Below are 270,738 nucleotides of genomic sequence, written 5' to 3' on the forward strand. Positions count from 1 at the left end.
TGTTGCAATTTACTGATCACCTTAATACCCTTAGCACAAGAAACGGTAAAGTAACAGCCAGACTAAAAAAAATATAAAGGCCATAATAAATTATTTCAGAACGTTTTACTGCCGTTGTGAGAAACATCTTGTACGGTTCAACGTAAAAGCAAACCCACATGTTTTAAATTGCAGGTGCGTTCTCTAAGATACAAAAGCATGGTTGAGTAAGTGTGCACCTTTTGCTGAAGCATCGGTTGGATCCAGCTTAGCAATGTGTCTTTGGCAGGAGTCTTTCAACAGGCCAGATTTTAACTTAGCAAGAGTTTCCTCCACCTTGCAAAACTCTTCTATACGATTCTTTGAGAAGTTCTTTTCCACAGCCGTCTTCAGGTTACCCTTAAGATTTTTTTTTTTTTTGCCTGATTTAGTTTCAGATGCTGTCTAGGTTATTCAAAAACATGTTTTCTTGTGGTGAAGTCCTTGTCTTGGTAATTTAGATGTAAGCTCTTTCTCAGTGATATTTTATCTTCAGCCTTCAGGCCGATGTTGGAAGGCTTTGGCTCAAAGCTGAGTGGTATTTTTAACTGTTCAAAATTTCATATGCCTTGACAAATCTAGTCAGAAGAAAGGTGAACCAGAGCATGAGGCACCATGGTTCACTGTTGACACAGTGATCTTTTGGTGATGTACAGTTTTGGGGTATTTTGCCAAAATGGAGTTGTGGCCCAGAAATTTTGTTCTACCAGACTCTTTTGGTCTTGCAGACAAAATCCCAGTAGATTTTGGGAGATTTCATCCAGACTTGGATGTTTTTCTTTGTTCTGGCTTGCAACCCATCTTCTTAGTTACCTAAAGCACAACAGATATTTACTGAAGTTCCTGTAGCTTAACTGGTGTTACTGACCCGGTCCCTGGCCAGTTTCAAAACACACAACTAACTTTTTAGAAATGTAAGCAGCATATTTTCTAAAGTCTTCATCAGACCTAGGTGCATTTGTCATTCGTTTGGGTTTTTCTTTTTTTGCATTCTTCTCCTGACTGATACCTTTATTGAATTGCACATTTTTGATTCTCTGTATCTGTGCTGAAAATAGCAGCTTTAGCTTGAGGATTCAAACTAGCAGAATATTCCAATGAAACCTTTTTTGGTGTAAACAAATCGACTGTAATTTATGATGGCTGTGTATTGGTTTAAGGGTCTGCACATCTGGACAAGCAGTTTATTTTTTAGTTTGAGTTTTATTCTGGAAAAAGGCATTTTTCAGTTGAATTGGATATGATATATGTTGCATTAAAACATTTTTAAATGATTTATGCTGTCATGTTGTTTTACATCCCAAAAAAACAGATTTTTGGCAAAGCGTAGACTTTTGATATTTGCCGTATGCTCGTCCTTTTTTTTAAAACCTCTTTTATATAGGGTCATTTGAATGCAGTGTTGGTGTTACAACCCAAGTATATATGCCGAGTGAATTCACACTCACTTGAGAAAAGTCTAATCAGGAAACAATAGTGTGTGCATAAATTGTTGCTGTGTAAGGTTGTTGCACTTAACCCCAGGCCACAGTTATAAATATTGGCTTTCCCAGGAGGTTTTAAGAGTTAAACTCAAACACTTCATACACATCTGAATTTTCAGAAAGGTTTGGCTCAGTGGTAGCTGGACCCCAGAAATAAGGACCTCAGTTGTAACAACTGAAAATGTAGTTGAGCTTTGCAGAAACACACACACTTCCCTTTGTTCTAGTAGCTGAATGGCTTGACCAGTCACTGTCTTTACAGAAGCCACAATATGGTTTCTGGTAAGATTACTGAACGCATTTTCCACAAAAATGGAGAATCATTTGGACATTTCATCCAGTAAAAAGGGTGACAATTGACTTATTTGAAAATCACATTGGATTTTCAAACAAGTCCTACAAAGTCTGAATGTCTCCAAGGGTAAACCTTTTCTTTAATTAAGCCTGCAGTTGTATATCTATGTATATACATAGCACATTGTGTATAAACAGGTGTACAGATCTAGTAGTCAGTGATAAACCAATCGAAACTTCTTCACACGCTTGTGAAATAAGCTTGCAGCAAGTGCTCACATGTTGCTTGTATCTTGCTACATCCTTCACTTGTCATAGTGATGCCCAGATGTGTAGACGGAAAGCGAAACACATCAATGCATGTCTGCAGGGAACAGATTGATTTTGTTCTAGTGGAGAGACTTTTTTTTTTTAAAGAAATTTTGTGATCAATGCACTTGATTTCCCCCCTCCCCATTTATTTCAAACTGTACTCAATATAACCTAGAAGGAGAACTTCAAAGCCTGTGTTATAATTAAATGAAATTCTATGTATATGTTCAAGTAGTCGGAGGTGCTTGCCTCTCTATACAGTTATACATAGAAAGCTTTATGTGTATATGGCTGCATCTTCTCTCGTCTGTCCTGAATGATTCTTGTGGTGTTGTTACAAAAACCGATGTGACACCTGAGGGGGAAAAAAACTGCAGTACATTCACCTTTTTTACCCTTTGAGCCCCCATCCCCATCTTCTTTTTTCATCCTCAGTCTCCCCTTTTTTCCTCCCCGACTTTCTTGCCCTCATAGAGTGAAACATTGTAAGCATTTTGAGCTTTGTAAAGGTCTTTTTTTTTTTAAATACTTATTTTGTGTATAATATAAAACAAAAAAGTGTGTACTTTGACAGAAAACAACGTGTGTATGAAACCATAGCTTCATTTAAGCCAAAAAAAAAAGGAAAAAAAAAAGTGCAACAAAAATTTACTATAAATAATGAGATGTTCTGCAGTAAGGAAGGACTTCTGGTGCCTTACAAATAAAGTCAATCCAATCATAATAAAGTGTCAGTGGTTTCATTTAAGGCTGAAATCCTCCTATGGATGGAGTTATTTGTTTAAATGTACATTGTTGTTTCAGTTCATTGATATCAAATGATATCTTTTATTCAGGAAAAAAGATGTCCTAATTAGGGATGCACGATATTATCTGCTGAGATGAGCTGTAAAATTTAATATCGGACATCGGCCATTCCGTCAAAATAACTCGCCGATATAAATGGTGTTGTTTTTATATGACACTCAGGCATCATCAGTGACAGTACAATGTCAAATTTGCATTGTTTGAGTGTTACCAATGTCTCAGAGAGCAAATGTCCTAAATAAATTTAACATTAAACATAATCCAAGTTGAAAGTGTTTCATCATTTTCAACCTCATTATTAGCATTTGGTAGCAGGCTACTTTAACAAAGATAATGCAGTAATTTAATTCCCCAGTAGAGAAAGCCATATAGATTCAGTAAGTAGGTATAGGAAAAAATTTTGATATCGGTATCAGTTATTGGCCAAATGAGTTTTGGTATATCGGCATATCGGATATTGACCAAAAATCCAATATTGTGCATCCATTGACCTAATCACCTTTAACCCAGTGGCGCCCCAAGAATATTTTCAGTGGGGTGGCTGGACCGCACCAGCAAAACGCAGAGTGGCAAAATTTTTATTTTTTTTATTTTCTAATATTTATCTATTTATTTATTTTTTCCTAAATTTTTAACAGGTTTATTGCAGGGATAAACTCTTGTTTATCTCTTCACAATCAGAATCTGCACATTTGGAAAGCATCTGGTCGGCATTTCTAGTCTCTGTTGAGCTTGATGAGACCAAATAACCCGTCTTGGATCTCTGAGTCCACCTGATATTAGATCTGCGCTGTCGACGCCGTATACTTCATCTATTAACAGACATGATGGGGAGTCAGAACTTGAGCCTAACGAGGGTGGCTGCAGTTCACAGCCCGACCACCAGGAGGAAGTGTTGCTTTACGTTTGCCATGACCTGAAGGCAGCAGGTAATTACTGAGGTGTGTGTGTGTGTCACAGCAAAAATGAGGGCTTCCTGTTCTTTAAACTGCCCTGATGAGGATTTATCTATTCTGTGCTGCTCATACCCAGGATTGATGTGACATCTCAGAGACAATGGATCTCACGACCCGATCAGCACCTGCACATAATCACCACTTAGACCACTCTGCCTTCGGCCTTGAGACTGGGTTTGTTTCATTCACACACGTAAACACACACGTTTCCTCCTCTCACTGTTTGCCTTTTCTCTGTGTGTCCATGCAGCCAGATGTGTGTGTGAGAGATTGAGAAAACAGAGGAAGGCTTGTGAGCCCTCTGAGTTCCTGTGGTTGCAGCCCTTCCTCCTGTCTTTCTCCCTTCCTCTCTGTTTCTCTCTCCCCACAGACAGCTCTGGATCTGACACTTAAATAAATATGAAAGTGCCCTATTTTTCCTCTTTCTGTCTGAGGATTCACACACCACTCCTCACGAGCAGCAGCAGAGGAAGAGGAGGGAAGGTTTTCTCAACTGTCTTTCACAAAGCAAATTAGAGACTTGAATAAAGGCCACAAAACCTATAATGAATTAAAACTAATAATTATTTTTCCCGTTCTTATTCTATCCTTTTTTATGGAAAACAGCCTTAAGCACCAAAATGATGCCCTCATTTTTACCCCTAACCCATATTTTTCTCAGGGCAACAAAATATGGCTTTCAAGTCTGCAGAAGCTGAGATTTATCAGGGCCACACTAAAAATGAAGAAGCAGAACCTGCACTTCCAAATCCACTCAAAAATAAAAGTGTTTCCTCAGTTAACATGTCTTATTAGTGCAGTAACCACTGTAATGTTTGACATAGCTGCCAATTAACTCTTATAACAACATTATTATTAGAAACAATGAAGGGCAATAATAATTCATTGCCTGTTACTGTTAGGTTTGGAGTCTTCAGTGCCACATATATGCTCTAGGAGAAACCAGACTGAAAGCATCCGGAGGCAAATAAAAATGACCAAATAAAATAACAAATGACGTTTCAAAACAAAGATACCACAGAGAATTAATTTCCCTCCTAAACACCTGCAAATTACTCATATTAATTTATTAAACAAAAAGACTTAGTGACATAATTCAATCTGGATTGCCAGATTGAGATTGAGCTCAGTCAGCTCAATCTTCCCCATGTTGTGGTTTATACATGTACTGCTTTCTCCCTGAAGAACCTCTTCCTGCTTGTAGTTCTCCTCATTATGGATCACCAATGCTTTAATGTTTACAACTGAGTTGTCATCCGTCCTCTATGCTGCCCCTGGTGGCGAACTTACTTGTATCCCAGTCATGTTTTATTCTGTGCCTGCTGATCTCAAACAGGTGCACCAATTATTTAAGTTGTGGCAAATTATTACTATTCTGTGAGGTAAGACCTTCAATTACATTTTCAGTACTCTCAGACAATTAAGATATAAAACAAACCCAAAGTACGTTTGTCAGTAAAACAAATAAAAAGTAAAAAAAAAAAAAAATCAAACAAAACACAAAAAGTACCTATCAATCTGGTTGATAACGACAAATGATTGCACACATCATTTCTGTGTAGTTTAGACTCTTTGGAGTTGGAGCTTCTGTAGGTGTTGGTATACCTGGGCATTTATAACCGAAACCATTAATGTTTTTTTTTATATTGTATTACTACAATATAACATGTATATATTAGAATTACTACGTATTAAAATCATGAATTAAAGATCTGTTACAATTAGTTTTTATCTACATAGCACACAAGCAGGCCTTCTTGCATTTCCTCTGTCCTTCAGACAATAACTGCCTGTAATCTGCAGTCTGCACCAGAGTTGCACCTATTTTGCTCAATATGTGTTACATGCAGGCACCGGTTGTTTTTACAGCTTCTATAGCTTCAGCAGTCAGGCAGATCTTTTTTTTCTCTCTCTCACTAAATAAGAGAAGTGCAGCCGAGAGTGGCAGAGGAGAAAACATTGTCTTCTGCTGCAGTAAAGCCAAGCTGAGCTGTTATCTCCACAAAATCAGGTTCATAAGTAGACGGGACTTTTAGAGGGAACCTGAGATGTTTATGTAATCATTTATAAAAAGAGACAGTGGGAAAACTCTTCTGTAAGAGCAGATGAGCTAAAAATACGTAGTGATTTTCTTTTTTCTCTATTTGCTATTTTCGTCTAATTTACTTTCAAAATTTCAGATAAATAATTCATACATGGTATGGTATTTTTATCATTTGTGTGTCATATCCATTATCTGAGACATTTCTAACATTATTTTTATTTTACCGAAATAATAATAATGTGTGTTTTGTTAAGTGAAAACCAACCACTATCCACATGTGTGGGCAATAAAACATAGATTTTCACAAAGCATATCTAGGTTGAGTTGAGACTCTAATCTACCAGTTACCTACAAACACAGCTGCGTTTATGTACAACTTACCAGAAGAACTAATAATGTTTTAGCCTGTCTTAGGGCAAGTGTCAGAGTTTATTTGGTCACATTTTGGCCACTACCTGGATGATGTGGCAAGTCGTAGAGATAGGAGGAATATAACCCTCTAGATAAATGCTTCATCATTGGATTTTTTTTGTACTTATTTCACTTTTTTAAATCCATATGTAAAAATATCCCAACCTTGAAGCAAAACATCAGCCGATGTCTCAGTAGAAGTACTGTTTGAAGTACTCTCATTGAGAGTCTTATTGGTGGTTTATTGCATTCGGATCAGTTTTAACTTCTTCCAGCTCTTTTTTAAATACTCATTTCTGGTACATTATAGAAACATCACCTATTAGACACATTGGTCCAGTTACTGTTCAGTGTGAATTAGATGGTAATTTATCTGATTCCCTCCTTCCTGTCTTAATGAAAACTTTGGTTGATTTGTTGCTGATGTTGACGTCTGAATATGCCAAACACAATATTCAAGCAGCAGATTAGACACGTTTTTGCTTCCTTTGTGCAGGACGAGACATTTGAGAGCAGGCAAAGCAGAGACCTGAATTAATGAAGCAAACACAATCATCTTTCAGGGCTTCAGCTTTATTAGAGGTAGTTTTCCGCATCTCAATGGGACCCAGCCTTCCAAATTCAGCAGCCTCCACCACTGGTGCAGTTTTCATAGCATTTGTAAAGAAGTTTGTGTTGCTTTCCTTCCCTTCTCTGCTCGACTCCCCCTGGCTCTTCGTTTTTATTTGGACCTCGCACTCGATGGTGAGCCCATCATTTCATTTGAGAAGGTTGATGTAGAAGAATAGGAGCCAACAGGTCTGAAAAGCACCTTATTGAAGATGCTGGTAAACTGGCAGGGTGTGCAGTGGTGATGGCATATCTGCACGGGGAAACAAGTCTGTGTGTTTGTAACGATGATGAGTCTGAGCAAAAAGATGGAGAGAAAGAGAGAGACAGAGACGGAGAGCAAGAAGCGTCTTGATTAATCATGATTGACTCATTCAGAGCCCACTCGTCTTTTCCCTCTCGCTCCCTCGCTCCGGCTCTCCTTTATGGCTTGATTACCGAGACGTAGTCTATCTCTCATTACCTCCCCTCCTCCGTCTCTCACTCTATTTCTCCATCTTTTCTCCTTTTCTCTCCATCTGACAGCTCCCTCCCACCCCACCTCCCACCCTGCTGCGCCAGTTTATTCACCCGTTCCCCCGGAAAGGAGGCTGTCAATCTCCATCTCCCGCATCTCCTCATCCATCCATCCATCATTGCCTACCTTCATCCATCACCATCACTCTCCTTCCTCTCTCTTTCCTCTTCTCCCTGTCTCATTTGCTCCTCTTTTTTCATTCTCACTTCACATTCATTTCCTCCCTTTCTTAATCTTCATTTTTCCTCCGTTGCGTTCCCAATGATCTGTCACTGTTGTCTTTCAGAGACGTGTCCGTCCATCTCTGCTGGCCTCAGCTGAAGCTGCCGGAGCCGTCCTTGTTGACATGCTGATGCACCTTGGGAAGCCGTCCATCCAGCGCTCTGACACTGAAACAGACAGAGAGCCAACAAATGAGAGCGTCCTAGTTTACGTATACATGAGTGATTTTATCTTTTGTCTCAAGTAGTGTGTCTTGAAAAAGTATTCACACCTCTTGAACTTTTTCACATTACATCATCATTTTTGAGAAGTTGAAAGATAAATTTATATACAGTATGTATATAAAAAGAAAAGTATATATTTCTGTTATTTATAGCTTTCTGCGAAAGAGTGATGTGGAGAAAGCCCAAAGAAGTTTTGTTTAAAGTTTGACAAAGACCAAAATACATTTTTTAGTCTACATTCAAAATGCTATATGTGGAGGAGAAACTACACACTATTCAGGGAGATGCATGGTAGTTTCAGCAACAAGATGTTGGAATGCTTTTCTTCACCAGGAACGGGGCAAACTGCCTCCCAGATGATGCCGCCCTGGGAGGTTGCCCATGTGGCCCATATGAGGAAAATCCTTGAAGAAGATTCATTCAGTGTGACGAATGGAAGCAAACATCGAAAGTATATTCTAGATGTGCAATGCTGCACGCTGTTCCACATCACTGACTCAGATTTTGATGAGCAGAAATTAACACCCCACTTTTTAGATTTTTGTTCATAAAGGACTTTGAAGACCTCTTCATCCCACTTCTGCTGCTTTGTGCTGGTCTATTGTATATGAATCCTGGTGAAATGCTGAAGGGGCCTGAATACTTTTGCAAGGCGATATAGCTGATGTTTGGTGTGTGATCGCTCTGTGTGCCGCAGGGATAGACTTTAACAGATTCATATGAGATACAACATTTCTCTTCTTTCTGACCTTCCACATATCATTCTTCTCTGTCTTCTGATATCTCCATCTTTTTTCTTTAAAAAAAAAAAACGCTTATAACCTTTGTCTCCTTTCTCATTTTCCATTCTCTTCATCTGCTCACCCAATTTCTTTTCTTTTCTTTCCTACTTTTTAGGTCTTTCATCTCCCATCCCCGTCTTCGTGTTTGACTCATAACCGCTCATGCCGAATCTCCATTACTCATCATCTATCTTTGTCTCCCCTCTACTCTGCTGAATGTCTCTTCAGCCCAACTGGTCCTTTTCTATCTCTGACAATGGTTTGATAAAAAAAAAACCCCAAAAACTCCCAGCTAAGTTGTCAAAGCTCTTTCCATTCTTACAGTCGCTACACCATGGAGAGACTGACGCCATGCATGATTTTAACTTTAGATGTGAAACTGTAGCTAAGAACCAATCAGCTTGTTTAGGTTACACCCTCTACACTTTTGCCACACCTGATAGTAATTCTTTACTCCGGTCTCCAATCGCAAATTAAGGAGGATATAAATTTGGCCCAGGAAGATGGCTGCCATTTTTTTTAGTTTTAGAGTTTCAATTGTGAATTAAAATCTTAACTGAAAGTGTTGAAATATTTGGTATCACAAAAAATAGTGTCACTCATTGACCACACTTTTTGCTTTCATTTGAATTTCATAGTGAAGATGTAAAAAAAAGTCATGAATTCCTAATTCAAAGTTCCTAATACCTATGATCAAGTCTTTCTGTATTAAAAAAAAGTTTAATGTTTATTTTATATAATTTGTTTGTGGATGTCAAGATATGTAGAACCTTTACTAAATATTTTTTCAATTTTGTTTTTTTTTTGTTTATGAAAAAATGACCAAAAAGTTAGGTTTTTTTGCTTATTTGTTTTTTTTTAAGTTATGCTTTCTGCAATAAAACAATATATTTTGAGGTTATGCTAGAACATAGCAGGCTGCACAATGGAGCAGTTGATAACACTGTTGAATTAGAGCAAAAAGGTTCTGGGTTTCAATCCGGTTTGTCATTAGGGAATTGGCTTTTCTCCTCGTTCATCTGTGGGTTCTCTCCTGGTACTCTGCTTTCCTCCCACTTTCCTGAAACATGATTGGTAGGTAGGTCTCTCTAAATTGCCCCTGGGTCTGTGTGAGCACAAATAGGTAGGTATATGAATTGGGGGAAAAAAAACAAAAACCCATAAAGACCCTTGTCTCCATTATGTGAGCTGTGCAATATTGCAAATGATAAAGTTGCAATAAGACAAAAAGGGGTTTCAATACTGGAGGACAGTACTTGCATACCTTTGGACATTCAGCATTGCTGTGTAGTACTTAGATGACAGAAAAAATACTGCCATGCCCTACTTCTTTGATTTCTTCTGCACGTCATCCTCCCTCCCCTCTGTCTTTCTCTGCAGTGTCTCTGCCCCCACAGGTAATGTTGTTCAGTGTCGAGCCCTCCCCTATGTGGTTAGTGGGCTGTTACCCAGCTGCCTCTGATATTTCCTGCCTGTCACTTCCAATCCTGGTGACGGTACCCCTAAAAAAAAAAAAGAACACACCTCATCTTTTTTCCAGCACACTGTAGTCCAGATAATAAGTCCAGCATAAATACATCAACTGATGGTTTTTACACACAAACCTGAAAAAATATGCAAACAAAAACACTTCAACACATGCTGACTGTCTTGTGTTTTTCATGTGTGTTCAGTTAGTAATTACACACACACACACACACACCCACACACACACACACAAAATACTGGCACAGCAGAAGAATCAACTCCCTAATGCTAAAAGCTACATTCATTTAGCATGAGCCTCCCCTCTCTTTTGCATCTCTCTTCATCTGCAACCTTCCATAGTCTTCCTCCTCCTCCACATCCTTTCTCCTCCTCTTCCCTATCTCTCTCCTCATCCTCCTCTTCCTCCTCCTCCTCCGAGCAGCTATATGGGAGAAACAAGGTTTTCCTCCATTCTGCCTGTTTCCTCTCCTCATTATTTTTCTCTATATTTAAGCAATTTCTCTTCCACGCCTTTTCCTAACATTTTACAAGAATAGACATAGTCAATAGCTGGGGCACTATAACATCTACTGCATCTAAATCCATTCATAATGCATCGTATATGCAGTGAGATTCCCTTCTGGTTGTCTAAACAGCAGAATGTCGGCTGAATCTAAAGATCCTCTTTAGTTTGCCAGCAGCTTTATCTTTACTTTCTAACCGAACCGATTTAGCAAATTCAAATATGATTAAGATAGTGGACTGTAATGTTTATTTGCAGCCTATTAACATATAAATAGTCCAGACTATCACAGTCAAATTCATTTTTTTCTAAATATACATTATCCAATATATAAAGATGCTTTTATCTGCCAATGTGTCTTTAAGTCTTACACATAACTGAGTCTTTCAGCTTAAACAGACACAAATGAAAGTTTACAAAAAATAAATAAGCTGTTCTCATATTATTGTAACCTATACAGATTATGCAGGTTTTACTGGTCTTGCATTCATATCCAGGAAGGATGTACTAGTCAAAAATTTACTATTCTAGGCCATCTTTCAAGTAGTAAAGCCAATAGCATAATAAATGTTTAAATATTGTTTTAAAATGTAATAATGGATTAAAACACTTTTCAATTTTGAGAGTTAAGTCTACAAGACTGAATATCTTGCAGGACCTTTAAAAGGTCATAAACTTGGGTAATTGAAGAAAAAATAGAAGCTATCCTGGATGCTTGGTGGAGAAATGTGAATCCTGGTCTGGGTTCTTTCTGCACGAAGTGTTCATGCCATGTCTACCTTTGCCAACACAGAGACAGAACCGCATAAACAAGGAAGCATTTTTCATTATGTACAACCTCTTTCCTTATTCATTTATTTTTGTCAAGTCCTAATTAACAGACTCACAGAGTAACAAATCATTTTATGCTTTTTTTTCTTTGAAGTTTCGCTCTTTGTTGCAGTAAGTAAATGTCACCGTAGGGTACATTTAAAACTAAGTGAAAAACAACAAAAACTAAAAAAAAAATAATTAAATAAATAAAATTCTCTTTGATCTTTCTGTAATATTTGTGTACAGCAACGTTGAATAGAAAAACGTAATAAAGAAAATGAACGACAACAGCAATCCAGTGAAACGGAGCAAATAAAAAAAAAAAATCTTCCCAATTAGAGAAGAGAAACCCTGAAAACACGCGATGATCTACAGCAGGTGTCCGGATTATCTCTGTGTTGAGGATGATTCCACTGAGGTGCCGTTGCTGTGATTGAGCATTGACGGTTCGCGGGTTCACGACCAGCCCGTCCCGTCTCGTCCATCACTCCAGCCTCGCAGACCCGTCTCACCTGTCCCGCGTGGCCCTGCTCTGTCTGCTCGCCTCTGTTGTTTCTGGAAAGCACTTTCATCCTGATCCTCATCACTAATTCATCCGCTTACAACCTCCATCCATCAGCGCTAGATCAAGTATGAAAACACCTCAGGCTAACTCTCTGCAACACTGGTCTGGTTTCCTTTTCTCCCCATGACACCTTCTTGGCTTCTTTTAGTTTTTTATTCATATATCTGGAAAAAAACAAACAAACAAAAAACTTCTTAAATTCCTTTGTTTGCTTGCTGTCTTTTGCTGGTTTTTGCATGTTTCTTCTTGCTCTGTGCTTTTCTGTTTTACCTACATCTATCCAAGGTAGTCTCAAAAAGCAAGCATTACAGGGAGTGCAAGTGACAAGATAATGGCCTCTGTGTGGTTCTCCTTTTAAACACAGTGATGCTAATGTTAGATCCCCCTCAGCTGGTATTGCCTCACAAATATATTCCTGCCAACACTTACTGCCGAATTCAAATTCTGATGGTTTTCTGTTTTTTATTTGTTTGCATAAATTTATACGAGCCTTCTGCCTGGATGCTGAACTGAGATCAAGGTTGTAAACAATTGCTGCTCATCCTGCGGAAAACATTCTTTCCTTTTTGACAGAATTAAATTTTGTGTTTTTCTTTTCAATCCAACATCAATCTGTTGTTGTCGATCCAAGTTTTGTTTTTTAAGATATATAAAAAAGATGACATTTGTAAAAAGGTGGTCCATTAGAAAAAAACAGACGTTATATTTAGCATCAATAATTAGATTTCTTTGATTATTCAATTCAACTTTGTTACACTGGGAGGTGTGGAAAGAGAAGTCATCAGTCAGTCTTGGCTGTACAGCAAACAAAGCTGGTTTATTGACTCTCAGGCAACACAGCAGATTTCAAAATGGCAGCCCTCCCATCAGTCTCCCTGCCACATCCAGCGATCCACCTCTACCGATCAAACCCCGCCTTCTCAGTTTAAATCGGCCAATCACCTCAGCCTCCCAGAAAAAAGAAACAAGGTTAACGTTCACAAACGTAACAAAACTAAATTATTCATCAGTAATAAAGTGTAAGGAAAACATCTTAAGTATGCAAATGCACAATTTACAAGTTATTTTATCCTTTTAATTACTTTAAGTTTGAACCAATCAAACTCTAGTGTGTATTTCTACACTTCCTATAAAAGGTTTGAGGCGGGGGCTCCTCTTCAGCAAGGCCACAAAAGACACACCCACAAGGTAACAAACATTTCACCAGGACAGAATGTTCATTTTTTACACACTCTGTAACTCTAAAAATGGTTAGAGAAACCTTAATGCTTCTTAACAAAACTCATCCTAAAAATCTAAGGATAAATTTCTCCAGTAATCCTTGTCTTTGATCGCTCTCTCTTTCAAATTTCTGTCTCTCTGTTGTGTTTTTCTCTCATTCCAACGCACCTTCAGTGGAAATGAAACTTGTTCAGTCTCTTACCAGACTTATGGGCTACAAAGATGCTTTTTCTGAACACCTCAGGCAGATCTTTGCATCCAACTATGTTGTTTATTTAAAAAAGAATGCTGATGTTATTTGATGTTGGGAATAAATATCGATGTGTCCTGCTTTATTCCTCAGCAAACACAGCAATTTCTTTGAAAATTTTACTAAATATTTTCCAAGCTATTTTCTTTAGTTTTCTTTGCTTGTGACTTGATTTTTTTTATATATCAGTTCAAACTGACGGTTAATATCCACATGTCCAGTTAAAAACACACACAATCTGTTGTAGAATGTCCTTATTAGCTTACATAACCATATATCTGAGATAATAGGTACATAAGAATGCTGGACTGTTTTGTGAAATTCTTCTGTCTAAGTACTGAAAGTAAAACTTGCTACTGAGCGTTTCTTTTTGAAAGTTGCATTATTAAATTTGACAGCATCGTTTTGATTTAAATTTCCTCATCTGTACCACAGCCTTTACATAGTCACAAATGCACAAGAGACAGCGTTGCTAAAAATGTAGCTGCTGTGCCACACAACGCTATATTTAAATGTAGAAGAACTTTTATTCTTTATTTACCAGACCTTAATGCTGCTGATAAATTGGAGCTTCTTGGCTGCAGATGCATGTGGTTGTTAAAGACGACATTTTCCCCCAGTAAAGCTTCTGTCAGTAGTCTGTTGCAAATATGCAGGCTTTGCACAGATGTGTGCTCAGATGGAAGAACTAAAATGTTATGAATTGACTAAATTTGGCTCTTTGTAAATGTCTCTTTTTACCCCGTTTCTGCTTTTTTGCCCACACTTTACTTCTCTCTGTAACCCTACCTGCCTTGCTTGCTCTCCCTCCTTTATTTATTTATTTATTTCCTCTGCTTTTCTTCTTGTCTGTTCTCCCTCCTTGCAGACAGCCATATGCAGCTCTGTAAATGGCAGCGGGCTGTTTGATTGTGATGTGGTGGGACTGTGGTCTGTTTGCACTGCCACAGTGGTTCTCTCTGCTTACCAGCCTGCTACTTAACCCTGTCTGGACCCGGCTGGCTGCCTCAATGGTCCGTCAGATTGTTTAATGACTGACTGCTGCAAAATTGGGGCACTTGAACAAACTCACCAAGCCACAAGTTAAACATAAATTATTAGTCTCTCCCCGGAGACAGAAATCAGTAATCTGTCCCACGTTGACACCAAATTTTTCCCGCATTGAGCTTAATGCTCCCTTTTGTCCAGCAATCCAACTAAATGGTGCTATAGACCATTTTGAAATTTACACTGTAAACGTCAACCAGTTCATATTCTGACTTTGTGCCATGTTATGATCTGGTATCTATATGTTTAAATCCATGGTTACCATCAGGCGTAGGGCTAGCCAAGGTGTAAACGTTTCCGTGCTTCCACACACCTGATTTAAACTAAGTGGAATCAGTCGGTTTTGGCAGAATTTGATGAAAAGCTCTTGAGATTATTCCTTCATTTCCTATGATTTCATGGTTGGCACTGAGGCCAGTTTATAGTCGGCTCGAGCAAAGAACTGATTTACTGTTTTCCAAGCTGTAGATCAAGAAACGAGCTCCGTTCTCATTGCTGCTTTGAAAGCTCGGGATGCTGTCAACCTACTTTGCTCATGTTACCATACTGGTCAACAAAATAATCCTTTCAACAGTTTATAGTGCTTGATGTCAAGGCCTTTTGTGTGGGAATAATGTTGAGTGAGACCTTGAGTGAAACAAATAAGGCCTCTTCCAACTCCTGAAAGATCCTGAGAGTTGTGGACTAATAGTCCCTGTTGCTTAAATCATTTCACCTATGCTGAGCAGGAGGATCCAATTGGCTGTCCATAGAGAACTAGTTTGATCCTTATCTCATGTAAAAGGGGCTGTATAATCTAAAATTGACCTTTTTGAGCTTTGCATCACGTTATAATGTTATTCCCTCATCAAAAACATACCTGAAGTGTTGCTTTGATTCTTTCATGGAATTTTGAGAAATCCTTTAATTTCTCGTGGCAACCATTCAGCTGTGCAAAACACTTAGGTGGACCTAGCTCCATCTTTAAGACACAGCACCTCCTCAGAGCTGGAGTTAGATAGATAGATAGATAGATAGATAGATAGATAGATAGATAGATAGATAGATAGATAGATAGATAGATAGATAGATAGATAGATAGATAGATAGATAGATAGATAGATAGATAGCATTTATTGTCATTGAACAGGATTCAACGAAATTTCTATTGCAACTCCCGTGCAAAAAGTCAAATATATACAATAAATAAAATAAACAAACACACAATAATAATAATAACAATATATACAACTAAAATTAACTAAAGGCACTCAACCACACCAAAGAAGTAGCAGCAGGTCCAATTATGGCAAAGTACAGATGATGTGACAGTGCAAAATGCAGAACAATATGGCTGTGTGGGGGTGGGGGATATGTATGTGTGACTGCGAGGTTATGATATGTGTGTGTGTGGGGGGGGGGGGAGGGGGGGGGGTTACGGAGGGGCAGGGAGGAGTTTTCACGTTTTCGAGCTTCTGCCTCACAGAGCCGCCCTACCCTACTCAGCTTCTTCAGACTAGCCAGCAGCAATTAGCAAACAGCTGGTTGAACTGTATATCTGCTGAGCTCATTAAACCAGTTGCTCCTCAGTGAAATGCTGTGAAAATATTGCTAAAGGGTTAATAGAGAGGCGATGTTTTGATGACTTCCTGAAGGCGGTGTTTCAGATGGAACAAGAGATTTTAAAGAAACAGAGGCCCAATTTCAAGGCATTACATTACAAAGTAAAATTTCTTTTAAGCCATACTAGATATATACATAGCATTTTTTTAACAATTGAAGTTCATATAGTTACTTGATTGTGCCATAAAATTGAACTATGTACCTGGAAAACACATAATGCTGCCCTTTAAGGCACTTATTGATGCTGGCTGCAGCCCAACAACACAAAGAGCCTTTAAAGGCCACATCTCCTGAGCCCCAGACTTTAAAAAGCAACAGAAAGTTTTACCTGGATATATGGAGATGCTGGAGTAACCATTCCTTTTGACAGTGCTTTACTCTGTGTGGGGATGACTGAATCTTTAAACAGGACAATGGACTTTTACTGGGAGAAAAGCATTCTCTTGGTAGTATCTCTTGGTTGAACGTACATGCAATAATTTGCCTCCTTTATTTGTTTTGCTTTGTTTCCTTTTTTCCCCCATTGTGAAGGCTGATACACAACCTGGTTCTGATCTTGTACTGTGAAATGTGAATTCTTGTGACTTTTTCCACAGTTCCGAGATTTTGATCAGGAGTGCAGACAGTGATTAAAGGGCTCACTATGATGCTGTAATTTCACCAGGTTGTGAGCTCCCACTTATCACTGCTGAGCAGAAAGTTGCTGTGGCAACAGGGAGTTTTTAGGCTTCAATTACGCCAAGATATGGCAACACGTGATCAGTGTTCACGGTATTTTGTTTTCATAAAATAAGCTTCTTGCATGCCTACCCTCATCCAACCCAAGCTATAGTCAGACAAGCCCTTGTTGCAGGTTGCCAGGGATGTGTAAATGCATGATGGATCATTTGGCCCAGATTAAAATTTGGATAAAACCATATCCAGCTGCGGGACTTGAACTTGACATGTCTGGTCTAGTGTCCTTATCCAACCCAGCAAACTGAATCACAATTTCTAACCTAATGCTTCCTTAAAACTACCAAAACTTCTGTCCAAATAATAAAAAAACCCAACGTCGCAGTGACGGGAATAACCTGCTGTTTTTAGAGTACAACAATGAAAATTCACAGTTCCTTTTGTCACTGACTTTCTCACAGTTGGCTAAAGTAAAACTTAATAGGCTTTATGATGGCATATCCCATGACTTCTGGCTCCATTATGTAGATGAAAACAGATGGTGAGATGAGAAAAGGGGGGAACAGATTTTTTTTTTCCTTCAATGAAACATTGTTCCAGCTGTTTAGCGTCACACAGGGAATGATCCCAGAGCCCCCAATTGGCCAATGATCAACAGAAATAAAAAAAAACAAAGAAAGTGAACAGGTGTTGGGTAACAAATGGGAAGTTTGAACAAATAAGGAACATTTCATAGAAAGGCCTTCCTGTATTTGAGGAGTCAGCGGAGAGAAACTGAGACCCCGACGACGAAGAGGAGGAAGGAGTTTAAGAGGGGAGTTTCCTGAGGGTGGATGCAGGAACAAGGGAGCAAGCTGCGCAGATTTGATTAAATTCAGTTCTGTTCTGTTTGCGTTGGGCCTGGTTACTCAGCTATATTTGTGCAGTGCTGTCTGTCGAGTTTCAACAAGAGTTCTATGGAGAACAAGAGGCTACAAAACACACTTTTACTAAAACATGCCAAGTTTAGTGAGAGATAATCATAGTTTGTTGTTTGTATGGTTTATTTATTGCTGCTAATACTAAATTAATCTCCAAATCCTTTGTTTGGTCTGGAGCTCAATGTTCAACACGGTTTGTCATAGCAATAGCACACAGAGTAATATAAATAAAAATATGTTCCTGTGTTTCTACACAGATTATTAAAGTGTTTTTGGTAAAATCAAGACAAAAACAAATGTTTGTCTTCAAAATATAATATCTATTGGATTGAGGTGCAACTTGACAGCACAATTCCTCTCAAAGGGTATTTTAATCCAGAAATACCCTTTGAAACACAACACTTTTCATTTTAATTAATTAAAACTCTGACATTTATAATTTTGGAAATCCCAACTGACCTAACACATGAAAAGTTTTGTCTGATTTAATGCCAGTCAGTAAGAGTTAAAAAAAAAAAAAATTCATACAGTTTACGAAAATATCTAATTTCGATTCAAGTGCCCTGAAGCATCTACATTAATACAGAAATATGAGGTCATTGATTCAGCTTGTCAACAATATAGGACAATAAAATGAGCAGGGGGTTCAGCAGGAATGCTGCACAGCCTTTGTTGTGAAAGAATAAGTCTCGTGTGTCATCCAAACTGTCGATTTGCATCCACTGATATCATAACCAACATAAAACCTTCAGAACCGTATGCAGCACAATGGATGCACATCGCCTGCCTATAGATTATCTGACAAGCTCTGTGTTTGAAGTATTTTATTTTTTCACTGTCTCTGACCCTTTCCATCAACTAAACTGCTTGTGACAGTTTCTCAAGCTGCACGTTTTAAGCAAAAAGGCTTTGAAAATAGCTGTCCATTATCTCTGTCTTCATGATATCTGGAGAGGTCAGGAAGCGAGCTTGATGTAGCCAGGAAGAGGCTCCATTGCATCTCTGAAGATAAGGTTAAGCAAATTTTCCTTTTAGAGGTTAATGGACAAAGTCATCAAAGTTTAAGCCCAATAAACCTTTAAAAGAAGCCAAAATGCACTTAAACAGTGGCGCTTCCTTTAAGACACGGGATCTGTCTATTGATAGAAACACATCCAAACATCTCTCATTGTGTTAAATGTCACATCACTAAAAACAGTCCCACTTGGACCCAAGTAACTTACTTATGCTTTGCATTTACAGTGTTGACTGTGAAATTACTGGAGTTCAACAGAAACAATATTTATTTTTACAAAAATATTTATGAACACACGCAATCAGTAACACTCTCCTCTTCAACATTCAACTTTAATGATCTCTGTGCAGTATTCCAAGCTTTTCTTTGTGGTTTTGAGCTGATGGAGTGATGGAGTCAGCGTGTCCACGGTGAGTGTCTAGCGTTCTGACTCAATGTCTGTTGACAGCTAGGGAACAGTGGGCCAGCCAGCTCCAGTCCCAGGGGGGACGTTCACTCAGTCACAGGACAGACTGGCTGGATGCTCGCTCAATGTCACTTTGACATTTTCTCTCCCAGCAAACGCTGCTGTCACAGAGGAAGATGTGTCATGAAAAGAAGGCAAATATTTCGCAGCGCTTCTCCGGAGCGTTCACTTACAGTAACGCATGAATGCGATACAGGAAGAGGTTTTCTATTTCTGGAATTAATCAGGATTCTTTTTTTTTTTTGATAAATCTCAAATGTCAACACACAACGAAATTTAAAAACAAATGAGGGACATAGTCATTTAAATCTGTCAGCCTGAAAAGCCGTTTCTTGGGCTTGGGGACACCAGCGAACCACAATGAGAGCCAGTATGCACAAATAGAGAAAACACAGAACAGTGGTGAACCTTCCTGGGAATGAACAGTCAACCAAAATTACTCCAAGACTCACCAAGGAGGTCACATAAAAACAAAGAACAACACCCTAAAGCATTGCAGGCCTCTCATGCCTCAGTCAAGGTCAGAGTTCATGATTTATAAATAAGAAATTAACTGGAAAGTGTGATGTCCATAGGAGAGCTGCAAGTCTAAAACCACTGCTGACCAAAAAGAACACAAATGCTGTTTCACAGTTTCAACAAAACAAACAAATAAAAAAATCAACTTGATAATCTAACACAGCATTAACGAGAATTTTATATGGACAATCAAACATGGCTGCCCTGTTGTGATGGTCTGGAACTTTTTTGCTTCCTTAAAACCTGATCAACTTAAAACCACACATGATGTTTTCTGGCAAAAACTCCTGGAGGAGAAGGTCCAGTAATCAGTAGATGAGCTTGAGCTCAAACTCTCTTGGGTTATGAAACAGGTCAGTGATCCAAAGCAAACCTGCAAATCCACCTCTGAATGGTTGAAAAGCAAAAGGTGAAGGTTTTGGAGTGAACTAGTTAGATCAGATTCTAAACAACTGTTCATGCTGGAAGACCATCCAGTGTGTCTGAATTAAAACAATTTCAGTTGGTTTGGTCAACAAAATCAGCAACAGTTGGGAGTGCTTTTTATGTTGATTCAGGTTGCATTTGTTTTATATTAAAAAATGTGAAAAAAAACAACGTGAAGACAAAAATTGTGCGTGGAAAATACTTTTTGATTTCCGTCTCTTCAGCAAAAACGACAGGCATCAATGTAAATCTTTTTCAAGATTCCCACAAATCTTGGAAAACCTACACTGCAAAACTGAACTAATTGCACATTTCCAGCAAACTTCACTCTCAGCCTCCAGCTGGAAAGTGAAAATTTGGTTTATTAAGACCTGAGGGTTGAATGTAAAACCCAGTGTTTCCTCTCCACTCTCTTAAACACTTGAACTCCTTAATTTCTCCCTCCCTCGTTTCCTTGTGGCATCCTTTCCCTCCCTCTCACCTCAGAAAATACTCTTCTTCCATCTTTAATCGGGGCATTTCTGCCAACCTTCTGATGATGCCACTTCCTATGTTTGCTGCAAGTCACAGGCAGGGCTACTAACGACTAAGGGAAGAGCGAATTTATGTAAAGAGATGGCAAGGTGGGCACAGAGAGGTTTACTGCAGCTCTTGTCTAAGCAGGCTACCAAGACTGAGGTGACTTTAGCAGGTCAAGCTGTGTGTGAGGGCATGTGTGAGAGTGGGCGTTTGGGTCTCAGTCAAGGATAGGGTTAACTTTGTGGATTGGGGTGGAAATCCCTTGTGGAACGCTTTTAGAGGCTGAACTTAATTGGCATGACAAGGCCCAGGCTGTGTGCCAAGCTCTGTTTGAGGGTGTGCATGTGTCTGTTTGTGTGTAGATCTTTTATTATGTCTGCACATTTGCCTGCAGTGAAACAAGGAAAGAATTTAGGTATGTGCATGTGTGTGTGTGTGTGTGTGGCTTTGTATTTGATACAGTGTGAGGACCATTTTCCTAACAAATACTACATTGTGGGGACCAACTACTCTTTATGGGGCCCAAAGCCTGGCCCCATAAGGAGCAGTGCTGTTTTTGAGTTAGAGTTTAGGTTTAGGATTAAGGCATGAATTGAGTTTAGGTTAAGTTTAGGGTTAGGCATGAACTGGTAATGGTTAGGTTTAGGGTAAAGGTCAGGCTTAAGCTATAGAAATGAATGGAGAATGAATAGAATTCAATGCAAGGTCCCTGAGAAGACAGAAAGACATATTGCTTGTGCGTGCAGAGGAATGCAATACAATAATTTCTATGTGTTAATTTATGTAGAGGAGAATGTATTCACAAATCATAAGTAAAGAACACTCATATACATGCATACAAAGAAGGAGGAAGGCTTTTACCTATTTAAAATTATGCTTTTTAAATCTGGATGCAGACTATTTTGTTAGAGCTATGGTATAGTTAGCTTCTACAGGAAGTGAGAAAAGTCAGAGTTTAACACAGCTAGCTTTCTCCACAAAGAACTAGATAGATAGATAGATAGATAGATAGATAGATAGATAGATAGATAGATAGATAGATAGATAGATAGATAGATAGATAGATAGATAGATAGATAGATAGGATTTTTTTTCTTTCATGAATCATGACTAGGAAATCACTTGTTTGCACAGACAGCAATGTCCAGAAAAAAACAAGCTTTGTGCTGATTCGTCTGTGGTATAATTGGGCTATCTTGTGTGGAGCACCTCTTCCTAAGCACACAAAGCAGTGGTGGCTGACCAAAAAAAAGTGGAAATAAAGTAGAAAATGGGGCAGTAATGAGAGCTTTGGCTCATATTCAGCTCTCTGTGAGGCTGTGGGTTTGTCACGCCGGTCGCTGCCAGTTTCCATTACCTAGTGCAGAGTCCAAACCCGCTCCACTTGGGCTTGGAGTGTGCTGCTTGCTCAAATGATCTTGGCACGCTAATGTCTAGAACGCCTCACTCAACAAACACTGTGTCAGGGGAGCAGCAGCAGAGTAACGGCTGTAATGAGTTTTAGGATCACTTTGTTCATTCCCTGGCTCGCTGGTTCTGTTTCTTTATCTCACATGCACTTGATAGAAAACAACAATACGTCACGAGAAAACTGCTCAAAGTTTTTATTTTTTTCAATTCTGAGGTTAGATAAGTGGTGTTTTTGCCTAATCATTTTTGCTTTGCTTGTTGCTGTTTAGTTACATATTCAACAGAGAACCTTGCTGCTCTGTTACCAGAGGCCTTCCTTTCCTAATATGTTTTAGACTCATGACTTGTAGGTCAGAACCGACACATTGGAAGCAAAGGTTCGGTGCTTGAAAGAAGCTCCTAACATGCAAGATACACAGAGTTTTTCTTTTTAAAGGCTGGTTGTGTGGTGTCTTTATGGGTAGTCAATATCTTAACCACTTCAGATATCTTATATATGAGCAATGCTATCTTTTTTTTAATTTATTTTTTTACTACACGCAGTGAGGACCATAAAAAATGGTGTATCGACTCCAGGATGCTTTGTAAAGCTTCAGCATGGATATTTATTAATAGCCACATAATTGTATACATTAAGTTGCAACAACTTAAATGTTCCAGAGTCTTGTTATTTATCCCTGCATACAAGCTGTTTGGACACTGTCACAAGATTTTCGTCCCCCTTGATTTTCCAGATCAAGGTTACTGTCACACAGTGCAGCAGGTAAAATACTAACTAAAACCCTCTGTTAAGCTATTTTGAGTTATGCAGGGGCAACATCAGAGACTATACAGTGAAGATTTGTAACAAAACTAAATATTTCACCATATGCTCCTTTTTTCCATGTCTAGAAAAAAAGGAGTTGTTTTTTTTCCATTTTTTGCTGTAAATGGATTTTTAAAAGCCTTTTTATGGGATGCTGCCACCATACGTGGCAAAATAAGAAACAGTGTGACATCAGCTTTAAATTGACGGCAAAATTTTGAACTTTCATGTGAGAAACTTTATAAGTAGACAGAAACACCTCACTGTGTGACTATCTGCTGAGATGCAACACAGCCTCTACCGTCTATTTTGTCCTCACATCAGTAGTATCCTATACTGTGCAAATGTTGTGATAAATTTGTTATTTGTAGGTTTTAAAACAATATTTCTTTATACCTCAAGTATGAAAATGTAGCTTTCCTTATCTGGTAATCTGATAAGACGACCTATGGAAAGTTGATGTGGAAGGGGAGCATTGAGTGTCTCTGAGTGCCCCACTGTTGCCACAGCAACCTGATTGAAGTAATGATTTTGAAAAATGATTGGTCACACATTTCTATGTAGCAGCCATTAACATATGTTTTGAATTTGCCTAATATTTGCAGAATACAATGAACGCTAATTTTAGTCAATTCCAGCTGAACTTGGTGGAACTGTTTTAGCTTGTCCGTGTGCGTTAGTAAGATTTCAAAAATAGTTTTCCAACTTATAACTACCTTGATCTTGTGTCTTTTTAGCAGATACACACTACAGGACAAACGGGCCCTGTGTGCATTGTGGGGGTGGGCGTGTGTGTGTGTGTGTGTGTGTGTGTGTGTTTATTCAGGGCACGCAGACTCTGTAACCCCAGCTGAACAACAAGATACCCCCAAGGATTCTCCAAACATGGCATCATGAATTTTTCAGATCTGACATCCAGCATCTGCACCTTGGCCAACACACAAACACTCCTTACACACACTCATGCATCTGCTCTGTCTCAGACCAGCTCACCTCCTTGTGTGTTTGTGAACTGCCTGCATCTTGGGTGGGGGCATGCCAGCGGATTTTACACTTACATAATGCATTCTACTGTCAAAATGTTTAGGATGGGAGAGAGCTGGCATGTACTGGAGGGATATATGGGAAAAGAGAAGAAGAGCAGGCTAGAATGCGCTCATATTTATGTAGTTACTGGTAAAGCATCAAACAGTTTTTTTTCTGCTCTGATGAAGCATGCAGAATTTCAAACAGAGCTGAGAGTTGCACAAGAACTGGGAGATAGGCAATTTAAAGAAAGATAAACAAGCGTATCAAGCAACATGGAGAGTGAAAATCATAGGCTGTTGTGTTGCTCTGCAACTATTGGATGAATGATTCACTCTGATTTTGTTGTTTTTTTGGTGTCAGTGGAAGTAATCAAGAATAGAAATATGCAAAATGCCAGTGAGACTCGTGCGTCTCATACCTCAAAGTTATGATTTGTTTAAAAAACACATACCACTGCTTGTTCTAGTGGATGACTCCACTCATTGGGGAGACCTTTCGACGCAATTCACTAAAAAAAATGTTTTCACTTAATTAAAATGAAAATCAGAGTTATTTAAGGGAATTCATATTAGCTTCTTTTGTTATTATTATGGTTATTGTGAAAGCTACTTTGTGAAGTTGTATTAAATCCCAAAACTGACTTGGACAGAAAATCAGTATGCTAAAGCAACTAAGAACAATCATAGTGCTTCACAGATACAGTAAGAGGTTAATACTGAGTGTGGCTTTAAAATCTGACAGCACAGGGAGTTCCCTCAGGACAGCTGGGGTCTGAGGTGCTCATAAAGAGCTCAAGACTCTTTTCCTGTTGGCATTCCCACCACAAAGTAGCTCAAATCATATAACAGGGATCTGACAGTTTTATTGCTGTAATCAGAACCGCACAGTAACCCCCTCCCTGCTTTAAGGAGTGTGAATACTTTTGTCCCTGCAAGAGTTGATAACAGCTCTCCCTTCAGGTAATATTTGTGATGCAAAGTTTTAAAAGTCATGAATTATATAGTGCATTGTTGTGTTTTCTCACCATTCTTAGCCAACAGTAGTTAAAGTAATGCATGAGTATCTCTGTTTGCCGACTGGCCTCTTGAATCAGTCATAACATGTTTTGACCTCTGGTAAAAAAAAAAAAAACCTTCATCTTTTTTCCTGGGACTTCAGAACAATAAAAGTACAGTTCATTAGCTCCTTTCCTGTAGAAAATGAGTTTGGTTATTTTCTGTTTATTTGATAATTTACTTATTAATGTCAGATGCTGTGACTGACCTCTCTCTGCTTCCTTAATTACTTCCACTGGTCCACTCAAAACTTCACTCTGCACAGACCAACATGAAAAGATAACACAAATCCTCTTTTTCCCTGCACAACCACACACATTACAATCTACGAATTAATCTATTTACCTTGTCATCTGAGCCATGCTTGAATGAATGGAGGCTGTGATTTCATGTGCAGAAACGTCTGTGTCTTATAAAGAAATTTCCAATGTCAAGTAGACATAAGGAACAGAAAAAATAACCTGCATGTCATAGACTTCCTTGTCTTTTCATGACAGCTGGCGGATGAAGAAATAATTGTGCTCTGTTGGTTCCTTGCTTCTCAACAATTGGATCTTCAGGTGTTGCAGCTTTTAGCTGTATTTTTCTTTATTTGACTATGAATGTGTTTCTTCAGGCACGCAGGAGAGAACTTGAAGCCTTTTGAGAGGTCGAAATTAATCAAAACAAAGAGCGGTAACTCAAGAACACATCTGAAAGGTCTGTTTGGTCTGCTGAATTTATATGAGGGAGTTACCCAGTTGTAAACCTGCAAAACCATAAAGCAGCTCTTAAATGCCTATCTGTTGTGGTTTTATTTAAGATCTAATGTGCCTGAATGTTGAGCTAACAGTATGTCACTGACCACATGCTCACACATGTTCTTTCCTGCAGCCAGCAGCAGGAAACACGCTAGATGAAGCTAATTATGGCACAGAGAGTTGCTGCACACAACCAGCGAGGAAGTCAGAGTGATCTCACAAAAATATAAACAATCACGCCCAGACACGAACATAAGGTGCATGAGCTTCCACACAAAGAATAGCCAAATGTTTATGCTACAAGTTCAGGAGACCACATGTGTTTGCAGGCACTTAGGAACCTTCAACACACCACAGGTACACCCATGGCAGTTTTATACATTCCGTGTGTATGTGTGTGTTTGATGCTTTCTTCATCTTGTGTTGGAGCGTGAATAGGCATTCGTTTATCTAGCGCCAACCAGGCTGGAGTTTATCCAGACTCCAACATCACAGGCGCCGTGTTTCTCCCAGCGCGGCATCCCGCTACTGGGTGGATTTGTCAGTATGGATCTGTAGATCATCTCACAGACTGACACCTCAGTTTGTAGGTGTGTGTTTGTGTGTGTGTGTGTGTGTGAGACAGAGAGAGAGAGTATGTAAGGGAGAGAAAGAGAGAGATCACTTGGAGATAGATATCTGTACAGTTCTTTAAAGTCATATCTTAAAAAAAAAACAAAACAGAGAGGAGGGGATCATATAAGAGTATCTGTGGTGAACTTTAAGTCTCTACATGCTGTGATCGCTGCTTTCAAGCTACTCCTCAGCGTCTTCATCTGTCATGAAATCCACTCACCTCTGGAAAAACGCTTCTTCTCTGCACTGGATGAGGCACTGGAACCCAAAACTTAAGATAAAGGGTCAGAAAAGCAATGACAATAAATTAAGCTTCAAGCTAGAAACAACAACAACAACAACAAAAACTTTAAGTAAAAAGGAAGATCAAAATGAACAGTAAGTACACGATGGGTGATCCGTTCGTCCGCCTGTCCATCCATCCATTAACCCAAGAGGCTCATGTAACCACTGGAAAAGGAGAAGGTGATACTACAACAAAAAGTTGCTTTTGGTTGATGCTGACCATTTTATACCTTCAGCAACCTTGGCATAATGTCTATGGTCCCTCCTCAACATCACAAATATTTTTGGGAGTACAGGGAAAATCCGACAGCGAGACTAAAGGCTAAAAGTTGTAGAATAAACTCAATTCTTTCATCAGACTTCTGTTTAAAATAATAATAAAAAACTAAAGCAACAAATATGTCAAATATGTTCCAACCACAACAGTGGAAAAAAATAAAATAAAATTTCACTTTGTCTTTGATTTCCAGAAGTTATAATTATGTGGCTTATGAACATGGTACCTCAGTCTGATGATTTAACAAAGGGAAATTTTGCATTGACAGCCAAAAACATATCAAATTGAACATTTCAAACAACGCAGCACAGAGACTTTGATGTCATGCAGCTACAAAGAAGTTGATACAGTGTGCACCTCAGTCCCAATAGAACAATATTAATAAATGTCAAATGTAGTCAACCAGCCAATTTCCAAAGAACTTAACTTGATTCAGTAGAGAAAATGAGGCTGGTTTCTTTATTTTCAGTCTACCATGCAATTGTTGCAGCCCCATAAGCCCTTTTTGTTGCTGTGTATCAGAAAAGCGTATCTGCAGCTAACAATAGATGATCTGGCTGTTTGACAGCAGGCATGTTTACTTCAGTAAGTCTTTTTTTTTTTTTTTACTATTCATGCATACTGCATTCCATCGCCATACATTTAGAAATATGACAGCACCTCTTTGAGAGGGAAAACGCATGTACCCTCTCCTTAAAGCTTTATGTCAGCCTTACGAGTAAAGACAGACACGGTGAGTAAAATGGGAGTCAGCAGCTTTTTTATTTTTACTCTGCGGCAACAGAGGTATAAAACGTGGTCTGTAAGTGGATTCAGGCTGTGAAGACTTTTTCTTTTTGAGACATGCCACATATGACAGCATCAACCCTTATATGAGAAGCATACAACAAGCAAAGAGCTCAGAGGAGAAGCGTGAGCTTATAGGTTACATGACAGAGGAAGCATGTCTGCTGCTGCTTATATATTCGGAATTAGATCAGTTTGGTTTAAGATATTATCAGATTAATGAAATAGCTTATATTGAAACAAAAAGATTGTGTGTAAGCTGACCTCCCTGTAGGTTCTGCCATTTGCTGTTCCAGGTGTGCTATTTTCATTTTGGCATGTACAAGCTACCCATTTACTTCTTTTGATTTGTCCCTGTTTGAAGTGAAATAAAGAAAATTAGTTGGGGGAAAAAAATCCTTCCTTTTCTCAGAAGAGAACTGTTTACCCACTGTGTGTGTGTGTATGTCACTCTCTCTCTCTCTCTCTCTCTCTCTGTGTGTGTGTGTGTAGTAGAAATAGCAGGCCTGAAATTAACGGCAGAATTTACTGAGCATTTATGTAGCGTGACTGACGGCGCAGGAGCGCGCGTGTGCGTGCGTGCGTGTGCGTGCGTGCGCGGACTGAATAATTGGAACTTCAATCCCCACAATCCCCCACAGACTCCTCAGCACTCCTCCGCCGCTCCTCGCACACACCCATTTAACAAATCAGCTCGGTTCCCGATTGGCCTGCGTTTCCAGTGACGTCAGGACCCAACGTGGGGTTTCCTCAAGGCGATTGGCCAGGAGGAGGAAAGGCTTCCTCCAATCAGGACGCGCAGCGAGCCCTCTCAGTTAGACGGGAGCGCTTAAGGTGGAACCAAAGAGTTGTTGACGTGTTTCCGTACAGTCTAATTGAGACGTTAAGTGTTCATTTTGATTTTCTCTCTCTTTTATTGCATGTTGTGGATATTGTTAGAAAGCGCAACACGCGTGTTGTTAGCTGCCTAACAGATTAGGAAGAAAGTTTTTCTGTTTTGGCAACCTTTTTTGGTGTAACAGCAAATGAAAGCATCTGCTGTTGGTTATGTTTCTTTCTTCTAATTCTTTAATTTGACCAAATATTTGTGTTTAAATCACAGTTTTGTATAATAGTTCTCTGTAGTTGTGATACAAAAAGTAATCTTGAACGCTCTTACTCTTTTCAGATGAAGTCTTATTGGTCCCATAAGAACCTCAACGCTTCAACACGCCACAGGTGAGTCTAATGGTTAGTTAGTTGACAAACCTTAACATAATGTACTTCTACTTCCGGGCCAGCTTTATTTTTTGCTGTATTTCCATTATATACTGAATATCATTGAAATGCTGAACTAGGCAGGTTTTATAAAAATGTTTCTTTTTCCTGTAACAGCATTTTGTTTCTTAGCCATTAGCACAGCTGTACCAGACATCTTGAGTTTGTGTGTTGCTTACACCGAACACAGTGTAGATGAGCGGGATTGACAGCGCTTTCTCTTGGCTCTGATTGGTTGTTTATGACGGGAGCGGTGTATGTAGATGTCAGTAGGAGCATTGCGAGATTGTTTTCACAGATCTTTCTCATGCTATGCTGTCACGAAATTGTGACAATTTCAACAAATATGTAAAAACGAAGCATATTTTTATTAAGGTTAATTGTAGCTTTATTATAGATGATAGGGAATTATAATTTTAAGGTGTTTTCAGAGTTGAGAATCCAATAAGTGAAGTAATCGTGGGACATTTTGTTTTGCTGTTTTACTCTCTCAGTTTTATTCTTTCAGTGTAAGAACGGTGGGTGAACATACCAGAGTTTTACATAATTCACACTGAAATTTATAAGACTGAGTGAAAAAAACAACCATTATCCCTACTAAAAATAACATAATATGGAATACGTGTCATAATGTAATCTATGACATTTTCTTGTTATTCAAATTTTGATTCACATACATAATTCAATTCAGCTCAATTGTATTTGTACTACCCACTCAGAACAAATATCACTTTACAAGACAAATAGATACATTTTCTATTCTGAATTAACTAGTCAGTTCGTTTCAGTCTTGTAGACAGAGTCAATTACACGCATTGCACTTCAAACATAGCTATAAATGATGCAGTCAAATTCAATTTATTATTCCTGGTGGTAGAAAGTTTTGATTTAGTTGCATCAAGTCTATGACTTAGCACCGAGGAGGATTTTTATTATACAGGAAAAACTTAATAACTTTTCGGTTTTTAAGAGCTTTTTCCCATTTATTATTGTTCTGCTTTTTGAGGAAACTATCAAGCGGATACCAGCTGGATAATTGGTCAGAAAGAGCCTCTTGTCAGCTGTTTAAGAGACATGAAGCTTAAAATTACCTTAAAATGTTATTTCATGTGAGTTTGTCTCCTGTTTATTATTTTCTGAAGATTTTGGATTTAATCCTGTGTCCATTGATTGCTTTTCTGAACTCCGTTTGGGTCAGACAACTTTGATCAAACCAGAAAAACCTCCTGCTGGTAGATATTGGTCTTTGGAGTCACCTTGTGTTTACGGTGAACTAGGATTATATTATCAAGAATGACCTTAGATTGTCTTTCTGCAAAGTTGTTATAATATCCATATGTAGCTTAGCTACTATAGCATATATATCACTATTTATATATGAAATTATGCTTTTTTTTAGCTCAATAGATCTGGCAGTTACCTTCCACCTTGTTCCTGCTTACATGTTCATATTATCAACCATAGCTCAATGATCCAATCTACGTTGCCATGGATTCATGATAAAGAGCGGTGCAGCATTGTTGGTGATTTTAGGAAATCTAAATCCCGGCTTTGAACCTGGGTCTTATCACAACTGTGCTGATGGATTAGTCTGAGTTTGTATGCCTGCCCATCTGCCTCTCTGAAACCCGGTGTAAAGAGTCGGGGGAATAATTACCTGCATAATCCATTCTAGACAATTAGATAATACTGATTAGTGCAAAGAGCTACATGGGGAATGGTGGTGGTGTTTGTGGTTTTGAAGCCTCATTGAACGGCTGTCTTTATTTTAAATATCGTAGACACACTCAAAGGGAAGACAAAGGAGAAAGTATAAAGAAGGGATGGCTGTCATTCATCATCGGGGAAGTAGAAATTTCCTCACTACATTTAGTGGCAATCTGCCAAGTGGTTTGTAATGTTTCTTTTGCGTTCATTGTTGCCTCCCAGCAAGACTTTTCTTGGTTTGAATGCTGGCCGGATTGTGTCTTTCATTTTGAAGTTCAGTCTTCTGAGTCTTTTCAATGTCTGACCTCCAGCAATGCAGGAACCATAAAAGAGGATGCTTGTTTTGTGTGTGAGTAATAAGGATGGAAGGGTATTTACGCATGTAGATTTTGGAGAGAGGGTTGCTGTTTGCTGTGTAAGATTTTCACCATGGCTGCTTTTTCATTCTGTGTTTAATTTCTAGTGAAAACTTGATACTGCAATGTGGAACACAATTTTTTAAATGTATTATTGCACAGAGAATATACAACATTTGTCATAAATCTGATGCTAATGATTCAAAATTTAGATTCGGTTATAACAAGAAGTTATAAGTTACCCAAAATGCTACCACACAATTTCTTTTAATTGGTTCTTCGATGCTTGTTTGACTAAATGTTGTCAGCCAGTCTTATCAGCACTTTGCATTAGTCCAATATATCATAAAACCAAACACCTACTTCAAAACTACAACTTCTATGTCTTATTTTGCATACATCAAAATAAGACATAGTGTAAAGCTTACAATATTCTAGACAGGGATAGAAGTTTATTTTGATTTGGAATATCTTAGTATGTTAGTATAAAATTAACATTAAAGCAAAATTATGTTTCACTGTTTCTAACAGTTAGTGACTCAGTAACTTTGTTCAGATGCTCCAAATTGGTTTAGGAGGGGAGCAACTACTGCTGCATCTTCTGACTTGCAAACAGCAAGAGGAGATGCCTATAGCGATCAGAAGGGACTCCTGGGTCAGCAGTGTGTCTCCTAGCCTGTGATGAATGAGAGTGAAGGTGTTTGCTCTTGGTTGCTTACAGCGTCGAATGTGTGGGTGTTTTTGTTTCTTGGCATTCTAATTTAATAGTCAGGCATAAAGTTTCGTTGTAAAATGGTAGTGGACACAGAATATCTTTATCGGCTGGTAATCTTCTCCCATCATGCATTTGTTTTCATCCCATCATGAAAACAAATGTTAAGATACACAACTTTGATTTGTCATAACAAAGTTTAGAGTCAGAGGGTTCCTTTTTCAAACTGAGCAGCTTTGGGAAGTGGATTCTTAAGATTCTTGAGCTCACGATCTGCATTGCTAGTTTCAACCTGTGAGCTTCCTGCTGAATCAACAATAAGCTGTTATGCCTTTAGTGTCCTATAATAACAGCTTCAAATGGATTTTAGGTGTTGATGGTTAATAATGACATACGCAAAGCAGACTTGCTTATTCAAGGGTTACAGTTTGCTTTGTACATGCTGGATCCCAAATTCACTGTTCATTTGCTTCACTGCTGATTGACACCTTAATGCCTGAATTTATTTTGTTTTGGCTGCTGAGCAGTCGCTGAATTAGGTAGAATATTTAAATTTAAATGAAGTTCATACAACAGCTTTACAGTCACTGTAGGTGTGATTATAAATGAATGACATTTGGACAAAATTGAACATATTGTCCAGACAGGAGTGGATTCTTTAATTGGTGCTGATGTTTCTAAATAAAGCCCTCAGATACAGCACCACAATATTTTGGATACAATTTCAGAAACAGTTTTATTTCTATAAAAGCAGAGACACATGTCATTCACACTTTGACCACTAGAGAGTAGCAAAGGACTTCCATTATAATCCTTGGCATGTGTCATACATCCATGAACAGACTTTTTTGCTACATTAAGACTGGAAGCAGTATGAAGCAATTTTGTGACAATTGACCAAAAGAAGTTGAATGAAACTAGAGTTCATCTAAATTTTGGTTTGTTAAGAAGGTGAGAAAATACCTTCTCCACACAAAACATGGCCAAGAGACATTATTGATGTCAGCCGTTTAAAACATTTCTCTAATTGCCTTCCCAATATTTTCTACATATCATAGCCTTCTTTGTTAGGTTTGTTTCCATTTCCAGATACTTTTCTTGTTTTAAAAGAGTTTTCTTTCTGAAAGTTAAATTTCTAATTATTTCAAGCCTGCATAAAGAAATAGCATGGGATTCCAAATTCAGTAAATAAATCCCAAAAACCAAGCATATCTTTTTTTACTTCAAAAAGATAAAGTAATAGTTGTTATCAAAACATGTCCTCAAACTACCCAAAGCCCCCCCAAAACACCTCACAAACAAGCTGCCTTTAAAGTTTGATTTTGAATATCAAAGCAATGTATTTCAATAATTACCATCTTACTCAAAGTATGTGCAGAACACGAACACTTTTACACACATAAGCCTAATATCAGAAATAGCAGAGCAAACTTGACAGTGACTTTCAGGGGGGATTTGGATAAAAAAGGAACTGTTGTGTTGGGTATAATAGGATGTCTGTATGTGTCCCTAATTGAGGCTTTGGTCCTGTCCTTTGCCTCACCCTCTAGTTATCAAATGCAGTTTCTGTCTTACTGGAAATCCTCCACGGATGCCAGGACCGACTGCGCCTGAGTCTACGGTGTCGGATTAATGGCTGTCTGATCAAGTTCAAAGGCAGAGCTGCCCTGGATAAACTGATTATAACCAGTGCCAAAAGATGTCTGGGACAGCCCGGTGTTGTGTACGAGGAAAGTCTTTAAATATCAAGTCTTAGTAGGTTCAGGTCCATTCTGGGAGCTCCTGTAAATAACATTTGCTTCAGATCCAGCACTCAGAAGTAGGCAGGCAGACATTTTTATCCTGCTGTGGCGGAGATATTTCTGGAGTGTTACAGCAGTAATCCTTGAGATACTCGACCTACTGATTCTGATTACATCCCTGGCAGTAAACAGGCATTCCTCCATTGCAGCACTTACAGTGATGACAAATATCCCCTCACAATGCTTGGACCTAAAAGTCATATCTCTAGCCACATTTTTTATAGCATTCCTTTGTTAAAGTATCTGTTGGTGGCACATTCCCCTGATAGACGTCAAAATTAGTTTGACAGCTTCTATTTTTTGAAAATAATAAAAAAAAACAGCTTGAAAAGGTTTTTTTTTCAGTGAATTCATTCCAGTTTGAAAGGGTTTGTTTAACTGAAGATGAACTTTTTATTTTTTTACTTGACAAGAAAAGCCGTGGCTGTACTGGAAGTGTTTACAAAGTAGATCTGAAACCATTGATATTTGGAACATGGATTGTATTGAAGTATGTTTCTTTGTGCTGCTTGATTTGGATACTGAGTGTTGAACCAAGCTGTGCACATGATGCATGCTTAATTATGAGGTGACCTTAATATCATAAAATTTAAAGGAGGAAATGATGGTATTCATGCTGAAACAATACAATTGAGTTGTTTCTGGCTGGCAGTAGCACCAGGTTTAACATCAGAGCGATAAAAATTAACAAAAATATAAAGGCATTGTCTTACCTTGTGTTGGATCTGGTTGTTTTGGATAATTTCTCATTACAAGTCTAAGGATTAAATTCCAGCTGTCATAGAAACAGATAAAATTGGCAATTCTTTTTGTTTGAGTTGTTGCTGTCAGTTTGAGGCTTGGATAAGTCGTGGTTGGTGAACAATATTACCTTTTCCCACTTCCACTGGCATGAATACTGGTGCCCCTCATCTTCTCTGTTTCTATTAATAGAGGGTGGGAGCCAGAAGAAATAAATTAAATAACTTGATACCTGCATGTTAATCCTGAAGAAAATAATCCCCATCATGATGCTGCCTCTGTTTCCTTGTAGGGTTGGTATTTCGAGGAGCTATTTTTCTGCCACATACGTAGTTTTGACGACAAGCCAGAAAAATTCATTTTACGCTAAATGATGATTGGAATTTCATCTACACGATTGCTGTGTCTCCTGTATGATTAATTGTACAGGTGGATCACTGGTTGTTGTGTCAGCAGATTATCTGACCTCTGTATATGTGCTGCTCCTCTGGTGTTCACATTGGCTTCTTCTCTGGTTTATTATGCTCTCCTTGTCTGGCTTGTAAGCTTAATATTTTAATGGTTAATAAATAGGTAACTTGGGGGCTGGACACAAGGACACATCTCGGCTTACATATTCTTATTCATGAATAAAACACTAAAAGTCGTTTTTTATTTTTCTAAAACTTGTACGTTCTGTGGCCGTCTTTGTTGGTTTACTTCATATAATCCCAGTTAAAGTACAATGAAGTTTGTGGTTCTGATGTGACTGAATGTGAAAAAGTTTAAAAGATCTGTGTAATCCGATGGAGATCAGATTTCACCAGCAGTCTTTGGTGCAACCTGAATGGGTTTTGGCTGGATTACTGTGCAATTAAGCATGACTGGATTATTATCCAATCATCTCGCACAAATGTTCTTGCAAGGTGTGAACTGACTAATAAACTTATCACTCTGCCTGACTGTTGTATGTAGGGGTGTGTGTGTGTGTGTGTGTGTGTGTGTGTGTGCAGGCGTGCGCGTTTGTGTGTTTCCTTAGCTGCCATGAATTTGCATATGCACGTCTGAGCATTTGTGTGTTTGTATCTCGATCCATATCTGTTTGAGCCCGAGTCTTTGTGCTTGACTGATTGCTTTGTGTATCTGACCACAATTGAAAATGAATCCATCTCTCGCCTCCTCTCTCTCTCCGTCCTCTCTCTCTGTGTGTGTGTGTGTGTGTGTGTGACTGTGTGTCTCTATCTACTCAGTTCCACCTTAAGAGAAGCTTTAGCAGCCTGTCCTGTTTGTGTTGAAGCCAACAGGCACAATATATTACAGTCTAGGGCTTGCTGCTGAAAAGCCCGCTGGATCCTCCACTGACCTGCTGTTCTTTCCTGCTTTCCTCTTTCGTTTTTTTTTTCCACATTTAGATTAAAAACAAAGCTCTCACTCTCTCCTCCCTATCCCGAACCACCACCTCCTCCTCCTCCTTCTTCCTCTCCTTATTTCTGCTGCAGCAGTCAAGGCTTTAGTGTGTCAGAGAGACAGGGTGAAGAGGAGGAAAAATAAGAGAAGGGGACTATTTGGTTCAGCTGAGTGTTTATGTTTGTATGTTTTGCCATTGGACTGCTGGGTGAAAGGGCGCAAGGACAAGCCACAAGAAGAGTGGGAAGAGGAGGAGAAGTATAAGAGAGGAGCTTGCATGGACTGAATTCTCTCTCTCATGGCAGTACGTGTAGACCTGGACTGATCACAAGAAAAAAGGGGGACAGACACTGTAAGGCAGACGAGGAGGAGAGAAAGAGGAGGAGAAACTGTGACTTGGGTTTCACTAGGGAAAGGCGAAGGAGGAAGAAGGAGGCAAAGTCTGGTGCTCCGTTTTATCATGACCCTGTTGGATGAACGAACCGACGGAGCGAGGGTTCTTCTGCTGAGTGTCAGTGGAAATTTGCATTAGAAGGACAGAGAGCAACAAGGACGAGAGAACCCAGCGAAGGAGCAGAGACAGTTCTCCCTGAGTGTTTGAGAGTCTGGGTTTGTGTGTGACTGTGTGTGGGTTGGTGTAACCAGGTGGAGGGCAGAGGACTGGAGGGCCAGGGGAGTAACCTGGCCATCAAACGGACTGGAAGCCTCTCCTCTCCTGGGATCATGTACCCTCAGGGCAGGCATCCGGTAAGTTCACCCTCATGTCTCTATTTCCTGTCTGCTCCACTTTTTGTGAATGTCTTTCTCAGCTCCAATCTGTCTGTGGCTTTTAATTTGTCACATTCGCTTTATCACCATTGTCCCTCTTGGATTTTCATGCTTCCATACTAAAATCACCTTCTACTTAAAACTTCCTTGCTGGGTTTTCCTCCTGCTTTCGGATTATTGCCTGCATCTCACAGTCCTTCTGTTTGTTTCAGCCTAACTCGCTTGTGTAGCTAAATTGACTGCACTGTAACATGAGGAGAGAGACATCGGGTGTTTGGGCTGAGAGTTTCCCCGATATGCACACACACTCACGCACGCACACGCCCACCCCCTCATGACACCTCCCTCTCTGTCAGCTACAGCCAGGTCTCTCTGGGATCCTGTTGTTGATTGGCTGCATAGGTGGTATACAACTAAACCTGCTCTTCTCGGGTTGCGTGTTTTTATCCATGCGCTAATTACTGTTTATTCATCTCTGCGTGTGTTTCAGCCTGGAAGTGTATGTTTGTGACGATGTGTGTCACAGCACATCTGACTGCAGTAATGTATATGTGCATGTGTGTAGGAACCGACCAGCAGTGTTTCATCAGTTGATTTCCATTGTTTTTTGAGTTGCAAAACATTTCTGATCTGCAGTCATCCTAATAGCAATGTGTGCAATACCACAATTGGTTAGACTGTTTGGATATTTGGGAGGCTGTTACATTTCTAGTGACATGCATGAATGCTTTACGAGCCAATGTTATATTTGTTCCATTGGATGGACTTTCACTGCCCTTGACACGCAAACCCTGATATAGTTTTCAGTGGCCAAATTGGTTAATCTCATGGAAAATAGTGGGGAAATGGTGAGAATGAGGGGAAACATTATTAAATTGAGGACAGTTTTATTTCCTTTGAATTTATATCATTATCCCAATGGTGCTTTTGCATATTTTCCTAAAATTGTACAGATCTAGTTACCGTTAGATGATTTTGAATATACAGGATTTGCTAAAGTACTGTTCCCTCTTGAACTTCTAGCATTTAATTATGTAGTGGAATGTAAACGATTTATGGTTTTAAATTTTTTCACTAATAAAATTCAGAGAAATCTTGCATGCATTTGTATTCAGCTCTATGGGTTAGCACTTTATAGGACCACCTTTCTCTGCAATTAAAACCAAAAGTCTCTTGGGGTATGTCTGTACTTCACATCTACAGGCTGGAATTGCTCAAAATCAGATTAGTTAGATTGGCAGGGCAAATCTGAATATCAGTGTTTATGTCTTGCCACATATTCTGTTGATTTTAGGTATAAACTTGGACTGGGCTGCTCTAATGTTTGACTATGATTTTATCTGAACCATTCCACTGCAGCTCTGACTGTAAGTTTGGGATTATTATCTTGCTGGAAGGTGAACCTCCACCTCTGTCTTGGGTCTTTTGCAGCCTCCGTTAGGACTGCCCCTTAAGAAGAGCGTTCCTGCACTTCTATTGTGCTTTGCTGTAAATACCTGCTGCGTTCCTGATGCTGTTTGTTGCATTGGACTCTATTTACTGGTGTCAGAGGAAGGGGACAGCACATTTTCAGGATACTGCATACTTCAACAGGGATGCATCTGTAAAGTCTGTTCCCTTCTTCATCTTGGCCCTCAAACAACATAAAGACCTTAATGCTATGGAAAAATATAGGTTAAAAAGTCACAGAAGATGAGTTACAGCTTAGAATGAGTCTAGTGTAGGCCAGTTGTTTGACAAAGGCCTTGATCTTGCTGCTGTAATCAGATTTGGTTGTCAGTGTCTTTGTATCTGCTGCAAATGGGTCACTGGCCACTTTGCCTCACAGCCAGCCACCCAAACAGCAAACCAATAAGCCAGCCAGCCAGCCATCACATAGAATTATGAATGACATTTTCACAAGAGGACGGCATGAGGAATCAATTATATGTACAGAGAGAATGCTAATAAGCCAGCTGCTGGAAAAGTTGCAGGGAAACTAGGAGAGGTGGAAAACAAAGCAAGAAAGCAAAATGTGTAAGAGCCAAGAAAAGAGCTAAAAAAAATAAAAATAAAGATGGAAAGAGTTCCTTCAGAAAGCACTGCTGGAGGTGGAAAGTGAAATGAAAGTGAATAAAGAAACGTGTGTGAACATTCCTCTGTTCTCCTCTTTAGAGGGATATTAGAGAGCTTCCTGCTGAGATGCTCTGCGTTTGTGATAAAGTTCAGTCTCAGACTGAGCCAACTCCAACAGATCGATAGACCCCCATCTTTCTCTTTCTGTCCCTATTTTGCATTTCTTCATTGGGTTTTTTCTCCCAACTTTTTCTGCAGTTCTCCTTGGCCAGTATACATTTTGTTTCTTGTTTTTCCATGAAATATAACCTGCGGATGGATGTAAAGAAGCATAGAGCATATTTGTGTTTGTTCATTTTTTTATACAAATTGCTATACGCAAGTATAAATGCAGTAAATTTAAGTCACTTTAAAATTATGGTACTGATGTTTCTCTTGCCTTCTAATTTTCTGAGCTCTCTGTTATTTTGTTCTGTCTCTTTCCAATTATGGCCTTAGACAATTAGATGGTTACATGCAAACACTGAACTTGACCTCCCAGGATCCCATTAACAAGCACATTTTATAACTCTTTGTGTTTTTACAGTTTGCCTCTAATGGTGTTTTTCATTCCTTAAGTCAACCAAAAACCAACAGAGCAAGTCCATAACTCACTAAAATGACTTAAATCTTCGTACTACTAATGTGTCACGTATTGACACATTAGAGCTCACAGTGACTTTAAGAACTCTTTCAATTGCTCAAATAGTATTGTGCATCAACATAAGATTTATGTGAATGTAGCACTTAAGATTAAGAGACTTTCTGGTATGTTAAATAAGTTTGCATTATGGAGTAAACAACTTCTATAAAATAACATAATTCTTGAACTAATCTAAGCTCTAATGTTGAAAATATTAGATTATTCCTACTTGTCAACAGCCTCTGCTTCTTTACAATTATTACTAGCTTGTGGCTTTTCTAAATAACTTATCGTGGCTAAATAATTTATTTAGAGCCAACAATATGATGGTTAGTGATTTAATCACACCTGGATGCTATGTTTGAGCAGGTGGATGCCCAGGTTGAGTTGTGTTTTCTACAAGATCTAAACACAGTTTAAAATTAATTATGTCTTTATCTGTAAACAAAAAAACAAAGGCTCCTTAATTTTCTGAAAAATAATAAAAAATCTTTTCTTTTCTTTTAGCCCCTTGTCGTGGTTCTTCTCATCTTGTAAGCTGAATGCATCTTTACAAGTCTCATTCTGTGATGAAACTATTAAAGCGGAAAGCTTATGCTGAGGCGTGTCTGCATGTGCACCCCACATGGGAGCACTGAGTCCAGATCATCACATGTTGGCAGTGGAGTAGGCAAGAGGCACAGCTGCACAATATATTCAGTTAAAACCTTTCTAACTCTAACAGCGTTTGACTGCTTTGATACAGTATTCGGTTGGCTATCATATTTCAAGTGTGCCTTCACACTCTGCATGCCAGGAATATGTTTGACCAGTTGGATGGTCTGTAGTTGCCCTTGATGAACAACATATGTACATTTATAGTGGCTGAGATTGTAAAGCTCGTAGATATGGTGGGGAGGTTTTAATGATGAAAGAGTCAGGAAAATTCAAGTTAGTCTTAATTGTTATTGTCATGGCGATATTCAACAATAACATTGCAATTCCTTGTTTTTTCAAATATCATACAGCCCTTGTAATGTGTCGTGATGCGATGTGAATCTTCTATTTCTTTATCTATCTTAAATATAAGTATAACTGAACTGACAAGCTGCCAAAATCTGAAACTGATCTGGTTCTGGTAGGTCCAAATTACGATTTCAAGACGTCACCAGTGAGCTTTCAGAACTGTTGACGTTACTCAAAATCAGTGACTTGAGCATCCAAAGGTTGAGTTTTATTTAAAGGAGAAGCTAGTCCATCTTCACTCTCTGGTGGCATAGAGTGAAAACTGAGAGCTGGGCTGTGAGGAGCATGGAGCTGTAATTGGTTCCCCTGGATTTTTTGTGGAGAGCGCTATCAGAACATTGAGTGTGTGCGTGTTTGAGGGGGGATTTGTGTGAGGTGTGTTCTTGTTTAATTTTTCTGTGATTTTTCTTTAATGTCTCTGCCCCCTTAGTGCTTTGTGAGCACATAAATATTTGAATTAGCTTAGATGTGGGTAAATATTCATTGCAAAGTTCACTTGGGTTTTATGTGTGCACATTCTCTGTGGAGTGTAAAGTGCTGCAGTCAGTGTGTTACTATGCAGCTGTCATTATGTTATCATAATTGTGCAGCGTCTTTCATTACTGGAAATGCTGCTTTAAAAAAGTCTTTAATAAATTGATTTATTCTTGTGCAAATGGCTAAAAACAGGAATAGAAAACAACATTTGACAGACCTTGCTGTGGTTGAAACAGTAGTGGCATCTTACTTGCATACAGTATTAGACTCTCTAATTGCTCTAAAAGGACTTTTAAGGCTCTTAGTTCTTTTGGACCAGAATCTGTTGCATGACTATCGTTTATTGCAGGTTTTTATTATTGTGCAAACTTTTTAGTAGGCACATATATTTCTCTAGAGTAGCGTGTGTGTGCATGCAGCCGTTAAAGTTTGTGTGCATGTAATCGAGAGTGGAAGGTGATTGGAAATCTGCAGTGACTTGTGTGGGTATGTGCTCTGTGTGCCAACAACAGCAATAAATAATGTCCTGCTTTGATCACAACTGTTTGTGCGAATGTACAAGCCTCGGTTGTCTGCCACGCCCTGCGAGAGCCGCGTGTGTATCGATGAGTGTGTTGTGGATGGATTCAGATCACACCCACAGGCCTGTTGATAGTGTATGTTTATGAATCAATAAATTATTAACACCTTTAAAAGTAAGGAGCTATACTTTTGAATGAAAGGTTTCTTTCAGTTTTTGATATTGTCACCTTCCTAAAACAATGACCTAATTCATTTTTTTGCCAAAAGTGATTTTGTTTTTATTTTGCCTAAACTTTTTGAACTAGGCTTTATTTGACAAGTCTAAGACATTTTATTGTAGGTCTGCATGCTTTTATCTGTTCAGAAAAGTTTGTCATGTGAAGATGAAATTCAGAACTTTAGGTTGTCTGGAAATGCATTTCAGTTTAGTGTTTTCACATTTTGCCATATTACAAGTTTAATGTGTGTTATTGGGATGTTATGTCAGTATATGGTTTTCTTATTCTTCTCCAAATAACACTGTGGGAATTGAAACTGAAACATTTTCCTGTTTTTCTTCTGTGTAAAAAAACAGATTAGATGTAGATCACACATCAACAACAACTTTCAGGTGTTGCTGCAGATTGTCAATTGGATTTTGATCTGGGCTTTGATTTGGCCGTTCCAGCAGAAGAACATGATTTGATCTAAACCATTCTTGGATTCCCTCACTTTATATTTAGCATCAATCTGATGAAAGGTCAATCTACACATTACTCTTAAGTGATTTTGCAACTTCTAATAGTTTTTCTTTCAATATTGCCCAGTAGGTAGTTTGTGCACCTTGCAATCAAAACTGATCAGCTTTCCTTTATCTTACCAAAAAAAGTAAGCCCACAGTATGATGCTTCCATCATCTTGTTTTACCAGGGGAGTGCTGTCTTTTGATATGTAGTGTTAATTTTATAAGACACAGCACCTCAAAGATCAATTTAGGTCTTATCTGAGATCACCTTCTTCCACAATTTTTCTCCCTCACCTACATGAAATGAAGCAAATGGCAAGCAGTTCTTTCTTTTGACAAAGCTTTCTTCTTGCCTCTTGTTCATAAATGCTTTTATGAAGCACTGTAGTGAAATACCGACTCCCCCTTGTATTTCAAATGATGAGCATGGTAATTGCTTATGCTTTGCACCAGAAAATAGAAAAATAAAATGTTTGCTTTCCCAAACGTACTTTGATTTTCGCATTTGATTGCTTTTGATCTAAAGAAAGCAAAATAATTTGATATAAAGAGGAAAAAAGTCAAAGAAGTTCACCACGTATGGGTTAAAATTGGCAAAAAGGTTGGAAAACATTTTGTACTGTAGCAAAGCATCATAAGCAGGTATGAAAGTTTGACTTTGACACGTTTATTGTTCCAAACTTGTGACTGGTTGTTGCAGAAATAGTATTTAACCATTTCTTACTGAGTTAGTAAAGTTACATTTTAACCACAAAAATGTTGTGTTTTCTGAGACAAGTCAATTAAAAGTTCCTTTTTTCCACACATACCTTACTTGTCTCCTTTCTAAAGCTGTGTCAAGCAGTTTCTTTTTCCACCAACATTTAAGATCGTAATGAAAGCCATGTGCGGTAAATAGCACAGCGGCTTGCTGTCACCTCCCAGAGATGACATTCTCCCCTCCTTTCCGTTGTCCTTGTCTTGTTTACATTTAATTTTACGGTGCATTTCAAAGGCAGCCCTTTTAGAGAGGCAAAAAGCCAAGGAACAACAATGCAGCTGCTGTGAGAGAACCCACAGAACGGCCCAGAAGTCACACAAACAACCAAGAAGTTCTGATCAGATATCAGTGGCTGCTTGGTGTAAGCCCTCTCTCTGATTAAAAACAGGCCATTTTTTTTATCCTCAAATCCTGTTTGCTGTCGTCCTTTCTTTGTCGTGAAAAAAAATGATCAGAGCAGGGCTTGGATGCAGTCCAGACTTTCATTCCCTAATATGTTCGCTGCCTTTTGCTTGTACCCTGAGTTGCAATGTAACTGGCTTTCTGACTGACTGGTAACTAACTAGGTAACTTGTAGATTGACTACATTAACTAATGGCTGCCTTGCTGGACTTTTGGATTACTGGGGAGTTGTTGGCATGTTGGATGACTGATTAGTTCATCCAACATGCTAGGTCAGTGTATTTGCCCTTTGAAAGCACAATGTGAGAGCCATAAACTGTACGTAGGGTTTGCTTTCTTAAATTGTGATAAAACCCTTTTTTTTGTATCCAGCCCATTGAATAGTTTGTGAAATTGTAGGGAAAGCATGCTCACAGTATTTTGGCTTCAAAAAAATGCTGGCTGATAACTTGGAATCCCATTCGCCTCTTCTGCCTTTCTTCTGTCTGTCAGAGTCTAAATCAATGAGCTGTTGCTTATGTTCGTTGCTGCACACATCAGCAAACACGCACACACACACACACACACGCCTAGAGACATGTGCTCAAGGGGTACTGACACTCTTCTTCTTCGCTTGGCAGTTTTTCATGTCTTTTTTTCCCCCCTAAATATTTCACCATGCAATTATTATTTAATACACAGAATCCAAATGCGTCTTGGCTTGTTTCAGAGCGATACAAGGAGAGGAAAGAGAGTAAGAGGGAGAAGTGTGAAAGAAAAATAAAACAAGGTAGAGCTGCAACAGAGAGGGCATGAGAAAAGGGGGGGGGGGAAAATTTGTGGGTGTTTTTGCTTGAATGAATACATCCCTGCTCAGACATGTCATCTTATACCGTGTGAATGCTGATGTGTTGGTAGAAAACGTGCCAGGGGCTAACCAGATTGACAGAGATGACAAACCGACAGATAGAATCGTGTCTTTTCCAATAACTCCCAGATGTGCATCTGTTTCACAGTTGCAGCCTAATTTCTGAAGCCACCATCAGTTGTGGAAAAACTGTCTGCAGCTAAAGGAGAAGTACTTCCATTTAAATGCAAGACACAAGTATAGATAGGAACAAAAACCCGAAGCATGACTGGAGATAATTGAGGCAATCAGAAAAGACTGCTGCCACCCTGGACTAAAGAAGAGTAATCTGTTTTTTAAATGTAATTTTTTTTCACTGTTTTTTTTATTATTATTTACTTTTGGTGATGATCGCCAAGTCTTTGAGGTCAGAAGACTTTCATGCCATCACCCTAATCTTTAGCTTCTTTCACAGTTTATCCTAGCAGATTCAAACCAGACCTCCGGTTGGAGCACTCCTCAACAATAATATAATGCCAGAAAGAAGAAATTTGCTGGTAAATTCAAAAGAATACCATAGAGCTATGGATAATTTTGTCTTCTGTGGTATATGTTGCAGACTATGCAAGTGAAGGGCACAATCAAAATACTTTAGACTTGCATTCATGAGCTATTCTATTCTATTCTATTCTATTCTATTCTATTCTATTCTATTCTATTCTATTCTAACCTGTCATTGTATTCCTCCTCCACATCTAGAACGATGTACTGAATGTCCATTATCCAACTCTATTTATTCGTTTACCCATTATCAAACAGTACTGCTCTCATTACGTTATGACACCTGTTGAATGGGGCTTGACGGTATGCATTCACTTGCTCCTGGAAATCTGACGTTCACTGAGTTTCTCAAATTTTATGACACATCTTGCTCTGTAATTTTAACATAAAAAGTCACTCTGATTTTGTGTTCGAGTTATGTAATTCCACTGCCTATAACTAATTGCTGGAAATCCTGGTTCTCGCACAGATACACAAGAAATATACGTTTCTTCATATCGACGGGCTACATGAACAGGGAGGCAGCCAGTAACACAGCAGCAACTCATTTTGTTTATAGATCTAGACAAAGTGAAGACAACTTCCTGAATTTAAAACCAATCATCAGAATGGGAGAAAAAAAGTGAATTTTAAGTGGATTTGAAGGTTGGATAGTTGCTGATGCTAGACTAAAATACCCAGACAGGGTAAATATTTTAGAAACTTCTGATCTGCTGGGATTTTCACTCACAACCATGTCTTGGCTTTACTTGGAATGAACTAAAACAAAAAGTAAAAATATATGGCTGGCGGTATTTACGCAGATAAAAATCCTTGATGATGTCAAAGAAGAATGGGTGGCTTGGTTCAAGAAGATAGAACAATAACAGTAGTTTATTTAACCAAAGATTCAAATCAAAGATTACTAAATATCATCACAGAAACACAACTTGTCAAACCTTGAAACAGGAGGAGAAGACAACAGCAGAACGACCGAGGGTGTAATTCACACGAGGTTAACAGAGTTGGACAATAGCAGACTAGAAAAATGTTGTCTTGATTTCTGTGCTGATATTCAGACGGTTAAAATATGGAGTAAACAAGATCATCCATCCTGCCGCGCTTGCTGTGTTCAGGCTGGTGGTAGTAGTGTGATGGTGAGATGGCTTATTTTCTTGGAACATATTTGTCCTCCTAGTACTAATTCACCATTGTTTACATGCAACATCTGAAACACTTGGCAGAAGAGAGAGTGATCTTTCTTGGACTTTTGTGACATCTTTACTGCTGCCTTGACTGTTTCTCACAAAACAGGAGAGTTGAAACACAATCAAACAGCAAATGTTTGTTATAATGTGCCAATGGCATTACTTACTAATACCTCAATCTTTGTAAACACTGCACATCTTCATATCTACGCACACATAGCTCATGTATCTCATAGATTGGTTTTGAATATGTGAGAAGGTGCCCTTGATTATTTAAAATGGCCTAATTTAATACCAACTCTGGATACAAGTCTTTTATCCTGGAAGATGAAGCTCAGAGTGAATGGGAAATGCATTTTTTTCTGCCTGAGAGCTCTCCAAGTTTTTTTTTTTCTTTTTTATGGGATTTTTCATTTCCTTTTCGCACTCCCACTGCCTTATTGCCTCGGGGTCAATGAAACTCATTCAGAAAGGTACAACTTGCAAATTGAAAGTGATACATTTTTTGAGGGTTTTTGTGTCCAACGGATGAAAGGAATTAAAATCTCTCTCATCAGAGCACCATGCAATCTGCCGTGTTGACACCAATGGTTGCAAATCACAAATCTCTTGTATAATCATGATCTGTGACTATGGGCTTTGTTATACGACTTAGTGCTACTGATGTAACCCGCCAGCAGCGCTCTGTTCGTGTGCATTCGCGTGGTTGCCGTTGGTAAGTGCGTGGCGGCAGATGGTGGGAGCGGTATTACCACAGGCCGATGGACAGTGCACAGGGTGAGCAGGCTGTGTTGACTACAGCAAAGACACTCTCTGTCTGTTTCTCTCCCGCTCTCTCCATCCCCTCGCCCTCTTCCTTCTGTGTCAGCTGAATGAATGGCTGGCTATCTTTCTCAGTCAGCAGCCACACTACTCTTTCATCATCTGTCTTTCTGCTTGTGCATTCATTCCTCTGAAAGAATGTCAGACTGGTCCATCACTCCCTACATCCATCCGTCCATCTGTCAGATGGGTATCCATCTCTTCTCTGACTTTTCCTCCCTTTCAATCCATCCGTGTACTCCCACCCCTCTGAGGTTTTGTGTGTTTTCCATGTGCTTAAAGTGTGAATGTGCATGTGCAGTGGTGCATGTTTGTTTGTTGATGTGTTTTTCAATGTTCTTATGGCCGTGTGTGTGTGTTTATGTGTGCTAGATCAGTATCTATCCCCTCATCCCTCTCTCCACCCCTTCTTGCTTGAATGGGTGTGTGTGGTGTGAATCAAGGTCAGTGGGGATCTACTGGCAGACGCTAACCCTCCGCCCCGCCCCGTCCCACCCCAGCCCACCCCTCCTTCCCATACTCACACAGACAGAGGGTTTGTGTGCATGGTGTCCATCCAGCCATCTAGACGTTCCTGCTTTGCCTGCCTCAGCTCAGTTTAGCTCGGGCTCAGCTCGGCTCTGCGGATTAATTACTAGGGGAACCCATGGCGTCTCTGACCTCCGCCATTGGACTAATTGAAATCTAATTGAATTGTGCTTGTCTCAACTAATGAAACCCCACCACTGAAAGCGCCAGTCTTTTAGCCTTAGCTGCGAACTGATAACCACCCAACTGGGGCGTAATGACGGCATTGTCCCGCTTAGCTAATATATGAAATCATATTGGAAGTTAAGTATATTCAGGTTTATCAGTAAATGAGACCTCACTAACTGGGCTTAATTTCTTCTGTTTTGTTAGCTCAGTGGATATATTTGTAAGCTGAGGGAAATTAAATGGTGTTTGGGTCAGTGTTGTGATGCTGTGAGTTCTACCAGATACTTTCCTATCTTAATGTTGCATTATCAGAAAACCTTTCCTTGCCTTGTGTGGCATCATGGTAACTCTGTGAGTAGCTTTAAATGTTATCCACCAGATGACTCTGCTGACTTAAAGCTGCATTATGTAACCTTTATAAAAAATATGGGGTGTTTTTTCATATTTTTTAAAAAACTGTCACTATGGCCTGACATTATGTTATGAGATTGATAATCTATGAAGAAAGTGAACTCCTCTGCCTCCTCCTCCCTGTGGTCCTATTGCTATCTGCAGAAATACACTACTAACTCAGAAACAGCCAATCGGAGCCAGGAGGAGGATCTTAGCGCTGTCAATCATTCTCACATCCCCAGGGCTGTCTGATACGCTACAGCTAATCAGACAGCCCTGCACTATAAATGTGCAGACTACTGTAGATAGCATAACCATTGATGACGGCAGATAAACAATTTTTCTTTAACAGTAACTTGATTCTCCACCATTAGCATATTGAGCAGTGTATAAATGAGGGTGACTGACAGCACTAAGATTGTCCTCCTGTATGTTCACTTTGATGACATTAATTATTAATTGAGCTGCAAAAGAGAAAAACACTTCTCTAAGAAAGCCCGTTTATCTTTGACTTCAGTAAATAAAGGCTAACAATAAGTAGGTACTGCAAAATATTATGAAATGGGACTAGCGCTCTCTGTGACCTTTAGTATTTTTGACAATTTCTTCTTTCTCATATGTGATCATCGAGTGCCAGTAGTCTCTATCAGCTGAAAAATCTTATTGAAATGCAAGTGCAAGAATTGGGTTCTTAACAGGCTTTTATGGAGGAGTACACTGAAACTTTACTGCAACCCTGATTGGTGAGTTTGTGTATTATTAACTCAACATTCTGTATCAGTCTTTAGGACCCATTTAGGATAAACTGATACACAGTGCTAATACATCTTCTAAACAGGAAAGTAAAAAAATAAAAAATAACACCACTACCAACAATGACAAGAACACTTCTTAATAATAAAATGTTTATAATCAAAATTGCCTTCTAATTTAACTTTTTATTGCACCTTTCTGTGTTTAAAAAAATATTAAGCTACATAAATACATGTGAATATTTTACATAAAATAAACATTAATTTATATAGCTGGCAAAGTAGCACAATTGGGCACGAGTTGGCTTAACTTTGGCCAGTAGGTGGCAGCAAACTGCCTCCAACATATTGCTTTGTCTGTCTTGAATATTGCTCAACCGCCCTTGGTAATTTACATAATTCACCTTGGTTATGTGGTGTTTTATATTATTAATTATGAACAGAGGTACTATAAGGCAGCTTAGTTTTGTGTTTTGAGATTGAGAAAATTAATTCCTACTGCCTCCTAAGGATAATGAGGAACTGATGACATGAATAACGTCCAGGTCTTATCCATTTAATGAATAATAAAGCTACACAATGTAGCAGGAATATACGGTCACTATGGTGTTACTATTTATATGACTGTGGTCAGTTTGTAATAAAATATTTGTTGGATCTGTTCAAAAAGACACCTCAAACCAGCCTTGAAAAGGTATGACAGTGATTCAGACTGCATGCACAAAATTTGTAGAGACAACATAAAAGTTAATATTATAAATCTCACGAGGCAGCAAAATTAACCGAACTGAAAAGAAACGAAGAGAAAAAACCCCGACAACATAGGAACACGTCCTCTGAGAACAACCTATTCTGCATGCTTCAGCTCCAAAGAAAACAACTGCAGCATCAAAAGCATCAACAGCGCCCGTGTTTCTCCACCGTCATGGAGACTATGAAGGAGGCGGGCTGCTGTCAGCAGCGCTTTAGACAGACACGGATGGCGGGTGGTGCTGGACCTCCTGGGAGTTGCTTGTTTTGTTGGGCCTTCTTTAGCTTTTAGCAGGTGAGAGATGGTGCTGTGATTGTCTTCAGTTATTCATTTGATGTTTCTTCCCTTCTCTGCTCCTTGTTGGCTTGAATACATTAGCAGCACGGCAGAGTAGAGGGGATGCTAATGTAGAAGTGAGAGAGGGAAGAGGAGAGGAAGAAGAAAGGATAGAGCGAGTAGAGGGAAGGAGTCAGTCATTAGGGGAGGAGGAGGAGAGAGAGGCAGAGGACAAGGCTTTATGATGTGTGGGAAGAGGAAGTGACCTTCCCTCTCACTTTCATCTTGGCTCTTTTCTCCTCTTGCCACACAGATGCACAAGCACTCACACACACACTCACAGCTTTCCTCACCAACACAGCATGAAGTGGGTGTTACAGTCCCCTCATGAACAGCCTATCACACATACACACACACACACACACACACACACAAAGAGAGAGATGTGTATGTGTTTGTCATCCATTCTTTTTTTTTGTCTTTCACCTCTACAGGTCCCCTTGCAGCCTGGCCAGTCTTTCAAGTTCACAGTCCTGGAAACTCTGGACAGAATCAAGGAGGAATTCCAGTTCCTCCAGGCTCAGTATCACAGGTACGGTAACACATGCACCACAAATGCAAACATGCATAGAAATAGACGTAGGGAGGTAATTGGGTGAAAGGAAGGGCATGTCCTGGATATGTCGCTACTACATCACAGGGCAAAGCAGAATCATACGGGACAAACAACCATTTACACAAAGACAGATGAGAAGAACTTGTTCTTCTTACTTTAATTTATTGTCAACATGCAGTGAATTTGAAACATTTGAACGTAAAGCAGGTAGTTTTTCTGGACCCAATGGGGTGGGTTACATAGCACCCTGTAGGGGTACACATCATCACACACGGACCTCTGATGAAGATTTCATCTATGAAGTTGATTTAATCCCCACAAGACTAACCTCGGTATCCAGAAGTCATTATTTGATAACTTAAAAAGAAAACGTTAAACAGGAGAGACTCCTGTAACATCTTCTGTGGAATTTATAATCTATTTTATAAGCTGGAAATAAAAAATGCATTTTTGTTGTTGTTTGTGCAGCCTGAAGCTGGAATGTGAGAAGCTGGCCAGTGAGAAGACGGAGATGCAGAGGCACTACATCATGGTGAGTCCTGCCTCACGTCTGATGGAGTTGTTTAGGATGTGTTTGTTTAAGAAAAATCTCAAGTCCTCTGACAGAAATACAGACTAAATTCTAATTAGCTAGCATAACCAATGTTTTGTCAAAGGTTTATGGGCGAGACTGAACCAGGGGATGAAACTTTAGATTACTGTAGATCCAGGAAACATATAAAGGTCAAGAACTAGATTGAGTGGATACTGGTTGGTATAGGAAAACTAGAACATTTTTTAATGCTTCTACTATCTCATTTTTCCAAGGGTAGTTTTTGTAATTTATTTTATAACGCAATTTGCTTGATGCAAAAAGCAATACGATACGTCTTAAAGGAAGGCAAGTCAACTTGATGTGGCCATAAAAAAGTGAAGAAGATCAGAAAATCAGATAGAAACAATAACAACAATAAAAAAATTACAAAGCGGGAGAAAGGTTCACTAAATTGTAGCAATTTTTATTAATGTTATTTTTTAGTAGGAAATAATTTAATTGAGCAAAGTTGCTTAACTAAATTATTTATGTTTTGTTTCTGACACAAAACATACATTTATTTGTGATTTTATATGTATTGATTAAACAAAGCATCCACCAATATTATAGATGGCATACAACTTACAAAAATTGTAGAAATGAAAGTTTTCATTTCCTCTACTCACATTAGTTTCATTTTCATTTCTCATCGCACCCATTTCTCCTTCAAACCTTCTACACACATATTTCAGTCTGTATCTAAGGCTCTTGTTTTCTTCTCCTGAACTAACAATCTGAGCTCTCCGAGTCGGATCGTCTAAGCGACTAAGGGCTCACTTCCATCATAAGCCTTCGTCTGTGGTACAAAACCCGCACACCGAGCCAACCAGAATACGATATGCACCATCTGCTAAGCTGCTCGCATTTCATAAACCTGGGAGAGCGGGCAGGATCAGGGCTGTAAGCTAGATAGACACACAGATGGATAGACAGAACGAGGGAAATGCAGACAGGCACCTAGATAGAAGGAGAATGTGTGGAAGAAAGGAAGCAGCAGACAAGAAAAACAGCAGTCAGACAAAATGATGGAGAGTCCTGCTGAGAAGCAGGATATCAAATGACAAATTACTCACATACACGGAAAATCATAGCATACTCCTTTGTATACATCTAAATAGACCATTGTTTTAATCCATTTAAGGTCTTTAACAATGGGAAATTTGACAGATAAATATAAATAAATGAATGTTATTTAAAGCTGTATTTCTCTATTAGGTCAAACATGAAACACAAGTTACATTATTTTCAACAAGTTGGCTTCTGCTATGTTGCTACTTAACGCTGTCAGCATATTGTTGAATTTAATCAACACTCTGCAGTTCTGTACTTTATATATTTTAAAAACCAGCTCTTGGATATGTTCATTCTCTTTCAGGATGAACAATTTTTTAGACTGAATTCAGACTAAACAAGTGTTACTATGCCAACATACTTAAGAACATTGGTATTCTTTTCTTTTTTGTTTTCCCAGACAAATACATACTTTCACCCTGTCTCCTCTGTGTGACTTCCTGGTGGTGGAGCATCAGCTTTGCTCTGCAAAACTTGATTACATGCACAGATTTTGTTTATAATCTGTTACAATTGCGCCAAAATCCTTTGAGTGATGTAAACATATTACAATAGCACAATGATTACAATCAGTGCTAACTGAGCACTCAAAAAACCCACAAGATTGCAAAAAACAATACATTTGGTGTTCTTTGCGGTCCAGTGATTTATATTGAATTTGTTGGTGTGGCTTTACATGTTCAGCTAGGAAAGTGAGATGCAAAGAAAGCATCTGTGCATCCTGTACAGGCTCAAATGATTATTTTTTAAGAGTTTCTGAGGTAAAGATGTTGTACAACCAGAACTAAATTTGTATTTGGAGACATGCGGGGAGGAAAACTTCCCGAGTGTTTTTGTAGAGTTGAGTTTGGAGAAGGCCTGAACTTATCTTTAGAAAAAGATGTCACATTTTCAGCGTTTTGACTGTTTTTAAGTTTAGGCTAATCCTTGGTAAAATCAGGTCAGACTGCTTCCAATGCAGTCAACTAATTTATTGCCTGCATGGATAATTAATCCACTTTATATTTGACCTTATTGTATCTGATTGTCTCTTTCACTATGAATACGATTTTAGATGTTGACCGACCAGCATTGCAAATTGTTGTTCAGTAATTATACAAAGTGTGTTTTTACAGGAAGAATGTTTTTCCCATTTATTACAGAGGATAAGAATGTTTATATATATATAAATAAAACTGATAAATTGTGTTAGGAAATGAATACTCCTTTTACATTATTTATTATCTTTTCAGAAATGCTGTGAGAACTAAACGTATAGGTTGAATGACAATTTTACGCTGAAATATACACACTTTTTGGTCTAACTATATTCCAAGTTTATTCATTTAATTGTTACACTAGTGAAATTGGTTGAAATAATTAAAATCGAATATATTAAAATTAAATTCAGTGTCCATCTGCTTAAGTGTCAAATTGTCAATTCATTCTCATCTAATTTATTTTTCATTATTTCCTGTTACTTACCACATCTTTAGTAAACCAAGAAATAACAATTCAGAACAGATTTTCTGAAGCACAGGAAGACATCTCTGTGTCTCCGGTACTCTCTATTTTAGCTGAGGGTTTTGCCGAATTACTATGTGGAACAAGTGGTCTAGACAAACTTCCACCTTCTGCACTATAAATCTTCTGCATCTGTAATTATACAATGAAGAAAAATCACATTTCTTTGTTTTTACATTGTAATGGTTGCCTGCTGTCATCAGGTCAAACTGTTTATGATAATATATTAAAGGTCTCTGCCTCTGTGACCGGTGCTCTGCTGGTAAATGCTGCATCTTTAGGTTCATTGGAGGGCTGTAATAGCTCCCCATGGCAAGAGGTCATGGAGCTGCAGATGCTGATGACATATTCATGTAGGTTAGCATGGCAGACGTTTAGAACCCCAGGCTGTATTACTTGAACAAGGGCTCACTGTGGTGCACTGGATGGTTAACGCACTGCTCTGCTACTTCATAGGCATGGCTTCAAAATGAGAGGGAGGGAAAGAAAATGAGAGAGAAGAGAGGAGCTCAAAGGGAAAGATAGCTGCAGAGAAGAAAAAAAACGACTGAGAGAGTGTCAGACAGAAAAAGAGGGAGCTTCTGAGGGACGGAGAGAAGGGTACAAAGAAAAGAAAAGATAAAAAGGAATAGAGGAAACTGACTGAGATGACTAAGATATATGCAAGGAAGGAGTGAGAGTGAAAAATGCAGAGAAAGAGAGAGAGGAAGTAAAAATACAGATACCAGGGGACTGAGAGAGAGGATGGAGGGAGGAATAAAAGATTCTGCAGATGGATGAAATGGAGAGAATGCAACACAGAGAGCAAGAGAAAGAGATAGCTGTGTGTGAGTGTGGGGGTGCGTGAACTAAAAGAGAGAAAGAGAGATGGTGCATGCACAGACACGTAAATAATGTGAAGCAACAACGGACTCGCTGCGCCCACAGAGGAGATAACCCAGAAGGCTATATTTAGCTCGTTAGGCCTGTCATCCGCTGAGGCCTGTTTCCACAGGCTGGGGGTCTGCTCACCACGCTGCACCGCTCCTGCTTTTACTATTCATCACTGCTAAGCTCCTAAATATACGGTACTGGAACGTGGAGACATGGTCATATGGTTATGTGCAGCTGATGCATATGAATGTTTTTATGTAAGCCTAACCAGCTAGCTCCCAGGATGATATCAGCAATAATAAAAATACATTTCGCATGTAAAGTGGTTGACTATAATGAGGTGTTTGCATACAGAAGAGTTTGAAGATCTGGATGATTTCTTTTCCCCTACCTGCAGTTAGTGTCGTTTACTTTCTGCTCTAACCGTGATTGTTTCCGGCTGAAAAGATCGGTTCATGTTTGCATATTTTTCACCTGATATCCAACAATGCCTCTTCCTTTCCTCTGGAAATTTAAAAATAACTGTACTCATCACAAACAAAACAGTGTTTTGAACTAGTTTGCCATAGCATTTAAACCCCAAACGTACACAAGATGTTCCTTCAAGGAATCAAACGTGTGCCGGCATGACCGCAGCACCCTCTTGCTTTAGCAAACCAGCGATGGTGCTATGCTCTGTTCAAACTTGGTTCTGTTAGGGAAAGTTTAATTACTGTTTTGGTTTTCCAAAGAGCAACATTGATAGCACATAATTGCAACACAAAAACATCTCTTTCCATAAATGTTTGACATTCCCACAGTTTCCTGACTTTCTGTAGATGACTGCAGTGCTTGGAGAAATTTTGTCAACATAAATCTCCTAGTTGGTTTCATTATTCCTGGAAATTGTTGTCTTTATATCATCAGTCTAGTATGTAAAGCTTTATAATGTTGGTATATGCCAGAGTAACATTTCTGACTGCGGATTAATGATTGTAAACAACAGGAGTTGCATATTTCAAGCTGAATTTATAAACACCTGTTGGGGACAGTCCTGTTGGTGCTTTTAGATGAATCTGTCAGCATTTATAAATTCAGCCCAAATCAGCTGATGTGAGTGATGTGTTGGCCTACATTCACTGTATGACAGCCAATGAAAATGTGAACCAACCTGAGACGATAACAATCTTCTGTTGTTAGGTTTGTGGTTTTTATTTTAATATTGCTGGATAATATTGTTCTTTTTCAGGATTTTTAAACAACTTAAAACATCCAGTTGCTTGGTGTTCTCCATGAGTTAGTCTAAAGCCGCTGAACAAATATTTTTTATTACCTCTAAACTGGGGCTTCTGCAGTTTTTTACTTATGCCAGGGGTGAGGCTTTTGCAATAATAACAGGAAAATGCTATAAGTAAACCTTTCCTCTGGTTTAGTGCTGCTATTGGTTTGTCCTCACACAATAATAACCTGGTTATTGTATGGCACATGACTGGTTATTTGTTTATTAGGTGCTTTTTTGCTATTTGTGGAGAAATGTTTAGGGAATACAGAGAATCATTTGATCACATTTGTGTAGATTACTAAGAGATGGTAGTTGTATAAATCTAGTAGACTTGGAAGTAATTGAATATAAATATTGTGTTATTTGATTGCAGACAGAATACAGTATAACACAAATATGTGAACTGGCGATTTGTGTGGTGTGCAGTCTTAAATATTTATATAATATGTAGATATTGTTAGATCTGTGAGATGTATTTTTATAAGTGTTTGGAATGTTTATTTTCCAAACATCTTCTGCTATACTTCTTATTATTTCATACCTTTCACACGTAATATGACATTGCTCAGATTGTTTCTACGTGCTTTGTTGCAGTGCTACACTCCAGTCAGGTTTACAGGTTTTGTATGTTTGGATTCATAGACCTTCCCTCTGCTTTGTTTTGAAGAGTAGATATGTTTTATATAGTTTATGTCACTGGTGAATCACATATGGGAGGGGGGTGGAACAAACAAACTCATACATCAAGTTATGCACATTGTGGATGTCTGCTTTTCCACTCTGGCTGTTGTATTTATAATTCATGGTTCTCAGATTTCACTGCTCTCCTGGAATCCCTCTGTGTATTTTTAAATAAGGCTGCATTATAGCCTTGGCTAATGAGGGGGGCGTAGATGTATCGGTCACATGCCTACACAAAATGCAAAACATTAGCCTGGAGGGCTCTGTTCTGTTTATGAGAGGTTGATTTTTTTTAGAAAGAACAAATAAGGAGGCAGTAGGCTTATTCTTAGTATTTTGCTAGTTTAACCACTGCTTTTTTTCTTCTTCAGCCTATCAAAAAGTGTTATTTGGTCTCTAACATCTACCAGTTCTCTGTTATGATCTTAAGGATTTCTGAACTCTTGTGCAGCTCTCCTCTCACGCCGACCATCAAACACAAGACTAAACTCTGAGGACAGTGAAGACTGGCTGGCCCTTTTATTACAGACCATAAAAAAGACATATCCACTGGAGGGTGACAGCTCACAGTGGGGTGTCACATTAGGTGGCCTTTCCATCACTGTGTTAGCATGTGTGTGTGTGCGCACGTTTAAGTGCACTGCAGGGATGCTACAGGAGTCCAAGTGTTAATGAAAGACCAAGTTGCTGGCATGAGGCATAATATTGTTGCATCTAATTTTACAATAAAAACGAGAGTAAGACATGGTGTATTAGAGTATTTACCTTAGAACTGTGTCTTTCTGCCTTAGAAACACAATTTAATGGTGTTTGATCAAATAAAGTTTGACAGTATTATTCATAGTTTGTTTTTTAAGTGTGACTCCTTTATTTGGTTATAATGTCACAAAAATGGAGATACAGTTGAACTTTATGTTGAACTTTAGGATAAATTTACACCTTTTGCAATTTCTATTTTGTGTATTTCTTCAGCTTCCAGCTCTTGATGAAACCGATTCTGAAAAGCTAACAAAACCAAAGCCAGCATTAGTTTTGTCACCGTTTTGTGTGTTCTGGACTATTGGCACCATTTAATAGAGAGTGAATGGTCATAAGGGCCATTTCAGTCAAATACAAACTCATAGCAATCAGTTGAGAGAAGTTGGAGATTTTTATCAAGCATTTTAAAGAGGAATTTGTGTTATTATTATTATTAGTGGTGTTATTTGCACACATATGTCTATTTGCATAATTTTGAACATGTCAAAAATTAATTCAAACTTGTCCACCCAGTTCTTTACTTTGATTTTTTTAAAAACATTTTTACACAATTAACCCATTATGGAAAAATAACAGTTCAAATGCATTAATATAATGACATCCATATCCATAATGTAGGTATGTAAACATCTGACATGCAAATAAGTGGCTTATCAACAGTAATTTCCAAACATTTATCACATTTTTAAAGACTTTAAAGATAAAAGCCACATAATTAAAATCTGTACTTGGTAAGCCACAATAAGATTGACTAAATCTTTTAATAGCAGAACAATTACAACTATTTGTCTTCTATTTTTCATTAAAATGTTTTGTTTTTTTAAATTGAATTTTCTAACCATTTCATTCTAAATAAAGAAAGACTGTAGTTTCACAGTGAGTGTGATTGTGTGTATCAGGATTTTATCACTGAGTCACACTGGTCATTTATTGAAACAGTGGGACCTTGTACGTGTTTATGCTTTCTCTATGTCCAGCCCCTCAGGCAGGATGAAGGGTGTGTGTGTGTGTGTGTGTGTGTGTCTGTGCCTATGTGTGTAGATTAATGCAGTGCTCTCAGCCTCTTACTCCTCTCTCAGCTCATCTGTCTGATTCAAGTTGACACACTGTGTTCTCCTCTGCAACATTACAGTCACAGACTGCTTAGGAAGGGGGAGCATAAGATGGGGTGCAGCTGGGAGGGGTGGTGGTTGGAGAGAAGAAAAAAACAAAAACAGATGAAAGACATATGAGAAAAGGGGGCACAATGGCACTGACGCAGATGGGAGAAAAATTATGAGGAGAAAAAAAATGAGGACATTTACAAAGAGAGGGAGAAAAGGAAAACACGACAGAAAAGACAAAAAGGGCACATTTTTTGTTCCAGTACAAATGAAGCTTAAGAGATAGAGGAAGAAGTCAAAGTGATGTAAGCGAGCTGGAAGGAAGAGGTCAGAAACTGAACAAGGATTGCTTTTGCTGAGGTAAATGTTGCTCTGCCATCCACTAGTGGTCCTGGGGATTAAAGTATGGGCAGATGTAGGGGAGGGTTGAGCTGGTTTTAAGAGTCTTAAACCTGTCTGAACTGTCTGAGGGACGAAAAACAAAGTATTCATAAAGACTCCTGTAGGGTTTCCTGGAGGGAACGCACTATGAATGCAGGCATTTTCAGACTCAGCTTGGGCACTTTGCAGTTATTCTGCCCTACGATCGCAGTAAAAGGGCTGAGAGGAGAACTGCAAACGCTAAATGTCAGTGGATTTAGTCATCACCCTCTGAAGAAGTTAGTCTGCCAGTGTTGGCTACAAACTGTATTTATCTGTCTATTGTTTTTTAATGACCCGTTTCTTCTGTTTTTTTTTGTTTATGTTATGTATTGTTATGATGAATGATGTCTTTGTCAAAACATTATCATATTTTGAAATAGTAATGAAAAGCTTAATTTCAATGAACCTAGTGCTTCAGATGCTTTTATGTGATAATTGGTTCAAGATGCAGTTCATCCAACATACTGTTGACTTGTTCAGTGTTTGTGGAGATTTTACCAAAATGCTTAAAAGGACATTGTGATTTTCCCTCTGCGATATTCATTCATTCATTCATTCATTCATTCATTCATTCATTCATTCATTAAGGTGTAAAGAACATAAAAAAATGCTTACATTTTTCATTTAATCTCTAATAATTACAATGTTATTACTCTAGTAATTATCAATAACAATTTTTGATAATTTCAAATCTATTCACATTTATTATTGTAAACGTTTTACAGAATATCTACTCTAAGTAACTCTTAGTTTGAAAAGTAGTCTAATTTGTTTGGTGTCTCACACAGTCTGTAATGTAAAAATAATTCACAGCAGCCCCTCCAGCTGATTCAATACAGGAATTAGAATATGGAGCCAGAAATGAACATAATACACCCCATTTAACATTGGTGGTACACTATGTGTCTGAGTGTGTGTGGGTGGGCAGATGAAAGAGACAACTTCACCCAAGAGACATCTATGAACAATGCTTTTGTTAAGGCTTGAACACACATCCACACCCACCCACAGACTTCCACCCACATGCCTGTGTACACACAAACACACACTGTATCAATACAAACACGCGTATTGGTACACACACACACGTCCCATTTTAGATAAATCACCTTGGATTAGACCAGCTTCCTAAAGCTCATTTTAAAGTTTTTGCAGAACGCACAGAAGGGGTGGAAAAAGAAGACGGTTCAGAGGGAGAAAAAAGTCTGGCACCAGTGTGTTACCCTCTCTCAACACCATGAAGGTGGAGTTGGGAGGGAAGACAGAAGGAGCAAATACTCCCTGAAGTATGCAAGAGTGGAAAGTAGGAGGGAAACACAAGAATGGAGGTAGAAACAGGAAGAGGGAAGAGAGAAAGGATAGCTTGTTGAGAGAGTTTTAGGAATTCTCTTCTTTGTGCCCTGATGACGACAGTGTGGCCGGAACGTTATTAGGGTTATGAGTGGAAGAATTAGACTTTCTAAGAATTTGAAGACAATTTATGAAACACAATTAGAATGCCTAAAAACAATCTCATGTTTATATAAATTAAGCATTATCCTGAAAACCTTTTATCTTAGATAGTGTTGGTAAACATCTGGCATCAACTGTATTGATGTCAGTGATGATGTCATTAAGTCTCATGCTACGCTATGCAGACATTCTTCTGCACTGATGATGAGTTGCTCAATTTAGCATGCCGAATGTTTCTAGCTTTTCTTCTTTTATGTAAGGAAAAGCTTCCTTTGGAGATGTTTCAAAATGAGCATGTTTGCTATATTGCTACGTGTTTGCTATGCTTTTACGCCAATGTTTTTGCATTTTCCATATTAAAAAAGTACATGTGGCAATATAAGAGTTTCTGAACTGCTGTTATAATATTAGCCTAAGATATCAGTATTTATTTGACCTATGATTTAAATGTTTTTTGTTCATACACTCATATTGCAGTACACTCATATTGCTCATTGTCCTTGGATAGTGACATCAGCCATTTGGCTCAATATCCCTCTGTCTGGCCTCACACACACCACACACACAGGGCTTCTGCAGCACACGTGTAAAAAGCGTCAAATACAGCATAGATTTTTCACTGAATCCTGAATGAGATCACTGTGACACAACAGAGAGATTATATAAGAGGAGCAAAACGCAGGCCTTGGAGGTATAATTAAACATTGGGGAAGCAAGAGAGTATGAATGCATTAAAAGGTGGCTGAAAAAGACTAAACACACTGTAGTGCTGCGGTTTTAGCTGTGCAGACAGAGCTGTTATTAGTCATAGCGCAAAGTCCTGCAGCTGTTAATGTACGATGATATAATTTATGTCGTGCACCTGTTACTACTCGAACAATATCCTACTGTGAAGTGATAAGTTTTCTTCTGGGTTATGTAGGCTATGTGACAATACATTTGAAAGCAAAACGATTTGTGTTAGTCTGCTCTGCACACCACAGTGTTGAAATACGAATTATTTTACAAAATGGTGTTTCAACTGTGTGCGTTTTAACAGCTTACCACAGTGTGTTGCTGCTGGGTTGCTGTAAAGATGGAGCACAATACTACAATAGTCAGTGTAGTGGTGTCTGGCACACACCCACAGGACAACTGCTATTACATTTCACTTGCCTGCTTTGCTCCCACTGCCCATTCAAAGGAATTCCTCTTTTTCTAGACAGAAAAAAAAGATTGTAATGTTATTACAGCTGTTTACAAAGACCAAGAAAGTCTCTGCTATGAGGCATGCATAACATTGCAAAAACTGTATTTCAAATCTTAACAAGGTCAAATATTAGAAATATAGATATGTGTTTATATTCAGAGAAAAATACTTGTATGTTGGGAAAAAAAATGCTCTAACCTTAGTAGAGCTTGGAAGTGTTTACCAAAAACATTCTTCATTGCTCTTAAATTAGTTAATTCAGGTATAGCAAACATATAAACATAAATCTGGCTTCCTCTCTACGATGTTTTCATTAACTTTCTGACTGTGGCCCATTATGCGTCTGATGTCTGGTGGAATAAAACTCCCAGTGTTGACTGGCTTAAACATAGCGTACTGATATAAATTTGAGTGAAGAGTTTGTTCATGACCAAATAAAATTTGAAAGGACAGGGCCTTTCAATACAGGAGGTCACTTGATTCAACTGTTTCCTAAAATGAGCCTGTAATTTCATCCATGTACTCATGGCAATCACTCCGACTTCATTAGCTCCACTGCTTATTCCTTTTGCTACCTTTTGCTTTGTTGAAATTAGTAACAAAGGAACAAATTCGAAGTGCTGTGGTATGAGAAACTATCCAAAAAAAAACAACAAAAAAACATAAAAAGAAAATGAGGATAAAGAGTCATTTAATTTTGTCCTGATACTTCACCAACAAGAAGTGATTTATTGCATAGTTTAGTTTAAGAGACGTTGGAGTGGCCATTAATGTGAAACTGCAGCTGACATAAGTACATAGCTGTTAGTCATTAATAACCCAAAGAGCCCCCATTGCCAACATCAAACATTTTCTCAGAGGAAAATAAAGTTGAAGCTGGAGGCTGTGACTTATTTCCAACCCTGATTTCATCTGATTACATGAAATAAAAACTGCTAACTAGGCTTGAGTCAGAGTCGCGCATCAAATATAAGTGTGTTCACCTGTGACTAAATTCCAGTTTCAAACTCAAGTATTTTTCTCTCATAAGAACTCGTTCAGTTGTAAATGTCCTGGAAGAATTCAATAGGAAAACGGGAAACACAAATGGGGTTTTGTGCATTTCTGTGTCCAAAAGTTGAAGTAGAGAGCATACAGTTTTAATCAAGTTTTGACAGCAAAGAAAAACACCACTGCCAAATAGGGATCAAATACATTTTATATTTGTTTATCTGCAGTGTCTTGGCACCAGAGATTTGGTGTTTGATGGAACTAGTTTTAAAAAAATCAAACACTAAGAAAGAAAACTTTACAGTGTTATCCTTGTACTCTCATATCTAAAATAACACACTGACTCTCAAATCCAACCAAAGTAGGCAGTTTGTGGAGCAATTTCAATTAATCTCATGATATAAATCTGCACTCTCTGGTCTCTGGATGTACAGTCTAAGCGCCTAATATTTCATTTGTTGTTGTAAACATAAACACAGCACATGTTTATTTTATTTTATTTTATTCTGGTAGCAGTGGTCCTTTCCTTTGAAAAGGAGGGAATAGAGAGCAGTAATGAAAAAGAGTAAGTAAAACATGTTTAATTTGTGTTCTGCCTGTTGGTTGAAGATATTTTCATCTTTTTTCCATTAGAGCGACATAAATAAAAATAACTGGAACATTTAATGATATAAGGTATTTTAATCAATCAGTTTTCAATCTTCAAAAGAAAACAACTCTTTTCATCAAAATGCACAGACTCCTGAGCTGCGACTCTCTGACTTTGTCTCCGAGGTTGCAGAGCAGATTTTCATGCTTTTCCTACATTCTGTTTCATAATGTTGTTGCTGCTTGAGTGCAACTTAAATGGTTGCCTTGGCAAAGTTTTTTTTTTTAATTGGATTTTTCTTAGGTGAAAATACTCATGACTGTGGGAGACGACTCAAAAGCTGCAGCTTGTGATTCTTGAAGTAGTTTATTGATTTTTGAAGAATACTTTGCATCGTTAGGATCATTATTGCCACAATGAGCTGCTGAACCATTCTTCATTCTGTCTGGACTTTGTTTTTCTGCAGCTCCACATGCCTCAAAGTAGAAAATCAGAGACACTCAGCAAGTTATCTACTTTTTTCCATGTCTATGTTTCCATAAAACTTTGTTTGGGAATGAATCTGACTTATCCCGATTACATGCATTACTGTTTACCCTAAATGATACAACATAGTTCCTATGTTGACAAAACCTTCTTGTTGCTTCTGGTTCTCCTTAAAGGAATGGTTTAAACTTTTTGTTATGTGAACGTCTGTGAAGGTATTAGTCATAGTTCCCTGAACTGGAGTAGAAAGATGCCAGTCCATCACAATGAAACACAAAGACAAAGAACAAACAGCCATGGACTCACTCTTAAGGCCAATTCAGAGAGATAAACTAGCAGTCATGTCTTTAACCATGGGAGGAAGTGTGTTCTCCCATGCATGCATGAGAGGCCGTGCAGGCTCCATGCAGAAAGACTCCAGGCCAGGATTTGAACCCAGGACCTTCTTGTTGCTCCAGCATGTGGCCCTCACATGGATTTCGCAATTTAAAGCAATTTAAAGAGAACACGTTTGTCTTCATGGAATACAACAGTACATCAGTGTATATTTAAAGTGTGCACTTGCACAAGACTGTGGAATTTAGCACTGTTTTTACAGTGAAGTTATTTCCAAATTAATGCTCATTGCTTAAAGCTGCTGCCTGTCGAACTGTCCCATCTACTGCAACTCATCAGTCCACCTCTTATCCTTCAAGAGTGGAGTTTTGTGAAAGCATGTCACTTATGCAACTGCTTCGTAGATGGTATGTTGTTTGGAAATTATTCTGCTCAATTTGGTGAACCAGTTAGTGGGCAGATTGGTGCTGCCATTAGCCTCTCCCAGTTTAATTTCAAATGGTAACAAGGACCTTGTTTGTCTTGGAAAAGCTGAAAAATTTAACACAGTGCTCTTGTGAAAATGCAGATAGTTGATATTTGCAAATATATAGTAAATAAGACTCACTACAATAAAACATCTTGCTAATACAGGTAAGGGAACTATTACTCTTTCTCACTTCAAAAATCCAAAATGTCCCTTGAACTGCGTAATTATTGCTGCACATCCTTACTGTTGCATTAAAGAGAATAGCTGCTCAGCTTAGCAGTGCATGGTTGTATTCAAATACTGGTGCTACATTTTTTGTACCTAGTCGCACTGTTTTAATGAAAGAGTAAGTCTTGCTGAAAGATGAATAAGGCTGATGGCAGAAACTGCAGAGAATTAATAAGAGAGAGACAGAAACTAATCTAAAATGAGAGGAAGAGCAGAAAAGTGATGGAGAGATGAGAAGTCAATGAGGGATGGCTTCTCAGGTATGTTTACTCTAGTTTGCTTTATGTGTGCTTTCAATTGTATGTAAAGCATGAATTAATTTTTCAATGGAAGAGATTTCTCAAATGTCTGTCAGCAGCAACACATTTTTTCCGGTCTTTCTCAGGAGAACTGGAAAGAAATGAGAACATGTGGATAAGGTGCTGAAGAAGGATTGAAAATGTTCAACGGGACCGGGTAGAAACCTGGAGTAGAGGACAAAAGAGCTAAAAGAGAACTTAAAGTAATAAAATGATTGATGGAAATGACTATTACAGTGAAAGAGACAAGAGTGATGCAACAATGAGAAAAAAGAAAAAGGTGATTAATCAGACATGGAATCAAGTGAGGGCACGGAAAACATTGAAAATCTGATAATTGGTTGGAAAAATGAAGAATCTGTGGATAAGAATGAAACGGAAAATGTGACTGCATGCTCGGAACGATAGACATTTGGTCACGATAAAGCATGAAGACAACATGGTGAAGGTCAGGATTGCAGATTAAAAGAACTTGAGATGTGGTTTCCCAGTCAGAAGCAGTTTTCAGTCCAGACCGTCTCTTTTCTAATTGATCCAGTCATACAGCTGTGTTTTCTTTGCTGGTTAAAGATGCACAGCATAAACAATGATGCTCCATTACATCTTTCCTATTTGATATGTTAATTAATGAAATGTGATTTCCAAACTTCCAACAATTCTATAACATCTGTATCAAATACAGTTTATTTTTTACTGTCAACTCTCCCTAAGTTGTTGGGCTAATTATTTAAAAATTTACTTCTGAGTGATTTTTTTTTCTGTCCCTCAAAGAGTTTTAGACATTCAAAGTCCTCAGATTTGCTGCGGCCTCATGTATAATCAGTTACAATCATAAAAAAATCTATCCTCCTCTCCCATGTCTTACTATGGAAATAAGAGAATCCATTCAATACTTTTTGTTAATGCTGTTTGATAGAACCTATGTATTCAGTGTATTCTCAATAAGATTAAAATTTGGATTGACTAATGGTCAATTTATATGTGAATGTGAGCTCCAGTTCTTCCCGATCCACTATTTTTTTTTTTTTTTTTTTAGAAAATCCTGACATTATCATTTTGGACTCACCAAAACAAAACAATCACAGACGGTTCTTCAACTATAAAATCCTTCTGTCATTCAAAAATACTAATTTCTAAGTGGCATAAATAAGAAAAGAGGGTTAGTGAATAGCTCAATGTATTTGAAGATTATTTATTAGTATCAAGACTTTGCATCCAATGGGCATATTTCCAACGTCCCAAAAGGCAAATGAAAGATGCTTAAAGGAAAAATTGAAATTAGAACTAAATGTCAAAGCTGGTAAAATATAGGAAGATCTCTGTGTAAACAGTCACAAAGGAATTAAAAGCCATTTTTGGAAGGAATGCATTTATAAATTAACAATGCAATAAATAAATATCCCTTCAGTAAATAATTAAACAGCAACTTTATCCAAATATAACTTGTGTGATTATGTATTTAGGAGTACAATATGTTGTGCAGTTTCATTTGTTGTGGTATTAGGTGACTTTAACTATTATTAAAAATGCCTTGTTTATTAATTTTGCTTCTATTATACTTCTAAGGAAATATGCAATGTTTTGAAGAACTATGGAAAAAAGCACATAGAGAAGTAAAAATAAACCAAAACAAATAAATATATGATTACAGTTGGACTTAAGACAGTTGTCAACTACATTTTTTCTGCAGACGAGATGGTTCACCACTATTCTTCCTGGTTTTAATAATGTGGTGATAACATCTTAACCTAATTTCCTTCATCTGTTTATTTGTTTAATATTTACTGATAATTTGACCACTTGAAGCAAAAAAAAAATACAGGATGTGTTTATAAAACTGGACTACATTCACTGCATCAGTCAGAGTTGTCTAAATCGGTGCCAACTGAACCAATTCAATCAAAGCAATGTTTTCTAATTAGCTTAATTAAATCCCGGCGTTGCTTTCTGTATTTAAATTATTATTTTTTTTGTCTTTTACAGTTAGCAGTAAAATACCAGGCATTCCACGCACTCCCTTACTCAATTTTAATATATACTTGGGGGAAAACTGACTTTGGCAGTGAAGCAGTAAAATATGTTGGAGCATGTCACAGCCTGAGGAGAAAACCAGAGATACAACACATGAAAATGTATTGAGTCTCTTCAAAATCTGCCCTGAATTCTGATCTGTATTCATCCTCTTCTGTACTTTATATGTTGATTAATTGTAGAATGTGCAATTTATTGTATTTAATATAGACCTTATACAGTGTCTGAATATGTTGTCCTTGGTTGTACTTATGAAGTAGTTGAGAATGATCGCAAGTAAGTGAAACCAGACAGAAAAAACTATCCTGAACCTGGGAGTGAAAGACAAACCTGATGGCTAAAACGAAGAAGGAATGGAAAAAAAAAACAAAGGGGAAGAAGGGGGACAGGCGGCCTGTCAGCCCTGAAAGATAAAGATTGGAGTGTGAGGGAGGGACTGAATCAGGCGAGGAATAAATGGAGAGAAGAGAGGGCTCGAGTGAAAATGAGCAGGAGAATACAGAGAGGGAGGAAGTGCCCTGTCTCGCTCTCATCAGTCAGAGTGTTGGCCATCCTGTGGCAGAGGATGCCGTTGTCACCACGACGGATTCCTGCTGTCCGTATTCTGCTTACCTCCAAGAATATTACTGATGTACACAAAGAAACACACGCAGTGGGGAGAGACACACATATTCAGGAAAGGCAAATGTGTCTTTCCTGAAGGGACAAACACACAACTGTACTGGTGTCAAGAAGCACACAGACAGATATTCTGATGTGAGAATTAGATTTTTTTTGTTACTGACCTTAGAATGTCAGAAGATTTGGGTTTAATCTCGATTTTCAGATTGGTTCTTGAGTATTTCAGTTTTAAAGTTTGCAGCTTTATTTATTTCTCAGTCAGTTTAGCAAAAAAAAAAAAATAAAACTGATTTAAAAAAAAAAACAGAACAAGAAAAATAGTCCAACTGCAGCCTCTCATTTGTAAATGAAAGGCGGCAGATTTCTCAAGAAAATATTTCTTTTCAAGCATGTGCGCTGTGTGGACTTCACTGAAGCTTAATTATAGTCTAAGCTTTCTGTTGTTCTTTGACCAGCATAATATCATTCCATTCAGATTGTCTTTTGGATGCATTTTCCCTTTGCAATGCCAGGCACATCTACACACTGTTGTTGGTGTGAAATAAGTTTTGGTGTTTTATACACACATAGATACAGGGACATCATACTGCTGCAAGCATCCACGGAGTCTCATTATTCTGACACCGCGCATCATTATTCATTGGCACACCTACATCCATGCAAACAGCAGGAAAAGGAGCATATAGCAAATATACACACAGTTATGCCCATTTGGTAGTTGTGCATAGACCTAGTGAAATGATAAAATTACCCGACATAAACACACACGCAGAGACAGTGATGCTGCATTACTTATCCTAGACGTAAATGCCTCATTACTGTGTCAACACACACTCTGTCTGTGCAACTGAAACCTTTTTCATTTGATTATTCTTGCTTGCATGGAAACCACAGAGATAAATAGCAACATATGTGGCTATGTTGAGCAACAGATGCTCAACTGGAGACATTTTGCAGAATTGAATGTCAAAGTGTGTCATGAACTAAATCCTCTGTCGTTTGTCTTTTTTTTAATCTTTGCAGTACTACGAAATGTCCTATGGTCTCAACATTGAGATGCACAAACAGGTAGGAAAAATTGTGTTTACCATGTTTTGATATGTTTGTGTAGAAAGGCTTTTGCTGGAATATTTGCAGGGAATGTGTTTAGGGGTTGTTAGTACAACTCTGGCTTTTTGTACAGTAGATGCAGCTTTCATTGAACAAGAGAAGAGGTACAATACCACAGCCATTGCTCATGAAAGACATTTGTGCATGTGAGCTTTCATGCTTTAATACAATATTTGTGTTTAAAAAGTGAATCTGAATTGTAAGCCCAACTATAAGTCTGAACATGAAATGCTCAATGTAATGGCTAGACATGGGCTAATGTGAGGCTCTGATAGTAGCAAAGCAATAATTAAATGATAATGTAGTAATATTGTGATTATTTTCCTTATGGATTACTTCACAATGGCAGATATATACATATACATGATAAACATCAACTAAATTTAAAGGCAGTTCTAAATGAATTGGGATTAATTGGGAAATATGTGAGAATAAATATATTTGAGTGTTACCTGTGTGGTCATTATTTTAAACCTCAATGGCTGACAGTCCAGGAATGTCCCAGGCTAATCGGTGCCTTTCAATCACACTTGCTATTGAGAAACACTAAAGATAACCCATTTGTATAGTTGGTCATGTTACCTTGACTGCTGTTTTGATACATTACAGCGACTTGGAATACAACATACAGTTTACCAAAATGGTTTACACTTTTGAGCTTACTTTCATTTAAGTTTAAATTGACTCTTGTTTCTTCAGAGTGACTCTAAGTTAGCTCTGAAATCTTTGTAACTTCAGTCTAAGACTCTCAAGACTCCCAGTTGGACTTCCGACTTCAGGCAGACTTCTTGTTTAGGTTTTGCTACTTTATCCCTCAAAATGCCAACTCATGAAAACAAATGAAATATACCTTTAAAACACATCGTTCAACAAAAATCAGATCCAATAAAGTAGCCATTTCTTAAAGAATACTTTAAGATGCTTGTTTCCCCAGCGGTATTTGGAAAACTTGAAGGTGTTTACCGAGTTGGTATTTTATCTAAAATGTTTAAGAACCTCTGCTCTGCAGGATAATGCAGTTAATAATACTCCTAGATTCATGCAAAGACTAGATGTGCAGCTGAAGCCTGCGAGGGAAGGTCATTGTGAATTGTGTAATGTTTCCACTTGTCCTTGCTGAGATCTGGTAGTCTTGAATGAAGACATTTGTCTCATGAGCAGTGTGTGCTCTCAGGTGCCTGCAGCTGCTTGTCAATCCCCATACTAATTGCTGTCTGGGTCACGCTACAGGAGAAGTAGACAGTCAAATTGCATACAGAGAGCGACAGGCAGACAGTCAGATAAATGTCGACGTAGAAGGACAAAAAGGCAGACGCGAAACCTGTTCTAGTTGATAGACCTTCCTGCAGATAGACAGAATCATTATCCAGTTGAATGGCATTTCCTTTAAGGTGACTGCCTGTGCCTTCCTCCCTCCCTCTCTATATCTATCTATCTGTCATACTAACTGGCTCTCTGTGGCGGAGCCAGGCACTGTCACGGAGGACAAGACAAGAAGGGGTTTATTTTTCACTTTTACAATGAGCTCTTGGCGTACACCTTCAGAAAGCAGCTCATTGTTTGAAACCGTCTCTGAGACGCCTTCCAATAAAAGGCTCTGTGCTCTGCACTTTCACCTCATAATTATCACGTCATTTAGCTATCGAGGTAATTATAGCAAAGAGATATCAAACATCGGATTTACAAACAGAGTTCAAGCTGGATGCACGGAGTTTTGTGTTGCTCTGCTGGTTTATGTTGCCTTGTGCTTTGAGTTTAAGGTGAGGCATCTGTCAAAAACTAATCAATCACTTAAAAAACGGAAACCTGTCATCAACTCCTACATACGTAGTAAATTTGCCATTATAGCTTGTTTTCTAAGTTTTGCTTGGTAAACCTTTATATAAGGTGTGCTGAAAAGATTGAAGGATGTATCTCCAGGTTTTGTTCAAATTCATTATTTCTAGGACAGATGATGGGGAAACCACCTAAAGCAAAACTTATCTGGTGGGAATTTAATCAGTTCAGAATACATTTTTAACAATAACTCCATGCTTATGCTTTGAAAGAATGATAAATACTTGAAATGCAAGCCGTGTAGTATGTTGTGGTTGACAATGAGCTGCAATATTTACAGAGGATTTTCTGTATTAAGTTTGCTATTTGTAGGGTGTCCATAGACCATGCTTTTTTTTTTCTAAAATGCATACAAGAGTGTGTTTTTTTTTGAGATGGTGCCCTTGCCTAGTGACATCTGCAAGAGGGACCATTACAGCACGTTTATTACTAAAACTATTTCTTCATTTGTTTTGGGAGCATGTTTACTGGTTGGGTTACTTCTTAGGACCCTTTCTGTTTGAAAATTTCGAATTCAGGTGTTTGTTTAAATTTGCAGACAGGAAATAAAGATTTGTAATGTAATTCTCATACTTGATAGACATGACAGGACTTGATATTCCACAAAATATAATTATTTTCATATTTAGACCTATGTAATGGGTTAATATACCAACATACATTCTGAGATAGGAAGCAGCAGGACAGTGCTGATAGTAAGGAATCCTTATTTATCCATCAGCATCGTCTGCAACGAGTAACACATCAGCAACACAAAATCTAAGAAGACTGATTATGTCCTTTTTTCATTTCTAGCTAAGGAAATGTGTTGTAATTAAATGTCTATATGACGTTTAAAAAATAACAGAGAACATATGAAAACATATTTTCAGCCAGTAATAAAGAGGAATAATCCATTTTCTTTGAAGAAGATACTATATTGATATTTACTGTGATTTACTGAAATATAATCAAATGTTTCTTCTTTAGAATATAAAATTCAGCCCCAAATCCAAGGATGGACTGTGTGAAGCCTTGACTTCATGTATGAATGGCTGCTTTGTTGCCAAACATAATGTCAGGGTTGTACTTTAGTCAGAAGAGAAACTGACTCTGCAGGAAGGGAAGGGATTAAAAGACACAGAGGGAGGAAGTTGGATGGTTGGCAAAACAGCCAGGGAGAGCTAGCCTGTCAGCTCCTGTCGCCAAAAAAAGGAAATTTGCAGCGGTGCTGGCTTTACCTCTTAGAGAGGGAGAGTGGGAAGGATGACAGAGGCAAGAAGGCCAAGTAAGGGGTGAGTGTGGAAAATGGAGGGAACAGAAGGAGGAAAAGTGAAGATAGTGGAAATGACAGCAGACCAAAGAGTTGTATTCAGGCAAATGAGAGTTCAAGAGAGAGAGAGAAGTAATCTCCAGAGTACATTGACGTCAGTGGTTAGTGAGGAAGGATAGAAGAAGAGTCACCAGGGGAAATATGAGATCGAAAGGAAAGGTAGAAGAGTTATGTCAGACTATAGTGGAGTATCCTGAAAAATGCTATGAGTAAGACAGGAGAGCATATGTAGTCAATTTGCACACACTTATATATATAATGAGAGAAGAAAGGTGTAGAATTTAACTTAAATATTTTCTAGGTTGGATATGGATACCTTAGAAGATAGTAATAATTGGCATTATTGTATTTCTAGGCTTTATTTCATATTCCTTCCTTTCTTCCTGTTCTTCCTTGCTTTGGTTTTTTCTTCCTTTGTCCCTTCCTCCATTCTTTTATTTCCTCTCCTTGTATATTGTATGTAATGAGTTCACCATCTCATGCAATCCTGCTGTCCTAAAGGCAATCCCTGTGAGCAGAATGTTTTACTAGAAGTATATATTTGTTATTATTGCAGTTTGAGTGGTTTATGCATGTAATAATAAGGCATCATGTTAGGGCAGGGATCTCAAACTCAGTTTCATATCAAAAATCTCAATGTTCTTAAAAGGCCTGCTGTGCCAGAATGTATTCATAAAACCCATTAAATTGTTAAAATATTAATAAATAGTTGTGATTGGATTTTGTGAATTATGTGGTGTTTTTGTAATCAAAATCACAGATTTTGTGGAGCTAATTTAGAAATATATGTAAGGAAGTTTTGAAATATTTGTGCTAATATACGATGTTAAATGTGACTTTTTATTTCTCTACATATTGGTCACAGACTATAACTTGTGTTAGTGTACAATTTAAACGACACAATTCAAATTAGTGTGTTTGATAATTCAGATACATTGACTAAATAACAGGTCACATGTTTAATTGAATCCCCTAAACTCAAGGCCTGGGGGCCCAAATATGGCCCACCGTAGCTTTTTATTTGGCCCTCTGCAGTCCAAATTACATCAATAAGGCCCTCCATCTTTTCACAAGTCCACAAAATTCAAACAAAATTCACAGATCCCCATATAGTCTGGATTTTATTGCAAATTTCTCATAGTTGGTAAAAAACATTGGGTTTAATTGACTGCTGCATCAGCCTTAGTTGACGTCAAGTTAGTGTTGCATTTAATGAAAAGGCATTAAATACCTTAAAGGTCACATTTATGTTTTACGTATAATACTGGCAGATGGTTTGTTAAATAACTTTGTATTTAAGGTACTGAATCCACCGTGTGTTTATGATTTTGTGTATCTGTCCGTCAGTTTCACACCTATCACATTATAAACACTGATGTTCGACTGGGTGTCCTGGATTCATTGTGTGGAGGTGTTTAGCTAGCTGGATAGCTGAATGGAGTTTTCTGTGAGGCCAGTACAATAGGTGTACAAAAGAAGGTTAGTGTGTTTTTAAAAAGACTCTGATAAGAGGAAGAGGGGGAAGAAAGAGCAGAAAAATACAGTTAACCGTGGAAGAGGAACTGATAAAAGACAGCAGGGATGAGAAGGGAAATAGGAGAAAGAGATTAATTGAACGGATGAAAGAGGAGAGGGTAAACAGGAAGGATGGAGCTTTAGAAGTGACAGAAAAAGACCTTATGGAACAGATGAAGCGGGGAAAAACGAGCTGGAGATGAAAATGAGAGCCAAGAAAAGAAAAGTAATAGAGAGGAAAAAGGAAAAAAGGGGGGAAGAAGCTGAAGGATAGGAAGACCTACAGAGAAAGACATCAAGGGAGGGAGGGGAGCTTTGAGCTGCTGCAAGAAATAATGAATCATGAATAGATTTAACAGTATCTGCTCTTATTTCCTCTCCACCTCCTTTGCTTCCCCCCCTCCAACTTACTCCCAACATCCTGTTGAGATCACTGCCGGTAGCCTCCCCCTGTCCTCTCCCTCCTTTTCTCCAACACGTGCTCAGTCATTATCAGTGGCAGGGCCATCTCATGTCTCAGCATTAATTGAGCTGTAACGGTCGTCTCTCGCCTTCCTACCCTTCCTTTGAGCTTCTTTTGATTATTTTCTCTCTCCGACTCACTCTCTCTGTCTCCTTTTCGCTCTTTAAATTTCCACCTATGCTCTTTATCTCCAGCCCTCCTATCTCTATTTCACTTTTCTCTTCTCTCTGTCCCTGTCTGTTTGTGATGATTGTATCCAAACAGCACAAAGGCTCAAGAAAGATAGCATCTCCTCCATTCTTTTCTAAGCTTTATGGATACAGTGACCTGCAGACACACATCACATTATCTCACTTGGTTCACTTTCATTATCATATCACAAATTCATATATCCTTGCTGAGTCCCCCCAAGCAGCAAGGGAGACTATACGGACTTTTCACTGCTTTCTGTTATTGTTCTATATTCATTGATATAGCACTTCTGGGGCTGTGGTGGTTTTTCACTGCATCCCCAGTGATGTGCATATGCACCACATGTACTTTCATTGACTTTATAATTCAGCCATGCACTGTGGCACGTAGCTGCTGGAGCAGGAGAGTTTACAGATGTGATAATGTGTTGTTGCTGTGAGGTGTGTGCTGATTAGATTGAAGCTTTTGTGTTGCCAGATAATTAATGCAGCAGGATGATGGCAGGAGGGGAGGCACGTGTCCTCTGACAGCTATCAACAAATGAATGCGGTCTGGGAAAACCTGAACACAGAGAAGATAGGAAGGCTAAAACTCCACCAAAGAATATAAACCCCTGATTAGGGCAGCATAGCCCTTTCTATTCATTATGTATGTTTATTTTCTTTCTTTCCTTAGAGTCCTCCTATTTTTGTTTCACATTGTCATGCCAACATTTCTGTGTGAAAACAGCAAATGACGTATTGAGCTTCTGATAACAAAGCCCTTTTAGTGAAAGATACAGAAAGATACAGAGTACATTAGCCAATACTAATATTACAATTTTCTAGCTAACCTACATTCACCTTCAACTTGTTAAAATACATTTTACCTTCTGAAATGGTTTGATTCTTTGTGTCATTAATTCTCCATAGTGTTGTAAACATTTTTCAGTGAGTATTTATGCTGTAGCATCATGCAATTGCTGCACCACAGCTCTCTCACACCATTTGCACCCCAGCTTCATCATGGCAAAGTAACATACCCGGTCATAACACAGCAGGGCACTGTAAATTTGAAAGCCATTGATCAAATTACTTTTTTTTCCCAGTGGGACCGCATCAAACATGACGTATAATTCAGAGACATAACAGGATCCAGTATTTCACAAAAATATCTTCTCATTTAAAGTCATGCATTAGGTGCTCTTCAAAACCTAATGTTCATAAGAAATGATGTGGTAATTGGACTAACGAGCCGAGAGTGTGCCAAGGAAATATCCCCCACACCTTTAAACCACCAGCACAAAGCTGAACTGCTGAAGCAAGGCTGGATGGCTGATTTTAAATAGATTATTAAGTCAATTTTGATCCAACCATCTGACTGCTGCAGGTGTATGGTGGACTTGTTGGACTGGGGGACATTTTTAAAATCTGTTATGTTCAAATTTAGGTGAGCCTGTGCGAATTGTAGCTTTGGTTTCTCGGTCCTAGCTGACAGGAGTGGCACCGTGGGATCTTCATCTGCCATACACCATCTGCTATAAGGATATTGTATTCCACATACCATGGCTGTGATAAGTGGCTATTTGAGCTGCTCTTGCCTTTTCTGTCATCTCAAATCTTCTTTTCGAACAACTAAAATCAACAAGGGATTTTGTTTTCTGCAAAAGACAGATTTTTGTTTTAAACAACTGCAGATCCAGGTTCTCAACTCTCCCAACTCTAAACCCCCATCGTGTCAAGCCCTCTTCCTGCTGACTATTGGATATGCTGACAAAAACGTATCTGTTCTGGTGCAAGACTTCACTGCAGATAGACAGAATTTTGTTTGACAAATTACTAATGTAGTTTACAGGAAGGGGTTGGAGTCAGGTGTTTAGGCTAGGGTTAGGTTCAAATTATTGAAACATTTTAGAAACTACAAAAATGGCTTGAGAATGGTGAAGCTGATTGAGAGATGTTTTTGGATCATTGGCAAGTTTATAACTTTTGCTGAAGTGAGAGGCCGAACTGCGTTTACACATTATTTGTTGACACAAAATAGCTAATTTTGGGCAAATTTTGCATTGCATGGTGTTTCTTTCACTTATCAGTCCATTATTTCTCTGATAAACCCAACCAACTTCATGTGGGCTTTGTATTACTAAGTCATAATAATTACTATGTTATGTGTGTTCAGATGTATACGTGACTTGTTTTGAAATCAACATCTCAAACTTAAAAGTGGTAATTAAGCTTACATGATTGACTTTTTGACACATGCTTTGAATGTGGTGTAGTACTGAGCTTTGACAGTAATTTCAGTTTTGTGGGAGGAATTTTTTAAGTTAGTATATAATGCTGGGTTGGTGTGGTTAAAAGCTGGGTTCATGTAAGTTGACAAATTTAAAAGAATAGGGCATTTTTTTTATTTGCTATTGTTTTGCCTGTCAGTTAAACATGTTAAAATAAAAAAGAGGTAGGAAACAAGAACAAACATTTGATTTTTAGGATGTCTTTTTTTTCCAGATAGATGGCTGAAGATGCAAACTTAAAGATCTTTGTTTTATTAGAAAAATTGAAAAAGACAAAAACATTGTTGCTTAATTAGCAGGTAGGATATGAGAAAGAACAAATATGCTAAAACCCCAAATAATATGGGTCTTTGGTAAGTACGTAAAAAACAATGTTCTACCCTTCATAAATCACAATACTTATGAAGTATTGAATTTTAAACTATGTTAAGTGGTTCCTTTTTCTTGTAAGGATTATTTTTTCTGTATCTAAATGATTTAAGCAATTGCAAAAGTTAACTTTTTAATCATCTTTCTTCACCAAGGATGTGTCCTGCTTGTTTCAGATGTATAAAGTAGCTCACAAGATTTAAATCCATGAATCAATAGTGGTGTTCCCTGTGGCAAAAATACTACATGAATGTTTTTGACAATAATTCAAATCAGTTTAGCCTACCATTATAACACCTATTCACAACAAATCTTGTCTTGACGTGCTTTACAAAAAACGTTATTTCAAGTTAATCACACGTGCATTCTAATGAATTCTAGTAATCAATCAGTGCAGCAAGATCTGTTTATTAATCAACTCTCAAAACCCAGCAGATTCACCTCTCCTGGATGAGCATGTACATAGCAATAACCATAATTTTATTAGTTTCCTTTGGTAAAAATACACCAAATTAACTCAACATTCGGTCTTCAGACCCCGCTATCCTGCATGCTTTAAATGCATCTCTGCTGCTGCATACGTGATTCAATTGACTGAAATAAGAGCTCTCAAACTATTTAAATTGAACTGAAGTGGCTTACAGCTTGCATCATTCACCTGAACACTGCGGTAAAATTATGGCAGGGATTTTCCTTTTATCTGACTGTGCTGTGTCTCTGTCTTCATGTTGGCTGTCTAAATGCATTCAATGATTTAAACACAAGAAACAAAGTTCTGCATCAGATCAATGTATCTCTCAGCTCAGTCTGTTTCTGCACCAAGAACTGCACTGGGTGTATTTGCTTGACAAATTATCATTACATGTCACTGCCTTTGCAATCCTGTATTATACCCAACAGTTAATACTTTCCTTTTTATGTAAGCATAAGCCCATTTTACGACAGATGTAGTCAATTAGCTTAGCCTATAAATGTAATGTTCGGTATTTGTTGATAACGTCGCTTGTCTCTGTAAAGCGATCAAATGTGCTTGTGAGGTCAGATATGTCTTTTAAGTTCCCTGGACAGAATTTTGCAAACATGTTAAACAATGGGAATGCTGTGAAAGAGTGTATCCCATTAATGAAATGTGTCAGTTTGCCCTCGGGTTAAGTTGATTTCTACTAATTTTAAACCTTTTAGATTAAAGCCTTGGAAGCGGCAGACTACTTAGTTTAAGAAATGTTGTAGACAAGATATTATTTCCATTTATCTAAATTTACATAAACTCTTGGATATGTGCAAAAATGTATATGTAAGATATATTTGGTGTAGTTCATGGAGTGTAGGCAAGATATTAAAGGAGGCTGTGTTTGACAGTCAGGATGCTCTGCAGCCAGATTGTTTCCCCTGTGGACTCCTGAGGACAGATGAAGCAGCTGGCTGTCCTTCCTTCCTGTTCCCTCCTTTCATTTCACCAACCACACATATGAGGACGAGGACACACATGTAGGGGTGTGGGGGTGTGCACGCATGTGTGCTTCTGTTAGGCAGGGAAAAGCTGTGATTAGCACTTTGAATTTAAAGAATATAAGGGAGATAGTAAACAGAGAAATGAACAAATAGTTATAAAACAAAAAGAAGGGACTGGGCACTATAAAGAGATAGTACAAGCAGACGAAGATGATCACATGAGAAGTTGTTTATCTAGTTGCATTGCAGAAAAAAAAAAAACCTTGTGTGTGCAGGTGCTTATCCAACTGCCTGCCTAATTAGCCAGAGCTGTCTGGCCTTTTTATGCATGTGTTTTTGTACACAGGTGTGTGTGTGCTTGGAAGCTTAGGTATGTTTGCTTGGTGAAGTTGTGACCTGAATCCCTGGCACATGCAAGTAACATGCCTTCATTTTCAACTCACTGCTTTGCTTCATAAAGTGATTTGGCTCCTCTCTCTCTGTCTCTCTCTCTCTCTCTGTCCTCTGGTCACACTCCACTCTTTATTTCCATGTCTTCCACCAGATTTTTTTTCTACCATTCTCAGAAGCCACTCTGTCCGTAATCCTGTGGTTTTGATTGGATGTTTTATTTTAACTAATTTTATTTAGAGGGACGGATTAAGAGCATGGTGCACATGTGGGTCAACTAGAGCAGGCTTTGGAGAGGTCACAGCACGTTAAATATGTTTGCTTGTGTGTGTTTGCACTCTCTCTGATCAGTGGTGTATGCAGTCTCTCTCTGCACATGTTGTAGCATCTGTGCTGGGTCTGCGTGTGTATGTGTGTGTGGCTTTGATGTCTCTCCCCCTGTTCAAACTCTTTGGAGCTCAGTTGTGAATAATGGGCCATATAGAGATAGAGTATGAACAGAGTTGGATAAAATCTCAGAATTTTAGGAAATAAGTTTGGAAATATAAACCATGGAAGAAGAAAGGCAAATATGAGATGAGAAAGGAAAAAGTAATTAAATTCTCATGGAATGTTTTAGTTAAATAGCTTTTAACTGTGACAGAGGAGCTTCAGACTGTATTTATTGTTTTATCTGTTTTGCACGTGGGTGCGTGTTTGTGTGCTTAATGTGTTTAACTATTTTATTTGCAAAATACGTTTGTTGCAAAATGAACTAATAATCATCCAATTCACATTTTTGAGACTAAATCATATTTGTTAACCACTAAGTACATTTCTCTCTTACTCTGATAAAGCAAAATCATTGGATTTGCACATTGTGTTGAACAGTTTAGTATTTTTTAAAATTCTTTATAAGTTGCACATTTCCTATATTTAACTTTTTTCCTTTTTTCAGTTTTGTGGTATGAATATTATATCATAATATTATGTGATATGATCGGCAGTAAATCAGACACAATAACTATGGGGTGTTAGTGGGAGAAAGAGACCCAGACACCTGACTTCTGTAAAATTACAGCTTATATGTTACTAAAGCATCCTAATGTCTTGTCACTGTGCGTTCTTACCTTGACCAGCAAAGCTTTTTCATATCTGCTCCTTACTCGTGAATTACTTTTTGATATACCTCTCTGCTATATGAATTGAGAATAAATATTGGACAAAGCCTCTACTTTTGTTACAGAGGTTAGCCATAGCAAAGCTCACCTTTGTGTTTAGTTTGTGAATCCTCAGCACTATCTTTCTTTGGCTTTTTTCATCTAAATTATCCTGCTAAACGACTTGAAGCATTCAGTCTTCTAAAAAATGTTCTAAAAAACAATCTGCCTGCAGCAACGGTGAATGACAGGAGCTCTAGAGGACTCATCTTGGGCGTCCCTGGCCTGCAGCATTAAAGCAGCAATAATTAATGGTGCTGAAATGCCCCATATTGTGCGCAAACATCACTTTACTTTCAGCTCTGTTGGCGGCATGAACAGCATAGTATCACATTGATTGGCACAATTTTGTATTCTTTTGCATGATGTTGGAATGCTTTCATACTTGAGCACACTGTGCAGCCACTTCCACAAGCTTGCTACTCATTATCTGTATACATTTGTAGAACAATAAGTTTGAGGATGAATAGAATTGGTCAATACAGGCTGAGGAGCTGGGAAATGGAAATCTAAGTGATGCTTTAGTTTTTTTTAAATAAAATTATCATAGAAGAAGAGCTACAAGCAGAAAAACCAATGAAACTAGAGCACAAAGTGAGTCACAGATTTAGTAACGTATATTAACATCCTTAGACATTGGTGTCTGAATGTGTTTAATATGAACCTGTGTACTACAGACACCTATGTGTGGATCATGCATCTGCGTCCTTGAACCCACATATGTGTCTTTGTAAATGCATGAATGAGTTTGTATTTGGAATCTAGAAGTGAGCTGTATTTTATCTCTATTGTGTTGCTTATGCACTGGAGGAGGTTGAATTGGCGTCTTTGTGTGTTCATGTGTCAGAGGAAGTGTTCATGCGGCCGTCGGTTTCATGCTGGGAGGGAGCTTGCGCTGTGTGTGTTGTCATCCCTGCTCTGTTTGGGTGGATTTTTCTGTGTGCCCTTTTACCAAGAGAGCTGTGTGCACAACTGTTTGTGGTCGCTTCTATGTGCAGAGAAGAGCATTTGGTTAGCACAATGCTGGGTATGTATGGATGTGTGACTTTGTGTGATTCTGTATACGTCTTTGTGCTTTGTAGCTCTTTTTTCATCTTTCTTTTCCTCTCTTTCCCTTCCTCTCCTTCCCGAATAGAGGGGCCATCAATCAGAGGCAAGGGGGATAGAGGAAGGGAGGGTGGTGGGAGGAGGAGGCGTGGAATAGGAGTGGAGGAGGGAAGTTGGTTCAACGCCAGGGAAGAGGAGCTGGCACGCTGCCCAGAGAGTAGAGAGAGAGCGAGGGAGCTGAGAAGAAAAAAAAAGCAAGAGCGAGCAAAAGAAGAAAAAAAGAGGTAGAGGGAGACTATTAGGGAAAGGCAGGGCAGATAGATGCAGTACGAAGCAGAGAGAAATGAGAGAATAAGAAGGAGGGCAGAGAGAAAGCAAGAGCAAAAGAGCAAGGCCAAGTGCACCAAGGGAAAACAGAGCGAGAGGACACAGAGTAAGGAAGACAGAGATACCGTGGAGGAGGAAAATGAGCCAACAGAATGGAAAAAGCAGGAGGGCTGATGGCATGGAGAAAAAAGAGGAAGTTGGGGGGCTTGGGGGAGGATGTGGTGAGGTCCTGAAAGAGAGGAAACAGGGAGGGTTATTCTCATTGAACAGCTCTGTGTCTGGACCCCAAATCAGAGGATGATTAGTACATCACTGGGTACAAATATTTACCTGAAACTGTTCACAAAGGGGACAGCGCTCTAATTAGCACTGAAGTGGCTAATGTGAAGGGTGCACAAGGAATAAAGACCATGATGCATTGCAAGATCGAGAATGACAATGACCAAAATCCATCCTAAGCAGTGAATTCAAAAAATATCAAAAGTGTATTTTTTTCCCCTCAATAAAAATGTTTTTTTTTTGGAGTTTATAAGCTACTTCTACCAAAGAGGAATTTAAAAGATTTAAAAAACACCCTTGTTTTCTTAATGATGTTTTTCAAAAAATATTTACTTAAATGGCTTTTTCTTTCATGTAACAGCAACGATGCAAAGAGAAAACATCCAAAACAATAACAAAAGAAAATTATTTTGTGTTTTATGGATAATTGAAGCATAACTGTATTCTTACAATAGCTTTTTGCAGTGCAAATATGATTTAAATACCATGTGGAAACATCAGCTTTTACCCTTTAAACAGAACAATATAATCATAACAATACCTTCATTTTCAAAAATTGAAAGATCTGAAAAAAATGGTCTCTGGTTATATAAATAACCATTTTTAGCTGCTTTAACTCCATTGATACAGAGAAGTAAAAACTCTGAGGACGGTCAATAAAAATTTGTTACATTGTCTTGAAGGACATTGGGCAATATTTTAATGTCATTCATACCAGGGATTGAGGTGTCATTGTGTCAGAATGTCCAGACTGCTGGCTGCTAATGTGTTGCAGGACGCTGGTTGCAGCAATGCAGCAACGCAGCTTCAGTTATAATTCAGTAATAATTGATTGAAAATCATGATTCATTTCTTATGGTAGCTAAGAAAATCTGAACAGCCTGCTGCAGGAGATATTCAGTTTCATTCTGTGTGTGTTCAGCTGAAGCGATGAGCTAAGCTTCATCTATAGATTGAGCCGCAAACAGCTCAACAAGGACCAGAGCTTCATGTGCACAGTTTGAATCTTGACAAATAGAAACAGCCACCAAAACACACCTATAGCTTCTGCTATATTAGTGTAAGTTGCAGAAGAAAAAGACTGGATAGAAAATGTTTTTTTTACTTTTCTTAATTGGAACAGTTGCCCCCTTCTGGTCAACAGGAATAATACAGTTTTAAGTATTGACTTCCTCTTTTGGGAAATAAGGCAAAATAAGTGTGTGTGAGGGTGCAAAATCATAAAATGCCATGTGCAGACAGAATTAATTAAAAAAAACACTAAAAAAACAATTAAAAAATAATCTGATTATGTTACACAAGTTCTTACTGATTTTCCTGAATGGCATTTGTACTGAATGCCATTCAATAGACTTATGTGCTTACTATTATCAAGCAGATTGACACAGCTGCTGACTTTTTCTATAGCTGTAGCTAAAAGGAAAAAAAAAAACATCTGAGGATTCTCCAATAATTTAATTTGAAGTGTTTTGAGTTTGAAATATGCCTTGAATAGTCTAACTATTTAAAGGTTGTGATCTAATTCATACTAGTTCATATTTTTTTCATGTTCAAATAACTAACTCCCTTTCTTAAATCACGCATCGCTGAAGAGCTCCTCATCACTTTCTGTTTGAAATGCACCATTTTATTTTCTGTTGCTTCATGCCCCCCATCCTCTTTTTGAAAAGCCCTAATTTGCTCTTATTGTTAGAATAAAAGGCGGATTTCAAGCAGCTGGTCATTCTTTGTTTGAGGTGTAACAAATCTGCAACTAAAAAAACCTTATTTAAATGTGAGGTAGAAAATGAAAATATGGCAAAACAAGAATTTATGGAGCACGCCTTGCTTCTATTAAAATAAATAGCACAATGAAAGAGACGGGAGGAAAACGAAACATAATAATGCATTCACCAATTACTGACAAGTCATGTAAAGTAGCTGCTAAGGTTACAATCAGCCCTGTTGTTACAACAAAATTTATTTTGCATAGTGATGCCAAGGTAAAATTGATTTTGTGTGCAATGCTTTGCTTTTTTAAAGTCCTTTTCTGATTTTGAAATGTTTTCCTCTGGGTTTCTCCATTGCAGCTAGGTTTTTCTGCATTTGCACATTAAAATTGTTTTCCTCAGCCATTGTTCAGTCTTACTGCCAGCTTCCACACAAGGATCCAGACCAGCAACTTCAAACGATAGGTGCTGGGAATACGGCCTTAATGTGAGCTAAAAGTGATGGCAGAGATTTCCGTTGCAAACAAAACAGTGTGAGTAGACGGGTATCTCTGACATCCACATACACAGATAAAACTGGCTCCCTCGGCTATAATGGGACTCTGAGGCTGGCACAGCTGGCAGTGCCTGAGCACACTGGGCACCATCTTCCTCCCGCCGTGCCAATCTCGGCCCACGCTCATCACATTTAGATTTGCCGAGCCACATTGGCAGGATGAACGCGGCCACTGTTGTTCGCCGTCACACTCTGGTACCAAGTACAAAGCTGCACTTTAACAGAGGAGAGGCTTTCCTGCCGTTCAAACTGAAGCTCACTTTAATATCGGGGAAAACGTACTCCTGTGTTGTGTTTGTATCTTTATGATCCTCTTGCCCCATGACAATGTTGGGTATCTGCTTTGTTTTTGTATTGCAGGAAGCAGCTCTAAGGAGATACTTTTCTTGCATATGAAGTTGACACGGTAGCATACACAGGTTGATCTGCAGCCAGACTAACATTCATTTTGTAGACTTATTAACAAATTCAACGCCACGAGCATCACAACTCTGAGAAGCCATAGATGTACCAAGTGCTATTCAATGGTAGCATTAATTAATCTCATGCCATGCTCTGCAGATGTTCTGTCTACAGTGAAAAGGATTTACTTAAATCACTGCTGGCCAGGCAGAAGCATGACCTAGTTTTTCCCTAATAATTATTTAATAATTTACTCCTTTTGTAGCATTAAACTTTGCATCTCAGGTAGTATGTTGATCGTTGGTAGTATGTTTTAAAGCTCGTCTTAAAACCCATCTATTTTATTTGGCTTTCAACTCTAGCGGGATCTAGTTTTAAATTGCATGTTTTTGTTTTTAAACTGTAAGTTTTTATTTTATGTTTTTTTATTGTTATGTTGTGTTTTGATGTACAGCACTTTGTATCAGCTGTGGTTGTTTTAAAGTGCTTTATAAATAAAGTTGGTATGGTATGGTATGGTATGATCCTTAAATATGAAAAAAAATAACACTAACCAGATACTTAGATTTCAACAAATGTAAATTAGTCTGTCATGTCCCTCTCAACACAATGAACATTAAACACAGTGCAGTTATTCAAACATCCTGTACATTTATTCAAATGGTGGCAAAAGCCGACTGCGTCCAGTCGACATTTTGTGTCGGCTGCTTATAGATCATTTTGTGGTTGAATTGATTTGTCATGTTGACAAGTCGTCCAGACAACACGTAACAAGTCTTCCACCTCTTTTGATCAGTCTCTGTGACGCACAACGGAAATGATAGGACTTATTTTTATTTTATTTTTTTCTCACTAAACACTTCTGCTAATTTGGTCTCTCCAGAGTTTTGGTTGTTTTACATCTGACTTTTTTCAGGTACAAAATGATACTGTCTACATCAGGATTTCAGGTTTCATAAAGATGCTAGTTAAAGTTAGCCTGGGGCCCGTCTCATCACCTCAGGGTGTCTTTACCTTTACCTTGCTTATGTAACCGTTCGGAGCTGAAGTCATTATTGAAATATAGATTTGATCCCTTTTCTTCTTTTAAGCAAGATAATTGTGGTAGACTTCCTTCAGACAGCTGACCTTCAGTGTGTAGCAACAGGTTGCGGTAAGTTGATCAATTACACCTGAGGAAATTTAAACTGTGGGGGCTGTATGAAGCTAACATTTTGCTTAGTTTTATATTAAACATGACTGTTTAAAAGTTGTGTTCAACATGCTGATAGAATGTCTTACTTTATCATCTGCTGGGTGTCTGACCAGTCCTGATCAAAATTTTACAGGATAAAAAAATTCTAAGCAGAATAGTGGCTTATTTCACTTTATTTTGCTTTATTTTAGTTAGAGTGGCTCTTAACTATCTTGGCAAACTCAGTAAATTAGGTTTTGGGTTACACTTGCAGGTAAGATTCAAAATGAGATCTATGGGACTAAGTCCACGTCTTTATTCCTTAAATGTATGAAAGAGTAAAACCTTTACTGAGGTTATTATTTCTCCTTTCTAAATATTAAGCCAAGGAGTGCTTTTCTTTTTCTTGACATCACTGACCTTTAGTTTTAATGTCTGAATTAATTTTCTTTGTCAGAGCTAGAAATCATACTAAGCAATCACATTTGGCAGCAAAAAAAAAAGGCATTGCTGCTCATAAAAGCACATAGCGCCATGTGATTAGGGAAAAGTGATTTACTCCATCTTGTTCTCTGCGAGTCATAATCTCCTGTATTTGTTTTAATATTACTCTGTGTTCTCACATCCAGTGAATCCTGTATGTGGGAACACAAACAGCATGCTCACACAGGAACGATCCAGCCCCAAACACAAACATACACTCCACACGTTCATGTACAAACGTCTCCTGTGGACACGTTGCTTCATGTCGCCTGTCGGCATCAACTCGTGGGGGAATCTTTGAGGAAGTAAGGTAGAGTCAGTGGGAATGGAATTAAAAAGTTATGGAAGATGAAGTGTGCTCAGTTTTAATCAGTTTGAAACTGTTTATTTCTGGTGGTAGATTTGATGTATCTGGTGAGGAGGACAGAAAGCACGCCGCTTCTGCTTCTTCTGGTGTTTGGTTCAAATATAGCTAATTTCTGAGGTTTTCAGACTTGACTTTAAGAATGAAGTTGCCAATCTTGGAAAACACAATTTAATCCTTGTGTTGCACAGTTTACATCATACATTCACCGTTTTATCTGCTTAATTGCTGAGATTGCAACTTGTTTTCCTTAGTTCAGAGTTTATATGATTATTATTCTATCTTCAATGTAGTTTAGAAGTATCTTCTATTCCTGCAACATCCTCTTTAGGCTTGCCTGAGCCAGTAATGACAAAAGACACAGCAGACTCCAGGAGGAGCGCCAAGAGTCTGAACTGTGAAACGAAACCAGAGCTTCTGAAGAAGGTGCACAAATCACCTCATTAATCCTGAGAACACAATTGCTGAAAGTAGTTTAGGTATTTAATCTGTTTATGTCTGGTTGCATTATTATGCAGCAACAAGGCTGTGTGATCACTTTAATGTTTTCCTCCCTTCTGATTATCATCCTGTCAGGGATCTGATGAGATGGCAAGCCTAAGCATGCTGACACTGTCTTATATGGAGCCCATTTGTTGAGGTTATTAGGACCAAATATTCACCATAGAATCTAGAAAAGGTCCTAATTTCATTTCTTAGCTTGAATTCTCAAAAATCTTTCCAATTTTTCCTTCTAGTTGAAAAGCTCTCTCTCTCTCTCACCTATATTTGATCTGTTTCATGTTGAGCCTCTCTCTCACTCTGTCACTATCTGTTTCCAGGCCAGCTGGCAGCATATATCTGCCCTCAGGTGTTTTATTGACGAGTTTCTCTCTCCTGCTTTGTACCTACCCATTCAGGCATCCCTCCATCCGGCCAATCTCTGCCAGTGCTCCCTGGTGGCAGTGCTTTGGCCGGCTGTAGAATGAGACTGTGATGTGTTGTTTCTGACACCTGCTTCAGCTCAGACTGACTCACCCCGGCACAGAATAGTTTCAGTTTTATTTTTTTTGTTATTTTTGGCTGTTTTATACTTTTAGTTTGCAGCAACAGTAAAACTGAACAAGCAGGGAAATAACAATCCATATTTGCCTTCCTCTGAAATAATTTCATTTTGATTCTATGAAGATTAAAAATTTAAACAATAGAATTAAACAGCATGTCATATTTTTTTATTGTTGGATAAAATGTGACGATCTTTTTTTATAAACAATCGTAAACTTTGTTTTTTTCATTCAGGTTGTTGATTTTATTTATTTAATCTTAATTTAATATGGTATAACTCATGGAAAACAACTTGAACAAACATATTAGGGAAGGGAATTCTTAAATTGGATTTTAAGGAACCTTCCTGCTTAGTAGAAATAGTAACACATGTAAATGTTTCACAACATTTACATTAATAAGGGGAATGTGTGCTGCTCCTTTTGTTTCCACACCATGATTACCAATGTCTGCTACAACTAAATATATGAAGGAACATTTCTACAGTTTTGAAAGAAAAGGAGAATAAGGGAAAAAAACAAGCAGGAATCAAAGTGGGAGTTGTGCTTTAGTGACTCCTCTCACAGCGAAGCATCACAGAGGAAGTGGCTACAGAGAGGAATATAGCTGATCATTTGGAGCATTTCAAATTTCTGCAGTTTGTAGCTTGTTTCCATTCAGCTAACTTTATTAGAATAGCTTTCAAAGTCAAAACCAGTGATGTAAATGGCTCCAGCTACCAGCTCTGATTGCTTTGCACATACTGTCCAGCATCAGTCCTGCCCTGAACTTTTTTCTGTTTTTTCCTGGTCACAGCTGACTGATGTCATTAGAGGAAGCCGTCTGTGGTCCGAGGACAGCTTGTTGTTTAGTAGGAGAAAATCTGGTGCATTTAAAAAGAGAAAACCAAATGGTGATAGATTTTAGGAACTAAACGAAGCAGTTATCGAGTCAATAAGAGTAATGTAGGTTTTCCACTGTAACTCTCCTCATCTGTTGCACACTTCTGGCCAGCTGGCTAAAAGAAGGCTACCACACTTTTTCCTCTTAGCCACAAATAAAAAAAACAGACTGGGTTGTTTTCAAATCATTTTATTCATGAAAACTGCAGTTGGTCATAGTGAAATAAAAAGAGTACCGGGCGTCATTCCTAATGAAATAATGATCTTTTGAAAGCAGCTACAAGCAACATGTTTATTAACTAGCCGTTAACTAGCTCTACCCCAGTGGTTCTCAAATGGGGGTACGCGTACCCCTGGGGGTACGTGGAGGTACTGCAGGGGGTACGTGAAGCTTTTCAAAATATCTTTAAAAAATCAGTAGGCTCCTCATAATAAGTCTTGGGAAAAATTATTTTGTAAAAAGTTCAATAAAATATAAATGTGTGTTCATGCACTGAATTTTATATTCAGTATTTACAGGGTATTTACAGCACTGTACCTCTTTTTTATTCCAAAAATGTTTTGCCCGTGTCAGGGGGTACTTGACTAAAAATATATTTTTAAGGGGGTACATCACTGAAAAAAGTTTGAGAACCACTGCTCTACCCAATCAGATAACTTGAGTAGTTAATCAGTTAATAGCCACTTCTTTCTCTCCTACTGTTGCTTTATAATGAGCAGAAGTGCAAAGGCTATAATATTCAACTCAATACATTGTGGAGAGCACTGACTGTGTACAAATGTGGGATGGCAGATGCCTGCTGAGGGTGGTAGAGATGACTGAAAGATCACCAAGACTCCACTGTGCTGCTGCAGATCATCTGAAAATGCAAAGTCCACAGGGGAGCAGCCTCCATCTTCAAGGAGTCCGCAAGCTACGAGTAAAAAGTAAATCCACTTCCACCCAGGGGGGCAGCAGAGTGAAATACAAGACTAGGCTAAAGAATGTTTTATTCTTACTGCCATCAAAATCACAGTTCCTCATATAACTGGGTTGTTTACTTTTCATGTTACACGTGTGTAGCTGCACACTCACTGTGGACTGTTGCTTCGAAAAGCCGCTGATGCATAAAAATCACTCAAATATTTACAACTCTGTGGTATTTTTAAATGCTTTCTTTAGAAATTTAATTTTAGGTCATTTCATCCTTAACTGAAATAAATATACATAAATATCTGGAAAGAATTAAAAGACCACTTAAAATGATCAGTTTCTCTGATTTTACTTTTAATAGTTGTATGTTTGAGTAAAATGAACATCGATCTTTTATTCTATGAACTAATGACAACATGTCTCTGAAATTCCAAGCAAAAATGTAGTATTTATTGGCAGAAAATGAGAAATAGTTAAAGTAACAAAAATTATGCACTGCTTTCAGATCTTAAATAATGCAAAGAAAAAAAAAAAGTTGTCACTCAGGAAGAGTTCAGAAATCTATATTTGGTGGAAAAACCATGAGGTTTTCAACGGGGTTCAGTGCAGTGGTCTCTTAATTTTTTTCCAGAGCTCCAGAATGTATTTATTTATTTATTTATTTATTTATTTATTTATTTTCAAAAACAAAATAACAGTAAATTAATGCATGCATGTAATAATCAATATGCTATAATATTTTAGTGGTACTAGTGATAATTGTTGTGTTTTCTGTTTTAAATAAAGCAAATGTTTGTTTTGTTATACATTTCTCTGAGGATGCTGTGAAGCCCTGGGTTTTCCAGGACAATATGACGAGAATCTAACACCCATGCCTATTGTCTACTTGTTTTATTTTCTGCTGCAGGCTTATGAAAGAGATTGGTGTAAAGCAGGATACAGTATTGTCAAGCAGCTAGCACTTGAATGCATGAAGATGATTGCTTTGGCTTAAGAGTAGTGCAGATCTCCTACACCGGCAGCGGCCACAGTAATCTATTCCATGTTGTAAAATGTAATTCATTTTCTGCGAGGTTCCTCTTTCTCACTTTCACTTCCATCTTTGTGGTCAGACGTGCTTTGTGCTTGCTGTTTGAACAAATACGCAGAAGAGCTGAGGGACAGTCACCTACCTCCACGTGCATACAGTGACATATGTCAGATGTGATGGAACAGAGTTGTGTTTCTGGTGACGGCTCCTTTCTGATGTTGTGATCAGAGGAGCCGCCGCTGACAGGTTGGCTGATTGTCTGTGTGCTTCAGTCTTTTTGCGACCCTGTCACTCTTTCGGTTGCACTCAGATGCTTCCTTTACTGCTTTCTGTATCCAACATCCTCAAGTAGTTGGGAAATAGTGGAGGAAAGAGGGCAGAGGAGGGAAAAAGCAGCATGGGTAGCTGGAGAAAAAGTGTGACAGCGATGTAAGGGGGACAAAAAAATTATAAGAGCAACTGATGATGTGGAGGAAGAGAAAGGGCAAGTGACGAAAAGGATGGAAAAATTATACTGTAGGAACAGAAAATGATACAGAAAAGTAAAAAGACGGGAGAATAGAAGGCGAAGGTTGCAAGCGGTGGGGAGAGAGAGAGAGATATGGGGGAGAGGGATGGGAGAAAGAGGATGAATAGTGTAATAATGGCTCAGTGTGAGAGCTGCTGTGGAGAAAGAGAGAACGGCTGAGTGAAGAAGAGAACAAAATGAGGCTGAGGGCACTCAGACAGATAGAATTAGACACACCGCAGAGGTTCAGTGTGTATGTGAGACACAACCGGGGAGAGTGTGTTTGTATTTATGTGTTACTGTGTGCTGTAATAAAATGAGTGTAGGCAGCTGGATTTGTAGGAGTGCAGTGCTTTTACCATGTGTGTGAATGGATGGGTGGAAGGACTGGGTAATATGACAAAATGATTTATTATTATCATTATTATTAGTAGTAACAGTGTTGAACACATTGTAATGCATTTTTAAAGTTGGAGAGCAAACCTATACTTTGATCATCGACTTTTTAACCAGTCAGACACCTTTCTAAATTATTTCTTGATTCTCATTAGACTTCTTAATTATCAAATTTAAAAATCAATATTCTAAATAACTGATTATAATTGCTTCTCTCTCACTCAAATACAACACAATGGAAATCTTTGCACTGCATTGCATTATTCAAGTGGAGGCTGTGGACTTCTCACAGCTGCCATTTATTGATCTTGGTCACTTATTTATGGTTTTGCTGTCAGTCATTCTAAATCAACCAAGATGGTTCATGTAAATATACTATATAACATGGATATTAGAAATGGACATTACAAACATGACAAAAGCTTCCAAAGGGACTGAATTAGCAGATACCTGGAAGAGCAAAAACTAACAAGAAAAACAAAAACTTTTCACCTGGGATCAGACTTGGACCATGCACTAATGTTGCATGATCAGTTTGCTTTTTAGATGTTTGCATACAAGATGCACAAAAACATAAAATGAATGTTTTTTTTTATGTACTGGAAGATGACATACAAAGGGGTTAGACTTGTACAATATGTCTAAATTTTCTCCTACATTTTGTGAGGTGTGTCCAACTCTGTGTATCATAGACAAATATATTCAAAAAAGATTTATTTTGCATTTGTAAAGTACAAAATACATCTACATCTAACACATGGTGCTTTTTGTTGGTTGAAACCTTCCAGTTTCACTTCCCTCTGTTTTCATCTGCAGTGAAGTGAAGCTGAATTTGATCATTTGATCGACAATCAAACCTTGACTTTTTTTAATGCAGGTTAATTCATTATGGCTATGTAGCTAATTTCTTTTTAATTTCCAAAATGTTGCCATAGCCAGGATACATATTGGCTAGCTTATGAAGCTAAAGTATAAAAAGAAAAAATAAAGAAAATATTATCTTATCTCTGCTTTTGTAGGTCGTAAAACTTTATAATCTTTCACAATCAAATATGTTTATTTTAGCCTCACCTACCTAAAAGAAAAAGGGCTAAAATAATTCTTCAATATTTTCCAACCAAGACAGAACAGAACTTTAAAAAGGAACTCGGCTTGTAAAACACAGTAAATGCTACATTTCTTTTTTGAACCATGTGCCGAGAGGGAAGTGCTAAAAGGAATGAGAGACGGAGGAAAGCTGAAGTAGATGGGACTGCATTAGTGAGCATAATGAGAGTGTGAAAGCGCTAAAAGACCCGACGCTGACAGGTGCTTTAATGTGGTCTCTATCCTGGTTCTTCACTGCAACACCTCCTTCAGTGTCTTTCACAGAGGTTCCCGGCTCTGATACCTCATTAAGAAAGTGTTTGAATGCAAACAAAAGCCTTAATGTGCTGTTGAGGTACATGGTTTGCTCAACGTTTACTGTGTATTTTCCACCTTTACAATATGTGACACGATTTTCTCTCTCTGTCGGTCTCTCTTTCCCTCTGTCGCAGGCAGAAATCGTCAAGCGTCTCAGTGCCATCTGTGCTCAGATCATCCCTTTCCTCTCTCAGGAGGTAAGTGCTGCCAGACACACTTACACACGGGCGCACAAAATATGCCCACAAATAAAAAACAAAAAAAAATTCGGCTGTCAGGTCTATCAGTGGCAAAAATTATTAAATAAGTAGTTCCTGGTAGAGCAAGTTAAAAGGTGAAGTGATTGAACACAAGTTCTGATTTAGGTGTTAATTGATATACATGATATACTCATTAAGACATATGCAAGCATGCATATTGATAAAAACACAGCTCATTACCTTTGTCTCGTAATGGCAGATAAATTGGAACTGCAGAAAATGAATGCTGTGGATTTCACAGTCACTCCTGGTGTTTGTGATTCAAAGAAAAATAAAAAGCAGTTCAGCATTTATGCTTTAGTATATATTTATACTTTAGTATCTGGTAAGAACAACAAATTGCCATTTTAAAATGTGCAAACTCATTAATTCTGTTGCAAATTGTGCATGGGTTTGATGTTGAAAATTAGATATAATTAACCCTATGTCACTTTTTTTTCTTATCTTTTGAACTTACATAATATGATCATGTATTTTTTATTTTAAAATGTTGGGTTGTCAGAAATATATGCTTACTTTTTACTTAAAAGAAATTGTTTCTCTGTATATTTCAGTGGGATTTTTGATGTTAGCAGACTGAACTTTATATTCATAAATATAAAGTGGAAGGAAAAATGATGCATGCTTTTATAAATATCTCAAAGAGAAAAATCAGAACCTGCATTTTGTATTATGCTTCATTGAATCGATGCTTTGTAGAGCCACCTTTTGCTGCAGTTGCAGCTGGAAGTTTGTTAGGGCATGTCTCCACCAGGTTTTGACATCTGCAGTCAAACATTTTTGCCCATTTTTCTCTGCAAATGAGCTCAGACTCTTAGATTTGATCTGTAAACATCAAATGTCTGATCTTGCCGCAGATTGTTTATTACATTTAGATCTAGACTTTGATTAGGTCATTGTAATACATGGAAATACTTTGATTTCTAAACCATTCTACTGCCGAATGGTTTAGAGATTCAGTTTTTCTTCCAGTATTGGCCTGTATTTATCTTTGTTACCTTTCCAGTTTAGCTGTCACTTCATAAAAAAAATACATCTCTTTAGCATGATGTTGACACCAAATGTTGCTGCCACCAGTGAAACTTGGTGGTGGCAGAAGATCAGTTTTGATTTGGTCAGTCCAGAGAACCTTCTTCCACATATCTGATCTGTTCGCTATGGCTTGTGACACATACAGAACAGACTTTAAATTATGTGTTGCTTTCTTTAAAGTTTGACCCGCCACTTTCTTCTACCACATTTACATTATGATTGTAAACTAATGACGAAAAACTCAGTGGGTGTGAATACTTCTGGAAAGCATCAAGTTTCTCTTTCCATCGTAGTTTGCTGCTATGGCACTGGAGGTCTCATCCAGTGCTGTTTTATGATCAAAGGCAGCTTTTTGAGTTGAAAAACCACCATCACTGATGCTTCATATGTGGCCCACTGATTAAATGTTACATCTAAGGGAAATCCAGAGGCAGCTATTAAAGTTTTTGTGGCAAAGACATGCTGACATTTGGATTAATGTGTTGTTTTCAGAACATTTACATCTTGTAATCTGCAAACCGAATACAGTCATTTCCTAAAGACTCCTTTCACTTGTCTTATTATTCGCTCCTTCGTGTGTGTTTTGATCCCATTCATCATTCTGCGGTGCATCTATGTGCCTTGATTGTGTGAGCGCGAACATGAAACCCTGCAGGCTCCTCTGTTTGTCTCCGAATGTGAGTGAGCTCTGATGAATGTGCTACCTGGAGACAGCAAGGTCAAAGCTCTGTCAGTTTGATCAATATTAACACTGTGTGTCTTCGGGTGTGTATGCGCAAGCTTCATCACACATACACACGTATGTTTGCATTTGTGTAGTTCATTACATAGGGATGATGAATAAACAGAGGTGAGATTTTAGTTTGTGTGGATTTTGGTGTGTGTAGAGATCTGCCTGCAGAGGTTGCACATGTTTATGTTGCTTTTGTGTGAATTGCATTGTTTTTTGAGTAACTGTGGTGGTGTACTTAACATATTAAATTGACCAATCTGAGTAAGAAACGCAATTTGACACCCTTGTTATACTTACAGCACATTTAGTTTCTTGCAAAAGTGTTTACTTTCACATTTTAGTTTTGTTACAAACAGAAAATCCGGTGTATGTCATTAAATTTTTTCTAATAGACAAACATAAACACAAATAAAAATCTAATAATTGTCACATGCATTAGGATTCAGTTCTTCTATACAAACCTTGATATCCTTGTTGTGCAACCAGTTGCCTCCAGGATTATTAGAATTAAAAAATGTATCCATACCAATATAAATTAAGTTGTTTTAAAAGATTTCAGAAGTTTTATTAGTGAACAAATAGCATAATCAAGTTTAGGGAACACAAGATATTTCAGAGCAAACGTTGTGGAGAAGTTTAAAGCAGGATTAGATTATAGAAAAGTATGCCAAGCTTTGAACATCTATCTGTTTAATCCATCATCCAAAAATGAGAAAAGTGTGGAATAAAAACCTGCAAAACCACAGACTTCCACCTAAACTGATGAACATTAATAAGGGAAGCAGTCAAGAGGTCCAAGGTAATTCTGAAGGAGCTGCAGAGCTCCACAGCTCAGGTGAAAAACATCTGCTGACAGGAAAACCCTTTATTTGAGAATTGCAAGAATGCAGCCACTGTTGAAAGAAAGCAATAAGAAATCCTGCTTTTATTTTTGACACAGACCAAGTAGAGACGGAAAACAACTTTAACATGTCAACTGGTCAACTTTAGCACATAAAATGCTGTGTGTAGTTTTCAGAGCTTTATTTGTAAACAAATGGATGCCATGTATTATTACACTTCAGGTCAGCAATTACGTTCTATTACATACAATCCTAGTAAAAATCGCAGGTTTGTTGTAAAATGTTATGAATACTATTCCAACATACAGTAACTGCACAATATAAATTACACCCATGCTTGGAGCATGTCTCCATGTGATAATGACTGTGTGTGTATTAGTGTGGTTATGCTGTTTGTTTATATTTGTGTTTAGCACCAGCAGCAGGTGGTCCAAGCAGTGGAGAGGGCGAAGCAAGTCACCATGGCTGAACTTAACGCCATTATTGGGGTGAGTCGCATACATTCATCAGCGTAAACACACCTACATACTCCTCAGGTAACCAGAGATGAACTATAGTGCATTTTTGTAAATTGTGAGAACTCTGACCACTAGATGGCAGAAAAGGGCTTCTAATATGATTCTTTGTGGTTGTTGAACATGCATCGACAAGCATTAGTGAAAAACATGCACTACCCTGAACTGGGTAGGACTGACGCAAATGATAACCTCCACAATGGAAAAGTCCTACTCTAAACTATGAGTTAATACGACTATGTATGTCATCTGCAGATCCTGATGTTCAGACCTTAAAAGCTATTTACAGATCCAAACAGTTTGAAATGACTGCTATTGATATAATATTGATATAGTTATTCCTGATTTGGGTATTCTTTTGTCTTCATGCAAGCCAATTAAAGAAAACCTGAAAGTATTTAGCGGCCTGCAAAGCAAACTTGTCAGCAAGGCGATGCTGCATGTGTAAACTAAAAAGCTGGACAGCGATTATTGTACTGCTGAATTTTGCAAACCTTTGATAGCATGCTGGTAATTAAGAACACTAATAGATAATTTGCGGCTCAGTTAAATAGAAAAAAAGTGTCATCTTTTGTTACACCAGTGAGCTAAAATGACATTAAGTCTTATAGAAAGAACGATACTCTTACTAATGGACTTCCAGTAGAGTAAGAGTATTCACAGCCTTAATAACAATTCACTCATAGGTTTTTTCTTCAGTTCTGCTTCACATTTATTTCAAATAAATGTACTCTAGAACAACAGAATTTGTTGCAGATCCCTGGAGAAAGTCCACCATCCTGTTGCAGTGGTGCCAGCTCTGCAGGGTGTATGTTTGTTTTCACATAAATGCAGTGATGGTCCTGAGTGCTGCAGTAGATGGGGCTTTTCTGCAGCTTGTCAGAGCTCTGATCACATTACTGTCTACTTAAAGCCCCTTTGTTCCTCGCAGCTCCACAAACACTGCTGTCTCTAAGGTGTGTGTGCTCTGGTGTGTGTGTACGTCTAATGTGCTGGATTGAGAAAACAACACATGAAAACGCGTTCTAATGCCCCCCTCAGGATAATAGCCCTGCTTTATCGGTAGATGCTCCTTTGCTCTCCACTCTCTCCTCCTCTATTTTTTTCCATCTGTGTTCATTTTCTGCCTGTATTTTCCCCATCCAGCCCTCCACATAATCTTTGATCATTTTCTTCATCTTATTTTGACCGTGTCCTCCTTTCTCCTCTCCCATCTGTTTTTTTTTTTTTTGCTCTTTGTGCGCTACACTTTTCCTTCTTTTTTTCTGAACTCATTTAACTTTCCTCTTTGTCCGTCTTCGCTCTTCACTGCCTTTATGATTTCACTCTGTTTCGCCTTGTTTGCTCTGAAACTCAAGTATTTTCCTCTCTTTCTTATCCTTTCTGTTTTCCCCTGGCCCTCTCCTCCCCTATTCCCTCTCCTGGCTTTTCTTTTGTAATAAAATCCCATTGCCTCAATATTTTACACCTCTTACCAACTCTTTCTTTTCTGTTTTTCCTTTTCTTTTATCACATTTTGGCTTTCATGTTCACAATTTTTTTATTTCCTTTTGTGTCCCTGATGTTCAACTTACTTCTCCTTATATTTCCTTTTTGCTTCTTGTTGTCTTAGTCCAGTCTTTATGCCTGATGTCATCCACATCCTGTCTACCATCATTCTAATTTCCTCTGATGTTATAATTTAATCACATTCACCTTCTACTTTCTCCTGTTTCATTTGCTGCCTCCCACTACCTTCTGCCTTTGTGTCTTTAGCTCCTTTTCTCTTTTCAAATCTGACTTTTCTAACCTCCTTTTTTTGTCGTTTCCCATCCCTTTCTCTTCTTTCCCTGTGGCCACAGCAGCAGCAGCTCCAGCACCTGTCTCACCACGCCCCCGGCATCCCTCTGACACCGCACCCATCAGGCTTGTCCCTTGGTGCGGGGAGCTCTGGGCTTTTGGCTTTGACTGGAGCGCTGGGGGTCTCCGCCCACCTCGCTTCCAAAGACGAGCGAAACCATCTTGATCCAGAACACCTTAGAGGTAAAAATCTGTGGATCCTTTGCCGAGCAAGACAAACTGTAAATTTTAATGATTGATAAAAACACATTATTTTCTGTAAATCTAAAACCAATTAATTAAAATTGGTAAGACAAGAGAAGATGCCATTCAGTTACAACAAACTGAAACGTCTTAAACTTATTAGGTCAGATAAAAGCAAGTTTGAGTTTTTTGGTAACTAACGAAAGCAAATTATTCACAACAAGTCAAATTATCACAGAACTTGTTTTCCAGACACTAAGTTAACCTTCCTCTGTGGCCATTTCAGTTCCCAGATCTATTCAATTTAATTTTTCAAAAAATGCTATAAGAGAAGAATAAAAACTTTTTTTTTTACTTGACAGTCAGTATTTTTAGAATGGAAACTAATTTGGAAATAAAGTATATTTTATTTGTCATTGTATGCTTTTCAATGGCATTAGAAGTCCAAATAACCCCTAAAAATATCAAGTTCACTGTTGTATAAAAACATGACAAAGTAAAAAAAAAAAGTAAAAACAACAGTTGAAATCACGCAGGGATCTCAAACATTGCTTTTAAAGCTACACCAATCGATTCTCATCTGTTCCCAAAGGCTTCCAGTGTTGTCTGAAATGATGCAACAGAGCAGCAAACATGTCCCTGTCTACAAGTCACAAGTGTGCTGTAGGAAATAAATAAGTAAATAAAAAAACGAATATATACTTTTTGGCCAAAAGAAGCACAGTGTTTTGCAAATGGTTGCACACGATACCATGAATACGTGTATTTCTGTATTTATATTGAAATTTTTGTGTTGGTTAAATTACATTTCCTTCATACATGAAGGGAGACATTTAGACAGCCACAGCATAAAATGTACATCATTCCTATTTTTTCAGACAAGATAAAATGCAAAATAGCACACTACATCATTTCTGACTGGCAGCATCTTTTTTTTTTTTGCTCACCTTTTGGACGGAGTGCAATATTTCCTGTTTAGATTTGTGTCATAAACTGGACTGATGCATTCATGGAGCTTGTGTGGATGAGAAAGAAATGCCTTTTCCGACTGAACTCTGATTCACCCCAGTAGAATATCTTATCTTCGTGCTGCGGTCTCAGGCACCGAGCCAAGAGGCTTACGCATGAGTTAAGGGAGTCCTAGTTGGAAAAAAGCAGAAATAAATAAAAAGTAAGAATCGGAAATAAGAAGATACAAGTGTTTAGACATGTTGTCATGTTGATAAGTTGTGCATATATATATATATATATATATATATATATATATATATATATATAGTTTGCTTGTATCTTTAATGCTGAAGTGGTAGTTCATCCCAACCTTGGCTGACTCTTGGCTTGTTGTTGTTGTTATTATTATCAGCACTGACGTCAAACCTTCTCTCTTTTCTCCATAAATCTTATTATCTCTGCATTGCTCTCTGCGCCGTCCCTCCCTCCGCCACGACCCAGAGGGAGCCCCCAGCAGGGTGAGTACTTTTGCTGGTGTGTGCGTGTGTGTGTGCGCATATTGATGCAAGTGTTTTGTACGCCCACATTTCCCTCTGTGCGTGCTTGTGTGACAGTGATAAACTGAAGGAAATTGAGACACACTGTAAAGTGGCCTCGCAAAAAAAACAAAAAAAAAAAGGCAGGGTATGACTGGAGTTGTTTCAGGAGTATCACAACCCAACAGCAGCACAATAGCAGCTCATCACCGTCAGCCTTGAGCTTCTCAAGGTTTTCTACATTAGACTAACACTGTAACACTTCACGTTTCTCTGAAAGGACCTAAACTACCCAATGGATGAATAGAGAACTGATTTTTCTTTTTCCACTGAGGCTACAAATGCTCCAGTTGAAATTTAGACAATTAACATAGCTGTCTGTAGAACTGATCGCTTTGAGATTTAACAACCGAGTGATGGCTATTTCATTAGATGTTTCCTAACGCAACCCAGTCTGCAGTATCATTACTTCATATTAGGAGTAGAGTTACACAGCTGTCACGCAGCAGTGAAAAGACAGCAGTGTACCAGAAAGCAAAAAAAAAAACGGATTTTCTATGAATGACTGCACTGATATCTCCAATATTTTTCCAACTTCCATACTCGGCATTTTCGAAACCTTCCTAGTTTGAACTTGCTCTGTTTGTGCATCAGTAGAACAAACAAGCACAATAAAAACATGAAATTGCCAGTGAAAATGTTTAAAAAACTCATCATGAGCCAGAATGATCATAAAACAACTTCAGCAAATTTCAAAACCAAGATCCAAGTGTAGATATTTCACTTTATTGTGGAGTTCAAATTATGCATCCAAGCTGCAGTATACAAAGTTACATTTAGCTAAATGTTCTCTAACAAGTTCAGAAAAAAACACACACCTCTTGTGTGTTGTCTCCAGAACACTTAATGAAAACTATGGCCATAGTGTTAGAATATATTTTTCATTAATGTAAGTTTAACTGTCAAGCACGGTGGTGGTAATATAATGCTGAGGGCTGTTTAGCTGCCAGTGGTACTGGTGAATTGTACTAAATAAATGGGAGAATGAAAATGCCTTCAAATTGTTTAACTTCAGCTCATCAGCTTCAGAATTGGTCATTCTAATCTGAGAAAATAAAGTTTAAATTCATCCCAAAAGTAGACATTCATGCCCAAGATGGGTGTTTGTAAACCTTTTGTTAGCAATAAATCATTAAAATTGCTCAAGAGAAGAACAAAAATTTGGAAAATTAAAGCCAGCATATCCTTGCTCTGGGTTTTACTATGAAATAAAAAAATATTTAAAAGAACAGCTGTTTTCACTTTCTCTCTCTACAGTCTCATCACAGAACAAAACCTCCTGCATAATTTAATTTCTAAACACAATATTGATTGTAAAGCACAGGGAAAATATGATTCTCATTAGTGTGGGCTGAACTTACTCAAGCGATGAGCCGGGAGGGGAAAAAAGCACAAGAGAAATGCATATCAATTAGCTTTTAAAGCTGCACAGTAGTAAAATATGCTGCAATATAAAATGAATTTAAGTTTGTGAATCTTCGCTGCAGTTTATTGTGTAATCTCTTTCGTCCTCCACTGCTCTGCTTGGTTCTCCATCCTGTGGAAACCTCTAAACCCTCACTCTACCCCACATGAGGGGTAGAGAATGACAAGTGGCCTTCACTGAACCTCTTGTCCTTTCCCACGTGTACAAACACAACACAATGCTTCGATCGAATTTCTTCGGCACTGAGCAGCAACACAGGCTGCATTGTAAATATGGCTGAACAGCTTTATTACCCGATAATGAGAGTCATATTTTACACGAGGACTGGTGTGTCCAGGGCAGAGCACTAATTAGCTTTATAGGCTGTCCTGTGTGCTGCTATGGCTACGGCTTAACCTGTGCTTGTGTCTGCATTTCTTGCTGTGCGTGTGTGTGTGTGTGTGTGTGTGTGTGTGTGTGTGTGTGTGTGTGTGTGTGTGTGTGTGTGTGTGTGTGTGTGTGTGTGTGTGTGTGTGTGTGTCTCCCCAAGTGTTTCTACACACCATTACCTGAATAACTGAGGCGGGTGTGTGTGTATTCACACTCGGTTTTTAAAACATGATTGATTATGTCCTTTGATATTCTTTCTTTGCCTATGCATAGTTTCATCACCTGTTTCTATTTCAATAATGGACCATAATATTTCTACCTTTCTTTGTGTCTCCGTCTGTCTTCAGAGTAAGTCGGTGTCGTCAACAGACAGCCAGCCCACCGAGGAGCGCCAAGGACCCTCAGGAGGATACTCTGCCTTGCAGGGAGGGGCTGAGGCCAAGAGGAGGCGCTGTGATGATAAAGAGCCTCTCCCTCCACACTCCTATGTATGTGTTTCTGCCGATTGCTGCAATAGATTTGTACTTAAGTTGTATTCTTATGTCATGTATCTAAATTAAGCACATGAAAAGAAAAGCATCAAGTGTCACTTAGGATGCTCCACAAGTTGCATAGTGGGTGTGTATTTGGATGACGGGTGTAAAATTTACAATGTTCTACTGCATCCGGACTTCACTGCAGTCTCATTTTATTATTATTCACACCTGGTGATTGTCTGATGACATTTCAAACCTACATAAGCAGTCGATGAGTCCCACCAAGTGGAGAACAAATTATGAGCTGGAAAAAAAACAAAACAAAACAAAGTAAGTCATACTGCTAACAGGTGGAGCAAGTTCAAGTATCTGGCATCCTGAGGTGAGTGAATCTTCATCAGTACAGACAGAGCATTATTGTGTAGATTAATGCAATTAATAATAATAATAATATACTGCACAATATAACATATTAAATACTTTCTTGTTATCAGAAATAGGAATAGTGTACTCATGATACGATGAAAATGGTGCACACACACACACACACACACACACACACACACACACACACCTACACACACACACCCATGCCAACAATCAAGTTTCAAAGTTTTAGCCAAACAGCAATTTGAAAGGGTTAAAAGAATAAGCATAGTTGTTAACAATCATGCTTCTTAACAATAAAGTAATGTTAACAATAAAACATTATTGTTAATCATAGTTTAACAATAATGTTATGCTTAACAAATTACAGGTCTTACAAGTTTCCCAGTAAATAACTGAGACATTTAAAAACCGGATCAATTGGCTGTAAGGTTATTATTTTCCTTTGCATTCTAACCTGCGAGTTGAACGCAGTATTCGTCTAACATAAGACAATAGTAAATGTACTGGAAATAAACAGCATCACACAATAGTCACCCATTTAAACCCAAATTCCTGCTTGATTGATGTCCCTCAATAATACAAAGTAAGTTAAATATACAGAAAATTATTGAAATAAAATCAGTTTGTCTTGTCTACACCAAATCATTATTTTCAGCTATTTGTTCAAAGAAAGCACTGTGTAGATACACACTCTCTAATGTGTGTGTGTGAGATGGTGTGTGCGACAAATTGCCCATGACACTACAGGCCTCAAGGGGGTCGAGAGCCCATCGTCATTTAGAGCCGCGTTTGGTTTGGATGGGTCTGCTGGGGCAGAGCGAGCAGCCAGGGGGGATGTAATGCCAGAGGAGAGACAGCCAAGGCAGATAGCTGTAATGAATTAGATGGTTGTGTGTTTGCAGTCGGTGAGATTGATTGACACAAGGAGTTTGTCTAGAGAAGACTGCCTCCAGGAAAATCAGTTCGGCATCAACAACAGCAACCTAAATCCTTCCCATTAGCGTGAAACAAGCAGGGATAGTTTCAGCTCTCCAAACGTCTTTTCTCTCGTTCTATCTGTCGGGACGTATTTCACCACTTATTTCTCTTGGTTTTCCTGTTGGACCTCCGGATTTTTCTCCGTCGTTTTAAAACCGCTTCGCCTTGGCCGTATGTCCATCCGGCGGCTTGTTTTTGTTCCAGGAATAGACTAAATGACTTGTCCTGTTTGGGCTCTGCATATTTAGGTACTGATGTCAATAGAAATATCAGAGCACGATCGCATCAAAGCGTTGTTGCCATGGTGACTAAGTGCCATCGTTCTCACTTCAGGAAAAAAGAGAGAGAGAGATAAAGAAAGAGAGAGACGACTGGACGAAGAGCTAAAGATGTGCCATGGATGGTGCAGAGCTGAAAGAGTGTGTGTCTGCAGATTGTAAGAGATTAAAAAGCAGAGTTTGTATAGGAGCGATGCTTGGTAAGATCATAAGGTACAGTATCTCTGTGTTTAATGTTGCATGGAGGACAGACAGTGAGAGGAAGCAAAAAGCAGCCAGGAATATTGATTTATTGATCTGTGTGTGTGCACTTGAGCAAGTGTGCATGTCTTTCTTTATTAAAGCTCTTTATTTATAAGTAGGGTTTACTGTACCATGGGTGTCGAAGAAATAACAACGTCCGTGTGCTGTTTTTCTATCTGCAGGACAGTGATGGAGACAAAAGCGAAGACAATCTTGTGGTGGACGTCTCCAATGAGGCAAGTTGCTGCACTAAAATTGACAACCTCATGTTTACAGTGGCTCTGCTCAGCATGATCCGCTCACTCTTCCCATCAGCTCTTTCAAGACTTGCAAAAAAAATTCCAGCTCATTGATTTATTTTTTGCTTTTTGCTTTCCTCTCGCTGCTCTCATAAACCAATTTTTGGCTGCAGCAGATGGCTGTTTCATGTGCAAAAACTTTAATAGATTTCTTGTACTTTACCCCAAGCAACACTGCTTGCCAGATATTCCGTGAAACTGAGCATTTAGAGGCCTGTTATTTCATTCGTTCTTGCACTAATTGAGACTGAAACAAGTTAATCATATCAGATAAAAGGTTAAAAATATCTCAAAACTGTTTGAACATAAATAAAAAATAGTAAAAAATAATCATAAGTCACAAAATGCATCATTCACAGGGTTTTTTTTAGCAGTTCTCACTCAGGGCAAATATTACTAAAGATGTAGGTTATCTTTCCAACCTCTAAAAAGAATGGTTTAAATGCAAATAACTCAAAATTAATTAGATGTTAATGTAGTCTGAATTGCCACACAGAGACCCCTTGGACTTTGACAAGCAAGACGCCATATTTTGTCATTGATGTTGGTTTTTATCATCAAATAAAAAAAATTGAAATTGTTTTTTAGGTTTTAACAAAAAAGAAAAAGCAGGTAAACTTTCATAAAGGGAAGTAGGAAGTAGACGACAATATGTTTTTATTGCTTGGGGTAAACATTGAGTATAGGCTAGTTGCAGAGAAGCCAACCAGATAATGTCATCCTTTCTGCACACAGTAGTTAAAATGTGCAGTTTTTGTTTGGCCTGGTTTCCTGCTTCTTATCCTCTGTGTGCATGTCTGGGGAATGTGAAAGGAGTCAGCAGGTACGTTACTCGCTCAGCTGTCCGCTGCAGTTTCTTTGTACATAGGGAGAACTCTTGTGTAAGCTCATTATCAGCTGCCACTGTTTGTGCTCCCTGCTTGTGAAACATGTTCACACACACATGCCCACACACCGACACACCGACACAACACATACATTCACAATTGCTTTCCACATCGCCTCAAATCTTTCTCCTCGGAGTGTATTTTTGTCCTCCGTCTGCACTCTCAAGGCTTCTGTTCTTCCGTCTCTCTGCCGTCTTCTTTTTCTCCATTTCTTTAGCGCTCTCCCCTTCTCCTCCTCTCATTAGATAACTACAGTCTGGTTAGTTTAATATATGCAAAGCCATTTATGCCCCTGGAAGACTGTAGTTCTTTTAATATCTCACGCTGTGTACCAAAATATTTCTCCTCTAAGCCTTGTGTATCTTGATTTTGCTAACAAAAGCAGAACTGGTCTCTTGTGTGATTTAGAAACTGCTACAAAAGCCGACAGGAAAAAAAAAGAAGTGACAAATGTGGTTTATGGAACCAAAAAAAGAAATACTTGTTTTTGCAAGGACTTCTTTGCAACGTAGAGATTCCACATGCATTTACATAAATGTGGCTGTGCGTGGGTTAAAAGTGTAGTTTGAAGTGTGCATGCATGCCAGTGTGTGTGGCACAAAATGACTGCTGATCACTGTGACCCACTGCGAGAGATGTGCCTGCTCTGTTCTGGAGGAGGCAGCGCTGGCTCAACAGTGGCTCCGGTGATGAAAGCATCTGTAACATACAACATTATCTCCAGGTCCACATCCTGCTGCAACCACGCCAGTGACAGTCTCTTCTCTCATGTAATGTCCCCAGAGCTCTCACTCTATTTAAAGGTCCAACTAGAAAGAAGAGTCAGTATAGTCAGCGTGACAGTAGACCTGCTGTTGGCTGCAGCGAGGTTGAAAAATTACCAAAGAAAGAAGCAGCAGCTAATGCTGCTTGTTGTAACAGTTTACATTCACCTGGATTCATCTATAAAGTGAGGCAAAGTGCATTGATGAACTTACAATAATTTCTTGTGAATATATCTATAGCGTAAGATTTTGTTTAATTTTGCAGCTTTTGTACATTTAAGTTGACGTTTTGTCAACAAATTGTGCACTTTATAATGTCCTGGTTGCACGACTTTTACATTTGACTGGTCTTGCATGGACTGGTAAAATGACTGGAACTAAGTGATTTTTTTTACTAAACATGTTGAACCACTTTGCGTTGCTTATGTTGTGCAGTTAAACTGCTGGGGTCAAATTGGGGAGAGTAAATTGGCTTTGTGGAACCACACCCATTTTTGCTGTCAGCGGCAAGAGCAATGGTGAAAAAACCCCAAACATTTTTGTTAATCTTTACAGAAAATCATTTGCTTTGCAAAGTTAATCAACTAGTTTTGTCAATGTCGTGTCCAGTGCCTTTAAAATTCCAAGAAATCAGCACTGATTAAAAAGTAACAACTCATGAATTTTAAACACTTTAAATGTTTTTGCAACCTTTATTGATTTAGGAGCCCAACTCTCCCACCGGCAGCCCGCCTCACTCCCCCCATGGGAACGGACTGGACCGGGCACCGACTCTGAGGAAAGAGCTGCCTGGTTCCTCGAGTGCAGGAGAGGCGCCTTCCACACCAAACCCCCGCAGCCCCACCCCAGGGAAGGCCAAGGACCCTGCACAGGTAAAATATGACGCAAAAAGTTCCTGCACGCATTGCAGCTTGTTTATATAGTTGTTGGATGCTAAAACGTTATATCCAGGGTTTTTTTTAAAATACTTTAATGATAAAAGAAAACATATTCAGTTAGTCTCCATTGGTTCTTCATTATTATTATTTAATATATATATTTAATTTATAAAATATCTGATTGAAACTTGTGTTAATAAAAGACAATTTTATTAACTACTGTTACAAAACTGTTCCAGTAGCTTTTTGACTAATTCTAAAAAAAACCTAAGGAGTATATTTTTAAAGTGTTGATAATATAGCTTCAGTGCTAGACAGGGACATTTTTGATTATTTGATGTCTCCACAGATGGATAAGTCCCAGTCTCCACTGTCCAAGTCTGGCACTCCGTCCCCATCCCATCGTGAGGCTCTCACCCCGGGATCAACAGGAGCGCCTGGAGCTCCAGGCCCCAGCACCTCCTGCCTTCGTCTGGTCAGCAAAGCTGCAGCAAGTGCAGACCCACTTGGTGAGAATTACGCAAGTTAAATAAAAAATACCAAAAATTCTGCCTTCATGTTGTAACTGCACACAAAACTAAGGGAAAAGAACCAAGTGTCAAGTACAAACCTAATATTTTATTCATCTCATCAGTTAGAGAGGAAACCTGGCATGTAACAGTTATCTTTCAAACATATCTACCTAAACAAGTTAATAAACTTACTATAATTAAAACTTAACTTAATGAAGTATTTAATTCAGCTGTTGTGACCTTGATTAGATTTGGACCCAGTCTGTCTCTGTCCCCCATTTCCCTCTTTCCCCTCAGCTTTTATTGATTTTCATTATTGTTCCAGATATGATTGTGGCGTTGCTATCCCCAGTTTTTAGTATTTACTTTATACCATTCTAACTGAATTAACTAAAAAAACTTTAGTTTTAATCTTTTAAAGTTTTGGAAATGTTGGTCTGGTACATGAAAGCTGAGATCTTTTGCTAGGCCAGTATGAAGAGGATCAGTCCATTCATCTCAGCCCCTCTGTGACTCGTGTGTTTGTGTGCTGCACATGGTTCCCCCTTCCTTCAACCGCTCCCTCCTCTTTCCCTGCCTCCCCAGCTCTCCGCAGTCCCATGTCTGTGCCCCCCGGTTCATACCCGGCTCATTTTGGCGTGGTGTCCCACGCAGGGCTGAACGGGGAGCTGGCCAGCCCGGGGGGATTCGGAGGAGCTCTGACTCTCTCTCCACAGATCAGCGCCGCAGCCAGCGCCTACTCCCGCAGCCCCATGGTGAGCAACAAGGCCAAATTATTCTTCTCTGCCAAGGTTTGATTTATGATTCAGATCCAGCCCTCCCGACTATCCCGGTACTGTTGAAATATTTGATGAATTGGCTCTGCATTGTCCGTATCAGTGCAGTGCATTCGTTATACTCTCAGAGTTGTCATGTTTACAATGTTTAATCAAGTTTCATAGAGAGAAACGTCTGTAGGGAAGACAAAGTTTCGGGTCGGTTGCCTCTGACAGGAGGTTTTGCCTTTTCACATTCCTACATGTAATCTGTATCACGTCTGCCTGTTGCATCGCGCACCCGAGCACATAGGAGCTCAGATGAAATGAATTGGACCAATTCACATTTGCTCTGCCATTGTTGTGAAACCAATGTGTCAATCGGTTCTTTAAATCCATGTCAAGGTGCCTTTTATTCTTGTATTTCTTCCAACCAGGTGGCGTATGACTCTCGGTCTCACCTAAGAGCTCCCGGCCTGTCCTCCTCTCTCCCTGGTTCCTCTGGTGGAAAGCCGTAAGTACATACTTACATCATTTGCAAGCCTAGATGTGATATTTAACCCAGTTTGCATGAGCATAAGAAAACTCCTCCTAGATCATAAACTCACGACTCAGCGTATTTTAGATTTCCATTGCTGAGAGCAACTTTTATTTAACTCTTTAAAACTTGAGGATTTTCTCTTCTCTTTATTTGTTTCGGATGCTTATGTATTTAACGAGGTTAAATATTCACGGCGTGACCGGGGTTTTTATCCAGCTGCATGCAGTGCGAATGTAAAATGTTGCCACTTTCCTCCACATTTTGCTGCACACTGTCAGTCATCCGGATGAAAGAGGATTACATTCTAACATACATAAAAGAAAGTGTAAGGTTATGTTTTCGTGGCTTAGATAATAGTGAGAAATCACATCAGTGTGATGCAAGGACAATTGATTAGAGGAGCTGAGTGGAAATATTTACTCTAACATGGATTACGACCATAAAACGGCAAAAGTAGGATTGAATTCTCATGTTTTTGGCCGTGTTTTTCGGTCAAGCTCTCTGTATTGTGCACAACATATGACTAAACCTGATTGAATGATTTCACCTGACAGTGCTTGGTAAAATAGTCTTTTTTCCACAACATGTAGATAGGACCGTGTTAGGCTGTCGTTGCTGCGTGTTTTACCTGATATGCGTCTATAGCACCTTTTTACATATATTTTTCTCAATTAGCTGCGTAGTGTTGAAGATGGGTGTTGTTGATGTAGAAAATATTGTTTTCATAATTTATAAGAGCTTTTGCCCGTTATGTGGATCGTTCCTATATTGGTTAATGTGTAGCAAGTATTTGGATTTACCTTGTTGGTAGAAGAGTTGCTGGACCCGGCACCGGGAACGTTCAGGAAGAACGAGTTTGTGAAAATGTGTTATTGTTACACAGCTTCTCATGTCATGAGAATCTCATTGCTTGAAAGGGATTAGACCGATGATTTCATTTTGATGGATTATGATGTATAAAGGAGCTTAGATATCTATTTTTCTATGTTGATCAGTGTCTTCACCAGAGGTTGAGAACATGCTGGATGTTCTATTATTAAAACCAGCTCTGATAGGTTTTCAGGTGACTTTCACATCTTTAGTTCTGGAATATATTCAACAGTTTTTAAATGTTTTATGAAAAAACATTGTGAGATCTTCTTGATGTAAATACATGGTGAACCAAAGTTTCCATTGTTAGATTCAAATTTGTCCTGTGGTATGGTGAATTGCACAAAAAGGAAATAAAAATTAGTCAAAATTCAAGAAATCTTTAAGGAAAAAGGTAAGTGCTGCCCATAATCGTTTTGAACTGGCTGTAATCGTGTTACCTAAAGTCCAGCCACTGAAAGAAAGATCTTCTGTGCTCACACACATTTACACTTTTTATGTTGTTTGGCACATCCAGCTATTGTGATATTGTTCTTGTCTTACAGAGCAGCAATTCATTCTTGTGCTGCTAATTTGAAATCATAAAACAGGCCTGGCTTCCAGCCGCTACTCTATTGATCGGCCATTAGCGGTGCCACACCGCCTCTGCCTGTAATACAATCTGCCATCATGCATTTGCGCCCACAGCTGCTCTGAGCTCAGTAATTTTCCCAAATTTGAACAAACACAGTTTGCAACTTTCACACCAATGTGTGAGCTTTCTGTGGTTCTTATTGAATTTTGTGTACTTAATTCTTGCTGAGTTTTTGTGCTCTCATTGATTGATTTCATCTAGTTCCCTAGTACATTTTACTTTATTCTCCTTTGCATCTTAAATTATATTAAAAAAAAAAGAAAGTCTGTTCTTCAGTTTTTTATTTTCCTCTCTCCTTCCCAGCGCCTACTCGTTCCACGTGAGCGCCGACGGCCAGATGCAGCCGGTGCCGTTCCCCCCCGACGCCCTGCTGGGCCCGGGCATCCCGCGTCATGCCCGTCAGATCCACACGCTGAGCCACGGGGAGGTGGTGTGCGCCGTCACAATCAGCACCTCCACACGCCACGTCTACACCGGAGGCAAGGGCTGCGTCAAGGTGTGGGACATCAGCCAGCCGGGAAGCAAGAGCCCCATGGCCCAGCTGGACTGTCTGGTGAGACATGATGGATAAGGTGTGAAGGGGAAACCTCTTTCAGAAAATGATTCTTAAATTATCCCGACCACTTCCCCTCCCCCCCCAGAAAATAAATATTTCACATTTCAGAAACTTATTGGATAAGAGACCAAAAATGATTAAATTTAATAGAACTAGGTCAAGCAAAACCCTACTTTCACAGAAAGTTTAAAATCAGGTCAAACTCAGTACATGATACACAGAAGCTACGTTGCTCAGATTGTTTTTGTGTTTCTTTTTTAGTAGCTATGCTTCTGATAGTAACTGGGATTATTTTTCAGATTTTGCTGGATAAAAAAAAATATTTGACACAAAATATTTTTTATTAACCAGCTGCAAATTTGTTATTTTGTAAAACATCTCTACAAGGGCATCTACAAGAGTTACTTAACTATTTTCTTTTCTGTGCTCTTGGTGGTAACCGTTCTCCTTATCTTTTCAAATCAGAACAGAGATAACTACATCCGTTCCTGTAAAATCCTCCCCGACGGTCGGACCCTGATCGTTGGAGGCGAGGCCAGCACGTTGTCCATCTGGGATCTGGCCACGCCGACTCCCCGCATCAAGGCGGAGCTGACGTCGTCCGCCCCGGCCTGCTACGCCCTGGCCATCTCCCCCGACAACAAGGTTTGCTTCTCCTGCTGCAGCGACGGCAACATCGTCGTCTGGGACCTGCACAACCAGACGCTGGTCAGGTAGGTTTGAAAATGTTCAAAAGTATTTCAATTTGATCTGCTGTTGAAATTCATTGGAGAGGGAGAAGTGTGAGGAAAGCATGAAGGAAGAGAAGATAACCTTTAAGGAATGTAATAAGAGAAGGAAAGAGATGAAGGATAAACTTGCTACGGGGGGTATAAAGAGATTAAAACAGCCAGCTTTGGCATGACAGGAGAGAAAGAAACACAGGAAGAAGGGCGAGGGAAGGTGCTGAGGTAAGACTGACGAGGACTGGCAGAAAAAAAAAAAGGATCATGTGTGGGTGGGCTCAGGGCAGTAAGTGCTGCAGGGAAAGAGGGAATAAAATATATTCATTCTGACACCTCTAGCAGAAAAGAAGCAAAGACACGCACAGAAAGCAGAGTCTGCAGGATTTGTGTATTTGCAGGTGTGTGTGTGTGTGTGTTTCTCTTTTCTGAAGCTCTTGTGTGTTTGTGTGTGTCCTTGGCAGGCAGTTCCAGGGCCACACAGACGGAGCGAGCTGCATCGACATCTCCAATGATGGCACCAAGCTCTGGACAGGAGGGCTGGACAACACGGTCCGCTGCTGGGACCTGAGAGAGGGCCGGCAGCTGCAGCAGCACGACTTCACCTCACAGGTCAGAAAAAACAAAGCAACTAAGACATAAACATATATTAATGCACTAGAAAGAAAAAAAATCAAAGTTATTTGATTGCCAGAAGTTTTCAGACGAACACCTTGAAGGTGCTGTTTATTTAATAAGTGTTGTTTAGGGACGGTAAGGTTAAAGCAAAGCTTTTCCTCTTGTGTAAATAAATGTTTTGAGTGAGAAAAGGTCAAATGTTTATTTAAAACAAACCCTTTTCCAACTTTTAATGATGGAACTGAGTGGGATTTTGTCACAGTCTATAGCCTACGAGAGAGAGTATTTTAAAGAAGTGGGTAGGTGGTACCCTGTATTGTACTACCTGGAAGAAAATACATCTGAAATGTGTGACTGATTTCAAATCACTGGTTGTAGATTTATCACCCTGAGGACTGCTGGGTTGTTTGTCACCAAATCCTACACTGTCTTTTTGGTCAGATATTCACAATTAATGCTGTTAGAAATTGTTTCTTACATATGTGCGGTTCTTTGGACTTCATTTTGAAATACAGGAATAATAATTAAACTAGCATAATTTAACTTTTGCTGCTTTACAATCATTCTTTTGCTTTGTAATCAAAGCATGTTCTTTATGCCTCACATTCAGCTGAAAGTTTTTCACAAGTGGTTGAAGTCGACCCACCTTACACCTCTGATCCATTTTGAGGGAAAATCACAAACCCTAACCACTGCAAACTTTATGAAATTTTGAAATTAGTGTGTCGTAGTGATATCATGATAAGCACAGAGAGCTTCAGAAGCAGCAGGAGTCTGTGATGCACCAAATGATCTTCCAGTCTGTAGGATCTTACAGTCAGCAGAATCTAATGCAGATAACAACATGACGAGAATCGGGCAAACTTGTAGTTGCATTTATAACTAAATAAATCTGGACTGTAACACGAAGCTCAACTCACACGTTTCACACATTGATCGAATCCCTTTTGGTTCCTTAATCTAATCTGCATGCTCTGGAAGCACACAATCATAAGATGGTGGGTTCACTAATTAAAAATAGATTATATATTTTTTTTTATTTTACTACTGGCTGATTACTGGTGAAGGCCAATCCTGATGGAAATCCGTCCATTATGGCCACCAGTCAATATCTTGGTGAATTTCTTTAAACTAAAAAAACATTACACAGTGATTGTTTCTTTTTTTCTTCATCTTCATCAATGACCTTTTTTTTCCCCTCCTCGCACACTATTCAAATAAGTTTTGAACTTTTATCTTCTCCTTCTCTAATCCTTCCACCTCCATCTCCTGTGTCCCAGATCTTCTCCCTGGGTTACTGTCCAACAGGCGAGTGGCTGGCTGTGGGGATGGAGAGCAGCAACGTGGAAGTGCTGCATGTCTCCAAACCCGACAAGTACCAGCTGCACCTCCATGAGAGCTGCGTCCTCTCCCTCAAGTTCGCATACTGCGGTACGTGCACAAGCATTTTTTTTTTTTATCCTGCATTTATGTAGCCTCCAAGAGCAACTTGGAGACCAGTCCTCCCTGGACTCCTGGTAACATGCTGCGCTGTGTGTTCCTGTTATTTCAGGAAAGTGGTTTGTCAGCACAGGAAAAGACAATCTGTTGAATGCATGGAGGACACCATATGGAGCGAGCATTTTCCAGGTGAGAGTTGAACTCCGTGACTGTTTATCCTCTACACAAGTTAGGTACAAAACAATACGCAGCACATCCAAATCCAAATGTTCATGTTTGGACTTTTGATTTGGGAATGGCTCGTATGTTTATATTGTTGGTGACACATTTATATTCAGCCTCCTGGCAAAAGAAAGAGGGAGAAACATTTTAAATCGAAAAGAAAATTGCTGACCTAAGGTGACTTTTACAGGCTTATCAGAGGGTGCAGGATGCCAAACCTCAACACACACACACACACAAGCAGCACCTCTATGTCATAATTCCACCTTGTCCAGGTGTCCCATTCCAAGCTAATGGTGAATCACGCATATGCAGAGATGCAGTATTTTTAGCTGAGCCAGTACATCTGCGTGTGAATGAAATGAGAGAAGGGAGATGAAGATCCATTTAAGCTGAGTGTTCTGTGTGTGTGGGGGGGTGTGTGTTTAGCAGTGTGGCTGTCATATTTGTGTAATCTTCTGTGGGCAGCAGGGTTGGCGGCTCCTGTCTCTCTCTATGGACCCGAGAGGAGAAGGCAGGCTATCTTGCTTTGTTATCCAAATGCCAAACGTTGCTCCTGCCAAGCAGCTCCCTCCTTTCAGCATGTTACACAGAGCTGCTCTCTTCTCCCCTCCTCCTTCCTGCTTAATGCTGTCTTTTCTGTTTCTGTCTCCTTGCGTCTCTTTAAAGCCACACTCATCTCCTGATTGCATGTTTTTACTCTTTTTTTCCCTTGGATTTCATTTTTTATCTTCCCCAGATTTATTTGAACCATGTCTTAATTTTTTCTCTGCTCTGCCCTTGTTGCAACTTTGTTTTACATATCCTGCCTTTAGTTTTTAATTAGTATAAAATTTCTTCTTTCATCCTTTATTATTTCTTGCTCAGTCTTGGCAACACAACGTTATTCACAAAGACATCTTATCAATCCTCCAAATATCATGGTAGTGCTGCAAAAGCTATGTGTTCTGCTTTTCTCCACAATTTAGAGATTGTAACGGTGTTGTGTAATAAGTTGCAACAACATGTGCCTATTAAGTGAGGTACTTGTCTTTGATTAGGCTCTCTAGTTATTTGTGTTGTTTTTAGCATTTATAATGTTGAATCATTTCAGGAAAAGCTGACAGGATATGTTATATAACCACTAAATTACTGTTTTGTGGGGGGGGCAGGGGTTTAGGATAAATTTAATTATTTACCTGCAAGAAAATTTTCCTGCTTTTTTAATAAATGTCAGACAGAAAAACAAGCAACATAAACCGTTTAGTTTTATCAAACCAACGACATACTGGGTGATAAATATTAACTGATAGCATTTTACACACAGTTAAAAAAAAACAACAAAAAAAACCATACTGCCTAACTTATGTCCTCGACTGAACATGTTGATTCAGGAATTGATTGTCAACATGCATAAAAGATGGAAGCTGCCTTCTAGTTCAAAAAGTGAAGTTGAGGAACTGGAAAGCTGCACTTATTATGTACACCAGCAGGGGGAGGGACTTCAGTTCCTATGGAGGACGTACTGCAAGTCAGTAAGACATTTAGTTTCAGCAACTCTGCTTTCCAAACACTGACAAATAAATGATTGCAATCAAAGTTAAAACACAATGCGGCTACATATTCTCATTCTGTAGCAGCCTCCTCAAACACTATGAACAATTAGGTCGTTATTATCCAGAATGCCGCAGGCAGGACAGATTTTTACAAATGTTAAACTTGTTAGTCTACATGCAGGTCTGGTGTAAAGCTTTGTGCACAGCCACTGAATTCAGCATCCCTATGGTGATGATGCGTCGTAGCGGCAGCATCATGCTATGGCTTCTGTTTTTCTTCAGGTTGGTTATTACTGATGGGAAGATCTACACACAGAGCAAACCTATTGAGAAAACTGGTCAGAAATGTCAGCCTGCATTAGCAGGTGGTGGTTTTTATAAAGCTGAATACATATGAGCTAAACTTTCCTTTGGTCATCAGGTTTGTGTGATCCGCTCTTTTTTTTTTGTCCTTATGAGTGTTTACTCCTCTGCTAGCTGGGACCAGAAAATACTCATTACACTTTTCATTGAGCTTTGACCACTTCTGTTTCATGGGTTAGTTTGTAAATTATTTAATTCTGTCATTTTTGTCTGTTTACTAAAATATATTTGATTTAATGGAAAACAACTGTTACTCATTCCTTGTTTTCTATAAATAAATGTTTTAGTATTTTCTCTTTTTTAGCAACTTTTAGAAATTGTGCCAGTCTAGGTTGCATGTTTATTTATTTGGTTCCCCCCACTTTGTCTTTGCTTTTGTTTCCTTTAAACTGTCAGTGCATTTCTTCCTTCTGGACTTTCTTTTTTTTTCCCCCGCTTCCTGCTGCTCGGTCTAATATGAGGAAACCTGTGTGAGATGGTCTCTCCCCTGTGCGCCAATGATTGACAGCCCCACTGCGCATGTAGCGGGAGAAGGCGGAGTTTAGAGAGTCAACAGGAGCGAGAGAGAGAGAACGAGGAGGAAAACCTGTGATGAATAGAGGGAGAATGAATGATGATGGAGCAGTTTTAGATCATCTGAAACCAGGTGCACAGGTCTTACTTTCTGGCACAGGGGGAGTAAAAGGAAGCAGTGCGCGTCTTTGCCAGTGCGTGGAAGCCATTAGACTTCTTTAACCCGCCCTCAGAGAGGCAGCATTTCTCTAGAAAGTAGCAGACAAATAAGTCGGCATCCAGGATCTGCAGAGTTTGTCTGTTTGGAGATAATTGCCAACTGTTTTGAAATGCAAATATGTCTCGTGTGGTGGAGGATTAACCCGTTGAGTCATGTTTTAATTCTTTCCTCATTTCTCTCTCGTTTCTGGGTTTCTCTCCATCTGTTAACGTTCTTCTCAACCACCCGCAGTCCAAGGAGTCCTCATCTGTGCTGAGCTGCGACGTCTCCCCAGATGACAAGTACATAGTGACGGGCTCCGGGGACAAGAAGGCCACTGTGTACGAAGTGGTGTATTAAAGAATAAGCGGACACAGGAGACAACAGGATGGACAGAGGCTTTTCTTTCTTTCTGTTTTTATTTTTTTGTTCTTTGTTACGCATCAACTCCACTTGATTCTCAACACCGTCAAACGTCGTCTTCATCTTCTCGAATCATCCGCCCTAAAACGTCATCACTGCCCTCTTGTTTTGCTGTAATATTAGCTGCTGTAGTTGTTCCCAAATGTCCCCTCACCTTCCCCTTCCTCCACCCAGTCTAAGCTCATTGAATGAGGCATGATAGCGGAGAGAGAGAGAGAAACGGCAAGATAAGGAAGACAAAGGGAAGAGGGCGGTGGAGGGTAAAGATACAGTTGTGAGGAGAAAGAGAGGAAAAACGAGTAGAGAGAGCGATAGTGCAGAAGGAAGCAACATTAAATGGGGGGTCGGGGGTAGGTAGGGTAATTAGGGCTGTTTCCTGATTAAGAGCTCAGTGGAAGGGAGGCCCCCAGAGGAGGCGTGGAGCGGCACGGTGGGAGCGCCAGCCAGGAGCACTGATACCACACAATCGATTCATTAGCGAGACAGTGGAGGCCTTAATGAGGCTGACGCTGCAGCTCCATCTCCCCAGCGAGAGGTGTCAGGAGCCGGGGAACGATGACGCGGCGAGATGCTTCAGATTTCCACATAAACCGACACGAAAATCCGCTCAAGACGCACAGAGCCGAGAGTACAAACACTCCGATACGTTCCTCCTCCCTGGATTGAGGTAAACGTGAGACGGGGGAGGAAAAACACATAACGTGCCGAGCACCCAATTAAACATTCATCCCAGCGCCCTCCCCTGTCTTTCTGCCTAATATCTATTTTATTTTGGTCTGACAAAGGCAGCAGCCTAATGAGCAGGGGAGTCGATGGGATTCTCCCAGGGCCCGGAGACACAAACAGAGAACATCAGCCGATCCGTTGCCTCTAATTCCTCCGGATTGTTCTCCTGACATCCAGCGCCGCGCTCACTCTCATTAAGAGACGCTGTCAGCTAGATGAAGTAGCAGCACAACCAAGCTCACTGTGAGGCACACTGGAGGGCAAATTAACACCACGCGATTACACCATCATCAGTAGCTAACTAAGCAGTGACTAATCCAATTCCTTTCAAATTTTATGCAACTAGTTGCTGATTTCATTTCCGCACGTCTTCATCTCCATCCCTGCTTACCTGCTCTGATTAAATCATGTTATATAAGCCATTGGTTGTCATTAAATTAGAAGGTAAACATTTAAAACACGTCCATAAATCTAAATGAATGCACCACTCTTGTGTCTGTAAACTAAGTGTAAAGTTGGCTAAGTCCACTGACTGAAAACAGAGGGGTCTACGCAGCCGTTTGTTATCTGCACACAGCACACTGTGTCCAGCTAAGATCACCAATTAAAACGCTGTATCTTGTTTGTTTGATCCTTCGAAATGCCACAATGTGAAAATAAATTGCCACTTTTCCATGGTCTGAAGCGGTTGCCGGGACAACAGGTGGCATTGCAGGAAGTCTGAAGCCCGAGCAAAAACCTGGCACCAAAAGGACCTCCACGCGTCGCTTTTTAAACAAATTTGAGATACTGCAGAGCAATGAAGCTGTGTTTGAAACTTTCTCTTGTTCGCTCATTAACTGTTTCATATTCACTATTTTTAAGACTTAAGCTTTTGTTCTACACATGCAAAGCTAATCAAATTCACCCCACTAGGGACAAGGGTGTTAGAAAATGGATGGATGGCTGGATGGATATTCACATTTAAGTTTTACATAAATAGACACCCTCGCCTAAATCTGAGGTAATGGGAAGTGTGATTTTGCTGTTTTCGGTGGAAAATGCATTGTAATCAACACAATCTGTCTTCATATCACAGACACTGAACATGAGGACAAACAGCACCCTCCATGTTTATTGGCACTCCTGGAAAAAGTGTATAAAAACATTTTAAAATGTGCCTTTTATCGTAGTAGTGTACTGAAAAATGTTGAAAAACTTTTTTTTTTAAATTTAGGAATAAAATATCAAAATGTGCTCGCAAACCCTTACAGTATCCGTAAAATAAATGTCTCTGAAACATTTTGCATTGTATACTTTTATTTTTTTTTTAATTTTAAGTAATGCAAATGATGTTTTCTTGGGTTATTGATATGATAGGACACAAATGTCCTGTTCTCTTGAGATTTAGTACACGTCTCACTTTAATGTTCCCGTCTTTCCTAATTTGAAGCGTGATTAAGTCATAAAATGGCTTCAGAGAATTGCTACTAATCTCAACTTGTCAATATTTACAGTCAGAACAATATTTAAAAAGCTTAAAACAAGTGGAACTGGGACAAAAAACCCCAGATTATTTTGCTCACAGACAGTGTGGGACATGTTAAGGGGTAAATAAATCACGGTCACTGCTAAAGAGTTGCTGACAATAGTTAATGCAAACTGACGTTACTGCAGGAAAACATTAATTTATTCCAAGATATTTTTTACTCATTCCTATAAGTGTCAATAATTATGGAGGGTGATGTTAATCAGACGTTAGTATAATTGTCCAGGTAATTCATAAAAAAAAAAAAACTACCAACTGTTTTAGGGGCCATTACCCACCTGCAAATATTTCTGAAGAACTGCTGATCCGGGTCAGTTTTTATACTGCTTTTCAAATGATAAGTTTAATTTGTTGCGCTGTTTAGACTCGACAACTTGGGTTTTAAATATGCCATGCTTTCTACATAATCTCTAAAATCCTTTGGGTTGGACTGAGAGGGAGACGCACCACGTCACAAGTTAACCGTTTGGAGGTTTTACTGTGCTGGACTCTTAATCACTTCCCAATAGTTAGCAGCCTGAGCTGATGAAGCATGTTAGCATCGGCATGCTTCATCGGCTCCGTCCATCACAGCCCATTTTGTAGCAAAGGCCTCAGCTGTACGTTACTTTGACTGGACCACCAGAATGGGAGAATAAATGAACAGAACTGAGTGGTAAACACAGGGACCACTCCTTCAGCAACTTTAGCGAATTTTGAATAGCTCTAGTTTTTCTTTAGATTTCATGAAGCTGCAACTAAAACTTTTGAATGTGGACGAGTTTGATCTGTTTTCAGTACGTGCTAAAAGCTAACCACAGTTAGCTTACAGACATACATGATAATAAGCATTAAATATGTTTATTTGGACTTGTCTATTTTCTACATCACTTCACATATTCCAAAATGAGAAGAAAACTGTCTGTCAGAGCTCTCCGTTTCTGTAGAGCCTGTGTTTAGAAATAAAAGGCACATTTCAATATCTTCTATTAATTCACTGCATCATTTCATTATTTTTTTATGACTAGTGATTGCTTGTCCTGTATAATATGTTTATGTACTTGGATTGCCTGTGGCTTGTTTTGGGCTCAGAGGGGGATACGTACATATGGAGATAGATAATCAAGGGAACACAGGTGGGATGTATTGAAAACCTACCAAGAACTCCACTGTTTGTTGTTTATTCTTTATCCCCTTTTTTCAAAAGTGGTAGTAAGTGTACTTGAGTCTGTTTCTTAGCCCTTATTATGTTGTTTTCAGCTCCTACTTCTGTTGATTCGTGCCTGTATTCAGCAGGCACTAAAGATTTGCTATGAAGGAGGCTCCACTTTCATTGCATGCTTGTTGCACTAAAGCTGAGCTGCTCAAAAGAAAAAAAAAAATCTTATTTTATACAGTGGTGATCCTTAACGATCCTCTTTTCAGAAAATAATAAAGGCGGTATGCAATTTTGTTTACCTGTATCCAATGTTAGAAAAGTTTACCTGTTTTTTAGCTGCAGCGCTGAAGCAGAACATAAGAATCATGAGGGCCTTCTGCAGAGTCAGAGATGTTCTGTACAGCTTCCTGCCTCTCTTCTTTTTTTCCCTCTCTGTCCAAAAGCCCCAGGTAGCCATAAATGATTCTCATGTACACAAGCTTATATGCTACTCAAAACGATGCTGTATAATGGCTATGCATATGGTGGTCTAGCGTCAGTATTTGGGACATTGTATTTGATACTTTGTTTGAATTAATCAACATTTCCCTGCCCCACCTGTGCTTCTGTTTCAACAGTGCAAAAACAAAAACAAAAAAAAACACTTTGTTTTTCTTTTACGGCTTATATTAACTTTTCTGTTTTGGAAAGCCAAGGAACTTTTTTTTCTCTCTTTTTCTTTTTAAATGCACTGTCTTCCCCTCCTGGTGCGTTTTTCCTTGTGCTGTACAACAAATGCTATCTGTGACGAATAAACCAAACTTGTGCTCATCATTTCAGGTGTCAAAATCTTTCATTTTCATTGAACAATTAAAATGTTTACAGTTTGTTCCACGCTCAAATCTTTACGTCAATAGTTTCCTTTTTAGCAGTTTTTATAAATATTTGATTACTGCTGACAAAAAGGATGCAAGTATATATCTAGGATCACAGCTGAGATTTGGGTTATTTTCATTTAGTGCAGAATTTGAACCAGGTTGAGTTAAACTTATGTAGTTCAGGGTATATTTGCAAAGGTTTTTCATCGTATATACAAATGTACATATTCTCTGTGCCATAATACTGCTGAGCGTGGTGTTCCTTCAGCAAATGCCACGGTTTACAGTCTATATGCTCCAATTAATAATGAATCAATTACTAAAGTGGTTGACAGTTATTACAATAATCGATTCATCACGATCAATCCGATTGTTTCAGGCCCTGATGTCATCGAGAACCTTTAAAGCATCTCAGCAGAACATTCTCCATGATCGCTGACAAGCATCCTCTGGAGCATTATCGTAACGAGTTCAGATCCCTCTGTCTCGACAACACACACTCTAAACACAAGCCTCACCGTGAAAGTCTGAGATCTTACAGCAGTGCTACGAACGATAGTTCATGCTGTGTGTTTAAATCCCAAGACAATTCCTCCCCCCCCCCGCCTCACCTCTGATCCTCCAGACAGTCGAGAAACTTGGAGATCCCTCTGAATGAGAGAAACGCAGTCATCACAGGAGAGAGGAGGCAGCGCGCGTTCACCTTCAGCAGCCTTCATTTCTCATCTAAATATTTCTAAGATGCTTTCTGACACCATGCTGTGAGAACACGCTGTTCTGGCTCGTAGGGTTTGAACAAATAGGCAACAAATGCTTCCATTTTTTTTTCCTTCTCTACACAGTTTGAAACATCCAGATGAAATCTGCCAAAAGCCTGACTTGGAAAACTCGCACTAGTGTGCGATTATTTAAATTTCTTCCATCACACACGCAGGCAAAGGGTCAAGAAAAAAAGCAGGACACTGTTGGATTTTCATAAGCAGATGTTCTAATCGTTGTTCTAAAAGCAACATAGAGGACAATCTCCTTTGCCTTTAGAGACCTTTATTTACATGTTCAAGGTTCATGGATCAGAACGGTAGCTATGAAAATACAGGCCAGTCCATCTGTATGTGCCCTAACAAATACAACGAAAGAACATGAAATACTGAATGAAAGATGCGCTTACCCTGAAACACAAGAGAACGTGTTGTTTGAACCGACTTCCAGGTCTTGTATTTGAGATCATTTTCCCCCAATTTTAAATGAATGAAAATAGTCTGATTCTGTGAATATTTCAGAGAAAACCAACTAAGCCCTGTTCCATCATGTATACATGAAAAAATGTTACAATCATGATGCTGAAATAAAAAAAAAAGGAAAAGCAAAAAGTATCTGGAACGTCAGTAGAGCACCCCCACATGTGCTGTGTGCCGATCAGAACTCACACAGAGCCGGGATGACTCCGGCTTGGACCCCCGTCAGGACAGTTCTAATTAAACCTCCTCCATTCAAATCAGTTCCACTGTTTGCAATTAATCCAAAAGGTAAAAAAAAAAAAAAGAAAAAGAAATGTTTTCTTCTAATTTCTTTTGCACTACAGAGGTTTTATTTTGTTTTAAAAAAAAAAGAAAAGTTCTTTGGAGGAGTCCCACATTAGCGTAGCTATAGACTAACCAGCTTTCTCAGAGCATTAAACACCAAAGTTTATTTTCCAGAGATGTGACTTTGCGTCTCCTTGCTTCTCTCTCGCTCATTTCCCACAAACGCGAACAAAACGACAAAGTACGAGTTGAGTGTCTCTTGCTCTTCACACACCGCCGACACCCTGTACAGTCACTGGTGCAGGAAGGGGGCCTCGGCTCGGCCCCCGGGGATCGTTAGCTTTCAGTGAGGAGCCAATCAGAGATCAGTAAATGACTTCATAGACTGTGGCCTTCTTGTCCCCAGAGCCGGTGACGATGAACTGGTCATCAGGTGAGATGTCGCAGCTGAGAACTGACGAAGACTCCTTTGACTGCGTGGAGAGACAAACAGGAAAGAACCTTTACAAACTACAAGGTTTAAAGAGAAACTGAAGCTCTCAGGTTTGCTGAGTCAAATCTATTGTGTCCCGTGTGAAAATAAAACAGATTCTACCTGGAATATGCTGGATCCGTAGGGCGTCCGCCACGCGTTCAGGAGGTTATCCTTCCCTGTGCTCACGAACCATTTACCTACAGGACAAAACACACATTGCTGTCAGCAGATAAAGCCTCATGGGGGCATTGGGGTGAGCTACAGATGGTTCTGACTGGCAGTAAAATGGATTTTACCTCCCTGTGATTAAATACCCTAAAGTAGTGTTACGTAGTCAATGCAGGTTTTCAGTGTGCAGTGTGTGTGCGCGTACCGCAGTATGCGAACTTGAGGGAGAGGACGCAGCTCTCATGGAGGTGCAGCTGGTACTTGTCGGGTTTGGAGACATGCAGCACTTCCACGTTGCTGCTCTCCATCCCCACAGCCAGCCACTCGCCTGTCGGACAGTAACCCAGGGAGAAGATCTGGGACACACAGGGAGGGTGATTATTTTTATTTCTGTGTTATTTATGGGATGCTAACTTTAGGTATCGGAGTCCTGACTGAGTACCTGTGAGGTGAAGTCGTGCTGCTGCAGCTGCCGGCCCTCTCTCAGGTCCCAGCAGCGGACCGTGTTGTCCAGCCCTCCCGTCCAGAGCTTGGTGCCATCGTTGGAGATGTCGATGCAGCTCGCTCCGTCTGTGTGGCCCTGGAACTGCCTGCACAGAAAAAGGACATAAAACCATCAGCGGGTCTTTCCACTAAAGTGGTTCAAATGCGACAGAAGGATCGGTGCTAGGAAAATGTAAGGTTTCTATTAAATTTTTTTTTTTTCCACAATTAGCAACATGACCCAGATAATGTCAAGCTGAATGTTTCTTTCAGTAAATGTCTGATCCTCCCTCTGTTGTAAACTCTCTGCAGTGCAGGGAGACGGTTCATCTACATGAATATACAGGATTTTTCTCCTGACTGGAAGCACATGCTCACGCACAGTCTCACACACAAAATGCAATGAGACTAAATGAAAGTCTGGTTGCATTCACTCAGACTTTCATACATTTGATGCTCTTTTGGTCATACAAAATACACTAATGGCAATACAAAGTAAAAAAAGAAAAAAAGTATCGACTTAAAATATAAAACTAATCAATTAAATGGATAAAATGATGCAACAGATTCAACTTAAATTACTGATTACTCCTTAAAAATGTAAGTTATTGACTTTACCAACTATTTGATTTGGAAAGTAACTAAGTTAGATTACGAATTACTTCATTAGTTACTTTCAGCACCTGCTGACAACAACCCTGCACCACCTCAATATAAAAATTACATTGAGTTTTGCCAATACTTACTTAGTTGCAAGTTATTGTATAGAACGATGGAGATTGTTTAAGGGTTACAACAGTCCAAAAAATAAACTTAAGTAATTTTTGTGTGTTCCACTATTGTCTGTAAAACTCTAACAGTATTGCACAGTGATTTGGATAAGTAACTTTAATTTGATTACTGAATTTGAGACAGTAACATGTTGGATTACTCGTTACTGAAAAAAGTGGTCGAATTAGAGTAACGCATTACAAAGTAATGCATTACTGACATCACTGCTTGTGGTACAAAGTGACTGAAACAGAAAAAGGTGATATGTTTCCTAAATTTTCTATTCAAGTTACAGAAAAACAGTCATGAATATCTGTATAAATGTGTGGAATAGCTAGCCTATTATGCCTTCCACGTATGAGATCAGGTTACATTTTGGGCTGTCAGCATTTTAGATGCATGAGGAGATAATATCAGGTCATTATTCCTGAAGCTTGTCAGTTTATAAACTAAAGGATGGGTCCTCTGGGAGCTTGTCCTGGAGGTTTCCTGTCCGTTTTATGAGCAACAGATGCTAATAGCTGCTGCAGCACTGCATGTAGATAAACTGCTGAACATGCAGTAGCAGAAATGTCTCCTGCGGATGATTTTATGACTCGTCTTCTCTGGAAATTCGGTGATAGAAGATTTAAGACTGCAGTGCTAATGTGGAGAAAGAAAATGGTTCTTCAGGAGTATTTACCCCCACTCTGATGGTAAAACCATTAATAACATGGCAGCAATTTTCCAAATTACACTTTATAGAGCGAAACACAAGCTCTGCTGAAGACTAGAAATCTACCTTTGTAACAGTTGATTTTGCCAGAACTGCTGTTCCCCACTCCACCAGTGCCAACTTACTAAAAACTAATCTGGGCATTTTCTTAGTTTCCATTTGCTCTCCTCATATGACTGAAACCATTTCAGACTGATCTGACGTTTCTGCTCCTACCTGACCAGCGTCTGGTTGTGCAGGTCCCAGACGACGATGTTGCCGTCGCTGCAGCAGGAGAAGCAGACCTTGTTGTCGGGGGAGATGGCCAGGGCGTAGCAGGCCGGGGCGGACGACGTCAGCTCCGCCTTGATGCGGGGAGTCGGCGTGGCCAGATCCCAGATGGACAACGTGCTGGCCTCGCCTCCAACGATCAGGGTCCGACCGTCAGACAACAGCTTGCAGGAGCGGATGTAGTTATCCCGGTTCTGATTGGACACGGAGGGTATGGAGTGCATTAAGTTCATGCATGATGCAATAAAATATGATGCTGATGCATTTGGCTTCCACTCTCCCATCATGTCTCACCAGACAGTCCAGCTGGGCCATGGGGCTCTTGCTTCCTGGCTGGCTGATGTCCCACACCTTGACGCAGCCCTTGCCTCCGGTGTAGACGTGGCGTGTGGAGGTGCTGATTGTGACGGCGCACACCACCTCCCCGTGGCTCAGCGTGTGGATCTGACGGGCATGACGCGGGATGCCCGGGCCCAGCAGGGCATCGGGGGGGAACGGCACCGGCTGCATCTGTCCGTCGGCGCTCACGTGGAACGAGTAGGCGCTGGGAAGGAGAGAGGAAAGAACTGATTGAAAGATGCATTTACGATTAAAACAAGAGTGATGTTTATTTGGATTTGTGTTTAACTGTGCTTATGACCAAGCAGAAAGCTAATAATACTATGTGGTTTGAAAAATACTGCACCTGAAAAGTGTAGCATGCTTTTGTATTAAGCCACCCTTCAATATTCAAAACATTTTTTATTAAACACTCTACTAGCTTTGCACATAGGGAGGCAGAACCGTTTACCCAGAGTTCTTTGCAAAATACCTTAAATTTGATCATACTGACTATTGAACAGAAGTTAATATCCACTTTTAAAATCTTCAAAATGACAAATTTTCTTCTCAATCTGTCGTTCTCTCCATCAACTCTGACCAGCTTCCCTGTCCCTTAGGAAGAAATGCATCTGCGAAGCATGATGCTGCCACAACTGAGCTTCACAGTGAGGAATGTGAATTCAGGGTGTTCCTGTATTTATACTGAGATACCGTGATATGAAGGTGGAGTCTATTTACTAATCAAGTAACTTCTGAAATCAACTCACTGAATTAAAAAAAAAAAAAATCTAGTATCAAAAAAGGGGGTTGAATGTAAATGCTCATCGCACTTTTTCAGATCTTTGATTTCGCATACGAAGTATTTTATTTCCAGCGCTTTTGGTTTGTTGATCACAGTTAAAATATGCTGAAAGTTGTGGTTGTAAAGGGAGAAAATGAGACAAAGTTCAAGCAGGATGAATACTTTTGCAAACCGCCGTATTTGGTCTTTGGTAAAATCTCATCATCATCTTGAATGTGTACCATGTGAGACACAATCGCATAATTTAAAAGAAAACCTGAAAGCTTTTTAAGGATTCTGTCTCTCCTGCTTTTGTTTGAGACTAAAAATAAGAAAAAACAATCAAACTATTAACCTGAACACTGAGCTGGAAATTTCTGCTGAACTGATAGGTTCACCTTTGAACCAGAAAAGATTTTAATAATTAAGAAGAGGAAACTCACGGTTTTCCTGAGGCCGACTGCAGGCTGGCCGGAAGCCCAGGGACCCTCATATGCGAGTGTGGAGACTCGTAGCCCACCTGTAGCAGATAAGATGCCTTAGAATAAAAAAAAAAAAAACTGGCTTAAGGAGAGACTAAAAAGACAGTGATTCATAAAGAAGAGAACTAGCTCATTAAAATGGATAATACAGTGACAGTATCTGGATAAAAAGATCTGAATAAAACAAGATAATAAAAGAGCAAAGAGGTTTTAAGAGGCAAGGTCACAGACTGCCAGATTCTTAAAGATAAATCACACTGCAGCTGCTTTTCCTTTGAAACACTCATGTCCTCTCCATAAATATCCAGATTTTTGCCCTTTCTGACAGCTTTATATGCTGAGGCACCACATATGACAGTGACACTGCAAAGACAAATTATCTGCAGCGCGCCGGCCTCACCACAGGGGACCGGCCGTAGCCCGCAGCAGCTGCAGCCGCCGCCGCCGCCGCAGCTCCATTCATCTGGGGGGACACCAGGTGGAGGCCGGCGCCGTAGCCCCCCGCCCCGGGCAGATCTCCGTTCACCCCCGGAGGGGGCAGGCCAAAAGCCCCCGGAGGGTAGGCCCCCTGCACTGCCAGGGGATTCCTTAGACCAAGAGCTGGGAGAGAAGGAGACAGAAGAGTGTTCAACGCTCTGGAAAACACTTCAGAACAAATTTGTGTTTGAAGGAAACAATTGAGTGCGTCAGTCATTCAGGATCCTTCTGTGTGATTTTGTCACCGGCTTGAATATAATGCAAAATCTATTAAAACGAGCCTTTCAGACAGCTGTGACTGACGAGCTGGGAACAAGCTGCAGGACTGGACCACTACTGACCCCTGCTGGCCACCATAGCGTCCTGCAGGGAGGCAGCACGTGGTACGTCTGTGTGTATCCTCATCTTTATGTCCTCCGTCGGCACATGTAGGTGCATTGTGTATATATGCTTGCTTGCATGAATAATAGAGTGTGCAAAATTGGAGCAGACACCAACAAGTGATATGTAAAAAAAAAAAAAAAAAGAGAAAAAGAAACAGTGGAATCTAGATGGAGGCTCATTATGAAGCGGCTCACAGTCACAGTCCATCACCTCTCCTAATCTTTCCATTTAAAAAATGAAGCACGCTGAATATTTCTGCCCACAGCTGCTTATTAAGTCCAGATGGTGGTCGGCGGCGAGGAGCGAGCTGACGCTCATACCAACTACTGCAGCCCGGCTCTGACTGACGCTGCAAGGTACAGGGTCACTGCAGGCTGAAGTGCAAAAGTGAAATCCTATTTCTAATTGATCTGCTGAGTTAATTACAGAGTTACACAGTTAGCATTAAAGCTACTGAATGGTTAAACTCAGAGAGTACCAAGTGGGTCGACGCCGGGCTTTCCTGGCACCGGTCTGAACTGTGGGGGGCCACTCGGCCCCGGGGTGTTGGACTCCTGAGACATGGGGGTCCCCGGCTTCATACCAGGGGTGCTAGATTTCTCTCTCTGGAGGACAGGAACAGAGATAAAGGCAGAGATGTGATGGCAGGTAATTCACTACAGTACATTCATTCATTATATTCAGTCATTCAGCAGCGCTCAAAATATTTCTTGGCTCCAGTAAAAATGACAGAATAAAACAAAAATGCTTTCAGTGCAGCAGCATCTTCTTCCACAGACATTTTTAGAGAAGAAAAATCAACATTTAATGTTAATAGATTTGTTCAGTGGATGATAAAAAAAAAAAACTGTTTATTGTTTAACAAAATCACAAGTGGTTAAATGATTGATTCCCCTTAAAATTTATTGAACCTCACTATTATCATCCAGCCAGGGCAGATTGGATTTGGGTACATTTTAGTTTTGCTTTGCAAACTTTTTCAGTGTCAGAAACAAAGACACATTAATGCTGGATAATTATCACGTTCTGAAAGCTGAAACTGTCTCAGAGAGGCAGAAGCACTGAATCCTTGATAACTATACAGCTGCTAAAAACTAAAATCAAGGTATTCATGCACAAATGTCCATACAAATCTTGTACATTTTCTCTTTTAAATTACCTTATTCAGCTACATATTTGCTTTTTTTTCTGTGTATGTTATTTTTAGAATAACAGAATAACTGCATTTTATAGGGATCTGTATGTAAAAGCAAAACACAACAAAATTAATTCAACAGTAAAAAGACTGAGAAGGCAAATGAGTTGCAAAATATAACCCACAATGACAAAGTGGCAACACAGTCGCTGAGGAAAGGCTGGACGGTTGTAGCACAATAAGTGAGAAACTACTGTTCCTGAACAAAATGGCAAAATAACAATGTGGCAGCACGAAAAAGCGATGTGCTCAGAAAGAAACACTTTACGTGTAGCTGCACATGTGAATGTGGTATTACAGAGAAACATGGAGATTTGATGGACAGCACATATTTCCATCTACCTGTGGGGGATCTTTGCCTCGGGAGGGGGACGGAGCGCTGCTTGATGAAGCCAGAGAGGTGGGGCTGGCCTGTGGGGGCCCTTCCTTACGGGACGGGGGGATCTTGTCTAAACCGTTCTCCCTTGACGAGTACGACTGCACGCTGCGGGGGGACGATGGGTCCTGAATGCAAAATGCAATAATGTATTAAATATGACAAAAAGAACAAAAGACATAGCTCCCGTTTCATTTTTTATATGTAATTTGATTTTGTCCGGTTTTGAAATTGTTTTGCTTTGTTTCATTGTTTGTCGGGGTCGGTCCACTGCGCTCACAACAAACCAAAGACTGCTTAGAGTAAAAACTAAACGATGCAGCTAAAGTTTGTTATGTTTTAAACAAGACTCAGGTTTAAAGTTCAGGAATTTCATTGCAACCTTTAAAGAAAATGCTCTTTTTGGAGAAAAACCAACAAACAAACTGAATGAGATTCTTTTTACTTCACTGAAGCCGCTTGTTTATGATTTAACACATTTTCTAAAGCATTTTGAAGCAGCTGTAGATTTTGAAGTCCTATTTTCACCTGAGGAAAAACTTTCGTAAGTTACCTCAAAAATATAGCAGTTCTTATTAACCTGGACTCATACATGTTTAACTGTCCATTAACACACATATCTCAGGTAACTTAGGAACATGTCTTTCATTACATCTTCCTCTCTGTCTATATCCTGCAGTTACAGAGCCTGCTGACAATTCACTGATGTTCATCTTGACATGATCTTCCAGAGCATTTTACTACAAGATAGGAGGTTTAGACTGAAACTATGACCCGAGCTCAAACCCTTTCCATTTTATGGAGGCTGTTTAGACTGCATGTCAGCCTGAATATAATCTCCAAGTACCTTAAAAGGACTTTAAGCCTCAGTGGATTCTGAACATTCTAACATCAAAATTACATATTTTTCCAGCATCAAACTTGTAGACTTTTTTTTCTTGTAGAAGTATTGGATACAGGATCCACAAGAGAAAAAAAGGACAAGAAAGAAAAAACAACAAAAAACTTTTACTGCTTTTTGGCATCTGGGCAAAACATAGAGAGTGTCCTTTTCCAGACCTGCAACTCTTGTGTTAGTAATTGAGATTTGAGTGTCCTTTGTAAATCACATTTCTTTGATTTAAGAGTCATGATCCGATTTGTAGAAATGACTAAAACCTGCACTTTTATTGCAGGTTTTAGTAACTTCAGATTCAACCTGAATCTGAAGTTGTCAAGAGTCCAAAAGGAAGCAAAAAGCATGTTCAGTCAGTAATTTAACAACCTAATTTCAGACAGACTCAAAGCTAGAACAGAGGTGTGTCTTGCCAAATCAGAGATAAATGTAATAGAAATACATATCAAAGTAAAAAGCACAAAATTCATTAAGTATTACTTGATTTTTAAGACATTAAAAAACTAATCAGATAAATTCCTCTTTTCAAGACATTTCAAAACAGAGTAAAATGTTGCCTTAATTCTATTTTTCATTTGTGCAAATGTGAAAACCATATTTTTCAGGATTGTACATGCATGTTTTATTTATTTTTTATGTTTAACACCGCAGGCTGCTTGAACTGCAGCTCAGATTGTGCACCTGTATGCGTTGAGCATGCATGTGCGTCTAAATGAGGTCAGGCAGAAGCAGAGGCGGGCATCATTATTCCTATTCATGTAATTCTGCTGGCTGTGTTTACACGTGGCATGCTGATGAAAGCGGTCAAGTGAAGCAAACAGAGGCCGGCGGCCGCCTACTAACCTCATCTACCACCAAATTATCATCGCTCTTATCCGCATCGCTGCCCTGCGAGAGAAAAGGGCATAATAAAAAAATATATATACTCCTAGGTTATCTGCTGTATGCAGAGAGCATAGACAAACAAACTTGACAGGAAGTAAAGATAAACAACAAGCAGTACAAATGTAATCAACCCTTATACTATTGTAACAGTGTATGGTAAATAAGGCTCAAATCAATGACTTTCTACTTTCAAGCAACATAATTGGCTAAAACTCACTCGACTATGTGATCTTCCACAGTTACTCCAAGAAAACAGTACAGAGAGTCAGAACTGTAAATATTTTAGGTAGAAAGAGGGCAGTTCCCCAAAGTCTGCTGGTTTTCCACTGCACAAAGACACAGTGTCTTTTATCTGACTTGAATTGGAGGAGTTGGGTGAAACTTTCCTGCAGTTACTCAAACATTTAAGAGTGTTATGAAAGTGTCCTCACATAGTCTGTCATGAACTCCTTCTCTTCAGCTTTCCTCTTCTTGCCGTTGCTGAGGTAGTCTGTTGGGCGCCCCTTGTCCCCGTTGGAGAGGGAGCTCTGCAGAGAGGGAAGGGTTAATAGGGCAAAAATAGTGAGCGTTTGTACACGTGAGGATGAAGGATGGAGAGGAGGAATTATACAGAGGAGGAGATGAAGCAAGGAAGTACAGAGGAGTAGGAGAAAGGGCGTGAGGGTGGAAAGGGAGGAAGAGGGTGATAATGAGGTGAGGGGGAGTGCATAAATCATGTCAGGCTCATGAGCTGCAGAGATGAATGTGAAAGAATATTAGGCTGCATCGACTGGCCGGCCCACTGAGGGAAGCAGCGGGAGGCAGAGTTTTCTTAACAGCAGTGCAGAAGATGGGAGAGGGAGTGAGCTAAAGTCAAAAGCTGAAAACAAATGTGAGCACATTGTGGAATAACATCGCTCCAAACAGGAAAGTTTCAAAACACGGTCAAAGAGACAGATGTGACCTTGTGTTTTTAACTTTACCCGACTAGTTTTAGAATATATTTTTTCACACATTGTTAGATTATTTTGTGCAAATTTTAGCATCTAGCTCCTCGACAACTACACAAATCAAGTTCTGTATGCAAAGATAGAATAAAAAAAATTTTGAGAGTTAAATTTAAGCGTAAATGAAGTGGAAAAAAAGACAAAACGGACTTTGAAATTGTATAATATAAAAGCTTATTTAAAGGGACAAAAATATTCTGTGTATTTCCTGAAAAATGTTTTGACCCTTTTTCATGCTACAACCATAACATCTACGTGACAGACCAATAAAAAGTTGTGTATGATTATGAAGTGGAGGAAATGTGATATATGGCTTTGCGTTAAATATTTATCCTCCTCAAAAGATTCCACTACCACCAATTATCTTAAGATGATGGTTAATTTGTGAATAAAACCTCTTGGTGTGGAAATGAGTAACGGGAGAAACAATTTCGCTAAACGGTGTGTTGTTCCATCACATAAAATTTCCATAAACTGAATTTGTAGTTTAATGAGGCAAAATATAGAAAGGTTCAAGGATTTTAAACACGTTTCTGAGGCAATGTAATGAACTTTTAAATCAACTTTTTGTCTAACATTTTATAGATATAATAAGCAGGGGTGACATTTTAGCTCTTTTTTAACTCCAGCATTTGTGGAAAGAGTTCCCCAATTGAGATCAGGATTCCCACTATGAAAATTAGTGGAACAAAACAATGGGAAGGTATGATAGTGCTTCATACAAGTGATCATTAGTGAGGTGGGGGTGTAATTTGCACTCACTGGTCCGGCTTCCCGGTCTGTTCAGGTGAGGAATAAAACGTCCATCACATCCAGGAAGCGTGCAGCAATGCAGTAAGGGCGAGAAAGGACAAAGAAATGCACATAATCATAAAGTTATTTACCGTAACTTCATACAATGTGCAGAAATATCCCCAAGGAGTATTATTACCAGCAACTATGTCTAGGTCCTGACAGCGCTCCAAAGGAAAAATCAATCAGAATTCAACCACACCAAGATTTAATGCTTACTCTCCTCCTACATCAGCATTGTGGGTTTTTTTTTTTTTTTGCTTCAAAAATGCCGTCTGGCTCCTGCCTGAACATTGGATTCATCAACACTCTAAGCTCTGCAACACAAAAAGAATGTCACGCCTCATTTAAAGCGTACCTCTGTGGTGCTCTGCTGCAGCGGCGGAGGCTGCCGCCGCCGCCTCCAGGTGTGCCCTCTCATCTTTGGCTGCAAGCTGGGCTCCCAAAGCACCGGACAGGGCCAGCAGGCCGGACCCTCCGCCAAGTGCCAGACCGGGGTGGGGCAGTCCTGATGGGTGTGGGCCGACTGGCAAACCCTGGGCGTGCTGGGAGAGGTGCTGGGCCTGAAGCTGCTGCTGCACATGGGAAAATGAATACAAACCCAGAGAGCAAGAGAGAAAGAAAAGACGAGAGAAACTTGGGTGACTTACAAGGAGTGGAGGAAGTGGTTTCACTGGAAGTAATTAAGAAGAAGAAAAGGAGGAAGGAGGAGGAGGGAACTAATTGCTGCGATGTGCACATAAGGAGAAATGCCAAGGTCAAAGCAGTGGCACAATTAACAGCCCTGTGGTGAAAATTTTGATTAAAAACAAAATTTTGATTAAAGTTTTGAAATAAATAGAAAGGAAAAATGTTTCAATGTTTGCAAAAATGCCAGCAAACATTTAAATGTACTTATTTTGGGAGCATTCACGTTTCTTGAACTGATGCTCGAGTGAGGTCTGAAATCAAATCTGCGTTTTTGATAAACATAGTTTGAAAACGAATAATGTGCCGATGAAGTCAGCACATTTTAAAATGTAGCACATGCCAACAGGTTGGCTTGTGCTACAAAACAAAAAAGAAATAAGGAGGAAAAACGAAATATGGGAGTATAAGGTACACACGCTCTGAGGCAGAGGGGGGAGCCCACGTACCCCTATCGAAGCATTTAGCTCCCCCATGGTCACCTGTTTGGCGCGCTCCATGGCCTGGACCACCTGCTGCTGGTGCTGCAGATCAAACCAGAACGTCAACCAGTCAACTTACAGTCAGATAACTTTACATAAAAACAGGAGCATTTACATAAATTAAAGCATCATCAAAATGATAATTAATTTCAGAAGTCCAATTCAAAAAGTAAAGCTCGTTTATAAACTCATTACACGCGGCGCAAAATTCCAGTCTTCATTCTGTTAGTTTTGATTATTATGGCTTTCAGCTAATTAAAACCCAAGAATAGAAATAACATTTGACTAATTAAAAACAACAATTTTAACAAAAAAAATTTCTGCCCATATTATGTCTTAAGCAATCAAGGAGATGGTTTAGCCATCTTAAAGAAAGTAAATTACAGCAAGTTAAGCTAGCTGCTCATAAAGACCATTCATGGAAAGTTAAATGGAAGGAAAAAGTGTGGTAGAAAAACCTTTTTAGGCAACATGGACCCGGTTTGAAGGATTATGAAGCACAGCATATATAAGAGCTTAGGGTGGATTCACTAGGCATGGAAAAAAGTTTCAGTTTGTTCTTCAGCAAACACAGACGTATCCACGACATGGACTAGGACCACAGCATTCCTCCCGGTAAACCAATCATTGGAAATCAGAAGCATCTTAGTGAAGACAAGGAGATGAAATACTGGTTGCAAAAGAGGTTCAAAGTCTTAATTTTACACAAAAGCAAACCTCTGGAGGAAAAATGCAAAGGAATAGAATCCACGTTCCTTTAGGTGCAGTGTGAAGTTTCCACATCATTTCATCTGCTGGTGTCGGTTCACTCTGTTTTATCAAGCCCAAAGTCAACTCAGCTGTCTACCAGGAAACTTTAGAACACGTCACGCTTCCATCAACCGGCTGGTTTTATAGAGGTACAATTTTATTTTCCAGTAGTAGCTGGTACCCACCCCAAACACACACACCCAGAAGCGCACACCCCCACACACACGCCGCCTGGTACCAAAAGCTGGTTAAATAACAGTGGTGTTCCCGTTTCTGATTGGGCAGCAAACTGACCGGACCTGAACCCTGTAGAGAATCTATGGAGTAAGATGAGGAACACCAAACCCAACAGTTCAGACAGGCTGCGATTAAACCAGAGCTTCTTGAACGCCTCAGCAGAGCTACAGGCTGATCACTTCCACGTTACGCAGCACCAATGCAGTAACTCATGAAAAGGAATCCCAAATATGTACCGACTCTGTATTAGATTTATTTAGACCAACTTTTCTGTACATCAACCTTTACTGCTCTTAAGTATGACTATAATTTTATTTGAAAATAAAATTGGGGTTTACTGTAATTTGCTTTAAGCCGTAATCTCTAAAATTAACAGAAATAAACGCTTGAAATGCTGCGTTTAATGAAAACACCCAAGTTTCCCTTTTTCATCTGAATTACTGAACCTTTAAATTTGTTGAGATGTGCTTCAATGAACACATGACAACTTAAACAATTAGTGTAGAACGAAACCCTTCGATGAGCATCTTTTCTTAAAAAATATTGCTCTTTGGTCTAAATGGAGGCACACCGGTCTGTCATGTCCATCTGCAGTTCTGTGTGTGTGCGTGCATGTGTGACAGATATTGATAAATGTGGGCATGGCCACTTTTGTGTGGGTTCCTGTCACAAAGTAGAGACGGAGAACTGAATGCAGAGTGTCGGCGTGTCAGGGTGTGTGTGTATGTGTCCCACCTCCTGCGTCAGAAAGGGGATGAGCTGAGCACATATCACGTTCAACCGCTTGGCAATCTCTGTCTGAAAGAGCAAAAAAAAAAAAAAAGATACTGTCACTTTGATGAATAAACACACAAACAATCACACCACCAAGACAGAGCATGTACACAAAGAAACGCACACACATGCAGACGTGAAGGTTACACGCACACAGAGTCTTGGCCTGCTTCTCCCAGGGCCGGAGTGGTAAATATTTCAGCTGCTTACATCTGGTCCATGCAAATGGAAACTCTGCCAGAGAGTTTGGCTAAAATATTCATGGACAGCATCTGCTGTGGCCACAACCAGCCCACACAGAGAGGTTGTGTGTGTGTGTGTGTGTGGGCACAAAGACAAGAAGAAAAGACACAACAAACCCCATCTTGTGTGTGTCTCTGCATGTCTGTTTTGTCTCTGTGTGTTTGCATTTATGCATGTACAGTTTTGTGAGTGTGTGTTCCCCGTTCGGTGGAAGGTTTTTGGGTTTGAAGGTCTCTTCTTCTTTGTTCTGTGGGTGTGTGTGTCTGCCAGGATACACTCTAAAACATCGCCAGCAGCAAACTTTCCCTCCATTATCCCTCCATTTATCCATTCTTCCTTACCATCCGGACGGTTATCACTGTGGTGTTAGCTCTGACACACACCAGCATGTTTGGTGGCTGGTCCAACGAGGCCGTTAGGGCCAGTAATGATATGCATGCAGAGATCATGACAGCATCATTATGGCTGCAGGCTGTTTATCTTGTTGACAGCAGCTACTCTTTGAAGTTTGTGTTTGTGTGTGGGAGAATGCATGCGCATTTCCACCTCCACACAAACACACACCCTCAGCCTCCCTCTCTTAAGTGATTTATTGATGCTGGACTGAACTCCTCCCCTCCTTCCACCTCCCTCCAATTCTTTTTTTCCCTTACGTTCCTGTCTCATTGCTCTGACTAGCCTCATCTCTCCCCATTGGACTCCCAACCCCTGCCCTTCTTCCCTCCATTCTCTGAATCCAAAAGCCTCCCACCCCCAGGGAGACACAATGATTTCTTGTTAGAGAACTTCAGCTACTAAATGACATCTTCAGGAGAGGGGGAGAAAATGGAGAGAACATGAGCAATCTACAGGAGGAGAATAGAAGGGTAGGATGAAATGGGAGAGGGGAAATGAAAAGAGGGGGTGGAGGAGAGAAAAGAGGAGGAATGGGGGCACAGTGGGTTGAGGAAATGACTGTCGAAGGACGGATGCGTTTGAAGGGGAGAAATGAAGAAAAGAGTAACAGAAGAAAGGCGGAGGAGGTGGGGTGGGGATTCAGACTGGGTGGAGGCGGGAGGAGGGGAAAGGCAGCAGTGGCGGCACGTCAAAAGCGAAGAGATTGAGATGGCGAAATGAAGAAAGGGAGCGGAGAAAGATAGAGAGTAGACAGCAGGAAGGCAGTGACCTGATTTAAAGTGAAATTCAGCATGGACTGAATGTCTGCGATGGAGGCCCAGGTGGAGGAGGGGATGCAGACAAACAGGAGACGGAGAAATCAATGAAGCAATGGAGAGGAGAAGAGACATGGAGAGTGTAAATAATAATAATAAAAAAAGGAGAGATCAAGAAACAACAGCATTAAGAAAAAAGGCAGAAAGATGGGGGGAGGAGCAGTGCAGGAATGACAGGAGAAACAAACAGGGATTAACGATGAGCAAGAGGGAAGGGCAGAACTCTCCTCTAGCTGTGGTGGAGAAATGAATTCTGTTTGTGGATCTTATTAACGCCTCCGCAGTGCAAACATGCTCTAGAAGTCCTTCAGAAAACCGAGATTAGCAGTAGAGAAAGAAAAGCACACTTTTTTGGAAAAAAAGAGTTGCTCAGAGCTGAGAAGGATGTCAGTCAAAGGATAAAAGAAATCAGAAAAAAAACATACAGTTTTAGGAGAAACGGAGCAAAGCAGCAGACCAGGAGATGACTCACCTGTTTGTGCATTTCGATGTTAAGGCCGTAGGACATTTCATAATACTGAAACAAAAAGGAGAAGATTAGGAGAAGATCATAATTATACAAAATAAAGAATAGGACCGAAATAATTTTTTGTGCTGAATGGTTTTTAGATATGAAGTGGTGATTATTCATTTACTGCCAAAACAAAGATGCCTACAGTTTCATCGTTCTAGTTTAAAATGGCCATAAAACAGAGTTAACAAAGATATTCTTTTATTGCCAAAAGCTTAGATTAAAAAGCCCAAGATTAACAAAGAATCATCAACGTAGTTGTAAACTGTCACAGTAAAACACATTCCCATCAGAGCTTAACTCCAAAGATGTGCTCAAATACCATTTAATCTTTACCAATATGATAGTCATTTTGTGCATCAGTTATAGCTGCACAATATCTTGATTTGCAAGCATCACTGAAATTTCAATATGCATCACAAAGGACTGCTATGATGCAATATCTAGTAGGCCAATATGCGTTAAGGGTCTACATACAATATAAACTATGCAAGTCAGACGGGAGTTAGCTGAAGAGCAAACAGTCTGCTGATGTTTCTGCTATGATAACTAAGGTACTTTCATCCAAGCTGCATTTTTGTGATGTTGTATTAGATACAAACACTTCGTGAGCATAACTGCGCAGCAGACAGGAATAGGACAGACGCAAAGGAAAACAAATTAGACTTTAACAACCTCACCGCCAGCACAGTCACAGAACATTTTGAGCCTCCGATCCCAAAAATGACAAAAAAAATAATCACTATGTAGTAAAACAGGTGAGTGCTCATTTCTACAAACCTTTATTAGGCTTACCCATAAGACAACAGGATATTAAGGAAAGAGATTTTGTGCTTTGCATAAGTCTGTCAATAATGATCAAATCCAAAACTGCTCCAAATAAAACTACAGAGAAAAAAATTCAAACCAGTGGAAACTTTTTGCTGCCAGAGACATCCGACTGCAACCACATGCACTCTGAGGTGCCGTATATCCCTAAAAGCACATCGCCACTAATTTAACCTCGACTGCTGAAGTCAGAGGCACTGAAGCAACTCTAGTGTCACTTCAACCTAAGCCAGAAATACAAATTGATGCACTGAAATTGTGGTTGGACAAACTACAGTGATAATCGGGTCTAATGTGAGCCGCTGGACCGCTGCTTTTATCTTAAAGCATGAGGAGCTGCGAGACACGCCGGAGGAGATGAATGCCACGGAGATGGCTGAGGATGCCTCTCTTTCCTCAGAGATGGACAAAAAGGAGAACATTTTAAAGTCAGATGCTTTGAAAAGTGACAGGCTGACATTTGCTTTTCAGTGAGGCTGGTAGTGGAGAGAGGAGATTGGCAGTGGAGCAGCCAAAACAGGCTGGCAGGCTGGAAGAGGAGATGGCAGGGGTCCCCTGTCTCCAGATATTTCTCCTGGCAGTCAGCATTCATATTCGTGTGTGTGCGTGAGTGAGTGGGGTGTGCGTGTGTGTGTGTGTTTGTGTTTCAAGCACAAGTCTACAACTGTGTGGGCGTGTTCACCTATGTGCTTTGCATGCTTTGGTGCGAGTATGTTTTAAATCAAGCCATGCGAGTGAGCACACACTCCTCTGTCTGTGTGTGTTTGCCTCTAAGCCTCCATAAAAGATGCCTTCCCTGGCAGCTCCGCCTAACAGCTCTTTGCCAAGTTTCGCCTGTTGCTTAGCAACATCCAAACTACTCCAAATCATCAGCCGGCAAAGAAGAGCCGATGCCAGCTACCATCTCCTCCCCCTCACAAGCTTAGACTCCATGCCAGGATTGCCACATAGCTGTTTTTTTGGAACAGCAGGTTCTGGGCAGCTCGCACTCTGTCAGCTGTGCTGCTTCTTGGCTCTGATCACAAGTAAATCAAGACTTGGCATGGGGAGGGCACGGCAGACTTAAAAATCAAAGATGGACCAAGGGTTTTGGCCCCTTATTCATACAGAAAAAAATAATCTACTGCTTGAGTACATGTCAGAATATTTGTTCTTTTGTGCATTTTTTGCCCCTATGATTTCATGACATTGCTCTGGAAAACTTCAGCGCCATAATTGTGGCAACAATGCAAATCAACCCAAGTGAAAACTTTTCTTCTGTAAAATGTAATACACAGAAAATAATTAGATATCAATAATAAAGTGCAACATAATTCAGAATGTGAAAATATTGAGGAGCTGCCGATTCCTTGTATTATTATAGTTCTCCTCATTTTATGAAAACCTGTTGTTTTATCACTTTTAAAAACATGGACTGCAGACATTATGTGAACCATGCATGAACATATTGAAACTGGCTTGTTTGAACTTAGTACAGCTCTCATTCCAGTACTGTGTGTCCCAACCTCTTTATCTGACAGCAGCAAGGGCAACAAACTTCGAGGAACCAATCCATGTATGCATGCAATACCAACGACAACAACTCATTTTAGTATAAGCAACACATAACATGTACTTTAACACACTTTTTACAGTACTAAAAAACAAAGAGGGATAATATTTAATATTACACTTATGTACTTCTCTCATAAGTGTTTTAGTCCTTCCAGGGACTATGGGTGTCAGAATTTAAACTCAGAGCTGGTGCCTCTGTTTTCTTCAACTCTTATTTAGTTGACTGGAAGCCAAAAAGTTTAAGTAACACTTTTTGTATTGCACACATACAGTTAATGTTGTAGTTTTTCATACACCATTGTAAAGATTACTGCGATTAAACGCAGCTCTAGATGGGATTATCATAACACACACAAACCTTTAAGTGACAGCGTGCTGACCAACTTCAGGGAACTTTGTTCAACAAATTACTAATCTAATCTTAAAATCCTGTTGCTACATCATTCATTAGTTCATCTATAAAAAAAAAATTCTGGAAAATAAACCTACATACATGCAATAAAAAAAAGATTCACATCTTTGCCATATAGTAACATTGTGGATTATGATTACATTTTTTAAAAATGCTTAGAACTACTACTGCTGCTCTGACAGTATTTGGAATAATCTTTTGAAACAAAGTAAAACTGCTCTAAATGCTGGATCATAACATTGATTTTGTCTGATAAGCAGACAAAATAATTGCATGTGCATGCATTTTCCAATTTGAAATTTCAATCTTTAATTTTTTCTTTGGCTATGTGGCAAACAGTTGAAAGCGATTTCTGTGACTTGGCACTGCATTTGTTTTTGGAAGAGGCGTCTCACCATAACGTAGTGTCTTTGGATCTCGGTCTTCTCCGTGGCCAGTTTCTCACACTCCAGTTTCAAACTGCAACAGAGGAGAGCAGAAAACAAACTGTTTGGTGTATCATCCTCCGAATAAAAATACACAATGCAATTAGCGACATAACAAATTACTCCTCCAGCCCTATTCTCATCCCCTCCCCTTTACACTTCTGTCCCTTCATCCCTCACTGGGGAGGAGGGAGCAGGGTGACTGGAGTGCTGACAGCCCATTATCACCTCAGAGCAGAGCAGAAATAGACAAAGTCACGCTTGGAGCCTGAAACCCAGCCAAGACTGCAGGGAGGCACATCCAAGGTGTCTCTTTGCTCCTCGCACTTCCTCCCTCTCTCTGGACAACTTTCAGTACATCCATGGACCTTCTTTCCCATTTGACTGCTTTCCTAATTATCTGCAAACCCTTCTGTCTTAAGTGTCAATTTGCTCCTCATTCACATTGAATTTTTAATTCAAGTTGTAGCTTCAGCTTTAAGTGGAGCAAATAAGAAAATCAGAGAAGAAAAGATTTGTTTTTCTTTCTTGCATCCAAAGCTGCTGTCCTGCAAAAACTGGACCCATAGTTAGGCGTTTCCAGGTCCAGACCCATAAATTCGTCCCCTTTACGTTTCCTGCTCATTCTCCCTCGAAAATAATTCTCTGCTGCACCCCACCTCCAAGCTCCCTCCCAAGCAAGCCAGTACATTTGGGCCCTTGGCAGTTTACACCAACTTGTTTGCAGGTAGCAGATTGATTGATTATGTGGGGGTAAGTAACAGGAAGGTGGGGGCGGGGGGTTGGTTGTTGTTGCAAAGAGGTGGGACACTGGAGGTGGGTGGAAAGAGGGTCGTTTGGTGGGAGAAAATTAGAATATGATTAATACCGCAACATTACCCCCAGCCGCAACAGGTAATAACGTCCCCGTCCGCTCCCTTCCTCTAGTGCCGCGTGCGCACATGCTCATAATTGACTCATTTATCATTGCCAGCCAGTTGAGCAGACAAGGGAGGTGAAGCAGAGAAGCAGGACGACAAGTAAGGAGGAGGTGGTGGAAGAAGTATTGCGAGAATTAAACCCCACACCCACTCTCCAGATTTTATTACAGTGGAATTGGCTTTCTTCAGGATTTTCTCACAGCTGGGCTGAGAACTGGTGAAACGGTTTGTGTGGAGCAACCAGTTTCTTTTTCTTTTTTTCCCCCCAATTTATAACATTAAAAAACTTGAAACGCTTTGACTACTCCCCCAACTTCACATATTGAGCACACACTGCTCTCCATCTAAATAATGCAGAAGTTACAAATATTTAAGACGACAACTTACTGATGTTACTAAATATTTTAGTACACTTAATTTTTCCACAAATTAAATCCAAGGAAGAAAAATAAATCATATTTAAAAATGCACAGAGAAACCAGGTGTTTTTACAAACTGAGATTAGGCTGACTGAGAAACGTAAATGGTAAATGACTTGTGCTTCTTATCAGGTTCTTTGGATCCCAAAGTGTTTTACTCTACATTCATGTCATACTTCATTCACACATATATTCACACACTGATTGTGGCAAGCTACTGGATAGTAGCCACCGCTGGGGCAGTCTAACAGAGGCGAGGCTGCTATGCACCAGCGCCACCAGATTCTCTGACCACCACCAGCAAGCAAGGCGGGTGAAGTTTCTTATCTAGAGACAAATAGACACAGGGAATCGAACCAGAAACCCTCTGATTGTGGGACAAACTACCACTGTCTCCACTGTTGTCCCATGTATCACAATATAAAGAGTTTGACAGATAATTATTGATTAGACATGAGCGTTAGTCACCTTTCTGGTTTGTTCAGTTTCCTGTTGAGCTGATATACTCATTCACTCAACACTGTCAATTTATTTTTAAGCAGTTATGAGACACAGAGGTAAAACCTGAAACTGCTGCTGCACAAGTCACTCAACAGGTTGTTGCTAGATAACCAAAGAGGAGGTGAGTTAGTTGATGCCACTCACCTAGCTTAGCTGGTTATGAGAAGTTGAGACGTTCCTACATCTACATCCCCCAGAGTGCTGTGGGGTTCTGGACCGGAGTTCAGTGAAATTATTGAACTTTGTATCATATTTTCTATTGATATTGATCCTGAATCTATAACGATATATTACTTATTGCTGAGCATTAGCCGAGATGATACTGTAAGTTGTTTAACCATCCTTAATACATGATATTTAAAGCTCAGAATGCATTTGGTGTGGCTAAAGCTCTTATTGTGATTGTCTACCCTACTGAGCTGTAAAGTGGAGCAACTGACCCCTTCATTTTTGACTGTCCTGCCGAGTATAAAGACACCATGATTTTAATGATTGTAGTGCAACAGTTCTAACCACCAGCTAACATCATACAAACCAGAACCTTCTACACAGCGCAAACGTCCAACTAAACGATCACTTAGTCACCAGATAGTTAGCTGCCAGAGGAGGGGAAAACTTTTTAGTTTCTGTCACTACCATTATAATTAACATGATTATTTTAACTCATTTTAACTGGTTGATGAAGCAGAATGAAAAGGACAAAAACCAAACTAAAGTGTCTGCACAGCAACACCGAATTAAAATGCATAGAATGTGTTTTATAAATGATCCCTGAGCTCTATGCTTTGGCAGATTGTCAACACTTTGTATTATTCGTAGGCTAAGCATAGCACAACAAAGTTGCTCTGTTTTATCATTTTGTCTAGCATGGCAGAAGCTGGATTTGGAAATGCTGACAGAATGTTTTTGGAAATCTCTTATATAGAAAGTACCTGCATCCTCAAGAACATGCACACACACTCGTGTGCATGTTTAAAATGTCCAATGTCAAAACCCACTTGATTCAGCACATTTAGTTTCTAGCTAATAAATCTTAACATGAGTCGTAGACAGAAAATCTCCCTTTATACCTGAAAAATTTGTGTTTGGCACTGGACAACAGCTTTAGAAAGCTGCACTGCTAATGTATAGACATCCACCCACAGACTGACAGCTCTTCTGCTTAGGAAAAGACCTGCAGGTTGCACCAAGAAAGCAATAACCTTTCCTCACAAAATGGACTTCAAGGAATGAAATTACAGTGGGAGTGTGTAACCATTATGTGACTGTGGGAGCACAAAAGATTTAGATGGAGGGAGTAAATGAGGGAGAGAGAGGAAGCGAGAAGCAAGTAGGAAGTAGATATTTCTTGTTGTAGTGATTGCCTGTAATAATTAGTGTTTGGCAGAGCACCATTTACCGAGAGGAGGGAGAGAAGTTCCAGAGAACGAAGAGAAAGACAGCAAATAGGGGATGAAACTAGACTGAATGAGCGAGCAGGACAAAGACACAAGAGTAGATATGACATGAGTGTGTGTGTCTGTGGTAGGCTTGGACGCTCCAATCTTTCACTGGCGGTGACAGGAGATAAGATGATCAGCTGAATGTGCTACAAATCTGCAGGCAGCCAGACAGCTCTGTCAGTACCACACAGCAACTATACACAGACACACACACTATGGGGGCATCAACAAATGCACGCGGATAGTCACAATAGCATCATGCAGAATATAAACACAAGCACATAGAAACTGGGCAAAAATTAGAATATATCAAGTATATATAGAGCCAAATAGACAGAGAGCTGCTAAATAAACAGCAGAGAACGCCCACATGCATTAATGAAAGCCTGCAGACAGAAGCAGCTAATTCTATTCCTTGAGAAAAAAGTAGTAAACATTTAAAATGGTGCATTCAGTAAGAGAAAGAGATCCCATGTTAATTTGAAAAATCTTTTATTTTATTTTCCAAAAGGGAATTTTCTATATGAAGACGTTTGTCTGGCATAAATAATTGGACAGTATAAAGGAAAACAGGAGCCTGTAAATGGTGTTGCAGTCAAAACCACCTAAACCAAGATCAAGTTAAGAACACACCCAGATAAGACCAAGACTTTAATGTGGCTGACCAAACCAATAAGATTATTTTAAAGACACATCTGTAAATCACACATTTCTATTGATTTTCTATTTATTTATTTATTTATTTTAAGAAAATCTGCCTATTCCAACTCATTAGCAGACTAATTGGTCTTCTAACTTTTCACTCACGTACACTGTGACGTTTACTTGTGTGTAAGCAAATCTCAATTAAATGCCTCAAGTTAAAAACAGACTAAACAACTCTCAACTAAATACATCTAATTAAATATTAACTAAAGGTAGAGAACTGAGAGGAGATAAGTGAAAATGTAGGATTCAACAGCATCCTCTCCTAAATATAGTACAAACAAAAAAAAAACATCTATTTGTCCTGAAAATTTTTTCTTCTCCATGTTCTTTCATCCTTCATCTTCCCATCATAAGCATTTAGGTGGCAATGTTGAAAACCAAGAAATTAAATAAAAATAATAATGGTCACATATTATTCAACACTGTCCATATGCAAGGTTGTAATGAATTTTGCCTCATTTGTCAAATCTGCCCAGGGTAGGCATGAGCTGCCTTGAGTTTCCAACAGTTTAACCTTGAGTAAAAATGCCAGGTTTTCATGGTATAACAGTATTCATACCACCATAAAACACAGTATCAAAAACAAATCTCATTCCTTTTGTTTGAAAAGCAGGAGAGCAGCAATTATCCATACTACCATTAAAATACAGCGTGCAATTCTTTTATCCTCAACAGTTCTTATTTTTGATCATTTTGGTTAAAAAAAATATTGAATTAACTTAGAAATTCAATAGCAGTGACAAAATAATGTCTCTTCTGTAGTTCTGCTCTTTAAAGAGAAACATTGGGTTGAAAAACAAGCAGAGAATAGCTGGTCTTTGGTTTCCACGCTCAAACCAGAAGAGTTTTTCCAACAACCAAATTTGTCACAAAATGTGATAAAAACTGTAGTAGCCCTCTTCCATCCCTCTCACCAGCAATGCACAGAAATAAGTAAGGCAATGATAACACTGGTGTACTCTATAGTACCATCCAGTCACTCCAGTATTTTATCAAAAGAACTTTTAACCATTTGAACGGAACGAGAAACAACTTAGCTGGTGTGAAACTGTTCTTTAAACACGCAACAATCCTCAATACCAACTGGACAATGTCTCGTCAAAAAGGTACCAGAACTTTCATCAGTTTTTCTCATGAGATACATGCTGGAGGTCTTTAATTCTCCAATATATGTGTGGGTTTTCTTTGTGTACCCTTGGGATTTTCCAGTCAAAAACACACATGGTGGGCAAATTGGCAGTCTAAATTGACATTGATCAACAAGTCATGTCCACTTGGCTGCAATGGCCTCCTGTGAGCTGTTTGCTGGGACAAGTTCCAGCCCTCCCTGTCTCCCTGAACAGGACAAAGCAGATGGCAAAGAAAATAGATGGATAAGGTGCTTTGTGTCAACTCTACAATCAGACAGATTTTGAGCTTAAAACTTGGCACAATGTAAGTATTTTGAAGAATTTGTTCCATCAAATGCTTAAAAACTCATGCACAATTCTGCAGTGCCTGTTCAATCTGTGCTTTGTGTGTACATACTGGACTAAAGCTCCAGTGCTGAACAACAATCCCCAGATGTCAAGTATTAAAAACTGGCAACAAGTGTAGGGTTAGCCAATTAAACAGAGAAAGAGGAAAAAATGCTTTATTTATCTTTTTTTGAAGGAGTAAAAGATACAAGAACCAGTTGGTATTAAGAATAAAATGGCATTATATGAGCTCTGGAGCAAAAACAAAAAAGAAAAATGTTGATTTAGGACCAAGCATGGATCAGTAAAAAACAATATGTTAACCGTGAGTAAAAAAGTCATGGGTTCTAAAATTAAACTATATAATACGATCAAATAGATTTATTAAAAACCACTTACAAGCTAGCATGTAGCATGTCAACTGTAGTTTTAAAACAGAAGACTCCTTTCACAAAATACTAAGGCAGAAATCTGGCTCCTTTTTGGTGAATTAGTTTACTTGTATATGGGCAAGCCAACTTTGAGGGTCAATGGAGTAATTAAGTCAAAGTATAGTTTGTATGAGCAGACCTTTGCTGGATTTAAAGTGTAAACAAGACTCTAAAATCACAGAGAAGAGTAAGAAGGTGAGATATACAACATAAATTTAAAGCCTTTGCTCATCTACCAACAGAATTGCAACATCAAGTTCATCCATCTCCATTTTAAAAAGGACATAGAGAGAGTTCCGACATATTTTACTTGTAGTGTTAATTCCAATGTCGAATAATTTCTATATTTTGCAAGAGAAAAAAGGTTCACAATTCAGCTTTTCTGTCAACTTTAACTGTAATAGACTTTAAATTACAGATCTCTGCTTTTGGTCGTCTGTGGTACAGTGAGCAAATCCTCCTGTCAAGTAATTTAAAAGGTTTTTTAATGCTTGTTGAAATGTTTTACAGCCTTTAGGTTCTAAGGCACAAATAAAAACTGCAACTCAATAAAAATATGGATCAATGAGTTTAGAGATCTTTAATTCTGTCCTCAAGAGTAACCACTGTAAAAGTATCAGAAATTAAAGACCATAAGTTGTTATAAACCTGATTGTGATCTTAATCCAATGTGTTGATGACGTATTGGTTATTGCTTTGTTGGTGGAAGTTTGCTTTTTTTTCTCTTGGCGTAGGATGTATTTTAACCTTCTTTTCCACTTACTAAGGTAGGTAAACAGAATATCAGGATCAGAACGTGTCGCTTAATATTTTGCAGTGACAGATTAACACATTTGAGTGACTTTACTAATGTTTTAGATCAGAGATGCTAAGATACCAAAGGAGGAATGTTTTGTTGACCTAAAGCCACAGTTTTCAGTCCCAAACAACATATTCTTCAAGGAGCTGTGTTATCAAGAGCCCCTTCTCCACTGACACGCTAGTCGGTTAATGTCTAGTTCAGTTCTAGCCAAGTTGGGTGTGTCTCCATCGGCAGTGTGTTCCTCATTATGTGGGCGTGAATACTGGCAGGAACGTGGGTGGGAATGTCGGAACGTGACTCTATAAGAGCTGTGGAGGTCATTTTCACATTTACCCTCATCGGCTAGTTCCTCCAAACATTTCTTGGTATGTGTGTCTGTGGCACACATACCGCCAGGGGCAACCGTGTCTGTTGCCCCTGGATGGGGCAACCTGGATGGGGCAGGTTGCCCCATCCAGTTGACACTGAATGCGCTTTTCTGCAAGTACCACCATCTTCGCTTGTCCAGGAACGTAAATCCATGGCCCAATTAATGAATGCAATCGCTTGCCCTCAACACCTGAATTGGCCTGGCTTACGCCACCCCTGAGGTGGTTGAGAAAGACTGGATGAACCGAACAGGTTCTGCAAATTGAGACAAATCTGGCCAAAGCTGACTGGAAAAAAAGAACCACTTAAAGACACACCTGTGGAGAAAGGGCTTAAGTCACTTTCCGCACAACTATAGGCAAGAACCTCTGCAATGTTTCCGCTTTGCCGTTTCCCATAAGCACTCATGTAATCAAGTTCTGTTGAAATGGCAAAGAGGAAGCACTCCTTAGGAATTACTGCTGCTGTATGTACAACCAGTTTTTCCGGGGTAAAGCAAGACAAATGAGCCAAGTTAAGTTCTCATACTTAAGGAAGCTTATCTCCAAAATTTAGATTTCAACAAACTATAAGAGATGAAGTAGTGGCTAGATGTTGAAAAGGGCCTGAGTGTATAAGGATAGCTGACTTGCCCTAATCTTTTGGATGAGTAGATTAATATATCTATATATATATATTTGTATACCTAGTTGGTATACTGATATATATATATATATATATACATACAGTATATATATAAATTAGTATACAAAAATGAAAAAAATAAATAAATCAGAACTTCTTGAAGCAGGCATTACCTAGCTTATGCCTTGATACCAGTTAATTTCAACCACTTTAGTTTATTTTTAACATAATTTGTACTAATGAAGAAGAAATGATTAATCGATCGACATGATCTTAAAATGACACAGTCAGTGCATGGGTGGTTACAACTGCCTTGTAGTATTTGAGCAGAGAAGAGTGGAGGAGCTCTTTAGGGATGAGTGGCAGCATATTAGAGGTAAGTGGAGAGCCTATCTGACTCTACAGAGCGCACACACACAGCATAGTGCTCGCAGTCACCAAGAACAACCTGTGTGTGTTTGCAGAGACTGAAAATTACAGTAATGAGAGCTCTGTCAGCAGCTCCTCCTGCTTCCCTTCAGTTTGCTGATTACAGCCTGTTTGGATAGTTGAAACACAACCACACACACACTCCCACATACAGGAGTAGTTGGCCCACCAATGACCCTTTAATTAATTAACTCTTCCCTGTCTTTAGCCTAGTTGGTAATTTTTCTCCCCATCTCAGAGAAACAAAACATTAATTTAGAAATTTGCCCTCTGACATAACCCTTGCCACACACCCAGTTAGACACACAACTAAGTTGCAATCCATCAACCCTAATCCCTCCACTGACTCTTCTGCTGTCTAATCCAACATCAGAATATAAACATCTTCCTTGAAGCAAAACAACACAACCAAGCTCTGCTGTTTCAGGACAACATCTATTTGTGTGAAGATAATTGGAGTCTGAGTACATGCATTAGACTGAAGTGTACATGAATAGATCAGTGCGTCTATTTGTGTGGGCATTGGGGTCATGTTGTGCCTCCAGGGTGAATTGTGTCCATGTGGGTCTGATTACATGAAGGTGCAGTCTGCAATCAGAGATGCAGCTCTGGGATACAACCTGTTGGATTATACAAGGCCACTGCTAATCCTGCCAACTGCTGCTGGTCTTTTCTAAAACTGGAGCCAAACCGAAGTCATGGTCGGTTGGATAACTTATATCCAACAGCCTCTAAGAGTTACATCGCTAAGGGAAGAGTCGAGGGGTATTGTTGAAACAACGACTTTTCTTTTTACAACATAATGGATGTTTTATGACCTCTGAGCAGCATGTGGCTTGAGATGTTGACATGCATGACTGGGCTACTTGGTGATTGAGCAAAAAAACATATAAAGCCCTCAGTCTGCATTAAGTGATGCAATATAACTGTACTGGATTTTTACTGCTAATTAATGAACAGTCAAATATTTGGAGTAAAGCTTAAAATCATCAGCTTAAGATCTTAAGGATCAAAAATGGGAATGTGTTAAGACAGAAAGATACAAAAAAGACTCAAATTTAGCATCACAATAGGCAGAAATGAAACTAAATCTTTAACTTGACACTTAAAGACACAGTAAGAGCAGCACTGTCAAATGGAACCGTTTTAGTACCAATTTAGTAAAAAACTGGTATTTAATGTTAAAAGTTCAAGAAATAGCTTACTCTCATAGAGGACAATTCACTGATTTCCAAAAGGAAAAACATCTTAGAGCCCTTTAGCAGACACCAGGAAGGTTGAACGCTTTACAGCAAAGCTGTACTGTTTTATCGTTTGAGCTTAAGTCTTAAGATAACTGTCTACGCTTTATGGAATACACAGGGAATACAATTCTTATACTTGTGGTGTTCAAGTATAAAGATGCTACAGATCATTTAAAATGTTAACCAAATCATTTTGGTTTTATTTAAAGAGTAAAATCCTATTTGAAACAACTGCTATGAGTAAAGGGCCATGCAGCTGGATAGACTGAAGGATAAATGAGTGGACAAACAGATTGATGGACAGATGGAAAAAGGTTTTAGATAGACAATAGGCAGGAAACTAGAAAATATTTAAATGAAAATTCATATTATTCCATAATGGGTATGACCCATTTGGAGATAGAAACCCACTGCATTGCAAATGATCTTTTCTTGAAAAGTGAAGCAGCTAAAAACATCCTGAATTAATGAAAGGTGGAAAAGACGCAATTCAAGTGGCATCTTTTCCACTTCCTTATTGCATCAGTCCCTTTTTGTTGACCCTGTTCAGTAGTTTTCTTAGAATATTGATCAAAATCGGAATTAGCAGTTTAGATATTAAAACTAGAAATAGTATTAGCCAGGAAAAGCCCAACTGGTCCAACAGGCACAGCATATTTTATTAGAGGACAGACTAGGCCCTAGTCTCAGTTTTGTTGAGTTTACACTTCAGCTTGTGGCGAGCAAACAAGAGAGAGAAATAAGAGCACACACAAACACACACATTTATTTGAACAGGGCAACAGTAGCCATGGGGTAGTTGTTTTTTTTTTTGGATGTTGGGTGTGTGTACAAAAGAAGCTTGAAGTGGGATAGAAAGAGACTCTGGTCACCGAAAATCAAAGCAGGATGAGAGGTGAGAAGTCAGCGGGTGGGAACCATGTGAAGGTGTGCCAAAAAACAGAGTGTGTGGGTGGGTGGGGGGGGGTGCTACAAAAGCAACCCAAATCCCCACATTCAAAAGTTTTCAGGGAACATTCCTGTACATCAAGTTAACCATACAATCAGTACACAGGAAAAAAACCAACTCAGTTGTGGTGAAGGTTGGGTGTGAAACTGCAAAGTATGTTGCAAAACCAGAAAGTTTAACTTGGACCAACATTTAGAACGGCATATTGGTGTCAAGTAGTCATGTAATGGAAAAGCACATCAATGAACAAGTTTTGTACTATGAGCAGTAGTGGTTCTATCTCCCTGCCCCCACAAAGCAATAACACTTACAGTGTATTGTAAGCATGATGGGTCACCAGGCTTTACTTTCCCCACCGTCAGGTTAAGGATTGTTTATTTATTTTAAAGAGATTTTTTTATGCACCTGTAACAGTGATAGGCTGAACGATTAAATGATTTACAAGAATATCACAAAAATGTGAAATATCTGAAACTTTTGTTGAAATTCCTGCACCCCTTTTTTGAGGACACAAAGAGAGGATACATGTCTGTTATGTGGAATTATTTTTCTATAAAAAGATGTGCTGCACAATGTTGTTACCTCTCAAGGTAACACTACGAGCTTTTATCAATTTTTTAAAAAACACCACAAAGACATTTACAATATTTGCATAGATAGAATGCCAATAATCAGTGCTTCGACTTTAAGTAAGCAAAGTACAACCTGACACGGGTCACTGACTGAACAGTATTAGTAAATATTACTCCTTATGAACATGATTAGAAAATGCATGAGAAAATAAGTCTGATAATAATGGAGTTCATAGTGAAAAACACAATGCCCATTTGTTGAAGATGCTCATAGTTTTTGGGGGGGGTTTGCAACAAATGACTTCTGATCAAGCCTTATAAAAATACCAGAGTCTAATGATGGATTACACTGACAAAGATTTAAATCTTACTGTACAGTAAAGGCAAAATGTCAACATAAATTTTGTCCAGTTATTAAAAATAACTACTCCAATCCAAGGCAATGTGCAGCTGGGTAGATTCATTTAAGAATGTTCAAAAAGTGCAGACTGTTTACAAAAAAATGACGAATGCATAAGACATTGTACAAGTCGCATATTAAATTGTAATTACAACAACAAAAACAAAAAAACAACAAAAAAAACCAGAATTTGAGTATTTTCCAAAGTCGCTCAGATCTAGTGATATCACAGACTGATTAAGCTAGGTTTATAGTTGACACACTGAACTCGACTTGCACCAGTGGCACCGTCCCCATGGCTTTGTGAACAAAAACTAATGTGTGGCATTTGTGTTTACATCTCACATGCTTTGATCAGTACCAAGGCCTTAATGAAATACTAGAATTTGTACCCTGGCGATACTTAGTCAAGCATACAAACACTCATTATTGTCCATTTTAGATCATATTCATTTTAATTTATTTTATATTAAATGTGACCAGCGTTAAATTGCTTCATTTAAGGTCCCCTGGCTGATTATTATAATTAGTGATGTGCAAAAAAATAAAAAAAATATTCTTTTGCCTTTGCCTTTTTTGAGAGTAGTTATAGATTATGCATTGCCAAAAGAGACTTCTAATAATTTATAATTACCCAGTCATATTTTCAAATTTCCTTTCAACTTTTAACATTTTTAAACACAAAAACATGGTAGGTCATTGATGGACTTCCCTAGCTGCTCTACTATCAGGTATATCTAGTTTTCAGGGGGAAACCCTACTTTCACCAAGCCAAAGTAGCAGAACAGTACAGTGGAAAAAGCCTTCAACTTGCTACACACCCACCTGTGGTACTGTGTCTGCAGGAACTGAAACTCCTCCTTTATGCGGTCCAGAGTTTCTGGATAGGTTAGTTTCAGTGACTGGGGAGTCCCTGAGGCCGCTGCTGCCGCCGCCGCCGCTGCCGCCACCACTGAGGCTGAAGACCCCGGGGGTGGCTGAAGAGGCGCCTGAAAGAGCAAAAGAAAAAAAAAAGAAATCAAATTTATAGTCACTAATGAGAACACCGTGTGCATTTATAAGTGCAGAATAATTGCCAAAAGGGAGTCACTGTTGGCATCAGAACTCCAAATCCTGTCAACAACTTTGTGGTAACAGCTGAGGAATTTTCTGTGGAAAATGACAAGTGGCAATAAAAAAAAGCACATTTTAGCTTTTAGTAAGAGCCAATAGCTACAACACAACATTCAAAACATCCACAGGAAGCCATAAAATGTCAATGCCAACGATGTAAATGCTGATCAATGAGCAAGAGGAGCACAGTCTAATCCAGAAATGCTGTCATTGCCCCCAGAGGCAAATCTGAATAGGCCAGCAGTACTCGGATGCATATATGGACTTCCCAGTTAAATAAAAAGACTGAGTTCATATCTCAATATTAAAGTAGAGCACCATTTTTTTTAAGTGGTGGGAAAAAAAACCCAAAAAACACCTCATCATTACTAATGCCCCAGCCCCCCACAGCTCCTGAAGATAGTCTCTCTTCACTGCAGGGTGCACAGCAATTAGGAGAACACAACTGTAGGGTAATGCTGCGAGACAGGCAGACAAAAGGGAGCTGAGAGACGTCTAAGAGGGTGGTCGGGTCTGTCCGTCTGTCTGTCTCTGTGTCAAAATAAGGCGAGAGAAGAAGCAGACAGTTTTGGGGACAGCTGGCTCATAAGCTTCACAACATGTAACCAAGATGGTGATGTTCACTTACTCGAAGGATTCGATTTTGATTTATCTGATGTTAAAAACAACACTAAAGAATCCAGAAATGTGCTTAGTGCAGAATATTTTCAAGCAATCCAAAAATGGACAACCGTAAAAATTACAAAGATTATAGATCAGCTATTGTGCCAGTTTCAGGGTTATATACTGAGGTGTGTTGCAGATGTGTTGATTACTGTGCTCTGTCCTAATTAAAAAAAACTAAACTCAGATGTATAACGCCGAATCCCTGGTGGTTTATAAGACCAACAACACTAACGACGCCTATTTCTCTTCAGATGTGCAGCTTATGATCACACAAATACAGCCTGCGTGTGGAGTAGACTGCGCTACTTCTCAACAGCTTAATTTCTTGAGTTCAGGCAGAAGGATACAACTTTCCACATGGTGCCACGTAAACACAGAGGTTTTCTTATTGCAACATCTTCCTCCTAAGGGTGTATTAAAGAGTGAAACTCAATTTGTTTTCTACAAATATTCCTAACCAGTAGCCATCTTGCTTTTTCTGGCTGCCAGGGGATTTGATTAAAGTATTATCATCTTTTCCCAAAAGGGAACAAAAAGAAATCAGAAAATGCTCTGCATTTTATTCATGTTTGTAAGGAAATTTAATTTGGCATTTGTCAAACCAATACATGTAAGTAAAAAAAAAAAAAAAACTTTTAAAAGTGGTCATACAAACCGAGTCTATGTAGGCATCAAGTTAAACCAGAGTTCTGATATGTTGCAGTTTCAAAACTACTTCAATTTTCAGGGTGTCATGCACTTTGGAGTGCTTGGGTGACTGGAGTTTTCCAGTTGTATTGAGCACAAAGTAATCCCGGCCAAGCTTGATTGCAGCACACTGTCAGAGAGCTGGCTGAAAGAAAGCTAATAGCGTTTTTTCTTGCATTTGCAAAAAAACAAATAAAAAAACCTCAGATGTTTGAAAAAGTTTCCATTTACAAAAAAAAAACACAGAACATGACCGTGTCTCAAAACCAAGGGTCCACGTATAGTCCACAAGAATAGAAAAATGGGTTCCTTTACTCAAAGAGAAAAAGAACAAGAATTAATTTCTTTCTAAACAGGCAATTTCATATTTCACAAGTGCAGAGCTTTTGGGAAGTCCTCATAGGTCCCACCCACTGTAGGATTTTTTCGGTTTAGTAACCACAACCACTTCAAATTTCTGACCAGTCATGCAGTAATGCAAGAAAAAAAAAAACTACTTCTGCACATAATGAGTGTCAAGAACAACATGATGTCATTTTGTCCTTGCAGCACAGAGACAAAAAATGTAGACGGTATTAGGCTTAAGAGCATCACTCATCATTGGTCTTATTAGTGGAACACAATAAGACCAATGTATTCCACTAATTGGTCTTGCAAGCTCTTACTAAGAAAAGAAAAGTTTGGAATATACTTATGTTTTAATGATATGAAACATATACATCATTCAAAGTGAATTTCATAAAGCAAATTTCAACATGAAAGGACAATAAAATGACCTACATAAACAAGAAAAAGTCAAGACAAAAACTGCCCATCTTTACAACTCGAGAAAGAAAAACCCTACACACCGAGTTGATGCTGGTATGAGCACAATACATGAGAAACTTCAGATTAGAGCTGCATTCTGTAAAGTCAAAAACAAATTTTGAAAGTTGATTAAGTGTAATACTCGCCTCATTAGAAATATAAACACGGATTTATGTTCAAAGAAAAATAGCAGAAATGAGTTCACATCTCAACACTTCTCATTTCCAAAGGAGACAGACTAATAGGCAACTTTGTTTTTTTAAAAACAAAATTGCTAAATAATTCAAACGTGTTTGAATTATCTGCCAATTCACTATGCAGTGCACCACACAGACTTTAGAGCCTTGTAGTGTCTCTACCGAATGGATGGATTTGTAAAAATTTTAATCATTTTCAAAAACAATGTTCTAAATGTACATTTTAAATGTTCAAGTGCAAACTGTAATGGACTGTTGATGGATTCCAAAATGAAGACAGTGTAGTGTACTGAATGAATGAGAGAATGCAGAATTTCAAGTACATGAAGTGCATGCTTTAATTTTGAAAAGCTGCAAGTGTGTTAGTCATGCCAGCTATATTTTTATTCAGAAATAACCTGAAGTCATTCATTAAGGTAGGAAATATTTTCGGCCAATATTGTGAAGCTGCAGTGGACATGAACAAGTTGTTGAGAGCCAATAATATCTGAAAGCTTCTAATAAATGTCCCTGGTAAATAAATCATACTCAATCTTTCACAGATTATAGAATCCTCGTTCAGAATTGAGTCTATGTCTTACATACAGTCTAACTCAACAATAAATATGAGAAAGATTCTCCATGAGACCTGAGTCCAAACCAAAGTTGTTGACATTTTAAAGCAGGGCTATTCAAATCCAGGCCTTGAGGGTTGAATCATCTCCTCTGTATGGAGTCAAGTTTCCCAGAGTCCTGCTAATGACCTCATTAGTTGGCTCAGGTGTGTTGAAGCAGACAAACATCTAAAAGTTGCAGGACACCTGCCCTAGAGGAGTGGAGTTGAAGACCACTCCTTTAAAGCAAGATTAAGCTGGACTGAATGGGATATGCAGAAAACAAATTATGCTTTTATAAAGTTTTGGTTCATTTTCACACAGCACACTTCAAAAATCAAATTGTCTGAACCATGTCATGCAGTTACAACATTCGCTCATATCACAAGAAGCTGCCACTTTGTCTCTTGGTTCACTTCAGTCTGAAGATTGTTTTCCCACTGTAAATGGAAAATCCTGCAATATTGGCAGTAAATACGGCAATAGTGATAAATGTGGCAATTGTTAAAAAGATTTAGCATCTTGGACACTAATCCATGTCAGGTGTGGACAAGAGTGAGACTAAATCCATTGGCTCACCAAATGTTTACATTATTGCATCCCTTTACAAAATTAATATGGGGTACCATTGCAATGTATTTGTGGAAATTATGCATCCCTAAAGTGAAAGAAATCCATGTTTGATTTATGCCAAAGTTCAAATGAGATTTTACACCTGCCTGAAAGAGAATGACTGTGGGCTGCTTAAAGCGAAGGAAACAGCTTTGGTGTGAATGTCCCTTTAGTTTTTGCACTTCAAGTTCGACTCCAGTTCTGGTCTGAAACTTCAGATGCCACTTCTACATTTACACACCGATCGTAAATCAGGAAGACCTCTTTCCAACCCAGTGACTAATTAGCATGATGAATTAACAAAAAAAAAATTACTGACAAGTGGGGATGACAGAGGATGCTGCATCACACAACTAAAAGACAGATGAACTCATTCACTGAGACTTCAGACATTCCCACTGGCAAATTTCTGGGTTGATGAACTGTAGTCACTGTACAGGAGAACCAATAGCCAAGGAGGAAAATTTCATTTAATTTATTTAACTATTTATTCATTTCAAACAGGTTTTAAAAAACAAGAAAACATGTCATCAGTAGGACAAGATAAATCATGTACATACATAGCCAAGAACAAAATAATTAGTTTATCACTGCTTTTCTGTTTGAAAAGGAGTAGGAATAAGTTAATATTAAATTAATCCTACCCCTTGACTCACTGTCATGAAATTTACCAACTCAATAATTATCAGAAATTTGTAATTAGAACCATCTTATGGTATTCATGTCTCTTCAATATATTGTGCTAAAGTACCAACAAATAAATGATATTACATAAGCAAAAATGGATACAAACTGACTTATAAGACAAGAAAATCTAGAGATGCATAATAATAATAGTAGTGACTATTGTAACAACCAGACATACGACATCAAAATAATGATAAACTCCTTGCCAATGTACACCCTATAATTCTTTCATAATCTCTTATATAGCTACAAATAAAACCACAAAAAACTAATAATCATCGTAAAATAATCTCTACTAATAATGGTAAAAGTAACAAAGAAGGAAAAAAAATCATATTTTAATTCTCTTCTACCCTATGTAATGCGAGTACTATAGTTGTGTTTTTATTTTTAAACTAAATTTGAAGAGGAAAAAAAAGAACCCTAATGAAAAGTAAAAGTGGGAATAAAAAGCATTTCTGGAAATTTACAGGTGAGATTAGAATACATTAATCTCTTCTAAAAGAAGAGAAAGAACAAAAAAGTTGGTAGAAAATGGGAAGTGGCCTCATTGTTCATCTTTCTTTCTAACAAGTTGCTCTCAATCTGTCTGCCAGATCCCCACCAAGAACATGGAGCGAAACAAACCCACTCTAACTTTGCTCACTCAGCCCCACCGTTACACACACAGTCAACACTAGAATGGCTGGGTTTTCGATTTCTCCCTAGAATGGCTGAACAGGGCCAAAAGGCCCTGAGTCCACCCTGACGACTCTGATGGCTCAAATTAGCATTCTTCTTCAATTGTAAATGTGGCCGTTGACCGTCAGGCCAGAATGTAGGAATGTGAATAGTCCATGTTCGAAGCATACATGAAGTGTTTTTGGAGAGATGTTACCTTTTGCAGCTGATCCATGATGTTGTGCTGCATTATCCAGGTCATTTTGCCAAATGTACATAGAGTTTGCAAAACATACAATCTGTTTCAAGAAATATGCAAAGGTTTTTCTAAAAGAAATTAGTAATGTTTTTCTTTGAAATAAAGCTAAGAGGGTATAACATGACAGTTTAGAAATAAACTAACCAAATTAATTGTGTTGATCCACCTCAAAAAAATCATGCAAAAAGTGTAAGCAAAAGAAATCTGGGAGACTTTGCACATGCAAATTTGCATGCAGCCTTTTGTGCTGTGGAGGATAAATAGGTGACTGCTTCACCTATTTAGTTCACAAGAACTAATGGCATTTATTTCAGTCATAATCTTGCGGGGGGGTGACCAAGGTTCCATCACTATGTGACAGCTGGTCAGCAAACCTGGCAAACATGATTGACATGGCAGCACTGAATGCACATGTGCTTTATCAGGCATGCATTGGGGTGCAGGAGAGACGGGTGGACTTCCTGGTTGAGCTTGCAAAAGAGTTCGGTAACTCTCATGTGAGTGAGAAGAAGGCACACAAGGAGAAACTGCTTCGGCAACAACCTTCCACACCCAGCTCAGGCAAAAGGGCGAAGTGTCAGGTCAACCATCGATGCAGGATGCATGTCCCGAGGCCGAAACATCATCAGTGACCCCTCACACCCCCACCATGGACTGTTCTCCCTGCTGCCCTCTGGAAAGAGGTTCTGCAGCATCCGGTGCAGGCCCGCCTGGTTCCGAAACAGCTTTTTCCTACTTGCCATCAGACTGCTGAACTCTTAACTGGACTGCACTCAAAAACTGGTCTCCACTTTATACCTTGCACATGTACATAGCTAAATAACTTCTATTTTACTGTCAGTCCTGCACTTTATATTTTATATTTAGATTTATATTCATATTTTATACTGTATTTTATTTTACTCACATTGGAACCTCAAACATTATCCTGAGCCGTATGCAACGAAATTTCGTTCTGTATACACCCTGTGCATTGAAAATGACAACAAAGTCAGTCTAAGTCGAAGTCGAAGTCTAAGGAACAATTGTGCAACTGTGAGATGCGTTGAGGCCATTACCAGGGTACTTCTAAGGTAATGGCCCTATTTACTGAACAAAAGGGCTTCAGTGCAACGGGCTTCAGGCCAGTTGGACTATCTCTAGCCTGAATAGGTATATGTCCAAATGGCCTAACTCCAGCCATTCTAGTGTCAATTGATAAACCCGTGCATTCTCAGTTTTGCTCACACATATGCACACCTCATACCTGGCAAGAAAACATGATAAAATACACAGTCTCTTTCTTCTCATTTTTCACATGACGCTTTGAAGCAGGGCAATAAATCTTCCATGGGAAAAAAGAAGGGCACAAAGGTTTTTACTGGCTTCAATTCCCTATGTATTTTAGCTTTTTATAAAAATATATTTCCACTCATTTAAAAAAAACAAAAAACTGAGCACTGAACATAAGTTTTTCCCAACCTCCTTATGACCAACATTTGTCAGTGCCCACTCCTAATCCAGCAAACTGCTGAGCTGCTTTTAAAGTGAGAGGTCAGGACAATAAGATGACCTGGTGACCTCAAGGGAATAGATCTGAGCAAAGAGTCTCACCTGATAATCCACCAGCCAGTTATTCAGTCCCTCCCACCTTGAGAGCAAACAAGAGAAACACCATCTGCCCACAAACAAAGCTTGCCTAGATGGAAATTTACTGTTGCACAGATATAGGCCAGGTCTCTTTGCACCTCCTAAACCTGTAGGTTATGTTTCTGGAGTGCTTTATTTACTTTTTTTAAGAAGAAAAAAACATCTTAAGCAGAACATTTTAACAACCAAGACTTTGATTTATTCTGTTCAAAGAAGCTAGCCATGGAGGCTAGAGTCTGGGCTCATGCTACACTGGTTGCATGTCTATCTATAGCTCCATGTTCTCAAAAATCCAACTGCCATTTACTCTGCCCATACCAACCACAACTGGTTCATCCAATGGACTTTTCTCACCAAGAAGAGATTGACACAAATACAATTCACTACTGAATCATTACTGTGATTCAGTAAGATTCCCTTGACCTTAACCTAGCCTTGAGTTGGTAATTAGTACCAAATATGAAAGATAAAAAAAACAAAAATACAGAAAACCTTAAAAATGCTCTTGAAAAACTATTCATCTGGTCTAAAGTCCTTACTAAGATACCAGAAAATGTGTTATATTGGGCTCAGTTTTCTCTGGCTATCTGGATAAGATATATAATGCAGACACTCCCTCAACATATTGCTGCAAACTTGTTTCCATCATTTAAAAGACAAATTACTTAAAATAATTCAGCTGCTTGGAAGAATTTTCACTGGTCAAACAGTGCTGTCAAGATGTGGAAGTTAGAGAAATGCATCACTCTTAAGATAATAGTAATTGAAAGGTGGAAGAGCAGAGATCCAAAGCAACTAACCAGATAATATCTTGTTGTTCAATCAAAAGCAGATTGTTGATAAAGCATAACAATTAGCAAAACAGGCAAGGTCAACTACTTGAAAACTGATACTAAATTAATTTATTCTATGTTTTCTGTCAAGTTGTGTTTCAACATTATGACAAATATATCAATAGGCATAATTGGAACATGTTAATCATTTATATTGTCAGCATTTATAATAATTTACAAGATCCTGAGGGTTAGCATACTGCTAGCACTACTTCTTAACTCATTTTTGCTTTCTAGAGTTTTTTCTAAAAAAAAAAAATCAATCCTGATTGTGTCTGAGTCCAATCCAACCCAACTACTTAACTTTGATTATAGGCCTCAAGCCTGAAGTAAGCCTGACATATTATTTTAATTAAGATTTTACTGTTTTTGTTTGTGTGATTGGTAGTAAAGGAACAGGGTGTGGCAGCATGCGCAGTGTGCAGTGAACACCGCCTTTAGGAGTACAATTAACCTTCTACGTTTGAAAACATCACAGATTGCTCCAGAAAATTGAGAAATTAACAACAGTAGTTTTCAAAAACGTGGTCGTGAGCATGCCATGTGGGCACTCTGAAAGCCTAAACTGGTCCCTCTCTGAGAAAGACGTGAGAACTTGTGGTTAAACTCTTGTTTGAACCCATCTTAAAATGAACAGATGGGGTGGTTTACCTGTGAGTTGTAACATGGACAATGGGGAAAATAAAAAATAAAAACATAGAAAAATAGCACACTTAAACACACACAATATACTTATTTTGGCCACAATGCATTTAAGAGAAATGGTACAGGATTAGAAAAGTATAGCTGGCAGTTTCAAAGTGATGGTAGAGCGCATGTAGAAAACCAACAGCCTCTAAAGTGATTAAAAGGTAATGGAGAAGGAAAAGCTGATTCCAGTATAATACTGTGCAAGTCTGTGGAAAATTGAAGAAATAAAGAGAAAGTACAAAGCCACAAGACTTCATAGTTCTACAACTGCAGGCCAAAACAGGTGAGAACATCATATCTTTAGACCATCACTTATCTCTGAACCTGGGCTTAATTTCCTCACTGAGTTTAAAATAAACCTATAATTTGTGTCAAGAAGGGTTTTTAACTGGCTAATAATCTATGACAATTTCTACACGTGCTTATGTTTAGTTTATCATTTATAGTATCCTGAAATGTTCTAACTGCACCTGTATTTTAAAGTTTGCATAGGTCAGAGTACTTAGTTAAAAGAAACTAAGTTAAAAGAAAACAAAGTTGTGGGACCTTCTTGGAGTATATCAAAGTGTGATTGTGTTAAAACTGAAAACAAAGACTCAAAACATTTTCAACAATTTGACCACATGCATAAAAATATAAAAAGGTACCATTACCCGCGTGACATTCCCTGAATAAAATCAATATGTTTTCATTTAAGTTCCCTCTGATTGCACCACAAGAACCAAACCACCATGAGCTCACATCCTTGGTTTAAACCCCTCACCCTCAAAACATGTGCACACAAACACATTCATTTCTACGACAACACACCCACACATGCTCACTCCTGACATTAAGTGGATCTGTGCATAGTGCAGTGTTCCACAAGTATTTATGAGCACACATGCAGTTTATTGCAATCAGACATGCCCATAGTGTTCATCTGTCAGCTCAATCATACTATTCAGTTTCCTTATTAAAAAAGAGCCAGCACTGTTTTGATTTATTGCAGCCATCATTTTGTTTATTTAGAAGCATCTTTTGGAGATTAAAAATCATGGAATTGTAATTAAAGACAGGAGCAATCCTTTTTTTTTTCATTTCAAGCTGTAAACATGCAAGTGATCTAATGCACCTCAAATAATAACACATTGCATCTCAAAATGGAAGAGGGATTCATTGCACTTCTAGTGTCAGTCTAAAATAAATATTTCTGCAAAGATCTTTTTCATGTACTTTTACTGCTTTGTGTACAATTACAGACTTTTATTGTTCATACTAAAACATAGGGGATGGATGATTGAAACAGGAAAAGCAAAAGCCAAGAGGCCAAAGTGACTAGATTTACCAGTAAGAATTTGGTTTTAGCCTTGAAATGTCTAGCAAGGGTCAAACCTGCATCCTGATATTGGATAAACATCTTACAAAGCAATATGTTTGGTGAGGGAGGCAGGAGGGGAGTGGATTGCATTTCTGCATTAAACAGCTTTTTGTTGGTGGGTTGGAGGAAACTAAAGGGGGGGGCAGCATGTTAAACCCTACAACACTTCTAAGCAATGACGAGAATCAAGAAATTTTGTTTAATTTTGTCATAAACTAGTGCAGAATGGATCTTTGAAAAATAGATTAGTTAATAGTTAGGAATTGAAGTGGTTCATAAAAAATAACTGTTACAGAGGTCGACATATTAAAGGCGGATGACATTACACGGGATGAAGGACGGACCAATGAACCCCAGATTTAGGTCATTTCTTACAAGCACAGCAACAAAGGCTGGTTATGCTGCGTTATTTGTTGGAATATTAATTTTCTGAGCCAGGTTATTCAGACATGGGTTGAAATATAAGGCAATCACTGTTGGCTTATTCCTGATCAGATTTATCTCCCGGTTGACAAAATATAAACTTCTACGTTATTTTGTCTGTTTTAATTCAGTGAAATTAGTTAAACTGAAATTATGGGTGTAAAGGGCAAGAAAACTAATTTGGGGGTGTGCCGTGGTGGCGCAGGGGGTTAGCACACCCCACGTTTGGAGGCCTTAGTCCTTGACGCGGACGTCGTGGGTTCGACTCCCGGTCCCGACGACCTTTGCCGCCACAAGCGCCGCAAAAACTCTGAGAAAAAAAAAGTAAAAAAAAAAAGAAAACTAATTTGAACACAGTTAAGTGTCGTTCACAAAGGGAAGTTGGAATTTAATAAAATTTGTTTTGGTAGACCATAGCCTTACAAAAAAGAAAAAAGAAAAAAAGATTGCAAATGGCCCATAAATCTAAACCATAGTATCAAATCTTGTGCTCTTGAACAGTCTAGTAATCATACTTAATGGGCCCCTGACATTACACCCCTTTTATGTTTACACCAGGACTGAGAGTTTAGCAATTTTAGAGGTGCATTTTTTTTTTGTGGCTAATTTTACATTTGTTTTGTGATGCAAAAAATGAAAAAAGAAAAAACATAGAACCTACTATATTATATAGCTTTAATGAAATTATGACCATTACATGCTCTTTAGAATCTTACCCAAGAGATTATTTTTTATTTTGTGGCTCAAATTGAATTTGTAGCAATGCTTTCAGTAAAAGGCCATCGACCGTAGGTACCACCATTTTAAAGCAATTTTTTCAAAAGGGAGAAGGAACCATTTTCCAGAGATTTTATGAGAAATTTCACTTCCATTGCACACACCAAAGTGTGTGCAATGGAAGTGAAGTAGTAACATAGGGATTCACTCAAGATATATAAAGCCTTTTCTTCAGGATACAATAGAAAAAGTCAAATTTGTTTTATTTTACAAAATAATCTGATGCACAAATTAACTAAGGTAAAACAGTGAGCCAAAATGATCAGCAGGATTTACTTTAAAAGCACCACGGATGTCAACAAACTTATACTCCTCAGTTTTTTCTGAAGTTGTAGGTCAGTTGGCTCATCCCTCAAGCCAAGTCCCAAATGCTGCCAAATTAAGGTCGGTTTCCTTTGACTGGACCAAATTTTTCTCTCACTCAGCTGAACAGATGATTTGATGCTGCCTCCCTTCAGATGGCTCAACCCATTAGTTCAGCCACTAATTACACTGCTTACCCAGAAAGTTGAACATTGGAGTAAACACCCACCAATCTCTCCCTCTCTCTTTTCCATCAAACAAAAAAGAACACAGTGACAAAAGTTGTGTAAAGGGAGGAAAAATAACTTTAATGCACATAAATCCATTCCTGAGACCATGTATTTTGACTTTCCTTAAAAGTATTAAAATTTAGCCTCAAAATATACATAACAGGACTGTTACTCATTGCCAGTCATTGGAATTGTTAGACTAGCACACAAACCTCTCATGTCTTCACCTTCCCCACTATACATCAAGTAGCCATCAGCTTGGCCTGCTGCTGAAGAAATTTGCCTGTAACCTCCCAATGATTACTTCGCATTAACGGTCTGTGAGGCACCTGTTTCATTAATGCCACACATTTTTCTCTTTTTCAGCACCCCCGGCCCCACTATACCTCTCGTCTTCTTCCTCCCACACGCCTCATTATTCAAATTTCCCTGCTGTCAGCCCGAATTAGCAAAGCACTACGATTTGTCAGCTGCCTTAATTGCTGGAGGTGCCTTCTCTTATTAGGCAACACCCCCTTAGCTTGTTTGTTCCTTCCAAGAAGACACGCTTCTGGAGAAGCTTGTGTACACCTTCAGATTTTTTTTTTTTTTTCCCCCCTTAATTTCCCTTGGCCTTTTCCATCCCTCTCCCTAATTGCCGGCTGACCGAAGTGGGCAGGCTGCTGATCGATAACTGCACTCTCACCACTGGACAACAGTGGGGATAAAGCATGCGAGGACCAGGATAGGGCAGGTTTGATTTCTGCTGGTATTAATGTTTGAGATTCATATTAGTCACTCATAGCCACAATGCCTCTCATGAGTGTGATCTGACTTGACTTCGTCGGTGTTGGATCACTAAGCTAATAAAGGGTTGGTCTACTTAGAACAACTAAAAAATTGATGTCCAAAGAGAATGTAAAAGTTGTGTTTGTAGAGGTGCATATTATACTGAATTGCAAGGGCCATCACTATATCTATATGTACAGTACTCCAACCACAGATTACTTCTATGCAATAATTGGTAGGCTGATAAAAGGCCATGTTCACATAGCAAGTCTTGATTCCAATTTTTCGATGAAATCCAATCTTTTTTTTTTTTTGCCATGGTTGTTCATACTCCTAATTAAGTGAGACCACAATCAGACTTCTGTGTGAACAGTTTACGACTCAAGAGCAAACCATGAGTAGAAGAAGAATGCCGATGTCATACAGCAGAGCATTGGTTACAGAAGTAATAATGTATGGATAGATTTAAAAGTTAATGAGCAACGGGAGCCGAGAGAATTGTCACAAGGTCATCAAGCAAAAGAAGTTAAGAAAAAAGTAAGCAAAACTATTATCAATGGCCATTTGTGGAACAGTGACTGCAACTTCTGCAGAGAAGTCTGTTTGGATGTGTAGTCAGAACCAGCAGTGGTGGGATTGTGGATGCACTTCACTGACACAGACTTCTTTCATAATTTATTTCCATAACAATCACTGCCTTATTCAGCCATTGTAGATCTACAGTGACTGGTTGATTCTGGTGCAGAATTATGATTCGCATCTCAAATCAATGACGTAAAACTTGAATAAAATGCAACATGACCATTTAGACCTCAGGAGCTTTGAGCATAGAATTTAATAGTATTAAGTGAGTAGGCATTATCTGTAAGTTTCTACACACACACACAAAACTATAGCTGTGATTAAATCTTTAAAGTTTACTGGATTATACAAAAATATAATGAATGTACTATGCTGTTTGAAAATAATGGGTGTACTAAGATAATTTTATGAAGAGATTAGCTTTATTCTTAGAAGAACTAGTGTAATCTGACTGTATGTTTAGCACATACAGTCAGAGCCATAAAAAAACAAATAGGATTTCTAAAAAAAAAAAAAAAGAAAGAAAAAAAAATGTGTTATCTTAAATAAACATACAAAACACTGACAAGGAAAGAAAAAAGAGAATCCATTGCATTTCCCTTAATGGAGGTATTTTTTGAAATCAAAAGAAATGAAGGGATTATAAGATTATGGTCTGAATCATTAGTTCTAAAATTTTCAACAGATTTTTTACTCACCTCAAAGTAAAATATGGAGAAAGCTCTGGGACAATTAGTTTCTTCACCAATTTGACTGAAGAGAACTTGTCAAACAGACAAATGGTAAATTGCAATGTCTGGTTGCTACATCCTTAAATAAAAGCTATACATTCTCCTTCCCCCACACACAATCGTCTTGATAACATTGACTGCTGTATCCTGCTTTGCTCCAGCATACTGGCAGTATTTATATTCTAATCTGAGCTATTTCTCAGGAAAACATTTCAAGTAAGCATTTGTAAAAAGTAGGCTTAAGCTAAAATAAAACTTTTTTTTTTATTGTTTGTTTTGATTCATTTCTATGTCAAAAAAAAAGAAAAGAAAAGAAAAAGGACTCAAGCTTCTTGTGAATTAAATATAAATGGACTGGCTTTTTTTATTAGTTTTGTAGAGTGCCTTTAAGTAGTGCAGACATGCCAACATTCATACCACTTACACACGTTCGAGCGTATAGTGGGAGCTTAATGGTACAGAACCATATTGCACTCAGCATTATGATGTCACTTCGTGATGGTAGGGATAATTTCAAGGTCAAGTGACCTAATTATAGTCACTTATTTGACACAGAATAACATTATGCAGAGTAGTTGAATCAATGCAAGATCTGGGGAAAAGAACCATCCAACACCTTTTCACAGTTTTAGACAGGTAGTAAGTGATAAAAACACCACAGAATGCAAGCAGAAGGGTTCCGCTCCCAGGTTCAGAGAAAAATGCAAATATATAGTACTTCTCTATATTCCAGTAAAATATTGGGTTAAATTGCAATGATGCCACAATTGTAGAAAATGGTTTCCATTTTTTGAATAATCAGCATTTATATATGGCAACAAAAAAATGCAAAAGGGGATTGTTTACAACTTATGTTTGGGTTGTCCTTTTCCAGCTACAACACAAATCTCTATTAAAAATGGCTACATGATAATCACGAAAACATTTATTTGTGATATAATTTCTGCAAATATAATGAATTAAGCATTTTTTTCAAACCTTTTCCTTCATTACAATTGTCCTATGCTTTAGCATGTCAGCCAATGAAAATACATCAAATATGGGCATTGAGGGTCATGAAAGTCCATTCAACGGGTCAGATGTAGTACTGGCAGGATTTCGATATCTGGCGCTTATAATATTCCAATAAATATTGCATCCCAGCAGTTCTTTTTGATTAGTATGTTGCATATACTAATGCAATGACAGCTGGATTCAATTTCTTCTACAACTATAACGCGTTTGTTCTGAGGTAATATACTAAAAAAACATTTTAACCAGTTCCTAATAAAAACTGGAACTGTTATATAATTGTTATAATTGTGATCCGCAATGTCTTCTCTGTACTGTCGATTTCAAGGGAAATCCTTAGGAGGTGTTATAGGAATCTGCAGTTAGGGTTACCAAACTGGCACTAAAAATGTTTCTGCTTTAACGCTGTTTTGCTAATTAATTCTGTCTGCATTTGTTGGAAAATGCTAAAGAATCTAAACCAGCACATCAAGCCAGCCACATCCTACACCCAATCCTTGCTTATCTGCTGCTTCTGGCATCAGACTGGATCCCAAAGTCATCTGAGAACATATAAAGATTTAAGAAATATTTTTGAAATGTTCTGCATGGTACTTACCCTTTGGTATAACATATTATTTATTGTTAATACTATGCAATAATTTGTATGTAAAAAAAAAAAAAGTTTGAATTTGGCCGTCTCTTACTTGGAAGAGTAATTACTCACTAAAAAGATTCAACAACACAGTGTTCCTATAAAAAATATCAAGTTTCAACCAGACACCAGGAATCAGGAAGAGGTTCGGTTGTAAGGAGCTATAAAGATTAAGGTTAAATTACAGCCAGTTGTCTATGACCACAATGTCTCCTTCGGTCTTTTAAAAAAAAAATGCAACTAAAGACCGGATTAAAAACAAACCATGCTGTAAGATTCTAGGACATGTGTGCTAAATATTTATGCAGTGCATGGGTCTAATTCTTTGAACCATTCAAACAGCCAGTGATGACAGGTTGCTGCCACCCTTGCGTTTGCAGAGATTAAACAGTTTGCCGGGTTGAGTGGCCCTTGACTGCGCAGCTCAGACGAGAGCTGCTGACGGCCGGAGCACATGTCAGCGTCGAGATCTGCGGCGGGCTGAAACGAAACATGGGGGTTGCTGGTCAGAATGTCCCACCCAGACTCTCCGCAGTCTGCTCCGCTCACCCCGGGATGCCTGCCCATACATTAAGATGTGGTCTGGAGCTCTCACAGGAACACAGCGTGGAGAGGCTGGATGAGAGGGATCGGGTTTACAGTGCAAACCGCAGACCCACAGTCTGCCTCCTGTGCTGCCTTCCTGCACTTAGCCGTACTAAATACACAGCTGCTGGTGTGTGTGCACGCGCGCGTCCGGTGTTTCTGTATGGGCTCCATGTATGTGGGGTGGAGGGGAGATTCAGAATGCTTTCACAAAGCAAAACTAAATGCAGGTGGAAAAAAACCAAAAAAACCAATTTAAAATGTATGATAGTTGAGCAATTTCATTCATTCATATAAACAAAAGAACCTTCTAGGTGTAGAACATATACTTAAAGTTAAGTCACAGTGAGTCTGTACTGATTTCAGCTAACAGGCATGAAACTCAAAACACTGTTGGGGGTAGGGTGGAGGGTGGCATGACTGAGGGATACAGAAGAGGGTTAGGCAAATGAGCATAGCTTAATTGATACTTCTCCCAGTCAGAGGACCAGCGTTTATGCATTTGAGTCTGTTGAAAAAGCTCTCCACCTAAACTCCACTAAAGCAAATTAAGGCCATTTCAGCATGAAATTCTCTCTCCATCATAAAACAGCATGGGTAATTCATATATTTATTAATTTTTAGAGCTATGTTACCAGCTGTTAAAAAAGGAACCGTGTGGGTTTAAAAATCAGATCAAGTTTCTCATGAGATGGGCAGATAATTTAAGAAAGTGTGGCAACAAGGCAAGGCTGGTTTATCAACAGCTGCGGTTTCTAAACCACAAAAGATGTTTCCTCATATGCAGTTCTCGGCTTTTATGGAGTACAGAGTATTCTCGCTTTTCTCTTCCTCACATGTGCCATCTTGTTGCATCACAAAGCAACACATTTTGTTGTTTAAAAACAATTTCAGGCCTCTTATGGTGTAGACTAGAAACTAAAGAAGCATCACCCATCATTCTTTTTAATGTAGCAGTATTTAGAAACTGGCAAGCAGTGAGGTTTTCTGCCTACTAGGTTGGCTACCTGAGCAGATAGTGTGACTAACTAAACAGCTTTTATCACTTTATTAAACTCTTATTGCATATAAAAAAGCAACTTTAGACAGAGATTTACCAAGAAACTGGTCTGAAACTCAAAATCCCAATCTTTTTTTGATAATGAAATGCACCAGACAACAGTCTTCAGTGCAGAAGTTGTTACTGAGGGAAAAACAACTTTTCCCTCTCTAGGTTTGAGATTACACAAACCTATGTAATCTCAGAGCCAGAAAATACTGTTTGCATTTCCTGCATGTCGAGACATGCCTGCGACTGATTACGACTATGAGAAAGTCAGAAACTTACAGAAGATAACAGGAACGATGCATTGTTTTATTCTTTTGACATTTTGATTAATGTTATTATGGTGGATTTAGAAATGCTGACAGCCTTCTGAAAATATCAGAGTTGGGATAAGCATCTGCATTTTTTTACACACACCAAGACTGCTGGAGTTTTTATTTTGTACTGCAGCCACACTAACTGTTATTCTAAGATTTGCAATTTCAACTCCAATAATTTTTGCCTTTGTTTTGAAGTATTAATACAACTCTTGTCATGGCAATCAATCTCTCACATGGCATGCAGCTAGTACAACTAATAACCAATCGTAGCTGGAAGGCTATAAACAAATATCTAAAAAATAAGCATGTTGACTTGAAAACTTGAAATTTAGCAGGTAAAAATTTGCATATGCTACATATCAAATTCAATAGTTATTTGAGGAGCATGAAGACATAATTCTTGCCTTTCTCTTCACAAATGAAGCAGTTCATTCAGATTTTTATTCACCGTCATACTGAAACAGCCTCACACCATATTTAGTGACATTATAGAACAAGATAAGTTCACTTACAACTCCTGATGAGGGGAGGTACATGCAGTTCATGTTAACTGCACAACAGTCTGCAGATAGCCAGTAATGGGTTGCAAATTTTTGACCTGCTGCTGGCATCCAACAATCATGAGATCTACACACAAAGACAGTCAGGAAAGTTGGACCTTGTTTGAGAGAGGAGAAGGGGGTCGGAGGTGTTTCCCCCTAATAAAACCACTGACAATCTACCTGACCTCCATAAGAAAACAATATATTCACTTAAAAAATAAGTTGATTTGTCTGTGTTTTAAGTGCAATACTTTTCTCCACGGTATTTTTTTTTTAATCTATAAGATAAAGTCCAACAGTTTTGACTTACTGAGTCTTAGAAGACTAACGAACAACTCATGAGGGTGTGTAAATGTGTTGTATTTTCAGGCTAAAAGACCACAGCCCTCATTAAACGCGTGGAACATAGTAGCTAGCCTACTTACCGGTGGTCGGTTTTGAGGAAACATTGTAGCCGCCGACTTGCGTGTCTCCTGGTGCGCGTTTTGTTTAAGTCCCCCTTCCTATTTTGTCTTCGTTTTCGGACCAAAAGCTTCGTCGAGAAATACACCAGCAACCCAATGTACTGCTGTGACTCTCACAGAGGCATTTGGCCGGGTTTCAAAGATAATGGCAGAGCTAGTCTCGACTCGCTCCTTCCCCTGCTCAAGGCTCCTTTGTTCTGGGTTATATCTCCAGCCCTACGCCACGCCACACCACGCCACGCCGAGCTCAACGCGCAATGAAAGACCGGGGAGAGGAGAGGAGAGAAACCCGGTCGCAGGGAGCTGTCTTCCCAAGAACCCAGCTCCGCTTCCAACGATTCGGTGTTTATAATTGTCTCCTTCTTCTATATGAGTCTCCGTCTGAAGCATAAAGGCCAGAATGAGGGGGAGGTACAGGGGGGGGATGCGGTTATAGCTTGTGGCTTCCTAGACGGACACACCACCAGCTCACTCAATACAGCCGCCGCAGCCTCTTTTGTCTCCCTCGCTGGCCTGCTCTCTTTTCACACAATCCTCCCAGTGCCTCCACTTCTCCCACTCCCCCTACTCTGCTCTGATCTGATCCCAACCTCCATGGGACCTTGAATTTCAGTTGCCTGGGGGGGGAGGGGGGAAGCACAGGAAGCCTAAAAATGCGTCTTCTCACACCCCTCTTAAATATGCTTTATTTTCATGTTTTAGGTTGTACGTATTAGTAAAGATAATTAATCAGCGCACGTACATGACGCTTTTCTCCAAATAGCCTGGTGATATTTGGTCTTGTTAGTGTTGCTACCCGGTTCAACCCCGTCCGAATATATAATTGAAAATATATTCGATCATATGCGACATTTTAATAACATGAAAATGACTGAAACTCCTTATAAAGAGGAGATTCAAAGGAATTGTTGAGGTGATTGAATGAAATCTCCACGTGGGGCTCGGACTCGGCACGGTAAACATTGGCGGAGGGAGCCAATGAGCGTTGAGAGTCCCCACGTGGGCTTAAGGTGACCGCTTGCTGATTGGACAGCGTAGACAGCACAATGGCTCCACACGTCAATCAATGCGATGCTACAGCGGCTCCGTGGGGTTAACCCTTTCCTGGGTGCCTGGAGTGATTGAAAATGCGAGTAGAAGGTTGTGTGCTTGGTGTATCAAGATTCTGTGGTTTCCCCTTATTTCTCTCCACAAACCCGGCAATGCATTTAAAAAACCCTCGAATATATTCCTCAATTTATGGTGATAAATTGACTTTGCAGTAACACGTGCAGTAACACTCTTTGACACTGATAAAACAAACGGTTAGACTTCAGAAAAGGGGAAAAAAGTGGCGTAACACTTTGCATGCACTTTATCAGAGGGGATTTTAATCTGTATAGTGTGTAGAAAAGCTGGTTTCACAGCTAAAATAAATTAAATATTTTTCTTAAGGAATCAGCTTATTAGTTAAATTCTAATACTACCATCACACCTTTTCTTGTCTGCCTGTCGTTTTGAGGCTGTATGAAGATAGTGCCACAGGAAAATAACACTCCAGCATTGCCTTACTTAAACTCATAGACACCAAATCTAACAGGCGACACCACACATGTGCACGACTCATACAAAATTGACAAACTGTGAGTTAGATATCATGACAAATATCAGAAACAAGAACAACAAAACTTTACTTAATCTCAAACTTTGCAAACACATCTGTCACCTCAGCATGCCAAATGCTTGGAACTAAAATTTTAATTCGATGGCGTCATATTTTTTCTGAAATGTAATTCCTGGATGCTTACTTAGATCCCGAAATATGAAAAAAAAAAAAAAAAATTCCCAGAAACAAAAAAGTCTGGGAAAAATTAGCACACTCTGTCCAGGAACAGCAGAGTCCTGTGATTTTCTTACTCTTTATCTCAACAGACAAACACTGTTCGGGATGGAAATACATCAAAACAATTTACATACAAAAAATGACATGACCAGACTCACTGCTTCACAAAATCTTCTTAACTTCCTCTTAATAAGAATAAAAAAAAATTAACACACTAGAATATGTAGGAAATGGCGTGCCATTGGCTTGATTGGTTGCTGAGATAATTTTATTTATCTGATTTGTGCTCACATGATAAAAAGTAAGAACTTGTTTGTGTCTGATACATACTTATAAAATAATTGTGAAATAGCAATATGTATTTTATTTTTGTATACTGTGGCATGTTAACATCTCCCCCTTACAACCAAAGTTGGGCTGTATGACAACAATAGCGACAGCTTGCAAGCTTGAGTTTAGCATTAGCATGGCTGCTAAACTAAAACGGGATCCATCCATCCATTATCTGTACCCACTTATTTTTGAACAGTCACAGGAGCCAGTGGGGGCTTTTTAATTTGATACATTCAGTCAGCTTGTTGTGTAAGCCATTCAACCCCCCTTTACATGCAATGATTGAATCTTCATCTGTGCAGACGAAGATCCTGCATTGCATATCACAATGTACATTGCTATTGGGCAATGCTTTATATTTCCTTGCCATAGTGCTAATCTGCAATATATGCTATATTCAGCCTTACAGCTCACTGAAGAAAATGCATACACCAAATAATGTAATGATGACTGACTGAACTGACTCTGTTGGTTAAATTCTAATCAAATACTTTTGTTGAGTAATAATTTTAATGTTGCTAATTTCAGTAAATTGTCAACCTTATATTTGAAAAATAACATGCTTGATTTAATTTTAATTATTTAATGGCTGCACAGTGGCGCAGTTGGTAGCACTGTTGCCTTGCAGCAAGAAGGTCCTGGGTTCGGTTCCCGGCCGGGGTCTTTCTGCATGGAGTTTGCATGTTCTCCCTGTGCATGCGTGGGTTCTCTCCGGGTACTCCGGCTTCCTCCCACAGTCCAAAAACATGACTGTAAGGTCAATTGGTTTCTCTAAATTCTCCCTAGGTGTGAGTGTGTGTGTGCATGGTTGTTTGTCCTGTATGTCTCTGTGTTGCCCTGCGACAGACTGGCGACCTGTCCAGGGCGTACCCCGCCTCTCGCCCGGAACGTAGCTGGAGATAGGCACCAGCAACCCTCCCGACCCCATTAGGGACAAGGGTGAACAGAAAATGGATGGATGGATGGATGGATAATGGCTGGTATTTAATACCCTCCAAAATGTCTTGGCCAACCTGACCAATTGTAGGAAGTGTCAAGCAAACCAAATATCTTAATTAAGCACCACAGGCACTTTAAGGATAATAATGAAATATTTGCAAGGGTGTATACAATATGTGCGTTCTGTGCCTACAAAAAAGAGCACTATTTAAGAGCGTAGGGGTAGGAAACTGCAAAAAAATTGGTATTCTGGTGGCACGACCCCTTTAGCTGGGCTCATAATTAGAGAAAGAGATATTGAAAAAGCAATTTCTGACAGTGGAAATCACAACCTGCCAGAGGTGGAGTTGGAAAATATAGATGGGTGTGTGCGCATTTATGTGAGAAGGGGTGAGTGTGTGTGTGTGTGTGTGTGTGTGTGTGTGTAAGGGGGGAGAGACACAGAGAGAGAGAAGCAAAAGGGGGAGGGAGGTAGAGAGGAGGAGGAGAATAAAGGATGAAGGACGGCAGGGGAGATGCTGAGAAAGACGAGCCAGTGGGAGGGTTAGGAGATTGAACGAGAGCGGGAGTGCACACACGGGTGATGGAAAAAATGTGTGTGTGCGTGCCTGTGTGTAGGGGTGTGTGTGTGTGTCTGTTGGCGTGTATGTGTGTGTGTTGATCAGACAAGTGAGGGAATGAAAACGAGAAAGAGAGGAAGAGGGAGGAGTGGAGAAAGAGAGGAAGAGGGAAAGAAAGAAAGAAAGAAAGATTTTATTGCCATTTTTCCCATGAATTTTAATGCACAGCACTCGCCTCCCTCCAGGATTCTGGGATCACATTTATTAGAAAAAAAAAAAAAAAAGAAAAACTCGTGAGGAATGCAGTGCTTTTCAGTCTGCTGCTGCACAGTGGGATGCTTCATGTTGTGTGTGTCTTTTGTGTGTTGTTGTTGTTGTTGGTCCTGAGAGTCGCAGGATGTATGAGTCTCCACTGCATGGTGCAAGGGTGGGGGTATGATAATATAGATGCTAGAAAATGATAAGTGAAGGACACATATTATTGCTATTGGCAGGTCAGATGAAGGAGTATGCCAGGTGTGTGTGTGTGTGTGTGTGTGTGTGTGTGTGCGTGTGTGTGTGTGTGTGCGTTGGGGTGGGCGTGTGTGCTTTGGCTGAACTCCAGTGACTGAACAAACTACAGTTCTCTTCTCACTTCAACAGCCAGAGCATAAAAATGGCTCTTGATGGGAAACTGTAAATCTGCATTTTCTTTTATGTTTTCAGATCATTTGCATAGGTAACATACTTTTTTGTACAATACAGATTGAGTGAGTCAAAGCAAACATGTCACTTGTCTCAAAGCAGAATGCCATAAGAAAAAGAACAATTCCACTGAAAGTCATTGTACAAGTCCTACATTCAGTGGTCAAGAAGCATGTAGAGGTTGAAGGGTTTGAGTTAAGCTGATAAAGATACCGGACCTTTGTAATAATAAAAAAAACCTCAGATGGAAGCAAAGTATCAAGCTGGGACTGATATTAGAGTTAAATGATGACCCAGTGTTGTCAACAATGTGAGCTAAACCACCAGTTTGTTACCATTAGATCTACGGACACTTTGGTTAAGGAGAGTAAACGCTGTCCTTTAGAGGAGTTATTGAGAAATAACTTCAGGATTGTTTTGTTAGTGCAGTAACAAAACTGACATCATATCATCACTCTATATTCAAATTAAAGCCATTTAAGTATTATACACATGCTGCTTTTTCAAACAGGACTATTTATCTCTGTACACTCCTTTCTTTGTTCTGCCTACATATTTTCTGTTGGACGAACATCAAGGCTTTGCGATGGCCACACCACAACATAGATTTGTTGTCCATAAGCCACTTTGTAACTATCATTGAGATATGCTTAGTGTCATTTGTCCATTTGGATAACTCGTTTCCTAAGGGCTGATATCTTGACATGTTGCTTCATTATTTGTGCGTAATGTCATTTCCCGCACAACATGATGCTGCAGCCCTAGTACATCACAGTCGAGATCTTTTCTCATGGCCAGGATCATTTAATAAAAGACATGAGACATAATTTCCATCCAACTTGCATCTTTGCCTGATCAAGTTTGAACAATGCAGAACACACCCCTAGTTAAATCTCCCAAAGGGACTCCTGCTATTTTTAAAGAATAACTCTATAATGAGGACATTTTTTAAAAGGTTTTGTTGGCTCTAGTGGCCTTTATTTGAAAGTAGTTTGACAGGAAAGAGGGGGAAGACAATGTTGCCAGGCCAGGAGTCGAACCTGTGACCACGAGGACTAAGATCTCAATACGTGGGTTGTGCGTTGTCCCTGCGCCACCACAGCATCCCATAACGAGGACGTTTTGATTTAAAAGCTTAGGCACCCTCTTAGGTATGGACAATAATGATGAATTCACTCCTCTTATTAATTTCTCCTATTTGCTTCCCATTTCATCATCATCCCTGTATACTGCTAGGGTAGATTAAAGACCTCTCTACAGTCATGAACGAAACATGAAGATGTTTTTTTTTTAATTATTATTCTTTTGTGAAGAGAAATCTTAAGAGCATACATCAATTTTGAAATTGACAAACTAAAAACTGTGTAAATACAGTACTTGGGACAGAGGATGATCATCAATTATGTAGGTAGATTCAACTGATTTTAAACACACACTCATTTTCTGTAATGGAGAATAAATGAAATGTTTTCCTTTCTGTCCCTAAAAAGACATTTGTGTATGAAACTAATGAGAATGTGTGTTATATAAGGATAAGTAAGAGGCACAACTCTTTCTTTTGAGTACACTGAAATGTACAACTTAATTTTTATAAACAAATTTTTTGTACTCACAGCTCTGTTAATAATTAAAAGTACACATACAAGTTTCAATTGTCTATGGATTTCAAGGGGTATATTTTTTGTATTTTTTTTCTATCAGATTATTGCAAATCTCCTTTGTGTTTTAGGGGGATAGAAAGGTACGCTGCTTCAAGTAAGTGGTCTAACATTATCTTTCTACACATCTGAAAATGTAGCATGCATAACGTGAACACCGGTGAAGCCATGGTGTCACCATGTTTGGACTTCTCCAAATATTCCAAGGCAGGAGGGCAAAATTTTTTAAACATAACATACATTGCATATAAGCATCATCGCAAAAGATGCTAAAGTGGATCAGCTTTTTTCCTGGTCATTGTCTTTCCTCTTAAAAAACATTGCATTAAAAAACTGGAGCGTGACAGTTGTGTATCTTTGTGGTATTTCTGCAACCACGATCAATCCTGATAATCTGACAATACTTCAGAGCATCAAAGGTATTCCCAAAAGTGTCTTTTACAGTGCAAATGTGGTTTATAAAGGAAGTCCTTCAAAATAAAGACTAAGACCATTACTTAACACTTTGTAACAAACCTAAACAATAGTGTCTACAAATATACAAAGGAGATTCATATCTATCATATTTCTAAAAGTAAAAATGTATTATTGTCTGCAGACTATGGCTTGGATGAAAAACATTGATGCTTCCACCTTTTCCTGTCCTCTGAACCTCTTCCCAGTCTGCCTAGTACTATCTGGTTTAAGGCTGAGTGTGGTTCCTGACTAGTAAGGGCCCGAGTGACGGGAAGACAATGCCACAGTGTTGTCACGATGACCATCCCTCCTCATCTTCACCCCCATCTCTCCACTGCCTCCCCTGAGCCCCCCTTCTCCTCTGTTCCTCATCAGACAAGATGGGTGTCAGCACAGAGACGGCGTGGTGATTTATTGGTCTGTGCTCCTCAGGGACCCCACCTCCAAGCACTCACTCTCATCCACACACAATCTCAGAGCCCTCCCACACCCCTCTCCTCACACTCCCTCCCCCACCCTCAATTTTTCCCACCCACCCCCGACTCTTCCCATCCGCCCCCCAATCCATTCTCTCCCCTTCTGTCCTCTCCTGCTGCATGGCCCCTGAGGGAAAAGAAGAGGTAATGACCCACATCAGCAGCAGCTATTCTCACATGCACACATACACATTCACACATCTCCTACACCCCCCCAGCAGGCAGATACAAATAAATATCCTCTGTGACACACATACGCACACGTACGCTCACATAAAACAGGCGCTGACACATTTACGCCCACAGGCATGTGTATCTGGGATCTCAGGAATTCCATTGCTGTGCCGTAACATTATTGTGTTCCTGCTCAGAAGTCCTCTGCAGTCTCTGGCCTGCAAAACGTGACACCGAGGCTATTGACAGTAAGTCTTTTTGCAATGTTTTCATTTGTAAACAGGACAGTGATTTCATCACAATCTGTTGTAGACCCCGCAGACAGAGTGTAGCCTTTCGATTGTCACAAGAATTTCATCAATCTGAACAATGGACAGCTTTTAAATTCTTCATAGTAAGGTGGAATAAGATCTTCTGTCCCTTAGCTTTCCTTAAGATAGTTGCACAATTTTGTCATACAATTCTCTCAAATGGGTCAGTTTTGAAATAAAACTTTATGTGCTGGTAAAGTCCCTACACAAGACCATCAGGATGATTCACATTCTCACTTGTTTGATGACTTTTTTTTTTCTTTTCAAATGGCGAGGTGAGAAACGCATCATTTCAAATGCTGACTTTGAATGCAGGCAGCGAATTCACACTGAAGGCAGAGGTTAAATTTGAGCATTGACTTGCAAATGCTACTGACAGTGCTCTGTGTGTGCTGTCACTCATCACACAGCAGAGTGATGCTCTTCTGCTAGAAGTGTGCTGCAGGTCTCCACTTTGCCTGAGTGCTGGCAGTCAGAAGAGTGCAGTTCAGGTGCTAGTCTAAATGTTTTTGGACCTATTACTGGAATGAGTTATATATATATATATATCTATAAATATATATATATATATATATATATATATATATATATATATATATATATAATTCAGAATTAAGCACTTAGAGAAAAAAAAATGGATAAACTCCAATTTGAAACCTCATATAAGGTGTTGTATTCCCAAGGTTTTAATTTTCTGAGAGCATACTGGCAGGATTGTGGAACACTGCATTATGCTGCCACCTAGTGCTCAATAAGGACGTTGCAAGACTTATTGTCACATCTTAGACAGAACACGCAGTTACTACTGTAATAAAGACCTACTGGTCTTTATTGCGACCATTCCAGTTAAATAACACAATATGACTGATTTTCTCCACACTATTTTCCCACATTTCCTCACATCCGTGATGGAATATTTAAAGTATTCCAACTTTTCTCGGTAAATTAATGTATAATCTAATTACTCAGCAAAGATCTTTTATTCAGTCACGTGTTTTTTATGCCTTAGTTGAGCACTTGAGTTAGTTTGCACCTGAAATGCACTATTTCTAAGAACCTCACCAGTTTAGTGGCAGAGAATGACGCCATAAATGATCACGCAAATTTATCATGTTGGATGAGCCACTTACCACAAGGTGTCACTATTAAACTATAATCACCAAGCTTATTTTAACAGGTTTTATTATAGAGTTTAATGTGACGTATTTACTTTTTTGTCTTAAATTTACAATAGATTTTACGCAATATTTCTACAATAACGCTGAATAATTCATATTACAAGGGCCTTACAGTTTCCAATGTGTTTAATGTCACCCAGCAGAACAGACAATAATTCAACAATTAGATTTGCAACATAACTTAGAGGAAGGCAGGTTTGTTTATGTAATAACTTTCATAAACAGGTTATTTCATAGTGTATTACATAAAAACAGGGTAAGACATTAAAAACATGAAATACATCAATAGAACAACTGTAACAATTCAAGTATTACATAAAAATTATCAAATCTTTTCAATGAAGTCATTTAAAAGCTTCTGATCTTCCTAGGTGATTGCTTCCAGCATTTTTCCTAAAGCAGAAGTTTCCATCTTTTACAAATAGAAACTTTCTTGGCTAGACTACTATTATTCTAACATTTTCCCCTTTTAGTTGGGTTTTTTCTCGCTTTGCAGGTTTCTGGCATTTTGTATTTTCCAAGCTGTCTAACAGATCCGGGCCTTCCACTTTCCCCTGCAGTCTTTCTCTGTTGCATTTGCAGTTCTTCGGATGACAGCAAATCGGATAGCAGAAAATAATTGTAGGAATTCAGAGTGTCAGAGATTACAGATCAATTTGTGACCCCCTAAATGCTTTTGTTCAGTAGGTCGACATTTTTCAACTTGAAAGAAAAATACATATGCAGCACCTTAGACTTACAGTCATTTAATAGCTGCCTCCGTATGGTATTTTTCTTTGTTAACACACTTCAGGATCAATATGGCCAATATAGGATCATTATATGGATCTTTGGGGAACTCCAAAAGGGATGAGGTCTGTGGAGAAAGCAACATTTCACAATTTATTGCAGAAAGGAATATCTAAAATAATCATTAGGTCAACAGAAACTATCACTATAAGTGTTGTGCTGGACCCATCTGTTTTCATTCCCTATAAATGAACAACATGACTCTGTATAATCTAAATCTGTGTGTCAAAACAGAGCATATGTCACCCTTCCCAGGTGAGATGGGTGGCCTTTCCACACAAGCTTCACAGTATCGTACTGTATGCCATATTTCCAAAGCTATTATACAGAAACATTTCCTGATTATTTTTAGTGGGAATTAATAGCTAGAAGGTGCATTCATGTGTACTTCCTGTTAAGGTGAGATCATTCTGGTCCGCAATAGGACTCTGGACCGTTTCCATCCCAAAAACAAGGCCTCTGTCACACTGATGTTTGTTTATGTCTTCATGTTACGACTATTCCACAGGAGAGGGGGAATTTGTCTCCTGCCCATAAATCTTTAGCGACTTGCATGACTTGCACGGTTGAAAGAAATATCGCACAGCTCTGTGGCAAAATGAATGCGCCGGAGAGAGTGTGTGTTCAAATAAATATATAAATTACAGATCAGGATCACTGTTGCTAGTAGAGAGGATGGCTAATGGCCAGATGAACTGTTTCTTCTGTCGCTATGCTCAACCTAAAATAAATGCAGCATTATCCACTTTGTGAGGCCCTGGTAGCTGAGCTTCTATGCTCTGAGCTGCTGGAAATACCACGAGAACCCAAAGCATTCCCGTTCCACTGTCTCCCTGGGACTTGCTTATTCTTACAAGGTGAAAGCCAACCATCTGCAGTGTGTTGGCTCTGAGGTTTTGCTACTCTATAATGACGGATGTTTGGACAATAAAACTCTTTCAAGCACATCAAGGACAGAAGTTAAGTCCTCATTATTACTGATGTAGCTGTCATCACCATCACCTTCATCATATGTCTTGCATTGTGTCCCTCTAATTTAAGATAATGTAATTGTAGTTGCCACAAGCCAATCAGTGCTAATTAACCACAGATGCAGAGTAACTGTGGTGTTGCAGTGTTGATTATGAAAATAAAAATCAAATTCCCCTGAGGCTTAGTGAAAACAAGAAAGTGAGATTGTCAAATTAAAAACATTCACATCATAACTACAGACATTCTAGACTACCGGAGGACTTTATGACCATTTTTGTCAATTTTCTTTGTACATTGATTACTGCAATTAACTTTGGTGTTTCTCTCTCTTCACTTTTCCTTTTCTTTCCACAGAAAATAGACCTGGTTTAGCGGTTCTATGTAAGACTAAATTAACAAACAGCTCTAAAACAAACTAAATGAAAAAGTGCATTTGAACCCAATTTAATTGTACATCATTAAAAATGTCCATCTTGTAAAGTGTCTTCGCAAGACCTGTGTGACAAATTGGGTGCTTTATCAATTAAGATTATGTGAAAAAGTGCTTAACCAGTTACAGCTTCCTTTTGTGTTTACTTTTTTTTATATTTAAATGTGTAAGATCATCAAACAAATGGTTGCGTTCCTCCAAGAGTTTAAGTTATTCACTTGAACAGAGATTAGGAAGAAAAACCAATGATTGACATCTTTGAGTAAACATGCTCAGACTTCACACAAGTCTACATTCAATAATGTCCCTTTTTGCAGTTTCCTCTTAATATTTATTAGGAGACAAAAGTTATGATTAAAACAGGTATTTTGAGTCAAAATCAATAATAGCTGTCTTATTCAAGGCCAGTCTGTAGCAAAATGAATCTCGTGGGGTTTATCCACATGAAGCTGAAAACTTTGATCATTAAATAAATTCTGCAGCACAAGGGTTCAGAGCTGACTCAAATTACTGTAAACGTTATGGGCTTAATTATGAAACAGCATTTGCATTGTTATTTTAAGTTGTAGAAGGTTGTGGCTGCAGCCACTTTAATACTTTGTGAACGTAGAGCAGAAAGGGTTTAATTAACTGGTCTTTGCGCAGAAGCAAGACCTTTGGCTTTGACGGACTTGCTGCACAGAAGAGGGGAAAACAACAGAGACGACAGTCGCTCATTTTTTTAGGCATTTTAATTGCTACGATGCAGAGCCAAGCTAAAAATGTCTCTGCTGGCTTCCAGCATGAGAATATAACCAAACCTTCTCTCTGTAATCACTGGGAGTCAAAGTTTGAGAAAAAATTATAATTCCTCTGGTATGCATGACCGATCATATTCTACAAATTGGAGCTTGTAGGTTCTCTTGAGTTGAGAAGATTCAAAACTCAGAGTAGGGGCAGTGGTTTTTCCCCAGACTGGAGACGTGACCACCTGCGTGAGAGTGGGTCCAGAGGACACCATGGTTTCTCTCTCCCTGTGCTGAAAACTTTATGTAAACAGTTCCACCTCATTGGGAAACCACAAAATAGTTAAATTCAAGACATGCGAAAGAACAACAGTCTCCCATTTATCAACTTCGAATCATGTAAACCACTTCAGCTCGCCCTCATTTCTGTCTCAGTTTCATACCTCCCGCATCTTAATCGCTTATACTTTCTCAACCAAACTTTTAACCAAAACCATTTCTAAAAATATCAAGAAATGAAAACCTACGGAAGTGAAGGTTTGACTAATCCATGTAGCCTGAACCTTTCACAGAACTTGGATTTTGCCTTTAATTTGTTCAACTTTGAGATTTTCTTTGTCCAGGCACGCTGTCAGAGTGACCGAGTGAGAGTCATGCCAAGATAAACCAAAAATATTCTAAATCTGATCCTGAGATTTCCCTTTAAAACCATCGGTCCGCTGGATATAAGGACAATGGCTGAAGTGGGCTGAGTCTATAGCGTCAACCGCAGAATCAAACTGCTGCCAAGCGAGTCTTTTCTGTGATGCTTTTACTGCTTCCAGTTCTGAGGTTTCCCCCAAACCACTCATTTTAAGAACCACTTCTCACGACACTCACAGCCATTCACAGAAATACATCCTGGTGGAAACAAACCATTCATGACTTTTATGATGGTTTCTAAGGAATGAAGCTCTTGCTATTTATATTTTCAGAATTGTCTGTAGATTTGAAGTCTTACGCTGCTTTAAAGGCAACACAATATTTCATTCTTCTGGATTCTAAAACCATTAGCTCTGACTACACTATTATAAAAAATCAATAAATATTTTAGCTGTGCACACTGACAATCATATAAATCAACATGTTTTCATGTTACAAACGTATAAACAGTATGATTTGTGTGAACAAAATAAATCACAAAAAATTTTTTTCTAGCTTCTATCTCAAGCTAATTTGATGAGAGATATTTCACTTCCGATGAAGCCTCAAAAGCTTCTTCGGAAGTGAATTATCTCCAGCGAATACATTTCATGATTTAATGAGACACAGTTCCCTGGAAGCATTATGGATAATAAAAAAAGGGACTGTGATACATCTCTAACATGATAATTGCCACAGATGTGGACTCATTCAGGTACATCTCAAAATATGACAAGATTGTGAACAAGTATTTTTGAGCTCATTTCCAAAAGTTTATTGGTTATTTACGCATATAATGGAACAATGCTATATTTTTTTTCTTTGTAATTTTGATGATTATGGCTTACAGATACTGAAGACGCAAAATTCAATGTATCACAAAATTAGAATTTTGCTGTGTCTTCCTCCTGAAAAAAAAAAACTTTATTCCAATGCATGAAATACCTGATGGGGCCTCCCTTTGTATAGATTACTGCATCAATGTGGCATGACAAGGAGGAGTTCAGCCTTCAGGTCATCTGAATGGTAGAGTCTGTTGTCTCTCATTTTCCTTTTGACAATATTCCATGGATTCTCTGTGGGGTTCAGGTCAAGCTAGTTTAATAGCCAATTAAACACAGTAACTTCATGGTCATTGAAAACACTGTTGCAGTGTGTGTGTGTGTGTGTGTGTGTGTGTGTGGAGGGAGGGGGGGGGGGGGGGGGGGGACACCAAGTCATGCTAGAGAATGAAATCAGCATCTGATGCCAGCAGAAGTATTTCAGGAAGGATGAAATACTCTCAAGTGTAGATTGAATGTGGATTTCTGTCCTCTACACATTCAATCACAAATGATCAGTGCAAAGGTCCTCATTAAACTTTTTGTCAATATTCAAATTTTCTGAGATTTTATGATATGTAAGCTATGATCACCAATATTACAAGAAATAGGGTCTGAAATATTTCACTGTCTGAAATGGAGCTTTATAATACATGGGTTTCGCTTTCTGAAATAAGTGACAAAAAATAATTAACTTTTCACAATATGCTATTTCCTTTCTTTGTACTTGTATACTTTGAATCACCAATGAGCAGAAAAGCTAAACAGCAAAGTATCTTAATATTTTGTTGTTTTGACATTATGTTGAAAAATAACCCTGTGCACACTTTGTCTTCATGGAATGCCAGCGAGTGATATCATTTTAAATTAGGGACGACATTGGTTTTCAGCACCGCCGCCAACAATATTCCCACAAACCTCCCTGTGGATCCAGTGTTTATTTCACTCTAAACACAAGTGTTTATTTTTCTGGTTCATTCAATGCTCCAGTCTCACAAAGGCAACCAGGAAAACCTTGATAAGTCATTCCTTAAAGTTAGGTACTTGGTTTTAATTATTCTTCAAGCACAAAAAAGAAGAAGAGAAAAAAAAACTTTTTATGCACAAGAAAGTTACAGCTTAAAACAATAACATGTCAGGATGCTTCCAGAGGTAAAATGTTGGATCCTGTAATGCTAGAAAAGTTAAACCGCATGTTACAGTTTACACTGGAATCTGATTCTAGTGTTGTGCAATTGTCGACAGATTTTTTTTAACTCTAGAGTGAAAAAATATCTGCACATAAAAAGCTAAATTTTCATGTGCAAGTAGTCCCAAAAAATTAACCAAAATAAAAGCCAAGGTAAGAGCAAATAAGAGGGATTTAATTCTGTCTTTTATCGTTTGTGATATTTTGTTAGAAACCGCAAAAATAACAAGGTCTTACTGACAAGCAAAAATATTTATTTCTCTAATGTTTTCACTCTTCTCACTTTACAGCCACATATTTTAATGTATGAAGTCTTGTTGTTTATGCTTTCACCACAACATTTTTTACCATTCTTCTGGCAAGGGGTTGTTCTGTACTTTCCAATTCCAGATAATATATTAAACATTGCTCCATGGAATTTTTCACCGCTTGTAATATTGTTTTATAACTAAAATCTGTGTTCAATTTCTGCATGTTATTTAATCCCTGATGTTCCATAATAACTCTTTATATATTATTTATAGAAGAGTTGAATTTATACTCAGAAAATCTAGAGGTGAATTCCAATTAATAAATTACTAGAAGAAAAATGAGTTGTTGCCCTGGATTTTATCACCAGGTAACTAGAGATAGATAAAAATCCACGTTTTTCATATTTGTCATGTTTCTACATGTAAAATATATGAAAACTGTGTATCATTTTTTTTTTTGCCATGTCTTTCCTTACAGCTTTCTTTAAAAAATGTTTTCTGAGGATTACCAAAACAATTCTGGAATACTATTTTACTATAGATCATCTTTAAACATTTACCTTTTTATTATTATCTTCCTTTCTTATCTAAAATACTTGAGAAAATAGTTATTAATCAAGGGTGTGAGCATATTTTCTTAGAAGGGCTTGAACATGTAGATATAAAGGACCTAGGCTGGTTTAAACCTATGTAACAGATTCCAGTTCCAAAGACAAACTGGAATCTGTCACGCAGTCTGCTCCTGCATGAGCTCTTCTGTTTCCTTGTGTGTATCTGCTCCGTCTTCTCAAACCCCCAGTCAGTCGTGACGGATGGCCACTCGTACTGAGCCCGATTTGGCTGGAGGTTTCTTCCTGTTAAAGAGGAATTTTTCCTTTCTGCTGTTGCTACATGCATGCTTGGTATGAGGAATTGCTGTAAAGTTAACGTCACAACCCAAGTGATTATCACTCCTCGCTGGGTGCAATCTGCTGGGTTTTCTTCGACAGATAAACTTTAAGCTAATTTGAACAAATGAACCGAGATTAGTGAACTGACCAGTTTGAAATGACTTGCTTGTAAAGTGCCACAAGACAACATTTTATCTGAATTGGTGCTACATGCATAAGCTGAATTGAAAATTGAAAATAAACTGAATTGAATTAAAGCTTTAAATACAAAATACTGAAAATATTTCTTATTTTAATGTATTGAAGTCTAAACAAATATTTAATACTAGGTGGATAAAAGAAAAAAAATGTATCGCATTTTTTCTGCTCTTTTCCCTTCCTCAAATTATACATTTTGAAGAAAAGAAAAATCAGTTTTGCAAACACCATCCTTTGGGATTCGTTAAATTTAGATAAGTGAGTGAAACCAGAAATGGATTGTTGTGAAACTAAAACTAAAGTAAGTTGACACAGTGCCTTGCACAAAACCTCTCTCTTGAGTTGCAAAACCGCATTCTGGGACACGGCATGCATGCCAAAAGACATTTATCTCCTGATGGAGCAAAAACTATCTATCCAAACTCCTACTTGTGAAATTCCATACAAAGGACAAGTTAGTGAATAAATACAAATGAAAGAATAATACATTTTGCGGTGGAATATAGCTTTATTTAAAACTCTCCAGGTTGAAGACCGTAGACATAATCTACAGGCTACACCTAAGCAAAGATAATACAAACAACAGGTACAAAGTTGACAGACGTTATAAAGTATGAAAAGTTTAAAGAAAGATAAAACAAGAGACTTTAACCAGTTAAAACTCTTGGTTTGTTTAAATATTGTCTATATCTGTGATGCTTGTCTTGCTGTGTAATATGTATGTTTAAAAACAAGAAAGGGAAGAACCAAGCACCACAACCAATATCTGTTGTTGACTCTTCATCAAAAGTCAAATTTCAGATTTCAAATGATGTCACAATCAACTTTACTGTCTTAGACACAAGCTGGAAAGGCAGTGGGATTTGGGAACTGTTGTACTGAGTGACCAAACTAATAATAATTAGCTATAAAAGGTCAAAACAATACATTTCCTCTCATTTTGAACATTCAAACCATAGCAACATGTACTTTAAGAGAGGTTGTACAGTATTGAGTATGAGAGAAATTTAAAGAGTTACAATCTGGTATGCCTGCAGCTAAACCTTTGATTACCACAGCTACCACTGCCTTGTATGCATGGCAGCCATGTTGGATTTTGAGGTCAGAATTGGCAAAAACACTTTTTTCATTCCAAGTCAGTATTCTGACTTCAGGGGGCATTAAAGTTGATAATTTCAGACAATTCAGACTTCATCACCCAAATGGAATAACTACTAGATGGGATTTTCTCCATCTTCACTTTTGTCTCCATCTATTTTACATCTAGCCTGAGAAATTAGTAGTCTGTCTGATCTTACTTTCAATCCAGCAGTGATCTCCACAAAAGACTGGCCCAAAACCGAATTACAAACCTTAATACGAGAAAGAGAATTGGAGATTATGGGCCCATAAAATTTGAGCAGAGCAGTTTTACCAGCTTTAAAAACCCAGTGGGGCCCATCACTCATTATCACAACGTCATCAGCAATCGCTCTGAAGACCAACCATGGCAGCTGTCCTAGACCTGGTGCTGAATCAAATAGACAAGCCTGAGTGGCTGAAACACAACTATGGAATTTGAATTATACAAACATAAAAGTACACAAGCAAAAACCTATATGTACACTCACAATCATCTTTTGTAAAGTCTCATAGCATTAGTAGATACAGTATTTGTGGCTCATAGTGGCAAGCAGATGTGATTGCACAGAAAAACTTCAATAAAGCTGGCATTTCCAGCCTTGTACAAAGTGTATAGAAAATTTATTTTACGCATAAATAAAACAGCCTTTTCAAATGGCTGTCTTGTCCTTCTTTGACTATTCGTAAAATAAAACAATAAAATTAAACAAATAAAGATAAGTTGGTGGTCAAACTTTCAACCAATGTCTTTAGCAATATAGTGGTAGCAGTGTGGTGCATTAAGTCGCACTGAACTGGAAGCTGTCAGCATCAATACTTTACCGCTGCAGTCCAATTTGTCCCACATGGGGAAATATAACACAACGAGAAATGACTCCCAACCTTTACAAATTAAAAGAGTCAGTTTTAATAAAGCATATCTATTTTAAAGAGCATAAAGCATGTCCATATATGCATCTCAATGATTTATAATTTTATTAAATGGCAATTTAGTTCAACATTTAAATGCAAAAAGTAAACCTTGTTTTGTACAGATATACTTTATGATGCAAAAATGCTACATTTAAAACCTGCATTCTTGTTAGGTTTGATGATTATAGCTTCTAGCTAAAAAAAAAATTCAGCCTTAGAAAATGTTAATATTACTTGAGGCCAATAAGAAAATGTTAAATGTGAAATGGTTATTTTCCAGCCATGTTGTGGCCAGGACAATCATGTGAGTTGTCAAGCAGGCCAGGGTAAATCACAAAGTGTGATTGCTAAGATTCTGGCCGTTCAAACTGCAGTATACAAGCTGAGTGGAAGAAAAAAGTGCAGTACAAAAAATGGGTGCATAAGCAACATATATGCTTGGATGACTGCAACCTTTAGTGGAAAAAAAGGTTTAGCGAGGCCATGGGGGGAGAGTCACAAGGCATGCACTGTGGTTGGAGTCAGTGTTTCAAGAGTCACCACAGATAGATGGATTTTTACGTTGCATTCCTAGTGTTAAAATACTCTTGAAGCAGGTATCAGAATTATCTCACCCAGGCTAAAGAGAAAAATATTTTGGACTATTCCTAAATGGTCTAAAATTCATCCTACTATAACATTTTAGAGCATTTCATGCTTCTCTCTACTGATGAGCTATGCAGAGATGCAGATTTGAATCACCCGCAGGACCTGGCACCTACTCACACTGCAAGAAGTACTGATGCCATCTTTAATTACTATGGTATTACTGAGCTGGATTGCCCTGCAAGTTCTTGCCTGATCAAAGTCCTATAGAGAATATATGAAGGATTTTCAGGTGGATGACTGAGACACATGACTCAACAATGTAAACGGGCTAAAGCAACCTGGGTTTCCAAAAAGCCCCATGCCACATTTCATTGATGTGGTAATTCCTGCAAAATGAATTACTGCATCAGTAATTCCAAATTGACCAAATTATGCGCACACTGTAGAATATGGGAAAATATGGACCAATGTATGTTTGCTGTAATCATAAAAATCGTCTGAAAGACAAAGTTTGAAACATCACTGTATGTGATGAATCCATACGAGTTTAGCTCTATGATCTGAATTATTTTATTAAATTACCCGATCCAAGAATTTCATAGTCATCGAGATGCACCCGTGTCCTTTAAAGCATCATCCGTTCTTAAAGGTTTAGTTTCGTGTCACTGAAGGTAATCCTTTATTTTTAGTAAAGTCTAGCCCTGTATAGTATTGAGTTGTTGCTCATATTGTTCATATTGTTTAGTGAAAGTTAAGACAAATATCTGAGGACACAGTGGTGTGCAGATACACAGTTCCATCTACATTAACTCGTGTGACATTATCTTGTCTTGTGAGCAGTTTAAGGTGTGCTAAAAATTGTGCTAATACGTAAACCAAACCATATTTTTACAGACATTCATATTTGAGCTGTAATTCTCCCTCACTGCGAACAGGTCAAACCTTTACACATAACATTTAAAAACACCAGAACAAATGCAAGCTTTAGTAAGCAAAATTTTCTAACACTACGTTACTGTTTTTTAATCACTTTGAAAATCTATTTATAGAGATATCTGTTTCTTTCAAGTTGTTAAAATTGCATTTCAGCCGCATATTCCAATACCGACCTGTGAAATAAAGCTTGTTTTACAAACATAATTAGCTTATTGGATATAAATTAACAAGTGCAGATTTCTCAGAAGCAGGCAATAAGCAGGGGGACATCAGAGTTTCTTTCGCAAGGTTGCAAGAAGGCACACACTGTACCTTCTGGGTGTAATTTGCTTGCGACAATATGAGCAACAATTATTCTATGTGGTTACACTGAACTGCTGCTTTGATACAGTGAGTTTGGAGTCCTCTAAATGCAACTTCAGGAAAGATGCTTGGAAGGCAATGCACTCTCTTCTCCTTTCCAAGGGAAGCAGAGGTTATTGTGTTTTCCTTGACAGGGGTGGTGTCCCCTCTTACTCATTCCAGTGGAGCAGATGAAGAGTGAGTGGTTGTTGAAAAGGGAGAAGAGGAGCTGATGAGCTCATGAAGTAAAAAAAAACATTGTAACATTTCCAGAATTGGAATCGAGACTTGAACTAAAAGCAGCAGACCGCACAAACGGAGCTGCAGCTCCTGCGTCGGAACCTATTGCACAGGTTTGGGTGTCTGCAGGCTGCAAGCCAAGGGAGCCGACGCCTCTCATCACAAGGGGCCGGGATCATTGCGGTAGCCGCAGTGATTGCCGTGCTCAGCGTCTGCAATCTGCAGGCTCGGTTTCCTCTCCGGCTCCTCGCCGCTCCCCGCGTCTGGGCTTGTGCCATGTGCATGGCGCTTCTTGAAGAAGTCGGACACAAAGCAAACCTGCAGCGTGAGGCGGGAGGAAGGAGATCAGACTGTAAGACTGTCGGTCACTTAGGAGGCATTTTTCTCAGTGACGATGAAAAAAAAAATGGCACGGCTGGAAATTGTGATTACATCTGTTTGGAAGAGTCTGTGCAGCGCTGCTAAGTGACACGCCAATACTTCTATGGACTCAATGTATGAGAGGAACTCACAGAGAGCACGGCCAACTTCTGAAGGTATAAAATATTGCCTCACAGGGTCTCTTTTTGCACTCAGGGAAATGGAGGCCAGAGACATGCATTAAGGCTATAATTAATCAAACGTGCATATACGTTGCCTCTGCACAATTTCAACCAGCCTGGCTGGTTGAAGCGAACACAATGAACATACTGGCAGGGAATCGTGACAAACTATTGATGTTTTACACTCCTTCAACTTCCAAGTTACTGTCGACATTTAATGAAGCTAAAAAATGCTTCATCAGTGATTTTCAGCACTGGAATGAGTATTATTAACTGTAAGAGTTGCATTAAACATCTCACCCTGTTTGGTTTTCCAATCATATATTCCCCACTGTGGTGAGACTTAATGTTAGGATGTCATTAGGTGAGGTTGAAGTTACATCAAACGGGACAAAATGTCAAAATGCGAGCATGTTTCAAGCAACCCAGACAAGATCAAAGATGCCCCCGAGCAGGGTTCAGTTGAGTTATTAGCTGCCTTTTTGGGAAGTCTGGCGTGTTACTGTGTTTGCCTTAATAAGACGTCGTCTAGGAGACTCACGTTGAGCACGGCAACAAGAGCTCCCTGCAGCAGCCCCACCACCACGTCGCTCCAATGGTGCTTGTAATCAGAGACTCGGGTGTAACCCACGTACACCGCGAAGGCCACCAGGAAGAACTGGATGGTGGGCCGCAAAAGTCTGGCCCACTTGGCCGTAAGTCTGGTCTGCACGTAAAACTGTGATGGAAGAATAAATGGAGGGAAAGACCAGTTAGCAAATCCAAACAACAAGAAAGACATCATACAAAACAGCTTGGATATTTATTTTGATTTGCTCGGATTTCATCAATTTACTCTCTGACCAGAAAGAGTGGCCAGCTTCAGATGTTGGAGTCATGCAAGACTTAGATCGGACCCTGCTTCAGCACAGCTGAATAAATGGTTCAAATTACTCCTCAGAATGTCATCAAGGTCTGCAGAGCTACTCATTTGATTTGGGTATATCAAACCAGCTCTTGAGGATTGGAATTAGCCACATCTGACATAGATGTGTGCTGCAGTGGTTTCAAGTATTGATGAAGCAGGTCCTCCTGCACTCCGTCAATACCATCTCATAAAATGTATAACATTTCTTTGTGTATTGCTTTTGTTTCTTGTCTTTATTTTTATGCATTTGACACCAGTTTGCCAGTGAAACTAGAGATTGAAATTAGCCACCCATCAATATATCACTTACTGTAGTTTTTAAGTGGATGTCATGAAGGCACAAAAAAGTCAATTATGTGAAAAATGTCTGTGTACCTACTTCAAAAGTTAAACAGACTAATACCAAAACACGTGTTGAACACAAATATAATTTATATCCACTGTGGATGAATAAACCAGTAAGTGCCGCAGCCTTTTTGAAGGAAACGGTGGGAGCCAAAAAATATATGAATCTGGCAGCTGCATAAAGTTTCTTCTCAGCTGCTGTTGAAGGTGTAATAGCTGGCATCACACTAGCGTCCCCCTGCCACAAGGCCATACTTTACACTGTAAAACACTTTTTAAAACACAGCCCACAGGAGACAAATATGAAGTGACTGTTCTGTCTGGAAGTCCGTCAGGTTTTGCTTGGTTGAAAACAGCACAACACCAATCGCTTCGTCCTTTGGCAAACATCCGGCTTGAGACCTTCTGCCCATCGTAGATTTTGATAGATTTAAAAGGTGTACAGCTAAAAATAAAATCTTGTTTCAAAAAATGGCTCCACACCTGTTTGCAGCAGCCTCACTTTCTCAAAAACAACAGTTGCTAATGCTACTTTGAAGGATTTGTTAATGCCTGCAATAGGGAATATTAAGGCAATGAAATATGGAAAATGGTGGACAGCTTGCTTTTGGGGTGAGTGAGAACGCACAGAATGTTGATGTTGTTTACATGGAGGCTGAGCAGCAGCGCCATTAGCCAAGCAGAGCTTAGAGCTGACCGTCAGGAAACAACCACACCAGTTATCTTGCTTTGGTTTGTCCACTGGATAACAGGGTGGATTATTTACAGCTACAAGTAAACAGGCAACATGTTCTCCACACAGACATAAGAGACTGCAATGCAAACGTGTTCAGGTGGACATAACAGAAGCTGACAGCTAACACCCTTTCGTTTATATGACAAATTGGTCAGTCTGTCTTAAGTTTTGATTTTAAACCCGGTGCAGTAAAGAAAGTAGTGGACACTGTCGCCACTCATTGACCAGTACAGCTGAGGGACATTGTTGAGCGAGGAGCTACTCAACAAGCTCCTTGCTTGTTGAGGAGCAAGAAGCTTGCTGCTCAACAACAAGCACGTGTGATCTCTTAAGAGATGAAGCAAGACCCTACTTCAACAACATCCATCAGCCTGAAATATAAATTTGTTTCTCTTTGTGGTTATTATATGACTGAACTAACAATAAATTACGTGTCAAATTAAAGAACTGGAAAGGTCACAAAATGGAACACAACTTTCTTATGAAATAAAATTCTGCAAATGTATGATCAATTCCACTCTGCCTTGTTTTTTTTACATCTACTTGTTTTTTTAAATCTGGGTCCAGGGGACTTTTCTACTGTTCAACAATTGTCCATTGATAACACATCTGCAAACACAAGCATCTGGGGACTGGAATGCCTGATCCAAAAGCAGGTGTTTGCAGTCTGGCACTGAAAACAGAGATATGTCTGCACTGTTTTCAAAAACTCAAGGTTGCACTTACCGCCAGGAAGAGCATGCAGTACATTCCAAAGGAGGAGTGTCCAGAGTAAAAAGATAATCTATGAAAAAAAGAGAAAATTAAATTAATCTTCTAGAGAGTTTATTGTTAATATCTTTCAGATTATTCTTCCATTTTCCTGTATATTTATTATCATACATAGGCATTGTGAATTCAGTTACAAATTCTTAAAATAGGCAGAACCTCAATATGTTATTAGGCTTTAAAAGATCGGGGTGAAATTGAATCCTGAATAACAATATCAAAATATGGGGTAAATATGCCTGTGGTATTTGGAAGATGAAATGGGAATTGGGAAGTGAACAGGTTTAGTTGTTAAAGCTCTTCTAAAACCCATTCAATCAGCCATATATACAGTCTTATATTTGATCATTATTGCCCATTGCCTCCTCCCAGTTATGATAAAAATTACAGTCACAGTTGTTGTCCTACCTTGACTCTGTGACTTCATGTAATTGGCCTGTGCAGTTGATTTCCAGCACGTATCCGATGCAGTTCTTCGGCGCGCACACGGCCATAAAGTTAGGCCTTGGACGGCCGATTGTGAACTTGGCAATGTCTGTGAGCGACTGGCTGACAGTTGCGCCAAACACAAAGGTTCCCACCACCTTGTAGAGTGCTGCTTTGTACTGATTAAACTTTGAATTTGAGTAAATTATCTTTTTGTGAACTAGATAAGCTTCTCCAGAGGTGATCTGTGGAAAAGTAAAAAAAACAACAAAAAAAAAACATTTTTCATTCAATTTTTTTATCTTTATTATATTCACATTATTTCCTTAGCGCACCATATCAGCTGGATAAGCATCACCAGACGTTTTTAAATGGCTGTTTATTTTGTGTCAATCTGAGAAAAAACTTACAATAATGACAGTGCAGGTGATGGTCATAACTCCCATCATGCTGTGGGAAATGGTGTCTGGTTTGAGCGGGTACTTGATGCTCTCGTCGTCACAATAAATCCCCCGTTGATAAGGCTTGAACCTAATGGTCAAAATGATGGAGGGCAGGGACGCTGAAATATAATCAGGACAACAGAACAGCAGATTAGGTAAGATATTTAGGAAAATGGTCATTTCTGAAATAAGACAGCTCCATTTTGCTGCATTGCACAAAGTGGATAGAATGATGAAAGGGGATACATCCATCCAAATACTTGAATGTCACTTAAACAATTAACAATCGTCAAACAACTTGGTGTTTCAAAAATCAACAATCCCAAATTAGGGCTCTGGATTAACGCAGGCCTAATCCCTGCTGAGAGTTTATGGGCTGCACTTAAAAACATGCTTAGAGACGGATTGGCCATGAAAATCAAAGCAGATTTTATCCGGTTTAAATTTTTAAATGGAAAATTTCAAAGAATTAGGTTTTTTAAAATTCTAATTTCTACAAGCTTTCAGACATAGAATACCTTATTATGCTGGGGGAACAAGAAATATTTAGTTGAGTCTCTGACTGTTTACTTGTATTCCTTCTTGCATGGCTTTTGCTTTTGAAATTAATCAATAAAAAAAGAGACAAGGAGAGTAAAAAAAAAACAAAAACATAATTCTGGTAAATGTCAGGTTGAAATTCCATACAAAGAAATGTTGAAAATAAACAGAGGGAAAAATATTTCTACCATCACTTGGGTGTGTCTATAGTGAAAGAAAAAAAAATCAGTTCTGAAAAGTCCAAAAACTCCACCATTTCCAAATGCTTTAGTCACATTAGTCTAAAAATAACACAAAGTAACAAGCAGAAGCCCAGAGAGAGAATGACGTCCTTGAGTCGTTCGGAAACATCCACCCCCCCAAAAAAACACATCAGCCTTTCCCAGCTCTAACGTACATCCTTATCCGTTTTCGGCTTTTCACCACCACAATCTATTACAGCTGCCGGGAATTATAACTGCTGCTTGTCTAATGCTGTACCCTTCCTCAAGGTTACAAAACGGAGTTGTGGAGTTGTATGACTAGAGGAGGATCCCAAAAGTATGTGGGTGAAAGGTCTCAACCTCAACAACTCCTAAGACAGAAATCATTTATCCAACCTTGGGCTTTAAGGATGTCGGGATGTTTTCTGTACTTTATTTCAACTCTCTTTATAAATTCCTGGTTTTAAGAAGAGACACATTTTATTTTGTGGAATTTACTTGTTGACATTTTCGATGTTCATTACATTAGCCAGAGCGAGGCTCTGGAAGGTCTTAGCACTTTATAGGAATGCAATTCTCCACTCCAATATCTACCACCGGGGTAGTCTTGGGGCCACTGTGGAAATACCAGGCAGCTGCGTATTAAATGAAAGAAAAACAGAAACGAAGAAGCACTGGCTAAACTGGGGAAGTGCACTTGCCAATGGTATTATGTTCCTTTGTAAATTCGTGGAGCGTACCCCTCCCATTCCTCAGAAAAATGTCTGCAGCTGACATAATTCCAGCGAGTCTTCCAGTGAGGCTGACTGATGAGAAACTGCGAGGAGAGAGACCGAAAGGAAAATACACTAAAGTGAAGCTTTCTGTGTTTAACTCCACTTCAAATGATGAATGGGAGGGTGAACCGTCCAGTAAAAATAAAAACGAAGACGTAATAGTTTTTATGATCATGGAGCCTTAACTTAGGTTGAGGAATCTTGAATGGCAGAGTACACAAATCTACTAAACTCTATAACACGATCATTCAAAACTCCACCATTTGCTTCAACTTTAGCACACCAGAGGAAATTTGCGATTGTAAAAATATGAATTAGGCTTTTACCAATTGGATAGTTAGCCACCTGTAATATCTGTGAGCTGCGCAAAATCAAGTCAGACAAAGCATAACATGTGGAAGAAGCCACCAAAAGGAAACTGAAGTTGATCTGCTGCTCATTTTATGGACCTGTGACACTTCACCAGAAAAACCTGCTCAATTGGATTTAAGAAAGCAATCAGTAAATTTTGTGGGCTCTAGTGTCCCTTATATGAAAGTAGGCTGACAGGAAAGGGGGAAGGAGAAGGGAAGACATGCAGCAAATATCGTCTGGTCCAGGAGTCGAACCAGCGATGGCCGTGTTGAGGACTCAAGGCCTCCAAACATGGGTCGCGCTAATCCCCTACGCCACCACAGCACGCCCCGTGTTCTGTATTCTTTAAACACCACAGCCATCTGGAGTGTTCTTGCTGACCACTTCCATCCACTTATGCCCACAGCGGATGATGGCATCTTTCAAGTCAGAGCTTCCTTGCCAACTCTAACCTCATAATCCAAAATGACTACCACATATAACAAAGGGCAATGACAGCTGCAGTAATTAACAACTTATTTGCACTTGTAAAGTTGAGAAAATCACACTGGTTTCCTAATTTGCCACTTCAACACAACTGAGATGCGTTCTCTTTAGTTACATATTAAGACATTAAGCTGCAGCACAACACGAGGCTTAATTTGAGCAGTGTGAATTTTCTTTTGTTTTATTTAAAGAGTTTGTTGCTGTTTTACAGTTTTTCTTCTTTTGCAATAAGAAAATTAAACACTGTGGCTGTATTTATATAAAAACCAAAAATCTATTAGAGATGTCACTCAATAAAATAGTTTTAAGATTTTCAGTGGGTGTACAAATATTAAAAAAAGAGCGCCAGATTAAAACACGGCTCACTTTTTAAGTTCCAATATACAAAAGGCCTTCGATGCATTAGCTCCTGATTTGTCCTATTATGACTAGTCACCGTCTTTTCCAATTTAGGGTGAGACAAAGGGATTAAAAAAAAGATTTAAATAGAAGGCTTGTTTGTTCCACATCCAAAATAGATTCCAAGAGCTGCTAATGCATCTTTTGGAGAACATTGTTTTCCACATTGTAATTGTGGAGAACAATTACAAAAAGCTTGCTTTATCTTTAAAGCAAGCTTTAACGATAATGCTTACTCTTGAATTAATGCTGATGGACTTTTTCTCCGGGGAGAAAAAATTTGCAGAAAACCACAGAAAGTTATTTGCCCTTTTAGTACTTTTACATCAATTAGTCGGAAGCTAGTTTTAGAAAAACAGGATATTAGATTACTGCTTAAAAATTTCCTCTCTGGTTCATCACACATTACAAGTGCAATAATGGATAGATTTAGTAATAAAGAAGCCACATATTAGGCTTTAGTTGGACGTTTTGCATTTCCACACTACAGGAGATAAGCAAGGTCATCAGTTTCCAACAGACCAACTGCACACGTCTCTCTCTTACACCATCAAGACAAAATACAGAAGAAGCTTTTTGCTGCTAACAGAACAAATACAGTTCTTAACAGAATAAAAGGCACAAAAGTATAACTGAACCCTAGAGTAGCTGAGCTTATAGAATAATAATATACTCATAAATCTATCTCTGCTACCCTCTTAATCTTGTTTAGACATGCAAGGAGGTTAAAGCTGAGAGGAACATGCAAAGAAAGGTTTGGACTGGGATTAAGCACAAGCATGTCTTGTTTCACTGATAACCATGTAACCACCACTCCACACTCTAATTTAATATGCCAGCAAAGAAACAAAAACCACTTGTAAACCATAAAATATTGTGGAAACCTCAGTTTACTCTGCATACATCTGAAACTACATATTTTATTTTTATTTTTTTAAACCAACCACACTTTCTTGCAAACGGCAGCTGCAACATCGACCACCTACAGCAATACGAGAACTGCTACCCGGTTTGCACATTTACCAGCCATGTTGTACATGTGTGACCGTGAGGTTGTAAATTTCCCCAAATTTTCCTCGTGGAACCAGTAAAATGCTGTCTCAAACAACCACATCCCAACGTTTAGTCAAGTCTGCAGTATTTGGCTAAGACCCTGTTTCAGGCACAGCAGGAGGGAACCTTGATGTAAATTTTACTGATGTGGCTTTTGGAAGGCGGCTCGTTCATTTGCATCCTGCAGCCTGTTTCCAGCTGGAAGGAGCAGAGAAAGCTATAAAGAAGATTAGCTCATTTTCTTGTGCAGTTTCGCATCAGACCCAGATGAGATGTATTCCAAAGAATGATGTTATGACAGTAACTGTATGTGATCTAGTTTCACAGTGTTTAAACACAATGGCAGTGTTCAGAAATGAATTAAATGTCCCTGGTACCTTTGGTGAACAAATGTAAACAGCCTTAAAATGAATTGAGTAGAGCCCACTTTGACTGGCTTAGTTGCTTTAAACTTTAATAATGACTCCAATCATAAAAATAGGAATGTTTAGGGGAGCACATATAGTCTTGTGGTCAAGCATGGAAAACATAAATGAGTCTCTGTTATGCACACAAATGAAACTAAAAGTGATTAAATACTTTTTAAAACTTCCAAGACGTGCTGATTATCTCAAAAAAGTGTAAACAAAAATGGATATTATACATGATAACCATCATTTGTAATCATGTGATGCTTTGCTTCCCCATATTAAAGTATAATTAGCACTTTATTATGCAATAAAGTTAACTTAACATCTTCCATGTGTAAATGAATAAATAAACTGAGCTTTAGGTTCAGCGAGACACCAACAACAAAACAACTGAACTAAAACTTAGATACTGAGAGAAAGTTAGAATGAATCACATTTTCTCCTTCTGCTTTCAATTAACTGTTTAAAGCAACAGAAACATTAAATTGGTATAATTTGTTCCTCAAAATATTCCCCAGAAACCACTTTTGTCTTTCCAAATTCCATGTATTACAAAGTCAACACACCCTCCAACCTTAAAAAGGTGTATAACTGTAAAAGATTTATACAGATAATTTGAAAAGTTGCCTAAATTTATTGGGATTACATTAATCCTAAAAGAATAAGCTTGTAATTTATCGCCAGGTATTTTTATAATAACATAATCTCGCCAATTTCATGTAAGGGCAAAGAAATAATATTACATAAATCTTTTTTAATCAGTGGTGCGTCACCCACATTAGGTTTGTTTTTGTATTTAACTCGCTTACCAGTAATGGTGCAATAATTTATTTCAGTCTTCTCTGCTCCAGCACATCATGAACCGTGTTTTATGAACCTGTTATGAAAGTTCCAACAACAATTCACCCAAAACATACATATTTTTATCATTTACCTTTTGGATTTTGTTACTCATAAGTCTTCAGTAAATATCACCTGGTTCTGATGAGAATCGTTGCTGACAGAGGAGTTTGCAGCAACGACATGCTAACGTTACCTGTTGTTCTTTCCATTTTGATATGACTCATTGATATTTCAGCTGAGGGGTTATTTAACATAATACTGAATTCCTTTATTCCATAGGACCTGTTAATGGTGTCAATAAGCATAAATTCATTTAGAAAAACGAGAGTAAAAATGTTGGATATTTTCTCTATTCAATAAATGTATGCAATAAAAATGAATAAATCATTATTAACACTAATGATCATAATAATATCCATGTGAGGTTATGATGCTGCGATAAAACGTTATTTTGTTTTAGGGATTGCAAATTTTTAAGAAAAGGTAGTTTTGGCGAATTTTAAAAGCAGCCAGATGTACAAATGCAAAACACAAGATGCAAGTTTCAATTATACTCCGGTCCAAGTGCTCCAAAAATCATAAATGTAAATTTTGGATAGATAAAATCAGAGGTTTTTTTGCATAGATAGCAGTGAATATATGTTTGCTCTTAATATTGGTAACGAGAACACGCGAGGCACACTGTGACAAGAAAAAAAAAAGTTTCCGACTGACATACAGCTCTACAGCAGCCAAAACATTTTTTTCTGCAGTGAGGGATGTTTGCATTGACATAATAAAAACAAGCTGAAACTGGAAGGTAAGCCAAAAAGGAAATGCTTATTTGACCAGATATTAAATCAGCAAGCTTTAATAGGTTAGCGTCAGAGTGACCTATGCAAGCAAAGTCAATACAAGTGTATTACAGCATGGTAAATAGAACCATGTTGCTGAGAAAAGCAGACATTTTAGGCAACACAAAGCATAGTTGCTTTGCTTCAAAAACTTGCTAGTCTGGAGCCATTAATCACTAGGCGGGAAAAGGAAAGTGAAAAGCTTCAAAGAAAGGAACCCGTCTGCAGAAATATGCTAACTTTTTCTACAAATCAACCTCCCAAAAGTCTGAATAATTTGTGAATATGTGTTTTTCCCAGTAAGTCATAGGCTAATGCTTGTTTTGGTTTCCTTAATTCTTAATAAATCCCCTTAACAAAACATGGATTTTCCCAGTTAGCAACACCATTTATGGACACGGTGAAGTCAAGACGTCTGGCATTAAAATATTCTCCCCGGGCTTGTGAAAAAAGAAAAAAAAAAAGATTCATTTTTCATTCTCGTTTGTACATTAGGTACCTCCGTGTCACACTTCGGCTTGTAAGTCATAAATTACAAGTTTGCTTCTAATTACAAAGGCTGAGCGAAAATGATGTAAAGACTCAGAGACTGCTGAAGGTGCCCTGAAGGTGTGTGGGGATGTGCGGGTGTGTGTGTGTGTGTGTGTAGCATGTCTCAAAAGCACTGGACCCCTGTGGATAATATCTGCATAAGAACAAACAAGCCAGTCTCTTGAAACGCAGACATACACAAATCGCAGACCAAAATAGACCCACTGGCACACAAAATGGGCCTCCGTTGCACCGCGACACAATCCCACAACCCAAACGGACATTTCTGAAGGGCTGCCTCAACTTTAAAGAGCAACTCTGTCTGATTCAGACTAAACTCAGACTCAAATGTTTTTGTAGTACATACATGAAGGTGCAGCGGGTGGAGGCCTTTATTCAGGGCAGGGGAGAACCTTTTCTTTGAACAGCTGCTTTGACAGACTGAACTGCGGTCAGAAAGCTGATCTACCGTCTGAAAATTTTAATAAGAGCCTGTTTGAAGTGGCGGGGTGAAGCCCACTTAAATTTAAAAAGCCACCCTTTAAAGAGTTTGGCTTCTCTTTTGAAAACATGTGTTCTTGTTTAGATGGCTGCAGGTTAGTTGATCTGAAGTGAAGAGGCATCTTGGTGTTGCTTGGTGTTCATGGGAAGTGTCATCCATTCTTCATCGAAGCCCATGCGTGAAGTCAAGTCAGACACTGATGCCGGAGCAGGATGTCCGTGCTAACATACCGTTATATCAACACTTTCAGCATCAGTTGTTTTAGACAGAAAAAAGAGTTTGTATCAACGGTGTTTTGGAGAAAAGTAAACACGTTCTCAGAGTAGTGCAAAGTTTACATTCTAGTCAGACGAACACTTTTAAAAGATTTTAGGAAGTTGAAAACAACTCAAAGTGAAAATATTGATGTGTCCTTGTATTTGTTTCATTTTTTTAGTATTACTAAAACATCCATAATTTTGTGAGAAATCCTAAACCTTTTAACATTTTGCTTTTGCATTTCTTAAAACTACAACAACAAAAAATGCAAAATATTAGTCATCTATAAAATATTCTGGTATAAAAATATAATTATTCTGTTAGTGTCCCAGAGAGCTTAGCTTTACAGCGGTTGACAATCCCTAAAGTTCACCAACAATAAGTTTAAGAGCTGAGGAGGGCTCAGCTTTCTCTTTCATGCTTTCAACAAATGTCAAGTTATGCTTTCTTCTTCTTCTTCTGGTGTAAATATAGCTGCCTCAATGGGTGCTGCTTTATTTAGCTGATGGATGTGCAATTATCCAGGACCACAATCGCAAATGTGAGCCAAACTAGAGTTTTCTCACATCCTCTCTCTGTTTATTTGCCTGTCTTCTCCTTCCTTGTCCTCCTTCTCATATCCACTTCACTGCCTTCCTTCCATTCAGAGAACAGGCAGAGGGACATCTTGAGTCAAGCTGCCATGTTGATCTGAAAGTTCCTACAGTGGCTCATAGCAACTCACACATAGACTCCTCTGACGTAAGCGACTGCACCTGCATGACAATTACTTTCCTTCATTTGAAAAACCTATAGTCTGGGTTTTCACTTTACCTAATTTCAATATCTTTGTGTGTGTGTGGTGTGAGAGGGCTGTTCCCATGTCCCCGGGGTTGCCCTGCTTCATCTCAGGCTTTCTTTCAGGATCACAGCTGGAACATTCACCCCTCAATCTAACTCCCTCCACTCTCATTTCCTGCCTTTTCCACATGAAGGTCACTGAATGAGTTTCCTCTTTCTGGATTTTGTTTCCCCGTCAGCCTTCTTTTCTTTTGTTTGCCCTTTTTCTTGCGACGCTCGCTTCTGCTCATGTTAAGCCATTTCTTCCTTTTTAACTTCTCATTCCCGGATTCCTCAGCGAAACATTCCAGTCCTTTGACTCCCACAGAGAAGAACTGATTGAGGCACAACACTTCTTGTTCTCATCTGTTTTGCATCTACCTTGCAACATAAAGTCACAGTGAATAAAGCATCAGGTGATGGTGCACTTCTTAAGTCAATTTGCAATCAGAAAACAACAAACCCTCCCTCTCTCTCCAACCGCCTCCCAGGACTGACTCATGTGGAAGGCATGTGCTGAATCTACAACCTCTGTCGGCGTTGGCCTCTGAAATTCCAGTTCGAATGAGGAACGCCCAGCCTCACCAGTCACACCAAATCCTGCTGCCGCCACGGCCCATTCTTTGTTTTTTCAATCCCAGTGTTTGGCTCCGTCCATCATTTACGCGTGCTTTGCTGCAAGCGGAGCAGAAGGAGACACAGAGCTACGGGCGAGGTGGGTAGACCAGTGTGAGAGCAGTTAAATATGTGCCAGCAATCAAAGAGTCTGGCTTAGGAGGGGATGAAAGAAGTAGGCCACACAGGTTTATAGCCAGAATGGTCTGTAGGAGGAGCTTAGAGTTGCTGTGATGTGTGAAAGTGCACTGCATGGTGATGACCTTCTCTGAATTTTTCTAAAAAAAAAAAAAAAAAAAAACACTGCTGACTATCGAACGATTTATTTCCTTTTTTTGGTGCAAAGCGAGTTGGGTTTTTCCTCACTTATAACTATAGACGACTGTACAACAAAATATCTTAACCATATTGAAAACACCTTTTCAACAAAAGGGCTGATGAGATGACTGTAGACAGAGTTGTACCATTTGCTAAAAATGACACAACTATAATGTGTATTTATTCATGCTCAGAACAATTATCAATAAATATCGATTTGTAGCTGAAGATTATTTTTTTTATGTTCCACTATCACGTTTAATTAAGTTCAAATGACACAGACACTGTAGACCCACTATACTGTTGGCCCGAGCTACCAAACAAAATAGTCTCTGGCTTCACCCAAACATTAACTGGGATTCATTTATAAACGTTTTATACATTTTCACCAATGTTTTTGAAAACAATAAAAACCTATTTGATGCTTTTTGTTTTCATACGCTAAGTGCTTAAGTGCTTTTTGTTATAAAGAGCTGTTTGAGTGAGATGAAGAGTAACTGGAGCCCATCATCCAGCCGGTTCTGCAAAAGAAGATTGTTTAAAGAGCTCCAGTAAAAACTCCAATGAAAGGAAGATAAAGTGGTCTGTGTAAACTGACTTTTGAACAAACTGATGTTTCTCCCCTGAACCTAAACACTGAGCACAAGAAAGCATTTAGACACAACCACCATGCAGTCACAAACGGACTTTCTGACTCCAGTTGTCAAAGCTTAATTTCAGCACTGTGAGACTCTGAACAAAGAGCTGGATATAAATAAAAACTGCAGAATTTTTGCAAGCTTGTTTATCAGCTTATAAACACGTAACTTTGCTCCTAAAGAATCTTGCTGCTTTCCTGAGCGCAAATATGCAGTTGACAGACAAACAGTCCCGCTCAAGAACGTTATTTCAGTTAGATGTCAATACGAAATGAATAAAAAATAGAAATCCTAGATATTTTCTCACTTTCCATTTAGCCTGTTTTACAATTTAAGTAGCTACAGAAACAATCCAGTTTTGGAATGACAGGGAGATCGTGCAGAAAGTTAACTGCTTTACATGTCTGGGGTTCAAGCAAATTTAGATTAGACAGATTTGAAAAAAAAAAAAGAAAAGATTTTGACTCAGTGACCCAAAATTAGGACATATATACCAGTGACATGCGGTCAGGGGAGGCATGGAAAAATAATAAAACAATTTATATTGCTATTTTCACCCTGTGTTTTGTACTATATAGTACCTATTTTTCATTTAGCTTAACCAATTTTGATTATTTCTTCTTCAAAATCGCAGAATTTTTGTATTTTCCCATTCAAATGCTCGGAAGCGAAGCTGGAGAGGCAGCAGCTAGCTGAGCAGCTTCAGCTGGGATTGATCAACCTCTTGCTAACTGCACTGGCTGCCATTCTATAAGAGCATGTTCCTCCTGTCTGTACGTCGCCAATACAATGGCTAAAAAACCTTTGATGTATGAAATGATTTTCCATAATTTAGCCTGTATAATATAATGTACAGAGGTTTTTGTCACCAACTGTGTGTGTAACGTGTTTTGTGTGCTGAGGAGCGATCAGAAACAGCAGAGAACAGATTCGATGTGAGGCAGGCAGTTCTATTGCCTCATGGCAGGGGGCGCTCATGAGCCCAGACATTGTGACTCCACAACTGCAGAGTAAGAGACAGTAACAGCGAGCTAGCTATAGATATAGTCAAGTGCAGCGATATATTTATAGTTTTCTCCTCTTACCACAGCAATCACATATTAATAATCGCAAAATAAACATTAAGCCTAAAACCATACTACTGAAACAGAGTTAATGTTCTGGTCTTTGTGCGGGAAAGATTTGAGTGGGTTTTTTTTGTTCAACGAGTCTGCGTGTAGCTGCGCTGATACAGAGAGTGAGAAAGAAGCTGTTTTGAGCTGTACTTTAACAATTTTTACCTTTGCTGTGGAGCATAGCACGAAATTAATAATGTCTACATGTCCAAGTTTGATTGAGTTAATGGAATGTTTCTACGGCGGCAGCGCGGCTATGGATGACATGTAGAAGAATTGTCTTTTTGTCCTCCAGCTTTGTCCGCATGCGCGAAATTTCCTTCTGTAAACAATAACATGCAGGGGGTCTATATTTGTAAATCTGATTATGATTAAGTCAGAACCTCACTGCACGTCACTGATATATACTATGCTCTATTGAACACAGTGTACGATCAGATCTTTAACTCAGTGGTTGTAGGTTTAGCTACCCCTTGTCCAGCTATTTGCTGTGCTCTAAGTGAGACTTTTTTATTTTCAAGCAGAATGGAACAAGAAGGCAATGGCCAAGCTCAGGCTTACCAGACTCAAAAGCTAGGCTAGAGATCTGGAAATCTGAGAAGTTGCCCCCTACTGGTCAGTAATAATAATGCAGACAAAAGAAGATATTTGCTATTTAAATCCACGCTTTGCCAGCAACTTTTGTTCTTCGGACCAACTTTGTTTAGAAACAAAATTCTCGGGAAGATTGGTTGTTTGTCTGAGGTCCAGTTTCCATGACTGTTGCTCCCCCGAGGAAAATGATTTCCATAATGCATCCTCACTGCCTTTTCTCTGAGAAAGCAGGACAATCAGTCCTCCCAACAAAGCCACATGGCAGGCCTTGCTTTCCGAGAAATGCAGAAACAGTTTCAATATTGAACTCTCACAAACAACCAGAATACTTGTGCCATGTGAAAATAATAAACTTAACAACATAACACACTTAGAAAGCCTAAATTGTTTAAATTACTATTTATATCGTTAACAAAATGCAAAACTTATGTTTATAATTCTTCCATTTCATCCAGCGATGTGTCCAAATGATGAAAAAAAAAGAGAAATATCTAAAGGAATAAGTTTGTCACACTATACATAATGGTGCAACAAAGCATGCACACATGGAAACACAAAGGCATGCATGTGGGAAGTGGCCTAGAGGAGATATGATCTCACAACAATTAGAGCATCTTTTACAATGCTCACTGTGGAACGGCTGCAGAGGCTGAGTCATGCAGCAATTAGAGCAAAGATCGCTCCTGTGACTCCTCCACCTGTAGCGCTGCATCTATAGGACCTTAAGCTGTGGGCAAGGAGAGGTTAAAGCTCGTCTGTCTTCTCTGTGCTGTGGGCCCACACCCTCTATGTGTTTGTGCTGAGCATATACTCACACATACACGGGACATGAGAGGAGGAAGGGATACATGCTGAGAAATGACAGAAGGGGAGGTATAGAGAGAAACGACTTCAAAACGAACCTCACAACGAGTAAGACGGCAGGACTGGCCAATAAGGAGCAACTTATAAGTCGAGTCAAGATCAATTTTCTACTGCAACCTTTTACTGTGTACTGTTACCGCATGATTAATAAGCAGACAACAGATAATCTAGTCATGTGTCATCACTAGCTGTTAGTTTGATTTCGACAGGAAAGGGTGTGATTATCAAAGAGCAGGCCAAGAAATTGCTATCAAAGCTACTGCAGTTTTGGGTTTCTCAACAAAAGACTGTTAAAGAGGCGTTGACACAAACAACAGCTGGAGGTAATCTTGGATCAATCATGGAAAAATGGAAAACTCTCCAACCCCAATTCAAAACTCAGCTTTTGTTTATGTTAATGGTCAGTCTAATTACAAGACCCGTCGAGCAGTTATTACACAGCAGGGGCAAACTCGTATAAGCTTGAGGTTGGTTGGCTCGGTGATTGCCTGGGTGGGTGACGTGGGTGGAAAAAGGGAAGTGGGGTGAAAAATAAAGGGTGGGATATGGGGAGCCGGACCGGGCCGTCCAACCAAACCCAGACGCTAATATCGGACATGTGTTCAGAAAATATCTGCGGTCCCAACCACTTAACCTCCACACCGGGAAATCATTGAAAAGCTACGGATGTGGAGCATCATTGCTATCTTCATCCAAAGAAAAAGGGAGAAAAGGGTGAGCTAACAGACAGTGGAAAAACATTTGTCTGAAATAGACCAATGGCTTTAATGACATAGTTCAGATTTTCTGATGTGGAAATCAGCAGTCAGTATGTGACCTGCAGAAGACAGCGGTCTCGAAGACCCCATCTTGGATAAGCTAAGGTAAAAAAACATGTTGCGAAATCAATCATCTTAGTCTTACTAGGCCAGGAACACCATCTGACGGAAAACTTCTGCTGCATAAACGGAATATTCCCTTAAAGAACTTGACACTACTTAACTTTGGATTCAAAGAGTTCCTCAACTAAACTGACATTAAAATCTCAGCTTTGCAGCAGTTTGCAGATCTATAGTCTTCAGTAAATAATCTGACATAAAACAACCAAATAAAATATTAAAATTATAACTGTCAAAAACAAATTATGGTGGTGGAAATTGTTCTCTATCAGCAATTTAATAGGCTACAATAAAGTTTTGAGTATGAAATCATTTAAATATGGCAGAAATCTCCATTAGCGTAACTCAGTCAGAGGTTCTGGTGCATTCATTTTAGTCGTACTGAATTTCCAAGTTTCAAGTTGGATAATCCAACATAATGTTCTTTAAAGTCAAAATTAGGTCCAATAAAACCTGTGGTTTTAGAGTAGCCCTGAGTTTGAAGCCTAATATGACTGCAGTGCAAATAAAACTGTGTATAAAGCCACCAGAATAAGCTGTTTATGTGCACTCCAGATGGTTTACATCTCATTAAACAGAGGCAAAATAGCGCATGAAGTAAACAATTTCAATTCAAAATGCCACGCTTTTTCATACTAATCCTTCCAGAATTTCCGTTCATTTTTTTCATTCTACGTGCAATCCATTCATTATATGGGCATTAAAATGTTTGACGCAAATTGCCTGACTAAACATATAAAAGGCAAGAGCCATGAAAACCACATACTGTTAAAATAAACAAACAAAACAACAACGAACAGCACTGCTATTGCCCAATGTGAAATCCCACAGTTCATCTTTGATAAGCCTTTTCTAGCGCCCCAGTAAAATCTGCCCATTGAAAATCTGCTTCTAATTGTGGTGTTCCAGACACAGAAATGAATGGATCTCTGGATTTAACCCTTGTGTTGTCTTGCGGGTCGAAAGTGACCCACTAGCATGTTTAGCTGTAGAAAAAAATACCCTAAACCATCTTTTTCCAACTTGAAATTTTGTGACTTTTCCTAAATTGACCCCGTGATTAGAAAAAGTGATACTTTGTTTTTCTTTACATTTCCATGTGGGCTGTACACCACTAGGGTACAAGGATTGTCTTATGGGTCATTTCTGACGCGTGCATTATAAAAGCATTTAAACACCAGAAAAAAAGAGTTCAAAGGCCAGGATAGGATGTTTTTCGTCTTATGTTGAAGATGTTCAACATAAGAACATCTTTTAAGTTCAACGCCTTATGTTGAACAGAAAATGTTCTTCATCTTGTGTTGAGGATGTTCAGCATACGAACATCTTCACCAGATGATCATCATCTCATGAAGATGTTGTTCATCTTATGTTCAACACCTTATATTGAGCAGAAGATGCTCTTGTGTTAAACATCTCATATAATTATGAGACACAACATAAGAACTGATGATAAATTGTTTACAAAATCAAGCATCATTTTGTTACTAGAGGTATTTTTATAATTCACGTCCTAAAAGAGTACAATGGAATTAACCGTTGACTAAAAAGTTCAAAATTATGAAATTTTTTCATTGAAGAAAAAAGAAAGAAATCTGATTTTGACTAAAAGGAGGGATGGACATTAAGCGTCCAGTCGTTTGGTCGTTTGTATCCCACCATATCCCAGATAGAAATTAAGAACTGAACCAAAGGGACTGTCACTAAACAGATTATTTTCAATACTTTGTCACATATTGGAAACACACACACACAAATCAATTGTTGAAAATTGCTTGTTGTTTTTTTTATATATATTGTTTTCTAAGACACTGTTTTTTTTATGAACATGCCCTTTCAGTGCTTGAAATCATAGAATGGAGATCAACACTTTGGATTTCTGACGTGTAACTAGGACATGCTCAACTCTGGTCTGATCAGTGCTCAAAAGAAATGATGGCATTAATTTCCAAGTAAAATTCAACATAATTAATTATCATAAGCTGACCTCTAGCCTGGCCATTGACTTCCTGTGAGATTCTGCTAGAGAAAAGTTCTCACTTCCAGCACCGTGTGTGCTCTCTCCCCTTGACTTTGATTGTCTCCAGTAGTTAGTTGTTTTTTTTTTTTTTGCAAAGGCCAAACAACAAGCAGAAGGAGAAGTTGTGAACAATGGCATCGATGTTCTGCGCTGTTTTAGAACTGCAGTCTGAAATGGCAGCGGAGGAAGTGAAGGAAGCTGTTCAGTCCATGCTGGCCACGCTTCCAAATATTCAATGTTTGAACAATTTCAATAACTTCTGCACAAGCCATGTACACCGAGAGCTTATGAAACAACAGATTTGTACAAGTTCAGCAATAAAAATTAATAGGAAGAAGTCATGTATGCATGTTTTTAATTTTATTTTATAAAAGTAATGGTATTTGGAGACTTTATTATTTCCTGAGTTGGTACAACTTCACAAAAGCACTATCTTACAGAGGGAACAACCTAAGTGATGAACTGACCGCTCATCACTGCTCAACTGAACCCAGATAAAAAAGATAAATAAACAAACAAATAAATAAATAAACTGATCAAAAACAAAAACAGTACCTCATCAAAATACAATCACAGTGGGGAAGCTGAAAAATGACGTGTACATAATGATCCTGCTGAGGATTTCACCTCTTTGTTCATCTTATACGTTTGTTTATCTTTTAAGAACTGTGTCTTAATCTGTCTTTGAGTTCTCAGGACTAACTTGAGTGGAAATCACAAATTAATTTATATGTTATCACTTATTTTCTCTTTCCCTTTTTTTTTTTTTGGCTCGTGTAATTTTTCCACATTGTTGAATGAATTATAAACTTATCTCTCGGTTCATTGCTTCAGAGCATTTTAAGTTCTTTTGCATTGTTTTCTAAATCTTACGGTTTTGGTCAAATTTCCATTTTAAATTTCGTGTTCCTAAACGTCCCGAATTACATCACGATTCATCTCTATTTCAAAACTTTGTTTTATTAAAGACGAGAGAATAAAAATAACGCCCGTAGTCCGAAAAAACAGCCATGTGCTGGGCTGCAGCGGAAGCCAAAAAAAAAAAAAAAACGACTAGTAATTGGTTCAGCATTCTTTGGACGATTCTTGGCAGACAAAAATATTTAGGCAAATGAGGAGTACGCGGTGAGCGCACAGGCATATCAAATTTCCATAAACAAACCCTGAAGTCCATGCAGCTCTTTAAAGTTTGTTTTTATGACATACTACTGCCCGAACCACGTCCGGCACAGATCTACAAGAATTCACTCACGTCGTTGACATTAAGACGCTTCTTGGTTTATTTTTATTTGACCAATTGACCAACACCAGTTTAAAAAGGTCGCTGCTGCTGTTGCTGTTACAGAACCAGAAGAGCACTGAATTTGTAGAAAGAATCTGCAGTCAGACTCTTAGAGTGAAGGGAGCCGTCTCGCAGATGGATATTTGCTGACAGCACTGAAATTCAAACCTCAGATAAAATCAGCGGAGACCGCAGAGTGACGTGTTGTTAAAAAGTTTGTTTTCATGACTTACCAAGCAGAACGCACACCACGTCCATCGCCACGCACAGCCACTTCTTCATAAAATCGGACATTTTCTGCTTTTCCATAAATAAAAAAAATCAACAACAAAAAAAAAAAACAACTTTAAAAAATATCTACTTGCTCAAAGGAGTAAGCAAGTGCATTTGTGTCCTCTCGCTTTGAAATCAGATCTATAGAAATAAACCTGCAGAACTGGTTCTTCCGGGATCCCTTTCTTTGCCACTACCTGTGTCGGCTCTGGCCGCAGAGGTGAGTGATTCCTCTGGACGTGTCGCGGCGTGTTTCTGAGCGGGAGATACGGAGCGAGGTTTCTGAAATCCAGCGCCCCTGGGTGCGCATTACTGCTCTGAAGGAAGAACCCGAGGCAGCAACAAGAGCCTCCTCCAACTTCCTCAGCGCTGGGATCGTCCCCGAGTCTGGAGTGCCCGTTCACACCGCCGACCTGCTTTTCTGGTCCCTCCTCCTCACTTCCTCCTCTGGCTCCAGCCTTTTTTCACCTTTTGCACACAGCGACCAAGGGAGTGTAGGAGAAAGCTTCCTAGCTTTTCTCTCAAGTTGGTGAAGCAAAGAGAATAAAAAAAAAAGGGGGAGTAGGAATCTCTGAGAGCTGTAAACTGGATTAAATCAGCAGTCAAAAGTGAAGAGAGAACAACGACATTCTGAGGCAAAGGTCTGCAGCCTCCCCTGAACTAGATTGTCTGGATTGCATTGGTGCCTTTGTTAAATTGTGACTAAACAGACTTTTGCTTTAATTGAGGAGTCATGTTTTATATCACTTGTATAATTTAACATAAAGAACAACAATTTGAGATTGCATGTATTAGGAATAGAAACCTTAAAAGTCTGGGGTGTGTTTGTGTCCAGTCCCATTTACTCTGTTCCCTATAAACAAAATTGACTTGAAAAGTCACTTTATTAGTAAAGAGAGTAACACCGATGGATTAAACACATCAGTCTGTGAGTTTGCTGGAGAATATGGACCAACAGCATCCTGAAGATGAAGGATCACAGCAGACAGGGAGAACGTTGGGGAGCAGAGTTGGGTTCTAAAACAATATCCCAACATTCCATTTGATCCCAATTGATCTCTTATCAATTGTCCCTACCGAGGCTCTCCTTGCCTGAGCAAAAGCTGTTCACCATGTTTATCCCCTTCAAGGAGAGCCTTACTTACAGTCAGGACTGGGGTAACTCTGAGGAGTTGGGATCTCCCCATAACTAAATCAGGAAAACAATTTTAATCTGTCCTTTATGGGAGAGTGGCATAAATCCTTAAGAACTGTAATTTGCCGTTTGCCACGAACAATGTGGTGAACACAGCCAACGCATGGAGGAAGATATTTTACTCAGATGAAAACAAATCAGAAGTTTCATGAAAGATACAATATGAAACTAGCACAGTTCACACACCTAACACACACCACCCCAAGTGTGAAGCATGGTGGCGGCTGCATCATGCTGTGTGGAAACGTATTTTAGCACACCGGGGGAAGTTGTTACGTTGATTTAAATACAGGGCGTGGCTGAATCAGTTAGACTAAAGTTGTAAAAGACTGAGTGCTTGAAGCTCTCACAGAACAATGACCCAGAGCTACAGTTTAAGTGGCTGAGATTCATAGGAGTCTAGACGCAAGTCTGATTGAGAATCTGCTGCGAAGAGAAAATCAACACATGGAAGAAGATGATTTTCAATTTGACTGAGCTTAAGCAAAGGACGGATGGGGAAATTTACATTTTTCAGTCACTAGATATGTGAAGGTTGTAGGAGCCGACCAGAGATGCAGCTGTCGTTGCAGTTGACATTTAGATTTTTATTTGAAAAAACAGAAGAAGAAACAACAATAACTGTCCTGTCATTTTCCTTCCATTTTACAACACGCACCACTTTGTGTTGGTCTGACACATAAAATCGCAATAACATACATTGTAAGCTAAGGTTTTAACATGACCAAATCGGACAAGGTTTACGGGGTGTACTTTTGCGAAGAGCTGCAGTTTGGGGTTTGAACGAAATTAAAAGACACTATTTCCCTCCCGTCATAAAAGGGGAGTCTTAAAAAGCCTGCGGACTGAGAATCTAGAATTAGCATGACTTGACAGCAGCATGATTCCAGGCCTCAGTGACCCTGCTGCCCCGCAGGCGTAACCCCCCCAGCAGCTACCATTTGCTTGTTGCATCCGGCCATGTGTGTAATGCCTTGATTAATAAGTGTGCATTGACACTTAATTCTGTTTGCATGAGAAACACCATGTTTATCCCCTTCAAGTATATTAGTTCAGCGCTGTGGAGTTAAGCAGATAATCTTCCACACACGTACTCTGAATTGCAACTTTTATTTGACTTTTGCACATGAGCAAAGTGAATTAAATAACCTGAAATCAAACTGCGTGAAGGGTTGCGCGGCTCCAGGCTCGACGTGTTGCGTGAAGCGGATTAAACAGTAACATTTACAGGAGAATAAAGGCGGTAAGAAGAGGATGAAAATAATTTAGTTTAAACTGAGACTTCTCTGCCCCCTTGTGGTTGTTTCTGATAGAAGTGTAAAGCCCTTTACCATCTCTGATTTTTGCCTGTATGTATGTGATTCGGATAAAAAAACAAACAAAAAACTTAACCTAGAGTGCCATTAAAAACAGTTCTTGTCCTCTTATGGATTTGTTCTCGTTTCAGATGATCAGAACAAATTAGATATCAGATAAATAAATATCTGGAATAAAAGCTAAATTTCAAATGATGAGCTTATTTGTTGAAGGAAAAAAAATCTGTCTAACCCAAACTGGTCCTAAGTGACAAAGAAAAACCATCTGGGAAGCAACAACTACCATCAACATGTTGCATTTGCCGTTAATAAGCTTTTTACATCACTGCGGGAGAATTTGACCAACTCTTCTTTGTGGAAGTATTTTGTTCAGCTTCTCTTCAAGAATAACGGTCTTTAAAGGCCTTTGACTAGGCCACTCCAAGTACTTAATTTTGTCTTTAGCTGGCGTGTTTTGGGTCAATACTCTACTGCATAATCCAAGTACAGCTTGAGGTTATTAACCTGAAGGTCAGATATTCTACTTAAGGATTTTCTGCAGAGTCCATGGTTCAATCAGTTAGGGCAAAAATTACATCAAAAGTAAAGCATTTCCAGATCATCCCATTACCGCCACGCCTGACTGCTGATGTTATTTTTCTCATATGCTGTTAGTTTTGTTGCAATTGTTCCAGGATGCACACCTTTCAAAAATATATATTGACTTCTTTTGCATTGTGCCTTTAAGCAACTTGTTTGTTTGATTGTTTGCTTACTTAAAAGTGACTTTTTGGCAGAATGGGTTTGTACTGAAAATAAAACCAGTTTATTTCAGAAGATTTCTTGAATTATTCCCACTTGGGATCAAGTGGTATTAAAACAAAACGGCCTTTTATTTTTTAAATAAAACATTTCCAAAGTAATTAATTAAGGCTAGCTGAACTCAGAAGACAGGCATTTAATTCGGCTATGATACACTGACATTCTTTTCACTGAACTCAAATGTCAACAATTGTTTTTATAGTTCCTGTTTTACTACTATGCTTGTTAACAGGATTTTTTGCTTTCAAGGAATCTGACATCTGAGACCAGTAGCAAAAAGCAGCACATTTCTGGTCGCTCAGTAAAAACTGACATAAAAACACAGACATGTTGTTCTTGCACATCTTTTTGCCAACTTCATGCTGCCAGACTTGAAGTCCTCTCGTCAGACACATCCTGAATAAGTTGCAGTAGTGCAATTATTTTGTTGTTTTTCTGTATCAAATATGAGATATAAGAACGTAACAAAAGCTGGTAATTGTGTTTCATTGTGTATATTAAGTATGTAAGACCAGTATAAGGTCGCAGGAGGAAACAAGAGCTGAGGTGCGCTTCCAGGTCCACTTGTTTTATCGGTACCAAGCTCTGAATCAAAGTCAGTGAGACAGAAAAAACTAAAATGTATTGAAGTTTCTCTCCATACTTTAGAAGGTCACATAGTGATAAAAGGGAGAAGTGACATAGTACTAAATATAAACTGAATACACAAACAAAAGATTTAATACGTTCAGTCAGAAAAGATTTCCAAACCAGCCTGATCCAATTTGAAAAAGTCTCTCCCCTTTGAAATCATAAATATAAGTAGACACAAGTTAAAATCCTCTTTCCACGCCAAGACCTGTGCTGTACACGTCGTTCGGCATCATCAACATTTCATGACGCAGTGGAAAAACGATCAGTAAAAATCTGGCATGGTCACATTGCAAAAGCTAAACGGAAAATTGTTGAGGGAGATCATTCAGATAGCAACTGCAACACTAAAGGAGCCACAGGATATTTTTGACAAATACCGTTTGTGTTACTCATGACAACAAGCTGCAGTATTCTCCGTATAGTTGTACTATTTGATAAGGTTGGAACACAGAAAACATCTGCAGAAGCATCCAGGCCTGGTTGTCCCTAAACCTTGTGATGATGAAACCATGACAACCCTGTTGCGCCACCTTTCTAAATAAACAACATGAAGCAACACCAGAAAAATGTCAGACATAGTGAGACATGGTGGTAGAATATTGATCTGGGGTTATTTTATTTTCAGATGGAACTAAAACTTTCTAAAACGTTTCTAACTTTCTAGCAGCGTTGACCCCAAAATCTTCAGATGCCTGATAGAAAACTGAAGATAGAGATTTTATTTATCAGCATAAATTATCAAATTAATAAAAGAATGACTTCAAATGACATAACATTTCAGTTTTAAAATGTTCTAGTGGGACGTTCAGTGTGAACAGAATCTGAGAAATTTGGAAAACTTTCATGCTCAGATATTGCCAAACCAAGATGTGGGATTCTGATAGTCTTACTAAAGTACACTGAATGGTGAAACTGGATTAAATGGTGATTGATATTTTTGCAAAATGACATCATTTTCCATTCTTTTTAACCTCTCCATCCAAACTACATCTTTAAGTAAAGGGACCAAATAAAGCAAATGCCAGGACACTGCAAGTAGATCAATTACATCATTTCAGAGTGATTTAAATAACAGTACAGTTTAATGTTTACACTGGTAAGTTTAATTTCACATTTTATTTACAAAATATATTTAAAAAGAAATATGATGAAAGCAATTTATAATTTGAATACATGTATGTGCCTATATATATATTCTTAAGAACAAAAGGAAATAAAAGATTTCCGCTAATTTTTTTTCTGTCTTCACCGTCTTCACTTTACCTGTGTTTTTAAAAATAAAATAAAATAAAAAGATGGACTCTGATTTCAACATGGATCACACAGCCAGTCAGAAAAGGAAATAAGAAATGAGTGAAAACAGACGAAGTGGGTCCAGTTCATCTGTGGAACCTTTTGCTCTTTCAGAGTCGGCAAAATGCAACAACACGTAAATATAAACAATATGAACATGACTAAAACAGGGCATTTTAACTCTTATTACCATTATTAGATAAATAAGCAAATAAAGTGTCTGACTGGGACATTGCTTGTCCCAGTCAGACATGAACAACAATTTTTACTCTACATATATTTCCTGAGTGCTGCCGTTTGAACCTGAAACATATTCTGATGAAATAACGATCCCAATGTTGATTAGCAAATGTGCATAACTCAGTTGTTCTTATTTTTTTTAAAAAGAAAATTGGGAGTATTCAGCTAATAATAAATAACGCCCAGACAGAAACCAGAAGTTCAGGTTGGAAGTAAAGGACGGGTCACTCCTTGGCTGAAAGGAATGTGAACCAGATGAAAACAAAGAAGAAGAGAACTTTACCTTCAGACTAGAACATTCATCCTTCATCCGGCTTCATCCTTAAACATGAAGCCGTTCAAAGACGAGTGCTTCTCATTATATGCTAAGGTACACAATGATCTTGCAGGAACTGACAAACTGTACATGGAGACACAGAAGTCAGAGATATATAAACCTGTTTATATTACATTTGATGTAAAAAAGGAAAAGAATGCACCAATACATTTTTTTTCCATCTGATTTACCAAAAATCAGACAAAGAAGCCGATGCAGGCTAGTGCAGCAGAGTTCATGTTGTTGATTGATGCATTGTAGACAGAAAATAGTGGGTGTAGCTCATTATTATGCATTTAATAAACTGAAAAAACCCACAGGTTAAAGGTTTTGACTTGACAATCGGGGTCAAATTTGGCTCAGTTCTCTGGCCAATTGATTCACGCATGTCAAGTACAATTTAATCAACTTATTAAAATGGGTAGAATGAAGTTTTAATGAGTTATAGAGCTGCTTTGTGGCTTCATGTTTAAAACAAATCTATATATACAATTTTGTTACAGGTTTCATTGTAAATATGAAAAAGTTCTGCTAGAAAACCTAAACACAACAGACAGGGTCGAGGAAGAGGGGGGGAAATAATTTCCATATAAAAAACTTGCCAAGATTGAGCATCTGTTGTGTGTGATGGAAAATTGTCTGAAACAACAGCAGCAATAAAAGCGATAGAAAAAAAGACAAACAAGTTGCTGGCTCTTTTGCCCAACTTCTTCTTCCCAGGAATAATGATAAGAAGAAAAAAAAAACCTGAATAAGTTACGACTCAGAAAATTGATGTGATTGAGAAAACTGGTCTGCAGCTTTCATCCCCTACACTGTGTTGTTACAAATTGTAATCAATAGATATAAACACGATCAATGGCTGACAGTCATAAATTAAACACTCAGCATTCAACAACGGACGGACGTTGATGGTAAGGCCTCCTCCAGAGCAACAGCTCCATCTTTTTCAAATGTAAAAACTGTTTGACCAATTAAATATCTGTCTGCAGAGAGAGTAAACGGATGATATTCTTCTGTGTACATTACACTCTGCCCGAATGTTAAAAGGGCTAGGGGTGCAGCAGGCTGCCAAACGCCTGGAAGTTTGATGAGAGAACAGCGGCCGAGGAAGCCGAGGTGGAGGGAAGGTTAAATTCCACCTGCAGCCTGCGGGGGGCGTGAGTCCCACCGCCTGCGGCACCACAACCAGGGCCGTCAGAAACGAAGGGCCTGCCGTGCATCTGCAGGTGGTAGAAACAGGAGTTCAGGAAGCCGTGGTCGTCGTCAAGGCGGGCCGGCGGGTTTCCACGGCCCCACTCAGAGCACTGGTCAGAGGGCTGAGACTGGAGCTGAACCGGAGCTGAGGGACGATCCGAGGCAGCGTCTCCAAGTTCGTCCATGGATGGGTAAGAGAACGGACAGTCGAAGAGCTGCTGAGGACATTCGTCGGGACACAGCTCGGACAGACTCATCACCAGCTCACCGTCTGGGAACAAAGAGATAAATTCAGATCACGTCTGATCAGTAAAACCACTGAGGCCCACCAGACCCTAACTCTGTTTTTGATTTTTCAATATTTTTATTCATAGATCATTAAACAAAAATATTCCATCAAATCTCAATTTAAAAAAAAACAGCAAAAATAAAACAAATGCCCTTCAAAGACTGTATGCAACAATGTTAGGAAGAGGAAGGAAAGAAGGAATTTGTCTATTTTGAGAATTTTGTCAAATGACGCAAATGTGGAGACAAATTAAAGTTACTTTATCCAGTTCAATTCAGTTTACTTATCTATCGCCAATTCACATTACTAAAACAAAATCTTTTTGCTGAACTTCAGTCAGAAGATTACCAGTCATTTTTAAAAAAGAAGAAGGAATAGTGAGGCAGATCATAAGTGGATAGCAGTGAAAAGATTTCAGGCTTCTGGGAAGTAATGAAATAAATATTCGCCAAGAGACAAGAGTCTGCAGCTCTCTGAGCACAAGTTCATAGATTCTGTAAAGTAACTAAATGTGGAATCATAAAGGGTGTTATTGCGTTTTGGTGACAATGTGTGAGGAAACACTGATGCACATGAAATTATTGTAACTTTGTAGTGACAATCTTAAAAACAGATTGTAAACATCAACAAGAGCCAAGTTATTTGTTCTTTTTGTTCACATTAGTTCACCGTTTTCTTTACCTGCAGGCCCAGCCTGCTTTCTGTAGCGTGTGTGGACGGAGGTCATGGCTTTAAGAGAAAGCGGGGCGTTCGTCTGCGCCTGGGGCGGCCTTCTTCTTCTGGAGCAGAATGCCAACATGAACCGTGCACAGACAAACATGCACACCCAACAAACAGAGACATGCATACGTGCATGCACAAACAGAACAGCACGCGACAGTAAGGATGGGAGAAAACAAAGGTGGGGAGACATAACAAAACATAATGAAGATGAAGCAAATGATGTGATCTCGATGCCAAAAAAAATAAACTGAAGAATTCTGCACAGTAAAGGCCAAAAAACTGCATATATGACTATTAGGATTTGGTTTCCATTAATGCTGGAGGTTTTCTCTAACTTTTTAGAAAAGTTCAAATTAAATGTTCATTGTCACTGTAGTTCCGCACAACATGTACAGTACAGACCAAAAGTTTGGACACACCTTTCTAATTCAATGGGTTTTCTTTATTTTCATGACTATTTATAAGGCAAGAAATCCCACCTATTAACCTGACAGGGCACACCTATGAAGTGAAAACCATTTCAGGTGACTACCTGAATGAAAATGCAGAGTGTGTGCAAAGCAGTGATCACAGCAAAAGGTTGCTATTTTGAAGAAACTAGAATATAAGAGCTATTTTCAGTTGTTTTACACTTTTTTGTTTAGTGCATATTTCCACATGTGTTATTCATAGTTTTGATGCCTTCAGTGTGAATCTACAATGTCAATAGTTATGAAAATAAAGGAAACTCACTGAATTAAAAGCTGTGTCCAAACTTTTGGTCTGTACTGTACATACTTAAGTACTGTCACTTGCATGTTTTAATGACCTTCTGTAAGAAAGAGTAATTTTACAGCAGAACAAACTCAGTTTCACAGCTCATTTATTGATCTATTCCTGATTCGCACCTTGTTTGTTTAGATCCAGACTTGTACTTGAAGGAAACCGGGACTCCATTTGTCCAGAGGTTATTGAGATCTGTGACAGTAACCCCAAAGAATTGTTGCTTCCCTCGAGATCTCCACCCTCTCCATCCTGGTCTCCATCCTCACTAAAATACAGAAGCACAATCACAAATTATGTGCAACTTTAAAGTGTACACACACATTTGACACAGATGATGTCATGGTAGAGTTCACTCATTGCTACACACACTCAGATGTAACTGATACTAAGAGAAAGAGAAAGAGAAAGAGAAAGAGAGAGAGAGGAGGGGTCATGGCATGCTTATTGGTCATATATTATGACTAGGGCAAGCTACAGTATTTGTGTAATTATTATAACCCCCTCTACCACCCAATTTTATAGCAAAGCTATAATGTCACATTTTTCCCACTTCCAAGTTTTGCACTATCATTTGTTGGTCTATCACATAAAATCCAAATAAAATAGAATTAATTTATAGGAACATTTTTTCCCAATATTACAAATAGTCTATAACCGTCTTCCAGTTTTTATTAACAAACAAGTTAGCCCAAAGCATTTCTGCAGAAGTACTCACATGTTCTCCGACTGCATGATGTACTTTTTTCGGCTCACCCTTGTGGCCTGCTGGGTGAAGAACATGTGGCGCTCCGATTTCTTCCACATGTAGTAATATGCCACACACTCACCAACGGAGCGAGTTCGTACCTGTGGAGAAAGGTTTTAATCATTTTTAGAAACAAGTATTTAAAACAATCAGTCACATTTTGAGGCTAGATTAAGGATCAAAGGCTCTAAATTTGATCACATACCTTATTAGCCTGAATGAGATGGAAGTTTTTCCCATAAACACGGTAGCCATTCTCAAAGTTCCTACACTCCTCCTCGCTCCAAGAACACAGCTCCTCTAAAAACAGTAGGTACACAGAGAACTGAGATCCTGCAAACTAGTTCAGGTTAAGCACATGTTATTGATAACAAAAATCATTCACCTCCTGCTGAAAATCTACCAGCACACTTCTAAGCTGGAGCGCCACAACTCAACACAATCAAGTTTTGTGGTGGAATAAAGTCACAGGCTTTTGGGAAAACGACATGGTTTTACTGCACATGTACCATAGAAATATAGCTAAAGTACAGTGGAAACCACTGACAAAAGCGGCGCAACATTTTTAAATTCACTTTCTTACACTAAATCATACTTAACATTTCCACCTCTTCTCCGTTAGGATTACCAAAATTATTTATATTTGCAAAATGGCAGAATTATTGTGAGGGGTTTTTTTCTAGGAATTTTACTTTTTTAATTGAGGAGTTTACATAAAAGCAGCCTATCATTCAAAAAATCTGGAAAAACCGAGTTGATGATGTAATGGTTTTGAAAGCTTCTGATAGGTTAGCATTTAGATTAGAAGGAGATACACCCATAGATATATGTAAGGCATTACTTCAAACAAAATGATTCCCTGTGTGACATTATGAAAAATACATGTCATCATCATCACAACCAAAACCTTGTGTGAAAATATTTACTAAAAATAAATATTGCTGATGAAGACATCATCAAGTTTAAGCTTGGGCACAAACTGGTATTCCAAACGGTAAATGGCCTAAAGTATACAGTCTGACAAGTTACAAAGTCAAACATCCTGTTATAAGGTTATATAGTTTCATAAAGTAAAAGTGAGTCATGGCTTTTAAAGAAGTCTCAATATATCTCTTTCACATAAGACTCATTGTTCTTTAATTTATTTTGAAACAAAGTGTTTTAATTCTATGTGCAGCCGCACATCTGGAATGAGTTCCTGAAAAACAGGAAAAAACAGGTTTTTTTTTTTTTTTTTTAAACCTGTTAAACAGGTTATTCTTTTTCCTCCAAAATGAATACAGCAGATATAAACCGTGAACCACCTTTCAATCTGACGGCCAGTCGGGAAGCAGATTATATTAAGCAAATGATAAAAGAGCAAATGGTCACAAACATTAGAACTTTGCTAAAGTTTAACAGTGCTGTTAGGTTTAACTATGTGGTTCAATACTAGGTGCTTCCATGAATAGGATCGTACAAATCAGATCACATAAAAAAAAAGTCATCCATGACAACAGGAAGAGTCTTACCACTGAATACTTTCACATTGAAACGTAACCGTCTCAGTGCTTCTTCTGCATTGAAGTTGCATTTCACTAGTTCATACAGTGCCTGAATGTTGAGCCAGAAAGAAGGCAGAAATCAAAACTTAATCCCACATGACAAAAAAAATTAACTAATAACGACTCCTGCTACATTATCCCAGTTCCTTTGGCTTGTTTAGCAAACAAACAATATTATAAATTTTAATGTAGTCACCTACAGCTGCAGGCAGTGGTGATGTGAATAGCATAAAATGCCACACTAATGATGTACCTGCTCATTGTCTTGGATAGTGGCTGTTTGGGTCCATACCGCCCCCTCCTTGCCACAAAGTCTCTGTACATTCTGCAAAAATTTCTCTACTTCCTGTACAGGCAAAACCTCGGGCCTCCACAGCACCTGGTCGTCGTGGTTGTAAGCTGGAGGAGCGAAAGCAGAAGAGGAAGATGGAAATTGTGAGAATGATGACAGGTCTGTGCGTAGCAGTCTCTTCTTTTATACCAAGTTTCTAATTTTTAGTATCTCTACAGATAAATATTTATGGTACAATGTCTACAGGGTCTACTCAACAAATGCACTCCACAAACAATCATTTTCACCTCTCTCCTCAGATAAATGTGGATTTATTGGTGGGATTTTTGCTTGATACATGGAGCCGACCATGATTTCCTGTAGAAAAAAAAACAATAAAATGGTTCAAATCTGAGCATTCACTACAAGATGAAGATGATCTTAGAAACACTGGATTAAAGCAGAGTTTACATAACAGTCCAAGAGTCTGATAAGAGGCAGTTTACATTAAGCTGCTTAATTTTAGCTAGATTTGGTCTATATTTGTTGTGGAAAAATAAGAACAAATAAATAAATACATATGAAAAGCTAATTTCTGACTGGTTCAGTACCATGCTGACACTATTTCAGATCCACAATGTCACAAACTCATTCAAGTCCAGTGTTACTATATTTTAAATGGATTAGCTTTATTTTCAGTGAGGAACAATTGTTACTGCATCCATCCATCGTCTAACACCCTTGTCCCTAGTGGGATCAGGAGGTGCTGGTGCCTATTTCCAGCGAACCTTTCGGGCGAGAGGCGGGGTCACACTGGACAGTGTGTCGCAGGGCAACACAGAGACAGACAGGACAAACAACCATGCACACACACACTCACACCTAGGAGAATTTAGAAAGACCAATTAACCTAATAGTCATGTTTTTGGACTGTGGGAGGAAGCCAGAGTACCCGGAGAGAACCCACACATGCACAGGGAGAACATGCAAAACTCCATACAGAAAGACCCTGGGCCGGGAATCGAACTCAGGACCTTCTTGCTGCAAGGCAACAGTGCTTCTAACTGCGCCACTGTGCAAATATTTGAAAATATATCATTACAATGTTTTTAAAAGTAATATTTGTAGACAGTATACACAATAGAAATGATCAATAAAGAAATTAACAACACCATATTTTAAAAAAAAAAAACCCTGTGAAAGAAATTATAGGACAAACTAAAATTCAAATGTTGCTGACAGGATTTTTGTCTTTCCACTCGTATTTTGTGTCTTTATGTAGAAGCACAAATTAGTTTTTCTTCATATATATTTTAATTATATTGCCGTCAAATGAAGATAACTGTAGCTGATAATTTGAGTATCTAATTGAATAATGAATCCTAATATTTCAAATGACTGGACTCATAAATACCAGTCATTTTAAAGTTACAGAGTCTAGAATTACATTTGAACTAAAAGGTGTAATAGAAAGAGTTTTCACCTTTGGCGTCGCACCATGGGACCTATTTTTGTTTATTGCCAGTGGAGGCTCACCTGACGTTTTAAATATGCAGCATTGTGTATTTGTACATGCATAAATATTTAGAGCCTAATTTTATTGATCTTTTTGTGATGCTGGAGGTGGCACTCATTTATATAATTAAGAGTTTGAAGAGCCAAACCTTATTTCCAAGTTAATCTGTAAGTAAATTAAAAGGCATTTTTGGAGGGAAAAAAATCATTTAGAAATAATGCATTACTTGACAAAAAGAATCTGAAGAATGAGAGGACTTTCATTCAGATATTTGGCCCACACTTCATCTACTGCTACATAGAGAAGGACTTACTCATTTATAAATAAACCAGCAAAATTGGTCCAAAAATTGCTACAAATGACATCTAATATTAACAATCCCATTACATACCCCATATCCCTGGAGTATGATCGTCTAGTAAAAAATAGATACATTTCTCTTTGATATTTATCAAAATGGGAAATAGAAGAGAGCCTGCTATTCAAGTATGGCAGATACAGTTTGATCTGTTAAATGTTCCTTCTCATTTAGAGGTGAAACAATGAAGAAAATAAAAATATACCGTACAGACCAAATGTTTGGACACACTTTCTAATTGAATTCAATGAGAAGGTGTGTCCAAACCTTTGGTCTATACTGAATACAGACCAAAAGTTTGGACACACTTTCTAATTGAATTCAATGAGAAGGTGTGTCCAAACCTTTGGTCTGTACTGAATACAGACCAAAAGTTTGGACACACTTTCTAATTGAATTCAATGAGAAGGTGTGTCCAAACCTTTGGTCTGTACTGAATACAGACCAAAGGTTAGGACACACTTGTGTCCAAACTTTTGGTCTGTACTGTATGTGAAAACTGATGTATACCAACCTACCTTTTGTGGATAACTACTTTTCTGTAAAATTCAATCTCATGTTTTTTTTTGCTAATAGTCACCGTAATTCAGCGTATGCATGTGTGTGACAGAAATCTTTCATTTTAATTCTGCTGTCAGGTTCAACAAAGGACTGAGTTTGCCAATTATCCTGTGGCTAGAAAACCAAAGTACCAAACAAAAGTTGTACTTGGGTTTTTAACATGTAACATAGTTTAATGTGTTGTCCTCAATAAAAAATAAACCGGAATTGAATTAAAATTTCCACTGCTTGCATATGTAAAATGCCCATATCACTATTTAGAACAATGATACAAAGATTTAAAACAACTGCACGTGTGATAAGTCTGTATGACTCCAGTTTATCTAGCCACTGCACAGTGACCAACTCAACATGATATCATTCTGAGTAGCTAACCTTGTGCTCTTCATTGGACGGAATAGAAGAATCATCAGTGTCGTCGTCTGATGAGCTGACAGTCGTCGCTTTGTATCTGTCTGAAAGAGACAGAAACGGCACAAAGAGGATTATTCAACCCTGAGCAGAATTCCTCAAAAAAGAAAAACATTTCCAAATCAGCTGTGATGTCGACTGAACACCTCAAATACTTGAACTGTTGATGGAAAGGCTTTCTTCAATGTAAGAAAAATGTTAGAAATAAGTGAAGAAAATTGTCCAAATATTAGATTAGAAATTATTACAAGCAAGCAGAGCCAAGTAATTGTTTGGAGATTAAAAATGTTTCCAAGGAACACATCCACAACTCAAATGAAAAAACAACTAGCTGTTTAGAAAAGTATAGAAATATTTATCTCTACAAAATAATAATCAAAATAGTGGTGTGGTGAGAACATTTTCAGCTTCCTTTAGGGAAAAACAAAACTCTAATCTGTGAAATAAACATTATATATCAATGCATCAAAAAAATGGTTTTGACAGAAAATAACTATAGCTCTTTTATTTGAATAAAAAGGACAAAACCAAAAATACTTTTATCAACACTTCTTTTGGTGTGAAAATCTTTATGGGTAATTAATCCTGTGTGTTACCCTGGAGGCTGGGCAGCAAATCTGAGGTGTTTGAGGAGGTGAGATCATAGGCTGAAGCTTGTTTCTCTTTCTTGCCATGAAACAGGTCCTTCGTCTTCTGATCCTGTACAAGACACAAAAAACAAACAACACTACAAAACTCAGCAGAACAATGATCAACCTTGTGTTTATTTGAAGCCAACCTTACAAGAAGCCACCTTGAAATTATCAAATGATCAAATGAGGAAGTGAAAATCTTATGTTGCAATGTTTTGAAATTGTCCTAATGTTTTGGTGCATTTCTTTAATGTGATCGGCCGAATACACAAAAATCATAGATAGCTCAAGTAAATTGAGCCAATAACAAGAAACCCACAATCAGAACATCTATAGAGAAAGTTGCATAACAAATGAATGACGGCACTAGTTGATATATGCTTTGGCTGAATCTCACCTTATCCAGAGTCATATCTGGCAGAGTGGTGGTTATAGGACATGTTTCCTTCTGTGGATTGGATACTTGATATCCATATAAAGCCAGTAGCTCCTCCAAGGGAAGCTCACTGACCTATAGGGGCAAATGACAGAGAAAGGAGAGAAAAAAAAATACAACAATGTAATTTAATTCCACTTCAGCTTTAATTCCACAAAACTGTTTTGTTTTCCTAAAAAAACCAGTTGAAATATGACCTTTGATTTTCAGTTTCTCAAGCACATTCATGACTTTTTAGGGAGCAAAATTTGATATAAATATTTTCACAATGTGTGGCACGGAAGATTAATATATCAATATGTCATGTTTTTTTTTTCAACAAGTCGATTGAGCAGCAAAATGTAAGAATAGCTTTGGCGCAAAAGTGAGAAGTTGCAAACAAATCCAACACTGAGAGGGAAGTTCAGGCCAGCAGCACTTCATGTTCTTCATGCTGAAAAACTCCCAAAATACTGTAACTACAGTGAATGGAAAAATATGTTTGTATGTAAAGCAAAACAGACCCAATGTGCTTTACAACATTACCTGTGTTCATTTAGTTTTGCAGGTATTTATTTCTGCCCTAAAACCAGTCCAAATTAGGTGATTATTTTACAATATATGTAAATACTGTATATCTATATTGTGGCACTTAATTTTTTTAAGCATGTGCAACCTATTGGATTTAGTTAATTCAGTCAAAAGATGTAAAACAATATCCATGCATGAATTTTATTTAAAAGAAAATTCCAAACAAAGGATAAAACGCACATTACTGCAAATTAATGTCATGTAGTTCAGGTGTTTCACAGCGGTTGGGACAAAGCTATGGCTCGGTCATAACGCTGACCAGAGCTGCACCTTTTATCGCTTCTTCATTGCGTTCCCATTCCTCAGAGTTGCTGCTTGTGGTGCTGGGAAATTGCGGTCATTCCGCTCCAGAAGTTAAGAGGCGTTGCTCAAGATTAAACTAATAATTATGCGCCTCCAAACTGTGCAGCTCTCCGATAACACACGGCAATCCGTCGGTTCACTGGCTTGATTGAATTTTTTTTTTTTTGGAGTTTGCATTGACGTAAATCACGAGCCAATCAACAAAAGACGTCTGCTGAAATTTCAAAACTTTTGAAAATCTTTTACTAAAATGGCTAAATACAGAAAAGAACAGCCCAGGTGAATTTCTCCTGTGGGGATTAATAAAGTAGTCATTCTGTAGCAGATGGAATGAAAATATCTGTAGGTATCGGCCACAAGTACACCTTCAGAAGGCTGGTAACATTATTCACCACCTGCAAATACTGTTCAAATCCAATAAGCTGAACATACTTGTTTTCCATAAAAATAATTAGAAGTTATAAACTTATTCCAGAAAAACAAAATTCCCTTTTTTCTGTTATTGATTCTGTATGGAGAGATTATAGTTTCTTATTTAGTCATTTATTTATTTTTAATGAGCAAACTCATTTAAAATTTCTTTTAAAACTGACACTGAGATTTTTCTTTATGGTCGAGCACGTTTGCTGGACCAGTTTTTGTATTTGCCGTTTCATACCAAGTTTGTAATACATATGGATTTAGAATGGGTCATAAACATAATAAAATTGGAAAAAAAGACACCAAGACCACCATTGTGGCTATTATATAAATGTATATATTTTCAGAAAATATGATACTGCTAGTTTTTGTCTTTATTATAAGTCAGAGTAAATAAATCGCAGCTGCACTTGGAGGCATTCTGGGAGAAAATTACAAGTTTTGCTTGCAGCTGGAAGGAGTTGTGTATACTATTAAAAACATGGTTATTTATGATTTTTCTGTGGGGTGCATCTTTTGTCTTCAGTCAAACATTGTTCTCAGTCAAGAAACTAACGCATGTCAAAAATAGAAAAAATTGATTAAAAAAAAAGAAATAAAAAAAAGACAAAAGACCAGCCTGTCGGCCATTGACAGGGCACAGCTTGTCGATGGCCGTTAAATTTGTCAAATTGTCCCAACTCAGTTCAACCCTTTAATTCGTCAGGAGAAATATAGATTGATTAGCTCAAAGTTATAATGACAACCTCAAGATTTTTCCAAGATGGGCCTGAGTTTTAAAAACTCAGGCCCATCTCCAACACCATTACTGGGAAGACATACAATTACAGACACTATGCCATCATCAAGTATCAGGGCAATGATTTGAGACAGGGATCCTGACGCTAATTATTTGAAAAAGCCTTGATTAAGACTGTAATGATACTTGGGTCAGATTGGAAGACCTTTCATAAAACAGATAGTTTAGCCCCCATTCTTTTATATTTACAATTTCAGGGTTCCCCCCAGTGTATTATAAGCCTGGTGGGCCACCAGGCTTTACTTGAACCCCCACAAGGCTGAGCATTGCTCATTTGTTTAAGTCTTTTAAAAATGTTTGCATTTTTTAAGACTCTATAGTTGGTGTTCAGGTATTAATCTTCCAATAATACATAATTACCGAGTGATCTCTTAAAATTTCCTGTCAATTTTAAGCATTTTTAAACTCAAAAACACGACAGGTCGCTGGATGAATGACTACCCTGGCACCCAACCACTGGGCTTAGCAAGTTTTCTGGGGGAAACCTTGAATTTGTTTTAAATATATAGTTATTTTGGGGAAAATGAGTTCCAATTGATTTCTAAAAAAAAAGCCCTAGGTCTTAAAAATGTGTCATAGACACAAACATATTTTGAGAGACAAAAGTTAACTTACTGTTGGGGATTGTGCAGCCATTTTCTTGGAGCGAGAAAGCGTCTCCTCCAAATCCTCTATGACTTCTTCCAACTGCTGTTTCTTCTACTGAAGGCCTTCATCTCCGTACTTTGCCCACTCTCCATTAGGCCACAGTGTCTGTGCTAATGTTCATTTGCTTGTCGCCCACCTGCAAACACATATACACACTTTTTATAGAAAAACTCATATAGAAGGGTTTCGCAACATACACATAGCACACCTGAGGCACAAAGTGCAATGTACACACAAACAGCATATAAATGATCCTGGTTCAGAACATTGTAAACCAGCCAGCTGCTGCATTCTTAAAGCATAATTTTTTAAGATTTGTTACCAACAGAGCTTAAAATATACAACACCACCAAACTTATCAAGTCCATGGCTTCACAAAAATGAACATGAGTGGCAATCCAAAGTACTTTATATGATACTGACCTACTCTTTACAGCCATAACAGCTCAATGGTGTAGAAGAGCATTTATGAGAATATTGGACATTTCTTAAAGAAGTGCATTTATGAGGTCAGACGCTGATGTTGGACAAGACTCAACTTGCTGTATCTGCCCTAATTCATCCTAAATCTATTTAACAATCTTGAATTCCTGCTCCACACAAAGCTAGCTCATCCATACCTTTATGGACCTTGCTTTGGCACAGTAGTTCAGTCATGCTGAAGCAGGAAGGAAATGCTGGTGTCATCTTATCTATAATTTTGGGTCACTTGATAAATCTCTTAGGCAGACTGTAGAGGAACCCTTTAGTGAGATTTTCTTCCCGAAGGGTGTTTTCACACCTAATATTCTGGTGGACTTGGTTCGGTTGGGGACCAAAATTGCAACATTTGTTACATTTTCAGCTGCTGCAATTCACTTTCACACTGCACTGTGTCAAACGATCCAAACTAATTGAGAAACCTGATCTCCCTCCTTGCCTGTTGTGGCCAAGAACCGCTGAAAGAAACAACTCAAAAATCTCAGAAAAAGACATGAGGGCAACTTAATTCTTCCCAAAATGTAAACAAAAAGGTAGCGTCAAATCCTAGCAGTTGTAGGATTTCTCTTTTTGTAAAGGACTAAGAACCATTTCTCCCTCTAGCATTAGACTCTTTTGCAGTTGTTTTGGTTCTAGTGACCCAGAACGGCCTACACTATAGTCGTTTCCTGCTTTTGTAGCGACCTACACTCCAAAAGCAGGAATCCACATATGCATTCGAACTGCGCCACAGTTCACTTTAATCAAACAGAGACCTAGGTTGTTAGGCAGACCAGAGTTTGCTTTTTGGTCCACGTAAGAGTTCGATTGCGCATTCACGCCTCCTGAAATGAACCGGACTTTCAAGACAAATGAACTAGAGTTTGATTAAAGCAGACTAAACGTGGCTGGTGTGAATGTGAACATGGTTTGTATAAAAGTCTGCATTTTCAGTCGGTGATTCCTAAATATTTGATATTTTGATACTTGGCTATGTGCACTATTTTGCTGTGTTTGAAAACAGGTAATTTTGCTCAGGTTCTAGAGTCCTGCTAATGACCCAATTATGTGATTCAGATGTGTCGACTCATACACTCGTGAGTCTAACAGTTTCACCACACTGGCCCTTGAGGACTTTAGTTTGACAGTACTTTACAGGGACACCCATGTTATGTAACAAGACAAACCTAATTTGGGATAGATTATAAAGACTTGGCTGCAGCAACTGCACTGGTCTCGACTGTCAGTCATCTTGACTTGTCCTTAGCAGATAGCTGTGAACAACAATTAAAAAACAAACTGTACACTGTGAAGCTTGTTTTCAGGTAGATCAGCTCAAAACTTCCACACTAAGCTGCTTTATAATGTGTTATCTTCAGACAAAAAGATTACACAGGGGCACATTTGGGGCATAGGGTCCGGAGGGAGGAAGGTGCCACTTTACCTTAAAGGTCACAAAAGGAAACATCTAATCAATTTTTGGTGCTGCTCCGTTTTCCCAAACCAGCATCAGCCAAACTCTGCTAGAAAGAGTTTTTTATGTCATTGTTCAAACACCATGACTGGAACAACAGACTGAGCCCAGAATAGTTGTACTGTATCGGCAAGGTCTCCCTCCCTGAAAAAGATTTCAAACCGGAATGAGGTTTCCAGAAGTGTTGCGAAAGCTGGCAAGGCTGAAAAGAAGGCATGGTGATCAGTCAAAGAAACATGGTGCAGCAGTAAAATAAAAGATCAAGCTTATTTTCATTTGAGAATCTGAAGATGTCCAGTAATGTCATTTATGTATCAAGCCGTGTCATCAAGGAGGCTTCTGTTAATGGTGATTGTTCTGTACCAATCAGTCAGCCAATGTCATCAAGAACAGTCTTCAGTGCAAAGAAGAACAAGATGTCCTGGATAGAATTGTATTGTCTCCACAATGAAACCAGCCAGCATCACCGAATGTGTCTAAGATGTAGTTAGGCCCATATAAACATAATATCTGGGATTAGTTTGGCAAGGTGTGTTTATTTATTTATTTTACAAAGGAGCTTCAGTGCACCTAAAGTAAAAATGAAACCTCTATTTGCTTCTTTTTTGATGTAGAATATGATACCAAAATCAATTATTTAAAAACGTCCATCTTTTGTGTGACGTGTCCATCTTTTCTTGACAAAAACTTGAAAATAAGGAACTAAAAAAAACCTTGCTTTAAGTATGCACTGTGGATGTGGTTGAGCTTAGCATTAGCATACATATTCAAACTTTGGAGTCAGTACACATCTCAAAACATATAAGACAGAGTTGTCCATCTCCAGTCATCAAGAGCTTCTTTCCTCATTTTTAGATACATATCTGTTTCAACACAAACAAATCCAGTGAATGGCTCCAAAAGTTTGCTGCATAGGGACAGGAGTTTTGAACACTTGATTTAAGTTGTTTCTGATTAACCCTTAATAAGGTTCAGCCATTGCAGAAGGTTTTTACTGACATTAACTTAAGCTGGGGACACACTGCTCAACTCTCACAGACTCAACACATTTAGAAAAAATGTGTTTACACTAATAGACTGATTTCAAAAGATGTTTTGTTTCAAGATTGGATAATACAATATACAACTTAACCACACTCAATTCAATGTTCTGAATTGAGTTTTCTGTTGATCATTTACAGCATTTCATTGGCTTCCATTTTTAAAAGATGTCAGTTTATAGGGTTTTGATCACATCTGCTTAACATTTTTACAAAGTTTAGATTAAACTGAAGATCAATGAGGTGATAAATCATAAAACAAAGTGAATGCCTCAAATAATATAAAAGTCAAGAGTAAAACTCTTTTTCTGACTAAAAGTGAGAAAAGGGTCTTCTCTAAGTTATAAGTTTATTATGCTTCCTGCTAGGAGGAATGTATTTCTACATAGCCAGTTGCGGGCCTGTATTGCACCTCATTTACAAGGAGAGTGGAGAACTAAAAAGTAAAGAAAACTTTGGTAACAGACACTATAAGGAACAACCAAATCCTTAAATCAGATAAAGTGCCAACAGTTACTAAATGTCACAACCTACTTTAAACGACACCAAAGGTCCTGTAAGAAGCTGCTTTTTGTCCCAGCCCCATCGGGCGCTGTCTGTCTGACCAGGGGCGCTTTCCTGTGACTTGGTGCTGAACATCTCTTCCTCCACCCGGCTCGATGCGAGAAGGAAACTACTAGTTTACAATGTTTCCGAGAGGCACGGTGGAAGTTCACCTCCGCCGAGTCAAGTCATGTCTCCAAAACTTTTCAACTCGACCCACCCTGCCGAGAGGACGCACCTGAAAATAGTTCAGCACCACCGCGTTGAACCCGGCCCCGGGATCCCTATTGTTTTCTACTGCCGTACTATCAAGGCAGAGAGGGGAATGGCTCTTTAACACTAAGAACGCGGAGAGAGACGATCTACGCCGGAGAGGCTCTCCGTTTCTTCCCCCCACCTCAGCTTCCCGGTGCTAAAATGCCTCGTAGCTCTCTTTCAGCCGCCGCTCAGCAGCCGGAGAAACCCTCGGTCATACTGGGAGCCGTCGGGGTTGACATAGGTCCTAAATTCGGGACAGTTTCTCTAACATTACGGCTCATTAGATTCCTCGTTTTCGCTCACTTACCTCCGCCATTCCGTTTCTGCGCAAGCTTACTGTTGCCCGGATGTTGTATGTCTGCTCCTCTGTACAACTCCGTTTATTGCCGCAACGACTCGGCAAGAGCAGTTTTGCCTTAACTTTGTCTGACTTAACTCCACTTTTTCTAAGATTTGTTTTTTAAATTATTTCCATGTGGCAAATAATGTTTTTTTTTTTTTACTACTTATGTAAAATAGTTCATTTGGAAAGACACCTACAGCGGCCGCTACTTTCAGTATGAACTTAACGAAATCATTTGAAGCACTTAACATTTTATAACATTCTACTTAAAGCAATTTATATTTAAAAAAAACCTTTATAATTAAAATCCGTTTTGCATATTGAGCAATAAAACAAGTTCATGACATTAAATTGTTGTTGTTTCTTCTGTTTTTCTACAAAGTTAAACTGAACAAATTTCATTGCATGGAATTGCTATGAGATTTAAATTCAGCACAATTTGCATTTATTGTACTTACACCAGATCCGTGTGGTTTGAAATTTTGAAAAGTAAAGGCCGTCTATGTGATTACTTTATTCACGGAGGTGGAAACTCAACATGCTCAGAGTAGATTAAAAATGCCATCCTTCTGAGACCCTGCTCATTAATTTGTGCCCCTAACTGTGGGCATTTTGTTCACCCTACTGTACTACTATAGGACATCCTGGCTTTCGCGACGCGTCATGTGATAGGCTTTTATGCTGGGAACTCACTTTCCCCAATCAAAATGAACAACTTACCAGCAACCACATTTTATGAAGAGAGGAGAGGAAAGTCAAGTATTTTGTAATCTTTAGCAATTTTTCCCTGCTATATTTTTATTTATTGACATGTTTGCTAACAATATTTTTGACCTCTGAAAGAATTGAATGATTTGAAGAGTTTCACCTAGGCTTCAGAGCTCATCATAGCACTGAAATATCAATACTAAAGGTCACTACTGAAAAGAATATTAAGGAAAGCAAAGGATACATTTCCTCTGCATTGCTGATGATACTCAGCTATATTTATTCATAAATCCTGATGAATTCAGTCAGTTAGACTACAAGAAAAACCTGGAGGACATTAAATTTGATTCCTGTACTAAACCAAAGTGAGAACATGTTATTTAAATCTCATATTAAACAGGTTTCCAGGATTTCATTTTCTCATCGCCAAAATTAGAAATATCTTGTCCAGGCTGAAAAATTAGGCCATGCAATGAAAAAGAGAAATCATGTTTCTCCTATTTTAGCTTCCCCTCACCGCCTCCTTGTTAAATCCAGAGAATAATTTTAAATTCTCATTTTCACATACACAGTCCTCAATATTCTTCATCTAATAGTAAAGGTAATTGTATTTATATAGCACATTTTCAGCAACATTGGTTACCATGAACCAAAACCTACATTACCAAAAGCAGAAGTACATATCCTTGTCTCATCCTCTGGATTTAGTCAAATGTGCAGTTATTGCAGGACTTGTTGAGCAAGTTTTCTGGATGAACAGGAAATGAAGAGTTTGTTGACATGTCTATAACATAAAATGATATACAGAAGGTGGTTACGTGTTTATTGGTAATGATGGAAAAAATATGCTGGCTTGTCACTTTTTAACCACAAATTGGAGGTGTGAAGACTCACCATAAATATGGTAAAAAGGATTTTTAGTTTGATAGTGTAGACATGAGGCATTCAGCTCCACTGTAATCTGTTTTCCTAACTACAGTAGCATTCCTCCTTGGTGATGTTTCACTTCCAGAGAAAACTTAAATGTTTGTCGGGGCAATTTTATCCACAACAGTGAACTACATGCTAAGTAAAATAAGGAATAAGGGTGCCGCTGCTGATAAAAGAATGGATGAATGGATGGATAGATGATCTGAACAAAGTAAAACACTGTAAGGAATGCGTTGATGCAAATTCAAAGTTTGTAACTAATCAAAACCCTAAAGTTCTTATAGGCATTTCTACTCTCAGATATTTTAAAATCCATATAAGCCCAGGTGACTTTTGGGTGTCAAAAAAACAATAGTTAAAACACAAGTGGAAACTGCCTGGAAATTTCCAAAGCAATTCCACTTGATTCAAATATTTCTTCACAGCACAGTCTGGGCTTTCACCCATTGACTTGGATTCCTCTGGAAGACCTTCTACTGGGCAAATCAGCAAAGAGAAAGAGATGTTCTGAACAATGTCACTTCTCTCTTTGCAGTGAAGGATAGTTGTTTAAAGCGCAGGCAATTTCCAGAAAGCTTCATAGCACAGTTGCATTGGGGCTTGACATACTGTATGTGAGGGACAAACTTTAGTAAGTTTGGGTAATGGTCAACTAGGATGGCTGACCTGGTCCAGGCCTCCAGGAAACAATAGTTTCTCGATAGTGGAGAGCCCAGACCCTAGTTTGTACAAAGCAAATAACATGGAACTGGGGACTGGTTTTTATTTGACTAAGTGGAAACACGAGTAAGAAAGGTTTGATTGCTGCAATGTCAATAAAGATTTTCACATTGACTTTTGAGAAAGGTACAAATAACTCCAAATGTCTATTTTTATTGCAGTTAAAACAGGTTTATTAACATTATATCTTTTTCAAAATTTTTACATTTTGATTATCTTTTGAGTGACGGATCCTGTGTCAGGATCTTGGTTGTTTTACGGGTTTTCTTGGTTTGTAGTTTTGCTAGTTATTCTTTTGATTAGATCAGCATTGTTTCAGTTTTATTTGAGATAACCTGTTCTTATTTCAGTTCATGTTATTTATTCCTCATGTTTAGTTGTTCTTTATTCCACTAAAATCGTCAAATCAATCCTTTTTGTTACTCCTTGTTTCTTTGTACCATCTCTCCCCCTCTCAGCCTGCTTCCCTGGTCCTGACTCTAACCTGCACCCGATTATCAATCACTCACTTGTTCCTTGCCATCAAGCTCCTTGGTTCAAAAGCTCATCTCACTCACTTCTTTTCTGCTGGGTTCTTCTGTTCTTTCCTGGTACTCAGTTTCCATTGTCTCCATATTCTAATACCCTGGTTTGTTTTATCCACATTTGATTCACAGTATTGATTCCTCTGGTTTAGTTGTTCTTTATTCCACTTAAATCATGTTTTCCCTTTTTGTTTCTCCTTGTTTCTTTGTACAATCTCTTCCCTTGCCTGGTCCCACCTCTCCAGAAGATACAAGTTAGTCCCAGACTATCACATTATCAAAACCATGGCTTTGGGGGATTGTTGATCAGTAATTGGTATTTCCATTGGGTGTCATTTCTGCACAGTTTCTTTCTTATCGATGTATCTTAAATGCTATAATTATGCCTATGACCTCCTGGATATGTTTACAATGCATAAATAATGTTATTAACCCGTTCCAGTCTGAGAAGTCTCTCATGTTTCTCATTTGTTCTTCAGATCTTCAGATTAGTGCATATTGTGTTACTTTCTTAAATCTTCTAATCAGGTGTTCTTTACGGTCCTAATTTGCATTCATGTAATGTTTCATAAACATCCAAAGTATACAGTAGAACATTATGACAAAGGAGTTTGATTTAATATGTATAACATCAAATTGGAATACAGATGGTGGGCTACGTTTGGCTATGCTTTTTTAATAAAGAAAGTACTATTTTCTCAAATACTTTCTTTAATGAGAAGATCAGTCTAAGATTGAGTAATTTAACCACTATGACAAGAAGTATTTTGGAGTTGTCATCATAAAAACACTGGCAGCATGTGGTGGTGTGACAAAGTGGTTTTAGTGCGTTTACCACTTGTCCCTTATTCTTATTTCTGATTCATTTTCTCTTTCTGTAGCTGGTCATAATGCTTAAATTTAAACATTACTTTGCAACTTTGCTTCACTCACTATCCTGGGTTTGCTTGTTGTAGCATTATGTTGGAGTTTCCATCTCTGTATGTGTTTTGGTGACAGCTAACACTTCTGGACCCTTGGATGAATGTTTTTTTTGTTTCAAGGTATATTTATGGTAAATTATTTATTTTCCTTTTTTACTCACCATTGTTTGTCCCTTGTAGATCCTGCAGCAGGGCAGGTGTATGGGAGGGGCCGGCCCAGTATTTCCTGCTTAAATGGCTGGATGATGTCATCTATTACATAGCTGGGTTCTACCAATTAGAGGGTTTTCTTTTGTGCATTGTATTGTCTTTTTTTCTTCTTTAAAGCAACCTTTTGAGTTGTTCTTTATTACATGGTTTATTTTGAAGGCCATTTAAGATGAGTAGATGAGTTTGTAAATTAGATTAATGATCTTATTCTTGTTTCCGTTTAGATTTTGTTGTTTGGTTTGACCTGTTTCATTGTGGTTTAGTTCAATCAAGTGCAGGTGTCATCATCAGAAGAATCTGGAACTGGTTCACCTTTCTGACCCTTTGACCACTCTACCTCACAGGTGGCACATTAAGTATGGGTGATTACATAATGAAGATGGGGAACTATCTCAAAGCAACAGGACAATGAGTGCAAACACATCAAAACTGGTTCTGGAATGGATAAAGCAGGAAAAAATTAATATGCTTGGATTACCCTACTGAAACTAAAATTTGGGTTAATATACAAGTCCTAGTTAAAAAAACAAAATGAAAAAAAAACAGACTTCAAATGAAGGTAATAATTTATGATCCGAAGCATCCAGTTAGAACCATGCCAGCAGCTTGCTGGTGGCTACAAAAATTGTGATTGAAGTGGACTTACAATACCACACATATATGTATATATGCGTACTAATGTGTATATTGTTTTTATATCTGTGTGGATCAAAAGAAATATTCAATACATTCAAACACATGCAACAAATCCTAAATAATTGACCACAAGTGTAAAATTACTGACATTCATGTCCATAGTGAGCACATGTAAATGTCCAATCATATTTGTTTGGAAGAGTCGTTTCAGTTAAGAGATAAACAATGGAGTAAGATATTTTTGTTGTGTTTACTTATTATTTTAACATATGACAAAATCAGTTATTTCAGAAAAAGAGGCCTAGAAAACACTGAGGCCCAACAGTAAATAAGGCCCAATAAGATCATAGCAACAGCCGGCAAGACTGTGGCTGCAGTCTCTATCCGTGACCGATTTCCTGTATTTGGAGTGTGAGTCACCACTGAACTGTCACAAGGATCTGTCACAAATGAAGATATCATACACTTGCCTCAGAGGTCACAAATAATGTGATCTAGTGGTACAAGTATACCAGTGGTACATTTCTCATGACATATCATGAGAAATGGTGTGTCATGAGAAATGTTGGTAATGGCATTTGCTTTCCATGTTCCAAAATAAAAACAGGATTTTTATACACATAAATGTTTCATGGGGTGGCGCAGTTGGTACCACTGTTGCCTTGCAGCAAGAAGTTCCTGGGTTCGATTGCCGGCCCAGGGTCTTTCTGCATGGAATTTGCATGTTCTCCCTGTGCATGCGTGGGTTCTCTCCGGGTACTCCGGCTTCCTCCCACAATCCAAAAACATGACTGTCAGGTTAATTCTTCTCTCTACGGTCAGTAAAGTACAGTTTGAAAATATGCCAGAGTAAAATCTTTTTCAGAGCTTTTTTATGACTGTCTTCAAAGTCAGAAGTTTACTCTCATCAGGATTTCTACACCTTTGAAGAATTTGGAAATGTCCAGGTGACAATTTCATGATGTACAGTAAACTTCTAACAAGTCAATTCACAACATTCAAGTTAAATGGAGGCCCACCGTTAACACATTTCTCCCTTGAGTAAAATTTTGGGATGGTTGCAAGAAATCAGCCAAAATTTCAGAAATAGATGTATGTATCTCAACAAATTTGGTTCATTATTTGGAATAATCTGCAAATGTCAGAGGGTTCATTCATTTGTTTGAACAATTATACATAAGTATAAACACCAATGGGATGTCCATTAATTATAATATTTGGAAAGGAGATGGGTTTTATCCCAGAGAAAATTGAATTTTAGGATGAAATGTGTGTATCAGTCCCAGAACAAAAGCTAAAGATCCTGAGAAGATGGTGGCTGAAGAAAATAACAATCCTTTCATTGTCATAATCCAGAAAGAAACTGTACTAGTATGGGCCAAAATGCCATTCGGAGGTGAAGAAGGTATTACTCCAAAAAGATTAGCTTTGCAGAGGGACACAGGTGTTTTGTAGACATCTCCTGTCTTCTGATGAGATAAAAATCTATATGTTCTGCCATAGTGGCATCTTGTCATATTGAAAAAACTTACATAACAATCCATATGGTTGATTTTTTTTTTTTGGCTGGAGGAACTGGTGCTCCTGACTAACCACATGGCATCATGAGGATAAAAATTTGGAAATACTGAAGCAATATCTGAAGACATCAGCCAGGAGGTTAGTGTCTGGTCACAAGTGGGACTTCCAGATGAACAATTGTTTTTATAATTTAGGTTGAAGTTTTTAAGATAATGAAATAAACTGTCTAATCAGTGCCTGAGATGAATGATTTCATATCTATTTTCCACAAAATAATATTGGCTGTAATTGCAGCATTGCCCCCTTTCCACAAGGGGGCAATGCTGTCTTGAGCATAAGTCATTTTATTCTGACTACTGCAAGTGCAATAGTTTGCACACTTTTGTGAGGTAACCATAGCATAACTTTATAAAATCTTGGTTTTATATTTGCAGAAAATACCTTTCTCTTATTGGGAAAGGAGATCATAAGCAGTGAACTGGATTCAGTATATTTCTATTGTTTGCTCACGGTGTCAGTCCCACTTAATAAGTCTGGATGAGTCTAAGCTAAAGACTTAAATCCAACCCAGAACACTTGTGAGTCAGAGTGTACAATAGTGTAACTCTGACATTCTGGTCAGTACCTTCACTTTGTTTGCTCTCTTTCACCCTTTCTTTCCCACTCCCTCCCTAGACAGGATGTTTGTGTCTCAGCGGAGCAGCAGCAGACAGCGAACCATAGGAAAGCTGATGATCAGATAGGGTGGTTGTGAAGCACCCAGCTTTCCCAGCGATGTGAAAGATTAACTAGGATTTAGGACTTCCATTTGGATTGCCCCCCTACACTGAGACACTGAAAGGACAGCAAAACAAGACGAGGCCATTAGGCCACAGTGACCCAAACAGCGAGTCCCCCTCCCCATCCTCTGTCATGTCGAACTGCCATTTTCAACCTAACATCCTATATAAACAAGGCTCTAATTGTGAGAAAGAAATTGACTCAGAAAGGGAACGACCAGTGACGTGCGGTCAGGGGAGGCAGGTGAGGCAGTGCCTCACCAGCCATCATGGAAAGAAAGAAAATATATAATCATAAAGTAATTTAAATTGTTATATTCATCCGGTGGTTTGTACTAAAAAATATTTATTTTTCATGTAGCTTCACCAATTTCGATTTTTATTTGTTCAAAATCGCTGAATTTTCTTATTTTCCCATTCAAATGCTTGGAAGCGATGCCGGTGAGGCAGCAGCGAGCTCTGCCTCACCTTGGATTGCGCAACCCCTGGCTCTGCGCTGGCTGCTAAGCGGAGAGAGCATGTTGCTGTACGGCGTCAATAAAATGGTTTAAACAAATTTAATATGTGAACTTATTTCCAATAATTTAGCTTATGTATATAATGTACAGTGCTTTTTGTCACCAACTGTGTTTGTGTAACGTGTTTCGTGTAATGAGCGATTATAAACGGCAGAGAACAGGTTCGAGGTGAGGCAGGCAGTTCTCTTGCCTCATGGCAGGGGGCGCTCAAGATCCCAGACGTTCGTCTTGTTCACTCCTCAACTGCCGAGTAAGTGACAGCGAGCTAGGCTAAACGATTCGGGAAGCAAGTCAAGTGCAGCGATAGATTATAATAGAGATAGTGATTTTTTTCCTCTCGCTTATCCCGACTTTCGACATGGATGACTACATTACAACACTAAAAAAGTTTTCTCAAGTGGACTTTCAATCGAAGCAGGTAAGACAGTAATAACATTTATTTTGTTTTGTTTTTTAAGGAAATGTGTGTTTTGTGAGCTACAGTTTGTATGTGTAAGGATGCAGAAGTGAAACATAACCTGTAAACTGCTGTCAATCTATGCATCTATTTGCAAATCTGATTCTGATGACGTCAGTGCCTCACCAGCTATGAACCTCACCGCACGTCACTGGGAACGACGTTGTCCATGGAGAAGGAAATGACCAAAGTGACCCACTTCTCATCTGAAACAGACACTGGCCAACATGTTTGAGTAATGATGCGTCAATTGTCAGTAAGGCGTTATCAAGGCTGATGCCATTATTACTTGCCAAGATATTCAGGCAACAAGAATTATTATGCTAGCAGGTGATATCATGAGACTCAAGAGGATTGTGTTTCCGTGTATTGTAATGCTTTTCATGTGGACTCATGGAAGTTAGCGTTAGAGGCCTGGCTGGGCAGAGGCCTGTGCAGCACAGGATCTGCTTAATGTCAAAGAAACCTGAAACGGTAAGAAGTCTTACGCCTAGAAGAGGAGAAATAAAGAAATCAGCATGGGCATAGTTTAAATGAACAAGTTATTGTTAGATTTATTGTGCCTTGTAAATTAATTGTCTAACATTACAATCAAAATATGCATTTTTATGTTTTCTTATGGCAGATGCAAGAAAAATGCTATATGCTTAACTTATTTTCATAGATAATAATCTGAAAAGTGTGGCAAGCATTTCCAAGTTTTATGGCGTATCCTATTTTCCGGATTATGTCACGTGTTGTTTTCAAAGTTTTGCTGGCCCTGTACGACTTTTTTTTCCTCTTTGTGACACATTTATCCACTGTTACATTAAGTTTTAACTCATACTGATGAACATGAGCCATGGAGTAAACATTATCGTTGCAGTTGAGAGGAAAGCTAATGGTGGGCAGAAAGGAATATGGCCAGAGCTCGTGGAACAAAACCTCAAAGACCTTAAAGAAGGAGAGGCTTGTGAATGGTACAGTTGTGTCTCAGTGTCCTAGAAGTTGCTAGGGAGATTAATATAAATTACTTTTCAGGCAGACCTTCTTGGTGTACTTCATGCTACGTAACCTCCTCTGCATCACTCTGGATTTACCCTGCATGCTCCTCAACTCAGAAACTGTCAGCAAACTTCCAAGTCAAAGTGGCCAAGTTTCCATAAGTCTGTTGAAAATCAGGTAACTTAACATAGTGGATCATATCATTTTTCCATAGAGGTTGAATTTGGGTTAATAATTGTCCCACAGACAGTTTGTGCCACCTGAACTGTGGATTTCTGCTCCTCCAGAGTAAACTTTGGTATCTTGACTACTTTTCTGACTAATGCTCTCCTGGCATCAGTCTAAGTGGAAGGCTGTGTATTAGTATCATTATACCATTCTCTTACTGCTTTGGGGTAAAGGATTCAGCAGTATTTTATGATAAGTAAAAAGTTGGTGATTTTGTTTTATAACCTAACCGTTTTATAGCCTAACCTTGACAGAAAACTTTCATCTTTATATTGAGAATATAACACACACATTTTGGCTCCAGGCACAAATTAGAGTACTTTTGAAGGCAATTCGTAGGACTGGATTTTATTTCAGAAGATTTAACTATGGGAGATGAATACAAAAACACCCAAAGTTAAAAAAACAACAACTGAGAACCATAAACCCTTTTCCATCCACTTGGTAAAGTGGACGGAATTGCGTTGCGTGTCAGAATGTGTAATTCTATTACAGGAAATCACAAAAAAACACATCAGTTGTTTTTGCCAGGTCATTGTTGTAAATAACAATTTGTTCTTAATAACTTACCTTATTAAGTAAAGGTTAAATAAATAAAATAAAATAAACATTTTTACAAGGGACTGTGAAAAAGTGCCAACAGCTCACCTTTTATTATTTCTTATTTCACCATAACTCAAAGTAAATTGAAACCCCTTTGAGTGAAAAGACACGTTCACTCCAAACTTCATGCATGCCTTCCTTTCTCTTATCGTGAAATATTTCTGAACAAGACGTTTTTATAGAAACTGTGGAGGGCAGTTCCTGTGAGACACAACACACTCTAATAAAAACACAGGAGTGGAAAGATGTGTGCAGCTCTGCCCTGTCCTGTTTTAGACTCCCTCCACCCTCCAAGCCCTCCATATCACTCCCTGTTCTCTGTAAATTCCCCAGCCAAGCCGCTGGTTTCCTCAACCAATACCATTTTTGGGCTTAATTTGCTTCAAAAGTAGCCGGCAAGTGGAAATGGCATTAAAACATATTCAGCTGACTCAGAGCAAATATGCTACGATGTCCAACGGATCAAAGAAGGTAAAAGAAGAATCTTAAAAGTGTGTCCGATCCCCCTTGCACAGCCAATTTTCTGTTGGATTTCCTTGCAGGGATGTTTTTTTTTTTTTCAAACCCTATACAAGAGTCTGAGTGTGAATTAAGCCTGTAAGTGGTATAATTAAGAAAGTAACTGACTCTAAGACACATGGGCCTTTCACACCGAAGACTCACAGGTGAGTGTACACACATGTGCCATAGATGGAGCAGACAAACAGCCTTCTGTTCACATCCAGAGTCAACCTGCAATCATAACTAACCCCATTTCACCACCATACAGTCATAAAGGGCTGGATACTGTGTTACAAATATAACGTTCACAGGGTCTCAGTCCTTTAAATGATCAAAATTTAAATCATGAAGTACAAGTTCTTTGCACAGTACTGGAAGAATAATTTAACAAGTTGTGTTCCCAAAAATCAGCTTTTTTACAAGGAGGTAATTTAGTTGATTTTCCTTGAACCCAGTTTGTGTTTTATTCCCAACAGAAATGTTCACACTCGTAATGCTCCAAATCAGCTTGTAATATCTGCAAGTGCCTTTGTGGAGACGGTCTCATGGCAGTTGGCAGTTAGTCCACCGAGAGGCCATGTCTTTATCTTTTGGTCCTCATCCACAAAAAACAATTCAGCAGGGTGAGGGCTGCAAGGCAGGAGAATGAATTCCAGCAGGCACAATAGTCTGGAAAATACACCCTTCACAATGTTTTTCTTCACTCCATCTCCTTTGCTTGTTTTTCTGATAGAATTGTCAGGCTGATAACTAGGATCAAACTGTTCTTCAAGGATTAAATATGTAACATAGACTCAAACATAAATCCACAAGATGAGAGTCTTTTCTCCCTCGTCATTTATAACATTTCAGTTGGTATAAATATCATTTTGAGAAGCTGGATTATGCTGAAGAAGCTTGAGAATTATGGCTTGAAAAAGTGATGGTTGTATCTGATATTTATATTCACTTTCCTGTATCCATGGTTTGATTGTTTTGTTAAAGACTCAAGGGAAAATGGCTGGACGTCCAAGGCGAGGGCACTTTTTGTAAGCGGTCGTGTGTGTGTGTGTGTGTGTGTGTGTGCAAATGTCAGGTTTACTTTAGCTCTTTCAGAGATGCTGGAGTGATACTAGGTTTGTGGTGGACCAGTGCAAACACAAAGCTGTTGGAAACAATGATCTCACAAAGCAGGCAATTCTTTGTTTACCACAGAGTTTTCCCCAAACCTGGAGGAACCTGGACTGAAGAGGCCATTGCTGGCGCCCCCACTAGTGGCCTGTTTAATTTATTTTCACACCACATTCCCTCTGTTTAACCTTTGACAAGGTCTTCCACCTCCTATCCTTCCCCTTGTTCCTCTCACACTCCATCAATAAACAAACCATAAACCTCACAGCAACTCTTTCTCATCAAGCGTTGAAGTATGTTGCTGTTGCACCACCAGTGGTCCCGCCATGTAGTCACAGATGAGAGAGCAGGACACGTGGGTTGTCCAGCAGGCACAGTGGGAGGCGGCGCTGACTGTTATGATCTTAGCACGGTGGTGGATAATAATGTTTCAGACCTATAAACACAGGTGGGTTACAGTTCTGCAGGCCATGAAATCAAATATGTGCATGCATATGTGTGTGTCTTTCTGTGTGTATAAATCACCAGACGACATGCAGCACCATATGCCCAGCAGACGCTGAGGACCTTGGAAACATATTGCATCTACAGTAGCACTATGTGCTTTTATTCCATGATTAACTGGATGACACAACATGCTTTTATACATGCAGCTCCTCAGGTATTTGGTTTAGTATAAATCCAATACAATGTAAAGGCTTCCACTGCATGACATGTCTTTCAACTGGCTTATTCATTTCGATATCAAGGTTATGCATTAAAAAAATATATTTTCTGGAAAATGTATGCATATTTATATACTGTATCTATGTATATATTTTATTGTATGTCTATGTTCATTGTCTTGAATGTGTTTTTGTTTTTTGTTTTTTTCTGCACGCTGTCAGTTTTGGCCAGGTCTCTCTTGGAAAAGAGATGTTTTGGATCTATATGGGACATACCTGGTTAAATAAAGGTTATTGCTATTATTCCTATTATTCTTTTAGAATCAGTTTAAAATCAATCCCAACATGAGGGTTATTTGTTATGGAAACAAAGACAGAAATATATTTTTTTTAAATCTACCCCATAAATGTTATCTAAAATGTCTGACTTGTAAGCTTGGCCTGGAATACAATTTGGTTGGTTTAAATGGTGGGACTGTCTAGGCTCCCAGTCAGATGTCACAGTGGCCCTGACTAATGAGATGTGAAGTGTGTTTTTTCAGCCTTTATTTAAACCTGCATGTCTCTGGAGCCTGGGAGCTTCAGGGTGTCAGCGTCTGATGGTCGGCATGTCTCACTGTTGTTACTGGATGAGCTGCCACCCACTAGTCTTTACTACCTCTGCAGATCTCTATCAAGCTTTTCTTATTGTGAGGCATCGCTGTGTTAAACATGACCATGGAGCTTACTGATAGTCAGAGGCCGTTAAACCAGTTTGTCGCCATTCACAGGGTAATTCATTCACAAACGAGGATCTTTCATTCAAAACAGCTCCCACACCAAGGCTAAACATGAGCATGTAGAGCGTTATACAAGCACAGGCCATTTACCATGAGAACATACTCCAACTCTTCTGTACTGTGGGACAGGGAAAAGAAAGTCCAGTGTTTATCTAACATTCTTGTTTATAATTTCCCAGTAAAAACATTTGATGCACTTGTATGTTGGGGGAATTAAACATTGTGGCAAATTTGAACACAGACATACCTTAAATAGCTTTGGTAAATGTCTAAAAAAATCAAAGATATTTAAAGTGATATTGAAAGGTACCCAAGTTAAAAGTGATATCTGCTTTTAGAGTATTTATGTCCTTCTATATATATTAGGTCACTGACCACAACAAAGGGTAAGTCCTGATGCTTCTCATGCTTGTGTGGAATAACATTGAGCATGAGTTCATCACAAGATCTGAGCTCTATTTTTTTCTAAGCTAATTAGACACAGCATGAACTGCTGCAGATTTGATAAAGAAAAACAATTTGGAGAAGGGATGTTTTATACTATTTTATTTAATTTCCCTTTGAGATTAATAAAAAAAAAAATCTTTCCCTTGCAATCGCATCTCTGGGAATTAACCTTCAGTGCACTAACAACAATAAGTTTATCCTATCAAAGTCCGCAATAACAAAGAAATAATGACATAACATGACCATATGTTTATATAGAAATCAGACACTAGCCAGTGTGAAACATTTTGAAACTCAATTTGCTTTTTTAGTTGGAAATCATATGAGAGAAGAGAAGACCGCTTCAGTTTTGGTACCTCCTAACCATTAGATTTAGCTTCAAGGAAAAATCAATCTGATTGATACTAATCAGTTGAGTAATTGACTAAAGGTAAAATATTGACTACATCATAGAGCCCTACTTAAAAAGTAGCATCAAAACATCCTAACCATGTAATTGCTAGAAGTTTGTTTCTGCTTCTGCATACATCTTTAGCACATTTTCCAATTGGCAAATATCAAACAAAGTCTTGAAATATAAAAAATAATTAGGAATTAAAAGATGGGAGCACCATTGAAAATTGAGGTTGGTTCAAGCCGTTTGTTTCAGTAAACAGCAGATCTTTCTCATGTTGTCGTTGCTTATTTTTAGAGCTGGTAGTGGTGGTTTTGGAGAGAATGTCAGGACATGGAAAGTTTGGCTGTGAGCTGGACTTGGAGGCTGGTGTCTAATTGAACTTGCTGAAACATAGTTCAGTACAGGAGACAAGTCTCTCATACAACATCTAACTTCTAAAAATAGCCAGCGTTGCTGCTTGGGAAAGGATGCATAATAGCCTGTCTTCTGAGTGTGCCTTAAATGTCTTTGGATTTGCATTCAGTAAAATAATTATTGTGTTAAGGGAACTTGAACACACAAATAAACAAAATCAAGATGTCTTCTCTAAAAATAAATCATTTCTGAAATTGCCATAGTTTATAACTAAAAAAGCTCTCCATAATGTGACTCTGTTACCAGATTTTACCCCCAACAAGATGTCTAATCCCGGCACTCTACCTACACAGATAAACACCCACACACACACACAGACACCCACACACAGGGTTCTTTCCCAGACATCAGAGAGGCAGTTCTGAGGAAAAAAAGAGCATGACTGTTTATATAAGCTAGCTCAGAGTTATTTATAATGTATTTTGGCCAAGAAATGACTTGAAAACTATTTAGAGTTTGAGGCTCTTTTCATAAAGAAAATAAATAACAGCAAACAGATTGTGACATTCCGGACTGATTGTGGGCGAAAAACGACGTTGACGCGGCAAAGATAAGGGGCTGCAATCAGGCGTTTGGATATGTGGCTGTGTTTTATCACAACTTAAGGTGAAAAGTGGAATACTGGAAAATCTCTCAGTCATGCCAACTTTCTAATTGAAATGTACTTACAAACAGGATGCAGTCTGGCAAAACTCCCCACAGTTCCAAATCTTACCTCCTCACACATCCAGTTTCAGAGATGTAAGCTTAGAAAAGGCAAACGTCCATGTTGAAGCTTTTCATCCCCAACAAGACTAAACTATTTACTAAGGATACACATGGAAAATCTCTCCCTCTTCCAGGTTCTATCTGAGCATGCTTTTGTTACAACTTGGCGATGAATCCTGATAAAGACGTTATCTAGTGGAAGCAGCATGGCCGTCCCTGCACCCACTGCCTGTGTGGCAGTTTTTGTGACATGCAGTCACCTTGTGTCTTAAAAGATTTCAGACAGCTGCTGATAACCCAGCAGCAGCACCTCGGCACTACAGATAAAACCATCAGGCCTCAGCTTTACTCGCAACCTCCTGCAATGATGTAAGAAGCTCCATTTAACAGAGAACGTGACGGACCAGGAGATTCAGATAACGTTGCAATAGACTGAGTTACTTTCTTGTAGTAATTTATTCTTGGTGCTTCATTCTAGCTCCAATGAAATAAATGTAAAATCAAGGAGAGTAAAACCTACTAATGAACATTAGGCAAAGATGTGGCAATGCCCTATAACAAAACCCTATTAACAATAACGATGAAGAATAAAATAAAGAAATATAAAATAATCAAAGCAAATAATCATAATACAACTGAGTACATATTAGTTCTCTTTAAAGCACAATCCATACTGACTCTGAACATCCAAACAAAATCAATAATAATCACTGTTTTAACACTGGCCACAGAACACCTTAATGTGGTCTAGGATGATGCTCACAGTAAATTTACAAATTGTAGTTAAATCAATATTGCAGCTTGCAAACAGCCCATGGTGTCATAAGGGGTGGTGGATGAGTGGTGAGGTAGAACACCAGGAGACCCAAGTAAGAGAGATGGTTGTTTTAATAATAAATAATGCTCCAAACAGTCCACAAGATTCTGGCGGCACGGCTGAGCGGAAGCCAGGGCTCACACCGGTAGCAACAGAATATATGCGTGGCAAATGAACAGGCAAACAGAAAGACGCAACAAGCGACGAGGACCCGACAGAGACGTAGAAACACAGGTGACATTAAATACACAGAAGGGTAATCACAGAACGAGACACACCTGGGAAACAATCAAGGGGAAGACAGGACAACATGGAAACTCAGAGACACAGAAACTTGAAATAAATACACAGGAAAAATACGGAACATGACACATGGTCACGTTGGGTTGTGGGATTAATATTTTATAGTTTATACAACTTTTAAAACATTTTTTTAGAGGGAGCAGAGGAGTTTGCTTTGCAGCGGTCTTTGAAGTGTTGTGAATTAGCTTTTTCAAGTGACTATGAGAGAAATGCTCCTTGACGTGCTAACAGCAGTTTATACAAAGGCTTAATGAACTGCAGCATCTGAGTCAGGTTTGCACACACACACACATCTTTTCTGCTCTACTCACAAGTTTTCTATGGAACTGTGATCAGAGCTCCGTGATGATCAGTCCAAAACATTGATACATTGAACTAATATGTTAAGCTGTTGCTGTGATAATGTTTTTTTTCCCTCACAATGCCATTTAATGTACCAGTCGGTTCAGGAAGACACCCTCACAACATGATGTTCTTAGGCTTTGTGTCTGACCCACAACCTCCAATATGTCATTAGAGGCAAAGAACAACAAGACATGTCTCCAAAAGTTCTTTGTCCCAGCTGAGTTATTACCAGGCTTCTGCAGCACTTAATTGTATGCTAAGGAGGTAATGCCTTTATATGAGTCAGGTGTGCTGGTCCAGGGATACATCTAAAACATGAAGGACGGTGTGTGTATATGTTGTCCAAATTGGTGCGTCATCCCTTAAAAAGTGCATTTAAGATGTTTCTGTGTGTCTGATGGTTGATGCACCACCATTTTTTAATACTGAGGGTAAAAATCATGAGATGGGTGAGAGTTGAGGCCTTTCTTTTCCATTTATCACAGTTCTTGTTCTTTTCCCACTGCACTTTGCATTCCTGAACATCTTACTCACCATTAGAGTGTGCGTCAGCATGCCCTCCCTCCCAGTCCTGCAGCTCATATGCACACAAGTACAGTACAGGGCATTATTGGTGCAACTGTTACAGAAAAATTGATACAAGGCCAGTTTTTCCCTCCTCTGGTCCATATTTTTTCTTTTTTTTTTTAACTGAGCATCAAACATCCAGAAGTTCGGGCTCCAGCTCCTAAAAAAATACATTTGAGGCTTTGGGGATGTTTTTATGCTGTTATAAATGGGCTGTCAGAGTGTCTGTACATCTCTTGCTACTCAGGGTTAGATCAACAGCTCTGAGGGTTATTCATTAATCAGCACCAGCCTGATTTAGGTGGGCTAAGCTGCCTGGGACCCTTCAAAGTGTGATGCCACCAGGAAGAAGAGGTCAGAAAAACCTGCCAGCTCTTAGTCTCCTGCTCTTTTTTGCTCTCACCATCCTCGCTTCTTTTTCATCAATATTTGTTACGTCTGATATGAATCAGCACTGTCATCAATCACAAGCTCTTTTCAATAAAGCAAAAACAAACAGAAAAAATAAAATGGATGGATAAGCTAAAAGATATAAACACTTGTTAGGAGTAGAAAATACAAAAAGTAAATAAACCTTTCTCACTCTTTCCAAACAACTCATATATGGATTGCGGCATTTTTTAGCTTTGTTTTCTCAGGCAACACGAGTTACCAGAACCATCATCTGTGAGTTTTGGAAGCTTTATTTTGTGCTTTTTCTGATGCTTTTTATTGTGCAGCTGCTGTCATTTCAGCTCAAATTTTATCAAAATGTACAAGTTTAGACTTATAATTCTTTTTCAGGCATGAAAAAGCGTCCAATTTGTTCTGCAAAAACAAATTGTTCCAGAAACATTGGAGCAGAACAGATGTTGAAAATATGATTTCTTTAAAAAGACTCATGGTCTAAGAGAACCTTCCTGACTGCAAATGCTGTCAAATGGTCTGAGTATTTTAAAATGATGACAGGAAGTTGAAAGGGTTGTATATGTTGCAACTGGTTTCACCATAACAGGCTATATGTACTGAAACAAAGACGTGAGTCTTTTTCTCTGCCATTTTATCTTTGTGCTTTCATCACAAGGGTTATTGTTCATGAGCAAAAGGTTTCATAAAATTATCAAATCAAATCAAATCTTATTTGTGTAGCACCTTTCAGCAACAAGGCATTTCAAAGTGCTTCACAGCATAAAAACACAAAAATACAAAGTCATAGGACACACAGTTAGAAACATTACATTTTGTCGTCATTACACATCAGATTATTGATTAATGTTTAATGATTATGTTTCAAAAACAACTCTAAACAGCTGGGTTTTTAATCTAGATTTAAAGGAACTCAATGTTTTGTTTTGCAGTTTTATGGAAGTTTATTCCAGGTTTGTGGTTCATAGAAGCTGAATGCTGCTTCTCCATGTTTGGTTATCAGATTGGTTGTAATGAGTCTATCCTCTCTGGTAGGACACCTTTTGTTTCCTGATGAGGAAACTGATTCACCAAGCAGATGTGGTTTCCTCATTATTTCCAACGGTGTGATCAACATGACAACACCTCACTTTGACTACATCACTAAAACAGAGTTGCTTGGTTCAGTGTTTAATTTAAATGTGTTCCTGAACTCAACAAATCAGCCAAATCTGATAAAACACCTGGTTTTTATGCGATGTTGTGTGTGTATGTTTTATATTTTCATTTCACATTTATGTTGGCAGTGATTATGTAGTGAACTTTGACTGTCCTGATAGGTGGTCTGTGATCTTATGGCTCCAATAAATGTTTTGACCTCCGTTTAAGAGGAAAACGCCCTCAAAATCACATTCTCTTTTTAAAGGTGATTTTCCTGCTTACTGTTAACAAATGCACCACCTGTTTCTTCCTTTTTTTACATCTTCCCACCCCATGAATTTGATTTCCCCAACTGGAGGGGATTCAAACACCTACTATCACGTATTTCAATAAGTCTGCCTATGAAGACCAGTAGGAACTCTTAGCTGCCAGACTGTCATTAGTAGTTTCTGTAATCAGTTCTTGTCATAATGCTTCCAGTTACTCCTTTTTGTTCATTCTCCGTTACTCAACTTCATTCTACAATAAGTAGGACTGGGAGTTATGGGAGTTGGAACTGGCTCAACTCCCACAAGGGTCTATCGCTCACCCTTTGAGCAAAACTTTGCTTACCTCCAGTTATCTCCTGCTCTACTCTCTAACCTCACACCACCACTGAAATTAGTTATCAATGTGACAACTTGCCAATAAATATTTTGCCCCCACATTAAGATCCTAAGTAACCACATCCAGAGCTACTACTCAACCAACCAACAAGTAAAAATTATTCCTCCCATAATTTAATTATCTCAGTACTTAACCGCCTCTATCCTTTCACTCTATGTCTTCAGATGTTCACTACACCTCAAACCAAGCTGCAGTTATTCATATCTTTACAGTTTGATAAATATCAGCATCATACTCTTTTCAACAGGCTGCTCAGTGAAAACACACCAAAACTTTCAAAACATGATACTGGTAACCTGTTATCTTCCCCCTGTTTTTTTTACAGATGACTTTTGTCTCAAAAAGTACATAAAAGGACAAAAAAGGAATAACTCATCTCTTCCCATCCTTTCCAGTTGGCTCCAATGCAAGAGGTCAGACCTATCTCACACTATAACGTACCAAAGGGACCAAGAAATCTTTTATTTAAACAAGAAACAAAACAATGACTCATCATATCACAGAAGAAAAAAAACATGGATTCCAACTTCCTAGGATATGAGTTGAAAAGATAAAGCTCTTGGAGGAGACAAGAGAAACATGATGAATGTAAGGAAAAACATGAAAAATATTTGTATTTTATTACACTTTTCTGCCTCCTTTACCTAATAAACATAGACCTAATGATACCTTAAAAATGTGGTAAATTTTACATTATTTAAGCTTTACTGACAATTTGCCTTTCATTTGATTTGAGTTTTTGACTTTCTGAGTAAATGCACGCTCATTCAAAAATTTAGAAAGGACAGTTTAATAATTTTTTTTTTACTTGGGGCAATTTTAAATTCTGGTTTGAACTGGATCTTGTTAAAATGTTTGATAAATTAACATGTTTTTTATTAATTATTTAAAACAGGATAAAGGTACAACTATTCATAAACCTTTAAAGAAATCTACATTTATTGTAGGATACTAATAACCCATTAGACAAGTTTGAGAAAAGTCAATCTCTTTAAATAAGCTCTAAAACGACTCAATCCAAAATTTGAAAGTCAGTTTAAGTAAATTCATATACCTGTTTACTGTTGCAGCAGTTTATGAGTAATATACCCAAATGATCAGAATGGTACAAATAGAAAAAAAGGGGGAAGCCTCCAGGTCATTCCACCCTGGGCAGAGAGCCATATTGCCTACATCAAAAACTGCTGCAAAATTTAATGAATAATTTATGAATCCACTGACACGAAGGTAAAAAAAAAAAAAAAAAGAAGTTGCAATAGAGAAGCACAACAAACAGATGAAATTATTGGCTATATAAAGTCCTTCAGACAGAAATTACCAGAGCGCAAAATCCCCGTGGGGCAGTGAACTAACATGTGTTGGGACAAGTCTGGTGGCAATTACATGATATAATAAGTAATCTGCTCTCTGGTTGAGCTAAGCAAATTAAAACTTATTCAAGCAACTTTTATTTTGAGACTCAACAGAATCAGTCCAATTCACCATGACTTTGAAAATCCAAATATGTAACCACAGTTTGGCACATCTCTTTCAAAACAGTTCATTTTGACACGCAGAGTGTTTGTACCTCCTGACTCACAATAGAAAGGAATAAACGTTTCAGGGAAGATCCCGCCTCAGTTGGAGCTGTGAAGAAAAGGAAGAGGAGGAGGAGGAGGAGGAGGGTGAGCCGAGTTATCCGGACTGAGAAGTCACTGTGCGCAAAGGGAAACAGAAAAGTTCCACAAGAGGACTCACTCTGGATCTTTTCAGGATAATAATGAACTATACGACGCTTATGTATGTACAAGTTCAAAATACGGACTTTTGACTTCACTTTGGACCGGAGCCACGTTTTAAAATTTACTGCAGTTTGCACAGACATTCTACAAATCTCGCTGCTCTACTGCGATGTTTAAAAGAAACCAAGTCATTTAGAAAGGTAAGGTTGTTCCTGAAAACTAAAGCCTGATAGTGGAATAAATAAATGTTTATATGCTGTGATGTGTGACTATTATCTGAGCGCACGTCTGAAAAACTTAGGAAAGATTCTTAAAGATGTTGTGTTTTTCTCCCCAAGAGAACAACCTGTTTTGAACCGTTTTCTTCCCACCCTAATTTAGCTTCAATAATAATTTATTAATTTAATGTAACATAACGTAGAACAAAAAATAACAAAATGAGGATAGTTGATGCTGCTTGTATCTCCTTTTTCAGCTTTTTAGGTCCAACTGTTTAGATTTTAATGTTGTCTCTCACGTCTAAGTTGTATTAGTTAAAATATTACATTTCTGCAGCAGTAATGCACTTTTTTGTTAAATTAACCCCTTCACACTCCACGTCCAGTTGAATGGATGTGTTATTTTTCTGGGCTTAAACCAAGAAAAAACATTTGAATGATACTTCTTACTGATTGTATTCTTAAACAAAAACAAAAGTTCAAGCTCTTAACTTGATATTGCTGAGTTTCAGACATAAGAGGAGCATTTTATGAAACTAGAGAAGAGAGGAGTAAGTATCTGTTTTCCATCAAAAATATTAATTCATGTTCATAATAATTTAGAAAAGGTGCTCTCAGTATAATTTGAAGTATTTCTAGTAGAAAAGTACCTTCAAATACTATCGTTAAATTGTTGAATGTCCATCCCAACGGATATCAGGAGTTTGACCATGTTAACAAATGCTTAATTATTGTCCTTAATTATTCAGTGTTACTGTGCAACGAAAAAAAGTGTCTATAAGCATCCATCCATCCATCCATCCATCCATTTTCTTACGCCCTTTTCCCTCGTGGGGTTGGGAGGTGCTGGTGCCTATCTCCTGCTAACGTTCTGGGTGAGAAGCGGGGTCACCCTGGACAGGTCGCCAGTCTGTCGCAGGCCAACACAGAGACAGACAGGACAAACAACCATGCACACACATTCATACCTAGGGAGAATTTAGAGAGACCAATTTACCTAACAATCATGTTTGTGGGCTGTGGGAGGAAGCCGGAAAACCCGGAGAGAACCCACGCATGCACAGGGAGAACATGCAAACTCCATGCAGAAAGACCCCGGGCCGGGAATCAAACCCAGGACCTTCTTGGTGCAAGGTAACAGTGCTACCAAACTGCGCCACTGTGCAGCCCATCTATAAGCATTTTATGGCCAATTTGGGATTTAAGAATTACTTTTTGCTATTTTATTTTTTTCAGTGATGAAGTATAAACTCTCAAACTGCCTTGACCCAATTATCCATCCATCCATCCATCCATCCATTTTCTGTTCACCCTTGTCCCTAATGGGGTCGGGAGGGTTGCTGGTGCCTATCTCCAGCTACGTTCCAGGCGAGAGGCGGGGTACACCCCAGACAGGTCGCCAGTCCGCCGCAGGGCAACACAGAGACATACAGGACAAACAACCATTCACACACACACTCACACCTAGGGAGAATTTAGAGAAACCAATTGACCTGACAGTCATGTTTTTGGACTGTGGGAGGAAGCCGGAGTACCCGGAGAGAACCCACGCATGCACAGGGAGAACATGCAAACTCCATGCAGAAAGACCCCGGCCGGGAATCGAACCCAGGACCTTCTTGCTGCAAGGCAACAGTGCTACCAACTGCGCCACTGTGCAGCCCTGACCCAATTATGGAGAGATAATTAATCTAGGAAATAACCCATTGCCCAGTTTTTTGAAAGAGTCTCATCAAGAGGTGTTCAATCTGTACGGTGAATGAATGGGTGATGTTGTCCTGCAAGATCAAATAGTCAGTCTGTACCACACAGAATCTGGGGAAAAAATTCAGTGCCCACCAGATGCAGGAAGCCACACTGCACAGGAAAAACACACTTCTACTCTAACAAATGTAAAATCCACCTGTGCCTTGTGCCACTCTGAAACTGCTTTAAGGTTTCTCTTCAAAAGTTAGAGATTACATGAAAATACCCAGACAGCTTATGCTTTGATAACTGTGTAATCCATTGTTACCTGTTTAGCAATACTGTACATAAAAGCATGCCAGCGCATTTGAAAGTTCAATAATACATTAATAAAGGCAAAACTAGATTTTGAATTCTATATGCTCCATTCTGACATTTTCACAAACAAATATGCAGACATTCACTTTCAAAGGTTGAGCTCACACCTAATTCGTTATGACAGGAAATCTATGTGAAAAGTATACATTTTGTTACTTACATTTTAATGACATCATTTAGTCACAATGTCCATTACAATGGACAAATCAGAAAAAACATATAAAAACATGAGATAGGTTTCTCTGTTATTTATATGATTAAGAGGAGTAAAAATGTTTTGGCTCGCTAGAAAAACATCAGGTCTGAAGAGGTTTATTGACAAATTTTCTTTACTTAAATTGATATGTTTTAATAAACAAGATATTGTAAAAAAAATAAAATAAAATACTTTGTTTTATGACTAATTTTGGCCTCTTTGGCAGGTCTTTGTATGATGGCTGATGTGACACTTCCAGGGTGAGCAGCTCCTGTTTTCAGTGCTGTGACGCCCTCTGCTGTGTGGCTGAGGGAGATTCAGAACTGGGAAAGCAAGGATGGAGAATGTTATCAAGGAGGGGATGAACACTGTCATCATCAACCACTACAACCACTCGGGGAAGTTGGACCGACCTCGTAACGGGGGCGTCTGCAAGACGGTGTTGCTGCTAATCATCTGCATGCTCATCATTCTGGAGAACATAATGGTTCTGCTCGCTATCTGGAGGAACAAGCGCTTCCACAGCCGAATGTATCTGCTCATTGGAAACCTGGCGTTGTCTGACCTTCTGGCTGGTGTGGCCTATGTGGTAAATATCTTCACCTCGGGGAGTAAGACCTTCTACCTGACGCCAGAGCAATGGCTGGCTAGAGAGGGAAGCATGTTTGTGGCCCTCAGCGCCTCCACCTGCAGTCTCCTGGCCATTGGCATTGAGAGGCACATGACAATGGTGCGTCTGCGGCCCAATGAAACAACCGGACGAGGAAGACTCCTGGTAATGCTGGCAGCATGCTGGGTTGTGTCTGTGCTGCTCGGGGCCCTGCCCAGTCTGGGCTGGAACTGCCTGAACAATCTGGATTCCTGCTCCACAGTTCTGCCATTGTACGCTGAAAGTTACATTGCCTTCTGCATTAGTGTTTTCAGTGCGCTGCTGGTTGCTATTATCATTCTCTACATAAGGATTTACCGTCTGGTGACCTCCAGCGGCCGCAGGGTGAGCAGCCGGCCTTCAGACTGCTCTCTGGTCCTGCTGCGGACGGTTGTGATTGTTCTTGGGGTGTTTGTCGTTTGCTGGACCCCCTTATTCGTTCTGCTCCTGCTCGATGTCGGTTGCAGCCCGCAAAGGTGCGAGGTCCTCTACCAGGTGGACTGGTTCATCACCCTGGCCGTGCTCAACTCTGCCCTCAACCCTCTGATATACACTCTGTCCAGCAGGGAGATGAGAGGAGCTTTCTATAATTTACTCTGCTGCTCTCAAACCAGCATGGAGCCATGTGGGTCTCCTGCACTGGGTAACCCTCCTCTGGGCACCATTATCCCCACAGTGGAAAACAGCAGGACCAGTTTGGGTGGAGGTGGAGGCAGTGGGACTTGCAAGTCCGCTCTAAAGATTCCTGGACCAACAAACTCCGACAATAAACATGCGGATCCTTCTCCCACTACAGTGCTTCACCCGCCTGGGCCGGCGGACCTGCTCTCAGCTGTGCTTGTGAAGGCGGGGGCACTGCCGTCCCTCAGCAAGTTCTGAGCGGTGTCACCTAAAAAAATAGTCTAGTATCAGACATTACTTCACTACCAGCCACTTTTTGTTTGTTTACTATTGCTCAAGTAGCTTATGAAACTTAGTTCGAACGGAGAAAATCACGACAGTTACTTCTGCTCAGACTACAATAAAAAGCCCTATAGGTCACTACTAACACACATGGTTATAAATATCAAAAACCAAAACAGTGAACAAAATATATGTTTGATTTTCACAGTTATTAAAGTTAAGTAACATTTCTAACCATCAGACTCAACAGGAAAGTGTCATGCATGCCATGATTCAACCTCTTCACCATGCTTATTGAACAGGCACAGTTCACAGCAGAGTTTACTCACCTTTCACAATATTTATTCATCATCATAAGCCAGTAGCATTCAAATGGTGGCACTTTTTACATATTGGATAAACTGATGGCGCTACAACAAGCCTGACTTAGCCTCTTATCCCGGATTTTGTAATCCTACTTTTGTGAAGCAGCCCTCTGGAGGTCACTTTTCTGGAAGTTTCATTAAACAAACTGGTTATTTTCCCAGCTAAGTGATACTTTGAGGTTGCATTATGGAGATCACCAGCAAGTTTTGAAATTTGTTGATTACTTCTTTTAGGTATTTTTACCTAACTTACACTTTTTCCACTTTACTAGTTATCTAGCTATTAGGTACTTTCCAGGAAAGGTTTCTGGCATGCTCTGGAAAGTAACATCTACGTTCCTGGTAAGTACTTTAGAGGTTTTGGGGAAAGTGTCCAGTATGTTCCTTTAAAATTCCCTTGAATTACCTGGCAAGCTTCTGGAAAGTTTCAGAAAGTAAATGGTAAGTTCATTGAATGTAAGAGCTGTAGTAATTTGTTGTGCACTATGGGCGAGAAAAGTATTGCCAGACCAGCAGCTTCATGAGGCTGTGACGAGTTTTCCATACATAAAATATGTGGATAAAAATGTTTTAGATTCCTGATTTATTTTCAGGGGGAACTTGAGGATCTTTAATGCTTACCTTGTCACCAGATGTGTGTACTCCTCCTGCAGTCTGCAAGCAAGATTTGCATAACCACATCTAAAGATACTTGCTTCTCACCAACACACACAGAAACCACTTATATATATATATATCACTTAACCACTTGTGAATAAGAATGTTGGATGTGAATTATTTAATGATAGTAGACTATTGTGGTTGATGTACAGTAGTGTCCGATAAGGCAATAGAAAAAATAAAATTCTATTCTCTTTTATCAGGTTGATCTTTTGTACATTTTGCACTCTTAATCTGTTTGTGCTCTTCTTAGCAAGTTGCCCACACCTTTTTGTTGCCATGTTTCTGGATATTTTACAATTTGACCTCTTTTCTCATAGGAGTTTGGTAGAAATTATTTTTAACTGCATGGTTTCCTAAAATTGATTTAAACTTAAAGTGTTCATTTATGAAGCTGAAGGTGGCAGTAACAGCACAAACACCAGCTTCTTCGGCCAACTCTTTCCTCTTCCTCCGTTTGATCCTCCTCATCTTCATTACCTCTTGTGATTTCTAAAATTTCAAAGCGCTCCGGTTCAATTTGAAAAGGCTCAAAGACAATAGTAACATTTTTAAATCCTGAAAAGCCTACAGTATTATTGCTGTATGCTTTTACATCTAAAATAATTATTTCTCGAATAAAGTTTATTGTTATAACTAATCGTGGATTTAATCAAGCGGAGGTCTGGGCTTTGAGAATCTCAGTTTAGTCTTATCCTGTTTTCCATTCTCAGACGAGTTTTGTGCAAGTTTCTGATTATTACTTTGTTGAAACAACCTGTTGTGTTTTCGCTCTGTTGAGTTAAGGTTGAATTTGGAGGTAAGCGCCCTTTATTTTTTCACCCACTTTGTGCGATCTACCAGTACCACTGGCAGCACCATGACGTTACCACCAACATACCGCAGTTACAAAGTCTCACCCTGACAGTTTTGGCTGAAACTTTGACATCAAAGTTCTCCAGTTAGATGTCAACTGGACAAAGGGTGTCCAGTTAGCACACTTTGTCCAGTGTGCTAACTGGACAAAACAAATAAACTATTGCACTGGTTTTGAAAGCAAGCAAACATTAATTTCTGGAATGGTTTCAATCTTAAAACTATTGAGAATTTGCAAACTGTGTTTAAAAGTTAGGGCCCTCTATGGAAATCTTTCCGTTTAAATGAACTGTAACAAAAAGCTTTTCGACATTCTGCAACTTATCAAAAGGCATTTTAACCACAGTTTGGTGGCGGTATATGTTTATATTTGCGGTATATGTTTATATTTGAAAATTAAAAAACAAAAAGCTTTTGTTTTTTAATTTTTACCCTTCAGAAGTTAGAGAAAACCCAATGTCTAAAGTTATGCACCTAGTTCTTTTTTTTAAAATTGAAGTCATTAGTTATTTAGTCCGTTCACCCAGGAAATAAAAGTGTTTTAAATTCAAAGTCCAAAATGAATTTGCAAGTAAACTTCTCACTGGCGCTGCAGATGTTAGCTCATACTAATCCACCTTATGAAAACTTAGACAAAACATCAGTCATGTATATTATTATAGAAATTATTCAGCTTTATTAATTGCTTCCCAGTAGGAGGAGAAAAAAGAAAACTCATTAGATCTAACCTTCTGCACTCCTTTATGAAACATCCTAATGTAAAACTGATTGATGCTCTCATATTGCCTTTCATTGCCGGACCGGGGTCAGACAGGAATGAATAATGCAGAGAAATTCCTGATATTATTACTGGCAGTTTCCAGACAGCCAGGCCACTTATTAATTAGTCATGAAAGCAATATTTCATGAAACCACCTCGAAGGAAATATGTTCTGTCATCGATTAAATTCATTTGAGCTCATTCACAGGTTAAATGATTCAGTGATGTGAAAGAATTTTTTAAAAGGGCATCACATCAAAAAACCATTGAAAGATTCAATTTTCTTCTTTCACTAAAATTCAGCAAAAAAAATAACAACAAACAAAACATCCAGCTTCACTGAAGATTGGATTAAACTGAACTGTTCGGAGAGCTGATTAGGAAAGAGTCTGCTGCACACAGGGCGATGCGCTGCGAAGATCAGACAGAGCTGACAGACTGGCATTTCACACTCACCTCCACTAAAGGATGTGTCTCGGCTCTGCACCTCCAGTCCTGATGAAAAACGACAGCGAGGATGCAACACCAGCAGAGCATTTCCAGCTTAAAGGTCACTGACTTCTTCCTGTCAGAAATATTTGAACACTCTTTCCCGAATCAACCAGGGAGGACGGCGGCCTCATCATGTCACGCAGAGCATTTGAAAATGCCAAAATGCTGAACAGCGTCGATTCGTGGCCATTAAATCCATCATTTCCAGTTTTCTTCTTTATTAGTTTTTTTCTTGACACTGAACTCTTTATTAATAACTGTGATTTTTTTTTAACAATACAAGACAAATGTATAAATTTCAGGATTAGGTGTTGTTAGTGAATTTTTTTTTAAAGCAAATCCATCACAAAAAACACAAAATATGGATTATAAGTTTTATCTTTTCTTGAAAAAATATCTTTACATAGATGGCATCAGGAAACATCCACTCCTGCATCCATTAATCATCCATGATCAGGTTCTGGGGGTAACTGGAGAATCCCAAACATCCCTCTCCTCTCAAAACACTCTCCAGATCATTCTTAGGTAATCTCTCAGAGGTAAATAAATTCTTGAACAACCAATAAAAATTAGGAAGATGTTAATTCAGCAAAGAGCAAAACCACGAAAGACAATTTTGACAATTATGCTTGCTATGAACTTACACCTCATAGTAGTTAGCAGGAAAACACGGAGAGAATCCATGCATGACCAGAGAGATCATGCAAATTTTGCTATTTGAAAGCAGTACACTAGTACTGTGAAAGTGGAAGAGCATTATTTATGGTTCTTTTGGTCATTGGTGTATTTTAAATCGCCATTGGTTAGTTTGTTGTGTTAAATTTTTAGCTCCCATGATTCTGCTCTAATGTGTTAATGATAATAATGTTCTGTGGTGCTTCTTTTTTCATTTTCCTGATTTATCTCCTCCTATTTCCAGTGAAGTCATGAGGGTGCCTCCTACTTGCTTTACTTTTGTAGTTTTGTTTTTTGTCTTGGTATTCAAAATTGAATCAAATTCTAAATGTCCGCTGAGTTAAGGTCTGGGACCTGAGGAGTCGCAGCTTGTGACTTACCAGCATAAAAGAGATCATCTCTGTCATCCATGTTTTATCTTTGTATCACACAGGAAAATGCCATCTGGAAAATGTCTTACATATCTTTCCAACAAAACAAGCATATGATTCCTCTTATTATAGTGAATGACCTAAAGACAAAAACTGAAAATACATAGTACACATATTTTTTTTATAAAACAATTCTTTGACATTGATGTTTATTCTGTTATAGTTTAAAATTCAAATTTATCCAAGACCTGTGGTGAACTTTGTGCTGAATGTTTGTAAAGATAAAGGCATGAATTCAAAGTCAAAGATGAGAGGAATTGTTCATTAAACCTAAATGTTATAGTTTGATTTTTGTATCCTATAATAATTTTTGTTTCCTAAATCAGACAGTTTGTTTCATTTCATAAGTAGAAAAATGTTGGTTCTCTGTATCTTATCAACCCTGCCAGTCTATTCTCATAATTATTGCTTTCCGGTGAAAGGTTCGTAAACTACTGTAAATTTTAATCCCTTATTTCATTTGTGCTGTCTTGGATCAGTCCTCTTTACAGAAGCTCTCTAAATCCTTCAGGTTACTTATCTGGTACTTGGCAATTCAGAGCTTCAGCTCCATCAACAGACCTATAAACGTGTCTTCATGATTACGATTCCTTGTGGAATAGCCTGTTTACCTGGACCAGTCCCTGAACTTTCTCATAATCTTCTTCACACTATGAGGGATTTTCTTTCATGGAGCTCCAGACCAAAGGGGTAATGTGGGTCAATTTATGCATTTGTAATTCTTGAATTATTACACTAACATTTGTCACAGAGTGTCTTGTTTGTGATCTTGTGGTTTTTTTCCCCATATTTCCTCTCTGTGAACTTTTTGTTCTTTTCCATAATGACTGAGAAGTCAGAGTGGGACATTTCTTTCTGTGGACAGATGTGTTTTATAAATGCAATAAATTAAGGTACAGAGTCTCTGTTGCTGATTTATTAATATTAATTTTAGCACAGCATAAGCAATGCTCATTTTTGCTGAGTAAAACCAGGAAAAAAAATTATTGGCCTTTTCTATTGATCAAAATTGGATAAAAACTCATTCAGAATGACAAGAATCCTAATGAAATTAATTAATATTTTTGGCTACAAATAAAAACAAAAAAAATCAGAAGGAGATGAACTCTAATCACATCTAATTGCAGTTGTGTGAGACCGTTACATGGGTGAGGGTAACATGTAAAGCAATACAAATAGTCTGAATGAATAACATTATCACCTTACTTATGCATCAGTACTATATCAATTTGTGTCAATGCTCAATCGTTAACAAGCCAAGTTGGCTGCATATCTATTATTAAATGGGAGAAGCTATGTAGGTTTTGAAGCAAAGTGAGAGAAGTCATAAGTGAAAAGTAGGATTTTTTTTATTGTCAAAGTAAATGTTTTGTATTAGTGCATTATTTATGTAGCCTGAAGTACAGATTGAAACAGACACTTTGCTCATTAAAACTGAGTTAAATTTCAACAAGCGCAAACAACAAACAGTTGTTGTCAAATAGTTGTGCTTACAAAAAGAAAATAGCTTTAGGTGGGGAGCCCGATTGCAAGAACATCAAGATAAACCATCTAGTGTATATATGAACATAAATTTTTATTTGATGTAGTATTTCATGCTTTGACACAAATTCAATTCGTTCAATCACCTATAGTGAGCAATAAATGGCCCATGCAATAACTGGGTCAAAAACCTTCATAAATCATGTTAGCTAAATAGCCGTCACTAGTCCTCTTTGAGGATTTAGACATGGTGGATTTGTGTCTTTCTTTGTGCACAATGTGCATTTGCATATGACTAATGCGAACACAACAGAGGACAAGAGACTCACACGCCCGCCTGCCATCATGATCCTGGTTTTAAACTGCTGTGGGCAGGGTAACGTGTGGGTGCGCTCGTGTGGGTGCTTTTTTTGTGTGTCAAGTTTTTTTTTGTTTTTTTTTGCACACAGCCACGTTTCAGCCATGTGTGTTTGAGCAACGGAACAAAGAATCCATCTGGTCCGAGCCACTGAATGCGCCTGTGTGAGACACTCTCGCTCTCAGGTCCCTTTCTGATGCAGCCGGGAGGTGGAGTGAGAGCAGGCCGAGAGCGGAGAGGGGTCTTATTTGATATGTCCGCTCACACTGTCATGCTGGGAGCCATTGAGTTGAAGACACCACCCCCCCTGCCCCGTCTTTGCAGCCCAGCAGTATCACTCTCACCCGAGGAGATGGGCTCATTCATTTTTCCTGCCTTCACCTGCACTACATTTCGCTTCAATGTAGTGTAATTACATGTGGAACAAAGAAAGCAAAGAGACAGGCAGACTTTGGTGATAAGCTCTCAGATCAGAGAGCTTTATCCAGGGAGCAGCTGGGAAGAAGCTGGAGGAGCCGAAGCAAAGGTCACTTTGTGGGAGGATATCTGAGGGAGGAAGCTGAGATTTGGATTGGTGAACTGTCCTCCTTGCATTCCCCCTTAAATCCCCAATTCCATTAAATTTCCTTTCCTGGGATGATCAATTTCTAGAAACTGAGACGTGTTTGAATCTTGTCGTATCTAGCGCTATGACAGGACCTAGTTTATGTTATGAAACTGAACAAACGGTAGCAGGAAATTCACATTCAAAATAGTGGAAACAGGTATTTTAAGGAGATGTAAAATATTTTCATTTTAAAACATGAAATCACTTAGAGACAAGCATGTCTTCTTATGACAAAGAGAGTTTGCTCAATCAAATAATCAGCTTTAACAAGGGCTCCGCAAATCATGGAAGATTGACAAGAAGGCAGCTGTCGCCATGATATTTGCAATTTGCCAGGGAACATAAAAGGAACAGATCCGGTTGGAATTAAAAAACTTTACATTTTCATTTTGATGCAATATACATCAACCCTGAACAGAATTATCACCACAGTCAAACATGGTAGTGGCAGCATTATTCTGTGGAAACACCGACTTCAGCAGAGACAGAGGAGCTGGTCAAAGCTGATTTAGAGATGAATGTAGCATTCCAAGAGGCAAACCTTTTAGAGGTAGCGGTAGAATCTGTGGTAAGATCAAATTGCAGATGCTCTCCATGTAATTTGACTTAGCTTGAACTATTTTGCAGAATGGTCTCCAGACTGGTAAAAGTAAAGCGCAAATAACTGGCAACTGTAGTTTAAGAGAGGCAATACTACACAGGATTGGCTCAGGGAGAATGAGATTCAAATATTTTTTTGTAAATATTTTCAAAAGCCATGCATTCTCTTGTTTTCACTTCAAAGCTTTGTAAATAGGCAATTATTAGTCATGTAGTCCACAAATCTGGTCTGTTTGGAAGTGTTGAGAAGAGAATCAGAGTTAAAAGAAAATCGTAGAAAATCCAATTTGCACTTTGCTATAAGCCATGCGATGCACTCAGCACCTGTGAAATAAGACGTTCTGCTTAAGTTAATACTGCATTTCTGGCAGACATGCAAAATGAATTAAAATATAAGCGATGGAAAAACAGCACTGTAACTTTCAGTGCCATCAGCACTGCAAAAACACTGTGGTGGGATTATTATGCTGAGTGGACGCTTTTCATTAGCAGCGACAGGAAAGCTGTTGAGAAGATTAATGGAGCTAAATACAAACGCCACACTTTTCCAATGTTTAATCGCAAATAATTAGAAAAACGTGTCCGTTTCCGACTGCTGGCACAATTATGTTGATCTTGAGACAAAAATATTACACTTTGTTAATGTATTTTCAGTGTTTTGTTGAGTCTCAATCATATTATCCTTCATCGCATAAATAATGAATTCTGACTGTCAGCTAAGCTAACAGATAGGTGGCAGAAGTGCATAGGCGATCTTTTACAAACTCTTCCCCCACTCTGATCCCCCGAAAAACAGCAGCTGCTTTTCTCTCCAACCCCTCTCTGATTGCAGCTCTCTGGCAGGGGCCTGACGGCATGCGCACACCTGCTCACTCTGACCTCCAATCTATCTCCTCCACGCCTGCCTGCCACAACTGTAGGGATTATCATGTCTGGGTACGGCGGGGGGATGAAAGAGGGGGGAAGGACGGCAGCCTCCAATCTGACACGTATGTTTGGGCCCTCACTTGTGGCGTTGAAAGTGTGTGCACAGCTGGCTAATTCCCTGTATCTGAGCCTGCAAACAGCCTGGAGGCCTACATGCACAGTGTGAAGAAAAGGAGCAGCTGGAGGTGGTGGGGACAACCGTGAATAAAGTTACATTGATTTTTGAGGACTTTTTTAAATTTTCTGGCAACTTTCAACTGGTTTAATTCGTGGTTTCCAAATCATGAAGTTTGACTCAAAACAGTTGAAAGAAAAAAAAAAATCTCACCTGGTTTTCATAGGCACATTTTCTTTTAACGCCCACCACTTCTGTTGGCTGGTGTCCAATAGGCAGCAATGCTTTTACAGTATACTCATAAATACTCAATATTTACCATTTCGATCTCTTACATATAAAACAAAGTAATTTTTTCTAGGAAAAAATAGCATTCTATTGTACACAGTTGTTGCAACCAGAAGTGGAGAGATAGTTTTGTGCCTTTAATTTATATAGAGGTATTAGCAAAAATATTTTGTTAAAATAAAGTACAAGGAATCAGGATTTACAGATCAGGAAGTCATGTTCTCTTAGGCTATAAACAATAAATATCTTACCTTAAGTGTGACAAACACACAAAAATAAGGGAATCAGGAACGGGCAAGCACTTTTTCAAATTATGTAGCTACAGATATAAATGTCTTTATTTTAGTTTTTGCTGCACATTTGAGTCATGAATCTTTCCTGGTTTCATAAAACGCTGTATTGCTCTGTGGCAATCACAGGTGTTCATTCCTCCAATCTTATCTGGTGGATTAACAGCTGCCGCCAAATCTGTCATCCCAACACCCATTCCGACTCTGATGTGACAGACAATGAAACACACATGGGAGGGGACAAACTTCCCAATATAAACCCAGAGACTCTTTGGATAAGTTTAAAACAGTCAATGCAATTTGTTAAAACACGGAAATAAACAGAAAAAAAACCCCACAGTAAATGTTGTAATATGATGTAAATTAGCTGAAAGAAAAACTCAAACGCAGTCAGAAGCTAAGAGCTAGACAAAAGCCAGAAGAATACAAGCGTATACTTGTTTGATTTTTACATGCTGCCTTGCTGCTGTCGTTATTATTCATATTCATCCCCAGGGAGGCTTGTATGAAAAATGGGACTGTATCAGCCCCCACCCTGTATGTCACCGTCTCACTCTTCCTCTCTCACACACACGCCAACACACACACTAGTTTGGAGTCTTGTTGAGGAAGTAAAGCCCGGGTGCTCCTCCCTTCTCTCCCTCATCTAGCTGGCTGCCACCCCCCTTTTTTTTCCCTTCTTCAGTTTTTCTCCCCAACAAAGAGTGATCCAGCTCCTCTCCTTTCCGTCACGCGGGTAATCAGCCTCTGCTATTTCATTTGGCTCAGTAATGAAAGCAATCCCAGTGCTTTTCACAGCAGCGCAGCCCAAATAATGAGTGCTGGCTTACACTGCCTCCTCCTCCTTCTCAGCCACACCTCACCCCCCAGTCCTCACCCTCTTCCTCCCAACCCTGCTGTTAATGGATGAAGAGAAGCAAATGTGTGACTCTGTGTGTGTGTGTCGGTGCACGGGTATGTGAATCGCACAATCTTGCCAAGTCCTTTGTGCCTCTTTTTTCCCTCATTGGGTTGTAAAGGAGTCTGTTGTGTCAAATTTGATCAGCAAAGCTCTTAAACAATTTGAAAATTGTTAAACTTAAAAAGTCAAACATGTTTTCCTGCGTTAGTAGCTTGTGACCTGATTATAGTGGTGTGTGCTGAAAACATGCAGACTACATGTCAATAAATTAACTTTGTTTTCCTGGCAATATTAGAGCGTGGTTTGAAAATCTTTAGTTCTTTCAAAGTATAAAGTATAAAGTCAAAGTTTTTTAGCTAAACAAATCACAGAAAAACTCAATATTACATGGTTGTCCTGGGTTCACTTTTAAGTCTCGGGTCATTTGGTCCAAGTCTTCCAGTTCCTGTCCAAAACCATGATGATCTTTACATACTTTCGTGTTCAAAATTAGACGTTTTGAACCAATCAGTTTTTGATTAATCTTTCAGTATTGCAAGAAATTGACTGTACCATTAAGTGTGGTAGAGTAATAGAAAGTCACTGTGCCATGTTTGCTGCTAATTCCATGTAATTAAGTCATTCATTACTAGAGGTATGTTCAAAGTAATATTAGTGAAATCATTCATTATGTGAAAAATCAGGTGTTAAACAGATGATCCTCATAGGAGGAAAAAGGCAGCAGATGTTGTGCATGCTGATTATAGTGCAATCTTCTCTGAAAATACCAGTAAAGTTGGTTCTTTCATAAATTGCTCAGGGGGAGTGGTGTTGTTTTAGTAAAAAGTATGATTCAAGAGGGGAAATATAAAGAAGTGCAGAAGGCTGCTTAGCTGAAATGATGTGGAAAAAAAGCCAATGATCAGCTGCTCAGGCATTATGATACAGGAATGCTTTGCACACTATAATGTCAAGCCTGAAATGTTTGATTAAATCAAAATACTAAAAGAGGTCATGTTGCTTTATGCTGAAGAGAAAAATATGGATATTTTAACAAGTGAGCACCATGCTGGTTTCAGACCAACTAGATCAAGGGTGTCAAACTCCAGTCCTCAAGGACCGCTGTCCTGCAGGTTTTAGATGTGCCACAGGTAGGAAACACTGGAATGAAATGGCTTAATTACCTCCTCCTTGTGTAGATAAGTTCTCCAGAGCCTTGCTAATGACCTAATTATTCTATTTAGGTGTGGTGCAGCAGAGGCTCATCTAAACGTTGCAGGACACCGGCCCTAGAGGGCTGGAGTTTGACACCTGTGAACTAGATCATTGTTTTGGAGTGCCCAGGCCAAACCCAGGACCTCAACCTAATGCAGTGTTTCTCAATTCCGGTCCTGAATAGAGACACACCTAAAACATGCAGAGCAGGGGGGCCTGAGGACTGGAATTGAGAAGCACTGACCTAATGGGAAACTATCTTGGAAACTATCAAGGACGTTGTCCTTGCCCTTTCCAAGGCAAAACTAAGAAATTCAGCAGAATTGTGGAATGCCAGATTGGTTGACTCCAAACAAAGATGTGAAGCAGTTCTCAGAAACACTGATTATATTACTCAGTAAGCCAAACTATTAGTGATTCACAAGAAAGTTAATTCTTCACACATTTGTGACTTTACCCTGCTCACATTTTACCTTGTGCAGCAAAAATGCAGACAATTCTACTTACTTTTCCTTTTTCTCAAATTTCTCTACAGTGCCGATTTTTTTCTTCATGGTCTGATTGGCAATCAAATTATCCTTTGTATGTTTTTTGGGGAAAAAAAAGCTATCTGAAGAATTTTGAGCATAACTCACACTGGTATTTTGAATACAGCTGTATATAGATTTACTATCTTGGAGCATATTTTAGTGAATATTGAAAGACACTCACTCCAAGTAATTCAAATAAACTCAAACTTCTCCAATTGCTTATCCCTTTTCTTACACCAAGCCTGAATTTTAGCAAAAGACAATGTATAACAAACTTTCTTAAAATATTGCTTTTGTTTTAAAGAACACCTTTGAGAACTCATTTTACAAGTAGACGACAGCAGTCACAGAAATATTACTTCATAGGCAACAATCTGAAACTACAGTATGGCAAATATTTGTAGTCATTTATTATCATTAACCTTTCTTCATAGTCTGTGGAATTCATCTCAGAAATGATGCTGTGCTTCATCGGGCATTGGCAATGTCTCTCAGAATGAATTATAGCACCTGAGCAAAGATAAAGCAGAGTTTGATTAAGCATTCTCCCCAAAATGCTGTAGTTTGTGTTTCATTTAAAGCTTGATGGAAACATAGCCAGTTAAGAGAGGGACAGATGTGGTGTAATCCCTAAACATCTGCTCCACTGTTTTGGATAATTTTAACAGAGAAAATGAGAGTGGCTGTCTGAAAACTGTGCCTCTAACCCTCTGGATACACACACCACAAACAGTTTTAAATTGCCTCAGCATTTTGCCACCAAAATCTCAGCATCCATGTGGACAAAAGATGCGAATCAGAAAACGTGTTTCGCAATACTTTTGAGTTTTTGTGGGCGGGGATTCAGAAAGAAATTTTCATGGAAAGGGCAGGCTGACAATTCAACAGCAGTCATATTTTTTATATGCAAGTCAAACAACAATTGGGTTGCTATGCGAACGGTCTTTGGTCTTACATCTGCTCTAGAGTAGTACAGAACAGTTTCTTTTTAGTTTACTATTGTTTACTGTTCAGTAAAAAGTAATGGTTGGCTAATTTTCCTTTCTTATTTTTGCTGGTTATGAAAATACATCTTTAAACAAAACAAGAATTCTTAGCTTCTATTTGACAAAAAAAAAAAAAAAAAAAAAGAGTCTGGCATTCACAAGAATAAAGGCCTCCAAATACTGCTTAAAAAGAGCCAAAATGCCCCATCTGTACATTTTTATCTTCTGTTGTCATTTCCGAACAAGGCAGTGTAAGCCAATATATTCAAACTCTTTTACTGCAGACAAAACACTGCTTATCTTTCTAAAACAGAGTTTGTGTCAGCTGATGTGATTTTTTTTTTTTTCCCTCCAATTTGTAATCTAGTCATTCGGTTTTATAAAACAGTCACCTGATTTTAGCTTGACCACCATTTAAAATTCATTCCTTTTGTTTCTTCCATGGCCTGATTTCATTCTGATCATAGTTACACAACTACATGTTGCAATCACATAGCTTGTTAAATCTGTTAGAAATTATATAAAAATCCATTCTCATAATCAAACAGCATGTGTGTGAATTTTCCTTTAAGATGTGAAGTAAAAAACGTTTTAAAATCTACCAGTTGTCAAGCAAAACCAGGGTGTTTATAAGAACTTTTTGTTCACTGTAATGAATTCAAGTAGTTTCAAACTTGAGCTTTGTCAGCATTTGAACTTAACAGGCAAAGAGTAACCGATGCAATTTAGATACTTTTGGGTAAGGAAAC

The 270,738-nt window shown here is 38.7% G+C and overlaps 5 protein-coding genes across 14 annotated transcripts; 2 read left to right on the top strand and 3 right to left on the bottom strand.

Annotated features, from left to right (window-relative positions):
- The first annotated feature begins 35,578 nt into the window (after positions 1-35,578).
- On the top strand, positions 35,579-119,558 carry tle2b (TLE family member 2, transcriptional corepressor b). 3 transcript variants are annotated; one of them, XM_028026793.1, is made up of 20 exons: positions 35,579-36,418; positions 49,825-49,922; positions 50,415-50,478; positions 67,908-67,952; positions 91,646-91,708; positions 94,792-94,866; positions 96,735-96,915; positions 98,368-98,384; positions 100,605-100,745; positions 102,805-102,858; positions 105,277-105,444; positions 105,800-105,959; positions 106,548-106,717; positions 107,155-107,231; positions 109,066-109,315; positions 109,784-110,031; positions 110,505-110,652; positions 111,939-112,089; positions 112,211-112,287; positions 115,183-119,558. In XM_028026793.1, exons 1-20 carry the CDS (start codon positions 36,395-36,397, stop codon positions 115,288-115,290), a joined length of 2,319 nt encoding a protein of 772 aa, XP_027882594.1. In that variant the 5' UTR covers positions 35,579-36,394; the 3' UTR covers positions 115,291-119,558. The 3 variants fall into 3 exon arrangements, with proteins under 3 accessions (XP_027882594.1, XP_027882596.1, XP_027882595.1); XM_028026795.1 differs by having other exon boundaries at positions 106,617-106,717; XM_028026794.1 differs by having other exon boundaries at positions 35,580-36,418; positions 96,738-96,915.
- A 1,068-nt stretch (positions 119,559-120,626) lies between these two features.
- Positions 120,627-170,735, bottom strand: tle2a (TLE family member 2, transcriptional corepressor a). Of its 7 annotated transcripts, none has more exons than XM_028026788.1 (21): positions 170,132-170,734; positions 169,677-169,791; positions 151,788-151,951; positions 139,666-139,729; positions 136,438-136,482; positions 134,473-134,535; positions 132,718-132,792; positions 131,940-132,156; positions 131,552-131,568; positions 130,235-130,330; positions 129,762-129,806; positions 127,990-128,151; positions 126,931-127,057; positions 125,992-126,191; positions 125,553-125,647; positions 124,302-124,551; positions 123,954-124,201; positions 122,211-122,358; positions 121,974-122,124; positions 121,721-121,797; positions 120,627-121,598 (listed from the first exon to the last, which is right to left on the bottom strand). In XM_028026788.1, the coding sequence occupies exons 2-21, from the start codon at positions 169,773-169,775 to the stop codon at positions 121,491-121,493; spliced, it is 2,451 nt and encodes an 816-aa protein (XP_027882589.1). In that variant the 5' UTR covers positions 169,776-169,791; positions 170,132-170,734; the 3' UTR covers positions 120,627-121,490. The 7 variants fall into 7 exon arrangements, with proteins under 7 accessions (XP_027882589.1, XP_027882586.1, XP_027882592.1 ...); XM_028026785.1 differs by having other exon boundaries at positions 132,688-132,792; XM_028026791.1 differs by having other exon boundaries at positions 132,751-132,792; positions 170,132-170,733.
- Positions 170,736-186,191: 15,456 nt separating this feature from the next.
- Positions 186,192-211,102, bottom strand: plpp2b (phospholipid phosphatase 2b). The gene is made up of 6 exons (XM_028027948.1): positions 210,579-211,102; positions 193,982-194,133; positions 193,554-193,816; positions 193,104-193,161; positions 190,931-191,107; positions 186,192-190,165 (listed from the first exon to the last, which is right to left on the bottom strand). Exons 1-6 carry the CDS (start codon positions 210,652-210,654, stop codon positions 190,007-190,009), a joined length of 885 nt encoding a protein of 294 aa, XP_027883749.1. The 5' UTR covers positions 210,655-211,102; the 3' UTR covers positions 186,192-190,006.
- Positions 211,103-215,152: 4,050 nt separating this feature from the next.
- Positions 215,153-232,780, bottom strand: mier2 (mesoderm induction early response 1, family member 2). Of its 2 annotated transcripts, none has more exons than XM_028028603.1 (12): positions 232,682-232,780; positions 228,568-228,736; positions 225,822-225,935; positions 225,389-225,491; positions 224,757-224,836; positions 222,255-222,324; positions 221,929-222,074; positions 221,643-221,724; positions 220,337-220,431; positions 220,102-220,232; positions 219,509-219,651; positions 215,153-217,880 (listed from the first exon to the last, which is right to left on the bottom strand). In XM_028028603.1, the coding sequence occupies exons 2-12, from the start codon at positions 228,586-228,588 to the stop codon at positions 217,465-217,467; spliced, it is 1,401 nt and encodes a 466-aa protein (XP_027884404.1). In that variant the 5' UTR covers positions 228,589-228,736; positions 232,682-232,780; the 3' UTR covers positions 215,153-217,464. The 2 variants fall into 2 exon arrangements, with proteins under 2 accessions (XP_027884404.1, XP_027884405.1); XM_028028604.1 differs by lacking the exon at positions 232,682-232,780 and adding an exon at positions 230,247-230,353.
- Positions 232,781-253,390: 20,610 nt separating this feature from the next.
- s1pr3a (sphingosine-1-phosphate receptor 3a) lies at positions 253,391-258,697 on the top strand. The gene is made up of 2 exons (XM_028028911.1): positions 253,391-253,643; positions 256,148-258,697. Exon 2 carries the CDS (start codon positions 256,259-256,261, stop codon positions 257,447-257,449), a length of 1,191 nt encoding a protein of 396 aa, XP_027884712.1. The 5' UTR covers positions 253,391-253,643; positions 256,148-256,258; the 3' UTR covers positions 257,450-258,697.
- The last annotated feature ends 12,041 nt before the right edge of the window (positions 258,698-270,738 follow it).

The sequence above is a fragment of the Xiphophorus couchianus genome, chromosome 9 (assembly GCF_001444195.1).
Source record: "Xiphophorus couchianus chromosome 9, X_couchianus-1.0, whole genome shotgun sequence".
Lineage (NCBI taxonomy): Eukaryota > Metazoa > Chordata > Actinopteri > Cyprinodontiformes > Poeciliidae > Xiphophorus > Xiphophorus couchianus.

Coding starts and splice junctions, on each gene's coding strand:
- tle2a (XM_028026785.1), bottom strand. CDS start 169,775: ATGCCAGCAGCAGGTCAAAAATTTGCAACCCATTACTGGCTATCTGCA. Junction 151,952..169,676: donor ACCTCCCCTCATCAGGAGTT/GTAAGTGAACTT, acceptor TTGCTCTTTCAG/GCGCCTCTTCAGCCACCCCC. Junction 126,192..126,930: donor GCCCGGCGTCGACCCACTTG/GTACTCTCTGAG, acceptor CTTCTCTCCCAG/CTCTTGGTCTAAGGAATCCC.
- mier2 (XM_028028603.1), bottom strand. CDS start 228,588: ATGGCTGCACAATCCCCAACA. Junction 225,492..225,821: donor CAGATATGACTCTGGATAAG/GTGAGATTCAGC, acceptor TGTCTTGTACAG/GATCAGAAGACGAAGGACCT. Junction 217,881..219,508: donor TCTGGATCTAAACAAACAAG/GTGCGAATCAGG, acceptor CTTTGTTCCCAG/ACGGTGAGCTGGTGATGAGT.
- s1pr3a (XM_028028911.1), top strand. CDS start 256,259: ATGGAGAATGTTATCAAGGAGGGGATGAACACTGTCATCATCAACCAC.
- tle2b (XM_028026793.1), top strand. CDS start 36,395: ATGTACCCTCAGGGCAGGCATCCG. Junction 100,746..102,804: donor CTCTCCCTCCACACTCCTAT/GTATGTGTTTCT, acceptor TTCTATCTGCAG/GACAGTGATGGAGACAAAAG. Junction 105,960..106,547: donor AGCAAGTGCAGACCCACTTG/GTGAGAATTACG, acceptor CTGCCTCCCCAG/CTCTCCGCAGTCCCATGTCT.
- plpp2b (XM_028027948.1), bottom strand. CDS start 210,654: ATGGAAAAGCAGAAAATGTCCGATTTTATGAAGAAGTGGCTGTGCGTG. Junction 194,134..210,578: donor CGTGGTGTGCGTTCTGCTTG/GTAAGTCATGAA, acceptor ATTATATTTCAG/CGTCCCTGCCCTCCATCATT. Junction 193,817..193,981: donor TCACCTGCACTGTCATTATT/GTAAGTTTTTTC, acceptor ACTTTTCCACAG/ATCACCTCTGGAGAAGCTTA.